Raw genomic sequence first — 277345 nt, forward strand, 5'->3', positions numbered from 1 at the left:
AGTTTTAAACATTGGTTGTTTCTAAGTGTGTTTTTATTTTCAATTTGGTGTAGTTAAATCATTACCTATGAGGAGCTCGGCATTTGTTGGTACCGACTTGTGCTCGACAAATCTCCGAAAATACACATCGCTTGAAATCTCGTCAGAAATGTTTGCGTAGCACTGTGTGCAATATCGGTAAAACGCATTGAAAAAGTGTGTTAATTATTAAAATTGCTGCAGAAATGGTCGGTGTTCAGACAAACCCGACTAAATGAGATTTTGGCCTTCTAAAGATACGTTCAGGACTTCATCAATTCTGATTTTTACGACGTTCTTTCGATAAATATGTGACATCAAATAATTAAGTTCCATTATCACTGTAAATGATGCAAATATTTAGGTATATCACTCGCCTGGGGTACGTTTTCCTGAAACATAAAAAAAAACACTTGGTCCAGTCTGTCTGAACACCGACCAAATAATTTTTAAATAAGTAAATATTTTACTTATTTGAAAATTATTGAAAAATTTTGATCTGGTTGTGATTAAATAACTCATTATGGAAAACGACCATTATGCCAAACTAGCTTATGCCAAACGGTCGTATGCCGAATGATTTAATGTGAAGCGAGATATAATCTTCAAAACTTGCTGTCCTTTTCAATCTTCAAATAGAACGGCTTGCAATAAGATCCTGGCTGCGCTACGATTTATCCTAAGTGTAAAATGATGTGGGGGTGTATTGTTAAATGATAAATATAGCCGAAATTGAAATTAAAATTTGTAAAAAATACCATAGTGCTGTGTAGGAGTCTCAAAAACGCTGGTTAATAAAGAGTCAACATGATTACTATCGAGGTTGCTACGGTGCTTGGGTAACATTGGTTCCCTCTCCAACCCCCCATTTATTTTATTTTCATACTAGTTTATTTTATAATAATTATAATAAATATAATAATTATAATACATATTAAAATAATCAAGGAAATACCATTTTTGATGCATATAATAGGGTTTCGTTTTGTGGAGTCTAACAACAAGTTCAATGTTTTTACTTCATACTTTTTCAGCGAAATATGCATTTGAAAAACTGTTGTCCGAATGCCTATTATGGACCCCGGGAGGGTCCATAATAGGCCTTTTCATGTGACAGATCCGTCTATGCATTTGTTTACATCGGTGGAGGACCGGTGCTAACACGAGCCTATCATTTTCAAAGAAGAACTGTCAAAGTGCTTCCCGATCAGCTGATTTTAGACGTCATGTGAATAGGCCTATAGGAATGTTTACAAATTTGACGTTTCCTATTATAGACCCTATTCATTTGATTCCCAACAATCGGTGATTTTTTTTTCCATGAATTTTATATGGGCTGGAATGCATCTAAAAACGGGATTACCATGGGTTTTAGTATGAAAAATCGCTAAAATGTAAAAAACAAAAGCAAAATTTCACCGTTGGAATATTTTAAAACCTTCCGATTATAAAAATACAACTTAAACACTGTGCGCTAGCGAGAAAAAAACCGATGTTCGTTCGATTTTTTTTTTTATAATTAAACGGCTTAGACATAGCGTGCGGAGTTGATAAAATTGCAGAATTGGATCGGTTTGGTTTCCTCACCGTACTTAATTGTCATCTCATGTTGAACAAGTGCGGTGAAGACACCAAATCCGACTATGCGTAATCCCGCACGTTTATTCACAAACCAGCATTCGCACCAGCAACGCTATATGGTTTTGATCAATTTGTTACACATCCTTCATTCCACGGCAGCAACAATTTTCCTTTCCTAGCTCTTACGGGCCGGTCCCCAACGATTCGCGGCGAGCGTTAGCCAAAACTCGCAGTGAGCCATCATTGCTACTTGCACTCTTCCCCGATCGCAACATTCCCCGAAGAGTTGTTAGAATCGAGCCAGACTGAGCCGCAAATCGCGCAAACACTCTTCCCGCAGAAGGCTCTCACAAGCCTCCCGACGATGCTATCGGTTCACTCATTCGGGAATAATGCTTTGCTCTCGTTTTTCCGAACGCGTTCAGAAGCGGCAAGCGATTTCGAGTCGTTCGAGGCGAGTATCAGTAACCTTGCTTTACACTGCTGCATAGAAAGCAGTTCAGCTCAAAACAAAACCCCAATGAGAAGGAGGAAAACAAAAAAAAATGTTATTTTCACTGTCATTATGCATCAACGCCATATTTCGTTATACATATCCTTAATCTTAGAAATAAGACAATAAGACAATTTACACCGTCTTCAGCCAGAGGCTGCACAGACCGAACATAACTAACATTAGACAACGGACACACGGAACGACCAGTGGACCAATGAAGAATTTTCCGTTTGACGAAAACTTTTCTCCGACTGGTGCGGGAATCGAACTACACACCTACTGTTTTTGCAATCTTTTTCTCACGGTTTGCTTCCGTCCTCCACTCTCGCCAAACTGTCACTTGCGGAGGGTTCGGCTATTATGCCGACAATCGACCACTACTGCCCAGCGGTGTGAACAATAGTAATCAGAGGCGCATCCACGTCCAAAGCCATGGGTAGGACAATCGTTGGCAAACATTTTATGCCTAGTGCGGCTCAACGCTAGGGAATCGTAGGCTATAATTTGGAACTGACTCTATTTAAGAGGCCCAAACGCAAAGGGGTATATGTTACATTTTGGTTGGTTTTAAGTCGAGTATATTAAAAAATCTACTGTTTCCTTGTTTTCTAGTTCGATACTTTAAACAGAAAAGAGTAATTATCAGAAAACTGGCTTGTTATTTTTTCTGACTCCCATACCATTTGCATAAAACGAAAAATTGCTGAGAAAAGTTTAAAGCATTTCGAAACATGGTTTTGCCTCTGACGCAAATGAGAATTTGTGTAGTTTTTTTTTTTTTTTTTTTTGAATGAATGAAAACCGATTTGGCGGTCATTTCTATTTTCAGGAGAAACTGAAAATTCTTCATTGTTCAGAAACTCCTTCAAATACTTCGTTAGAGTTTTTTCAATAATTCTGCGAAATAAAAATTTACGGAAAACCTTCACAGCTCTCTATTTTAATGCAAAACTCTAAATAGTTTCTTTTTTAAATTGAACGTTTCGAAAGTCCCTTTTTCAACCAAAATGGACTTTAAAGTCACTGTTTTCCTTCTTCTTGCATTGAATTTTGATTCGAAATACTTAATCAGGAGTTTGCAAAGAGATTGCTTTCCAAAGATTCCTACAGGAGTTTTTCCAAAAAAAATCTTCAAAGGTTTATTCCAGAGATTGTGGAAAAAAATGTTGAAGGTTTTTTTCAGGAACGCCTACAAGAGTCTCTCAAGGTGTTCATATGCTTTTTTACCATTCGTATCTCTAGCCATTTCGATATGAGTTTATTCTTGAATTAAGCTTGAAATTATTCCAACTCTTGCCGTTTCCCAAAAAAATACGTAAAATCGCAAACTGCATTTATTCCGATTACTTCTATAAACAAATCTTCTGATATACTGTTCAATATCTTGTATAATTTTATCCTGGGATTCAATTGATTATTTTCCTATAATTATCTTAGCAATTCAACTTGAAAAAACCTATAAGACCTTATTCGAAGTTAGGGGGGTTTTCAATAAAAAAATCTTCGCAATAGTTCAAAATCAAACTCATCCTAGATTACTATAAGATTTGTTTGTTACGGGAGATCTATAGGAATTGTTATGAAAAACGACAAGAGATTCAGAAATGCATGGATAGATTATATAAAGAGTGATCGGTCATTCAGAAATCACTAGCACAATCACACTCGTGCTGTGTATAACACGATGCATCTTCCAAAGATTCTCCAATAATCTTCTGGTATTTTTTCTATGGATGTTCCAGGAACTTCTTAAGAATTAATGCCAGGAATTCTAACGGCAATTTGTCGAAGAACACACAACTTTTTCAGACACCATTCATTGCTTCTTTCAGGATTGCTGCATTAATTTTAACTCACGGCCAGAGAAGTTTTTTGTAACAGTTTTTTTTTTTACGTTAGTTATCCAGGATTTTCACTATAGATATTCTCAATCGTTCTTCAAACGAGCAAAAACTTTTGGACGTCAGGCACAAACCATTTCACGTATCATGTTATGAATCATGGGTAGGACAATCCTTTGACTGTCCTACCCAGGTGCTTCTGTGCGTAGTACATGTCCTACCTGTCCTACCCATTTCTCGCGCCACTGATAGTAATCTATTTATACAACACACATACATGTAAAATAATTTATGAGTGCTCTGCTTTACAGTTAAAAATATTCCTAAAATTGTAAGTAGTGGAATAAGCAGCAGGAATCGCGTAGATTTCCAAGTTAATTCGTGATCAAACGTCAACATACTACCGCAAAATCGCTAGTGTTTGGAGGTGATGTTAACCTCCAAAATGCGAAATCATCACCTTCAACTTAGTTCTACTACCCACCGTTATATGAATAATGGTGGCGCGTCGATCATCTCAAGTTTCTCGTTAAACAGTCAATAGACGATATTCCAAAACATCAAGGTGCATTGTTGCTGCTTTTCGTAAATCTAACAGTTATCGACGTTTTCAGCTTAAAGATTTGTCTTGGATTCGATGCATTGGAATAGACTGTGAGCAAAGCAGCAACTCCGGCGACGCTTTCATCCCATCAACTGGTAGGATTGATATTTTGTGAAACGTGTTGGAGATTTGCCGTCGTACGAGGAAAACCTCAGTTGTCGTAATACATCGGTCAATCGCCATGCTGTTCAATTTCGTGATGGAAGGCGTACAAAATCGCAAGCAGAACCAGATCAATGTATACTGCTTCGCGACTAAAAATGGATGAACCAACGTACGAAGTTCGATTTTTGACCAACTTCGCCGCGTCGCGAGTCACTTCGCTATAGTGCGCATCTATGCCCTTCACCGTGTGCATTATGCGCACTATTGAGAATCGACTTGCGACGCGGCGAAGTTGGTCAAAAACCGAACTTCGCACGTTGGTTAACCCTAACGCGAAGCAGTATACATAAAATCTTTCTTCCAGAAAGTAGCTTATCATTTTTAGTTGATATTGTGCATCCCGATAAAATTCAGAAAGAGAACTTCGCTCATTTTCCTCTTCTTTATCAACGAACTTAAGGTAACACACGATAGACTCATCGTGGCATCCATGAACAATCTATGTTCAAACTATCGTTGAAATGAAAATATTTCTATTTTATATCATATTGGTCATTCGGTGATCTATCGGATCATATGCTTGCTAGCAACAGGCATGTTGATACACTTTCAGTTCATCTCTGTCTGGTAGAACCGATATCACACCCGAAAACTGCAAAATTGATAATCATTTATGGATAGCAAACAGTTGCACCTTAAGCACCGCCAACACATTTTCAATCGGAAGGATTTTGGCGCGCTCGAACTGACAAATCCTCCGTTGTAGTAAAACTTCCTCAGTCGACGTGATGTTGGACTGTTTTCAAAAACAGTCGAGATAAAAGCCGAGCCGGCAGAGCAATGACAGTTAGTTCGTTCAAAACTTCGCTTCGGAAGTCCAACCGGCGAACTCCAGATTGGTGCTGCGAAGTCAATATATTGCGATTTTTTTCACCACTTAGACTTTAGTGATCTAAATTTCGTCTTTCTCAGATTTCGCCATCGATTTCGCTGCCCCTTTACGATCACCGCCGCCCATGCAATTATCCTGATGTTCATGACAGTTTTCTCCGGCCGGCTCGATGTTTACCATTTTTTCTTTGTTCTACATTCACCAGCTGGTCTTGTGTACACAACACCACCAGCTGGTCCTCCGATGTTTACAGTCATCGTCATTGTTCTCATGTTCCAGCTGATCGTGTTTTCGTGTCAAAACCAGCTGGTAGTGACTAAAATCAAGGATGAAAAAGGTCGATGGTGTTTGAAAATGTACCATGAGTACATTATTGGCAGCTTCTCAATTTCGTCATGAAAGTCTAATCATTCGTGAAAATTACAATATTTAACAAATGTTTTCAATTAGCATATTTTCCTGACAAATGGAAAAATGCTAAGGTTGTTCCAATTTTAAAACCAGACAAAAATCCAGCAGAAGCTTCTAGCTATCGTAAAATTAGTTTGCTTTCCTCCATCAGTAAACTTTTTGAAAAGGTTATTTTGAACAGAATGATGGCCCACATCAACGAAAATTTAATTTTTGTCAATGAACAGTTCGGATTCTGCCATGGACATTCGACCACTCATCAACTTTTACGTGTAACAAATTTGATCCGTTCCAACAAAACTGAATAGTTTAAATCTTTTCAATCTATATAAATAAAAATGGAGTGGTGTTTGTATGTCACGAAATGACTTGAGAACGGGTCAACAGATTGACGCAAATTTTTCACTGTTAAGCTAAGTATGCTGTTTCGCTCAAGAAAAGTAAAGAAATTCCTTGACTGAAAGGGTCGAGAAATTTCCTACAGAGAGCCCCCTTTGAAGTGACATTTCTTCTCAATTGCGTACTGCGATCAGAAAAAAGTGATTTTCTTGACCATTTCTTGGGAGAAATTTTCCACGCATCGAGATAGGCGATTCCTTTTCTTGTCAGTAGCAAACCGGCCTTTAAGCCTGATTTGCTACTGAAAAGGAATCGCTAAAGAAATTTCTTGCCGATTCCTTGCAGGAATTTTCTACAGCGACTCCCATTTAAACTGACATTTCTTTTCAATTGCGTACTGCGATCAGAAAAAAGCGCATTCTTGATCATTTCCTTGCAGAAATTTCCCATGCATCAAGATAGGCCGAGAAATTACTTGTCAGCAGCGAATCAGGCTTTACACTCCACAAAGGATGCGTCGTGTTTGTGCGAGGAAAAATTTCGGGAAAGTCTCCGGAATAATTGGGAAAACGGGAGAAGACTAAGGCACAGACAAACAGACGTAACACTGACGAAATTTCCATCGCCCACTCATTTAACGTTGATTTCAAATTCGCTATGTTACAAATCTCACAACCAGAGGCGCGCGCAACGTTTTTCTTCGCGTTTGACGTTTCACACTACCGCCATCTGCCGGTCTTGTTGCACGAAACACCTTTTCGTGCGACATGCTCACCAGATGATGATGGTGTAAAATGGGTGATGGATTTTGAAGAAATTTGTTCTAAGTGTTACGTCTGTTTGTCTGTGACTAAGGTGTCAATTTGTAAGGGGAAATTCTTGACGTTTTTCAACAGCCTACTTGATGGCAAGACGAAGTTTGCCGGGACCACTAGTTATAAATAATAACTGCTAATGCACACCATACACACATGCGGATTGACGAGTTGATTAATCATAACTATTTTTCACCCATTAATGGGAACGCTATTGTATTTTTAAAATGGGTAAATTTTTACCCCTCTCGAGATTTTAAATTCCCCCATTTTCAGACAGATCTGATCGCTATTCGACAATGGGTATTTTTTCACCCATTAGAGCATCTTTAGCGGGGGCGACTATTCGGGTGAGTAAAATGATCACCCACAGAGTTTTCATTTTAGTTTAGTCACTCATTCTCACACCGGTCGCTGCTATATTCAGTTACCCGATTCCATACCGGTCGTTGCTAAATACCACTGCGGTAATCAACAAAGGTAAATATTTTTTGTCATCACCGGTTTTCATCGTCAGTTTCAGTATCGCAGCTTGTAGTTTTCTAAAAGTGGTTTATTTATTTACATAATAGTGTTTATTCGCAATGGAGGTGGATTTTTCGTTGTTTTCGTCGGATTCCAGCGATGACGAGCTGGAACTAATGGGCCTGGTGTTATTGCGTGCGCATTCTATGGTGGCCGATGCGGAACTTACGGGTGACCATCACAGTCGTTCCAGGCGACCTAATATTGACCGATCTGCTGAAGAAGGGGCTCAACGTTTGGTCACTGACTATTTTGCGGATAATCCAACGTACAATGATGCGCAGTTCCGAAGACGTTTCCGGATGAGCCGAGAGCTTTTCGTTCGTATCGTGCAGGATGTAAAAGCCGCGAATAGTTATTTTGTGCAACGCGCGGATGCGACAGGCAAACTAGGATTGACATCATTACAAAAGTGCACTGCAGCTATGCGCCAGCTTGCATATGGCTGTCCCGCTGACGCAGTTGATGAGTATTTACGACTATCAGAGTCAACGGCTCGTAATTGTTTGTTGGAATTCTGTCGCACGATTGTGAGAATTTATGAAAAACAGTATCTACGAACTCCGAATGAAAGCGATTTGCGTAGATTACTGGATGAAGGCCGCAGTAGGGGGTTCCCAGGGATGCTAGGATCGTTGGATTGCTGCCACTGGGAGTGGAAGAACTGCCCCACTGCTTGGGCTGGCCAGTACAAAGGTAAAGAAAAAAAAAGCCCACTATTGTACTAGAAGCTGTAGCATCTTATGACCTTTGGATCTGGCATGCCTTTTGTGGAACAATGACATTAACGTTTTGGAACGTTCCCCGTTATTTTCGGATTTATACTGTGGCCGGACTCCCCCTGTAGAATTCGAAGTCAACGGAAGAGCATATACCACTGGGTACTACTTGGCGGATGGAATTTACCCACCATTATCGACATTAGTCCAGACTATTCCTTCTCCATTTGGCCAAAAACGGAAGGTACGTATTGTGGCTAGTACATATACACCTCTATTCTTGTTTACGGTGCATTCAACTTTCGATCGAATCCATGACCCACTTGATTTTGCTGGCGTAAACGGGAATGCGAAGTGACTTTCGATCGAAAGTGCATTCGAACGTAAACAAGAATAGGGGTGATATACTTCTAAATGTTTTTGCTGACTGTAAATTAAACAAATTTTCTGCTTTTCCAGCATTTCGCCAAACTCCAAGAAGCGGCTAGGAAGGACGTGGAACGTGCTTTTGGGGTACTAATGGCACGATTCGCAATTCTTAAGAATCCTGCTCGATTATGGCGCAGAGAGGATCTAGCAACGATTATGCGCTCTTGCATAATATTACACAATATGATAATTGAGCACCAGCGTGATGCTTCGACTGAGCCTGAAAGAGAGTTCTGGGTCCACGATGGACCATTATACATGGGATTTGAAGATGGAAGCTTTTCGGCTTTCCTTGAACGTTATGAGAATGTTCATAATACAACGGTGCATAACCAGTTGCAAGAAGATTTGATCGAGCATTTGTGGAGAGTAAGAGGAGAAGAAGAGTAAAATACGACCGCAAACACGCACACAAACAGTTTGTTACATTTAAGCAATCTATTTAAAATGATGATGCATTCAGGCCATATCTAACAATTTTTAATTTTTCAATTATTAATCGAATGTCCAGCTCGAACCGCTATCCTGTGCTCTTGAAGTTTTGAGGTATGGCTTCGATTCATCTTCACCTTATACGAGAAACATGTTCGCAATATCGATGCAAGCCTTCAAAAGATATATTTTAAATAAATGTTTTTTTAAGTCTCAAAAGACGAAATGGTTTCTCAGGCCTTATTTCAAAATCATTTAAAGACTGCTCATTTAATTTCAAAATCATTTAAAGGTGCTAAAGACTCCAAAGAAACTTTCAGAGAGTCTTACGCGATTTTTCTACAGGTTCTTTATTCTAGCGATTTCCCCAGATGTTGCTGGAATACTTTACAAATTCATATAGAGATTTCTCCACAATTTTTTGCAGGTTCTCGTCCAAAATTTCCTTCAGTGATTATCTTTGGATGCTTAACGATCAACGATCCGTCATCGTAATCATCGTCATCATCGAAACTTGAAAAGCACTTTTTCTGTTCAAAACTAAAAATTATTCGATGAAAATGTGTTCATTGTGTTTCGGTAATGCAACAGAATACAGTGAACACATTTTCCTGTAAATTTTCTTGATTTTGAACGGAAAAACTGCTTTTGAAAATTCCGGATCAATGACGGATCTTGCCCCCTTAAAGAGCTGTACCAGTATTTTATATTTGATTTGGGTCTACATCAACCTTGCCTACCCATGCTCTCCAGGTTTTGGTGCACCTGGTCAATCCACCTAGCTAGCTGCGCTCCACGCCTACTTGTCTCGATTGAATTCGAAGCGAATGTGTTAACACATGCCGGCATTCTTGCAACATGCCCTGCTCACTGAGCAGTGCTCAGCTTCTGCATGTTAGGAGCGGTTTACAACAACGTCTGTTCCCCATGTCGGGGACGGATGATCATCGTCTGAGTGCCATAGAAGAACTCGTTAAACTGTGCACTATGGTTCTCCGAACATTTAGGGGAAAATGGTCCTCGAGGGAGTTGGTGGCTGGCCCTGTAAGGCAACCTAAAAATACATAAGCTAGGAACGTCAACGTGATTTTCCGATTTCTCCAGTTATCATTCTAGATCTTCCAAGAATTCCAGATTTTTTTAGTAAACCCTATAGCAGTGATTCTCAACCTTTTGAAGTTTTACAAAGTTTCCGGAAAGTTGATGATCTCTAAACAACAGTTTATGGAAATTTTTCTATTGAACTTCTAGACAATAGCTGTTAAAATGTAACTAATAACTCTGCCAAAACCTCGTCAGATATCCGTTAAGAATGTTTGTAGTTTTATTAGGATTCTTTACTATGATTATGTTTCGAATATCTCATTAAAAATATTGCTGATAGATTCAACAACATGGTTTGAGTTAAACCGTGAAAACTTTCATTTTTTCATTCCCGTGAATAGTTCGCTAAGAAACTTCTCAGAAACTCACCAGGAAGCTGTCGGAATATGTCAAGGATTAGTTCTTCTTCTTTCTAGCATTACGTCCCCACTGGGACAGAGCCTGCTTCTCAGCTTAGTGTTCTTATGAGCACTTCCACAGTTATTAACTGAGAGCTTACTGTGCCAATGACCATTTTTGCATGCGTATATCGTGTGGCAGGTACGAAGATACTCTATGCCCTAGGAAGTCGAGAAAATTTCCAACCCGAAAAGATCCTCGACCGGTGGGATTCGAACCAACGACCCTCAGCTTGGTCTTGCTGAATAGCTGCGCGTTTACCGCTACGGCTATCTGGGCCCCAAGGATTAGTTCTAAAAATATTTTTTGCTACATTGCTAGGTAAGTTGTTAATTTTGTTTTCTAGCTTGAACTAAAAGATAGGCTTGTAATCTCATATGGACAGAATTGCATTAACATTATTTTACCAGTGATTGTGTGAGTAAAAAAGTCATTTTTCTAATATTGAAAAAAAACTCCACTTATTAAAAAAAAAGGCTACGCGGACCCTCTGAGAAGCCTTTACGGCCCCCTAGGGGTCCGCGTACCACCGGTTGAGAAACCCTGCCCTATAGGTTTGTTCCAGAGGACTTCTTTGTAGGAAAATCGTTAGGATTTTTTTTTTCAGGCAACTTTACGACATTTCCTCCCAGAGTTAAGCCAATTTTTCCAGCTATTTTACCAGCCTTTATTATACCAGGTATTGCCTCAAAATTTCTCCAGATTTTGTCCATGAATTCTCTTGAGAGCTTTTTCAGGAATTCCACAATGAATTCAACCAGGGATTTCTCATAGAATTTCTTCACAAAAATCTTCCGAAATTTCTCTAACATCATTACTAAGGCTTACTGCAGCAATTCTTCTCAACTTTTCTCAAATATTTTTTCAAATAAAATCTCAATGAATAATGGATGTTTCATTGAAGGTTTTACACCATATCCGATCATTCCAGAAATACTTTGACAATTTGTTGGAGACTTCCCTGAATGAAAACGAAAATTTCCTTGACTTCCCTGGGCAGAGAGTATCATCGTACCTGCCACACGATATATGAATGCGAAAATGGCAACTTAGGCAAAGAAAGCTCTCAGTTAATAACTGTGGAAGTGTTCATACGAACACTAAGCTGAGAAGCAGGCTCTGTCCCAGTGGGGGCGTTAATGCCAATAAGAAGATCTCTGAATGACTTCTTCGAACACAACCTGGGAAATATACCCATATATTATTTGAGAAGCATTTCTGGAGGAATTTTAGTAGAAATGTCTGGTTAAACTTTTAAGATTATTATTTATCTTTATAGTGGCTTTTCGCCCTTGGCGAGTTCACCACTAAGAACTTTTAAGATATCTTGTACAACAATTGAAGTGAATCAAAAGAAATCAGTTGATAAACTACTGGTTGAATTCTCGAAGGTGTCTTAAACGGGAGTCTTGAACGAACACTTAGGTAAATCAATGCAATATTTGAAGGAATTCTTGAAAAAAAACTTAGTGAAATTCTAGGTTAAATTCTTTGAGATATCTGCATCAAAATTCATGAGAAAGCTAGTCCGCAAAATAATCTCCAAATAAACTCATGGAGAAATCGTCGAAGTACCAAAAAGAAACCTTGGTGAAATATCTGATATTATAATAAGATTTCTAAATAAGAAATGACGCAAAAATGCATACAATAATACTTATTGTTTGAATGTTTCGAGGAATTTCAAAACAAAATAGAAATATCGTATGCAGAAAGTTTTGTCAGATTCTCTGGAAATCACATGCAAAACTTTATCACCTGATTTTTGTCTTTTTTCCAGGCATGAGAATTGCAAAAGGATAACAAAATTTAAAATAGAATGTTTGAATAGCAAAATGTGTTGTTTGTTTGTTTGAAATAAGAGTTAAAATAACAAAAATAATAACTCGGTTAGTATGGCATGAAAACTTAATAATATCATATTTCGCCATTGTAATAACAAAATAAAAACAAAAATATGGGCAACAGTAAATAACAAAATACAGTGATACCTCCATGAGTCGATGTTCCATGACTCGATATCGACTCATGGAACCATACTTAAAACAAAATTTCATGGTTACTATGATGGTCCCTAGAAGCAGCCTTCCAAAGGATTGCTGTTCCATGACTCGATATTTCCATAAGTCGATGGTCCCTTCAATATCGACTCATGGAGGTTTCACTGTATGTTATTATTTAGATATTGATAACAATATAATAATCAAATAAGCTATTCACGTGTAGAACAAATTAATGGTAATTTTAGTTCTTTGACTTCAATATCTAAATTTGATTGAGAAATAAACTTTTTGCTTTGCTATGAAAAACTTATGCTTTTTTAATCTTGAATGAATATCATACGAATAGTAAAATTAGATATTATGGCAAAATTTGATATTAGTTTGTTCTCATAATTAATTAAAGAAAGTTTTCAAAAGTCAAAATTTGTAATCGCGGGTAGAGATGAATAACAAAATAATGATAAAATATGGAATAAAATGCAATTATATCTAGTTTAACCATTATTATGTTATTGATATATGACATTAAATATCTCATCAATAGCAAAACATACAATCATAGCAAAATTTGTCAATGGTATGTTATACTTGAAAGTCATGTAATAACTAATCAATAACAAAATATACTATCATGGTAAAATTTGTTATTTGTGCAAAAATACTAAAAAAAACATAAAATATTTAATATTCTTTAAATATTTTATGTTTTTTTTAGTATTCAAACATCGCCATCGCGTTAAGGAGGGTGGGGGTGGATAGGGTGTTCGAAATTTATCAATTTTGGTGTTACGTAATAAATGGACGCTGCCTACTGAAAATGAGCCTGTGCATGCTATAAAACGTTTGACTTTTACTGTGCGCCCTGTTTTCAAGTTGCACGTGAGAGAGAGTGAGACAGCACCAACACACGGCGCACAGTAAAAGTAAAAAAAAACAGAAGAATTTATGGCACGTACAGAGGCTCATTTCTTTAGGGGTCGTCCATGAACTACGTCAGGGTCTTAGGGGGAAAAGTTTATTTTAGTAAAAAGCGACAATTCAAAAAAATAGAAGTCTCCATATAAAAAAGTATGACATTGGCGGGATATGGTTGATCCAAATTTTGTGTGACATTATTTATGAACATTCTTCCAACCAGCTTCATCTTATGCCAGGTGACGAGAAACGCCTACAAAGTTTCAACTAGTGTATTAAAACAAAATAACGACAAACGATTCAAACGAATAACGAAATAATACTGTAATTTTCGTAAAAACAAATTAAAATCAATTAAATAAAAAAATGTCACCCATTGACAATCATTTGATCACTCACTCTCCGTACTGTATTCAAGATACTGCATCTCCTGAGACTGAAAATCTTCCTCGTCAGGCTCGTCGCTAACTTCTTCGCATCTTATTGCGTCCAACGAACCTGTTGCTGTGTGTTCTGGCATTGCTTCTTCCAAAATTCTTTCTTGTTCTATTTTGTAATACTTTTTTGCGATATCGCTTAATGTTGAAAAATCGACGGACATTATGGCATGATTCGCCATCCTATTTATGGCCATCGTCCTTTCTCGTGACAAAAGAGCCTTTTTTTCGGCTGCTTTTGCCAGAAGATTGCTCGCCTTCACAATCTCAGCTCCAATGTCCGCATTTGGTGTCTGCTGCAGCTTCAACTTTTTTGAAGCTTTTTGGCCCATTGGACGACTGGATGATGCCGTTGAAATGGGTTCATCATCCTCGTTTTCTTCCGACTGCCTACGCTTCGACGAGTTAACTGCCGCCACCTACGATCAGGAAAGTACATAGTATTATTTTAGCACATATTCTGCCTATCTACAGTGGCCCAAAATTATTATTCGTACAGGGCATTGTGTTCACATCATTGGTAAAAACTATTGAATGATACAATCCTGGGTAGAGGTGAATAACAAAATAATGTTAAAATAAGAACAAATTTTGCAATTATATCTAGTTTAACCATTATTATGTTATTAATATATTACATTAAATATCTCATCAATAACAAAACATACAATCGTAGCAAAATTTGTCATTGGTATGTTATACTTGAAAGTCATGTAATAACTAATCAATAACAAAATAAACTATCATGGTAAAATTTGTAAGAAATACTAAAACAACAATAAATATCTAAAGAATAATAAATTTCGGCATCACAGTGAAACATGTCAATATATTTTTTTTTTTGAAAGCCTCATTCAAATAATTCATGCGAACAAACCAATATAAAATTTAGCGATGATAGCACATTTTACTATTCATTGAAAATTAAAAAGCAAAAGTTTTTTGCAGGAAAGCAAACGGTTTATTTTTCAATCATGCAAAATTTAGATATTAAAGTCAAAGAAATAAAGGTAAATTTTGCTCTACTCGTGAATAACTTATTTAGTTATTGTTTTGTTATAAATATCTAAATAATAACATATCTTGTTATTTACCGTTGCCTATATTTTTGTTATTATTTTGCTATTGAAATGGCAAAGGTGGGGATTGCTCATCAAACCTTCCGGTCCGCCTCATAGTTACGTACTATTTGGTGCTGGGTGTAGTTCTTGTTTTTCCAGCTGTATTGAAAAGCATGAGCCATAGTCTTTGGCATACAATCGGATCTTTCTTTAGCAGAAAAGAACCGAAATGTCTATCGACGACCGGTGATTGCTAGCAGATATAGTGGAGAGCTTGTCTTGAAACGTTCATCGCTTCAAGCTAGTTGAAAAACTGAATACACTGATTGCCTGTCGATCAGAGCCGAACTAGGCATAGATCGTATACATACATCTGAATCTACATGTCTCCGATGTATTACATCGTTCCAGGTGGGAGTTATCTGATATGTGAATATGGTACCATAACAGAATTTTCCATCTGAACGAAGTGATAAATCATAATATTCCGCAAACTGTATCACACATCTACAGAATGTATTGCGTGAAGTTAAGACACAGCAGAGTATTGGGTACATAGGACCAAGTCCCTGCCGGGTGGCGCGAAACTGATGAGCGATAGACAATAGAATCAACAACACTGCCATAAGGGATAGTAAGCATGTGACTATTGTCGAAACTATGATTAGGAGGCAAATCAACATCCCAAGATCAAATTTTTGTTACAACCAATGTAGGTATTATTAAATTAGGCTGTAGAAAATGGTAAATATCTGATCACTTAGGAATGTGTTGCAAGGTAATAAATGCTCGTAGTCTGTTTTCTTCGAATACACATGTATACATTGTTAAAATTGCCGAATCATACGCGGAATTTATTAAACGGATCATGAAATTAGGATTGAAATCATAATGATGATAGATTATCAACTTTCCTTTCGTCGTGCTATTTGTTACCGTTAGAATCACCAAACTGATTGGTTTCCCACTACATACACCAATACAACAGCACGAAAACTGAAGTATTATAATCGCGCGTTGAAACTTATTCAATATCCATATATTACATCAATAGTGAATTCTTGTATATAGCTAGTATAAATAACAATATCATTAACTTCTTAAACATTCTTTAACTGAAAACAGGATGCTTGTTTTATCAAACATGCTCAATCGGCACCTAAAATCTCGGATCCAAATAGTTTGCTGAATAAAAATTGTGTCTAAATAAAACGTGTAGGCCAAAAAAACATAATTGAGTAGGAGTTTAAAAGTTACTTAGCACATGAAAAGCAGTTTAAATTAATCTATTAGTAGATCAACACTAATGCTCACATTTTTATATTCTCATTTCATCATGGTCCTCATTGCTCGAGCGGAGACGAACACCCTGGAGATGGAAAAATCGACAGCGCTACGATAAGGAAACGTAACAGATGAGAAACTATCGATACATTTATCAATTATAAAACCCCGTTTTAATGTTAACACTTTGTTTCTGTTTTTTCGTTTCAGCAATCAAAAACCGAACCAACTCTACTATCTTTTCATTTCTTCTTCGTTATACTTATAGTCCCTCTGGCACTGAACCGAGTGGTGCGCCTTCCGCTTTATTACTGGTGCTGTCTTTCCTGTACATTTGGCATAGTGTCGGAGGTGGTGTACTGTATTTGCTATACAACGCGCTACTTTCGATATTGTGCTTGGCGTGTGGGGAGGCAGTACTAGTGGTGAAGCGGAGGGCGCCATTCGGTTTAGTGCCAGAGGGACTATATCTATTTAATGTATCTGAAGCTTGTGGGACCGCTTTAATTCCGGCGCCTGCTTGTGGAAGATCCCGGTGTGCTAAACGGTATAGGACATGTTAACGGGGGAGGCTTGGTAGGTCCTCACCCAGCCCGTGTCTAGATGGGCGGATAATTGTCTGCCAGGGTGTGGATTGAGCAATTACAATATTTTGCTATTGAAATGGCAAAATATGTTATTATTTAGTTGTTATGCCATACAATGTTATGTTTGTTATTTTAACTCTGATTTCAAACAAACAAAGGACAAATTTTGCTATTCAAACATTCCATTTTAATGCTAAATTTTGTTATTCTTTAGCAATTTTATTCTACCCGGGATTCGATACAACTTTTCAATAATGACGGTCATATCCCGGATAGGGATGAATAACAAAATAATGATAAAATAAGAACAATTTTTGCAATCATATCTAGTTTAATCATTATTATGTTATTAATACAGTAATATTTTTAAGTGCAAAAGTACAATCATAATCCCACCAAAAACAAAGAGTTCTTTTTTTTAGAAGGACCTACAAATATGTTTTTGCTCTGAGATTTATATTAACATTAAATTAAAATTTTTGAAAAACTGTTATAATTATCGACAACTTATTCATACAGACTCAAGTCAAAAAAGTATGCAAACTTACTTTATCAATCCTACGTGTTTCACAGGCAGAATTCTTCACGTATCGCTCTGAACCAACTCGATTTTTCACTTTTAGAACGTTAAATTTCCGGATTTACAAAACGTAAGATTTTCAACTTTCGCAACCTAACCACTACTTTCGCCGCCCCATTTATCATTTTATCAGCTTATCATTTTTTCATAAAATTCTTGTGTGAAATAATAGGAACTCCATAGTTTTTTTTAACGTGAGCTCATTGTATGCAAAATTTAAGAAATGTACACGTCGAAAAAGTGTTAAAAAGGTGATTAATTTTAAAACAGTTTTAGAAGACAGGTTGCGATTCTTCTGAATTAAATTTTCTCAAAACCGTATGTAAGTTACTTACGTGGATTTGAAAAACTAATCGAGAATTTTAAAGAGGTGAAAGTGAATTAACAAAATTGAAGTAGAGGAAATCAAATCAGAAAATTTATGCCAATCCACATTCTTAGTTAAATCAGGAACAAAAGGTTCTGGCTGAAATTGATCACGCGAAGGATTATGAATTTATTGATATTTTGATAGGTAAATGATCACTACCTTTTGGATCATTTATGATGGTCCAAGGTGATTTTATGGACAAACTATTTGAGCAAAGTGTTAAGGGATGGTACACAAATTATGTCACGCTAAATTTCAACTTTTTCGACCCCCTCCCCCCTCTGTCACGTTTTTTGTATGAGTCTTCCGAAATTTTTGTAAAGCTTGTCACGCTTGGCTTGACCCCCTCCCCCCTCGGAGCGTGACGTAATTTGCGCATGACCCCTAAGTCTATACAAGAATGATGAGCAGGCGGGACCGCAACTCTAGTGAAAGATCCATCATTCAGAATATTTAAATTTAATTCATCAATAAGATTCATAACTAATTCACTACTACTATCAGCTATGTCACAACCCCAAGGTAAATTATGAGCATTTAGTATATAAAATGGTGAAGGAACATTATTGAAAATTGTTTTCAAATTTTGTAAGATAAATTTTACTTGGGGTGGAATATATAAACATACAATTGAAAATTCCAAACCGTTATGTTTGAGCAAAATATGATATTATTTAGTTCTTGCGCCATATAAACTTAGTTATTATTTTTGTTATTTTAACTCTTATTTCAAATAAACAAAGAACAAATTTTGCTATTCAAACATTCTATTTTAATGGTAAATTTTGTTATTCTTTTGCAATTCTCCTCTACCTGGGAACTAAGTTTGTATGGCAAAAAAATAATATCATACGAATAGTAGAATGAGCTATTATGGCAAAATTCGATATTGGGTTGTTCTCATAAACTATTTTAACAAAATTTTCAAACAGCAAAATATGAAATATTTTACTGTGATGGCGATGTTTGTTATTCTTTAGATATTTAATGTTTTTTTATTATTTTTGCACAAATAATAAATTTTACCAGGACAGTATATTTTGTTATTGATTAGTTATTACATGACTTTTAAGTACAATATACCAATGACAAATATTACTATGATTGTATGTTTTGCTATTGATGAGATATTTAATGTCATATACAGTAATGACCCAATTTTGTCAGCCCCCGATTTTAGCACCCATTTTGACCCGATTTTGTCTACCCCCGGTTTTAGCATCCTTTTTTCCCGATTTTGTTTATAATAATGATCCAAAGGACGTATGAAAAAAGTTCAACAATTATCGTTAAAAATAAATATTGGAAAAAATACTTTTTTTTCATTTTTATTTTTTTGTTACTTACTTATTTTTATCCCCCTCCCCCCTCGTACCTTACAAGTGGCTCGGACATAAAAGAAATTTAATATTTGTAGCAGCCTTATTCTAATCAGATTAAACACGTCTATACTGGCAATACTGGGTGAATAAAGTCAATTATGACCTTGGCCATACAATTATCTAAAGACCAAAAAGATTTTGAAATTTGAAATTTTCAATAATTAACCAAGAAACTCATCAATGTTACCTTGGATTACGGTACATAAAAAATGGAAGTAAAAAAATCAAATTTTTATTTTAATAAAATCATAAAACTAAGTCCTTAAGTTCATATAAAACTTGAAACCTGTCGAAAATGTTTTTCCCGATTTTGTCAACCCTAAATGCAACATGGGGCTGAAAAATCTCTGCTTTAATCAATTTTGTTAATTCACTTTCACCTCTTCAAAACTATAACAGTTTTTCAAAAATTTTAATTCAATGTTTACATAAATCTCAGAGCAAAAAAAAATATGTTTTTAGGTCCTTCTAAAAAAAGAACTCCTTGTTTTTGGTGGGATTATGATTGTACTTTAGCACTTAGCAATCAAATGCATTCAAAAAAAATCGGATCTAGAGATCACTATGGAGTGCTGTTCAAACACATTTTTCCAAACTTGAGAAAATTCAACTGCGTTGCTTAAGAATTAGTTTAAAATCAATGAATTATACTCATACCAAATCTGTTGAAGTACTTGCTGGTAATATTCCACTCAAAAACCACATTCTTGAATTGAACTGCAAATTTTTAATACACTGTTTTCCAATCAATCATCCAATAATTGATATATTAAAATCCTTATTTGAAATAAATTCTAGTAACAGAATGTTGAATTCGTTCAATTATTGTTCTTCAGAAAACATTATTCCAAATTCTTCGCCTAGTTTTCATGATTATATTTATTCCTTTCGTCCTAACATTAATTTTTCTTTATACGAAGAATTGAAACAAACTCCTTCTCACGTTCAGTCCTATTATGCTGATATGATATTTTAACGAAAATTCATTGGGGTGGACAATGCTCAAATATTTTTTACAGTTGTTTCGTTGATTGAATATATGGCAGGCTTAGGAGTGTGTAATTTTCATTTGGCCCATTTTTATAAATTAGATTCTCCTTGCTCCATTTTTACAGCTGAACTAACTGCTATATATTTTACATGCAGTTTAATTAAAAACTGTGCTCCTAATATGTTTGTGGTGTGCTCAGATAGTTTTAGTTGTTTGCAAGCTTTCAATTCCAATAAAATTCATTTTAAAACCCATCATATTGTCTTGTCAATAAAAGGGTTATTGTACAATTTATATTCTAAAGGATGAAATGGAAATAAACTGAAATTTACATCATATTTAAAGCTGTGTATTCACGAGTAGATCAAAATACAGGTCGGACTGGATTATCCGGAGTATCGATATTTTTTCACTCCGGATAATCAAAGAACTTAAATATTATCTTTTTTCGTAGTTTTATTTATATGATGCGGTGGCGTAGCCAGAAATTATTACTAGGAACAGTAGGGGTTTATGAGATTTTTTTTTTTATCAGCGTACACAGAAAATCACCTGTTCAAACCCCCCTTTTCTTAAATATGTTCAATACTGCAAAACCATTCATATTGTATATTGCAATACCAAATTATCTCCGATTTATGCATAAAAATTGAAAAACGAGAATATCAAAAAACGAATTTCGGATAATCGAGTCTAAAATTCCGGATAATCGAATCCCGGATAATCAAGTCCGACCTGTAATGGTAATTGACTTTAATATCTAAATTTAGCATGATTGAGAAATAAACTTTTTGCTTTGCTATGAAAAACTTGTTTTTTTTTAAACTTGAATGAATGTCATACGAATAGTAAAATGAGATATTATGGCAAAATTTGATATTAGTTTGTTCTCATAATTAAAAAAAGTTTTCAAATGTCAAAATATGTAATCCCGGGTAGAGGTGAATAACAAAATAATGGTAAAATAAGAACAAATTTTGCAATCATATCTAGTTTAACCATTATTATGTTATTAATATATGACATAAATATCTTATCAATAGCAAAACATACAATCATAGCAAAATTTGTCATTGGTATGTTATCCTTGAAAGTCATGTAATAACTAATCAATAACAAAATATACTATCATGGTAAAATTTGTTATTTGTGCAAGAATACTAAAAGCATTAATTATCTAAAGAATAACAAACATCGCCATTATAGTAAAATATGGCATTATTTTGATATTTGAAAATTTTATTTAAATAATTCATGAGAACAAACCAATATCAAATTTTGCCATAATAGCTCATTTTACTATTTGTATGATATTCATTAAAAATTCAAAAAGCAAAAGTTTTTTAGGAGGAAACCCGGGTAGAGGTGAATGACAAAATAATGGTAAAATAAGAACAAATTTTGCAATCATATCTGGTTTAACCATTATTATGTTATTAATATATGACATAAATATCTTATCAATAGCAAAACATACAATCATAGCAAAATTTGTCATTGGTATGTTATCCTTGAAAGTCATGTAATAACTAATCAATAACAAAATATACTATCATGGTAAAATTTGTTATTTGTGCAAACATACTTAAAAGAACAAACAAACATCAAATTTTGCTATAATTGCTCATTTTACAATTCGTATGATATTCATTGAAGATTTAATAAACAAATGTTTTTCGCTGGAATGTAAAAAGTTTATTTTTCAATCATGCTAAATTTAGTATATTAAAGTCAAAGAACTAAAATTGCCATTATTTCGATCTATTCGTGAATAGCTTATTTAGTTATTATTTTGTTATCAATATCTAAATAATAACATATTTTGTTATTTACGGTTGCCTATATTTTTGCTATTATTTTGTTATTACAATGGCAAAATATGATATTATTTAGTTTTTATGCCATATAAACTTAGTTATTATTTTTGTTCTTTTATCTCTTATTTCAACCAAACAAAGAACAAATTTTGCTATTCAAACATTCTATTTTAATGGTAAATTTTGTTATTCTTTTGCTATTCTCCTCTACCCGGGAAGCTAAAAGTTTATTTTTTAATCATGCTTAATTTAGATATTAAAGTCAAAGAACTAAAATTACCGTTATTTTGATCTACTCGTGAATAGCTTATTTAGTTATTATGTTGTTATCAATATCAAAATAATTACTATTAATTAGCTATTATTGTGTTATTACAATGGTAAATATGTTGTGATTAAGTTTTTATGCCATACCAACTCAGTTAGGTTGGTGAGTTAACCAAGGGCGAAAAGCCACTCTAATAAAGATAAATAATAATAATAAACTCAGTTATTATTTTTGTTATTTTATCTCTTATTTCGAACAAACAAAGAACAAATTTTGCTATTCAAACATTCTGTTTTAACGGTAAATTTTGTTATTCTTTTGCTATTCTCCTCTACCCGGGTTATACTTGAAAGTCATGTAATAACTAATCAATAACAAAATATACTATCATAGTAAAATTTGTTATTTGTGCAAAAATATTTAAAAAACATGAAATAACTAAAGAATAACAAACACCGCCATCACAGTAAAATATGTCATTATCTTGATATTTAATTTTTTTTTTAAATAATTCATGAGAACAAACTAACATCATATTTTGCTATAGCCCATTTTACTATTCGTATGATATTCATTAAAGATTTAAAAAGCAAAAGTTTTTTGCAGGAAAGCAAAAAATTTATTTTTCAATCATGCTAAATTTAGATATTAAAGTCTAAACTTTTAGCTTTCCTGTAAAAAAACTTTTACTTTTCAATCTTCAATGAATGTCATACTAATAGTTAAACGAAAGTATTCATGCCATACAAACTTAGTTATTATTTTGGTTATTTTAACTCTTATTTCAAATAAACAAACAACAAATTTTGCTATTCAAACATTATATTTTAATGGTAAATTTTGTTATTCTTTCGCAATTCTTCTCTACCCGGGTTTTGCTTATCTGCAAAAAGCTTTGGCTTTTTAAATCTTGAACGAATATCATACGAATAGTAAAATGAGCTATTATGGCAAAATTCAATATTGGTTTGTACCAGCAGGTTCGTCTAAAAATCTGAAGAATAATGCATAATTGTTTGAGAAATCTGTTGATAAATCCTAGATTGAACAACCAATTCTGGAAGCGCTCTTGGATCAATCTCTGAGAAGTATTAAATCCACAAATGAAAAATTCAAATTTGTGGTATTTTGGAACAATCCAAAGAATAAAATGGTGACCTTTAATAATTACATTTCGCGCAAATAACTATAAACTTAGTTGTAGCAGTATTGAATTCGTGAAACGCAACATGTTAAAAGTTGTAGTTTATTTATGTCACGTGTATAGACAGGGTGTCCGCTGGTTGGATCAAACTTCAAATAAATATTTTTAAGTTCCTTGTAAGAGCTTTGTAGTATACTTATTCATATTTATCTAGCATTTTGTAACAAAACAGAGTGCAGCCTTTCTATAAGCATAGCATTACATTTTTAATGTACATAATACATGTTTAGAATCGTATTACATCAAATAATAAAACATGAAACTTTAATGTCCATAAATTCGAGAATCCATAATACTTTTACGTTTTGAATGCTTGGGTTCCTGAAACCATTAAAAACACATGATCCAGTCTGTCTGAACACCGACCATATAATCGAGGGTCCACGTAATCGAAGAATACCTGTATATACGTTATTTGAAATAATAGAAACAGCAGCCTTGACAAAAACGAATCGTTCAATGAATTGAATAAACCATTAATGCACAATATAACCACAGATAACAAAGGTTAAATCCGAGTGTAAAGAATGTAAGAATATGGAATTGAGTCAATTTTAGACGCACAATCAATACTTTTTCATTATTCCAAAGATGAATGTAGGGTGCCGGTGCCATTAGTGGACTACCTATGTTATAAAAATCATAACAAAATAACGAAAAGCCTTAAACGAGATCTTTTGGCGTCAACAGAAAGATTTCAACTTTTACTATATGGGACAAATATAAAGAGAGTGATAAGACTATTTTTTATTTAACATGAAATCGCTTGAGTCAATATTGGTACACGTTGATTATTTATATGACTTTTTGATAGAGTAAAAAGCTGACATTTGGCCAATCGACTGAACCAGAGCCGATCTATCCACCAAAAATAACACATGTCGGTTTTATCTAAAAATGTACGTTCATTCCATAGTCCAATCTACTGGTACATTACAACCATTGGTACCGGCACCCTAAACGGAAACATTTTATGATTGTCGAATAATGGATGACATCTATGACCTTCATTATTAATATAGTATTTTAAACTCAATACAATATTTAACAGTTATTTACCAATTTGATGTGAGTACAGTTTCCTGTACGATTATGAAATTGAGTCACTGTATAAGTTAATTGGTGTTTCAGAAGGCGGGTTACAAAGGCACGTTTCCCACCAGTTGGGAGATTTGTGCCACGTACCGCGTAAAAACCGCGTTATATAAAAAAAATGACGTAAATAAACGCATGTGTGTGTGTTTTACAAAATGCAATTTTTTACCTTAATGTCCACGTACTGCTTCCATTTTGGAGCACACTCCAAAATTTTGTACGCGTGCAGCAAACTGAACGGACTCTTCGTTGATGTATTGTAGAGTGTGAAAGCTTGTTTGAAAACGTCGGACTGTGTGGTCCCGCTTTGCTGGCGAGCAGAAATTTGCGCCACGCAACCCGAAAACTTGCTGCAAGCTTTGCTGATGAGCAACCACCTTGCTTTCAGTCCGCTTGGAACTCGTAACTCTGCGCTACAAGACAAATTTTTCTCGGTGCATATTTCTATGAACATCTCATATATGCGTTCATACAGTGTATCAAGTTTTTGATACGTCCCGGTTGCTCCATCCTGGGATACATTCAACCACGCAGTACACAGGGCTTCGTCCTCTTCTACACTCCAGTTTTTTCCGCGGGATTTGGATGCACTCATGTTCTGCAAGGGAAAAAATCAGTAACAATAATAACAATAATAATAATAATGAAAATATAGAAATTATTATTATTTTAATTGTGTATAATTATAAAAATAATAATAATAATATTAATTAAATTATTAATACCAATAAAAATAATAATATTGATAATAATAATATGTATTACTATGGACCGATGCACGAGTTCACTATTTGAAGTTTGAGCGGTGCCGTGTTATTTACGTGCCCATGGAGCGATGCACGAGTTCACTAATTTGACGTTTGAGCGGTGCCGAATTCACTGGTTGCTATGGTCCCATAAATAACACGGCACCGCTCTAACGTCAAATAGTGAACCCGCGCATAGGTCCATGGCAACGAGTGAATTCAGCACCGCTCAAACGTCAAATTAGTGAACTTGTGCATTGGTCCATGGACCAGTGCATGAGTTCACGAATTTAAGGTTTGAGCGGTGCCGAATTCACTCGTTGCCATGGTCACATAAATAACACAGCACCGCTCAAACGTCAGATAGTGAACTCGTGCACTGGTCCATTACACAATATTATTATTATTAACAATAATAATATTAATACTACTAAATTGCAATCGCAATAACGAAAAAGTGTAAGTAAAGATATAAAAATAGTGGAGATATTAATCCCTTTACTAGCAGCATCATATTCTCACCACAAACGCATATTCAAATCTCAAAATATTTTTTCTTTATTTTTACAAGTTCTCTAAAAACTCTTCTACTTTCAGAATCTGTGTCGATTGTTGTTATTGGTCACATGGATCCGGAGACATTCCGGAATTTATTGGAGACCGACCAACACAATGTTTTTCATATTTATTAAAATATCAACGTTTTCAGAACTGTAATGTTACTTCTCTAAATAATTGTTATAAATGACTGACTAGTAGTTCATTTCAATTATATTCGATTATTGAAATTCAAGAAAACATATTGAACACAATTGTTAATACAAGAAAATTATATTTAATGAATGACTCTGTAAAACATAAAATTTATTTGATCAAAAATGTAATTTCATTTACTTTAGAAAAAAAAACTCAACATTCCAATTTGCGCATTCCAACATTCCATTTTCGGCTAGAAACAAACATTTTCATGAATGTATCAGAAATCTATCATAAGATTATCATCATTATAATCGGCTTTCAATAGAGACGCCAGAAGAATAATAGGACTGTCTTTTGTTAAATTACTGAGTCGAACCCTAAGTTGCTCTTTTCATCTCAATTTTATGGCACTTATTTTTTACAGGAAGGAAACATAAAAATTATAGTAATTAATGCGCTCTTGAGTGTTGCTCATCTAACAAAATTATTCATGTAAGAAAAATATTTTGTTTGTAAGAATTTAAACAGGTGAGTTGGTTTCACTTGTTTATAAGAGAAACAAACGTTTTCAATTAACTTAACCTGACTTAATACAGATAAATAACGCATTTATCGTAGCAATATAATATTGCAACAATTTTTGTCTAAAATCATAGATGCAATTATATTCGACATTTGTTCCAATTTTCCAACATTGGTATTCTATGTAACTCATTCGTACTATACCAGAAAAGAAGCTACAGATTCATTTTTATTTTTTTTTACGATCAAAAGCTTGTTCTTAGGACAACATTTTGGTTTTCTATATTTTATATTCTAATATTTTCAACTGTCTGTATTTTGATCAATTTCTCAGTCATTTTTTAACCGATTCAAGTTTTTTGATCCTGCTATGAAAATTATATGGCAAGATCTGCAGAAAGAATTTAAAAAACTATTTTCACAATTAGGAAACAAAATTTTGAAAATATTTTTTTTTTTAATTGGATTCTGGCTCTAAGCCCGTTTTGAAAAAAAAACTCAGAAGCCAATACCGGCATTGAAAGAAAATTATTACTAACTAATTGCGAAACGGCAATGATAGAATTTTCTACATCCTCATCAAGAAACTTCCAGAAAGAAGCTTATCATTCTTAGTTGATATATTTATATAATGTTTTCAGTAGGCATGATTTACTGACAAATGGAAAAAATGCTAAGATTGTACCAATTTTAAAACCAGACAAAAATCCTGCAGAAGCTTCTAGCTACCGTACAATCAGTTTCATCCATCAGTAAACTTTTTGAAAAGGTCATTTTGAACAGAATGGTGGTCCACATAAACGAAAATTCAATTTTTGTCAATGAACAGTTCGGATTCCGCCATGGACATTCGACCAATCATAAACTTTTAGTGTAACAAATTTGATCCGTCCCATCAAATCTGAAGGCTATTCTACTGGTCTTGCTCTTCTAGACATATAAAAATTCCTTGTAACATTACGACAACTATAACTGCTTGTTTTGTTGTAGATTTCCATCACATTACTCTGGAGATGTCTTCAGGAGTATGACTAGAGATTTTTCACAAACTCGATTTCTTTCTGAAGATCAGAGGCATCCCTCCAAGGATCGTTTATTTTACAAGAAAGTTCATAATTCATCAGAAATTCATCCATTGATTTTTCTAAGACTTTCTGCAATATCTTGGAAAATATAATCTTGGAAAAGTTTATAATATAATTCATCTACTAAACTGCCGTGAATCGCAAGTCAGTCCCATCTGCATTTTCGTCAAAATTGAGTTCAGTTCAGTTTTCAACATATTTTCCAATGCTCTTTCAGTTGCCCTTATGAGATTATATGATTTGTTCGGAAAAAGTAGAAAAAAAAAACAGCAAGTCAAATTGTCCCATAATGAAAAGTAACCGCATATCAGTCCCACTACAGAATTCCGCACCGTGTAACCCAAAAATGAACCGTGTTTTGATCATCTTAATATTTTTCTCAAAAAGATACCATAGTGAAAAGCAAGTTGTGAAAGTTTCATTGAGATTTGAACATGTTCCAATCCTCTGGAATTTTTTGAATATTCGCATGGAAAACGAGTTTGGAAACTTCACATCCCATTTTCTCAATGCCTACTTTTACAGATGGGACTGACTTGCGATTCACGGCAGTAAAGCTTTAAGGAATTTTTGGAGCAATTCCTTAGAGTAATCGTATATGCGTGTTTGAACTATTTTTTATGAAAATACCTGGAATATTTGGCAAAATAGGAAGTAGGAACTATTGTAAGGTTTCTTGAAAAAATGACGTTTTTTTTAAAATCTTTGAAAAATAGACTTTTGTGGAAGATCTTCTCTAGGGTCTATATGAATTCTGTGGAAGCTCTAAAACAGTGTTTCCCAACCTTTTTAAAGCCGCGACCCTCTTGAATATTTAAGAAACATCTCGCGGACCCCTTAAAATTAACTTTCTTGGAACCTTACTCAAAATATTTCCATCTTATCCGATTAAAAAGAAACATATTGTACGTGTGCAAACGAGTACTTTTGAGTACAATTATGAAAAACCTACTTGCTCAGATGATATATGGAACTACAACTATTATATGCTAGACGAACTACTGAGCCACTTAATGACTGAGAATTTAGAAGCCGAGTCCACCAGAAATCTGAGAAAAATCCAACATAATATTTTAGCGGGAACTCCACTTGGAAAGAATTCATCAAAAATCCTTCAAGCAATTCGTTGAAAGATTTCCACAAGAATCGAAAACTTTTAACCATTATCGTATCTTTTCACCAGAAATCTACGAAGACCTCTAAAAGAAGATTATTGAATATATTTCTAGATATCTACAAAAAAATCATCATTTGGAAACTGCTTTGAATATTTTTAGAAGTTTACTACAGTTAACTCTCCCTTACTCGATATTGAAGGGATCATCGAGTTAGGGAGGTATCGAGTTACAGAACACAAAACCAGTGCAACTGCGATTTAAGGGACCATCGAGGTAGCCATGAAAACCAATACCCTAGCAAAATCTGACATCTATTTACAACGGCTTCGCGGACCCCCTGATGAAGTTTCACGCCCCCCTGGGGGTCCGCGGACCGGTTGAGAAACCCTGCTCTAAAATGTGCAATTTTTAGCCGTGGGTGAATTCGGCTGATGGCGTAATCGGCCGAAAGGTGTTTGAACCAAGTGTAGACACTACAGATACCATACATCAAAGCTAGACTTTTTAGAGACTTGCATTAAAATAGATTTCTAACGCGCCATACAATTTATTTTTAATATTCATATAAAAAAAACTTTCCATGGGGAAGGGAGAATTGAAAAAACTGAAAATTGTCTAACATAAATAATGGACAGCCCTTAGAGAAATGATACGAAGATATATCTCATATATGAGTCGGATACAATAAGAAAAATAGTTTAAATCCGAGCTTTTCACTGGGCAAGGCAAAGGGGTCGAATCTCCAGTTAAGAATTCCATATTCTGATCTCACTTGAGCACTTCTTTTGGCATAGGGAATTTTCTCGGCCGAGTTTCAGATCACTTTGGAATTAGAAGCACTTCAGAACGACACATATTGTGGCCAAATATAAGCAAGGCTTTCAAAAAACTACACTGCCGAAGTGAATGAGAAGTGTCAACAAATAAGTTCCGGCTCCCGCGAACCGTTTACTTTTTCAATAAGCCTGTCCTATGAAGATCGCGGAACATGTCGCGAACCGTCTTCCAAATCCGTGGATTATCTTTCCGCTTCAAAGCGATTCATCAAGACACCAATGTAGCATTTGGAATGGAGCTTAACACTTCAGAAATTGATAAATCAAAAAAGAAATCAACTTATAATTACCTTTGCTGCGCACCAAACAACAAAAACACCACGGCAAACAAACTACAAGTTAAAAACAACACGATAGCATCGATGGCACTTTGTGAAATAGCAGCTGTCACTTGCGCAACTATCGGGTGGCTAAATTTGCTCACCCGATGCTTTTCCAAAGCAGCGCTCCTATTTTACTATCCCGGTTAGCAGCGCCCGGTAAGGTTCCCCGTAATGATAGTGCGCTATGTAATTTAGTTTAGTCGCGCACCGCTAAAGATGCTCTTAAAGGGTATTCACAAACAACCGTGTAGCTACCGTCTTTCACGTCTAGAGGGCCATTTCTGAAACCATTGTAAACATTCCACGGCAACACTGGCTTCGAAAAGTTGCACCGACGCCCTTTTCAGTAATCGTCGTCGTTTTGCCAAAATCTGTCACACATTAGTCATTCCATCAAACTCCTAGCGATAGATTAAAATATTATAGGAGAAATTTGTTGAAAATAGGTGTAAATTTGTAGTTTTAATCGATTCAGGTGTCCGCTGGAAGCCCGGATTGTTCGTGAAAGGCGGAATACATTGGATTTGTGCGGAATTTCTCGCTGGAAGAGGAGTTTTTTGTGAGGCATTCGATCGAGTGGGTGCGACGATAACAAGGAGCAGAAAAAGAGGAGCAATGGATAGCAAAGGCAGGAATGTAATCGTCTGCGATAATGGAACCGGGGTAAGTTTATCTTTCAATGTTGGGAGATAAGGCGAAGCCACTCCCCGTTCGAAGTGTTTTTGATTTGGGACAAGCAAAATTAGACTTGATGGTTTTGTGATACTTTGAGTTGGGAAATCTAGCAATATCTCTTCCTGGGAGGCTGGCAGGGCTGGTAGCGAGTCACTTCTTAGTGACTTGGTCGCTGTTTTGAAGCTGGTCACTAAAAATTCCCGTTTTTGAAGGCATTTGAACTCCGTTTGCGTTTTTCGACAATGAGCCACTCACGGTGCTCCGAAGATCGTTGTTTTCAGAAAAATCTCTGCCCACCAGTTGTTTTCTATGGCTAACCAATGTCTAGGAATTCAAAGAATATTAATAAGTATATAAAGAGGTTTTTCTTTCCCGCGATTATCAGAACAAATATATCATCAAAACTTGTCGTCGATTTTTCACTAAAATTATTAATAATTTATTCAACATTTGTTGAAATGTTTCAACATTGGATATTTCTATGTAACTCATTAGTACTATAACAGGGAAAGAGCTTCAGAATCATTTTCAAAATTTTGTATTGAATTCTCTGCAGAGCTTTCTTCCTGGTATTACAACAGCTAGTCCATATTGGCACAGCAACAGCATACAACATGGCTGGCCTGAAAATTTGTTTGAATATCAAAAGCTTGTTCTCAAGACAAAATTCGGATTTTCTATTAATAAGTGGATAGAGACATTTTACATATTTGTTACATTTGGCTTGAATGTCCTCAATGTGATTTTTGAAAGTTAAATTCTGATCTAGCATGACACCTAGATACTTAACTTCATCTAACCAATTTATTGGAACCCCTCTCATCGTGACAACATGTCTACTTGAAGGTTTCAAATAAAGAGCTCTTCGTTTATGTGGGAATATTATTAGTTGAGTTTTGGAAGCATTACGAGAAATCTTCCATTTTTGCAAGTAAGGTACCGTGGGGCAAGTGGGTAATGGAATTCACATAGTTGAAAACTTTTTTGCAATCGACTACAGATGATACGCAGGCTTCATGCTTTGGCGGAGAGGCCTGTGTCATCCGCAAACAAGGTTGTGAAAATATTATATAATATTGGTCCCAAAATGCTGCCTTGGGGAACACCAGCTCTTACAGGAAGTCTTTCAGACCTGGAGTTCTGATAATCAACCTGAAGTGTACGATTAACCCTCTAATACCCAACCCCGCCTTTAGACGGGGCACACTTTGGAATTTTGTGTATTTTTTCGTAGCTCGGAAATTAAAATGATTTTATTTTTGGCCTAAACCTTGACTCATAACACGCATATAAGAAAAGTTTTTTATGATTTTTGAAACTTTTTTGTATTATTGAAAATTGTTTAAAAAATTGCATTCTTATATAACCTACAAATGCCTGGGATTCATTTAACGTGTATTATAAAAAATCCTACCTTTTATAATTTTCTACGATCAACCTATCACAGAAGAAGAGCCTGTTGGTATTGAAATGATTTCAAATCTGTTTTTCCGTTAGTTACACGGAAAATAAAAAAATGTTCAGAAAAAAAATAAAAAATTCATATTTTCAAAAGTATAGTAAAAACTCAAATTTTTATTATTGTCAAAAATTAGTAACCAGAAGAGGCTTCAAGAAAAAATTGAAAAGGATAGGGATGTTCAAAAATAAAAATAATAAAAATCGAAAACCAAAATTCATAAATTTGCGAAGAAAAATAAATAATTGCCCAAACCGTGTTTAGAATGATTTTAGATAACGAAAAATAATATTTAGATCGAAAACAAAAATTTGGGTATTAGAGGGTTAAACAGATAACTTTGAATTATTCTAACAATGTATGTTGGAAAATTAAAGTTTTTTTAATTTTACGATCAAACCTTCATGCCAAACACTGTCGAATGCTTTTTCTATGTCTAGAAGAGCAAGACCAGTAGAGTAGGCTTCAGTTTTGTTGGAACGGATCAAATTTGTTACACGTAAAAGTTGATGAGTGGTCGAATGTCCATGGCGGAATCCGAACTGTTCATTGGCAAAAATTGAATTTTCGTTGATGTGAGCCATCATTCTGTTCAAAATAACCTTTTCAAAAAGTTTACTGATGGAGGAAAGCAAACTGATTGGACGATAGCTAGAAGCTTCTGCAGGATTTTTGTCTGGTTTTAAAATTGGAACAACCTTAGCATTTTTCCATTTGTCAGGAAAATATGCTAATTGAAAACATTTGTTGAATATATCAACCAAAAATGATAAGCTACTTTCTGGAAGTTTCTTGATGAGGATGTAGAAAATTGCATCATCGCCAGGAGCTTTCATATTTTTGATTTTTTTAACTGATTAATCTCACTTCTTCCAAATCAGTCTCCCAGGCATTTTCGAAACGTTCACTTGATTGAGAATATTTTCGAACTTGATTTTCAATTGGACTAGTAAGTCCTAAATTAAAATTGTGCGCACTTTCAAACTGCATAGCAAGTTTTTGAGCTTTTTCGTAATTAGTTAGTAATAATTTGTTTTCCTCTTTCAATGTCGGTATCGGCTTCTGAGGGTTTTTCAAAATTTTAGATAATTTCCAAAAAGGCTTAGAGCCAGGGTTCAATTGAGAAATTTTATTTTCAAAATTTTTGTTTCTTAAATCTGCAAAACGTTTCTTGATTTTTTTCTGCAAATCCTGCCATATAATTTTCATAGCAGGATCGCGAGTGCGTTGAAATTGCCTTCTCCTCACGTTTTCGAGACGGATCAAGAGATTAAGATCATCGTCTATGATCACGGATTCAAATTTTGGAATTGTAATGCTCCTGGCTTCAACAATGGAATTTGTTAAAGTTTCAAGAGCATTGTCAATATCAAGTTTAGTTTGTAATGAAATGTTAACATCAAGATTAAAGTCAATATACTTTTCATATATATTCCAGGGCCCAGATAGCCGTAGCGGTAAACGCGCAGCTATTCAGCAAGACCAAGCTGAGGGTCGTGGGTTCGAATCCCACCGGTCGAGGATCTTTTCGGGTTGGAAATTTTCTCGACTTCCCAGGGCATAGAGTATCATCGTACCTGCCAGACGATATACGCATGCAAAAATGGTCATTGGCAAAGTAAGCTCTCAGTTAATAACTGTGGAAATGCTAAGCTGAGAAGCAGGCTCTGTCCCAGTGGGGACGTAACGCCAGAAAAGAAAAGGAAGAAGATATATTCCAGTCGGCTCGAAAATAATTAAAAGTGGAGCTGATAGGATTGAGAATCGTTTCATAAAATATTTGAAACGTAACAGGGACATGATCAGAATCAAAATCAGCATGAGTAATCAGTTGGCTACAAAGATGACTAGAGTCGGTTAAGACCAAATCAATCGTACATGGATTTCTAGAAGAGGAAAAACATGTAGAGCTATCAGGGTATTGGATTGAGAAATATCCTGAAGAGCACTCATCAAATAAAATTCTGCCGTTGGAATTACTTTGAGAATTGACCGATGTTTGGCATTAAATAGTTCCAAATGACGAAAACAGTTGATGTTTTATACGCCTATGAATAATGATTGTAACTTCCCCACATGCCCCATTAAGACGATCATTACGATAAACAAAAAAGTTAGGATCTTTTTTAAGTTTGGATCCAGGTTTTAAATATGTTTCAGAAAAAACTGCTAAATGCACGTTATTAGCTGTAAGAAAATTAAACAGCTTGTCCTCTTTACCATTCAAGGAACGAACATTCCAATTTAAAATATAAATTTTACACCTACTTGGACTGCTTCAGTCATAGTGGTGGCTTTGAACATTGCATCAATCATTAGATTCAATTGTTCAGTTAGAAAATTAAAATCAGAGACAGACATGTCATGTGAATTCCCATTAGAATTTCCGGTAGACGAAGAAGCGGAGTAGGAATTACCTGTGGCGGTAGGGGTTTTTCCATTTGATTTAAAACAAGAATGGGTACTCATAGTACGAATAGGGGAGGAGTTCAAAGTACTTGCTACGATATCGGCAAAGGATTTTCCGTGGGTAGATACATTCGAAATTGAAAGATTCGAACGGCTACCTGACGGATTAAAATTAATTTGTGAATGAGCATGATTATGATCTTCCTGATGGGTATGATTCCTAATCAAGCAATCGTTAACTGAAAAATGAGCATTGTTCGATACTCTACCAGGCAAATTTCGGAAACGACCGTTATCGTAACGGATAATGGATAAGACGTCCTTAGCGTGAGAAGAACCTCCGCAAATCATGCATTTAGCATCCATGCGACAATTTTTTGTACCATGACCCCACTTTTGACACCGACGGCACTGAGTGGGGTTCTGGTAATTTCCTCCAGGTTTCTGGAAATGTTCCCACGTCACACGGACATGGAACAAAAGTTTTGCTTTTTCTAAAGCTTTAATATTATTTAGTTCTTTTTTGTTAAAGTGAACTAAATAATATTCTTGAGAAAGCCCTTTCCGAATAATGCCAGATTGGATTCTCTTTTTCATAATGATTACTTGGACTGTGAAAAATCCAAGTAAATCATTTATTCCTGTTACGATAGACCCCTCGTTGCGGTAGTGTTATCCGTACAAAACGCTGTCAATGTCAAATGACCTCAGACGAGCTATCCGATATGCAATCGGAAACATCAACAAATATCATTGGACAAAAGAAAGATGATTATGCGAAATTGAAGCCCAGTTCTGTTGACACAGCGTTTATATTATTCCTAAATCTAATCCGTTAAAATCAAGTAAAACATAGTCGTGAATACTTCTATTAGACTGAATGTAAGCTATAACTCTTGTTTCTAAAGTTAAGGTAATTAACGATAATGTCATCTATATATTTAGCTTGGAATCAACGACATAAATCCGACGACTCACCATTCTTCATTCATATAGTCGATTCACCATATTTGTAAGTAGCTTTAATTATGAAAATGAATTCTAGTTAAATTGAAATAAACATTGAAATGAATTTTAGCTTGAAGCTAACAGCATAAATCCAGCGTTTGCTCTCGAGAGTTGGTGAAGTCCCCGATTTCCGTACCGTACAATTCCATTTTTGATCTCTTCAGGTGACTTATAGTCACTTGAGAGACCTTTCAAGAAAACTTTGAACAAACGTTCAGTTTTGTCGTCATAAGTAAAAAAATGTGCTTCTTCTCTTCAAGATGTTTGGGAAGAAGTTCGCGATCTTTAAGAGTTTCCGGCAAAACGCGACAGTCTCCTTTCTTTGCGATTTGGAAGGAAACCTTGATTCTCCTAATGGAGTTCAAGATCTCCTGCCTGAATCCCCAAATTCGGAACAACTGACCACGATAGGCGGCACTCCTTGCTTCCTCACTTGAATCAAAGAGCCTGGGCTAGAGGCTGCTTCGATTTGGTGTTCGGAAAATTTGTCTAGAGCATTGCACTGATTGCTCATTTCGATACAATTATTCATTTCACCCTTGGAAGAAAGTTCGCATTCCGGAGAAACGTCCTTTCTTCCATTCTTGCCACGTTTAGTGACAGTTTTAAATCCCAGTTTTTTTGGAAGGAAGTTGTGAATTCAGAGATTCACCCTTCCTTTTGTTTGTTGTTGATACCATGTTAAGTTAATCAACGGAATAAGACCTGACCTTCGAGAGGTTTTTTCCCAAGACGGTGTCCAAGAAGGATTACCACCGCTAGCTTTCGCCAACGGGTCCAACGAAAAATCGAAGGCACGGGTCCAAACAAGGATCGTAAAGGGATCAATAGTAGAAAAAATAGTACTGAAAAGTACTGTTTTATTGCTTTAGGTAGTTTTTAAAAAACTTCCAAGAGCAGAGAGAATTCGTGTACGCACAGTACAAAGGTACGATGCGCACTGTTTGGTGTGTACGTTCTGATTTTCAAGTCACTTCTATTCACTTTCTTTAAAAATGTTCAAAAAGTGACTTTTGAACATTGTTTTTCGTATATCCTAGCACTAAATTAACTATGTTCGGCTCTACTTTTCACTACCAGCTCAGGGAACATCTTGTAACTGACCGAAGCGCTCATCATTTCTCAGTACACCAATCTACGATTTACAAAAAAAGGAAAACTGAAGAAATGTATCTGCTGTCCATTAGGTTATGGGCCTATAGCAAGATTAATTTAAATTGAAGATGCAGAATCCTCAAGCTAATTCTGGAAGAAGCGGTTCCGGAGACTCATCGGCCTCGTCGGGAGTTCAAGCGCGTGCAGCCACACAGATCTACGCCACACAGAACCATCCAGCAATCGAGCGGTTGGTTGGTCGGGAGAACTGGCGAACATGGAAGTTTGCGGTAAGGACCTTTCTGGAAGTGGAGGACCTCTGGGACGTGGTGCAGCCTACTCCGAATGATGATGGAACCCTTCCCGTGGTGGATGCGCGAAAAGACAGGATTGCAAGAGGAAAAATCATTCTGCTGATCGATCCGGTAAACTATATTCACGTCGAAGAGGTCAAAACGGCGGCGGAAGTCTGGAAAAAGCTGACCAACACTTTTGAAGACACAGGACTCACACGCCAGTGGGCACTTTTGCACAAGCTTATTACAATGAATTTGATAAGCTGCGTTTCGATGGAGGTGTATGTCAACCGAATGGTTTCGACGGCGACCAGCTGATAGGAATCGGGTTCCCGCTGGATGACAAGTGGATTGGTATGCTATTACGGGCAGGTCTGCCCCAGGAATATCGTCCGATGGTGATGGGCCTGGAAAATTCGGGAATCGAAATCACAGGTGACATCATTAAAACAAAATTGCTCCAGGAGACGGATTCGTCAGCGCCTACTATGGAACCTGCGTTCATCTCAACAAAGAAAAATTCAAACGGTTTCCATAGCAACGCAAGCGCAAGCTCGAAGGGGAAAGGACCAAAATGCCGACGGTGCGAGAAATTCGGCCACATTGCGAAGAATTGTCAAGCCAAAGGACCGTTGAAACGGAGCGGACCAGACAGGAAAGGAGATGCCTTTTGTACCGTACTGTCGGTTCAGAAAGCTGGTACGGACAATTGGTATTTCGATTCGGGATCTGCCAAGCATCTAACAAACAACGAAAGATTGCTGGAGAACCTGCGTGAAGCGAATGGTAGTATCTACGCGGCAAACAAGGGCCTGATGAAAATGGTTGCGGAAGGATCTACCAAGCTACAGCCCACCTGCAACCCCGATGAGATCGAAGTGCAAAACGTTGAGCTGATTCCGGAGCTGGCAGTAAATTTACTGTCAGTAGGTAAGATTGTTGACCAAGGCCACACTGTTACTTTCAGGAAGACCGGTTGTGAAGTAGTCAATCCTAGTGGCAAGGTCATCGCTACCGGGTGTCGTTCGAATGACTTGTTCAAGTTAGAGCAGAAGAAATCCAAGGCGCTTGCCTGCTCACCCAGAGCGACGGCAAGGTTGTGGCATCAGCGAATGGGACATCTGAGCACCGGCAGCTTGGTGAAGCTTAGAAATGGACTAGCGATGGGTGTCAACTACGATGGCGCGGACCACGGAGGTTGTAAAATTTGCGCTGTCGGAAAACAATCGAGACTGCCATTCAATCACGTTGCCACACGAGCGAAGGAAGAGCTGGAGTTGGTTCACTCAGATATATGTGGACCGATGGAACAACCGTCGTTGGGAGGAGCTCGTTACTACTTGTCGTTTACTGACGACAAGACTCGAAAGATCTTCGTCTATTTTTTGCGCACCAAGTCGCAAGAGGAAGTACTGCAAAAGTTCAAAGAGTTCCACAGCATGGTCGAAAGGCAGAGTGGCAAGAAGCTGAAGGTACTCAGGACGGACAACGGCAGGGAATTCAAGAACAAGAGTTTCGAAAATTTCCTGAAGAAGTTGGGCATCCGTCACTAGACATCAGCAGAATACACTCCCGAGCAGAACGGCCTCGCCGAACGTGTCAATCGGACGGTGGTGGAACGTGCGAGGTGCATGCTGTACGAAGCAAAGCTGCCAAAAACGTTTTGGGCAGAAGCCGTTGCAGCTGCTGTTTATCTTATTAATCGATCACCAACGAAAGGAATCGACACGACGCCAGAGGAAGCGTGGACAAAGCGGAAACCGAATCTCTCCCATATTCGAATTTTTGGTACGACTGTGATGGCGCACGTACCAAAGCAAAAGCGTCACAAGTGGGATCCAAAAGCTGAAGAGTGTGTGCTGACCGGATACGACGATGAAACGAAGGCATACCGCCTATACAATTCGAAGACGGACAAGATCTTCAAAAGCCGTGACGTGACATTTATTGACGAGGGAGTCAGTGATCGTGAGGTGGTGGTGGCAATGAAGTCAAGCGGTCCAGAGCGTAATTTTGTCAGACTGGATTTTACGATTCTGGATGTTAACCAGGAAACCCATCCAGATGTTTCCGAAAATGATGACCATGATGGGTGCAAGCTGACGAATCGATTTCAAGTGATGAGTCCTTTGCGGACGCTGCTGACACCGTGACAGATCCGGCGCTCCCACCGCACTAAGTTTCAAATCCGCCCGTGTCACAGGCGTTGAGGCAAAGTGGTAGAGAGCGCTTTCTCGCAGGCAAGTACAAAGATTTTCGTTTAGACACCAGAGGATTGCCGTCTTTGAAATTTTCAGATGATCGGAGACATTCGGCGATCCCGCCTGCAACCGTTATAGAAGATACAACTGCGCCCCCGTCGTCTTCAAATCAAAGACCAACTAGCGATGATATGCAAGGAGAGTAGATGCTCTGCGATAGGCCCCAAGGCAAGTATTTGAATGATGTTGTTCCATGTTCAGATACTGGTGCCGATTTTCAACAGCCAATTCTGGATGATCCGACTACGCACCAAGAAGCACTAACTCGTGACGATGCGGAACGTTGGAAGCAAGTCATGAAGGGGGAATATGAGGCACTCATCTCCAATGGTACGTGGCAGTTGGCTGATTTACCTACGGGACGCAAGGCAATCAGATGCAAATGGGTGTATCGAACTAAACTTGACGGAAACGGTAATGTCGACCGATACAAGGCGAGATTAGTCATCAAAGGATACTCGCAACGAAAGGGGGTGGATTATGAGGACACCTACGCCCCGGTCGTCCGTCATAGTTCCTTGCGGTATCTCTTTGCGTTGGCGGCACGATGGAATCTGCAGATAGAACAGATGGATGCTGTAACAGCATTCCTCCAGGGCGAACTCTCAGAGGAAATATACATGGAACAACCTCCTTGTTTCGTGGATGGTAAGAATCAAGCCAAGGTGTGTCGTCTTAAAAAGGCCCTCTATGATTTGAAGCAGTCCAGCCGGGTGTGGAATACGAAGCTGGATGCCGCACTTCGAAAAATGGGATTGGAGAGCACCGTGTACGATCCTTGCGTATACTACAGGATAGGTGAAGGGAAGGTGCTGTTCGTAACGGTGTACGTAGATGGCGTTCTCATCTTTACTAGCTGCAAACGCTGGAAAAAGGAAATAAAAGCAAAATTAAGTCAGGAGTTCAAGATGAAGGACATAGGGACGGCCCATCACGTGTTGGGGATACGGATCACGAAAACGGACACCGTAGTGGCGTTAGATCAAGAGTCGTACGTGGAAACGATTTTGAGCAGATTCAACATGACGAACTGCAAGCCGGTCAACACACCGATGAACGTCAGCGAGAAGCTAACTAAAGCTATGTGTCCAGCGACTGTGGAAGAGACCGAAGCCATGAAAAATGTCCCGTAAATGACATACCTGGAAGCTGTCGGATGTCTGATGTACTTGGCCCAAAGTACTCGCCCCGACATCTGCTACGCTGTAAACGTTTTGAGCCGATTCAACTCCAGCCCTGGCGTAAGCCACTGGAATGCCGTGAAACACTTGATGCGCTATTTGAGGGGTACATCACAATACCGTTTGGTGTATCATCGAGATGGAAATTCGTCCATTCAAGGTTTTACCGATGCAGATTGGGCAGCCGACCACGATGATAGGAAATCGATCACTGGGTACGTGTTTACTGCTCAAGGAGGAGCTATTTCGTGGAGCTCTAAAAGGCAACAAACCGTTGCCCTTTCAACGTGCGAAGCCGAGTACATGGCACTGTCGGCTGCAGCAGTCCAGAAGGCGCTCTGGTGGACGCGATTGCGAGGTTTGTTTGAGGACGAAATGGAACTCGTGATCCACTGCGGCAATCAAAGTGCCATAGCTGTAGCGAAGAACGGAGGATACCATCCCAGAACAAAACACATTGATATTCGTCACCACTTCATTCGCAATGCTTTGGAGAGAGGTGACATCAACGTTACATACGTAAGTACGGATCAGCAGACAGCAGATGGCCTAACCGAACCGTTGCCAGCTGCTAAGGCTGTGAACCGTTTCACCGATTCGTTTAACTTTTAGTTAAAATTTGACAGCTCGATAGTTATTTCCCCTCCAGTTAGAAATAACCCTGCTCTGGAGCATGGTTAAACTTGACAGTTCGAAAGTTACTTTTTGCTCCCGTGAATTTGAGAATAACTAACCATCTGTCAACTTTGTTCTGAAATAACTACTCGACTGTCAAAGCTCAAATGGGTCGACTGCGATGTTCAATTTAACCATGTGAGGGGAAAATAACTATTGAAATGTCAAATTTTAACTAATAGAACTGGTGAACTGGTGAAATGGTTCACAGCCTAAATTAGTTCCATGCCGTGAAGCAATGGGAATCCGAAAACAACTGGGTTGAGGAGGAGTGAAGAAATGTATCGAGGCAACCCATGATTTTTATGTATTAAGAATTTTCAATAAAATCTGTCATTAGTATTTTAACCGTTCAAAGAGACACATGCGTTTTATTCAAACTCTGCTGTCCATTAAAAACGTTAACATCACTAATGAACATTTTCTGCTTTTCAGTTCGTGAAATGTGGCTACGCGGGCAGCAACTTTCCCGCGCACATCTTCCCATCGATGGTCGGAAGGCCCATCATCCGGGCGGTCAACAAAATCGGCGACATCGAAGTCAAGGTAGGCAAATCCAGTTTTATGGTTGGGCAACTACTCACCATCACGACATTCCGATACATCAGCATCTTCATCCTAACTTATAGAGCTATATAGAAAGTTCACTCTGGCAACATCCATTTCTGTAAAAAAAACAAACGCTCTTAGTTTAAGGGCGCGCAGATGGAAATCCCGTACTGATATAGAATAATTTAACTTTTGCAGGATTTACATGTTGATGTAAGTCGTATTGTTTGTAATGGACTCAAGCAGGAGCAGGTTTTTATGCGCTAGAGTGTTTCTGTTTGTTCTCCTCCGTTTGATTTTTCGTTTTATTTTCTTGCGATTTGATTACTGTTCACTAACTACTTGTCACATTAGTAACTTAACGATTTTTTACATCTCCCACATCCTAATCACAGCGTTTTTAAATTCAGTATATTTTCTTCTCGATGAATAAACGAATCAGAGGCTCCGGGAGCATTCTTATGGGATCGGGAAGAATACTTCACTAATTTTGACAAGGCGTCTCTAGAGAAATGCTTCCAGGATTTCTCAATAAATTCGTTCTTGGCTTCCTCATGAAGTTCCTCCATATATTTCTCTTTTCATAAATAGTTCAAGATTTCTACTAAAAGTTTACTGAAGCAATTATTTCAGTTATTTCTTCAAATCTTACACAAATGTCTCCTTCTTCTCCGTTTTGAAAGAAGTTTCTTAAGATTGTGTTTTTATGAATGTGTTCAATAATCTCTAATAAAGAAGATAAGATAAGATAGGGGGAAATCCTCTATGGCCGGACAGCCTCCATGCCCGGACAGTTTGAATTTTCCAAAAACGAATAATGATATTAAGATTTTAGTATTCCAGGATTATACCAAAACATTTTTTTACAGTGTATACAAACTATGACGTTTTCATGTCCAAACGTAAACAAACAGTAGCTGTTAAAAGTTTCACTCTGATACAATCTACCAAAAAATGTGAAACGATAAAATTTCATACAAGTGTAGCCACATATGTTTCTTGTAATTTAAGCTGAATTGTCTCCGTACGTTGACTTCAGTAAGTTTTGCATCAATCACAATGCAAAATTTATTAGAAAATGTAGAATTTCAAAGAAATTGTAAACCATTGCAAGTCCTCTATGGCCGGACAGTGAAAATGTTAACCTAATAACTGGGATCTTATTTATAATTCGCTTTTTCATAAATGTAGGGTACAACAAACAAACAGCAACAAAAATAAAGCATAAACAACTTTCGATCCTTGGAGGCCTTATAAAGTGCTGTAAACATGATGCTTTTAAGGCAAATGAGCGCGCGAGAAGCAGCCACAAGATATGATGTACAGTCATCTCTCTATAATTCGATAATGAAGGGACCATCGAGTTAGGGAGATACCTTGTTACAGAATACTAAAACTGTACAAATATGCGATTCAAGGGACCATCGAGGTAGCCATGAGCACCAAATTTTACTATGGTTCTCCAACTAGATATTGAGATACGGAGGTCGAGTAAGGGAGAGTTGACTGCACTTTAGAGCACACTTCAACCTTCGAGCTGACAAAGAAATTGTGAAGAACTATAAACGCGTTGAATTCTCGAAGACATTTTCATCTGAATACGAGCAACCGCTTATGCAACATAGACGGCGACATATGGCGAATCCATCTATGGCGCTGATCAAGAAGGAGTTTATAGAAATGACCTATGATCCCGCAAATATGCTTCATACGCTGTACATCATGCCAAGATCGAACCCACAATGCATGTGCTGACATACGAAGCACCCCTTGGCTATTCTGTGGGTTTGGTGTAAACTTTGATGGTGAAAATCATAGTGTCCGAGCAAAGAGGACATAGTGTCCGGCCATAGATGACACATTTCAGTGCACACCATTTTTGGTAATGTAATCCATCAAAAAATGAATTTTAAAGGTTTATTTTTGTTTTCATGTGAGCTTTTACTTAAAATAATGTATTTTTTTGTTATACTGTACAAAAATTAATGGCAAAACTAATAATAATTTTGAAATATTACCAAAACACAAAAAGTGTCCGGACATAGAGGACTTCCCCCTAAATAGCTGGATACATTTCTTGTGGACTACCTAGGGAATTTTCCAAAATAGTCTCTGAAGGACATGTTGAAGGAATCTTTGGAAAAATTGTAATTGTATTTATTAATCTTACGATAACCAGCTTTAACATTTTTATCGGGACAAGAAATAGAGTAATAAGGTAAAGCCCTGTCTCAATTTTTATACAAAACGTTTGAGTTCCTACCAGAAATACATGTTTACTCAATTTGTAGATGCTTTTTGTTGGTTAAGTACAAACAACGTTTTGCGTTTTTTTTTAGATTTTGGTTTAGGTTCAAATTTTGGGTGATTTTTTTTTCATATCCCTTCAGAAATGTCAGATAGGAACAACCCCAGTGTAAAAGTAAAACCCACGTTTTTGTTGCCTAAGTAAACGTTAAACATGATCAAAAGTTTCAAAGTTGAAAATTTTCACCCATTATTTAAATCAAAGTTTAAATGGAATATAACAGTTATTATAGCGGAGAAATATGCCAAAGGAGTTGCAAGAACATTTAAGATATTATCAAAAATTAGAACCCTATTCCTGACTTCTTTTATTTCTTTGTTGAGACTGCGCCGCCATGAGCCTCTGGGTCTGCCTCTGCTGCGATGTCCTGCTGGATTCCAATTCAGTGCTTGTTTGCATATTTCGTTTCCGCTCCGACGTAGAGTGTGGCCGACAAACCCCCACCTTCGTTGTCGAATTTCGGTTTGTATCGGATGCTTGTGGTACCGACGATGGAGCTCAGCATTAAAGATCCAGTTGTATGTTTTACTGGCGCCACGTATCACTGCCGTATAGAAGTACAGACTGTTCTTCCAGATATTTCAGAAACTCGCAAAAGCAGCCCTCGCCTTCTTGATCCGTGCCGTGCACCTAAGTCGATCTCGGTACCGCCATCAGACGCCAATTGGCTACCAAGATATTGGATGTTTTTGACGTTCTCCACTGTTTGCCCGGCTACTGTAAAGCTGGAAAGACTGGCCGAGTTCATATCCAACGATTTGGTCTTGTTGACGTTGATTTTGAGACCTGCTGCTGAGGAGCGTTCGGCAACTCTGCATATCAGAGCGCCGTTGAGCAGAGAAAACAATATCATCAGGTCAATCGAGGTCATTTAAGTGCTCCATAGTAATAGGCTGCCACAGCAGCCCACGGTTTTGTTCACGGTCAATGGCGCCTATCCTGATAATTACGTTAATCCGTCAATTACGATGAGGAACAGTAGCGGTGATAGAATATATCCTTACCTCACTTCAGCTACAGGGTTAACCCGGATGGGTTCCGACTAGACCCCGTTGTGTAATACTCTGCACGTAAAGGCCTCGTACTGCGCTTCGTTGAGACCAGTGATGTTCTCAGGAACACCCTTGCGTAGTCAATGAATACCATATATAGGGACTCTTAAAACTTGCTCCAGAATGATACGGAGCGTGACAATATGGTCCACACAGGATCGTCCGGCACGGAATCCCGTTTACTGCCGGCGGGGAGTCGCATCGATCTTTTTCTGGATCCGGTTTAGGATTACTTTACATAGAACTTTGTGAACAATACATAGCAACATGATGTCCCGACAATTATCGCATACAGTGAGGTCACCCTGTTTGGGTACCTTCAATAATACGTCTTGCATCCAGCCGGCCGGAAAAGTCGCGATGTCTCAGATATTGCGGAATACTTGATGCAACAGTTGACCGGATATTGCGGTGTCTACTTTGAGCATCCCAGCAGATATGAAATCGACCCCAGGGGCTTTCATTTCATACTTTGGATTTAGATTTCATACTTTGGATGACTGGTTCTATCTCCTGCAGTGATGGAGCTTCGGTGTTAACGCGACTAATACGCCGAACCCTAGGCGGATCATGCTGAGGTGTTGGTAGCCAGGTTGGTACTTGAAAAAGTGCTCAAACCAGCGTTTTAGCTGGTCAGTAGGGTCGGTAAACGACACGATTGCTTCGACGAGCATCTTGACGGACGGACGCGAGGTGATCGAAAGGTGGAAGCAGTACTATGATGAACACCGGAATGGTGCAGAGAACATAGGCACAGAAGGTCGAACAGCGAAAGCGATGGCTACGTCAGCACAGCGGACAGTGCAAACCAACCAGCTCCCACGGTGGGGAAAGTTAGGGATGCCATTCAACAGCTCAAGAACAACAAGGCCGCTGGAAAGGATGGTATCGGAGCTAAACTCATCAAGATGGGCCCGGACAGGTTGGCCGCTTGTCTGCATCGGCTGATAGTCAGAATCTGGGAAACGGAACAGCTACCGGAGGAATGGAAGCAAGGCTATCTACAAAAAGGGCGACAAACTGGAGTGTGAAAATGATCGTGCAATCACCATCCAAAACGCCGCCTACAAAGTGTTATCCCAGATTCTCTTCCGTCGTCTATCACCTACAGCAAACGAGTTCGTGAGAAGTTATCAAGCAGGTTTCATCGACGGCCGCTCGACAACGGACCAGATCTTTTCCGTGCGGCAAATCCTCCAGAAATGCCGTGAGTACCAGGTCCCTACGCACCATCTGTTCATCGATTTCAAGGCGCCATACGACAGTATCGACTGTGTAGAGCTATGGAAGATCATAGACGAGAACAGCTTTCCCGGGAAGCTCACAAGATTGATTAGAGCAACGATGGACGGTGTGCAAAACTGCGTGAAGATCTAAGGCGAACATTCCAGTTCGTTCGAGTCTCGGCGGGGACTACGACAGGGCGATGGACTTTCGTGTCTGTTGTTCAATATTGCGTTTGAAGGTGTCATGCAGAGAGCTGGACTTAAAAGTCGAGGCACGATTTTCACGAGATCTGGTCAATTTGTTAGCTTCGCGGACGACATGGACATTATTGGGAGAAAATATGAAACGGTGATTGATTTGTTCATCCGCCTTAAACGCGAAGCAACAAGAGTCGGACTAATGGTGAATACGTCGAAAACAAAGTACATGCTGGTTGGCGGGACTGAGCGCGACAGGGCCCGCCTAGGAAGCAGTGTCACGATAGACGGGGATACCTTCGAGGTGGTGGACGAGTTCGTCTACCTTGGATCCTTGTTGACGGCTGACAACAACGTTAGTCGGGAAATACGAAGTCGCATCATCAGTGGAAGTCGCGCCTACTATGGGCTCCAGAAGAAACTGCGGTCAAGAAAGATTCACCCTCGCATAATATGCACGATGTACAAAACGCTCATAGGACCGGTAGTCTTCTACGGGCATGAGACGTGGACTATGCTCGAGGAGGACTTGCAAGCTCTTGGAGAGAACGGCGTGTGGCGATGAAGGATGAACCACGAGCTCGGCGAACCCAGTATCGTGAAGGTAGCTAAAGCTGGAAGGATACGCTGGGCAGGGCATGTTGCAAGAATGCCGGACAACAACCCTGTAAAGATGGCGTTCGCTACGAATCCGGTCGGAACAAGAAGACGTGGGGTGCAGCGAGCTAGGTGGATTGACCAGGTGCACCAGGACCTAGAGAGCGAGGGTCGCAGTCGAGGATGGAGAGAAGCGGCCATGAACCGAGTGAATTGGCGAAATGTTGGCGAGGTTTTATCGAGCTAATTGATGTAAAGCCAAATAAGTAAGTAAGTAAGTAAGTAAGTAAGTATGGGCGACTTCAATGCGAAGATCGGATCCGACTACTCGAGCTATGAACCCGTCATGGGACGCCATGGTTTCGGAGAATTGAGCGAAAACGGAGAGCTGTTGGCAGAGTTTTGGCGTTCATTGAAGTCGCCCATGTAGATCTTTATATCACCCTTCATACTAAGCTCTTACGGTGAATTTCACCGTAATCTCAACAGCTGAACAGTTCGATGAAATAAAACACCGTAACTTCGTCGGAATTTAACGGATTACGGTGATTTTTTACCGAATACTGTAAAAATATACCGTACTCCGTTAATTTATTTTACCGAACAGTTCAGCTGTTGAGATTTCACAGGAATCCGTAAAATATTTTAAGTGTGTTTGGAATCCTATCCACGACAGTAGTGAGTTGACTGTAACTCTATGTCCTGCAATTCGGCAGTAATTCCTCCGTCGGGGATTAGGCCGACTAGTTCGAGGGTCACGTAGTATCCATGATGAATAGTCGGGGCACCTGTGAACCGGAAGTCTTCCACCGGAATCGCAGGACTGACCTCGGTACCAAATCGAGCAACATCGAGGTAGCGGTCGGGGTAGACTTGGTCCGCCATCTGGGACTAGTTGAGTAGACCGCGAAAAATGGTCGTTGGGCGCCTGTGATCAGGAAGTTCCCCTCCACCTAAATCGCAGGACCATCCTCGGCATCTTCCCGGATAGCATCGGTTCGGAAGATCTTCGCCGGGGACTATTCCGAGTGGTACGTAGCGTATCAGCTTGAGTCGTCGGGGCGCCAGTAAACCGGAAGCTATCCTCCAACCGGAATTGCTGGACCGACTTCGGAACTCTACCGGAAAACAACGGAGTAAGAATAACGCGTAACGTTACCGGTTTCGAGAGATATTCCTCCGTCGGGGAACTCTCTTTCGGAGCAGGCTAGCTTCACCGTCGGAAACGACGCCGAATACGCCGGCTTTGGGTCGTCGGGGCGCTTGCAAACCGGAAGTCACTCCTTAACCGGAATGGCAAGACCGACCTTGGCATCCAACCGGTCCACTCGAAAAGCAAGACGAGCAGCGCAATGCGAACCAACAAGCATAAAAAATATCACATGGCCCAAGCGTGTGACCGGCCCTAAAATGTAAGTGACGACGCAGACACAAATGATACCGGAAGATATTCCAGAGAGGAAACTGTCTGAAGTCAAGGGTAATGCCCGTTCTCTATGCATATACACGCAGAGAAAGGCGCTGATTTTAGTGGATCAACACACTCTGTGAGTTCTCTTCTCAGTGAATCACCTTGTAAAAAGACTCTGTAAAAGTCCCTACACAATAGGAATTGTTGCACGGCAGAACGGCAAGCACGACTTGATCCACTGTTGAACCTGATTGAGACGACAATGTTCAAGTCGATCTTGCCGTAACGCCGTTGAATTGTGTTCGGACCTTGCAGTTAATTTCTAGCATGCTAAACAGTCCTCTGGATGCCGTCAGAGCGTTATGCAAAGATGTATCGTATACTTCCTGGTCCATTCATTCCAGTGTCATTCCTTCATCATATTGTAGTTAATTAATCCGTTTGTGTTCTTCTTTTCCTCACATTGACCGACATGTATTTCTCTTTAACAAATTCTATGATCCTTACACGCGTATGTATAAATAAATGCCCTCTTTTGATTTTTGCGCTTGATTTTTTTGTCTACTTACAAAACGCTCCTATCCGTGCCTTTCTTGTGATGATCGATATTTAAGCTATTCTGAACCTTTTCGTAGGATCTTATGGTTGGCGACGAAGCTTCGCAGTTGCGCTCTCTCCTAGAGGTATCTTATCCGATGGAAAATGGGGTGGTTCGAAACTGGGAAGACATGTGCCACGTGTGGGATTATACATTTGGACCGAAGAAGATGAACATAGATCCAACCAATACGAAAATCTTGCTGACCGAGCCCCCGATGAATCCGACCAAGAATCGGGAGAAGATGATCGAAGTCATGTTCGAAAAGTATGGATTCGATTCGACGTACATCGCCATTCAGGCCGTCCTTACGCTGTACGCCCAGGGTCTAATCAGTGGGGTTGTGATCGATTCTGGGGACGGCGTGACGCACATTTGTCCGGTTTACGAAGAATTCGCACTGCCACATCTGACGCGGCGGCTTGACATTGCCGGTCGCGACATTACGCGGTATCTTATCAAACTGCTGCTGCTGCGTGGATATGCTTTCAATCATTCCGCCGATTTCGAAACTGTTCGCATGATGAAAGAAAAGCTGTGCTACATTGGGTATGACATAGAAATGGAACAGCGGCTGGCTTTGGAAACGACCGTCCTCGTGGAATCATATACGGTAAGATAAGCGCTTAACCCATATATCTCCTGTTTGAAAAAAACTTACGTTTGCTCTTCCTACACAGCTTCCGGATGGTCGTGTGATCAAGGTCGGTGGTGAACGATTCGAAGCACCGGAAGCTCTCTTCCAGCCCCATCTAATCAACGTCGAAGGTCAGGGTATTGCCGAGTTGGTGTTCTCCACCATTCAAGCGGCAGACATCGACATGCGATCAGAGTTGTACAAGCACATTGTGCTGTCCGGTGGATCCACCATGTATCCTGGACTCCCAAGTCGGCTGGAGCGCGAAATCAAGCAACTCTATTTGGAGCGCGTACTGAAGAACGATAGCGAGAAGCTATCCAAATTCAAGATCCGCATCGAGGATCCTCCCAGGCGAAAAGATATGGTCTTCATTGGTAAATTTTAGCTGGGCTGGCATTGACTCGAATTATAATGTGGTTTCACATTCTCTTTCCACTATTTGCAGGAGGTGCCGTACTAGCCGAAGTAACTAAGGACCGAGACGCATTCTGGATGTCCAAAGCTGAGTACCAAGAGCAAGGGTTGAACGTACTAAAGAAGCTCAGTGCGCGGACGAGTAACTAGGCCAAAAAAAATCACACAAAACTAACTTCATTTTACTCCTTCACTCAACTGCTGATTGCATGCGCCAGTTGGCTTCATTATTATACCGTATATGAAGCCGCTAAAGATAAAAAAAACTAGCTAGTTGCATTTTCTACCCGAAGGCGTCACACAAACGAAGAAGACCTTAACGAATCAAAAAGCCTAAGGCCCCAAACACAATGTGAACGGCAGCACGGTACAACGGCAAAACGGAAAGCCCTTCTTGATCTACACTCTACTTGTCAAATCCATGTTTAATCTGATTGAGTCGACATTGATCAAAACATTGAAATGTCATTCAAGTCGGTGTTGCCGTTTTGCCGTTCTTGCCGTAGTGCCGTTGCGTTGTGTTTGACCCTTAACGGGTTGGTTCAATTCCCAATGGTAGCGAAAATGTAAATGCATTTAACTAATATAACTAGCCCAAAATTCAAATTCGAACAAAGTATTTCACAGTTGATAAAACTATCGTTGCGTTTGAGCGTTTATCTAAATTTAGGCACCGGATTAGATTTAGTCGAAGGCTGCAAATGCAGTGTGAACATCAACACAGTTTTTTTTATCAATTGTAAATCATATTTTACTATCGTTTCTTTAGGATCCATTTAGGTTAGATTTTTATATTGTATTCCCAGAGAAAATTGCATATATAATTATTTTCATCATTAACCAGTTTTTTTCTGTCAAAACAGTAAGAAAGAAATGCAAAAAAATGGTTCTGATGAAATCAAAACTAGGTATGCTTTCCATGATAATAAATCTTGGACAAGAACTACTTTCAATTTCGAGGAAACTTCTACAAGCAGACGAAAGGAGCCCCCATGGGAAACCCTCTTTCCTCGTTTTTGTGCGAGCTATTCATAGCGAATCTTGAGGAAAATTTAAAGAAAAAGAAAGCAGTACTGGATAAATGGTGGAGATACGTCGACGCAATGTTCAGCGGAAGAATCTACCTAGGATTTTGGATACAATCAACAGCGTACACAAGGATATCAAGTTCACCCACGAGGAGGACGACGACGAATCGTTCTTCAAACAACTGAAGCCAATCTCGGGAATGTCCGTCACGCTCGCCGATGGTCGAGAGGCCGATGTCGAAAAGGATCTGGCCATCTATTCTGCAAAAGTGCTCCTCGTTCCAGAGCTCAATGCAAATCTCGTCTCTGTGCGACAACTGACCGACATGGTTGCGTTGGTCACATTCGACGTCGAAGGGGTAGGGGTCGAACCTGATTGGCGGTCTTCGATTCCGTGAAGATCGCCTAGGGAGATCTACCACCAGTTCAACTTCTATGATGTTGATGTCGTTGATGATGAAGAGGTGGACGGGACAGCCGGAACCTCGTATCATGGCGTAGACGATGCACGGGCCTGCGTGGAACCTAGCAAAGTAGGCTTGGGACTGGAGACAGGCGCTAACGTAGGTGACGATAACGAGGCGCTCGGAACAAGCGAAGGAGTTGGCGTGCCGGCCGGTTGGCTGGGAAGATTCCAGGCACCCAACACAACAGGATGTCCAGCGGCTACAAATGCAGGTTAGAGGTGGCTTGACCGATGGAAGGCTTCGGTGTCGTGTCAGCAGCATGACGACTCTGGAGTAGACCTGTGCGCCGAAATATATTTACAGCTAATGCTCGATTACTGGGTGCTATTTAACTGGGCTGCTTTTTAACTGGGTGCTCGCTAACTGGGCTGTAGCCCAGTTAAAAAACAGTTAAACGTCAAAAACTTTCACCATCCCGTAACTGACGAGGGGCGTGCAAATGCAAAATAAGGTTTCGGCATTATTTTTTTAATTGTAAATTTGTCTTTTTTCATTTAGATTTTAATTTTTTTTTTTTTTTTTTTTTCAATTCAATGTGCAATATGTCGAAATGAGAAATAAATCACAAATAGTTATTATTGCTTTGTTCTTAACTGGTTTATTGATATTCATACAAAATTCATGTGTGTACTTTAGAAAATTCATTTTAAAAAAATCGCTGCACTGGATCTACAAAGCTCGCTTGCGCCATTCGTTTTCGATCAGCTTTGTTCTCAATGACCTCAAGCGGCTTACATCGGCAGCATCATTTTGCACGAAGTGAAGTAAGTAGTCCAACGAATGAATGGCTTTCGTGAATTCCGGTTCCTGTTGATGATCTCCCCCACTTACGGATGATCCATCAAGTGCATCAAGTTCCATTGATTCATCCGGGAAAGAGTCCACCTCCTCTTTCGAAATCGTCTATAATTTTAACTTTTTCCACCAACGTAAGGGTTTTTTGTTTCCGTTTGCGGTTGGTGCCCGGTATGATGTCCATTGCAGGAACGAAAACTGTTTAATTCACCTCAAAATTTACAAGACGGTACGATTAAAACGCGAATTCAATGACGGAATGACACGAACACGACGCGATTCCAAAACCGAATGACGCCTACCAAAACTTTGCATCTAAGTCCCCCTCGATTTTTATTTGAATGTGTGTGTGCGTTGGAATGGCAGTCCAGTTATCGAGCACTGCTCGCTAACTGGAAGGTTCTCTCAGCCCAGTTATCGAGCATAAGCTGTAATCGGCGGCGGCGTAAGAGCATTTTTATACCGGCGGCAACGGCGTCATCGGCGTCACGCCATTAACAAGTTCCGGCGGCGGCGGCGGCGTGCATCGGCGTGGAGAAAATTGGACATCAAAATGTTTGAGTTTGTCATACTTTTTCCCGGAGTTACTTCTTAGCTTGGTTTTCTACAAGCACTTTCACAGTTGGTAAGTAAAAGTTTTCCTTGCGAAAGTTGCCCTTTTTGGTATTAGTGTTTCGTGGTTCAACGATACTTTATGCCCAAGAAAATTATGGCTATTTCCTTATATACGAAAAAATCCTGAACTAGTCGAGCGGGGATATTACCATTAGGCTAAGAAAGGCCCAAGATACTCTATGTCCTAAAATGTTAAAAAACCCTCTAGATTCGAACCCACAACCCAAACCCCAAGATCATGCTAAATATTTTCGCGATGAATGCTAGATAATTTTGTGTGCATAAATATAAACTATACTTAAAACGATGAAAAAGTTAATGTTTTATCACAATATTTTAAATTATAGCGATTGAAATTGTTGTCCCATATGTGCTTATCTGGAATAATCTTTAAAAATCTCTGAAAAAATATTTTCAACAAACCCTGAAAAAAAAAACTTGGAGAAACTTATGGTGAAATCCTTTCAAAAATATTTTTGGTGGCAAATACCTGAAACATCCCCTGGTAGGATACTAACCTAATATATTTGAAAAAAAAAATTCATTATTATTAATCTTTGGACAAAATTTAAAAATAGTTCCTGGACGAATCCTTGGGAAAATAATTTGGAATCAGGAAAAATACTCGACGAACCAGAAAGGAACTCACAAGAATGTTTGGTGAAATTACCACAGAAAAATGTGTGTGATTTCTCAAAAAGCTGTGTAAGGGGAATCTTTGGAAATTTTTCGCTGGACTTTTGGGAAAACTATTTGAAGAACTCTTGCACGAATGTTTGAAGAATTCTCAAAGTAATCCTGAAAAAAAATCAAGGACCTTATTGCAATTCCAACAGAAATATATGTGCTAGTAAAGACTTGCTTGAAAGGTGTTCTGCAGAAAACTTTGGAGGAACGCCTTCAGAAATACAAGAAAAAATCTGGTGCGCCACATTATAAGTATTACTGAAGGAGTTCTAGGTCAAATCCTAAGTTGGTATTTTAGAAGTAATCGTTGCAGAATCTCTAGAATAGTTTTTGGACGTATCTCTGAAGAGAATTAGCTGAAAGATCTTCAGGAGTATTGCATAAAAAAGTATATTTAAGTATCCCTAGAAGATGTTTTGAGTAGTTATTGGAGCAGCTCTTAAACGAATCTCTGGTTCAGTTCTAAAAAAAATTCCCGTTGAAAAAAAGAATACTTGGAGAAGGAACATAGTTTCCACTTTTTTGAAGTATTAATGTTGAGTAATTCATGAACTAGTGCATTAGGATCATTTACGAACAGATTTACATGCGGTATTATGAGCGATATTTTGCTTATGCACGTGAAAGGTGAAGAAATTTGTAAATTAGCTGCATGAATCCTGGAAACAATAGGGTCCTAAAGCCCTGTCCCAATTTTGGTGCCAAACGCTTAAGTTTAGGTCAAAAACATATGTTTACTCAATTTTCGATGGTTTAAGTCCAAAAAACATTTTTTTTAAGTTTTTTTTAATTGTGTCACACCCCTTGGATTAAACTCAAATTTTGGGTGTATTTTGTTTTCCGTGTCCCTTCCGAAATGTCAGAAAGGAACAACCCCGGTGTTAAAAAGTTGAACCCCTGTGGCATTTTTGTCGACTAAGCGAACGTCAAACATGATCTCAAATGTCAAGGTTCATTTATGGATCCAATTTTTGAATTAAAGTTTTAGTATGATATATCCGTTATTTGAGCGGGAAAAAATGCTAAAGTAGTTGCAGTAACATGCTCTTTCGGGATATTAAATGAAAACAAGATTTCATTAAACATTTTAGGACCCTATTCTGCAGGAGCTCAAAGACGAATATCTGTAGTGCGTGGATCTCCAATCAGTACACCATTTTTCCATCAAACACAATATATTTTCGCCGATTAAAATTAAACTAATAATACTGTATTAATTACAGTATACTAACTATGGAAAACAATCGAAACTCTTGCGAAAATGAAAAACTGAACCAGTTATTGACTTGGTTATCAATTTATTTCATAGAAAAATTGTTATTATTTTCTTTTTTAACATAATTTTAGGTTCAATAAAAATAAACCAAGTCAATAACAAGTTTAGAAATCTATCATTCGACCGCTCGGAAAGAACGATAAAAATGTGCACAACGTAATGTTTTTGGGTTTAAAAAGTGGTATTGTTAGCTTGTGAAAACACTGTTGTTACATTTTTCTGATTCATTAAAAATTTACATTGGAAATACAGCTGCGCTTATAGAAATTTACATAGCAACCATACGAAAATCAATTTTTTCTTCAAAAATCTTACGAAATTTTTTGAAAGAATTGTTGTCAAAATTTGACGGATAAAATCTAAGAATTATCTTCGGTGGTATTCCGGGAGAAGTCGATGGAGAAAATCCATGTGGAAATTACTGGAGAAACTCTGGGAAATTCGATTGAAAATGCTCTGAACAAATTTCAATAGTAATCCTTATAAGGACGTTATAACGTTATAACGGATTACCTACTCACACATGCGATTGAGAAATGTAGGTAGGCTGGCAGAAATCTTGAAGGCATCTTTGCATTAATTTCTCGATAAATCCTTATAACAACGTTCGAAGTAATCACAAACGGAATTTCTGAAGTGTTTCTTAAACAAATAATTGGAGAATTAAGTGTATAAACATATGAAAAAATCCCAGAAGGGTTTTTTTTAGGTTTATAGAAGAATTCCTACAGGATGTTTTTTGAGAAATCTCTGCATTATTTTTTAAAACAAGATTGTTTTCAAAAAAGATTGAAGGGTAAATCTTTGAAGCTATTTATGAGAGAATATTTAGAAGAATTCCTTCAGTTTTCCGAAAAGAAAAATAAAGAAGGAATTAGAAGAACATCTCAAATCAGTTCTATAAGTAACGCCAGTGGAACCTTAGATATATCTGTCAAATTATTTAGGAAGAAATCACTGGAGGGTTCCCTAAAACAAGCATAAAGAGAAAACTTAAAAAAAACTTCTTTGGCAATTATTCCTGGGCATATATTTGCTTCAATTATTAGAGAAATATTTGATAGTCCTACTATAAAGATCCCTGAGTAGTGTCTTGGAGGAACTACTGGAAAAAAATCAATTGATTTTTATCGAAGATTTTTTTGAGATTCGTTGAAAGCTTATCGATGGAATCTGTGTAAGCACTCTTAGAGTTGATGCTAGTCATGTAAGCATTCTAAAGTAATCTGAAGGAATTCGTACAGAAATCTATGAAGAAGTTCAAGGAGAAATCAGTGTATCTATTCCGGGATAAATCCCTGAAGAATCTCTGGAAGGTTTCAAGATGGAGTTGATAGATAAATTCCTGAAGTTTCCAAAGAATTATATAGAGGATTTTTTTGATTATTTCCTTGATGAATTTCTGTAAGAATCCCTATGGGAGCATTAAGCATTATTGAATTATTTTGTAGAGCTTTTTTTTTTTAAATAAAATTATCAAATTTTACGAGCCGAATTATTTATCGGCGTGAAAATACAAAATCTGCGGCGAAGTGCTGATCGGCGTATGGCGCGCCGCCGATGCCTCATTCGGCGTCGGCGTGACGTAAAATTGATCGGCGGCGGCGGCGTGGCGCGGCGGCGCACAGGTCTACTCTGGAGCTGGTTGATGTGAGAGCGCAACATTCGGCGATCGTCGATCCACACTTTATAGGCCAGGAGAAGTGGATGAACTTGTCATTCATTTTTCTGTCAAATCTCATACAAAATCTACTTTTTCTTTGACAGAAATTCACTCTAGGTGAACCACTTCCACTGGCCTATACATCACGTCTCCGATCTTTTCGACGACTGTACCGAAAACCCATTTCAAACCATAGGCCAGGGGAAGTGGTTCACCTAGAGTGAATTTCTGTCAAAGAAAAAGTAGATTTTGTATGAGATTTGACAGAAAAATGAATGACAAGTTCATCCACTTCTCCTGGCCTATTACGACTGTGGAGCGTGGCGTAAACAGGGTCGTTTTGCCTGAAGGATCTCGATTTCTTGAGGTTGTCGAACGTTGGCACTGATGTGTGTACCGGCTGTAGCGTGTCTGATGTCGAGGAGGTCATCCGAAGTGTTCAACTCCGTGGTTGCGATACGAATGAATTTTATTCAAGTCTAAGAAATCTATGGATCAATGCACGAGTTCACTATTTTGACGTTTAAGCGGTGCCGAATTCACTCGTTGCCATGGTCACGTAAATAACACGGCACCGCTAAAACGTCAAATAGTCAACCCGTGCATAGGTCCATTGAGCCTTAAAGTGACGATGAATCAAAGCCAAACCTCAAATTTTCAAGAGCACGGATCAGGAGAACCAAACATCCGTTTAAACTGAAAACTTAATCGATTGGTGACTCGCTGGTGGTGACCAATCGATTAAGTTTTCAGCTCAAACGGGTGTTCGGTTCTCCAGATCCGTGCTCTTGAAAATTTGAGGTTTGGCTTCGATTCATCGTCACCTTAATCCTAACCTACATACACTGAGAAAAATCTACACGTCAAGGTCGTGTGTTTTACTTATAGATTTGCGCAAAGACGAAAACCACATGATTTGAGTGTGGTAGCCATATGGATTTCGTAATTGACTTCACGGTATAATAACATGTGTATCAACATTAGGTTGTCATGTGAAACAAACATGAATGTCTAAATATTAAATCATGAAAACCAACTGATTTGCTTATTGAATTTGAAATGTAGTGGCTTTAGATAGTTATGTGTGATAGAACATGAATGTCATGAGACTGAAAGAAGAAATTTGGTAGAAGAACTCTTGCTCCCCAAAATATGGATTCGAGGCTCCTCTGCTTGTCGCAAGCTCACTTGAATGTTTTTTTTTTTTCAAGCAAGTGAGTCAGCAACAAGCGTGGCGCCGCAAATCCATATTTTGGGAAGCCCAGGATTAGCATATTTAATTTTATTCGAAGCTGAAAGCAAGGAAAATCTGTCAGTGGAATTCGATTCTCTAACACCATACATTATATCCAATGCTGGAAGTAATGCATTTCATTTATAGAAAATTAGAATGAACTCATCATCTTCACTCGGATATCTTCACTAATTGAAAGAAAAACGAATCCGAAAATTTTCCTCTAACACTTTCAGCTTCAGAATTTGCTTCTTTTCTTTGGAACATGATGATGACTGTCGTTCGACACGAGGTCCGACCGCAATTTAGTTCACTATGGGTTGATCACTAACAATTTAGAAATTTGGAACACGGAAATCGACAGCAAGCTCATCGATTTCAAATCGACCAACTTGGACATGATGAGCATGACACAAGATAACCATAAGTTAAACACACTGAATCCGTGTTGGATGATGATCTATGCACCCATAGGTTGACACACACGAATTTGAAATGGAAAGCTTCAGGAACTTATGTGGAAAATTATGGAATTCATGTTGTCGGTTGATGAATCGGTCCATGAAGCAAAACTAAAGAATTGAATGTGTAACACACACGAGGTTTGTAAGAAAATCACAACAAATCGATATAGATGTTCATGAATCGATCCATAATTTTAAGCACACGGATCAAACGTGTGGATTTTTCTCAGTGTAATTGGTTCCACGGAGAGAAATCGAGAGAATGAGAGAATCGGTAAATAGGAGGCGCATGGTTACATCGATATGCGTTAAAATTATATTGCAGTTGACAATCCGTCGATAAGTGAAATTTGAGAATCATTTAGCCTGGGAATATTGAGTTTGGGAAAAGAGCATCGTTGGCGGCTGCAACATGGGCTATTGCACTTGGGTGCTCTTGACCACGTTGCAAAACCTTGACGATGGGGATTACTGTTGCTGTGCCACATCTGTTGGCAATATGCAACTCAACTAATTTATGCACTACACGGCGGAGGACGCAGAAGCTCGAGACACGTGCGGATTTTGTGCCCGAACATGATCTCTGATGGCGACTTCTGGTCTGGCAGCTGTTGGAGGCACCGCTTGCGGAGCAGCGACAGGATGACGAGCCGTTCGGCAAACATGACGCACCTATCTACCACGGAGAGCGATTCCTGCCTGACTTGGAACCGTTGAATGTCGAACCTCGAATGCTTTGACTGGGGCCAGCCATGTTGAACGTGATGGTAGACTTGGCGGAGCAGTGGATCTGCTTGGGTGCTTTGCACGACGGCTCTGAAATTGAGAGGCAAAACCTTTACCGTATTAGATACAACTGACCTGAGATCCTCTTCCAGGTTGAGGTTCGCGATGACGTAGTCCTCGTCGGGCCTGACGTGCTGGTTGATCAACCGGGAAAGCAGGTCTGCGTTGCCAAACTTGTGGGTGGGCACGTACTCGATGTGGAAATCGTAGAGCAGCAGATGGAGAGCGAAACGTTGGAGCCGGTTTGCAGTGTAGACCGGTATTACCTTTTTCGAGCCGGAGATACGGAGCAGAGGCTGGTGATCGGTTTGCAACCGAAAGTGCCGTCTGAAGAGTAGCCTTGCTCGGCCTTCATGCGTGCTGGACGACCATGATGGTACCGTCGGGGAACTGATTGTTGCCCCAAGTCCAACAGAAGAAGCGTCGGCAGAAACGATGATCTCCCGCTTCGGATCGTAATGTGTGAGTAGCAGATCCAAGGAGAGAATTGCTTTGAACTGCTAGAACGCTTTCTGGCACTCTGGAGTCTACTGGAATTTTGCATCGTCTTTCAAGAGATTGTCGTGCGGGTACCGGAGCTTACGCATTAGCGTTAAGATTATGGAAGTGCGGAACGAAATGCTAGGAGGCAGCGACGGAGATTTAAACCCGACAAAATCGTGGCACGCGGTGAACAGAGCGATAACGCAAACCTGTCGTCGCTGCAACAGAAATGGCGAGAAGACCAGTATCGGTAGTAGTACCGGTGTTGGTGTTGGGAAGTCGGGCATCTGCAAACCGAAAGTTTCCCTCCACCAAAATCACAGGACCGCACACTGTAGCCGTCGCTGAAAAAACGTGATCGAAATTGTTTTGACCTTGTAAACATGATTTAAGTACTATAGTGTCTTCTTTTACATACAAAGATATCGACCGTGATAATTTTATTGTGAATTTGTTTATCGGCATATCGGTCCATTTTGCTCGAAGTAAGAGGGAGCATGGAGAAGAAAGCAATGAATACTAGATGGATAGGTACCGTAAGGGAACGGCGAGAGAAATTGGATTAGATGTTGCCGTTCCCTTACGGTACCTATCCATCTAGTATTCATTGCTTTCTTCTCCATGCTCCCTCTTACTTCGAGCAAAATGGACCGATATGCCGATAAACAAATTCACACTATAGTGTCTTCGGGAAAGTTTTTCCATAAAATAATCGCTTTTTTATGAAAGTGTCAATTTGGTGATTAATCCACCTAAAAGTGAGAACGAAATTTTATTTTTCGTATTTATGAATTTAAAAATAAACTTTATTCGGGAAAGTTGTAGGTAACATTAGAAGAAACAACATCGCTGAAGACACCGTATGCATATTTTTTGATTTTCATGTACATTTGTGGAGTTTTTTGTGGAACACCCCTAAAAATCACTTTTTTCACAATAACTTGGTTGGATGATTTTGTACAATTTTCAATTGTTCTAGTGTTATTTGTTACTTGCAAAAACGCATAACTTTCTCCAAATAAGCATATTGAGCATTTTGCACCTTATTAGACTACTGTGCAGACAATTTTTGCACAGTGAACATTTGCACACCTCGCACATACACTCACATTACCGCTTGACAACGTGCTTGGATACTAACTTTTATATTTTTGTTTTGATTTTGCGCGAACGATTAGCATTTTATAATTGACATCCACCGATTAACTAAATTCACTCCGTCCAGGAATACAACCCGAACATTGCCAGAAACGCCATGGGAAGAATGCTCCAGTACTAAATTATAGTTAACGATGAAAGTTTCAGTTCGTCCCTCAACGTGGAGTACTCGGGTGAACCGATAGATAGTGACTAAGGTGAAGTTAATGCAAGGGTTTTTCTCAAACTTCATAACGCCTTAATTGGCCATTTTTGACTACCGCCCACCTCCACTTTTTGTATTTTTTTATAATAACTGTAACACTTAGGGACACTTGCCCACCCCCTTCACCGTTATGCAATTTGTAAATGGGCCCGAAGATCTTTCGTTAGGCGGAACACCAAATCGCTAATCGATTACGCTCTTAACTTGCGGGAAACAGATCTGATTCCGAAGACGATTTTGATAATGATCATTCTGGATCCAGCAAACAATAGCTTCCCAAAGGAAAACTTCCCGATGAGCTAAACGGCTGCTGGCTATTGGTTGCCGTTCACGATTTCACGGAGCATTCGTCAGGAAAAGAAATCTTAGCGGGGTGTAGCTGGCAATACGGTGAATATTTTTTACTAAATGCTGGTCGCTTTCGAATAAACATAACAATAAAGATGTTATGATGCAATCTCTTCGATTGCTTTGAATTATTTTGAAACGTCATAAACAGGTTTCAAAGCATACGCCTGCTGATGTTAGTGGGTGTGCAAATTGTATCTTACCCTTGAATAATTGCATTAGAATCTAAAAATTCGTGCAACGATCAATATTTTTATCTCTTATACTTTTCGAGTTATTGAAGATTTTATATAAAATTTCGCACTTTTTTGACACTAAAAATAATTAGGTTGCGCACATTTCCGCAGTCTGAAACATGCTCATCCAATGGTTTGAAACTAATACTATGAAATGCAAAGAAAGCCACTTTTAGCCTGCTTTAGCCTGACGGTCAAAAGAAAGTCTGAAAAAATGTTTACTTACATGCAGATATGATTTACACTTATTCACTACCCCCTATTTTGGCTGAACTTGAATATCTGGCATCACTGTATCGAATTTTATGCAATCAAATCAACAATGACATCAATCAACAACAGATCGGAATAATCTGTTCAGACAGGTTTACCACAGACAAATAGACTAAATATCATACACTCTTTTCATCGTTCACTTTTCTAACGTTAGTTCCATATATGAAGTAGGTGGTCAATAAGGGATTCCGGCTCCGACTACTTTTGCTGAATACCGAAAACGTCGAAAGAACAAAAGGTCGAAAGACAAAAAGTCGAAAGGACAAAAGGTCGAAAATGATTTGCTTGGTGGGAAATATTTCCTTCTTTGAAAAAAGATTTTCGACCTTTTGTCCCTTCATTTTTGTTCTTCGACCTTTTGTCCTTTTGACCTTTTGTCTTTCGACCTTCTGTCCTTTCGGCCTTTTGTCTTTCGACCTTTTGTCATAGATTCATCGGTACACTGATAGAAAAAAATGTAGTATGTCCAAATACACAACGTTCTTATTTTTACTATGCCGTAAAATAGTAACCATAACCATTGAAATAGTTATGTGCATTAAAAAATTGTGACGACAACCACGACTCGGTAACAATTCAAATAGTGATAGTAACTATTGAACATAGTTGACCAGTTTGTTTGGAAGACTCCATTTTTCGGTAAAACACCTACACGAGGCAAATGGTTCAACTCTTTTCGCGGTAGATTGAAACCAATGTTATTATGAATAGTTGCTTCACGATATAGGAACTGCGCTAATCAATTTTTGGCTTGGTTTCACAGGTTGTCGCAAACACCAACTGAACTTTGACGATTCAGAACGAACATGTCGGAGTGAATAGGCGGACTAGAGACTTTCAACTCGGAAGATGACCCCGTAATGCCGCCTATGACCCATGAAACGATCTACAACTAAGGATGGGTCGAATGTATCGACGAGGGGATTCACGCCATGATCGTCGTAGTGACATCCCAATGGAACAGCAGGTAAAAACTTTTGAGTTCAACAAAATATATGTTCGTATAATTAAATGGGTCTCCGTCGTGTCATCCAACAGGAGATAGCGGCCAACATGATCCACAAGGACATCGAAGCATACGCCAATGAATACATCTGATCGGAATGAACTCCCTTTGGACTGGGAAAACAACCAAAGCCAGTTGACCCCGTCCGGAACGTCTTCGCCAATCGAGGACAGAGGCAGTACCATCTATATAACCGAGAGCACTACCAGTGTGCTTGCCAGCAGGATACTTTTTTTTTTTTTTTTTTTAATTTCTTTATTAGTATCATTCCAAACATTACATTCATTATTTCTTATATCTAGGTGTTCTGTGTTATTAGACAACACTATCATCCTAATTTGGTAAAACAAATCTTAGATTTTATTAACATTTTGTTAACAACATATTACATTTCATTTGCCGTAGCAGTTCAGATTTTTTACAGGTGACTTGATTTCACCTGCTTATAAGAGCAAAAAAAACGCTTTAAATATACTTAACCTAACTTAACCTAAACATATAACGCATTAATCGTGGCAATAGAAGATTGTAACGATTTTTGCCTGAAATTATTGATTATTTTATTTGTCATTTGTTCAACATTGGATATTCTATGTAACTCATTGGTACTATACCAGGGAGGAAGCCTCAGAATCATTTTCAAAATTTTATTTTGAATTCTCTGCAGAGCTTTCTTCCTGGTATTACAACAGCTAGTCCATATTGGTACAGCATACAACATGGCTGGCCTGAAAATTTGTTTGAATATCAAAAGCTTGTTCTTAAGACAAAGTTTTGATTTTCTATTAATAAGGGGATAGAGACATTTTACATATTTGTTACATTTGGCTTGAATGCCCTCAATGTGATTTTTGAAAGTTAAATTCTTATCTAGCATGAGCCCTAGATACTTAACTTCATCTGACCAATTTATTGGAACCCCTCTCATCGTGACAACATGTCTACTTGAAGGTTTCAAATAAAGAGCTTTTGGTTTATGTGGGAATATTATTAGTTGAGTTTTGGAAGCATTAGGAGAAATCTTCCATTTTTGCAAGTATGAAGAAAAAATATCCAAACTTTTTTGCAATCGACTACAGATGACACGCAGGCTTCGTCCTTTGGCGGAGAGGCCTGTGTCATCCGCAAACAAAGATTTTTGACATCCCTGAGGTAGCTCAGGTAAGTCAGATGTGAAAATATTGTATAATATTGGTCCCAAAATGCTGCCTTGAGGAACACCAGCTCTTACAGGAAGTCTTTCAGATCTGGAGTTCTGATAATTAACCTGAAGTGTACGATTTGACAGATAACTTTGAATTATTCTAACAATGTATGTTGGAAAATTAAAGTTTTTTAATTTTACGATCAAACCTTCATGCCAAACACTGTCGAATGCTTTTTCTATGTCTAGAAGAGCAAGACCAGTAGAGTAGCCTTCAGATTTGTTGGAACGGATCAAATTTGTTACACGTAAAAGTTGATGAGTGGTCGAATGTCCATGGCGGAATCCGAACTGTTCATTGGCAAAAATTGAATTTTCGTTGATGTGGGCCATCATTCTGTTCAAAATAACCTTTTCAAAAAGTTTACTGATGGAGGAAAGCAAACTGATTGGACGATAGCTAGAAGCTTCTGCAGGATTTTTGTCTGGTTTTAAAATTGGAACAACCTTAGCATTTTTCCATTTGTCAGGAAAATATGCTAATTGAAAACATTTGTTAAATATATCAACTAAAAATGATAAGCTACTTTCTGGAAGTTTCTTGATGAGGATGTAGAAAATTCCATCATCGCCAGGAGCTTTCATATTTTTGAATTTTTTAATAATAGTTCTCACTTCTTCCAAATCAGTCTCCCAGGCATTTTCGAAAACGTTCTCTTGATTGAGAATATTTTCGAACTCCTGAGTAACTTGATTTTCAATTGGACTAGTGAGTCCTAAATTAAAATTGTGCGCACTTTCAAACTGCATAACAAGTTTTTGAGCTTTTTCGCAATTAGTTAGTAATAATTTGTTTTCCTCTTTCAATGCCGGTATTGGCTTCTGAGGTTTTTTCAAGATTTTAGATAATTTCCAAAAGGGCTTAGAGCCGGGGTCCAATTGAGAAATTTTATTTTCAAAATTTTTGTTTCTTAAATCTGCAAAACGTTTCTTGATTTCTTTCTGCAAATTCTGCCATATAATTTTCATAGCAGGATCACGAGTGCGCTGAAATTGCCTTCTCCTCACGTTTTTAAGACGGATCAAGAGTTTAAGATCATCGTCTATAATCACGGATTCAAATTTTACTTCACATTTTGGAATTGCAATGCTCCGGGCTTCAACAATGGAATTTGTTAAAGATTCAAGAGCATTGTCAATATCAAGTTTATTTCTAAAGAAATGTTAACATCAAGATTAGAGTCAACATACGTTCCATATATATTCCAGTCGGCTCGTAAATAATTGAAAGTGGGCCAGCAGGATACTGCCGTAGACCAAGCCGTAGCCGATCTGGTATTGGAGTTCGATTCCAACTAGCTTGACTGTGAATCTTCACCATGGAACCAGTTATTTTTTATGGATACCTTCCGATGGCAACATTGCGTGTTCAAATTAGCGATGCAACTGCATGTAAAAAAGTGATAAATAGTGAGTTTAGTGAAATAAATTAAAACAACTAAATTACTGTTTTTTCTTCATGTCGCTGACAGTATATAAACAAACAGAACAACAACTGTGGTCAATTTTACTATATCCCCATGTTGATTATCAATATAGGCATGGTAAATCTTACTATGCTTCAATTTGTTGTCAAAACATAGTAAAATTCACAACGGTATTGTTTTGCCAATAACGTTCCATTTTCTGTTGAAATCAAGTGGTACAATATTTTTAAATGCACCCTCGTTCTGGTTGCCGTTACTATGTTGTTTTTATCAGTGTAGTACTAGTAAAATACCGATAATGAAATTTTTTCCCACTAAACCAATAAAAAATGTTATAGTTTTCGTTTGTTCATAAGAAATCCCTATATTTTAGCTTTATTCACAATTATAACATTTATGCATTTTACAATAAATAGTTGATAATTTGTGGAAAATGAAAAAAATACATTTGTTGATATATTTTAGAATATTAGTAATAGTTATCGGAAATATTTACCCTCGTGTCATGTGATTTGCCATCACCAGAACCGCTTGATTGATGATACGATTGGCGAAGGTTATTTATCAGCATCATACAAAATAAAACAGCGGAATTACTGAAATCTTAAGATGATCATATTAAAGATCATGTAACAAAATTTGTTCATACATTTTTCTATGATAGCATTTTGTTGAATTTGTTCATTTGTGGTGATCGAACCCATGTTTAAAAGGGACCATTAATAAATTACAACCTGCTTACACTGCTCATCTACACTTACTTGTACCATTTTCTATGTAAACACGAAGGCGATTGTGGATTGTTTCTTCATAATTATGTAAATATGTTTTAATGCGAGAAAATCGGTAAGTATGCATTTCAAACTGTTTAATTGCTTTTTGGTTTATATGAGTGGCACCCAATATCAGCATCCGTACTAGCTTTGGCTGAGTTCAAATTGATATTTCGAATATTTAAGTTGTCATTACGATTAATCGATATTTTAAATCGATGTTTGGAGCATCTAGAATTGAATGAATTGATTTTCTTAATTCGAGTTTTTGATTCGATTCATTTTGTAGAAATCGATAAATATTTCTTAATGAATTGATGGGTGAGAAACCAAATTTTTAATTAGTGAATTTGTTGTATCGAATATGAAAACTGATTTTATTGAAAGATGTTGGTGTCGACTGCTAACTCATTTGATCGCATCCCAAACTTCACAAATTTCAATTCAAATATATAGATGCAAAGGATTCGATTAAATCAATAAATAGATTCGACAGTTCAAATGTGAATCGATTCAGTAGCATCGATGCTATGGAGAAATTTGCTCAACGCTTTGTACACTGAATCCTTATACGAGGAAATGAGGTAATTTCTTTCTTGGTCTCTATTGGACAGTTGACCGAAGAGACTCAAGAGGATGTAACAAGGATATTAAGAAGCAGGAAGGATCTCCAGAATTGATACTGACTAAGAAATATTACACTGTTTGTTGGCGACATCAAATCCTGTGATTACATCTATTAGAGCATTCCCGAGAAAAAAAGTGTTTCCTTATCAGGATTGGAAAATCTTTTGGTTAAAAAAGATAACGAACAAACCAGTGATAGCGAAGCTAAAAATAATGATGATAATCTTAAACATTAATATTTACTGATTTATGGATTGCATATGAATTTTAAAGGAAAAAATAAATGTTTCAGTCGAGTCTAGTACACGACACTGAAGACGGCCTTACAGTTGAGGTCGAAATACGCGTATCTGTCAAAGGATACAAACTTTAATGGAATTAAATGGTATAGTACTAAATTCGGTTTTTTCATCTACTTAAATGTTTCATAGTTATATTATACATTTTAGTTTTTGCTGCGAGCTCCGGAAAATTCTCAAGAAAGGACTGAGACTTCCTGCAGAAAAAATGTTTTTCTGCAAAAAAATAAACAGCTAACGTTGGAAAGGTGAACGACGAAAAGTGTGTTGGATATGTTGTCTGTTTGTCTGTGATAAACTTGTCTTAACAGATTATTCCGACCTTTTGTTGATTGATTATATTGTTAACTTTATTGCATAAAATTCGATACAGTCAAGTTAAGCCAATATAGGGTGTAGTGAATAAGTGTAAATTATATCTGCATGTAAGTAAACATTTTTTCAGACTTTCTTTTGACCGTCAGGCTAAAGCAGGCTAAAAGCGGCTTTCTCTGCATTTCATAGTATTAGTTTCAAACCATTGGATGAACATGATTCAGACTGCGGAAATGTACGCGACCTAATGATTTTTAGTGTCAAAAAGGTGCAAAATTTTATATAAAACCTTCAATAACTCGAAAAGTATGAGAGATAAAAATATGCTTATTTGGAGAAAGTTATGCGTTTTTGCAAGTAACAAATAACACTAGAACAATTGAAAATTGTACAAAATCATCCAACCAAGTTATGATGAAAAAAGTGATTTTTAGGGGTGTTCCACAAAAAACTCTACAAATGTACATGAAAATCAAAAAATATGCATACGGTGTCTTCAGCAAAGTTGTTTCTTTTAATATTACCTACAACTTTCCCGAATAAAGTTTATTTTTAAATTCATGAATACGAAAAATAAAATTTCGTTCTCACTTTTAGGTGGATTAATCACCAAATTGAAACTTTCATAAAATAGCGATTATTTTATGGAAAAACTTTGCCGAAGACACTATAGTACTAAAATCATGTTTTCAAGGTCAAAACAATTTCGATCATGTTTTTTCAGCGTCGGCTACAGTGTGGACCGACCCGGATAGCATCGGTTTGGAAGATCACGCAGCGAACTGGACTATCGAATTTCATACATTTTGCCTTATGAAAGGTGGAACGATTATTGCAATACGAACGCTTTATGTATCGTTTCAGCATCACCCCACATAAAGGCGTCGATTGGCGCGGGGTGTACGCACGAGCCTATCGATCGCAAGGTTCTTGGCAGAGTTGCTAAATATCATCCATGTAGGCTGACTTCTTACTTTTATATATTGTCGTTTGTCACATGGCTCCTCAAACTATCAACTCTGCACTGATATTGTTCTGAACGCTATCAGTTCATCACAGTCACTGATAGTGCAAGGACGTCCTTTGATATTATCCTGGTTGTCATTCGCAACCCGCTATCAAGATTTTCAATCCGTAAACCGTTCTGAGCCCTGAACGTCAAAATGTTTCAAGCTGAATCTTCCGGTATTTCGAAACTAGGCAGAACTCGCAAAAGAAGCAACAATTCAGCAACTTATATGGAATTGGCCGAGAAATACGTCAAGCAAGATGACGGGAAATTTCGCTGTGGCATCGATCCACACGGTAACTGCCAGTACTCACAGGTAAACTATGAAGCCGGAAACATGATTCGACACTTTCGCCTAAAACATACCGCGCTGGCTGAGTCTCTGGGAATAACCAAAGGTCAACCTACGATTAGCAAACAGCGAACTATTTCGAAAAGGCTTGTTGCGGTGGACAAAAGATTGGTTCTCGAAGCTTCCATGAAGTTAGTTACAAAACATCATTTGCCATTGAGATGTTTTGAATGGGAGGGCTTAAAAATGCTCCTGGAACCCTTAGCATCAGCAGTCGGAATCAACATCTCAAGAGCAAATATAAAACTTCATCTTCAGAATGCTGCAGAGAAGGTTAAAGCAGTAATCAGTAAAGAAGCTTCGGATAAGCTGATTTCTCTTATGCTCGACAGCGCGTCTCGGCATGGAAGGCACATTTTGGGCATCAGCGTCCAGTACTCGGTAAACGACAAATTGGTCATCAGAATTCTAGGTATGCTATGAGAATATTTCATTTTACGTTGAATTCATTGTTTGTTCAATTTTAGCAATGATGGAGATTCATGAACGACAAACTGCATCGTTTTTGAAGGATAGAGTGTTGGACGTTTTACAATCGTATGGCATACGTATTGACCAGGTGTTTTCCGTTACCACTGACAACGGTAGCAATATGTTAGCCACCGTGAAGACAAACTGCTTTGGAGCAGTCAATCTGTGATACATTATTCATGGAGGAATTTGAAGACGACTCTGCAGCTGAAACTTTCGTTGAAAGAATTTCTGATGAGCTGGACAAGAAAATCACTTTGGTGAGATGCAGTGTCCATACATTGCAGTTGGCCATAAATGACGTTTTTTCGAAGATTGATCCGAATATGAAGGGTATTACAGACATTATTAAAACTATGAAGCAAATCAGGTACAAGCCGTTCATTGAAATGTATAACATCAAGAAACCTCCGATATGGTCACCTACACGCTGGGGTGGAAAGCATAAAATGCTTTCTTGTGTTCTCAAACAAGAATCTCAATTTAATGCTCTAGGAGCTCAATTTCCTGAGTTGAGTAAGTTACATAAAATATTCAAAACCATTTCTGTAAAATAATTACCTGTATTTTCAGGCTTTATCGACGAGCAAATGCAATTCATTAAAGACTACGTTGCCATTACTAAACCGTTATATGAATGTACCATCAAAATGCAATCAGCACATTATCCGTTGTCCCAGTTTTATCTTGATTGGCTTATTGCTATTAAACAGGTCAAAGGCATGCATCTGAATCCTTTTTCCGAAGCATTGGTCACTGCCTTAAATAATCGTCTGGAGAAGCTACGAGACAACTTAGTGTTCAAAGCGTCGTTGTATTTAGATCCAAGGTTCAATTTCTTGAATTCGTCCGTTTTCAGAAAATCTGAAGAAAAAGAAGAAGTTCAAGTAATTTGTGAAGTTATGCAAAAAAAATGAATAGTAAATAACCTTGCTCATTCATATATTTTCAGAAATTCATCATTGACACGTGGAGCAGAATTGCATCATTGAACAGTCCATCAGACAATGATAATTCTACTCAAGCATCAGTAAATGAGTCAATTGACGATACCGACGAATTTTTCACTGAAATGTTTGGAGGCTCTGTAGTGTCAGAAAGTTCTTCAATGGTAAGCTTCCACCAACAGCTCAGGGCTCTGGAGGTAGAACCACGCCAAACGTACCTGTATGATGTTTGGAATCATTGGGTAGCGAGAAAGAAATCACATCCCGAACTTTATGCCGTAGCGATGATCATACTCGCCACACCTTCAACGCAAGTAACCGTGGAAAGAGCGTTTAGTGCTCTTGCCATAGTTCTATCTGATCTTCGTACTGGCTTAGCCGAAGACACTCTGGCTAATATATTACTAATTAAACTCAATATGGATATAGCAGAAAAAGTAATGGCAGACCTTTACCAATGGAAAGACGACTTGCCAAGCCTGGAGAACTGAATATTTGCAACACAAAAATACACAAGAATGGTTTCCTTCAATCATTAGTTTTACCAACATTAGCGATTAGGTATATTTTATTCCAAATAAAAATAATAAATGTTTACTACTGAATAAACCATGTACTTAAAAACGAGCTATTGTCTAAATTTCATTCGATTTGTGTCATTTTTCAACAGTACTGTAATGTTCTAAGCTGGAAAAATTTTCAATCCATCTCAATACGACTTGTTTTTCAATGAACGTTGAGTCCGGTCCATTTTGAAATCTTGAATTAAGTGAGTTCTGTGGAAACTTTGAGAACCTGGAATAGCGACAGTTCACCAAGCAGATGAATAGTAGTGGGAAGGGGTACGACGTAAAGAAACTCCCCCAATCTCGAACATTTAGAGGCGCTCCTGGATCATTCTAGAATACTGATGAAATAAAAATATGAGTAGATTCATGGGCATACGTTTCACCAGCTGGGATTTATACGCATATCCAACGAGGAACCGTTATCTATAAGTGATCAATAATTAATAATTCCCAGAAAGTTTCTGGAACAGAAAATGACCCTCCTTGAAAAATCAATGTGAGTCGTGATAGCTAACATTTTGAAATATCACTTGCCTTTCACTTAATATCATTGGTTTCTAAAACGACAGTGTTCGAACGGCTCATTGACTGCTATGATGCTTAGTGATGGTGTTGTACATAAGGATATCATTATCGTACATTTTAATGCAATGATTCTGATATTGAGCAACTCTGGTTCTTGGTTCGATTCCAGGTTGCCGCGAAAACAATGTTTGTTTTCAAATTTCGGTTTCAAAAGGCAAATTTATGAATTTCAATCCGATTTCTTGTGGCGAATTTTCATAAGGGGTTCCTATGTTTATCGATAGTCCATTTGCCTGATCTTCCGCCGCTAGGGAAATCTTCGTCGGAGTAGAATAGATCCACCTCCGGGGTCCATTCTGAGTAGTACGTAGCATGTCATCGGCTTGAGTCGTCGGGACGCTTGCAAACCGGTAGTCACTCTTTAACCGGAATGACAAGACCGACCTCGGCATCCAACCGGTCCGTCTGAAGAGCGTGACGAGCAGAGTAACGGAGTCAAGCGCACCAACAAGCATCTGTCGTAAAAAATCTCACGTGGCCAAGGCATGTGGCCCGCCCCAAAATGTAAGTGACTGATAGTAATGACTGATGTAATGATAGAGCTAGTGGTGACGAAAAGGCGTAGAGGCATCAACAAGCCCTCAGCACCCTGAAGTAACACAATGAGGAAGTTCACGTTTTTGAACTACTGTACTGGGAAAGCCACGTGATTTTCGCGAAATTCAAGCCTACTACTATTACCATTCTAAGCACTGCTGTGAAGTTTCCAAACTCGTTTTACATACGAATATTCAAAAAATTCCAGAGGATTGGAACATCTTAATGAAACTTTCACACATTGCTTATCATTATGATATCCTTCCGAGAAAAATGTAAAGATGATCAAAATACGGCTCATTTTTGTGTTATACGGTGCGGTAAGTTGTAGTGGGACTGAAATGCGGTTACATTCCATTATGGGGCAATTTGACTTGCTGTTTTTTCACAATTTTTCCGAACAAAACATATTATCTCATTAGTGCAGCTGAAAGAGCATTGGATGATATGTTGAAAATTGATCTCAGCTCAATTTTGCCAAAAATGCAGATGGGACTGACTTGCGATTCACGGCAGATAAGTGGACTATATACAATAACTCACTGAACCAAATAATCATATCATGTTTATCTGAAAACACATATAGTTTTTTTCCATGTAGTTTTTCACATAAGGTTCATCGGTTTACAACATGAACGTTTGCGATTTCATTTTGATTCCATTCATCAGATAAAACACATACATTTGATCAGAAAGATATATGAGTTATTGGATCTTTTTAATGAATTCCATGCAACATCAAGATGAAAATGATTGGTTTTGTTCATGATTCTTATATGATCGTTTAATACATTTTCAACGGAATTATCTTATAGTTTAGGGATTATTCTACTAAAATAGCCCAAACACATAGTTTGCGTACTAAATTATTTATTCAATTATTATCCAAAATTATTTAATGCATGTATTGATTTTGAAATATGCGATTCAAAGTCTGTTTTCCTGCCATAATCCATCGTCTGCGGCTTGCGGAAGTCTTGGGTATCCTAAGGATTTCCTTTATCTTTCTGTAAATTTCAAATAGAAATAGCGAATTTATATTTGATTATTTTGTATATAAACATTGAAATTACCTATCGTTGTTGTTCAATCAATGACTGTGGAGAAATACACTGAAAACTGAACTCTCAACCGGCTAAAATGCAATCAACCAACTGAATACGCCATCTTGAAAACCTACTAATTTTCACATCTGCTAATCACATGACCATTATCGGATAACCTACATGGCTTTTGTTCATATACAATTTACAGTATTAACCCATAAATATGATGAGGTATTATAATTAGCTTTATGTACTTTTTAAATGAATTGCAATGGATACACATAACATTGAAATGATTACGATTATCCTAAATGTATGTGACGTTATTAATGCTTTTTATGATATTTATTGGTTCATTTATTTATAGGTATCCTGCCCTTTAATGTGGCTGAGCAAGCTCGGCCTGATCTATGCATCGCTTTCGGTCCACACCCAAAGCGATTAACGTCTTGTCGATCTCGTTGGGACTCTTCAGAAGGATTTAACTGATATACTTCTAAGGTTTCAACAAGCCAAACTTCCGTGGCAGCGTTCTCAACTCAATTAACGAATAAATCCTCGTAACAGATCACCCAAGGAAAAATCGTCAAAATGAAATTACAATAATGATCGGTTTTTAAAATCTTTCATTTTTTTAATATTAATCTAATATTTTAGCAGAGATGTCTTGAACGAATCGATGAGTGTAACAGGTTGGACTAGTTTCCAGAACGTTACTCTGGAAATGCCGTTGGTACAGGTGGGCGCTCTCGATACCTTTTCGCGTCGATGAAGTTAAGTAAAATTTCGGTAGTCACGGGATATTGAATACTGTAACATACGCCTAAAAATGAACAGTGAAAAAATATTATCCTGAAAATCAAACTACAAAATAAATCATCATACTTTTTGCTGTGTTGAAACTGTTAGGGAAAGATTTGTCGGTTCTCTCGCGCATAAATACCCAGGCATTGTTCTCATACTTGCATTCTATAATCTTATTGTCTAACTCCCTCAGCTCCTTCGTAAGTTTCATTTGACTAAAAGGTGCATCTAAACCTCCGACATACAATAGTCCAATCTTTTTCTGTAGCACTCTGAAAGAAAACCTTTTTAGTTGCAGGGATCAAGCACGAGATTGTACGATTCTTACCCCATTCCGCTTTCCTCTGCAATCTTCAACCTAAAGTCGACGGAATTCAGCGTGGACGGTTTCCACTTAAGTACTTCTGGACACGCTCCAGCGACATACTTTTCTTTCGCCGGTTGGAATATAAGCCCGTCCGGATCATGCGAAAGCGTCTTGGCAAACTTTGGCCCGAGCAGTGCCCGCGCCTGAGTTACGTCCCAGAAACCTTTGTTGCGTATGCTGAATGGTTGGCGCGCTTGGTCGATGATACCCTGCTTCATGGCTTCTGTACGGGGTCCTAGGAGAAAAGGAAAATTTTGTTGGAAATAATATATTCTACAATGCACGCAATACGTACTTATGATGCGCCTCTCGATGTACATCATACGATCCGGATCAAATGGTTTCTTGCCCACGTCTTCATTCTCATACCGAATAATATCGTACACCAGATATCGGGGCTTGTTTTGTCCATTGACTTTGTCTATCACCATTTCCTGAATATTGTTTGACGATTGTTTATTTTAGTAATTATTACATGAAATAAAATTGGTCTTACCCCATCCAGAAGAGTATTGGTAATGTGGTTGTGCAAGTTCTGGTGCTGAGGAAAACTAATGCCTGACACGGCAAAGCAGGAGTTGTCACGGTCGAAGAAGTATACTTCGTCTTTCTTCACGATCAACATCATGTATCGTGTGCCGTCCGCTTTCCAGGAAACCTTGTACGGTTTCGCCTGTAATAGGCTTAGGTTTGTGTTATCCATGGACACCGGTTGACAACCAGGAAATCCAGTAGACTTCCAACCGCACATGTCTTGAACCATCTTTTGCAGATTCCCTAGTCGAGGCTGATCACTGACCAGCGTTACACCTGGAACTCCCTCCATAAATCGAGCATTCTTTTTGATAAACTCTTTCTTCGTCTTTTTACGCCTGCTTCCACCGGCTGAATCATCCGCACTGCTGCCTTCACCATCGAGGCTGCGTTTCGTTCCAGCACTTACTACTGCATCGTCGTTGTCATCCGCCTCCTCTTGATTGTGTGAGTCATCCAACTCATCAGCCGGAACAGAATGACCATTACTAGAACCGTCCCCTTGATCTGAAAAAAAAAAAACAAGCAAACATTCTAAGTCTGAACTCGGCATACAAAATACTATTGAGTTTTCTATTGAACTTAGACTGAGACCTATTATGAATACCTTCGTCGGCGAATACAAGCCAGGTTTTCGCAAGGACCGCTAAACAATGGACCTGAAACTTGCGAATGATCCTAGATAAATTCCGAGAGTATAACTTGCCAACTCATAATCGTGCATTGATTTCAATAGTGGTTATCACGCCCGATGGTATGGGTGCCCTAGTGTAGATGTAGTTGTGAACCTTAGAGGAAAACAATTTGCACTCTGTCTCGAAAAACACCCAAAACCCGGGTGAAAATTTTTCAAATTGGCTAATATTTCCATATGCATTTTGAAGAGTCTGAAAAGCGTGTGCAAGTTTCTTTGAGGAAAACAAAAACAAACTGTGTATGACGAGCGTATGCTAGTCTACGTGTGTTCAAATGTCACTAAGCTCTATACGACGTACGGTTCAGTGGAAAAAATGAGCTGTGACAGATTTTGTCCGAACATGGTTTTCCAACGAAACTAGTTAGGCTGATACGAGTAACACTAAATGGCGTGAAATAAAGTGGTCGGATTTCAAACGAGATGTCAATCTCGGTTGTAACGTTGGACAGAAGGAAGCAAGAAAATGCACTTTGGAATTTACTACTTAACATTGCACCCATGGATGCGATTGAAAGATCTGGCGTGCAGAGAAACTATTTGTCTCTGGAGAAACGGCACATGGTCACATATGCTCATTGGCTTTGCAGAAGATAACGACCTCATAGAAATCAATCGCAAGTCAATGGGGAAAACTAAAGGAGAGAATAGGCCTATGGCCACACACGATTCATGTGGTTTTCTTATTGCGCAAATCTATAAGTAAAATACACGACCTTGTCGTGCGGATTTTTTTCAATGTAGGAATGAATGCTTTGGTGTATGACGAAAAAAACTTGTTCTTAAGGTGAATATGAATCGAAGCCAAACTTCAAATTTTCAAGAGTACAAATCTGGAGAAACGAACACTGGAATATAACGTACTTAGCGACGAGGTTGATGTTAGATCCATGACAGCAGAAGCGATCCTTCAGTGTAAAATCTGGATAAGATCACCGATGCAGCGGAGCTCTCGGCTGTCCTCAAGGAACAGTGTAACTCGACGTAGCCAGTAAGACCATCCACCTTAGATAGGGTTCGTAGGGTACCCAGGTGGCGGCAATTAGGCTGCCGGTTGTAGAGCCCAACAAATCGAAGAACTTAGCATAGGTCTACCACAAAAGGCCGAATCACATAAGGCCGAATCACAGAAGGCCGAATAACAAAAAGGCCGAATCACAAAAAGTCGAATCACGGAAGGCCGAAATTTTAAAACAAGTGAGAGCCACAAACATTCAGCACATTTTTCTACAATATAATGAGCATTTTTACAGTAGGGTAAGGCGGGACAAGATGCACAAGTAACATTACTAGCTGAATAACAGTTTGTCCAGCTAAAATATGGTTAGTGTTTTTTGGGTTTGTCAGCTGGTCTATTCTTAGCTTACACACCCAAAAAAAAATCTATAATTGGAGCTGTTGTATTTTGTACAACATAAGTGTAGAAACCTCGCGAAAACTGGAAGGTTATACAGTGCCTGTTCGATTTTGGCAACATGCCAAAAAAATTCATGTTGCCTAAATTGAACCGTTCCAAAATTGAACGGTTGTTTTTATTATATCTTTTATCACCGTAACAGTAATTAAATTTACCTATTTTGAATATGTTAAGCCTTAAGAAAGCCCACAGAAACATTGAGATTGACAAGATTTGTGACTGATAATGATTCATTTTTTCGTGTACATGGATTTCCGTGTCGCCAAATTGAAGCCGAGTCAAATCGAATGGGCATTGTACGATGAAAAGTATTCTTAGTAAACTTAGTATTCTCATGATCACTCAAACACTTGTTATACCCTATCTCAGCAATCATTCTCCTGCTTGTTTCGTAAAAGACTATGTTGGCATTATCCCGGGCAAACGCTTGCTGTCCGAACTCGCTGGCGCTCTTCGGAACTAAAAATGGAAAAACATCCTCTGTTTGCATTATACCGGGCAAACGCCTGGATTTGCTGTTTGCATGACACCGAATAGATGCTATACACACTTTTCGGATATCAGAGACTTCGGCGGCCTTCTGCCGCCTCAGTTCCTTTATCCTCATTGCGGCCTCGCCGCATGTAAATTTTGCACTGTTTACTGACATGACTGCATTTAACAAAGCATGGACTTGTTTTTTTTTATATCCAAGCTTTATTCTTCAGGTTTGTAACTTTAACTCGGCCTTCTGTGATTCGCCCTTTTGTGATTCGGCCTTTTGTGATTCGGCCTTTTGTGATTCGGCCTTTTGTGATTCGGCCTTCTGTGATTCGGCCTTCTGTGATTCGGCCTTTTGTGATTCGGCCTTTTGTGGTAGGCTAGAATGTATTCGGCCTTTTGTGATTCGGCCTTCTGTGATTCGGCCTTCAGTGATTCGGCCTTTTGTAATAATCCCCTTAGCATACTTATGGTAGGCAATCCGGACTGAGTAGTCCTAACCTTATACCTTGTTATGATAACGGTTACGCGGTGTAGCATTCAGAGAGGCAAAGTTAGCTCTCAAAAATGAAATCTAGAGTCGAAAACGGGCATGCTTCGATTGTCTATACCAGAGTGCCAGCTCGGGTCCTGTGGGTGACCCCTACAGAGTGGTGATAGCTAAGATCAGAGGTGCCATGACGCCCCAAGAGAAGTCAGCCGAGCTGCTGCGATCGATAATCGATGTACTCTTCCCGCATCACCCAACAAGCCCATAGCACCCGGCGACAGAAATTGGTGCTACTATCAAAGGTGGGGAAACCACCAGGTGACCCGTCAGCGTATAGACCTATCTGTCCACTAGATACGACGGGCAAGTTGTTGGAAAGGTTGATTCTCAACAGGCTAATACCGAATACGGAAGGTGCGGACGGCCTGTCCAACAATCAGTTTGGTACCAGAGGAGTGCGCAACGCGTGTAAAGAGGCAACGCTCAGAGGTTTGCAGCAGGAATGGGATAACTCCACTAAAGGTAGATGGACCCATCGGCTAATACCAAATGTGTCAGATTGGTATGGAAGAAACCATGGGGAATTGAACTTCCACCTGACGTTGTTTCTGTCAGGACATAATTGCTAACCTGCATAGGTTCGGGCACTCAGAATCTCCTGCGTGGCCCAATTGTGCTGCTGCGGAGGAAACAGCGGAGCAAGCCGTGTTCGATTGCCCCGTTTCATTGTTGTAAGGGATGGCATGCTCGCTAAATGCGGAGGGGACACGTTCCCCGACATTACAATAGAGAGAATGTGTGCGGATGCCGAGTGCTGGAATGTAGTAATTACGACTGCCACTCACATTATGTAAGAATTGCAGCGCTTATGGCGCGCCGACCAAAAGTTGGCTGCAGAGGATTAGCCCTGCCGAGGCTGGTCCTTGTAACATTGTTTAAGTCGGCTAGGAGAATCAGTTTGCCTAGGCTACTTCTGCTACATGTGTTGTACTATATGCACTGGCCCCTCGCTGTCTGAAGCCAAGGGTAATGTCTATGCACTCTGTACACCACTTGAGCAATTCAACAAGAACATGATGGATGGACTTTCGTACCTGTTGTTCAATATTGCGCTTGAAGCTCGCATGCGGAGAGACAGACATAACAGTCGAGGCACGATTTTCATGAGATTCGAACAAGGGGTAATGCTCAAATTACGTCACGCTCCGAGGGGAGGGAGGGGGTCAAGCCAAGCATGACAAGCCTTGTAATTTCAGAGGACACATACAAAAAACGTGACAAAGGGGGAGGGAGGGTTAAAAAAGTTGAAATTTAGCGTGACATAATTTGTGTACCATCTCCAATTTGTTTGCTTCGTGGACGACATGCAGTAAATTTGAAACGATTCCAGAATTGTACGCTCGTCTGAAACGCGAAGCAACAAGAGTCGGATACACTCTGCATCAAAAACAAAGTACATGCTGGTAGGCGGAACTTAGGGCGACAGACCCGCCTAGAAAGCACTGTCAAGATAGATGAGGATACCTTCGAGGTGATAGACGAGTTCGTCTACCTCGGATCCTTGCTGATGGTGGACAACAACGTTAGTCGCGAAATACGATGGCGGCTCCAGAAGAAACTACGGTCAAAAAAGATTCACCCCGCACAAAATTCATTATGTACAAAACGCTTGTAAGACCGGCAGTTCTCTTTGGGCTTGAGCTTTTGCTTGAGAAGGACTTGCAAGCTCTTGGAGTCTTCGAACGCCGGGTGCTTAGAATGATCTTCGGTGGCGTGCAGGAGGATGGCGAACCCAGTATCCAGAAAGCGGCTAAAGCCGGAAAGATAAACTGGGCAGGGCATGTTGCAAGAATGCAGCCCTGTAAAGATGGTGTTCGCTTCGAATCCGGTCGGAACAAGAAGACGTGAGGTGCAGCGAGCTAGGTGGATTGACCAGGTGTACCAGGACCTGGAGAGCGTGGGTCGTAGTCGAGAATGGAGAGAAGCGATCATGAACCGAGTGAATTGACGAAATTTTGTTGGCGAGGTTTTATCAAGTTGATTGATGTAGAACCAAATAAATTAATAATAAATACTCCTGGCGCTATTCATACTTATGCATGGAGCACCAAATTGATCAAAAATGCTTAGCACAAAAAGAAACCCAAAGCAGTTGGAAAGTACGTATAGGCTTATGTGCTTGAGAGTAGCATGCTCATATCGAACGGTTGCCAAAGAGGCGTTTTCAAGATACGAGCTACTGGATTAGCTATCACCTACTCTAAAATTGCATTGCACGATAAAATCTCGAAACAACACAAGGTCCAGTCATTACGTATGAATACAGCTAGCATATTATAAATGATATCCACTTACCGAAGCACCAATCTGGCAGTGGTGGTGCCGGAAAAGCATCTTCCTCGTCCTCGTAGCGCCGAAACAGCTCTCGGATGTAGTCTTCCTTGTAGATGCCGGGAGGGCGAGCTTTCGCAAAGGCAGCAATGGCGGCTTCTACGGCACAATCCTGCTTCTCCACCATGTAGGACACGATCAGGAAACCGGTTCGGTTGAAGCCATGTGTGCAGTGGACGCCTACCACATCCAGCGGGTGATCGCGGTTGAACTCCTCGACGATTTCTATGAATGCTCTCGTCTGCTCAACTGTGGGTGTTTCTCCGTGGCCACGGCACTGCAGTTTCACGTACTGACAATCATTGTCTTCGATTTCCCTCCGATCGTAGAACCGGTTTGTGTTGGTCAGATCAATCCATAGGCCGATTTTAACCTGTAAATGATTTCTTGCTATTTTATTGTGTCGTTATTGTATGAGTCTCAGAAACATTTTAAACTGGTATCTTTGAATTCCCAGATGTTTCACCTTAAGGCAAGGCTGATGGCGATTGACTGTCTTAAAATACGAGCCTATGAGATTTCATGTTTGAAAAAAATGGAACCGAATAGAGACCATACAGAAACCAGAGGCCAATTTCCGTAAGATTTTTGTTTCAGAAAATCCAAAGTATAAGTAAGTAGGGCCGGATCCTATTCTTGGCAATTTTGATTTATTATAAAGCGCTTCTAACTACAAAATTTTATACGATTCGGCCGAGAAAAAAAACCCATGCCAAACTGGATCATGAAAGCGCCCAAGTAGCTCTGCACCCTACCACGAAATCAGAGCACTAGCAGTAGTAACCGCTCACGGTATACAGATTTCATGACGAACATGCTAAAAATGCATTTTTTTCAAATTCTGTTGTTCTATTTATCCGGATATTTTTTGCGGTTCAACCATGTCCACACAGCATCAAAGAAGGCTGTATATAATATATATATATATATATATATATATATATATATATATATATATATATATATATATATATATATATATATATATATATATATATATATATAATATATACTAAAATATAATATATAATATATATATAATGTATACTAAAATCGACACTTTTTTTTTAATAATATTAAATTAATATTGTTCGATTTTTGGCCTGAGCGGTAATTGGAACGCACCAAAATATTGTCTGTTTCATGGACAACAAAACGCGCCACCAACTTTCAAACAGACCGACGAAATTGACGCCAACAAACAAATCAAAGGAGGTGATTTGCCGTTATGTTGGTAAGACTGTTGAAACGTCAGTTTCGCAGCGGCTGGTTGGCTGGTGACAGTTTCACCGGCGACGATTACAAATCGTCGCGTTCGATAAGGTGCGAAATTTACAATACCTACTGAGCCAATAGTCGCTTACAAGGTTTTGTGGTTTTAGTATGAAGAATTATTTAAACAAATGAAAAGTCATACGGCTTTATTTGGAAGTTGATGATGTTGCTAGAAGATATTAGTGCAAAAAAGATTGCATTTTTAAACGAAAAATTCGTTTTCACACTAGTGAGCAGTAAAAGGGGCATGAGCGGCTACTGATGCACTGATAGTACTTTATAAAAGCGATTTCGACTGATATGGGAATATTGGAGCTACTAATTTCGGTGCTGCAATCTTAGGTAACCAAAACGACTGTTTTCGATTTTGCTCGACGTTTCGATACTAATCTGAGCCTTATTCAGGGGGAGACTTGAATTGTGCTTGATTAGTGGCTGGATTACATTTTAACATTCTGATTAGTCGTATTTCGTATAATTCCATCCAAGAGTTATTATATTTTTTACAATTGAACAGTTATTTAGAAATTTCTATCGGAAAAGTTATTTAGTATTAATAACTGAAGCGTTATTTAGTATTAATGGGATAGACTTGACACAGTGCTGCAAAATGTAATGAATCCGTAGGTAAACCAATTATATTGATTATTTTAGAGCCTACGAGCAAAGTGATTTGATATTGAAATAATATTTTTCACATATAGAAATATATATGTAAGGAAAAAGCAATATTTGATAAAAATATATGAAAACTGCTTATCAAATCTAATGAATTTGAAAAGTAAACTTAGAATAGCAAAATGAGAGATGTTAAATTAAAAACATCAACTTATTAAGCGAAACAAGTAGTTAAGCAATCATTCATTCATTGCGTAATTATTCATCGAAAAAAAGTGTGTTGAAGTTTTGTTGAATGTCGTTGTTGTACTCTGCTTGTCATTTGTATTATAATTCCAAATAAAAAATTTAGTTGTCAGATTGTGTATATATTAATTGTTATTTGTCGTTACAGAAATTTGAATCCTCAATGTCTTCCAAATGCCTAAAAAATCAAGTAATTTACCTGTATAACTATTGTTGAACCCCAGAAATGATTTGTGTCTCCCAAGGTCTTTGAAGTCAATTAAGGTGAAGATGAATCGAGGTCAATGCTACAAGAGCACAAACCTAAAGAACCAGACAACCACTCACATCGAAACCCTGATGAACTGCTCACCAGCGAGTGATCAACCGACCAAGCCTACAGTCTGAGTGACTCTTCGACTTTCCAGATCTGTGACACCACAGAACTGAAGTCCGACCTCGGTTCATCTTGACCTTAATACTCCCATTGTCAAACGTGAACAATGAATGTAACGCCGAGCCCAATGACACCCACTCTTGCGTTACGTTTGTCACACGACGGTATTAATGAGTTGTTTCTAAGGAATGGTTTTTCGGCTAATAAGACCGATGTATAGGAATAATTTGTTTCGAAATTGTCCGCGTGGTCTTGTAATACCCCTGTTAATTTTTTGTAATTATTTTTTTTTGTAATTATGTAATAATTTAATTTGTAAAACCCCTGTTAAAAACCCCTGTTGCGCATTAACCGTGGCCAACTCCGGTGGGGTCGGAGTGGACTGAATATTTCGGGATGAAAGGAACAACACCGCTGATTCTGCTAGTCCACAGTACACTTTACTACTTCATTTCTCACTTCACTGTTCACTCGGATCGGGTTATATTCGCGGCGGTTGAAACATAATCAACTCACATGGATTATTTTGCATTAAATTTATGTTTATTTTCCATTCAGTTTTACAAAAATTCTTTTACAAATTAAGAGTTTGACCGTGGGGTCCTTCAACTTTGTTACTATTAGTTTTGTTTGGACTGGTTGAAATTTGGTGGTTTTACCCTAGTTTTTCTTGGCCTTATGGGCTCTGGTAGTTTTGAAAAGAGAATTTGATAACCTAACTAACTATTTACACTACAAAATTTGATAACCTAGGGAACGAGGTCCCGGATGACCTGCTGGCCAGATTGGTGGCAACGAGCCCTGAATTTCTCAATCGAGTCACCAAAGCACTCCTCTAAAGTTTTGATCTCGGCCAGACGGTGGACCTCGGTTGTCCTCGTTCTCGGAGGACTGTTGAGGATCATCCGGAGGAACTTATTTTGGGTCCTCTGGAGCCTCAGGTGGTGGGTTTTAGCGCAACTCTCCCAGATTGGTACGCCATATTCAATTACTGAAAGAATGACCTGTTTGTAAACAGCAAGCTTGTTCTTCAAAGACAGAGTTGACTTCCGGTTGATCAGGGGGTACAATGCTTTGAGCAAGATGTTGCTTTTAATGACCGTTTTGTCAACCTGCTGTCTGAAGAGAAGCTTGCTGTCTAACGTTAGCCCAAGGCAGTCGGCTGCATCAAACCATTCTACCGTTGATCCACCGAGGGTGATTTTACAATCCTCAGCCGGAACAAGTCTGGGGGATTTGGAATAGGGGAAGAGGATGACCTGGGTCTTCGCTGCGTTGATACAGATCTTCCAGCTGTTCAAATAATCTGACAAGACGTTCAGGCCTCTCTGGAGTCGAGATGTTAGTGCTCTCGTGAATCTGCCGCTGTAGACGACTGATGTGTCGTCAGCGAACAGTGACAGAGAGCCGCCTTCGGGGAGCTGAGGCATGTCCGAGGTGAACAGGTTGTATAGTAGGGGACCTAAAATACTGCCCTGTGGAACACCTGCGGGGATGTTGTAAGGGTCTGAGTTGACTCCATTGAGGGAAACCCTGAACGTCCTGTTAAACAGATAATTTTTGATGATTTTCACCAAATAGGTGGGAAGATTGTATCGGTGCAGCTTGTACACCAGGCCGTCGTGCCAGACGTTGTCGAATGCTTTTTCAACATCGAGCAACGCCATGGCGGAGGATTTGGCAAGGGACTTGTTCCGCCTGAGGATGTTGGTTACTCGATTCAGTTGGTGCACGGTTGAACGACCGCGTCGAAAGCCAAACTGTTCCTCGAGCAAGATGTTGTTTTGATCGGCTGCCGAAAGCAGCCGTCTGTTGATCGCCTTTTCAAAAAGCTTTGATAACCCTGAGAGAAGGCTGATGGGTCGATAGCTTTTGGGGGAGGAAGGATCCTTCCCAGGTTTCTTAATGGGGATGACTTTTGCTGACTTCCACGACGAGGGGAAGTAGCTAAGTCGGAGGCATAACTTTGGTTTTGTTGGATTCCTCGTCGTTTTTCAATCCACAGTTGTAAATGTATGCTGGTTTGATGCGATCCAACGAGATTCTTTGTTTCTTCCCCTTCATGAACACCAGGACCGATTTGTCGCTCCGCCCAAGGACTTCATATGGATCGTCATATGGATGTTGTAGTGGACGCTTGACTGTGTCGACTCGAACAAATACGTGCTTGCAAGTCTTCGAATCGTCGGGTAAGAAAACGTGACGTTTAGCAAGATTACTGTTGTTGATAGGACCAACTTGATGCATCATATTTCGTAACGATTTTACAAATTCCGTTCGATCGATGTCCTTAGAAGATAAATCGTAGAATTCTCCCGGTATACGAAGCTGTGTCCATAAATCATTTCTGCTACCGATGAGTTGAAATCTTCTCCTACGGCTGAACGCAAACCAGGAGGATTAACGGCAATCGTTCACACCAGTGTTTAGGATCTACGCACATTACGGCTGATTTAAGAGTTCTATGGAACCTTTCGACTAACCCGTTAGACTGAGGGTGATAGGCTGTTGTTAGAAGTCGAGTCATTTCTAAGAACAGCTCAGACTCGAATTCCGGTACACCGAAAAGGGAAATTCAAACACTGCAGAACGCTTTCGCGACAGCCTCAGCAAGCATGTCTGGTAGAGGAATTCCTTCTGGCCAGCGATTGTACCGATCCACCGTTGTCAAAAGGTATTTGTTTCCTCCTGAAGTTGGCAGTGGACCAAACTAAGTCGATGTGCACGTGCTTGAAGCGGCCGTTGGGCAGATTAAAGTTCTTCAATGCGATTACAGTATGCCGCTGAATTTTTGATCGTTGGCATTCGGTGCACGATTTGACGAAAAGACCTACATTTCGATTGATTGATCATTCAGTTGGCGGTTTGCGAGGTCAATGAGGACACCGAAATTTGCCGGAAAATCTGCGCCTATGATCGCTGTAGTGACATCCGCAAGAAGGAAATTCCAAGAAAATCTGCGACGTAAGCCGAGGTCCGTTGTGATGAAACGACTTCCGTACGTGCAAATTTTCGATCCGTTCGCAGCATGTAGTTGAAAAAGTGACGGTCCGTTTAATCTCTCCTTCCTTGATGCTGGTATTATTGACACGTTGGATTCAGTATCCACTCACCCCCATATGAATTATGACACGGTTTAAGCAAAAAATGCCAAAATGTGATACCACCACTAGGGGAAAAGCACACCTACAAGACCCACAAGAATTCTGTGCCAATTTTCGGATTTTCATACAAAGTAGGCCAAAATCGTATAAATGGGGCGAAAATTAGCGCAGGGTCGAAAATTGGTGCTTTTTCCCTACATGTTGGTTTTCATCTAATGGGCTAATAGATTATGTTTTCCCATCGCGGCAAGGTCGCATTATCAAGGGGAGGGGAAAAATAAAATTGTACGAATTACTGAATGAATTCCTAGAAGAGTTTGTGGAGAAACAGTAGAGAAATTTCTGGAGGGATGCCTGGAGGAGCTCTTGAAAGCATTCCAGAAGAAAATCACTGAAGCTTTTCCTCGAAAAAACTGAAAAGGAATTCCTGGAGAATAATTGCTGAGGGCTTGTTCGCAAATTTCATAACGCAAAGGGGGTGGGTGGGTATCCTAAAATTGTTACAGCTCATACAAAACTTGACGATTATCAATACAAAAAGCGTCACAAGGGGGTGGGTGGGTGTCAAAAATGGCCATTTTTGGAGTTATGAAATTTGTGAACTAGCCCATTAAGAGATTATACAGGTTTCCCTGGAGCTTCTAGAATTATGTCTCAGAATGCATTGCAAGGAGAAAGACGACAAGACATAAGAGATCATTTTGGTTAAATAATAGACTTCAAAGACTTTCCATTGAAAATAGAGACCTTTATGAGTCATGTCAATACAGTACTAAAACTACGGCCTAACTGAAAAATCTAAACAAACTGAGTTTTATTCACTTAACTGTTTATTTGATAAATTACAATCATATAATGCACATCTGTACCTTAAAAATAACGTTTTTCACGAAATAAGTGAGAAAAACGTAAAGGCGCATTTGATGTTTTCTTTCGATACGAACTCTGGTGTCAATTTCGCCCATCTTCCCCCCTTGCGGTAAACGGGCGCATTTGAGATTGAGTGTGGCAGTAGGGCGCATTTCAAACTGAGTGTGCAGAAGGGCGATAGTGATAAATGTTCGTGTGCAGAACGGCGAAGCTGATGATAGTCAAACCAGAAGGACGAGGTTAAAAGGCACAATCGCTGTTGTCAAACTGAAGAATACGAAAACCCGAGGGGCGCAACAGCTCTAAATTTTGATGAATGGCGCATTATGGTTTTTTATTTATTTTAACGTGTTATTCATAATATGTAAATAAATTAAATGTTTTGCTGCAAAAGTAATATTGTAATGGATCCTATAAAAATGCATCACACGATTAAATCGATCGGAAACATAATATAGAATTAAAATTACATCCGCTAAACTTCAAACCGATTTTACTGAGAATGTATTAGTCTTCACATTCGCCCTAATTCTGACTCTGTATTGATGTATTCAAATAGAGACAAGTCCCTAAAAAGAACCGCTACCAGCCCTGCCTAAGAGAACGATATAAACATCACACAATTTTGGTGCTTTCCAGCATTTCCCCCAGGGCGATACTTACCTTGTAGGTTTTCATCACCTGGAACAGCATTTCGGGTGTGAAGCAACACTCTATCGGCATCTGCGACTCGAAAGCATCCTTCAGCGGAGTTTTAAAAGCCAGGAACTTGTCTGCAATCAGCGATTCCGACTTCCGTGGACAGTACAGCCATCGATTGGGAATCGGACCCGGTCCACGAGACATGTCGATTGTTGCCTTGTTCTGCACGGGAATACAGTTGATTCACTTTTATCACTTTTCCGGCTATTCTATGCACAACTAGCTTCGATGCAACAAACCGAAATCTGAAGGAAAAATCTCAAAAAATGAAATCCGCACGATTAAACACCGCAACGATCGAAATTGTCGCCACAAAAATTTGCTTTCGTCGAATGACAGATCGGCTTCTTCTGCTTGCTGTTTTTTTTCTGCTTGCACGTTCATTTCACACTAACTTCGAGCGTTTGCTACAATAAGGGCGTAAATCTTTCAGTAGGCTGTGTTATTTTCACTCATATTTGGGAAAACGGGAATGAGTGAGTGCGTTGACTTTGGACTCATTCACAAATATACACTGATAAAAACAACATAGTAACGGCAACCAGAACGAGGGTGCATTTAAAAATATTGTACCACTTGATTTCAACAGAAAATGGAACGTTATTGGCAAAACAATACCGTTGTGAATTTTACTATGTTTTGACAACAAATTGAAGCATAGTAAGATTTACCATGCCTATATTGATAATCAACATGGGGATATAGTAAAATTGACCACAGTTGTTGTTCTGTTTGTTTATATACTGTCAGCGACATGAAGAAAAAACAGTAATTTAGTTGTTTTAATTTATTTCACTAAACTCACTATTTATCACTTTTTTACATGCAGTTGCATCGCTAATTTGAACACGCAATGTTGCCATCGGAAGGTATCCATAAAAAATAACTGGTTCCATGGTGAAGATTCACAGTCAAGCTAGTTGGAATCGAACTCCAATACCAGATCGGCTACGGCTTGGTCTACGGCAGTATCCTGCTGGCAAGCACACTGGTAGTGCTCTCGGTTATATAGATGGTACTGCCTCTGTCCTCGATTGGCGAAGACGTTCCGGACGGGGTCAACTGGCTTTGGTTGTTTTCCCAGTCCAAAGAGAGTTCATTCCGATCAGATGTATTCATTGGCGTATGCTTCGATGTCCTTGTGGATCATGTTGGCCGCTATCTCCTGTTGGATGACACGACGGAGACCCATTTAATTATACGAACATATATTTTGTTGAACTCAAAAGTTTTTACCTGCTGTTCCATTGGGATGTCACTACGACGATCATGGCGTGAATCCCCTCGTCGATACATTCGACCCATCCTTAGTTGTAGATCGTTTCATGGGTCATAGGCGGCATTACGGGGTCATCTTCCGAGTTGAAAGTCTCTAGTCCGCCTATTCACTCCGACATGTTCGTTCTGAATCGTCAAAGTTCAGTTGGTGTTTGCGACAACCTGTGAAACCAAGCCAAAAATTGATTAGCGCAGTTCCTATATCGTGAAGCAACTATTCATAATAACATTGGTTTCAATCTACCGCGAAAAGAGTTGAACCATTTGCCTCGTGTAGGTGTTTTACCGAAAAATGGAGTCTTCCAAACAAACTGGTCAACTATGTTCAATAGTTACTATCACTATTTGAATTGTTACCGAGTCGTGGTTGTCGTCACAATAACTATTTCAATGGTTATGGTTACTATTTTACGGCATAGTAAAAATAAGAACGTTGTGTATTTGGACATACTACATTTTTTCTATCAGTGTATACACACTCAATCTCAAAATTTCATATCGGTAAAGTGAAATGACGAATTCACTCGGTAAAGCTTATTTTTACTGAAATCTCGTTGAATTTTGACAGGTTAATCAAACTTTAAAATTAAAATTAACGAACTTCGGCAAATCACAGATAAAACCGAAATTTGGTAATTAAATTCGCCATAATAATTAGCAAATGATTGATTTCTCCTAATTTCGACAAAGTGCATCTGTCAAAATCTAAAACAAAGCTGCCACACATTAACATGTACTACTGAATTTGTAATGTGCGAATGAAGAGCTGCTATGTTTGGAGGATGCCAACAAGTAAGTAATTTACTTTTTATTAATTATGCTCTAATTAATCGTGCGAAAATTCAGGTCAGCGTATCTGTTCAGTTCTTTTGACATTCATTGCTTTACTTTTTTCAGAACAATATCTGGAACATCTCTTCACCTTAGGGAAGAACAGTAATCCGAAATGACATGAAAACTTTATTGATAGTTTTTCTAAAACATCTGCTTTTCAATACATCGTGCAATATAGAAGTAATGCTGTCTTTATCCGAAGTTTTTTGTACTCTAAATTGTGGATTCATTATCATTTGCTGTTAGAAATTGCGAAATAAAAGTATCATTTAAACACCGTCGTTACATTCAGTTCTACTTCTTCATTTTCTTCGATTTTTGGGATAAATTTGGACCAAAAAATTGACCACTGGTGAAGTTGCCCTAAATAGGCCAATTGAATAATGAATGCATTTAATTTGTATTGTATTGCGTAGCATGAGGGAAATGTATGACATTACATTTTATATTATTGTAATCTAATGGAATTTAGATGTTGCAAATAAAATAAAGTTTAAGGCCCTCGAACCCATCATATCTGGTGATATCTGTTTTCCGCACATAAAAAATAATAGAGATTTTATCTGAGTGATGTGTTCACTGGGTTCACTGTACTCAAAATAGGCTCCTTCACGAACTTAACTCGTGAGTTGAATGAAAAATAATATGAGTACTTTCATTTTTCTGTGTATAAATTTGCGCGTGGGTCGAAGAAGCGTAGTCTATAAACAACCCCTGAAAGAAAAACAATCTGGAATTTTTTTATCAAAAATTAGTGTTTAAAAATCACCTTTTTAATAGAAGTTTGTACCTTGTGGTGTAGAATAATGGCCTCAAAGCCAGTCCTGAGCACGAAGACTCCAATAACGGAGCTGCAAGAGCTGTGTGTGTCCAAAAAAGCGCCGCATCCGCTGTACACATTTACCGGTGAGGAAATCGACGGAGGAAACCCGAATTCCAAAGTTTTCACCACTTCGGTTTTGGCCCTCGGATTCACCAGCAGCGGAATTGGCCGGTCAAAGAAGGATTCCAAACATGACGCTGCCTATAAGTTGTTGAAATTGCTGTTCGAGAACGGGCTGAGCGATATCGACGTGGACAATGATGAGCACTTTTTGGCGGTCCTGTCCTCGGATAAAGTGACCGAAGTGCGGGACATTTGCGTGCAGCGGAACTTCGAGATGCCCGAATTCAACTGTGTCCGCAGTTCGGGACCTTCGCATGCTCCAGAGTTTGAATATGAGTGCCGCATCGGAGCGATTGTCCGCCGGGGAATTCACAAGACGAAGAAAGGGGCCAAACAGGCAGCGTGCAACGAGATGATTAAGACGCTGCAAGCTGTAAGTATAATTAATGCTCTCGAAGGGGTTTCAGGATCTCTAATGGGATCTTTTCGGGTCCACAATGTTGGCGTCAAATTCCATCGATATTTTTGACTGCACATGACAAAGAAACCCCGCCATAAGTTTTAGGGCCCACTTAGTAGGCGGCGGTTTTTATATTTTTATTTTTTCTTCAGTATGTCTCGAGATATTCCTTATTTTGCTTTTTGAAATTTTATTGAGATTGTGCCTACAATAACTTCATAAACTCTGTAAAAGATCCCTTGAAAAAATACGTTTCTTGATGAAGTTTGACCTAGGGTTCATGAAAATCTATTTTTCTATATTTACGATATTCCTCTAAAAAGTTTTTAGTAAAATCTGTTTTGTCCTTCAGAAATTCATCAAATTTCCCTTCTGAGTTTTTTTTTTTTTTTGAGTTTTGAGCTCTATCCAGGAATCATCTTACGAGATTTTCAGGAATTTGGCCAAAAATTTCACCAAGAATATTTTGAAGCATTTAATCATCCTATAAGTATAGGAATAATTTCTGAGATTTATTCACGACTTCAATTCTGCGATAAGAACACACCAAAAAAATTATCCATGAAAACTAAAGAAAATTTCTTAATTTTCATACTATTAGAAATATTTTTACAAACATTTCAGGTCAAATCCTTGAAAAATGTTCAAAACGCTTCTGGATGAGTTTTAAAATAAAATAAAATCTCCGGATGAAACATTCTTTGAAATATACTTACAAGAATTCCAAGTAGAGCTTTGAGGCAATTATTTATGCTATTTCGAAAGAGTTTCTAAAAAAATAAAGGATTTTTAATATGAAGCTCTTCAGGAATTTTGGTATTCTAGGATTTTTTAATGATAATGTATAAATAGGAACTCTAGTTGATTCCGTTTGTCAGAGCAAAATTGCCAATCAAAGGGACCACAACGAAACGAATCTTCAGATTTTTTTCAATAACTAAATCTCCAAGACTTGAAATAGACCAGTCTCTCAACATAGAAACAAGACGCGTTTAGGACTTCACTTTGCTTACTACGAAAAAAAAAAGGTGAATATCTTGCATAGTTTTATGAGGTTTTATGTTTCTTGCAAAAAGGGTGCACAGGTAGTGTATTGCAATGTGCGTTTGAAACGCAAATATCAAATGCGGGAACACCAAACGCGGTAAGATTTTCTACAGGCAATCCGATGTCAAAGTAAGCTTTTCCATGCTAGGTTGGCGGTGATATGTGTAATCGTTGCTAGGTGTCCTTTGGTTGTTTTGTCTTACCCTGGGAGGGAGAAACCGATACAAAATTTATGTACGTCATAGTGAGCCGAGATTCAGCTGTCACGAACTGTCACTGTGATCCCAGATCTTAAAGAATGGACAAATATGAGAAAAGCGCGTAATTGATCAAAACATATTTTTGCATTACAACAAAGTTGACAACAATCGGTTGAAAAGCAGTTCCTGCACACCCAAAAGCATTGCCACGATAGCACCTTTTAATTTGATCCAATATAAAGTAGTCAAACACACATCTTTTTACTCTTTTCCAATCAAAATTAAAATTGAATGCACATAAAACTATGGCCCAAGTTTGTCCAGAAAGATCGAAGGTATACAACAAAAGAAAACTAACGATTTTTCGCAAATCTGCCTTGATTGTCGTTGGTGAGCGGGAGTTATCTTGCAATTTGGAAAAGTGTTGTGTCATATTTCGTGTGTAGTATCTGTGCCTCCCTCTCAGGTCTTACCGCATTTGAAGGACATTTAGTGAAGATTTGTACCTCAAATGAACACAGCAATATAATGATTTTGGCGTGAAAATCGTGAATGAAGTGTTAAAAATCGATATTACAAATATAAGAAACAAGGGGGAGAGCCTCTGATAAAAAACCTGACTACGTCCATGTCCATCGCCCTCCTAAAGGATCATTTAACCATATAAAACATGTCAACATTTGAAAAACAGGAACAAAATAAAATGACCCGATTATCCGAATGCCACTCGAACGGAATCAGAATGCAAACAATCATTCGGTATTGCATTTGGCTGCTTTCGGTTTTCAGATTCGGTAGCGACTCAATCAGTTGCCGTGTTTTGTTTCGCTTAGCGCTTTCTGCAGAATGGGCACTGGGAATTGATACGTTCGGCTTGGTTAAAGGAACAGCTTTCTCGCTCCCGCCCCGCCTGTGCGTGGAAGCGAGTGAGAGAAACGCAATAACTTAGTAAATGTGTCATATGTTTGTTTTTTTTTTCTTTTTTAGTATCATTCCAAACATTACATTCATTTCTTATATCTAGGTGTTCTGTGTTATTAGACAACACTCCTAATTTGGTAAAACAAATTTAAGATTTTATTAACAATTTGTTAACAAACATATTGGTGGTAGTTGGTCCCTAGTGATTTATCCAACCTCCGTTCTGGTCACGATCTTCAGATTATCGTGATTCGTCAACATTCGTATTGATAAAGTGGAGGGACATGGTTGAAATGGAGTTTAAAAGAAACGAATGTCAGAACAGGTATCCACCGGCGACGCCAAACGGACCAACGTAATGTGGTGTAATTTGGGATTTGTGGATTGAATACTGATATTTTTTGCCAAGCATCAATATGGGTGACTTTCGAGGATAGCGAAACGTAAGAGGGGTTAGGACAAGGTTGTGGATTTACTGGGTAAATACATCACATTGGGGTTATGACTCTGTGTCTTGTCAGGAATAGGGTCTGATTGGTATGGTAGTATGCAATAGAGTTCGGAATTGATAGACAGACTTTGAGGAAAGAAGTTTTGAACGTAAGGCAGCAGCACCTTGGATCTTGGAGGGCGCAGGTGTGGAGAGTTGGGCAGCTGTTCATACTAGGTTACATTACGTAGAAAGTGGAATCTGTTTTGCCGTGCACAAATTATGGGAAGTATTTGAAAATGTTTTCTTGTTCAGATTGGGTAACGCAAGAGAGGATTTTTAGCTCTGCGTTATATTAGGAGGATATTGTAGTGCATGGTCTACTGATGACTGTGTATTTTAAGGGTGATCGAATGAAAGCTTTGTTGAATAAAGTTACCGTTGAATTTTTGCAGTTCGTAATTGTTTTGAAATGTTTATCGGACAATAAGAAAATTTTCTAGGGTATTTGTTTGGATGCTAATGCATTATATTGATAAATCTAATTGTTCGTATCACACGCGAAGCATAGCATAACCCAATGTATAATGAAATTAGGTTCGAAGAAAGGATTAATATTTGATCACTTAAACTTTACGCTGCAAGATATTCTTAATCGTTTTTCTTTTCTTCTGATGTACAGGAATAACTGGTATATTTAGCTAAAATAATGAACAATCATACGCATAGAGCCTACGGGTCATGCAGTTAGGATTGAAATTAAAATAATATTGCGCATTTCTTTCACACCACAGGTTTATCGCAGAAGTTTTTACATGTGCGGAGGCGTTGGTAGAGGTGCGCGATTGCGTCGAGTCGGGTCGGTGTTTTCAGCGGACTCATTTTTCGCAAATCGAAGAATGAGTGCTCTGAGGGCATCAACATGATTCGATGAGGTCCCACACTTTTATTTGCGCTTTTGCACTTGTAAATGTCTTACTAAATAGGAATACTTTGTGTTAGGGAAAGTGCAGGAGAATAAAATATAATTCATTAGAATTTTCTGATAGAGGCAGAGTTCACATGTTACTTAGGTATTTAAAAGCAAATGAGAACCACATTAAATAATAGATAAACACTAATGGTCATATTTTTATTTTTTTCATTTCATCGCGGTCCTCATTGCTCGAGCGGAGACGACAAAACTCGAGGTGGATAGAACCGACGCAACTACGACACGGAAAAGAAACAGATGAGAAACTATCGATACATTTATTCAACTATAAAAACCACGTTTTAACGTAATGACTTTACTTCTTCTCGTTTCAGCAATCCAACAACCAAACCATCTCTACTATCTTTTCATTTCCTCTTCGTTACATTTATAGTCCCTCTGGCACTGAATCATATGACGCATTCCGCTTTTTATTAGCGATGTCTTTGCTGTACGTTGAGCATGGTGTCGGAGGTGATGTGCTGTGTAGAACATCGGATGTTCTACACGGCACGCTACTTCCGGCATTTTGTTTGGCGTGCGGGATAGGCAGTGCTAGTGATGATATGAAGGCCGCTATTCGGTTTAGTGCCAGAGGGACTATATCTATTTAATGTATCTGAAGCTTGTGGGACCGCTTTAATTCCGGCGCCTGCTTGTGGAAGATCCCGGTGTGCTAAACGGTATAGGACATGTTAACGGGGGAGGCTTGGTAGGTCCTCACCCAGCCCGTGTCTAGATGGGCGGATAATTGTCTGCCAGGGTGTGGATTGAGCAATTACAATTACAATTACAATTTGTTAACAAACATATTACATTTCATTTGCCGTAGCTTCAGAATCACTTTCAAGATTTTATTTTGAATTCTCTGCAGAGCTTTCTTCCTGGTAGTACAACAGCTAGTCCATATTGGTACAGCATACACTCAGAAATAAAAATAGTCACAGAATTATTAAAGGTAATGCATTAATGACTATTTTCTATCTGCCTCTCTTTCATTCTGCTGTGAATTTCTACACTTAATGTCATTTTGCCTGGGTTGAAGCTTAGCGATGCTTCAACCCAGGTGAATTGACAAATAGGAATAAAATTCGATGCAGAATGAAAGAGAGGCAAATAGAAAATAGTCATAAATTACTAAAATTTAGTCATTCTGTAACTACCCGTGTTTCTGAGTGTACAACATGACTAGCCTGAAATTTTGTTTGAATAAGGTACCGCGGGGCAAGTGGGTAAATGGGGTAAGAGAAAATAATTGATATATTTTACTGAATATGTGAATTAACGTTTTAAGCTCATGCGTAAACCTTTGAGGCCATTGAGAACATTACGATAGGGTAGAGTTTTCTGAGATTTTTCAGCCATTATTGCATAATAGAGCGAAATATTGTTAACCTGTCAACTATCACTCTGTAACGAGTTGGCGGTGTGCAATCTTATTTTAATATTCTCAGTGGAAAAAAGTTGCGGGAAATAATTTTCAGTACCACTTTTAAGTTGTCCCCTCTGACAGTTTTAAACTGCAATAAAAAAAGTTTTGGAATTAATTCGACATAGACCTAAAAATAACTAATTTGAAACGGGAGCGGGTCATTTGGCATAAAGCCATTTGGCATAAAGGACATTTGACATAACGGTCATTTGGCATAATTTTTAACTAAGTGAAAGATGATGGTAATTTGGCATAATGGACATTTGGCATATTTTCAATATATTTTCTGTACATACTTAAATTGAAGATTTTAGCATTTTATTACTGTTTTATTTTAGTAACAGCTGAATCTGTTTTATAATAATTTATGTATTCTCTGTAGATACAAGGCACACAAAATATTAAATTTTAAGATGAAAAACTCAAATAACATGAAAACCATAAGAAATACTATGGCAAAGTTGTAGGAAATGATAAGTATTAAATATTTGTAGAACATAGTAGGCCAATAAATCTAAAAAATAGAATACTCAAGAGCGATGATTTTTTTTATTAAAAATAATCAATTATCGCGGCTTCTTAGCTATTCGTTTGCAGAGTTGCTCGCTGTCACTGTCAACGCCTAAAACTTGCTGATTTGTACAGGCCGACTGCGATACAATACGGATCATTCTATTTCACATCAACTCATGCTGTCTACTCCATCACCAATGCATTGACAGTGATAGACTATGGATATCACTGATGGGTTAAGTTCAATTTTCAATTAAGCAAAAAAAAAGGGAACTTATCAATACGACATTTTTGATAATGCTGCAGATGAATTGAAACTATGTGTTGGTCACAGAAGAACATTAATAGCTTGGAGAATTGTCACTTCTTCTTCTTGGCAGTACATCCTTACTGCTTCTCAGCTGAATGGCTTCTTTGCCAAAGTTACCATTTTTGCATTCGTATATCGCATGGCAGGTACGATGATACTCTATGTCCAGGGAAGTCAAGGAAATTTCCATTACGAAAAGATTCTGAACCGACCGGGTTTCGGGATTCAGCATGGCTTTGCTTTGTAGCCGCGGACTCTAACCACTCGGCTAAGGAAGGCCCCAGGGAGAAGGAGAATTGTCACTTGATAATAATCTAGAGTGCGATGTCGCATCACTGCTATTGGTTGCCAAATCAAAGTGATATTGATAGCTCGCAACTGATATTAATAGTTTATGTAAATCAGCCATACGCTGTTATGACTGATATTGAGCAACTCTGATCATTTGCTACAACTTTGCTGAACATAGCAACTCACGATTCGTTAAAATTAAGAATTTGGCCTATACTTCACTCTTGTGATCCTCGTAAAAAAAATATGCGTACACTTTGTAGTACTGAAAATTCGGTGTCCGGCCATTTGTCCGAATGCCGTTTGGCCGAATCTTGAACATAAAAATCAAATTACAACTCTTCTGGTGTGTAGGTTTCATAAGTGTGGCCCAATAACTGATAAGCTATAATTTGTTGATTTTTTATGACGTGACGGGATGTCATGTTTTGTCACTCTATAAGAGCTCTAAGAGAATGATAAAATCGACCCGTTAATTCAGGACGAAGTTGTGAACTCCTCACATCGCGTCAAGACTCTGAGGTGACGGTTAGTTCGCCTCTGGATTACTAAAGGTGTAATAAGGTTTCAAGTGTTTTATTAATTTCATCAGATTTTTTCCTTCTTTTGCACATAGGCTATTATTTCGAGTTATACTGGTTTCATTACTATTGAAAATAGTTCAGCTTATATTTTAATTGGGAATTTTACCTTCTTCAAATCATCGGAAGTTCTTTGTAGTTGTACTGATAAAACTATTATATGGATTACACTTGCCTTAATTTTCATAAGAGATTTTTCCTTCTTTTGATCATAGGCTGTTCTTTCAAGAGTGAAGTATTTCTAATAGTTATTAATATTAAAGCTTATAATAAGGGTAACAGGGGTAATATGCACCCCGGAAGTAAAACGACTTACCGGGGATTCTATAAATATTTTAGAAAAATTTAGAAATTTTTATGGAAGTTGGATTTGTAAAATCACATGTTGTTGATCACTCCTATCCGCCCTTGACGAATATTTTCCAAATTTTTTACAAATAATCATAAAAGGCACCGTGGGGTTGTTTTGCCTCAAGGGTGCACATTACCCCAGATTCTCTTACGTCTTATTCAAAACATTTTTTTTACCTCAACTTGGGTGAGATGTCATTCTCTTCCAAGTTTAAGATTGCAACATGTGAACTGAACTTTGCACCGTTGCTTGCGTATAGTAATAATCCCAAAAAGCTAATTATGTGTATTTCAATGATGGTGTAACCTTCTTCATGAATAAGCTGAATAAGTTCTTTGAAATTCATTATAAATCCATGCTAACAGTAGTTCACTTTTGTTTTCAATTTCGGCCGAACGGCATTCGACCAAATGGCGTTCGGCCAAACGGCATTCGGCCAAATGATCCGGAACCGAAAATTCTGAACATATTATCAGAAGCAACTATGACTCTAAAATCAATAAATCGAGACGAAAACCGCATATCCGCCTAAATTAGCTTTCTGGACCAGTGTGCACTGGTTGATCGGGTTTGTTGGAAAACGAAATGTTATTGCTGTTTGCATTTGAGGTGCAAATCTCGACCAAATGAGCTTCAAATACGGTAAGACAAAACAATCAAAGGACACCTAGCAACCATTATTTATATCACCGCCAACCTAGCAAAGAAAAGCTATCTTTGGCATCGGGTTACTTGTGGAAAATCTTACCGCGTTTGGTGTTCCCGCATTTGATATTTGCATTTCAAACGCACACAGCAATTTTTAAAAGATAATTGTAGCAGCATCATGACCTTGTTTTCAATTTTTAATTTAAAATTTAGAAATATTGCGTCACTGATTGACACCCTAGTTCATCTTCTGTTATCCTGTGTAGTCATGATATTTATCTAGAGATTTACCCTTCTTTTAAACATAAGGTATTCTTTCCAGGGTTATTGCTATAGCGCCCTTCTTTTCAACATGACTTATAGGCCAGGAGAAGTGGATGAACTTGTCATTCATTTTTCTGTCAAATCTCATACAAAATCTACTTTTTCTCTGACAGAAATTCACTCTAGGTGAACCACTTCCCCTGGCCTATTCTTTTGCGTAATATTACAACAGTGCTATGTGAAAAAAGGAGTATCTGCATTATTATGCCAAATAACCCTTTTCAGATGGTTTGATATTATGCCAAATGTCCGTTATGCCAAATGACCCTCTATTTTCACATTGTTCAAAATTATGCCAAATGACCGTTATGCCAAATGGTTGTTATGCCAAATGACCCAGACCCATTTGAAACACCGTCAATTTTCTAATCACGTGGGGCAAGTGAAAAGTTTCTCAATAGAGATTGAATTTGTGTTTTCTCTTTAGGTAGCTATAAGTACACAAGTTTCGCAATTATCATAGAACAACAGAACATGCTGATAATTCAAGAAACACTATACTCGAAGCGTTAAATGCTATTATCATGGCCAAATCATGGAACTTTTTTAAAAATTAGGTTGCCAAATATTAAAATATCAATATGTTTACTTTGGACAACCGATTAAAAGGAAGATGTTGGTTGAAAAGTTCCCATTTAAGAGAACGCACGGAAATCTCGTGGAATGTCTTTGTAAAGCTAGTTCAAAACATAAAAAAATGAAGAATAGGTGTATCCACATAAAAAAGTTTCTGAATACTCTATTGAAGGATTCCATTTGATTTCTCTTGAAGAGTTAACCGACGTCATATCCGATTTTCTTAAAAACAAATAACGAGGGGTGGAAATTCTACAGAGCAGAAATGCAATTGCTGTCCCATCATGTAAGAATGTAACATTGGAAATGTTGCAGTTAAAAATGTTGTCGAATCATTTCAACAAACATAACTGAACAGAAGGAAATTCAAGTAACAAGAAAAAAGTTTTCTTTGTTTACATGTTACTTATGTTATTGTTCATTGGGACGCCATAACAAATGTTAAAGGTAGTAGAAATCGTGAATGTAACTGTTAGTTTTTGAATTTATTGTTCAAAACGATAAACTTTTCACTTGCCCCGCCTGTGGGGCAAATGAGAAGTAAGGAGACATTTTTCAAAAACTTTTTCTGTGCTTTTTTCTTCAATTTTATTGACCGTTGCACGAATTTTTAGATTCTAATGAAATTGTTCAAGAGTAAGATACAATTTGCACACCCACTAACATCAGCAGGCGTATGCTTTGAAAGCTGTTTATGACGTTTCAAAATAATTCAAAGCAGTCAAACAGATTGCATCAAGCGACCAGCATTGGAGTTAAAAATTATCTACCGTAGTGCCAGCTACACCCCACTAAAAGACTTCTTTTCCTGATGAATGTTCCTTGAAATCGTGAACGGCAACCAATAGCCAGCAGCCGCTAGGCTCATCGGGAAGTTTTTCCTTTAAGAATCTATTGTTTGCTGGATCCAGAATCATGATCATCATCAAAATAGTCTTCGGAATCAGATTCGTTTCCCGCAGATTCAGGGCTATTCAATATTCTTCCTAATGGACGATCTTTGGACCCATTCATAAATTTCTCAACGCTGAAGGGGGTGGGCAACTGTCCCCAAATGTTACAGTTATTACAAAAATTACAAAAAGTGAAGGATGGTGGGTCTCAAAAAAGGGCAATTTTGACGTTATGAAATTTGAGAATAAACCCTTTCAGCACCTACCTTAGTCGCTGTCCATCGGTTCACCCAAGTTCTCCACGTTGAGGGTTGAATCGTTATGTAAAATTTATGTACTGGGCAGTGGAGCATTCCTCCGGTAGCGTTTATGGCAATGTTTGGATTGCATTCGTGGACAGAGTGAATTTTGTTAATCGGTAAATAAGTCAACTATGTTATGCTAACCGTTCGCGCAAAATCAAAACAAAGATAGAAAATTTAGTATCCAAGCATGCTGCCAAACTGTAATGTGAGTAGATATATGTGTGAGGTGTGCAAATGTTCACTGTGCAAATATTGCTGTGTGCATTTGAGGTGCAAATCTTCACTAAATGTCCTTCAAATGCGGTAACACAAAACAACCAAAGGACACCTAGCAACGATTACACATATCACCGCCAACCTAGCATAGAAAAGCTTACTTTGACATCGGATTGCCTGCAGAAAATCTTACCGCGTTTGGTGTTCCCGCATTTGATATTTGCGTTTCAAACGCACACTGCAATATGTTCTGCACAGTAGTCTAATAAGGTGCAAAATGCTCAATACATAAAAATCAATTTCAGTATACTGCTTATATTTCGTGGGAGTCAAGCTAAAAAATGTACACGACCTCATTTGTTTTAATTTAAGCTCTCTAAAATTTGAAGAATCCCAGCTATGCGAAATTCATTACCCACTTGCCCCACGGTACCTTATCAAAGGCTTGTTCTTAAGACAAAGTTTTGATTTTCTATCAATAAGGGGATAGAGACATTTTACATAAGTATTTGTTACATTTGGCTTGAATGGCCTCAATGGCGGAGAGGTCTGTGTCATCCGCAAACAAAGATTTTTGACATCCCTGAGGTAACTCAGCTGAGGGGAACACCAGCTCTTACAGGAAGTCTTTCAGATCTGAAATTCGGATATAATTAACCTGAAGTGTACGATTTGACAGATAACTTTGAACTATTCTAACAATGTATGTTGGAAAAATAAAGTTTTTTTTTAATTTTACAATCAAACCTTCATGCCAAACACTGTCGAATGCTTTTTCTATGTCTAGAATAGCCAGTAGAATACACTAAACACACTACGGTGAATTTCAGCTAGAAGCTTATGCAGGATTTTTGTCTGGTTTTAAAATTGGTACAACCTTAGCATTTTTCCATTTGTCAGGAAAATATGCTAATTGAAAACATTTGTTAAATATATCAACTAAAAATGATAAGCTACTTTCTGAAAGTTTCTTGATGAGGGTGTAGAAAATTCCATCATCTCCAGGAGCTTTCATATTTTTATTTTTTTTATAATAGTTCTCTCTTCCAAATAAATCTCCCAGGAATTTTCGAAAACGTTCTCTTGATTGAGAATATTTTCGAAGTCCTGAGTAACTTGATTTTAAATTGGACTAGTAAGTCCTAAATAAAGTTGTGCGCGCTTTCAAACTGCAAACTGCACATCAAGATTAGAGTCAATATATGTTTCATATATATTCCAGTCGGCTCGTAAATAATTGAAAGTGGAGCTGATAGGATTGAGAATCGCTTCGTGGGATATTTGGAATGTAACAGGGGCATGATCAAAATCAAAATCAGCATGAGTAACTAATTGGCTACAAAGATGACTAGAGTCGGTTAAGACCAAGTCAATAGTAGAAGAAAAGAAAAGATGTAGGGCTATCAGGGTATTTGATTGAGAAATATCCTGAAGAGCACTCATCAAATAAAATTCTGCCGTTGGAATTACTTTGAGAATTATTCCATGACCGATGTTTGGCATTAAAGTCACCAATGACAAAAAAAATAACTTATTGCGAGTCAACTTTCGCAAGTCAGTTTGGAGCAAATTAACTTGCTGTCCAGAGCATTGAAAAGGCAAATAGGCAGCTATGAAAGTATATTTACCAGGCTGTGTTTTAACAGAAACACCTAAAGTTTCAAAAACTTTAGTTCCAAATGACGAAAACAGTTGATGTTTTATACGCCTATGAATGATGATTGCAACTCCCCCACATGCCCCATCATGTCGATCATTACGATAAACAAAAAAGTTAGGATCTTTTTTGAGTTCAGATCCAGTTTCAAATACGTTTCAGTAATAACTGCTATATGCTCGTTATTAGCTGTAAGAAAATTACACAGCTCGTCCTCTTTACCATTCAAAGAACGAGCATTCCAATTTAAAATATTTAAATTATTATTTACTGGATCCATTAGAAAAACGTAATCCAATAACAATTTGATTAGTAAATTTTACACCTACTTGGGCTGCTTCAGTCATAGTGGTGGCTTTGAACATTGCATCAATCATTAGATTCAATTGTTCAGTTAGAAAATTAAAATCAATATCTGATGATTTTTCGCTACCCGGCGGAACAAAATTAGTTTGTGAATGATATATTTTTGGCTCAAACTTGAAGGTTTCTCTTTTTATGTGATTTGAATTCAGAAAATCACATTAGTTTTTGGTTTCCAGAACATGTGAAAATTAGGCCGCACCCTAATAGACATCCTTCTGACTTTATAAGGTTAACATATATACTTTAGATACCTCCCATTGACAATAGAAAAATGTTAAGTAGAGTCCAAGTCTCTAAAAAGAGAACCTTGGATTGGAAAGCAATTGCAACAACAAAAAAATCATGACTAAAAAGGGGTTTTACAAAAACTTTTTCTAACACAATCATTTATTCTTCTCCAGATGCCAGTGGAGGACAGCGAAATGCAGGTCCAGCCGCTCAATCTGGCCGCCGAGATCGATTTGAACGAGGATGAGCACATCATACGGACCTACCGGGAACTCATCAACTCGGACATCAAGAAAAAACTGGGCGTAAAAATTGCGGACCGACATCGGTTCTTCGAAGAACAGGAAGAAGCGAAAATTTCCGCCGCCCGACGAATTGCTCTGGACGAAACGCTGAACGTGGAGGACAAATGCACCCTGATCCCCAAGGCTCTGGGACTAAAATTCGAAATGAAACGAGACAACAGCGATCTGGTAACGATCGAAGGAAGAAAATTGTTCACATTCGAATTGCAGAATTCAGAATATGATTGTTTCATTTTCGGAAAGGGAGACAAGTTTTACGAAAGCGTCTACAAGTATCTTAAGAACATGCTTAATTTCGATTACATTGATTGAATGCGATGTGATAATTAATGCTTCAAGCAGATCGTTTATTCGGCTTACTACACTGAACTGGATTAGAAATTACATTGATTGATAACACTTTAATTTTATCGTCCCCTTACGCCATCGGTGTAAGGATCGATTAGTTGATAAAAATGTGAATACAAACAATATGAACGTCATTGAGTTTTATTAATGGTTATTACTCTTGCTTTTTTTCTTCATCCGATTTCTGGTCCTCTGGTTTGATCTCCTCTGTTGCGTCCTCTGCCTTTTTGTTGCCGCTGTCGATGCTTTCCTTCGAATCGCTACCAGGAACCGTTACTTCGCTGCTGGTAGAATCGTCTGATTTCTTGGATTCTTCCGCTTTCGACTTATCGACGGAATCCTTTGCCGATTCTGGGTCCTTATCCTTTGATTTAGCATCCTTGCGGCTTGAGCGATCGCGAGAGCTGCAAAAAGAGGGGAAAATTGAGTCATTCTAATGTACCCTTATTTATAATCGACAAGGAACAGTATTCAGAAGGTGACATTAAAGGCATCGCACCGCAATCCGGGGGTACATTGCAACAGCAGGAAAAAGTGGCAACACATCGATACGAAACCAAATTTTAGTTTCTTGCATTTTTAAGTACCTAATTGTTTTGTAATCTATTATTTTACTTATTACCTTTAGATATGACAGGTTTTAGCTCAAATATTTTGTCTCATTTTGAAAAATCTGCACTCCAAAAAATATGATTTTTCCAAATCACTTAAAGCCAACTGGAATATCACAATGAAGCGTAAAATTGTTCCATTATTTAGGGAAAATCTGAAATTAGTGATGCATAACAAAAAATACTCACAAACTAAGCTTACAAATGTCATGTTAAGGTCGACCCGTACACTCAAAAAAATCCAAACGTCATTGCTACGTGAAAAATCACGTAGATCATTCCAAATTCATTTTGCCTTCACTTCACCTGACTAAGATAAAGATCACTAAGCCATTCATAACCATCAAATAGGGAATCGGTAATTGTTACTGAGGTTACCTATCGCACTTACGTGAAATTCACGTAGGTGCCTAAGTTCATTTTGACATCTGCATATTGTACGTACATTCGGTGTTGAGCGCAAATCCCAAGATGGCGCCCGCTTGATTTTTGCAGAACTTCAGAAGCTGCTGAACTTTAAACCCTGTGTTAGATTAATTTTAAGGTAAATATGCTTTGAATACCGAAGAATCCCAGCATTACTTCATATTTTACACCTGATTTATAACCTCTATCAATTATAGCACGCGAAGGCTGCAACAAAACAGAACATACTCACAACATTTGGGAAACAAGATTCACAATGCTCAGATTGAATATCAAAATATATCACAAACTTTTAGATTTGTTTATATTTTCCAATTGGGAATTAGTTTTCTTCCAAAGCCTATTAGAGATAAGGTTGGTCTATATTCTAGTTAATTTAATGCAAAACCATCTAGGTCCTATTGAAACGCTTCGTAAAGGCTACCGGAAAATCCACGTAGCTCTTACTTGTAGCGCCGGTGGAATGGACGAAGATCAAAAGTTCATGCGTTCATTCTGGGCTACCTATGATTAACGTAAAAGCTACGTGAAAAGTGCGATGGAAAAAAACCACGTATGTTTTCACGTAACAATGACGTTTGGATTATTTTGAGTGTACCGTACTATGTCACCATTTACCGTGCACAGCGATGCAGTGTTTACCGTGCGTATAGTTTTCGTCATGACTTAATTTCGTATCTCGAAGAAACGTTGTTGGTGGAGCAACTATTTTTAACTATTTAACTATTTTAACTCATTTTTAAAGGTATTCAAATCTTGTTTTACAATAAAAGCTATAGCGAGTAGAAAAAATAGGTAAATCATTATTTTTACATTTAAATCATAATAGGGGGTTTGACTGTATTGCCCAAACCATTTCATATTTGCTTAAAAATTAAATATGAAGTAGTGAAATCTCGACATAATCATAAATCCAATATTACACAGTAATTTCAAGCCTTTTACACTAATGCACGGTAATAGGAACCATGGATATTATTGATCCGTTCACCGTGCATTTGTGTTTCGACGGAAACACAATAAAAATTTCTAATTTGCATAAAATCTCATGGTTCATCCGATACATCTTACTTGAAGTATCTACAGCGAAAACGTATCGGAATTATGAAAAATGTAATACTCTAACGTTAAAATGAAAAATGTCGAAATGAAGTTTTTGGTGTTTCTACTAAGAGTGTTAAATAATCCCATTTCTAAACTGAATTCACATTATTTTGACTACATGAACTAAGTTTTTCAAAATGCTTTGTGACAAGAACTACTTAATGTCATCAGTTTTATCTTATTTTGCTGACAAAAGAATAATTTGTGAAAATTGTATGGATATACTGCATGAATTTGTAAAGTAAAGTGGGGCAAAAGTTCGAGTGGGGTAAGAGTTTCTTTTTGAGATTTCTAGCTCAATTCAAAACAAATCTTATAAATGCCATGGTGGTTCGAATGCTATTCAAGTAAGAGACTTTCAATCCAAATATCATAAAAATCGATTGAGATTTGGAAAAGTTATAACTATTTTTCGTTTTTTGACGTGAATATTGTAATTTTTGGTCAAACTTTCGTTGCATGGAACCAATTGAAGATAAAATATTTTTCAATATTTTATGTAAGGGCGTTTCTAGACCTATCATAAGGTTGTTTTGAGGTGTATTAGTTTTTGCATATATGCTTGAAAACAATTTTTGGCCCATAGTGGGGCAAAAATTCGAATCAGCGGGGCAAAAGTTCGACCCATGTATAAAATCACGGAAAAAATTGTAAATTGCCTAAAATCCACATATTATCTTCAAATTTAGTTAAATTTGTCTGATCGTGTGAAAACTGTCACCAAAATTTTACATTTCCACTTAGTTTTGCGAAAAAACTGCTATTTTTGGGTATATTACAATTAACCCGGTTTTGGGCAACTTTTTGATGAAAATTTAGTGTGTATTTTTCGTCAAACATAAGGTTACGGCTGGTTTAAAGTATGCCTGTCATAAAAGGATCGATATTTAGTGTTTTAGCCAGCGAACTTTTGCCCCACACTAGATTCGAACTCTTGCCCCACCGGTGGGGCAAAAGTTCGAATAAGACAATCAATTTTGAAACTGTTATAACTAAAAATGGATAAATATTTTGACACAAGTTTTTTCAGCAAAATTATAGCCCATATGTTGAAGGTTCACTGTATGGTATTTGTTTTGTTTTAACTGCTATTGTTTTCCTGGAAAATATGATTATACCACTAAGGTCGAACTTTTGCCCCTCCTTACTCTATATGTCCACTGTGACTGGTGACTAAACGGTACATGTTTCTCATTTTATCGTAGGTACACAAATGGATCATTAAAATAACCAAAACGGCCGCTATGGAAAGCATAGATAGCGCCACCGTAGCCTTGTGTGTTTGACAGAACAGCAATGCTGTCACAATGTTAAATCCCATATACAGTGGCGCCTTTGTTTTGATGTGGTGAGCACTTGCAAAAACTACATTCAATGATCCATTGTTATTCTTACTAAAAGTGACAGTGTCGATCAATGTACAAAGTGACCTGATATGAGTTGCAATAACTAAACAACTAAATATCATTTTCATTTTGCAGCGTTTGGTGGGGCAATAAGGGCGCCAGACAATCCAAAGCCGATGATAAGAGGGGTAATGGCTGAATAGTCTATGCTGACTAAGCAAATGCCATGGGAGAAGGAAAATAGGATTGGCTCGGGTGTTGGGTATATAGGATAGACTTGACATAATAATGCTAAAAATGCTGAAAAATGTAAATAATCAGTAAGTCAAGCAATTTTATTGTTCGAATGCCTACTAACGGTCTATATGGAACCACAGGTACGTCGCTCTGGAAGAACGAATAAAGGTGTAGTTCCTAAGCGTTTAGATAATTACGTAGAAGAATTCCCGAAGCAAAGTAGTATGCTTCGTACTCCACCCAACCACCCCCACGGGGGGAAAAGCATTCCTGCTGAGCAAGGTACGGCGCCGGAGAATAAATCTGTCGCTTCCGGTGCAGCAACACTGACAACTGACCTCACGGAGCAGCAACACTGACAGTCAACTTAAGCTTCTGGATCTGGTGGAGCAAAACGAAGAGGCTGAATTGCAAGCGTCCATCGAACGCGACAGTCGATGGTCGTTGCTAAGAAGCAATTGGCTGAGCTGCAAATCCAACGTGACCTGACACTGAAGACCGAGCAAAGGAAAACGGAATTCCTGAAGCGGCAACGAGAGCATGAGTTGAAGAAGTTTGAGCTGCAGTCCGGTTCAAGTCGTGGGTCTACTTCTACGCGCAGATCAAGTGCGTGTACCAGTACGTCGAAACGCGTTGTAGATTGGCTTGCCGATACGGAAAAGGTAAGACCAACTAGCATGTTAGTCGCCCTGGATGGATCGTCAATTTTCCCGAGATCCAGACACGCCGGCGCCCAATGTGTGGTATCCATCGCACCCAGCAAGTGCAACCCATCGGCGCCTAGTATGAAGAATGCAACGGCAGGACGTGGAAACAATTGGTCGCCAACCGGCGGCGAGCAAAATATGGCAGCGATCGATCCGAGGAACGCGTCGGTTCTCGAACCGGTTGTGAACGAGGTCAAGGTAGCGATGACCAACGCGAGGACCAACAATTATCTTATGCATCCCGAACTTATCTCTCACCTGGCTGAAAAACTTTCTGTTTTCAACAAACAGATGTGGGTTCGGCATAAGGCCGCTCTGATAAAGGAAGGCATCGCTATTGAGTTGATTGAGTTCGACACTTTCTCTCGTTGGTTGGAGGATGAGATTGACATGCATGATCATTATGTTGATGATTTTTTGGGAAGCAAAGACGACGAGTTGAAAGTTGTGGAATTAATCCAGGACGTAATCCAAGTACATAAAGCCGGTGGGTTTGAAATTCGTAATTTTCGGTGCAGCACGGAAGAGGTTTTAAATACCATAGCACTTAACCTGCAAGCAGACACGTCCAGTTCAGATATTAGTGAGGGAGTGCATCGAGTTCTTGGTTTACTATGGAATAGTGAGAGCGACTGCTTCACTTTCTCTTCTAACTTCTGCAAGATTAATTCTGTAGGGTTAAGAATCACCAGGTCTTAATAGCAACACGATTTTTGCGTTTGTGAGCTTAAAGCTAAAATAAATTTTATTTCAGCATGAATTCATTAGTAATCCAAGTACGAACTTACATATTTGGTGTACCAAACTGAAATTAAGGATAGGTCGTATCTACAGTTCCACTGGTTATAGTTCACCTCTAGAATAACAAATTTTCCAGTAATGTTGTATTGCATATTTCATTAACCGTACTTACTTTACTTTTATATTTCAAATTTCACGATATTGCATGGTAGATTTAGGTTTTAACGTATAATGATAGATTGTAAGCACTGTAAATAGTATTTTTAAGCAAAATTGTATATAATAGGTAATTAAATTAACAAAGAACCAATAAATATTTTCTCACGTTAGCACTCGGCTTGCTTCGCTGTATGCTGTATTGTTCGATCTTATACATATCCTGCCAGTCATCTAGATTGACAAACTGTGAGCCGAGTACGGATGGAAAGTGGTATTATTGATTTGTGGCAGTGCCACCAGAATTACGGGTCTTGTCGTTACAGATTCAGTTGAGCAATCTTTAAACAATCACCAGATGTTCGCGTCACCCGTTGTTAAGCGAAGTATGCACTTCAATAGAAAAAATCGCCTATCTCGATGCGTGGGAAATTTTTTGCAAGGAATGCTCAAGAAAAGCATTTTTCTTTGATCGCAGTACGCAGTTGAAAAGAAATGTCAATTCAAATGGGGCTCACTGTAGAATTTTTCTTGAGCATATCTTGCGCAGAAATTTTTACTTTTCTTGAGCTGAACAGCATACCTAGCTTTACAGTGCTTATCTTCGTAGTTGCGATCACGTCGAACACGTCCTAGATCGAACTGCGAAAAAGTCAGTAAAATGAAAACTGTCGCCACGCGTAATTGAAAAGCAAATTTTACCATGTTTGATTTTTTATCGATATATGATATAAAAAGAAAGCTCTTTGCAAAATTTCAGTAAAAAATCTCTGTTTTTCGATTTCTGACATTTTTTTTTAGTTTACTGACTTTTTCGGTAGTTCCAAAACCCAGTTATTTTTACCGAACAGATTGAGTGTGCAGGGATGGAAAGTGAGTCAATTCTACCCGATGTAAACCAATTTAGTCAATGGAGAAGATTAATCCGTTCGACGGCATATGTAGTAATCATTTTTTGATTGGAGCATCGAGTAATGTTCAGTCGCCAGGAGCCTTCAGCCACAGTGATCAACTCTGATTCCGAGACAAAAATTGCGGCAATCCATTTGAGAGATGAGGGAAGGTAATGTCGTATACGTATCGGATATGATAAACGAACGTGGCAATATCAAACGCTCGCTATGACCCTATGACTGTTAAAATTTCCACCACCTGCCGGATAGAGTTTCACACGACGACAACATCAAGAAAGAACGACCCATTAACTTTACTTTTGATATTCTTTGTACCGTAAAATGGGGCGAATAGAAACACTCTCCGACATGTTTGAATGTGTACAACTTAAACCGTGTAGATAAAAAACATTTTTATTACTCTTAAATATGGGTCCCGTTTTCTTTAGCTGAGACCCCAATTGCCGTTAAAAAACAAAAAAAATATTTCGTACAAATACCGTGTACGCACCAAACTTTGCGCAGTTAAGAAATTATCATCGTATTTTTGCTTCAAATAAGGCTAAAATATGTATTTTTTTATTCAATTTTCTGTCAAAGATAGGCTTTTAGCCTTTCAGTAGAACACGTGATTTAAAAAAAATAAAAAAGATTCATAAAAAATTAAAAAAATGCAAGAGGTGATGCAATACCTTGTGCCTAACATTGCGCACAAAATCTGAATTGTTCCTAACTTTGCGCATAATGTTCCTAACTTTGCGCATGCCTTAATTGCTCGTTCGCTCTAAATAATTTTACTTTTTTACTGGTTTTGCATTAAATAAAAAGGTTACAACTAATATGAGTTTCATCAGTAGTTTTTCCGTGAATTTAAATTCAATTTAATTTATTCAACAACCACAAACATAGAGTGACCACGAATAGTGATTTACACTGTTCTTATTTTTTATTATATATTCACAAGATTACAATCTGAGCAATATAGTTTACAGCCGTAGCATATACTTATTTGTTTTCGTACGTTGCTTTATATAATTTATTCTCTTGTTTTTTTTTTTTAATTTTTTAACCTTTTTTTATTTTTTTGTTGTTTTTGTTTTTCGTTTTTCCTATTTTGTTTCATCTCCTTCAATAACTACCGAAATTCGATGCTCGTATTCACTGCTGATGGCCGTGAACGATTCAATTTCGCACAATTTAGAAGCTTTCTAAAGAAAATCTTCTCTGTTGTACATGTCGTCAGCTGGAAGTGGAGGATTTCCAGATGAACTTGACGAGTCATTAGCAGTGATGTGCTTCAATTAAAGTTCAGACATGCTATGCTCGAGAGATTTCTCGTTTGTCTATTAATATTGCAAGCTGCAGGTTGCTTAGGGACTGTCCCTTAATGGACGGACCTTTACTTTCAACTGAAGCTTCATCGAATCCATGGAAAGCATCGATAAGTTCGGGATTCGATGTATCGTTGATCTCTCGTGATTAATTATTTTTTATTTATTTGACGTCAGTACGGATATTCCATAATTGAACGTTTTTTGCTAGACAACTGAATTTTGAATTATTGTCCATGAAGTGGTAAGCCAACCTTTGCGCTATCAATTTTCCAAGTTCACAGTAAAAGTCTCCTCCTGCGTCAAGTGGGTTTTCCGAGATTTTTCGATGCAAACCTTGCCTTCAGCTTCATACAAAAGGTCCTTTCAGAAATATTATATGTAGCCACTGCCTTATGGATTGAGTGACCATTCCTGGTAAGATCGACAGCTATTATCATTTGTAATGACGTACATGTATGTACGTGCCATTTTGAATTGCTAGAAGTGCGCAAAAATTAAGACCCTCATGTAAAAAATGGGTCCTAACATTGCGCATCGCTTTTTTTTCAAATAAAAATTCGACATATTGTATGGAAAATTGAGGGAATTACTAGAATATTACCTCTTTTTGCAAATACACCGCAAATATACATCTCACAACACAGTTTTGTTCGAAAAAATGTTGATTTTTGGCAAAGCCACTCCTTAGTGCTTGTGCTAAGACGGTGTAAAAGTTGACGTTTATACGTGTGACGATAGGGTTTTTGGGTTATTTACTAACATTTACGAGGTTTTCTTAGTAAACAAATGTATGTCAAATACTTATTTCACATAAACGAACATGTTACTGAAACTGAATTGTTGAAAAAATCATTGATTAATTATCATTTTTTCATGCTTCTTAAAAATGCGCAAAGTTTGGAGCTGCGCAAAGTTAGGTGCGTACACGGTATTAGTGAAAATGTTGTATGTTTCTATTCATCCCGCAATGGGGCGAATAGAAACACTGGTCAGTAAATATCAATATTTTTTTTAATTAAATGGAAAAATTAACACTTGTTCGAGTGCATCTTAAAGAAATATCATAACGAATTCACCTAGTGAAGGAAAAAATTGAAATTTTTAAAAACAATTTCATTTTTTGATCATGTTGCAAAATGTCAAAAATGGCGGATGTTTCAAGCTATCAAAAATGGTTGAAATTTTAATATTTTCTTCTTATTTTGTTTACCGTAAAGTACTCATATTTCGCGCGCGCTCCTAATTTCGCTCACTGATATTTTAAACATGTTTTGCGAAAGACATTTTTGTTGGATAGTATTTTGAATAATTCTACTTCAGCCATGGTTGCATAACGTGCAATTAGATAGTCCAATATGTATCAACAAATGTTTTTTTTTTCTTTCTTTATTATTGAGACTTTCAGCTCTAGGCTGGTTCATCTCATATTGATAGAAAGAGTGGGGTTGTTTAGGAAAAGGGAAACCTGGTTAAAAACCAGGGGGATGGGGAGCTAACAGTTTTTGAAAATACATAATTATTTTTCTCTTCTGGTTCTTCAATGTTAACATTTCAAATGTTTTCGGTGTACCGATGTCCATCTCATACCCGGGTACTTGCGGGGTCTGTATCTGTTTGTCTCCGTGTTGCTTTTTCGGCATTCATTGTTGCAGTTGAGGATATCTCTCGGGGCTCTATGTTTCGCGTGTTTGGTCTATATTGCGTCATAAATTTTAGCATCCTTCAAAAATTTAAGCAGCTTAGTTCGGCTATCTTCATCTTGACTGAGTGCTGTTTGAACACACACAATACCGTGTTCTCTTCGTAAGGGGTCGTCCATAAATGACGTAGCTTTTTAGGGGGGAGGGGGGTCTTCACGAATTTGTGACGATGTGTGACGAGGGGGAGGGAGGGGTCCTAGCTAGTGGACGTAGCATTCAAAATCACTTTGGTAAAATAAAAGGCGCTGAAAAATGACATACAATTATTTTTTATCAAACTTGTTTTTTTTTTACCTATAAAGTTGGGTTACTAAATGATGATTCAGCTTCATAACATTCATATGACAAGATTGAAGAAAATCTAATAAATTTTAGATTTTCTTGATAAATGCCAACAACTTACTTTTACTTTTGCTGGCTCTACGTCCTTCAAGACATGACCTGCGCCTGGGAGGGAGGCACCGATACTACACACGAAATATGACACATTTTTTTTTCAAACTGCAAGAAAACTCCAATTTACCAACGACAATCAAGGCAGACTTGATGAAAATCGCTAGTTTTCTTTTGTTGTGTACCTTCGAACTTTTCGGACAAACATTAAAAAAGGGCCAAAGTTTTCTATGCATTTCATTTTCGTTTTTATTAGAAAAAGTAAAATTATGCGTATTTGAATACTTTATATTCAATCAGAATAAAAGGTGCTATCGTGACATTACTTTTGAATAGGCATGAATAGCTTATCAACCGATTTTTTGTCACATTTGATGTAATGCAAAAATATATTTTGATCGCTTTTTCCATGTTTGTCCGTTGTTTAAGATCTGGGCTCACAGTGACAGTTCGTGACAGCAGAATCTCGGCTCACTATGACGTACAGAAATTTCGTATCGGTTTCTCCCTCCCAGACCTGCGCCACAATGTTTCGCCAACAAACTCGGTCCATGGCTACTATGATGAAATGCGATCAAACAAATTTCTTGAAAGCTTCAAATAATCATGTAAACATTATATTTTATTTATGTCCTAATAAATTAATTTATAAATAAACAAATTAAAAGTTAAATAAATTATTTAAAAATCAATGCTTTAACGACTTGGATCACTTTGGATTTTCTGACAAAGCCTTAAAAAACATATGTTCGTTCTTGCTAATATAACATTAAAACAAGATATTTATTCCGTGATTTATGCTTTCAATGTTGCAGAAGATCTTCACCCTATCAACTCATCAATTTGTTTTGATCAATCAATAATCAATAATCTTGATGAAATAGCCTGGACAATAGATTTGAGTGTTATCGAAATTGTTCTATCATTCAATTTTCTTAAAAACTCGGTAATTTGAAGAAAGATTAGTTTCATTATATAATTGTTTCATATAGGTTGTGCAAGATTATTTCAGTATGGGGAACGATAATGAAGTTTAGCTGACATATTAATAAAGATTAATAATTTGTTTAATAATCGCTAAGTTTCCAAATATTATAAGTGTAATATTTTATATATCTGGCCACTGATTGCTGAATCGAATTGCATTTGGATAATAATGATGAATATCCATTTCAAATTAAGATGTTTCAATAATGTTGATCATTTTCATTGCAATCTATTTCCTAACAAAGAATAATTTAAAAACAATCTATTTTATTCGTTATTGTTAGGTTCATCAAACCAATTAGAGATTTTCCTTTTTTTCTACATTTTCAGTTGTAAACTAGTTTTTTGTGGTATACAATTCAGCCAACATCTTTAGTTTATTCAAAACTATTTTGCAAATTACTCTTGAGCGCTACTGTATATCAAACAATTATCCGTTAGATTATCATTACGTTTCAGTCAGTAATTAATATCAAACTTTGTATTGAACTTCTGAATTCCAATTTTTTGTTTTAACCCAATTGTTAAGGAAAACAAATTAAAAAATGATGGGGGGGTGGGTTGCTTGATATGCTACGTATTTTCCAAGGGGGGGTATCAGCATTTGTGACGAAATGCTACAAGAGGGGAGGGGGGTGTAAAAAATCAGTGGAAAAAATGCTACGTCATTTATGGACGGCCCCTAAAAGCTCCAGACTAGGACAACTGGCTATGAAATGTTTGACGGAGTTGTGGGTGTGGCAGGTTTCGCACGATATTCTGAACTCGTCCCCATTGGCTCCCATATTATGGGAGAGTCTAGTATGTCCCGTGCGTAGTCTGGAAAGGACAATTTGGTCTCTCCGTGATGCTGGGTCGTCCCATCGTTCAACATTGGGTTTGATTTTCCTAGCAAAAGTTGTTCGGTCTTGATGCCAACGAAGAGACCATGAGTCCCAGATTACTTTTTTAACCCAAAGCCTTACGTCGTCCGCCGGAGCTTTGGGTGTTAGTAGACGACTTTGTCGACCCCGATTTGCCAGCATGTCCGCTTGTTCATTGCCGTGTATTCCACAGTGACCGGGCACCCATATAAAGGATACGGCAATTCCTTGCTCGTCCAGAATGCGTTGTATCAGTTGTATAAAAGGGTGCTTATTCATCGGGGGTTCAATGGCCTGTAGTGCACTAGCTGAGTCAGAAACTACCAATATCGATGTTGTGCTCGGTTGAGTCACCGCCCGGAGGATCGCTGCTGCTTCCGCCGAGAAGACAGAACAGATCTTCGGCAGTTTGTGGAATTCGCTAATGTTCTTTCCAAAAACGCCTGCGCCCACAGAGTTGCTTTTCTTGGATCCATCCGTGAATCTGACGTCCGCATGTTGATACTTTCTTCCGATCAACTCATTGAAGTGGCTCTGCACTTCGTATGGGGTGGCACCTCTTCTGAATTTTTGTCTAATATGATTGTCGATAGTAGGAACTTTTGCCAACCAGCTTCTTGGCCCGACTCGGTGGAGCCCAGCCACCGGGGGAAGCCGGTAATTGGCCACGCTTTGTAGGGTACGGTTGGCTTGATCGGGAAGGAAGCCAGCAGACCCGTTTTCTCTGGTACGTTCGAGGTAGCCGATAGCTCGGTTGCAGAGTGCATATGCTGTTTTGTATTCGAGTGGCAATATTCCTGCTTCCGAACAGGCTGCAAGAGCTGGTGTGGACGGCAACACACCTGAGATGATTCTAATTGTTTTATTGAAAGTTGGCTCAAGCATGCTTAGAAGAGCGTCGAAAGCCCGGCTGTTGATTTCGATACCGTACAGGATCCTGCTTACGATAACGGCGTCAGCGACACGAAATCTAGTGGTACGATCACTGCGTGTTCTACGCCCAGATATAGCCCTGATAAGGTTCTGTCTGTTTGTACAGCTGTCTTTTATATTTTTAAAATGTTTTTGGAAGTTCAGCTTCCTATCTAGGGTCACCCCCAATATTTTAATGGCCATTCGCATTGGAATTGCAGTTCCATTAATTGTCACTGGTCTTCTTGGTGGTAGGTGATTGGATCCACAGATATGCAATCTAGCACATTTTTCGGCTGCTATATCAAAGCCGTTTCGTGTCGCCCACTTAACGACGGCTGTTACGGCTGCTTGTAGCTTCCTGCGAATTAGCTTTGGGTGCTTACCCGTCATCAATAATAGTACGTCGTCGGCGTACACCAAAATGTAAACGCCCGCCGGGAGCCGTATGAAGACGCCATTCATAGCTACCAGAAATAAAGTCACAGCTATGACCGAGCCCTGAGGCACTCCGGTTTCTTCAGGGACCGTTTTGGATCGATGGTTGTCAACAGTAACCTGAAAGGTGCGGTGCAACAAATAATTTTGCAGGAATTTCAACATATTGCCAGTAATTCCCCAACCAGCTAATTGCTGCAGTACTCCGGGCATCCAAGCTCTATTGTAGGCTTTGGCTAAATCCAAGGACGCCAATTCAACATGTTCATTTTGTTTCATGGCGTCGTCTAGGATCTGTCCTAATGAAGCAAGGTACGTGCCAGTACCGAATCCGGGACGAAACGCTGCTGCCGGTGGTCGAGCTTTCGGCCAGATTCAAGGAATTCGGTCAGACGGCGATTCACCATCCTCTCCATTACTTTTGCTAAGCAGCTGGTTAAGGTGATTGGCCGAAAATTATTCACCATGTTTGCTGGTCCCGTTCCTTTTGGAATTGGGACTACTAACCCATGTTTCCATTGTTCTGGAAGAGTGCCATTAGTCCATTCCCTATTAATACTTTCGAGAAGATGACGTTTACCGCAAGGCGGTAGATTCTTCAACATTGGGTACCCAATATCGTCGAGACCCGCAGATTTTCCTTTGACCTTTCGGAGGGCAAAGACTAACTCTCTCATGGAGAACGGAGTGTTGAAGTCCTGTCCTCGGTCCGGTGGTATGTTCATGTTTGCGATTGCTGTTGCAGCGGTCGGATTATGCTTAAGGAAGGTTTCATTGTAGCGCTGTATGGACGAGGCCTCCTTGAAAAAGTCTGCCAAGGCATCCGCAATGATAGTCGGATCTCTCGTAACGGTATTGTTTATTTTCAGGGCAATACCTTTAGATCGCCTCTTACCCTGCAGACTATTAAATCTGTTCCATATCTCGGTCGCGGATTGACTGTCATTTATGCCATCGAGGAATGTTGTCCATGATTTTTCTTTGGCCTCTCGTATAACTTGACGGCAGGTGTTGCGGAGCTCGTGATATCGGTTTATGGCTTCAGTTTTGTCTGGGTGCACATCGGGAAGTCGCTTGCAAGCTCTCAACGCTTTTCGTCGTGCTTTGATCGCTTTTTTGGTTTCGTCCGACCACCAGTGAATGGCTCGTCGTCCAGGGTTAGAACTCGTTCTAGGGATCGTATCAGTTGCTGCACTGTTAATGATGGCGGAAAGATCCGTGATGTTCGTTGGACAGCGTGCGTTGCGTTTACTTTCTACTGTTTCTTGGAAGCTAGCCCAGTCGACTGCCTCGTATTTCCATCTAGGGCGCCTGGACGTTTCCGGCACTATGTTGTCAGCTAGAGACAGTGCGACAGGGTAGTGATCACTTCCATGCAGATCTGGGTTAACAGACCAGGAGAACTTGTGGCCGTGGCGCGAAGAAACCAGTGAAATATCGATTGCAGACTCTGTGTTCCCACGCATGAAAGTAGGAGAGCCGTCGTTGAGAAGAAGAAGCTGATGTTTGTTAACGATGTTCACGATATTTGAGCCGCGGGGACAGTTTTTACCGCTACCCCATGCCCGGTGGTGGCCATTGGCATCTCCCATCAGTAGCATCGGCTGCGGGATTGTTCTAATTATCTCCTCTAACCGCTTTTAAAAGTTTGACAATTTACCGTTTGGTAGGTAAAAGGACACGACCGATATAGGAAAGGGCCATGATAATCGAACTGCTACTATTGGCAATTCGGTACTTACATGAATCTCGTCAGCTGGTATTTCGGCGGATATTCCTACAGCTACAGAGCGGTATAAGTTGGTTCCACCTTTGGTGTACCATTTGTAGCCATTACTTAGTGTCTTGTTCATAACCGTTGAAGTGGCTCGGTAGATTTCTTGCAAGGCGATTACCGTAGGTCTCAGATCGTGAACGAGTAACTCCAGGCCAGGGAGATTATGGAAAAACCCATTGATGTTCCACTGTATCGCGAAAATCCTTTTACTGGTTGTCTGTGATGGCGGTGACACACGACCTATCAGATCCCTACCGAGCGCAAGTTCCTGCGTTGGACCCGCGACTGGTGGAAGAGATAGGGTTGCGGCGGTGACGGGATTTCGGTGTGATGCCTTTGCAGGTCTTTTTAACAGAAGAGTAAAATTCGTTGAGTTGGGATTTTGTAACATCTTATCATTAGGATTTTTTGAGCATCCGGGTACTATCAAGGCTCGAGGGCCATATCGGGAGCGATGCAAAATGTCATACAGGTGGGAATTCGTAGCCTCTGGGCCGAGGGAGGTAAAACATTGTTCCTCGTTAGTGGGACAGCCAACAGTGGTACGTTGTTCTGATATACAATTAGTGTATCGAGATGTTGCCATTTCTGGACTTTCTGGGGCGAAAAACGGGCCAGGTGCGGACCCCGACAGAGCTCCACCAAGTGCAGGTCTCGATGTGGGACCCAGGCTTGGCAAAGATGAGGGAGCCGCAGGCTTGCGATTAGAGAGTTTCTGGACTTTTGTTGCTCTCAAAGGTGTCGATGGCGTGTAAGTGCGACACGATCTTCTTGGATTTCGTCTGGGAGGATTCTTGGTTTCGTCGTTGTTCTTCGGAGGATTGGACGTCTTGGTCTTTGCCTTCTGATTGGTTTCCAGGGCACTGATTGTATTTTTCCATTGCTTGCATCCCTCGTTGTCCTTAGGGGAATAGGACATACGTCCCTTTTGCGTCCCTCTTCCAACCCTGACAGAGCACCAGAGGTTATCCGCCGGTTCCGGTACAGCCAAGACTTCCGCACCGACGGGGCCCTGGTTACCCGGACAGTATGTTGGGGACCAGATAGCCGTAGCGGTAAACGCGCAGCTATTCAGCATGACCATGCTGAGGGTCGTGGGTTCGAATCCCGCTGGTCGAGGATCTTTTCGTAAAGGAAATTTTCTCGATTCCCAGGGCATAAGAGTATCTTCGTACCTGCCACACGATATACACATGCAAAAATGGTCAATCGGCAAAGAAAGCTCTCAGTTAATAACTGTGGAAGTGCTCATAAGAATACTAATCTGAGAAGCAAGCTTTGTCCCAGTTGGGACGTAACGCCAGAAAAAAAAAAATGTTGGGGATTCCGGGGGACAGGCACTGTGATCTTTGTGCGTCCCGGGGACAACAGTTACGCCAGGATGTCGGGGGTTGTCCGTTAGTTCCGGTAGGGGTGTATCGTCCGCACTAACGGGGCCCCGGCTGTCCATGGCCCCTGTTGCAATCGTGTTGTTCGTTTCTTGTTCATTTGGAGGTTGTTCAGTTGGGGATTGCTCAGTAATTTTTTGGGTGTCTACAGTCTCTGCGGTGAATTGCGGAGTGAAGATGGTAAGATAGATGGTAATCTCTATTTATTAGGCTGTTGTGGTGAGAAAGAACTGAGCATATTTGTTTTTCTTTTTAGTTTTTAGCTTTACCTCCTCATTTGCGGTTTTTACTTTTTCGCTTGGAGTCGGTGATTAAGCAGTTGGATTCGCCAGAGGGGCTGCTATAGTCAGAGCCGGAATGGGCTCTTTTAGAAGGGTTTGAGGTGTGAGTTGCATTCGAAGTTTCTGTCTTCTTGGATATGGCCGAAGTCATGCTGTGGTCTGATACATTGCCATCATGCCCTTTTTCATTTGTTGGGTGCCTGTTATTCTTTGATGCAACAGTCGATACCCATTTTGTGACCCGTTCGGCCACTTTGGGGTCAAGGATCGACGATTCAATGGCGGATTCTTCCGAAGAAGAATGAGACGCCATAGTCACCATTTGGTCCTGCGCTTCTGTTAGATCGACGATCGTTGGAGTATCTTGCTCACTTGGCGCCTTTTGGCTGCCCTGGAGTTGGGAGATGATTCGATTTTGCCGAGCAATATGTCTGTCTTTCGCTACCAACGCATCTTGTAGGTTCTTAATCGTCTCGGTGAGGGCAGCAACCTGTTTTATGAGGTCCGCTATGGTACCGTGCTCTTTTGCGGTTTCGATGCGATTGCCAACATTGTGGTTCTGTAAAGCTCGCTCCATCTCAGCCATCCTCTTTTCTCGCGCATCGGCATCTGTTTGCAGCTTTCTGATGGTATCCTTGAGTCCCAGAATTTCCGAATCTTTGCTGGCATTAACGACTCCTGAAAACGTGCCGCTGCTTCGACTGGCTCCTTGCCGAAGTTCGTACTCTCTACGAGCTTGTGGATACGATAGGTCCATATCCACTCGTATTTGCTGAATGGCTGTCTCTTTCTCGTACGCCGGACACTTTCGACTCGACACGGGATGTTCTGCTTTGCAATGTTTACAGGAGGGTGTTTCAGTACAGTGGTATCTCGGCTTCGGCGTTGCATCGGCCGAATTGCCTTCAGCACCGGCAGATTCCTGGTCCTCAGGGTGGATTTTGCAGCAACGACCACATACGCGATGGGGACTCGTGCAGCGCTTTCCCGTGTGACCATATTCCCAACAGCGGAAACACAGCATAGGAGAAGGGTAATACTTTCGGGTTTTACGGCGGGACCATCCAAAATCCACGTGTTCAGGAATGACGGTCCCCCTGATCGTGAGAATTATGGTGGCCGTGTTCTCTCGTTAGCCCTCACTCAGTCCAATGGAGTCATGATTTGTCACAACACACTTTCTTTGGTTCAGGAACGGATGTTCCGTTATCCGTATCGGAGTCCTATCCTGGAGTTGTGTCATACGTAGTAGCCGGTTGAACTGCTCCTTGCTCCGCACCTTCAGAACGTATGATGAGCCCTTGTTCTCTTTAAAAGCCCCGAATATGGGACCTCCAATTGCTTTTTCGACGGATAAGCGTAGGAGAAAAGGGTCCTGTGGAATTACACCAGCGGTTGATTCCATTTTTAGGTATTGCAGTTGCCCTGCGATACCTTCCGGGTCCATAAAATCAGGCAGTAGTTGTCCGGTATAGTCATCATTTTTCCGGTTATCTAAACTACCGTAACCACCACCGGGGCCCCCTGGGTCCCCTGGATGTAGTGGTCGGCCGTTAGCCGGCATTGTGCCGGCTGGCCTGGCCAGCGGATAATGAGTGCTCGACGATTCACTCTACTATTTTGTTCCGTCACTAACTAGTTGGGGAACACTGCGATACTGACAAGTGACTGCTGCTGCCTCAACCCTTCACCGGAAAGTTTTTTAGTTTCCTTTTCAGGCGCCTATTTTTATTCGGGTCACTATATCGCACACAACAGCGAAGCAACGGTCAAACAATACAATGCAATGATGGTTGACCACCGAAGCCGCGTGAGAGAATTTTTTTTGGATCCTGTTTTTTTCACAGGACTGAAACGGCTGTCATCTACGAACAACTTGAATGAAGCCAAAAATTTGGTGCTGGAGATGGTGCTGATTTGACAGCTTGCCGTAAAACGGTGCGTTAAGCACTAAACACAGGCGTTTCGTAAGCGGCGTGAATGCATTATATGCATTTCAATTGTTTTTCTGGTGTTTAATTCGTACTCGACTGCTCAGTTTTCCGTGACTATAAGTTACTACAATCTCCCAACTATTTTGGCACAAAATCTCCGTTAGTTGTACGTAGGATATTTTGCTCGTGCGACATATGTCGCTTACGCGCGGGGTTTCCTGTGCTCAGAGCTTATATTTTGTTTACTCAGCACTAGCGCCACGCATGAGGTGGCTGGCTTCAAGAACTAGTGCTTTCTTCAGGGGGTTGGTTTTTTTTTACTAATTTTTTCCCGAATTTAATCGGACTTTTAGTGGATACACTAGCACACCTTTAGTCACTGAAAACATACCGCTTTTCCGGGTAAGGCGATCGCAAAAACCACTCAAAAAATGCCGATATCTCTAACACGAACACGGTTGCTACGATTAGCAACGATATCCCGAGCAAAACTGTGGATCAACAAATGTGGATAAAATGAGAGTGAGCGAAATTAGGAGCGTGCGCGAAATATGGTAGCATCACGGTAAGCAAAATGTAGCAAAATATATGATTTGAAAATAGTCTGTCGATACTCTGTTACTATTGAACTAATGGAAAAAATATATTTTAGTAGGTTTTTTAAGTGTATCTTTACATATGAGACACATTTCTACCTGTAGGTCACTTTGTTTCTATTCGCCCCACTTTTTCTATTCACCCCGTTTTACGGTATTTCCGTTTCCTTTCTCATTCACGTTCATTCACTCAGGGTTGCCATTATGCCAGATTATTTGGGGTCTGGGTCATTTGGCATAACATTTTTTCATCAAGAACAGCCATATTTTGAAAGAAGGGATATAATTCTGGTTATTCTAAATGACCATTATGCCACATGACCGTTATACCAAATGATTATTATGCCAAATGGCCCGCTCCCGATTATTCGGGCGCTGCCAAACTTTTGATGGAGAAAAAGATAGAGAGACAAACTGCTCATTATGCAAGACTTTTTCAAATTCAGCAGGACTTTGCTGTCTCAAGTAAACTATTGAGGGTTTTACTATAAATAACAATGTTTTGGCGCTTATAAAAATACACACAGTGACGTAGAGTTTATAAGCAAATATCGAATGAGGTCGGCTCCGTAATGCCTTATATCACTTGAGCCTGCGAATAAACAGTTAATTAGGTTAGTAGATTTTCATAAAATTGAATTGTAATTGAAAGCATTTCAAACGTTGTTAATGTATTGAAAATCAACGATTTTGACGGTTACACTTTTAAAAGGGCACTTGAAACTTTTAAGTATTTTTTTTGCAAAATCTGCCCAGTGGTGTAAATAGGTTTATTAGCCATCTGGCGTTTAAAGTTTTGATGGCTTGGTCGATAATAACGGTAAATTAAGCACCGTAACTGCACGTAATGAACAAAGTAAGAAATATGTTGCTTCAAGCTGCTATGCTATACTACAATATGAATTCCAGTTTGAAGTCAGCTTGTGGTAATTTAAAATACAATGTCTTAAGTCGCAATAATTATTACAAATAATAATAAATCAATAAATATTACAAGTCCTTGCTTCAGACAACGGGATCGCATGTTATTGACGAAAATTCATTTGTGTTAACTTACCTGCCACGTCGTGACGAAGAAATCGACGAAGAACGCTTGGGATCAGCACGATGCATCACAACGCTAACGCGATCGTAAACGTTGGACAAAGTCGAAAAATATTCATTTGACTTTTTCTGTAAGAAAAGAAATGGAACAACACCGAACAAATAAATATTAACCATTCGATATATTTTTACAAAAACCTCAGCATACCGTTATATCGCGAAGATTCTGCTCGGCATCCACAAGCTTGCGAGTGAGACTCTTAATGTCGGCGGCTTGATCTTTAACTCTCTCGTTGGAACGGCTTTGGCTTTTCGTTAGATCCGTGTTCTGCCGACGCAGGTCAATCAACAGCTGTTCAGTGTCTTCGCGTGCTTTCTCGGTACGCCTCATTTGTTCCAGAAGCTTGGGAATGTCGAGGACACCTCCGTTATGCAACACCAAACCTATGGAGTAGGAGATAAGGCAATTACAATTATCAAACGTCAACGGTTCAACGCCAAACTTACCATGGTTGGTCTCGGGTATATCGCTTTCATCTTTCAAAGGCTCGAGTTTAATCTTCTTAACCGGAGGATCATCAGTCCCTTCAGCTGCTTCATTTGCAAGAACACTCTGAAGATTAGTTTTCAGTTGTTCCACAATGTTGCAATTACCAGTGGCAAGTTCCTCTAGCTCGGCTTCGGTTAGCTCAACAATTTCAGCTTTCTCTGCCTTTACCGAAGCGGTACCAGCATCTTCGGTGCCTTCAGTTGCTGGTTCCTTCTCTTCCGCATCCTTTTCCTTATCATTGACTTCTTTGTTATCTTCAGTGGTTTCCTTGACCTTGTCCGTCAATTTACGATAGTAGAGTGAATCCCTGGTAACAGCTTTGCTTACCAGTCTGCGAATTTGGGACCGAGAAAGTTTCAAGCCAAGAGTATAGAAGAGATCTTCAACATCTTTGTCGAATATATAACCGCAATGGCTTATGTCAAAGTAGGTAAACGATAGCAAAAGATCGCGATCTGCGGTGTAATATTTAAGCCGCTCCCTCTCCTTCTCTTTGTCCTTCTCCTTGCGACGTCGTTCCTCTTCAGATGCGTCGTCAAAGCGAGACCTCTTACGTGAATCACGATCACGATCGCGAGCACGTTCTTTTTCTTTATCATCTTTATCGTCCTTTGACTTTGTGCTTTCTTCGGTGCTCTTCTCTTTATCTTTAGCTCCATCACCGTTCACCTTCTTGTCATCATCTTCTTTCGCCTCTTCAGTCGTAGACTCTTTTTTAGGTTCATCTTCCTTCTTACATGGTAGCATATGAAGGGCTTTGTAAATGTTGAACCCAAAGTCACGAGTCAACATTTCATTGAACAGTTCCGCGAACAAGGACACCTCGAATGAATGCTCTTTGGAATCTTCTGGACGGTAGTCCAACAGAACCGACAGTGACATAACCGCGCAATCAAATTTACCTGATTTAGCCGTTCTTGATGGATGAACGATAATATGGGGCTGCTCTGGCAATGAATAACGTTTCTCCAAGAGCTGACGTTCTTTTTCAGTAAGCTTGGTCGGTTCCGGTTTCTTACTGGCCTCATCAATGGCCTTTTCTTCAGACTTGGAATCGTACTCGTCAATTACGGTTACCTCGGACATATCGACGTTATCCATTGTTTCGAATTCCTCGTCTTCCTTTTCAGCAGGTTTATCTGACTCCGGCTTGGCTTCCGTTTCGTCAGTTGCCTTTTCGGCTTCCTTGTCCTTACTCGGGGTTTTGTCCTCGCCATCTTTACCTTCAGCGTTTGCTTTTTCCTGCTTGAGAGCCTTGGCCAATCTTGTGCAGAGGGTATTCTTTACACCTAGAAAAAAAAAAGATAAAATTTGTCATCTCAATTAAACGGGTAGATTATGAGACTCGACGTAACGCAATGGAAGGTGCGAAACAGCTGTCCGTTCTCATGAAACGCACATGTTCTATCAAAGGCTCATCGTATCCTACAAGCTTAGCATAGCTTAGACTGACTAAACATATCGATTGCTATTCCGTGATTGACCGAAGTTAGTGAATATGCACAAAGAATCAACTAGAAGTTCGGCTGGGATTGGCTACAATCTTCTTCAGTGTGCATAATTCAGTGCCTCTATTTATACATGGTCAATAACGGCGCCGGCCACGTCCTTGCAGTCAGGTGGGATTGAGGGAAGGAATGTTAGTGTGTAACCTTTGCTATTTGGAGATCGTGTTTCCACAAAGGATCGTTGGGTCACAGGATTCACTTTGATAAGCGATTAGACCATGATAAACGATTATTTGTGAGATATAAACATACTTAGGAATATAATATTTTCAATTGACATGAAAAATGTTCAAATAAGAGAAAATAATGTCGTTACTTGAAGTGACAAACCATTCAAAGTTTGTTGAACAAACAGCTAAAAGCAACATTCCTACAGCTGTTAGGATATTTTACTCAAATTGAAAAAAAAAATCGATTGGCTTGACCATCACATAATATTGTTATGCCGACACTTACAGTGGCGAACCATTCAAAGTCTTTTGAATAAAATGAAAGTTTTGCAAGTCTCCACTTTAGCACAGACACACAGACCGAACCATTCAAAGCTTTTTTTATTTATAAAAATATAGGTAAGGGATTTTATATAAAAAATGTAAAACAAAAAAGTTATGAATAAGAGTTTATGCCGACACTTACAGTGACGAACCATTCATAGTTTGTTGAAAAATCATAGGGGGAAATCCTCTATGGCCGGACAGGCTCTATGCCCGGACAGTTTGAATTTTCCAAAAACGAATAATGATATTAAGATTTTAGTATTCCAGGATTATACCAAAACAAATTTTTGCAGTGTATACAAACTATGACGTTTTCATGTCCAAACGTAAACAAACAGTAGCTGTTAAAAGTTTCACTCTGATACAATCTACCAAAAAAATGTGAAACGATAAAATTTCATACAAGTGTAGCCACATATGTTTCTTATAATTTAAGCTGAATTGTCTTCGTACGTTGACTTCAGTAAGTTTTGCATTAATCACAATGCAAAATTTATTAGAAAATGTAGAATTTCAAAGAAAAGCAACCTTTTTTGTAAACCATTGCAAGTCCTCTATGGCCGAACACCTCTTGTCCTCTATGACCGGAAATGTTAACCTAATAACTGGGATCTTATTTATAATTCGCTTTTTCATAAATGTAGGGTACAACAAACAAACAGCAACAAAAATAAAGCATAAACAACTTTCGATCCTTTGAGGCCTTATAAAGTGCAGTAAACATGATGCTCTTAAGGCAAATGAGCGCACGAGAAGCAGCCACAAGATATGATGTACAGTCATCTCTCTGTAATTCGATAATGAAGGGACCATCGAGTTAGGGAGATACCTTGTTACAGAATACTAAAACAGTGCAAATATGCGATTCAAGGGAACACTAAATTTTACTATGGTCCTCCAACTAGATATTGAGATACAGAGGTCGAGTAAGGGAGAGTTGACTGTACCTTAGAGCACACTTCAACCTTCGAGCTGACAAAGAAATTGTGAAGAACTATAAACGCGTTGAATTCTCGAAAACATTTTCATCTGAATACGAGCAACCGCTTATGCAACATAGACGGCGACATATGGCGAATCGATCTATGGCGCTGATCAAGAAGGAGTTTATAGAAATGACCTATGATCTCGCAAATATGCTTCATACGCTGTCATCATGCAAAGATTGAACCCACAAGGCATGTGCTGACATACGAAGCACCCCTTGGCTATTCTGTGGGTTTAGTGTAAACTTTGATGGTGAAAATCATAGTGTCCGAGCATAAAGGACATAGTGTCCGGCCATAGAGGACACATTTCAGTGCGCACCATTTTTGATACATAATGTAATCCATCATAAAAATGAATTTTAAAGGTTTATTCATGTTTTCATGTCAGCTTTTACTTAAAATAATGTATTTTTTATACTGTACAAAAATTAATGACAAAACTAATAATGATTTTGAAATATTACCAAAAAACAAAAAGTGCCCGGACATAGAGGAGTTCCCCCTATTTATGTAACGAAAAAAAAAGCATGAAACGAGCTCACCAATTGATCCTTCATCCTTGATTGAGCAGCCACAATCTACTTTCAGCTTCACTCGTTTGCTCGGCCATATAAAAACACTCAGAAATAAAAGGGCGCGCGACCCGAGGAAAAACAAACTAAAATTACTCGGGCTTTCTCCATGCACTCCAAAGAAAGCGCAACCCGAGAAAAAAAACTGACGGCTTCTTGGACGTAATGACGATTTCTCGGACTTTCTCGATGCACTGCCCGGCAGAAAAGAACGCGTCACACGAGAGGTAAAAATAATGACGACTTCTCGGGCTTTCTCGACGCACTGCCCGGCAGAAAAGCTCAAAGGATCATCGTATCCTACAAAAGCATAAACAGCGAGCTATGTAATGGTTACATATCTATAAAGCCCTGATACATGATGTGATGGTTAGGACTGCGGTCATTATGAATGGTACAAATATGTGACATCGATCTTTGGAATGATGACCAAAATATGATGGTGCAAATAATGGGCGGTATGAATAAAATGTAGTAAATTTGAGTTTACTACATTAGCGGTAGTAAACGCTATATGTGGAACACGAATGGAACATGTTTGTGTAATTTCTCTTTCTACACCTTTGGAACATATAGTGAAACCTCCATGAGTCGATATTGAAGGGACCATCGACTCATGGAAATATCGAGTCATGGAACAGCAATTCTTTGGAAAGCTGCTTCTAGGGACCATCATAGTAACCATTAAATTATGTTTTTAGTATGGTTCCATGAGTCGATATCGAGTCATGGAACATCGACTCATGGAGGTATCACTGTACTACAAACAATGCGTTGCTATGAATAAAGGTAGCATTAACCTGAGACGAGACTCGCGAAGTCGGTCTTCTTTTTCTACGGTTGCTAAGATTTTCTTCTTCGATTCTGTGTTTACACAAATTTGTGAGCAAGATGTTCAAGCTTTTACATGAACTAAATGGCAAAGATGAATTGTGATTGTATCGTTCCAAGTTCAGAAAACCTTTCAAAGTTAAATTTCATATCCGCAAACGCAGTAAACATTGCAGTAACAAATGTTTAGCTTGTTTCGATTTAGTTTCGTCAGTGCAAATTAAATGAAAATATTTCGCTGAATTAAGTTTTCTAGAAATTATTCCAATACTTTCCACATATTCGCCCACAAAATCAACTGGCTGCATCTGACGTTTCGTGACAGCGAAATCTGGGCTGCATATGACGTTGCTTTTTTTCCTCTTCGCGAGTCTCGTCTCAGGCATAAACTACAAAGCTACTGGTAGTTAGCTTCAGAGGTTGCTACTCATGCTTTGAGATTGTTGAAATGAATGGAATAATTAAAATTTGAGTAAATATCATGGGAAAACGATGTCAGCTTTGATATGCGAAAGGTATTTTGAGATTTCCGTAGAAATTTTGATATTTCGAAAAAAAATTTGAGATTCCGGTAAGGAATTTTAATTTATTTGAGAGATTTGGTATTCTTTCTAGCGTTACGTCCCAACTGGGACAGAGCCTAATTTTCAGCTTAGTGTTTTTATGAGTATTTACACAGTTTTTAACTGAGAGCTTTCAATTTCAATTGACCATTTTACATGTGAATATCGTGTGGCAGGTACGAAGATACTCATTACGATAATTATGTTCAATCTGGCATTACGATAATTATGTTGTTTCTTAGGAACTCTCGGATGTCGGATAGATTTCAGCTAATTATAAAGTAATTCTTAATTTTATGTAAGAATTATGACATCCCAGATTCTCTGATTTCCTTTGGAATTCTGGAATCCCTATGGTAATTCAGGGTTTCCGACAGGCATTCTAGATTTGTTATAACAATTCTGGGATTCTTTTGGGAATATTGTAAATCCGGTATTAGATCTGGCTATTAATCTTATGAAATTATTCGGGTGTCTCCAAGACAGTATTTCTGTAAAAATCTCTGAGATTTCAGTTAGATTCCTGCAAACTCTGGTCCGAATCTTTGGAATTCTTGTAAACTTTAGATCCCTTTAATTTTCAGTTTCGTAGCGATTTCAGAGAAAATCTTCAATTATAGTATAAACCTTTGAATGTCTGAATGTAAAAATGTAAAAGAAAACCTAAACTCAACCACTATTATGAGAATTTATTATCCATTTTTTTTATTATCCATATATTTAATCCCATATCTATCATCGGAGTTCAACACGTTGTTTTTTTTTTCAATTCACAGAGGAAGCTCAAAATTCTACTGCTGTTTCATCAAATACTCAGTACTGGAATCTTGAAAATGTTAGGAACTTTATAGTTCCACAATTGCTGTAATCTCAAGATTCCTTCATAGAATACAGATTTCTAGCTAAAACTCCAAAATTCTCAGAAAAATCCTTGTTGTCAAATCATTATAAAATCAACATGCACATATGGGAAATGGTTTTCGCGAAATTTACACTTCAAATCGTGTAAAATTACATAACCTACATGAATTTGTGTTCATGATCGATTACGCGATGCATAGCGGGAATGTAGTAATATTCATATTTTCACATGATTTGTCGTGTGAATAAATGACAAATATGGCATATATGCATGATTTTATTGATTTCAAGTGTCACTCTGAATGGAATTTTCTTAACATGCGGCATTACTCTGTACTCTGAATAGAATTTTCTTAACGTGCAGCATCAGTCACTGCTCATGTTCGAAAGTAGTAGCACACAGTGTTGTGAGAAACTCAATTTCTCATACTTACGCTTGAGATTTTTCAAGCGTGAGTTGTCAATCACCCAACTCAGCAGTCATACAATCATGCACAGAAAAAAAATTCCGTGGTTAAAACTACTATTTTAGCTGACTACGCCCATTCTTGAAACTACCATGGAATTTTAGACCAATTTACTATGTTTACGGTACATCACACCACATTACAGGTACGTTTGACAGAAATAATTTACAACAATCTGACTTCGACTACATACATGGTAAAATCAAGCGCATTTCTGGTCTGCTGAAAATTGCCGGTGCGAGCGCTTAGGTTAACCCCCTAAAATGGTAGTTTTTACCGCACAATTTTTTTGCGTGTGGATGAGTTGGCTCACCTTTTTGACTCATTGGGTGATATGAATAAAAAACTTTGAACTTTACTACATGTAGCATCTACTCAAAAACAAAATCCACAAAGTTTACTACACTTTTGGTATGAATAAAAAACTTTTCGAACATGTAGTACTTACTACTTTCGAACATGAGCAGTGACTGAAGCTGCACGTTAAGAAATTTCCATTCAGAGTGCAGAGTGATTCTGCACGTAAAGAACAATCTATTCAGAGTGACGCCTAAAATTAATACAATCATGCATATGAAGAAAATGCATGGAATCTAATCGATTACGCGACAATTTGCACAAATCATGAAGGTGCTGACAAAATTTGTAGTGTAATTTTGCGATTAGTCTGGTATTGTCTTTATGTCTATGATTTTATGATGATGGTACATCAAAGAATTTTCTGGGTGGTTTTCGGCCTTCGCCAACGCCAGTGATTGATGATTTTTTAAATACTAGCTTAACATCTATGAAGAGATCTTGAGATTACAGCTATCAAATTTGGAATCACATATTTTCTAGCACCAGTACTGAGATTCTGGTGAAATTGCGGTAGAATTTTGATGCTCCCCGTGTGTTTTCTTAACGGCATGTTGAATTCCGGAAGTTCTAAGTGTTTCTGCGATATTCTCGTAATTTTGGTGGGGTTTCTGATAGTATCCTTGGAATGTCTAGAACTTAAAATGTCGAGATTTTTATGGGAATTGTAGTGATTCCATTGGTAGTCGTTAGAATTCAATGAGGATCTCCCCTAAAACACCAGGGTTCCCTTTGAAATTATCAAAATTCTTGTCGATTTCACAAAAAATCCCATTGAAATCTATAAAATATTTACCGACATTCAAATCGTTTATATTAAAGCTTTGCTTTGAAATTCCAACGGAACTGGAGATCATCGAAATCTTAAAGGTTTTTACAATAATTACGAAGATTGATTTTCAGAATTACAAATATTCACACAATAATTCGCAGGAATCCCACCACAATCTCATAGATTCTTACAAAAATACCGTCTCAAAGATACCCACAGAATTCCAAGAGATTAATATTCGGAATCCCATTCCCACCCCAATTCTAGAGATTTACCAGATTCCTAATATTTCCGCAATATTCCTAGAATGGTATTTAAACTTCCAGAATTATCATAAAAAATCCGACATCCCTATCGGAATCCCAAAGTTCCTACAGGAATTCCGGAATTCAAAAGAAAATCTGAGATGTCAGAGTTTACAAGTAAAATTCCAAATTACATTATAAATATCTGAATTCCTACCGACATCCTAAAATTCCTAGAAAATAACATAATTATCGTAATGCCAGAATTCACACAAATATTACAAATTGCTACTGCCGGTAATCTTACCGGAATCTCAGCATTGGCGGGGCGAATGTTTTCGTAACCTCAGAATTCCTATGCAAAACTCAAAATACCTTCCGAAATATCAAAACTCATATCGTTTTCCCATGATTTTTACTCAAAAGTAAATTATTCCATTCAATTCCGCAATCTCAAAGCATGTGTAGCAACCTCTGAAGCTAACTACCAGTAGCTTTGTAGTAAATGCTACCTTTATTCATAGCAATGCGTTGTTTGTAGTATGTTCGAAAGGTGTAGAAAGGAAAATGACACAAACATGTTCCACTCGTGTTCCACATATAGCGTTTACTACCGAGAATGTAGTAAACTCAACTTTACTACATTTTATTCATACGGCCCATTGTCTCGTATTTCCACAGTTTACTCACACACGGCAATAATTTCTTGTTAGTCTGGTTAAATTATAGTAATCCTTTCTAAAATAAACAACAACATTCGGGTTTCACGAGTTTTTGACGGATTTTGCTATTGAATCATTTTTTACGGTTTGAGTTGATTGAGTGATTTTGCATCAAAATCTCAAGCAAAGATTTACGCAGCAGATCTCTAATGAGTTTGCTCTCACGGGAGAGTGTATTGATTGAGATTTGAGTGTGAATCTGCCAACACTGGTAAGTAGGTACTACATGTTAGAAAGGTTTTTTATTCGTACCAAAAGTGTAGTAAACTTTGTGGATTTTGTTTTTGAGTAGATGCTACATGTAGTAAAGTCAGCTTTGATATTTCGAAAGGTATTTTGAGATTTCCGTACAAATTTTGATATTTCGGTAAGGAATTTTGAATTTATTTGAGAGATCTGGTATCTTCAAGACGGTATTTCTGAAAGAATCTCTGAGATTTCAGTGAGATTCCTGCAAACTCTGGTCCGAATCTTTGGAATTCTTGTAAACTTTTGATACCTTTGATTTCCAATTCCATTTGGATTTCAGAGGAAATCTTCAATTATAGTATAAACCTTTGAATGTCTGAATGCAAAACTGTAAAAGAAAATCCTTAATTCAAACACTATTGTATGAATTTATTTTTATTTCTAAGAATTCCAGGGATAATTCCAGGAAACCTATGGAAATAATGAGAATACCACAGAAATCCTAAGAATTCCATATCCATCATCGGAGTTCAACATGTTGTTTTTTTTTTATTATTCACAGAGGAAGCTCAAAATTCTACCGCTATTTTATTCTCAGTACTGGAATCTTGAAAATATTAGGTACTTTATAATTCCACAATTGCTGTTATCTCAAAATTCCTTCATAGGATACAGATTTCTGGCTAAAATTCCAAAATTCTCAGAAAAAATCTTGTTGTTAAATCATTATAAAAATCACATGCGCATAAAGGGAATGGTTATCGCAAATTTACACTTCAAATCGTGTAAAGTTATATAACCTACATGAATTTGTGTTCATGATCGATTACGCGATGAATAGCGGGAATGTAGTAATATTCATATTTTCACATGATTTGTCGTAGGAATACGTGACAAATTTGGCATCCCATTTATATGCACGAATTTATTGATTTTACGCTGCACTCAGAATAGACTTTTCTTAACGTGCAGCATCAGACATTTTTGTAATCGGGCAATTTTCATTCTAATTTAGTTAATTCGTTACGAAACCGTGAAAATTCGGATGCTATAATTTTGAGATTTCCGTGAAAAGTCTGAGATTTCAATAAGAGTTTTGAGATTCCGGTAAAATTACCGTGAAATTATGAATTTTGGCAATTCAGGTATTTATTAAGTAATACTGAACTTTATGTGAGAATTGTGTTATCCAAGATTCTCGGATTTCCTTTGGAATTTCTGATTTTTTTACTGAAATTCTGGGATTCCGATACATTCTAGATTTGTTATACATAATAATTTTGGGACTATTTAAGGCTTTCTGGATTTCTTGTGGCAATATTAAAAATCCGCAATCTGATTCGATTATTGATCTTTAAAAATTATTTTAGTATCTTTAATATGATATGATTTTTGTTGTCTTATAAGATTTTCGAATGAATGAGAGATTTTTCAAAAAATGTCATTTTTTAAGTCGATTTTTTACCGATGGGTTGAAATGAGCACCCTATTTTTGGTTGTAAAATTATCTCATATAATCTAAAAATTCAATTTGTTTTTTCACTACAATTGTAAATTTTTGGCATTCATAAACACTCAGTGCAAAAAGATTAAATTTTAAAAACATTCTACAGTCATATTTTATCATTCTAAAATGATAAAATTTGAAAGTGCCATTCGGGACAATATGGGCAGTTTTTTCGAACTTCATTTATTTCTTTTTCCTTGAGTTTAGAACACTGACTTGCAGCGTGTCTATGGCTTCATTTCCTTGTCAGCTTTGGGGTTGCATGTTATTTTAGATGAAATTTCAAGAACTTATGCAGTTTTTAAGGGGTGCTCATTCCACCCCATTGGCCAAACCGCCCCGACTACCCCTATGCATGATTTTATTGATTTTAAGTGTCACTCTGAATAGAATTTTCTCAACGTGCAGCATCAGTCACTGCTCACACTGAACGAAAACTCCGGTCGCACATTGAATGATTTGTAATTCACATGATTATAAAACTTCACATTCCTCATTTTGAATGATTATGAAAGAATATGCTGTATCCACTGTCTGTTGAACAAAAATCATCCAATTCAGAGATGAATTTTAGATCATAATAGAATGGTATTAGGCAGCTAATCGAACAATGATAACACATATGAATAGAATGCAATTTATGACGGATTTTAATTTCTCCCATGTCCCAAACCGAAAATCATTCAATAACTGTCTGAAGTATCAGACGAAAAGGGGATGGTCAAATGTCAAATCAATCTTCTAAATCTTAACGTAAACATGGTGACGGCAGCGTGGTTTTCCAAGTGTTTCTGGGTGAATTTTACAGGTAATTGCACTTGGATTCTTACAATAGTCTATTTTGTATCATTTATTTCACATTTCTTAATGCTATCTACCAACCACAGGCCGCTTATGTGCAAGTATTATGATTCCATGGAGCTCAGCGAAATGGTGTTCGGCATTTATTCCTGAAGACTGATGAATAACATTTAATAACGTCATTAAGGAAATAAATAATAATGTGCATTCAGCAACAGTGTTCTGTAGTTGTTAAGTTTTGATTTGAATTCTTTTAATTATTAACTATAATGGAATGGGGATTGTTTACATGTGTGTATGATAATCATTCAGTTTGAGGCATCTATTTGAAGGATAAAAATCATTCCAAGACTGGATGATTTTCATTCGAAGTGATTTGTAAACAGATGATTTTAGCGCAGATGAAAATCATCTTGATTGTGTCTGAAAATAGGTATGGGGCTCGGATGAGTCAATAATCATTCAATGTGCGACCGGAGTTTTCGTTCAGTGCATGTTCGAAAGTATAGATCTTTGAGCTACATATCCAAACTAATAAACAGCCGAAAAAATCAACAACTAATAATCGCATTGACAAAAATTTAAAAAAGAAAAATAATTCATTTTTTTGCTTCATGCAAAATTACTTTTACCGAAATAATTTCAAGCGGATTACATTACTCTTCAAGAAAAGTTCAAAACAAACATAACGCATGTCCGTTTGGCTCACACTTTGACAGCTCTCGCTGCTAGATTGGCTCACACTTTGACAGAAATGTCAGCTTCAGCGAATCTCTCTTATAAAGGATTACTAGTAGGTATTCGAAAGGTTTTTTATTCATACCAAAAGTGTAGTAAACTTTGTGGATTTTGTTTTTGAGTAGATGCTACATGTAGTAGAGTTCAACGCTTTTTATTCATACCGCCCAATGTCCTGCTTACAGAGTAACTGACGAGCAGATAGCGGGACGAGACGCAGAGAGTAGCGCTTGGGATCGTCGGAACGGTCCGGCACTCGACAAATCAGTCTATTATAGAGATAATACCATGCCCACACAGTTACGGATCACTCACAGTGACGGATCACTTTGGCGTTCAACATTGGATAACTCGGTCAAAACATAAAAGTTGACGTAAAACATATTTTTCCCATGTTATATTATTTGTCATCTACCATTTGTAATGTTAACCCTCAAAAGCCCGGGACGGGACTTGATTGCTTCAAATGGCTCGTTCTCGGAAACTAGACCACCAAATTTCAATCTGTTTGAAGTAACATCAAGGGGAAGAGTGTGGCTAAAAGATGGTATGCCCAGGATCCCCTTTTGAACCTCCCCCTTTTTCTGGGGGGCGGATGTAGGTGTGGCATAAGTCACTATTTTAACTAACCTCGATTATTTTGACATAACGAATATAAAATATCATGATTTTCGAGGGACAGCGTATTCTAAACAAGTAATACTTGCTATATACTATAATACGGACATGGTTTGGCCATCCAGAGGCCACGGGGCAGATTTCGGAACCCTTGGAATCATTGCAAGGGATGAAAGAATCTCCTCCTGCATGGCCACATTACAAATAATTCTGAAACCATCCTTGTGACACATCAAACTTCATGATTTTACAAAACAAGTTCATTCAAAGGCATATCAATGATTTCCAAACGGATTGGCCACTTTCTGGAACATTCCGGGACTCTGGTGCCCTCAGGGAAGTGGCCACATTTCAAATGATTCTGAAACCATCCTTACGACACATCAAACTTCATGATTTTACAAAACAAGTTCATTCAAAGGCATATCAATGATTTCCAAACGGATTGGCCACTTTCTGGAACATTCCGGGACTCTGGTGCCCTCAGGGAAGTGGCCACATTTCAAATGATTCTGAAACCATCCTTACGACACATCAAACTTCATGATTTTACAAAACAAGTTCATTCATAGACATTTCAATGATTTCCAGACGCATTGACCATTTTCGGAACATTCCGGGACTCTGGTGCCCTCAGGGAAGTGGCCACATTACAAATGATTCTAAAACCATCCTTGCGGCACATCAAACTTCATGAATTTACAAAACAAGTTCATTCATAGGCATTTCAATGATTTCCAGACGCATTGGCCACTTTCGGAACATTTCAATTGATTCTGAAAGCATACTTTCTGGACGATAAAATATCATACAATAATTAAACATTGTAATATAATATAAATGAGATAGATTTTGTGACAAAGATTGCGTTTTTCTCTTTGTTTACCTTTTGGAATAAGGCCTTTTCAATTTTTCGTCTTGAAATAGCAACCAAAGTCAACGAAAGCATCACACGACAGCATGTTTAGCTGTCTTAGTTATAACTCATGTAGCCGTAATCTGATGTGTTTGTAAGTGTGCTTTTGTGTGGATTTGTTATGCACGAGTCGGGTAACACAGTAAAGATTGCAGTATACAATTCCTGTTCGCCATATCCTTCGTTTCGAACTCAAAATTTAAATAATTAAAATGGCAGATGATTTTGGTTATGACTTTAGTGATGAAGAAGAGGATTGTATTTCGGATCACACAATATCCGATATTGATGACTCGGACGAGAGCGATGATGGGATGTCAAGGTAAGTTCAATTCATTCCAAATAGAGCTGTTTATAACATATACTTTTAACAGCCTCAAACCAGGTCGAATGCTTGTAGGAAAGAACGGAATGACTTGGTCTTCCAACGTCCCAAAAGATCGAGAACCGTGTGGAATATTCGATGATTCCAAAATTGGACCTGCTGAACATATGCGAAGTTTGAAAAGTGCTGCACAAGCGTTCAAAGCGTTGCTATCGGAGGCAATCATTGAAGAGGTAGTTTGCTGTACAAATCTATACGGAGAACGTTATTACACCGAAAAAAATCAAGTTTGGAAGCCTGTGAGTATCAATGAAATGTGGGCATTCATTGGAATCCTCATCGCCGCTGGTAGGAATCATCAAAACAACATGAGTGTTGCCACTATGTGGTCTTCAAATAGAGCATGGTCAATTGATTTTTATCAGCCTAGTATGTCCAAGAACCGATTCAAGGACATCTACGTCGTTTTGCGGTTTGACGATGTCTCAACACGTCCGGATCGATTCAAATGCTCGAACGATAGACTAGAGCCAATCCGAAAATGCTTTGATATGTTTGTACAAAACCGTCTGCGCAACTACATTGCTCGCATCAATCTCACCATTGACGAGCGCCTGTGTCTCTTTAGAGGTAAGAAATAATAATTTATTATTTGAACCATCATCTAAACCAATATTTTGTTTTTCTTGTTACTATATTTTAATGTCATGACCACAACACCTAAGTGTCACTTTTTTGCTAAAATTAAGTTTACTAAACTGCCCATAACTGCATATATGTCACATTCGACATTTTTGACATCTCGGTGTTATTACCGTGGAGAAAAACTACTTTCGATCAACTTACTAAAATCTGTCGGAATGTTCTAGAAAATTCGAAGAAAATACCAAGTTGTTTTGTCACATTGATAATTATAACCGCATAACAGTCACATTGAGATTATAAATGAGCCTCGTTATGTTATTTGCTATTACACGTTCTATCGGAATTATTTTCTGAATATTCACCCAGCATGCGATACGAGTTGTACGAAATATCAGCCTCGAATAAGCACTTTTTATTTCTTAGCCAGGGATTGAATCCAGAGAAAATTGAGGGAATCTCTCACATATCGCTTTCTGTAACTATCACAATATGCAGACATTATTAGAGATTATTTATCGTATACTGCTACAACTTTGATCAGATCGGGGAAATAGCAGTGCATGATAAAACTCCTCTACACATGCTCCAAACTTGGGGGACACTATTGCTATCGGAAGTTCGGGGATTGTTTATCGTGCCAGTAAAGAAAACCACCTATCCCCAACGGTAAACAAGCGAGAAAAATGGATTTTATCATCGCTCTCTTTGGGGCTCTCGTTCACTGCTTCTATTTATCATACTTGTTACAACTCGTGTTACATTGCCGATCGTGAACCGCAACAGATTAGATGTTTTTGTTCGCTTGCTTTGATCGTGCTTCAAAATCATATGTGAGCGAATTCTGCAATGCATGTTCCTGATAATTTTTAGAAATTTGAGTTTCCTCTAATACTGCCATAAAATGCACACATGGTATTCCATTTACTCAATGTCTACTTTTGTCGTATGTTACAAATATGTAGTTTTGAGCAGTAAAAAGATTATTAAATTAATAGATAAATCGCACAAATAAAAACAAAAAACGCAAAAAGTACACACGTCAGAGTACTAGAACGCAGTTTTTAATAATAAAACTATTATATATGATGGTTGTTCTATTTTGTATAACGTGATAAAATATTAATTCATAAAAACTCCATTTCTTTCCAGGCCGTTGCCCATTCAGAGTTTACATAAAAATCAAACCCGGAAGATATGGGATAAAGATTTGGATATGTGCCACCGCTGATGGTTACATCATCAATATCCAAGTATACACTGGTAAACAAGGGAATGTTCCAGAAAAAGGACAAGGTATGAGGGTTGTGAAAAACCTTGTCGCACCCTTTCACGGAACGTAGCGAGAAGTGACTGCGGATAATTTGTTTACCAGTACAGATTTGGTTAACTTCTTATGGGAACAGCAAATATTATACGTCGGTACAATGCGCTCGAACAAGCCAGCAATCCCACCAGAATTTTTGGCAACGAAAGATCGGGATCCCGGCAGTGCTTTGGTTGGATACAATGGTCAAAAGTCTCTCACATCGTACTATGCGAAAAAAAGGGAAGAAACCAGTAGTAATGCTGTCTATCAAAGAGTTTGATGAGCCGAATGGAGTGGATGAAGAACCAGAAGTCATCCAGTATTATAATAAAACCAAAGGTGCCGTAGACGTAGGCGATCAAATGACACGGAACATGACGGTTTCACGACGGAGCCGTGTATGGACCAAGAAAATATTCATGGAACTCATCGACATCGCTTGCCTCAACGCCTTCATCGTATTCACTCATGTATATGCAGATTGGAGAAAAACTTCAAACGAACGACGATCATTATTTTTGCAGAGCTTGGCAGAAGAATTGACGGTTCCTTACATGAGAGATCGGTTAGAAACCGGACATCTCTGCGCTGAGCTCACGAAAGACATAACCGACTTCATTGATGGATGCCACTTGACGCAAATCTGTCCATTCTGCAACAGTATCGCAGATGCAATCTGCAGGTTCTGCAAATTAAAGCTGTGTAAAGTACATTGCACTGAAAAAAAATTTGTGATTTGTCATTCGTGTGCACAATCCGAAGAGAAGGAGTTGAAGCATCAAGCATCCCTGAAGAAAAGTCGACGATGTAAGAAATGCTGTAAAAGACGAATTTCATGGGGAAACAGATTGTGCTGCGGCTGTGGAGAGATTGTTTGTCGAAACTGTAGCGTAGAAAAAATGTTCGATATTTGCAACACGTGCAAGAAAAAATAGATTGAATAAAGCAGAATTTTTGTAGATGATACTTCAATATTTGTACTCTTTTCAATATTTGCATTGTTGAAATTTTACAGTTGATACAGAACAAAAGAATTAAATAGTTGGCAGATTCATTTACTAGTATTGCATTCATTCAATTTATATATTGGGAGTTATAAGACTAATATATTCGAAATTTTCAGATCTTCTAAATGCTGCCTTCTCTAATACCTACTTTTCTATTACTGAATGTCACTGAAAGTCAATGATATCCTCTCGAACGATCTTGTTTTGTAAAATCATGAAGTTTGATGTGTCGTAAGGATGGTTTCAGAATCATTTGAAATGTGGCCACTTCCCTGAGGGCACCAGAGTCCCGGAATGTTCCAGAAAGTGGCCAATCCGTTTGGAAATCATTGATATGCCTTTGAATGAACTTGTTTTGTAAAATCATGAAGTTTGATGTGTCACAAGGATGGTTTCAGAATCATTCGAAATGTGGCCACTTCCCTGAGGGCACCAGAGTCCCGTAATGCTCCAGAAAGTGGCCAATCCGTTTTGAAATCATTGAAATGCCTTTGAATGAACTTGTTTTGTAAAATCATGAAGTTTGATGTGTCGCAAGGATGGTTTCAGAATCATTCGAAATGTGGCCACTTCCCTGAGAGCACCAGAGTCCCGGAATGTTCCAGAAAGTGGCCAATCCGTTTGGAAATCATTGATATGCCTTTGAATGAACTTGTTTTGTAAAATCATGAAGTTTGATGTGTCACAAGGATGGTTTCAGAATCATTCGAAATGTGGCCACTTCCCTGAGGGCACCAGAGTCCCGGAATGTTCCAGAAAGTGGCCAATCCGTTTGGAAATCATTGAAATGAGCAATTCCAAGCAACAGCACCAAAATTTGGTAAATTTTTTAATTCATTTTTTTCTATTGAGCTGAAACTTTGCACAGTTTTCCAGTTCCATCTAAATCGTCATTTTCCGATATCAAATCTTCAAGTTGAGTCACGGCTAACTTTTCAAAAGGGTGTATGTGAAAATGGTTCAAAAATATTCAAAAAGCTGCACAGCAAAAACGGTTCGTTCGATTGTTAGACAACTAAAGAAACAAAGTTAGACAACTAAATAAAGATTCCAAAAAAAATACACACAGTAAAAAAAATTTTTTTTGCATTAAAAAACATAATTTTTGACACAAAAACTCAAATATCTCAAAACCCTATCGGAATACCAACGTAATTTTTTGAGGGAAAACGGTCCATTATATTAGCTATCTACCATAAAAATTTGGTGATGGTAAACCAATAAACAAAAAAGTTATGACATTTCAAACATGTCACAATTTTCACATTTAGTAGAAAAAAAAATTTTTTTTTCGGTGTAAATTATTACGGGAACCGCAGTTTGTTGCTGATTTTATTGTTAAGGGCCTTGCGTGAATTGAACAAGTCGTTTTCATGTATTCATTAGTATTATGTATATTATATGTATAAATATTATGTATATGTATAAATATTATATGTATATGTATATATGTATAAATTAAAATGAATTAACAGATTACACGAAAATAATTTTTTTTTTACCAGGATATTTTTTTTTTAGAGTATGATCGATGAGTTTCTAAATGTTATATATAAACTTTAAAAGTTTTGGATTTGGGTATGCGTTATGAGATCATGAAAACATTTTATTAATACTTATTTATTTATTTATTTATTGTTATTCAATTTTTTTACAATATCGAACACTTTTGCATCATTATCAGTACAGTTCGAGTATAGTTTTGCTTTAATTTTATTTTCTGACAATGGAATGAAACAGTGAAATTTTTGGGTTCCTTGGATCGTTTTCGCGTTATTATATTGCTCGCTGAGCTCTGATGCCGTTAATTCGTACTCTTCAGTAGTAGTAAAACAAAATGATAATTTTGTTAAATCTTCTTCTTTTCTGCGATTCGCCCAATCAAATAGTTCTTTTGCAGTTTTAATTGGATGCTCACGTTCTTTGGCTAAACTTGCTCTTGTGGCCATGCGCTTTATGGTTCCTCCAATAGCATCACAAGGACCTTTGCCATGTGACGTAGCAAAGAAATGCCATTCTGCATCAATTCCGTACTTTGAATTAAATTGACATAGGCTCGAAAAATTCTTACGGTTTTTGTACTGCGATGCTGCTCCATCAGACATGAAATATATCTTTCTGATTTCTTTATCCTTATCAACGCGTAAAAAGTTAATCATTTTGGCAATGAACAAATTTACAGATACTGAGTCGTGTCTTAAATCTTCGGAAATTACAATAAAACTAAAATGTTCAATTTGCGTACTTCCATTGAAATAAATAACGAATGGATGAATTGTAGCTTGTTGTACGTTCCAGTGATGGGACTGCACTTCATCTTGCAATACAAAGCTATAGTTTTCAGAAAAATCACAAATGACTAAAAATTCACCATCTTGTAATGTACTTTTCGTATTTTTTAAAAAGCGGGATTGCTCTGTTTTAATAAAGTCGTGAGGAATTAAACTTTCTAATTTCAAGCAAAAAAATGACACAAACTCATCTACAGGTATAACAATAGTTTTTAGGTCACACCTATCCGTGGTCACCCATTGCTCAAATGATAACTGATCAATATAATTTTCTTCAAACTCAGCGAATAAAGTATTTTCCAATGATGAAGAATCTGGACAATCCGAACAAGATCGTAGATAGCAATTTGATGTTGTATTTTCACACAAAAGACTACCAGTTAACATTTTAATATCCTTTGATAAATTGATTTTTTTCAAACTATGTAAGATTAGGTTAATATTTTCGTGTGTTGTGCACACACAAACATTATGTGTTCCTGAATTGGATAGAAACTTGCATTGCCTTGGACGAAGGCTTGCAAATGAGGAAAAACCTACCTTAATATTTTCGTTAATTTCCTTGAAACGTGTATACGCTTCTTTCAAAGTAGTCATCAATTATCGTTTTTGGATTGCTTGACGCTTTCCATCTTTTTTTACAGATACATAATCTTTTTGGCCAGGCATAGCTCTACTTACTTCATCGTCTTCAAAATATTGAATTATTTTTTCTTTTGTCTCATCTGTTAATGAAGTACTCGACCTAGCATTTTTGGTTGCAAGACAGTTATTTTTGAATTGTTTTGCCTCTTTTGCTGTATTTCTATTGGTTTTGAACTCATCAATGGCGTCTTGAATAGACCACGAGCTTGGCAGCATCGACAAAATCAATAATTTTTCTTTCCTTGTCGTGGCTAGATTCGAGAACCTTTCCTTCATATTCATAATTACCTCATCGTTTTGTAGCTTTTGTCTTCAATATTAGATTTCTTATAGGTTTCTTTTATCAAAAGGTTTCAACACTATTGAGAGAATTTTTCTTCAGTTACGTACAATAAAATATATGACACTATCAAGACTTTAGATCACAACACTGGATCACGTCTAACTTTCTAATAGATGCTATAATAGTTATGAATAATTAAATAAAATATCATGAAAACAACTTGTTAACCTCATGTGGTACCCTTAACAAAAAATTCAGCAACAAACTGCGGTCCTAAAAAAAATTAACAATGAAAAAAAAATAAATTTTTCACTAAGTGTCAAATTTGTGAAATATTTGAAATGTCATAACTTTTTTGTTTATTGGTTTACCATCACCAAATTTTTATGGTAGATAGCTAATATAATGGACCGTTTTCCCTCAAAAAATTACGTTGATATTCCGATAGCTAATATAATGGTTTTGAGATATTTGAGTTTTTGTGACAAAAATGATGTTTTTTAATGCAAAAAAAAAAATTTTTTACTGTGTGTATTTTTTTTGGAATCTTTATTTAGTTGTCTAACTTTGTTTCTTTAGTTGTCTAACAATCGAACGAACCGTTTTTGCTGTGCAGCTTTTTGAATATTTTTGAACCATTTTCACATACACCCTTTTGAAAAGTTAGTCGTGACTCAACTTGAAGATTTGATATCGGAAAATGACGATTTAGATGGAACTGAAAAACTGTGCAAAGTTTCAGATATTTTTGAAATTGTCGATCAGAATCGACTTGCATGCCTCCGTGGAATCCCTCAAATGCCTTTTAATGAACTTGTTTTGTAAAATCATGAAGTTTGATGTGTCGCAAGGATGGTTTCAGAATTATTTGAAATGTGGCCATGCAGGAGGAGATTCTTTCATCCCTTGCAATGATTCCAAGGGTTCCGAAATCTGCCCCGTGGCCTCTGGATGGCCAAACCATGTCCGTATTATAGTATATAGCAAGTATTACTTGTTTAGAATACGCTGTCCCTCGAAAATCATGATATTTTATATTCGTTATGTAAAAATAATCGAGGTTAGTTAAAATAGTGACTTATGCCACACCTACATCCGCCCCCCAGAAAAAGGGGGAGGGTCAAAAGGGGATCCTGGGCATATCATCTTTTAGCCACACTCTTCCCCTTGATGTTACTTCAAACAGATTGAAATTTGGTGGTCTAGTTTCCGAGAACGAGCCATTTGAAGCAATCAAGTCCCGTCCCGGGCTTTTGAGGGTTAAACACAACATTCAACCGCTAATTAAAGGTGTATTAGACAAATGTTTAGTTGGTACCACACAGCTATCATTATATAGTCGTTTTCTGTAAGAAGTGCCGTCAGCGTTCATAAGCTCCCACAGGTGGTAAAATCTCAAATGTTATAGCATAAAACATGTTCGCTCGCTTCGATTTAGTATGAATTCATTTTTGGAAAACATTTTTCTTGATTGTTGATTCTAAACACCGAATATTAGCACTTCTAACTAGTGATCCATAATATGGACCTTGAAATGATTGTTTACCACGGTTATGGATCACTTCCAAAGAATGTAGATTTCTGCCATTTTAAGCATTGGATTCGTCATTTTCAGACAATAGCACTAAGGATAAAACTAATAAAACATCAAGGTTTGTAAATTTCATTTTTTAGCAAACAAAAATGGGTGGAAAAATTGATGTGGAGCGAAAACAGTTCATGTCGCAGTTACTACAATGCAGTATTACAAAAAAGGGCATTTTACCTTATTTCCAGCTCTAACACTGCTATTTTTTTGCAGTAATATGTGACACATAGTTAACTTTTGCTAAATTATGCAATACAGATACATTGATTTGAAAATCTCTTAATTTTGCGCACTGATCCGTAATATGTCACAATTTGATCCATAATATGAAAATTGATCCATAATATGGTTTTCAGAAACCGATACAATTTTTAACTTTTATGCACTCCTATGTAAATATTACATTCAAAACAGTTTACTAATCGATGTTCCAATTTGAAACGATTCAATTCGTGCTTTTAAATTACAATTTTACGTTTTCCATGTCGTTTTATTGAATTTCATAGGTTGGACTCCACACTATTTGATCCATAACTGTGGGGTCATGGTATAAAGGAAACCTTCGTCTGCGTTCAGAGTAGGCTAGCTGCATCGCCAGGGACTAGACCGAGCGTATCGTAGTATGCAAACCGGAAGTAATTCTGCACCCAAAATTGAGGGGCCGATTTCGGTACTTAATCGACTAATTTCGAGACGGGGACTAGTCGAGTAGATCGCGAAATTGCACCGGTAAATGGTCACAAGGTTTGGGAAACATTCCACGGCTGAGGAATTCTGGGAGTAAGACATATCTCAATTCTTGGACAAAAAGCGCAGCTTGGAATATGAAGGAGTTGCTGTAACGTTCTTAAGAAACGCGAGAGTTCTATCAGAAGCTCGACGAATCCCGCAAAGACTGCGTGCCACGGAGCATCCTGACGGACGGACGCGAGGTAATCGAAAGGTGGAAGCAGCACTAGGTTGAACACCCGAATGGTTCAAATAACACAGGCACACAAGGTCAGGACAGCGAAGGTGATGGTAACGTCAGCACAGCGGACAGTGGAAACCTACCTGCTCCCACGATGGTAGAAAGTAACCCTCTAGTATCCAAATTTTTATTTTCGATTTAAGTATTATTTTTCGTTATCTAAAATCGTTCTAAACAAGTTTTGGGCATTTATTTATTTTTATTTGCAAATTTTTAAATTTTGGTTTTTGATTTTTATAATTTTTATTTTTGAACATCCCTAGCTTTTTTCATTTTTTCTTGAAGCCTTTTCTAGTTGTGGATTTTTGGCAATAATAAAAATTTAAATTGTTACGGTATTTTTAAAAATATTTAATTTTTAATTTTTTTTCGGAGCGTATTTTGTTTTCCGTGTAACTAACGGAAAAACAGGTTTGAAATGATTTTAATACCACCAGGCTCTTCTTTTGTGATAGGTTAATCGTAGAAAAATATAAAAGGTACGATTTTTTATATTACACGTTAAATGAAGCCCATGTATTTGTAGGTTATATAAGAATGCAATTTTTCAAACCATTTCTAAAAATACAAAAAAGTTTCAAAAGTCATAAAAAACTTGTCTTATATGCTTGTTATGAGTTAAGGTATAAGCCGAAAATAAAATCATTTTGATTTCCGAGCTACGAAAAAATACACAAAATTCCAAAGTGTACCCCGTCTAAAGGCGGGGTTGGGTATTAGAGGGTTAAGGATACCATACAACAACTCAAGCACAACAAGGCCACTGGCAAGGATGGTATAGGAGCCGAACTCATCAAGATGGGCCCAGAGAGGTTGGCCGCTTGTCTGTGGAGAGGTTGGCTGATAGTCAGAATCTGGGAAACGGAACAGCTACCGGAGGAGTGGAAACAAGGCGTTATATGCCCTATCTACAAAAATGGCGACAAACTGGAATGGGAAAATTATCGTGCAATCACAATCCTAAATGCCGCTTACAAAATGCTGTCCCACATTATCTTCCGTCATCTACCACCTATAGCAAACGAGTTCGTGGGAAGTTATCAAGCAGGTGTCATCAACAGCAGCTCGACAACGGACCAGATCTTTTCCGTGCGGCTAATCCACCAGAAATGTCGTTAGTACCAGGTCGCTACGTACCAACTGTTGACCGATTTCACGGCGGCATAAGACACTATTGACCGTGGAAGATCGTGGACGAGGACAGCTTCTCTGGAAGCTCACAAGATTGATTAACCCCTCTACTGGCAGCATCATTTTTTACCACAAAAACATTCAATCAACGATAACTTTTTTGTTTTTCGACTTTTTTGCACAATTTTTTCACAAGCCTTCAAAAAACTCTTCTATTTTTAGAATCTGTATCAGTATTGATCATTGGTCATATGGTTTTGAAGATATTCAGATGTTCCTTGGGTGACCTACATTCCCCATATAAAATTTCTTCGGACGCCATTTTGTTTTAGTCCATTTATCCAAAAACTAAAATGTGGGCTATAAAATGTTAGGTAATAAAGAGCTCCTCTGAAAAAATCATACAAATCGGTTGAGTTTTCTTCAAAAAATTTGAAAATTCAAAATGATGTTTTTCGAAGTTTTCATGATCTTCATACGGCCTGATTATTACCAGAAACAAGAATGCTCATTGCTGCACTAATTTGCTTCATTTTTTCACAGACAACAGACTCTCATTGCAGTGTTGTTTCGAACAGCGAACAAGCGATCATGAGAAAAATTCTGTAGACTGAGATATTTACGTAAATTATAGGAAAATGTCGGTCCCCCAAGAAATATCTGAATATCTCCGGAAAAAAATGCCCAATGATCAATATCAACACAGATTCTTTAAAGAGTTGTTTGAGGGCTTGTGAAAAAATGGTGCAAAAATATCGAAAAACAAAAAAGTTATCGCTGTTTGAATATTTCTTTGTGGTTAAAACTGAACCTGCCGGTAAAGGGGTTAAGCAACGATGGACGGTATCGAGTTCGTTCGAGTCTCGCCGAGGGCTACGAAAGGCTGATGGACTTTCATGTCTGCTGTTCAATATAGCATTAGAAGGTGTCATACAGAGAGCCGGATTTAACAGTCAAGGCACGATTTTCACGAGATCTGGACAATTTGTTTGCTTTGCGGACGACATGATTATTACTGGGAGAGAACATGGAAACGGTGGCAGAATTGTTCACCCGTCTGAAACGCGAATCAACCACCAGTCCGGTGATTTCGTCAAAAATAAAGTAGACACTTGTAAGCGGAACTGAGCGCGACAGAGCCCGTCTAGAAAGTAGTGTCACGATAAACGGAGATACCTTCGAGTTGGTGGACGAGTTCGTTTATCTCGGATTCTTGTTGACGGCTGAGAAGAACGCTAGTCGGGAAATACGAAGGCAAATCATCTGTGGAAGTCGGGCCTACTAAGAATTCCAAGTGAAACTGCGGTCGAGAAATATTCACTCCCGCACCAAATGCACGGTGTACAAAACGATCATAAAACGAAGGCGTCGAAGGATGAACCACGAGCTCACCCAACTCTACGGCGAACCCCGTATTCAGAACGTGGCTAAAGCTGGAAGGATACACTGGGCAGGACATGTTGCAAGAATGCTGGAAAACAGCCCTGTAAAGATGGTGCTCGCTTCGAATCCGGTTGTAGCAAGAAGGCGTGGGGCGCAGAGAGCTAGGTGGTTTGACCGGTGGTATGTCGTTTGGCATAATAGTCGTTTGGCATAATGAGTCTGAAACCAAGAATTTCTCAATTTTTCGTGTTTACGTTTTTATTGAATCTTTCTGATGACATTAGGCTTGTTTTGGAGTCAATTGATACAAAATGACACTTTATTCAACAATCATTCGCTCTTGAATAATTTTAAGCATATTAGGAAAGTTATTGCCAATAGTATTTTAATTTTTATCCAGAAATTATCCGTCTTTCAAATATTAATACTTTGAGTTCCGCTTTTGGAACAAATTTTTGCACTGAAGATTTTTATATACAGTCACCCCACGCAGTTGAATCACTCACAATTTATGAATCAGCTGACTTCAAAAGACAAAATTATTATCAAACTTGTCATAAAACATCACAGAATTATTTTTACTGATAAGAAACTATGTGTAAAAATAATTTTGTGATGTTTGGTGACAAGTTTGATAATAATTTTGTCTTTTGAAATCAGCTGATTCATAAATTGTGGGTGATTCAACTGCGTGGGGTCACTGTATTTAGCACAAATTTACCCTTCTTTTAATTGTTTTTTTCTAAATATATTGTAACCATAATTATAGGTATGAAAACTGTTGATTTAAATTTCGATAAATTTCTCCTTCTTTTAAGGCATAGGCTGTTCTTTGGAGCTATATTTTTTAAGTATTTTTTTTTGTTTCCAACTGACAAAAGGGCGGCAATCGATAACATTGATCTGCTCAAATTATCAGCGAAAAGAGAAATCGATTACTGCAGTTACTTCGATGGGTTGTGCTACTTTTCCCCGAATGCTGTTTCCCCGAACACCAGTTCCCAGAATGCTAGTAGCCCGAATATCCAGTTTTCCTGACTAGCCCACTTCCCCGAAAAGTTGTTAGCACTCATAATTGTCGTAACTTTATACATTTTAGGAAGGTGAACGAACTTACCATCTAATATGTATCCTTCTTCATTTGATTGGCGATTCATTCGAGTTTTACCGTTCTCCGCATTTTTGCCAACATGTGTATAGCCGAGAACAACAGAATATTTCCTTTTTCTGACTGTTTATTGTTCTTTCTCGTCAACACTATTCGGGGAAACCAGTTATTCGGGAAAAACTAGCACAATCACTTAGATGATTCTGAACGCACTTTTTTACGTCTTTTCGTTTTATTATGCCGCAATAATTTTTTGCGTCCATTCTTCTATTAATTTAATTATAAATTTTGTCTTCTTTTAAAATAGGCTGTTCTTTGTATTTATACTGTTTTAAATTTTATTATTTAGTAAAGCCAAATGTTAACCTTTTTTATATTTTGCTGTTCTATCAATTCTTGCCAGATGTGTTGTAAGAATGATAATTACTTTAGAACCTGCCAATATTCAACATATACTTTTTTGGGGCAAACGCGTGATCCCCTTCCGAGATATGCTGGAAAAAATATTATTTCAATCACAAATTTTCCCTTCTCTCGATAATAGACGATATTTTTGATGTACACTTCCAAAATTAAAATTTATATTGAACCGTTGAAAAGTTTTGCCACAAATATTTTCTTTTAAAGATGTGTTGATCATTTGAGCTATGCTGTGAAAAGATTTTTTTGCATTAGAGCCTTAAACATTTCAAACGAAAAATAATCTGCTCTCGTATATAAGCTTTTTTATAGCTTTTTATAGCGTTCCCTTGATGAATAAATGCGAACTTTTTTTTTGCCAATTTACTGTTTTCAAATATGTATATCGCAACAAGCTCAAAGATACTCTATGTTCTGAGATGTAGAGACCCGTCAAGAGTTTTATTTAGAAATGCTCTCTAATGTCATAACCATTTTTGTAATTCTTAGCTTGGAAAATCTCTGAACGGACACCACGCTTGTTTATAACCTACCAAAACTTTTTGCTATGAGCTTGGTGGTGTTGATCTCGGTAAAAGCTTAAAAATGCCCATATTTATTTTAAGTCAATCATTATGCCAAACGACTTTATGCCAAACGACCTTATGCCAAACGACTTTATGCCAAACGGGGTACAATCAAAAGTTTCTAGATTTGAGAAAAAAATAAAACGCTCAAGTGGCGATGCCTGCCTTCTGACAATCCATGTGCTGATTGATAGGCGGCATTTATCAGAAGGCATTTATTATAGGCGGCATAGGATGAACCACGAGCTCGCTCAATTCTACGGCGAACCCATTATCGTGAAGGTAGCTAAAGCTGGAAGGATACGCTGGGCAGGGCATGTTGCAAGAATGCCGGACAACAACCCTGTGAAGATGGTGTTCGCTACGAATCCGGTCGGAACAAGAACGCGTGGGGCGCAGCGAGCTAGGTGGATTGACCAGGTGCACCAGGACCTAGAGAGCCTGGGTCGCAGTCGAGGATGGAGAGAAGCGGCCATGAACCGAGTAAATTGGCGAAATGTTGTTGGCGAGGTTTTATCAAACTGATTGATATAAAACCAAATAAATAAATAAATAATTTATCAGATTTCATAGATGTGGGATAGATATAGAGGTGATTATTCAGACGAGTTGCAGAAGTAGGTAACAGAAAAATACCTATCAATATGCAACAATTCTCAATGAATGGAGTAAGTAGAGTATTTGGAAAGAATCAACGTTTTTGGAGATGTCAACAGCTTGTGAAACCAAATCCAAGATCGGCATTGGCTAATGAAGGAAACGAAATGATGTGAACGAATGCGGCTTGAACGTATGTATCGGAATGATGTGCGGAGGCCCTATGCAACAGTCAACGGAGCGCTGTACAATACTGCAATACTGTGGTGGCTGCAAACAGAACATAGTTGGACACTGAACATTTGAATTTACCGAGAAGTAGAGTGACCAGTTAACAGCCAGACATCGATCGCGTCGGACGTACTTATTGCCTCTTGCTTTCTTTCGCAGTTCGTGGAAAATGACCGATGCGTGGAAAAACACTTAAGTGATCGATTTTAGTGTTCTCACAGTTTGCCCAGATATGACAAAAGTGCAGCAGTTATTGGAGCATGAAAAAAGCTCCAATATACGGACATCAAGAGCATACAGTTGCATCACTCTCGCAACGGTGTGCTTATAGAGATGAAATCAAAGGAGATCGTCGCACGCTATCAATTGGAGCTCGATTGGAAGTGACCAATGCTTTGTGATTACACGAAGTATAGGATTCCGGTCTATGCGGATTGTGACGCAGTGACGGTCCGGGTTCACGTCATCCAACCGTCGATGAGTCACGCAACCGTCGCCGACCACATGCTTAACTATGGAGAGGTTATTTTTATTAGAAATGAGAAGTGGAAACACTACTTTCCAGGCATTTCTAACGGAGTGCGAGTCCTTAGAATGAATCTATCAAGGCAAATCTCATCGTTCATAACAATTGAAAACGAGATCACTATGGTCTCGTACCTACATCCACCAGCCTAAATCAAGCCAACCGAAACGTATCACCCTGGCACAAAGTGTCCAAATTCAAGTGTCGCACCTGCTGCAAAATCATTACAAATAGCGACAGTATCAAAATCATCCGACGAGTTGTTTGATCAAGATGACTTCCCACCGATAAACAGCGATCGGCAAAAATCTCATTCTCCCGTCCGTGAAGAAATCGCGTCAAACAAGGCACCGGGCAGTGAACGCGAATCCGGACATGTTCAGAACCACGATGCAACGCTGCACAGATCAAGGAATCTTCCCGGATGTATGGAAGCAACGTAAATTGGTGCTACAACCAGAGGCGGGGAAACCACCAGATGACTCGTCGGCGCTATCCAGACGGTCGTTCAGACAGCTGAGGTGGCAATCGAGCACAAAACGAGCGACATCCGTTACTGCGCAGTTGTCACTCTGGATGTGAAGAATGCGTTCAACAGCGCAAGCTGGGTAGCGATAGCCCACGCACTTCACCGCCTCAAGATATCGGTGCAGTTATGTTAGCTTGTAGAAAGCTATTTTTTATGGATTCTACTGTATGACACAGAGGAGGGGCCGAAAAACGTTCGAATTACCGCGGGAGTACCTCAAGGTTCAATCCTGAGCCCGCTGTTATGGAATGCGATCAGGGTGTCCATTCAAAATCAGTTTTCAAATTTCCGGATTTTTCCCGGATGCCTAAAAATTTTAAACCATGACATCGAGGTCTTTGTAACTTCATATGTACCAGACGTTTGTATAGAAAGTTGTGATATTTGTTTAGACCTTTAAAATATGTGTTTTCAAAATACGGATTTCGAGGAGTATCTTCAAATGCATAATATTTTTGTTTTCATTTTTAAAAAACTTTATGCAGTTCCATAATATCAGACACCATTGCAATGGTCAATATGTAGATTATCCAGTGTATAGATTGTCGAATAATGGAAAATCTTAACAAGTTCCTGAAATATTAATCATAAGAGAATGTTAACTGCATTTTCATAAATATTGTAACTATTGTACTGCAAATATTGTAAATAAGGTAGCGTGGGGCAAGTGGGTAAGTTGGGTAAGTGAAAATAATTGGTATATTTTACTGAATATGTGAATAAACGTTTTAAACTCATGCGTAAACCTTTGAGGCCATTGAGAACGTTACGATAGGTAAGAAATTTCTGAGATTTTTCAGCCTTTATTGCATAATAGAGCGAAATATAGTTAACCTGCCAACTATCACTCCGTAACAAGTTGGCGGCGTGCAATCTTATTTTAATATTTTCAGAGGGAAAGTTGAGGAAAATAATTGTCTGTACCATTTCGAAGTTGTCCTTTCTGATAGTTTTGAACCAAAATAAAAAAAAGTTTAAGAATTAATTCTACATAGACCTAAAAATAACTAAATTGAAACACTGTAAATTTTCTAATCACGTGGGGCAAGTGAAAAGTTTCTCATTAGAGATTGAATTTGTGTTTTCTCTTTAGGTAGCCATAATTATACAAGGTTCACAATTATCCTAGAACATCAGAACGTGCTGATAATTCAAGAAACACTATACTCAAAGCGTTAAATGCTATTATCATGGCCAAATCATGGAACTTCTATAAAAAAAAGGTTATCCGATTTTCTTAAAAACAAATAACGAGCGGTGGAAATTCTACAGAGCAGAAATGCAATTGCTGTCCCATGATGTAAGAACTAACATTGGAAATGTTGTCGAATCATTTCAACAAACATAACTGAACAGAAGAAAATTCAAGTAACAATAATAAAATTTTCTTTGTTTTCATGTTACTTATGTTATTGTTCATTGGGACGCCTAACCAAATGTTAAAGGTAATAGAAATATTGAATGTAACTGTTAGTTTTTGAATTTATTGTTCAAAACGATAAACTTTTCACTTGCCCCACCTGTGGGGCAAGTGAAAAGTAAGGAGACGTTTTTCAAAAACTTTTTCTGTACTTTTTTCTTCAAATTTACTTAAATATCAATTTAAGTGTACTGCTTATATTTGGTGGGAGTCAAGCTAAAGAATATACACGACCTCATTTGTTTTCATTTAAGGTCTCTAGAATTTGAAGAATCCCAACTATGCGAAATCCATTACCGATTATATCCCATAAGATTTCCTATGAATCTGCTCAATATCTTCAACCAGAAATTCACAAAAGCTCTAACAAGAAACCGGTTAAAATTGTGATGAGATTTTTCCCAGATATCTTCTGAAAACCAATGATTTTTTTACAGGATTTTACTACAAAATCGGAAGGTTTTAAAATATTCTATCGGTGATTTTTTTTTCATACCTTTTTATATGGGCTGAAATGCGCCGAAAAACGAGGTTTTCATGGGTTTTAGTATGAAAAATATCTGAAAAGTGTAAAAAATCAAAATTTCACCGATAGAATATTTTAAAACTTTCCGATTATGAAAATATGGATCAAATACTAATCTCTATCGAGAAAAAATCCGATGTACATTTGATTTTTATAATCGTCTGGTTCAGACATACAAATCAGCAAATTTTAAGCGCTGATAGTGACAGCGAGCAACTCTGGGACTGGCATGCCAGTGGTGGTGGTTAACAACCGCAAGTCCGAGCAACAAGCGCTTATCTCGGTAGGTGATTGCACCATAGAGTTCAAGCGATCCCTTAGGCACCTTGGGGTAATGATCGATGACAAGCTCAACTTCGCTAACTACGTTGAATATGCCTGTCAAAAAGCATCTACGGCTATAGCGGCGCTTTCGAGGATGATGTCTAACAGCTCTGCTGTAATTGCCAGCAAACGCAAGCTCCTGGCAAGCGTGGCGCTATCTAAGGTATGAGAGAGGACTAATCTGGTCAAAAGCGCTTAGAACGAGCAGAAACCTAAAGCGGTTGGAAAGCACGTACAGGATCATGTACTTAAGAGTAGTGCATACTGAACGGTATCTAAAAAGGCCGTGTGCATCATAGCCGGAATACCGCCCATCGGGCTCATCATCACGGAAGATGTTAAGGTGAAGATAAATCGAAGCCAAACTTCAAATTTTCAAGAGCACGGATCTGAAGAACGTTTCGTTTGAGCTGAAAACCTAATCGATTGATCACCACCAGCTAGTGATCAATCGATTAAGTTTTCAGCTTAAACGGATGTTTGGTTCTCCAGATCCGTGCTCTTGAAAATTTGAAGTTTGGTTTCGATTAATCTTCACCTTAAATGCTTCAACCAAAGAACCATCACGGAAGATGTTAAATGCTTCAACCAAAGAAGTACCAGAGGAGTCCGCAACGCGTGTAAAGAGGCAACGCTCAGAGGTTGGCAGCAGGAATGGGATAACTCCACTAAAGGTAGATGGACCCATCGGCTAATACCAAATGTGTCAGATTGGTATGAAAAAAAAAACAATGGGGAAGTTTCGGCCAGAAATTAATTGCTAACCTGCATTGACCTCTCGTCGAGCAGTATCACGAACACATGCGCAAATTTGCTGATTGAAAATACTGCCATTTGATTTTGCTGGGAACAGCTGATCTTTGTTTATATTCTCCACCAGTAATTTTTAAGTAGTGTTGGTGACATGTACCGTGTATGTACACAAGCGCGGAAACCACTATAGGTTCGGCACTCAGAATGTCCTGCGTGCCGCAATTGTGATGCTGTGGAGGAAACAGTGGAGCAAGTCGTGTTCGATTGCCCCCGTTTCATTGTTGTGAGGAATCGCATGTTCGCTACATCCCCCGACATTGTAATAGAGAGAATGTGTGCGGATACCGAGTGTTGGAATGCAGTAACTACGGCTGTCACTCACATTATGTTAGAATTGCAGCGCTTATGGTGCGCCGAACAAGACTTGGCTGCAGACGATTGGCACTGCCAAGACTGGTCCTTTGTAACATTGTTCAAGTCGGGTAGGAGAAGCAGTTTGCCTAGGCTACTTCTGCTACATGTGTTGTGCTATATGCACTGGCCCCTTTCCGAAGAAATACCGTACGGTGGTTCCGAGGAGATAAGGGTCCGAGGCCAAGGGTACTTGGCCACTTGGGCAATTCAACAAGAATTGCTCAAGTACAGTGCATGGGCTGGTTTTAGTGGGTCGTCGTTGATGCGGCTTTCTCACACTCACCTTCGACGACCTTTGCAGATTCCCCCCTTGTAAAAAAAAAAAACAAAAACTATTCATCGATTTCAAAGGGCCTTGTGCCATCAAAACAAACAAACAAATAGTACAGAAAGGAACGGATAACTAACTTACTGATATTGGTTCTCATGACACGACGCGGCTGAGGATGCCTTCGATGTTTTGAGCGTTAAGTGTGGTAGGTAAGTATGAAAGCCAATTGATGGATGAACATAAGGTTATCGAAAGGTGCAAACATCACTTGGATGAATACGTGAATGGCATTCAGAGCACAGGAAGGGGTGATCAAGACAAAGAAAGAAATGTCTACGTCGCTCCAGCGATTGATGGGAACTATTTATACTTCACTGTAGAATTCGATTGAAGTACCATATCGTTTGATAGGAAAACAAATTAGAGAGCGGGATCAAACCGCATGTTGTCTACAAAGAGTAATATTAGATGAGTTATATTTAGCAAAGGAATTTCTAGGAAGTTAACCACAAAGTGCTGGAACGTTGAAATTTGTAGAATCAGGGTTCTTGTTGTTGATCAATCGAAATCCACCCAAATTTGTCGTTATAAATTACTGATAAAATCTAAGACTCACCGTCCGTTGGTAGATTACGAGCCACGAGTTCGGCCTTCAGCTCGGCGACCTTCATTTTCTTCAAATCCAACAGAGCATCACTAGTTGGGGCGTCGGTTTGCTCTACGCTGGCATCGGCGGCATCTTCCTGTAAACGCATGTTAGGAAGTAAAATACAACATTAAGTACTGCCTGATTCCTGCACAGCAGCGGGCGGTTGCGACAGTTACGTTCACAACTTGTTTCCAGAGAAGATGTCACACATTCACGCTTTCACCCACATCGCATCCGTGCTCACATTCACACAAGCATTGTTTGATTTTTTTCTTCTTGTGAGAAGTCACTCTGACTTTGGGTTAAACTGGTTTGAGATAATCACTCTACTAGTCCGCTTAAAAACTAAGAAACCTAGTGTATGGACTTAAGGAAAATAATGAATGTGCCTTTTCATTGTCTTCTGCTGCCTCTGCTTCCTCCTTGACGGCGGTTGAATCAGCTTTCTCGTTGGTTGAAGTTTTGGCGGCTGCAGCAGCGCTGTTATCAGCAGAAGTACCAGTAACATCAGCAGCAACGGCATCAGCATTAGTAGTTGGGGTAGCAGCAGTATCCGCCGAAGCCTTAGTATCAGAGGAAGCGACTTTTTCGCCTTCTGGTGAAGTTTGTTGAGTTGCCGCTGACGAAGACTCTGCCGGATCTGGACTATCGGAATTCTGACTATTAATAATACGCTCCAAGTGCGACTTGTAACTAAGATGCAGCTCATCCCACTCCGGACGCGTTGGTTGACAGGAACGTACATCGGGCAGAAAGATAACCACCATTTCGATACGTGCTGGAATCAAACGACCCTTGTGGTAGGTTTCTGAACGACGATAATAGAGCTCCACGAACCGGTACCTGTGTTGGTATATAGTAGTAGTTGATTTCAGATTAAACTTCAACGGTAATCAAGGGGTTTGGGTGGAAATTTCAAGGTAAGTAATCATTGTTAATTGATGTATGTGTATCAATTGCTTCATCGTTTGGATCTCTAGCAAAGTCTAGTGCAAAAAGTAAAATAACAACAGAAAGGATAGTAACTAAAAAGTAAACTAGAGCTGATTTAGGAAAGTATTGGTTAGAATCGGTACGAAGACGCCAGGACGTAATACAAGTCCGTGTTAGAGCAATTACATGGAATTGGCCACACAACCGTGCAAGTGATGTGTACTGAAAGCGATCTGCTAAATCGCATACGGCAGCAGCTGTTCGGAGTTTCTTTGATTTGCTTACAAATTACGATTGACACCATTAGGGGAAACAACTGTGACCATCTCAAATTTTCATTTCTTCAAATATTTTCAACGTTTGCATACTTACTCTTGTTATTATTTTTAACAAAACACAAAACATAATACTGCGGAGGTGTGCTTCTACGAGTCGCATAGGATTTGAATTAAATTCAAAGTTTATTAGGATTTTCCAAGAGATGTTCAAGTAATGGCCAGGAATCATGAGGGGCCCTTCCCAATTGGCGCAGTGAAAATTTGAAATGTACCAAAGCCTAAGAGTTACCAGTGGATTACAAAATCGGTTTCTCTTCTCTTATGTTTATAATGACGAAATTGATTTTTGTGTGCTATTGATAAAAAAAAATCACGATTCCTAGAAATACGCAAGTAAATGAGTAAACCATTGTGTGAGCCACTAAATAAAAGGAGAAACTATCTTCAACGTGTTTGTGTTGTAAGCTATGGGGAAATCGTCATTTGATGGCCCCCTGCATCTACCGAGCTGCGGCACGTGAGCTGGCAGCTTTTATAGGGATGGGCGATATACGAAGGCGCGTGATCGGGTGATGGCCGATCAATGAAAGAATGTGCAAGTTGAAAACTAAAGACCGATTCTTTAACTTCAGCATAATATAAGTGCATAACCACTCCGGAAGCAGCTCGAACGCGCGTACCACCACTGCCCAAGCTACGACGTCAAGAGTCATCATAGGAGATTTGAACGCTCAGGTTGGCCAGTAGGACGGCGGTCACTCGATAACGGACCAGATCTTGGCCGTGCGGCAAATCTTCCAGAAATACCGTGAATATCAGATCCCTAAGCACTATCTGTTAATTTCTGTTGATTCAAAATATCAATATATCGCAATATAATATGATATTTTTGAAGGGTGCAAAAATTATATATCGCTCAGTTACCTAATATTTAGTTTCATACTATTCGTAAAGGGCCCAGATAGCCGTAGCGGTAAACGCGCAGTTTTTCAGCAAGACCAAGCTGAGGGTCGTGGGTTCGAATCCCACCGGTCGAGGATCTTTTCGGGTTGGAAATTTTCTCGACTTCCCAGGGCATAGAGTATCTTCGTACCTGCCACACGATATACACATGCAAAAATGGTCAATTGGCATAGAAAGCTCTCAGTTAATAACTGTGGAAGTGCTCATAAGAACACTAAGCTGAGAAGCAGGCTTTGTCCCAGTTGGGACGTAACGCCAGAAAGAAGAAGAACTATTCGTAAACAATTCTTAGAACCCTCGATATTATCGATATCTTGATCGTCAGCAAGACCAAGCTGTGGGTTATGGGTTCGAATCCCGCCGGTTGAGCATTTTCCCGGGTTGAACATTTTCTCCACTTCCCAGACTCTATGCCATAGAGTGAGTATCTTTGTAACTGCCACACGATATACACATGCAAAAATGGTCAATTGGCTAAGGCCAAAACGAAGAAGAGTTCTGGTCAAATAGCTCGATTTAGAGTAATTTGTGGGGACAAAAGACCGCTAGAGGGAATGGGGTTATGAAGTTCATTTATGCAACAATTGGTTTCAATTATTTTAAATTTCATTGTATTTCGAGAAAACCCTACAATTGTTATCCAAATATTGGTTCACGATATATCGGAAGGAAATATCGATATCATCGATATATTGAATAAGAAATATCGATACCAAAATATGGAATATCGAAAGCAAAATATCGATAGTATCGGAACGTCTCTAAGAATATCAAATGCGCCTTTATATGATTGTAATTTATCATATAAACTGTTAAATGAAAATAAAACTCAGTTTGTATACATTTGCAGGACTGTTACAAAAATCTCAAAACCGTGTCCTCGAAAATCGCGACTTCAATAATTCGATCCGCGTCTAGGAACTCCAATCCGCGCCTAAAATAATCTGTTTCATTAGCATACTACGTTATAAAAAAATGCGTAAACGTGCTTGATCAAAAACTAGTTTTTAATGTTACTAAGTGATTATTTTCACCGGGATTATCTCAGAAGGCCGAATCCCAAGAGGCCGAATCACAGAAGGCCGAAATTTTAAAATAAATTTTAGGGAAAGACACATATATTCAGCTATTTTTTCTACAATAGTATGGACATTTTTACAGTACGGTAAGCGAGACAAGATGCACAAGTAACATTACTAGCTGAATAAGAGTGTATGGTCGAGGATCTTTCCGTAAAGGAAATTTTCTCGATTCCCAGGGCATAGAGTATCTTCGTACCTGCCACACGATATATACATGCAAAAATGGTCAATCGGCAAAGAAAGCTCTCAATAAATAACTGTGGAAGTGCTCATAAGAACACTAATCTGAGAAGTAGGCTTTGTCCCAGTTGGGACGTAACGCCAGAAAGAAGAAGAAGCTGGTTTATTCTTAGCTGACACACCCAAAAAAATCTATAATTGGAGCTTAAGTAGTCGTGCTGTTGTATTTTGTACAACATAAGTGTAAAAACCTCGCGAAAACTGAAAAGGTATACAGTGCCTGTTCGATTTTGGCAACATGCAAAATTTTTCATGTTGGCTAAATTGAACCGTTCCAAAATTCAATGGTTGTTTTTATTAAAACTTGTTTTACCATAATAATGACCACGAATCAAATTTACCTATTTCGAATATGGTATGGCCCACAGAATCATTGAGATTGACAGGATTTGTGACTGACCATGATTAATGTTTGTGTACAGAGATTTCCGTGTTGCCAAATTCAAACCGAGTCAAAATCGAACAGGCACAAAATACCACCAGGCACCAAATTTTAAATTCTCTAACTAGATATTGAGATACGGAGATCGAGTAAGGAAGAGTTGACTGTACCTAAGAGCACACTTCAACCTTCGAGCTGTCAAAGAAATTGTGAAGAACTATAAACGCGTTGAATTCCCGAAAACATTTTCATCTGAATACAAGCAACCGCTAATGCAACATTAGACGATGACATTTATGGCGAATCGATCTATGGCGCTGATCAAGAAGGAGTTTATGGAACTGACCTATGATCTCGCAAATATGCTTCATACGTTGTCATCATGCAAAGATTGAACCCACAAGGCATGTGCTGACATACGAAGCACCCCTTAGCCTTTCTGTGGATTTGGTGTAAACCTTGATTGTAAAAATCATAGTGTCCGAGCATAGAGGACATAGTGTCCGGCCATAGAGGACACATTTCAGTGCACACCATTTTTGGTACATAATATAATCCACTATAAAAATGAATTGTAAAGGTTTATTTTTGTTCTCATAAGAGTTTTTACTTAGAATGATGTGAATTTTTTACACCATACAAAAAAAAAAACGGTAACACTAATGTAAATTTTGAAATATTACAAAAAAACAAAAAGTGTCCGGGCATAGAGGCCTTCCTCCTATACCAAGACATTCGCTGGAAGTTCAACTAGAAACTTCTATATGAAATCCTTCAAATAGTTTTTCCAAAAAATATTTCAAATCCTTTCGCAAAGATCAACAAAAGTCCTTCAGAAAGATTTCCAAAAAACATAATATTAATATTTAATATATTTTTTTTAACTCTGTTTCAATTCCACGAATTCAGTTGACAATCGCTAGCTGTAAACAACGGACGTGTTCGAGTTTCTCTTTCGCTGCTCCCAATTGGTTGGAAATGGAAATAATAGCTGTGTTCAACGAGCTGCTCGAACTTGGTTGCAACCACTTGCGAGTCAGCTTTTGGTGTTCATTGAGCCACTCCAACCTACTTCGAGTCGCTCGGGTTTGTGTTCATTGAGCCGAGTCCAACCAACTCCGAGTCGCTCGAAACAGGTTGGAAGCTAGAGTCCGAGCTAGTTCAACCAGCTCGCAGTAGCTCGTGTTTTTGACGTTTAAAAACATAAACATAAAAAAAAGCAAAATTCCGAAGCGATACGGATTGTTAAGTGCGCGAATTTTTTTTTCACGTGGAATTCCGGTAAATTAGTAAAAAGAGTAAAAAGAGCGTTCATTGAGAAAGCAGCTTGGAGTTGCTCGAAGTAGCTTTGAAAGTTATTTGTTGACAAAAAATACGAGCTAGTACAACCAACCCCGAGCAAGTTCGATCAAAGTCATTGAACACAGCTAATATGAAGCACGTTATTTTCCACGATGATGCTGCCGTTACTGTACGGATCCACGATCTTTCAACGGACATTTCACACATGACTGTGAAGAAACATATGGAGGAACGATACGGTGTGGTACTCTTTGTCAGACGAGAGCGATGGAAACATTACTTCCTGGTATTCCTAATGGAATACCTGTTTTGAGGATGCATCTTTTCAAGCCAATCCCTTCGTACATTGAGATTGAAGGTCAGATGACGTCAGTCTCTTACCAAAACCAGGTGAAAAGTTGCCGCTATTGCCACAAAACAGCCCACCCAAAACAAAAATGTTCCGAGCCATCGGAAGCGCCAACTGAAGCCAATCAACCTGAAGCCGGAGAAAACATTCGATCTACATTGTTCAACGTGAACGATTGTCCCGTTCTTGGCGAAAATACTGTTCACGCACAACGCAAACGGTGTGCAACGTTTCAACCCTGGTTTGTGCAATCCTCGTTTTCACCCTGTTGTTGATCCTGTCTATGTAATCCATTCCCCTCTATAGGCCTATTCACAAGACGTTTCAAATCAGCTGATTGGGAAGCTCTTTGACAGTTCTTCTATGAAGGTGTCAGTCCCATGTTAGCACCGGTCTTCCACCGATGTAAACAAATGCATAGACGAACCTGTCACATGAAAAGGCCTATTCCCATTTATGTAAAGCAAACATATAACTAACCTCGAGTCGCCGCGAGTATTTCGGCTACCACCACTAACAAGCACCCTTTCCTACCTGAACCTCACACACACACACACTACTTCACGCAACCCGATCGACTAGCTTGATCTCTCCATCATCACACCACCCGATCACACCAACTGTCTTGCGCTGATTGGATGTCGCCTTTTCCAGTCACCATTCAGACAGTAGTAAGAAGAAGAAAACGTTCATTATAAATAGTGCACCATGCTCGAAATTTGTCATTCAGTATTTAGCCGTTTTATGGCAAGCGTAATAAACCGTCGTAGTTCGAAAACCAATATCGAAAGCGTTTCCCTTGCCGAAGGCAGCCCAACCTGGTAGTCCTTTTCAGGACTGTTGTTGAGTAAACATATTCACAGTCTGAGCTATCGACACCCCAGGCATTCCTTCAGGAGAAGGAATTGGCCGATCATCCCTGGCATTCCGAAGAGGGATTGGCCGCCGAAGCAGGGATCCTTCAACCGAAAGGATTGCCCTTGTCATCTACTGTCCGTGATCGGACAACGACTAAGACAACAACAACAAAAGCCACACCAACAGTACCTATTGTACCATCACATGCGACTACCGACGCTGAATCTCACCGCTCATCACGAGGAAGCAGTCACGGACAACAATAACGAGGATGATACCGATAGTTCGTCAGTGGAAACAGACACACATAAACGGCGCTTGCCAACTCGACGTAAGAACGAAACGAAAAAAATGTGCATTTCTCAGGGTTGCCAGAATGATGGCAAAACCGTGAACGACGGCAAAAAGAACAATTCATTTGTTGAAAATTACTCAAGTAAATTGAGAAGTAGTTCAGAATTCCAAAATTAACTTAGGAGGATAGGACAGTTTATTATATAAGACATTATGTAATGAACGCACACAAATCGGCTCCGTAATGCTTTAATGGCGGGTGAGCCTATCAAATAAACGAACAATAAAAAAAAATCCACGAGTTTTATAAGAATATCTACGAAAAGTGTTTTCAAAATGTCTTGTAGTAGCATTACTACCTTTCTCATAATTCAGTACTGTACCCATGACCCACATATGGTAAACATTTTCATTAAAGATATCCTATTTTAATTGCTTTCCTAAATTTACGACGACCTCACAGTCAGTACCAAAATATGCAAAACAACTGCGACCTCCCAGTCAGCAGTTAAACTCTCCTCAATCCCTTGTTTTGAAACCTTCGTAACTGTTGCCACATGTGCGGTACATGGCCATGCAATGTTTTACAAACGCACTCACTTCGCTCGTGCAGCATACCCATTAGAGTGGTTCAAAAAATCGTTTTTGCTCCACACCGCTCATTCGATTCTAAATCGAATCCTGAGTGTCCTCCCAAAATTTGAACTCATTTGGATGAAAACTGAGACTGCACAAGTCCTTTGAAGTTTATATGGGAATTACTATGGGAAAAGCAAGCAATTCATTCAATCGGTCATAGTTTTTACCCATGTGCTCTTGGGGATTAAAGCTACATTGATACTGTGAGATACATTCATCAGCTACAACTTTGCTGAAGACCGTTTTCAAATCGGGCGCCTCAGTAATTAGTTATTGATTTATATCCAGTCACAAATTCTTCAGCAGTGCTCATTTAACTTCCGGACAGGCAACATTGCTGCACCTGGCGCGAAAGATAGCACGCACAAATCATGGCTACTATGTTTTACTGCACATATGCAGTGATGCCCACAGAACAGCCCAATAATTATAGACAAAGTTTTACAACTCATTCAAAAATCAATAACTAATTACTGGGGCGTCCGATTTAAAAACGGTCTTCGGCAAAGATGTAGCTGACTATTGTATCTCACAGTATCAACGTAGGTCTAATCCCCAAGAGCACATGGGCAAACACTATGACCGATTGAATGAACTGCTAGCTTTTCCCATAGTAATTCCCATATAAACTTGAAAGGCTTGTGCAGTCTCAGTTTTCATCCGAATGAGCTCAAATTTTGGAAGGACACTCAGAATTTGATCTAGGATCGAATGAGCGGTGTGGAGCAAAAACGATTTTTTGAACCACTCTAATACCCATAGAACTTTCTCCTTTTACTTTCATTTCAATAAACTTCATTCAAGATTCTGAGTTCAGAGTGTCAAGACACATGACTACAACTATCCGAAGTCCGAAGATGCCAAATGGCGACCGTGACAGTGTGAACAGAACCAAGACACAGTGAATCAAGCCTAAAAGTATTAAAGTGAAGGAAGATTTCTAAGTGTTCAAAAACAAAAAGACTTGGTGAAATTGCAAAGTTGTCACGATGGGATGGTTTAACGCGGATAATCATATCGTGAACCAGATTGATCTCGCTACTATAGAAATGAGGATAGCCGTCGGCGCTATCGTAACCATAGTGATATTGATGATTGTGTACCTCGTACTCCGAGTGTACAACAAATACCAGAAGAAGGGCATGCAAAACACAATACGTCGCGAAATCCAACTGAACAATGTGCGAAGCGATAAAGTGTAAAACAAAAACAAAAAAAAACAACAGTAAAACATTTTGTGTGACCGTGAATTCAAATCAGCGTGGAACCAAGGTGCGATAAACATTTAATTTCGACAACAAACGAGCTTGAACCAAGGTGCGACACACAGTAAAATGAGACGAAGCATAATTTCGTCAATAATCGAACATGAACCAAGGTGTGAACGAGACGAAAAGTAATTGCAGCAGTGATTGAACGAGAACCAGGGCGCAATAAACGAGACGAAACGCAATTTCGGGAACAGATGAACCAACCAACCAACGGGCAACAGCAGCAATCGAGAGCAGCAATATGTGGGATACGAATCGCATACCGCGAGAGGTCTCAAAAACAGATAAGTACAAAAAGTTAGTTAACTAAGTGATGACTTTCGATAAATTAGTCAAAAATCTTGATCAGTTAACACGAATAGAACAGAATCTTAGGAAATCTATTAATAAAAGTAAAACAGTAGATACATTACAGACAAATTTAGAAAAAGCTTTTTGGTTGTTTAATGAGATAGAAACCGAATTAATAGAAAACCAAGATAAAATCCCTGATAAGCAATTTTTCATTTATATAAAAAAAGCAAGAACTTCCATTGACTATATTAAACAAGTAACACATAGCAAAATAGTAATTCAACCGAAACCAATTATAAACCCAATTTCCGAAATCATGCCTTTCGACGCGAGACTTGCCTCGTCAATCTTATTGCCATTCGACGGTGATTGTGAGAAGCTGTCTGCTTTCAAAGACAGTGTAAATTTTTTAAAAACAACTCAAGCTGCCGACCTCCCAACGTTAAAGTTATTCATATCTACGAGAATATCTGGAAAAGCGCGAGATGCATTGCCGAACGATATTACTGGGAAATCAATTGAAGAAATTGTTGACTTAATTAGCCAGCACTGTGAAAGCAAGGTAACTTCAGACCAAGTGCTCGCTAAACTGAAAGGTGTTAAAAAGGGTTCTCCAAAACAACAATTTTGCGAACAAATTGAATCACTTTGCAATCAGTTGACTAGAACATATGTCAAAGAGGGCATCCCACAGGCGACCGCAAAGAAAATAGCCACAAAATCAGGTATCGAGGCGCTGGTAAAAACTGTTCCAACTGAAAATGCGAAAATTGTACTCCAAGCTGGCTCATTCTCAAGTATTGAGCAAGCCATTCAGAAATTTAATGAATTACCCGATAACTCCGAGAACAATGAACTTAACCGTATCTTCAGCGTAAACGCGAACCAAACAAGATATCAAAATAGAAATCAACATAGAGGTAATGGAAGATACGCCCCACGCGATGCGGGAAATAGCAATTTTTACCCCCGTGGAACACCGTCTTACAATCAGCGGTTTAACTTTAACAATACCCCACCGCGTTTCCAAAGGCAATTCTTCCCTAACGGTAATTATCGTGGAGGGCGACCAAACAGCCGTGGTCACCCACACCAGGGACAGCGCGTAAACAGAATTTATTTCGCTGACTCACAAACAGCCGCGTCAACACCGAGCATGCATAATAACTTCACTCCGTACATGCAAAACCCTAACCAACCGCACTGGAATATGACCCCTCAGGTACATCAACCTACGACAGCTACGCCACCACAAAACGAAAATTTTTTAGGAACGGTGGATCAATTTTCTCAATTAATGTAGCAGCTTCAAACTTTGTCAACCTTTCGATAAGCACTTTCGATAAACCCTGTTCGTTTTTAGTAGACTCTGGAGCAGATGTTTCATTGCTAAAACAAAAATTTCTAAAGCAATCGACCTCGGTGAACCCAAGAAAAAGTTGTATATTACGTGGGATAACACCAGGAGAACTAAAGAGTATTGGAACGGTCAACTGCTCAGTCTTAATCCAAAATATAGCTTTCAATACTACCTTTCACTTGACTGATGATGACTTCCCGATACCAACGGATGGTATTCTGGGAAGAGATTTTTTAACGGCATATAGATGTGAAATTAATTATGACACGTGGATTTTATCTGCGTATGTAAATAATATTAGAATTGAAATACCTATTCATAATGATCTCAATGGATACACGTGGATCCCAGCACGATCAGAAGTTTTTAGAATCATTAGTAATCTAGGTACGAACGAAGACTTCGTAGTAAACTCAGCTGAGATAGCACCAGGAGTTTTCTGCGCTAACGCAATTGTAAATAGTAAAGCACCATTTGTAAAAATTATAAATACTAATGATTATCCTATACAAATTAATAAGCCTCAATTTAAGTTTTCATTGCTTAACGATTTCTTCATAGCTAATGTTAATAAAAATCCTAACGCGGACAGACTCGAGAAACTGAGCGCTGAATTAAATTTAGAAAATATACCAACGTTTGCTGTAAGTTCCATAAGACAATTATGCAATGAATATAACGACATCTTTAGCCTGAAAGATGACCTTTTATCGTATAATATTTTTTACCGACAAAAAATTAATTTAACGGATAAAACACCGGTGTACATAAAAAATTATCGTAATGCACAGTGTCATAGAGAAGAAATCTGTCGTCAAGTTGACGATTTAATTGCTAACGACATCATTGAACCTTCCATATCAAATTACAACTCTCCGCTATTACTTGTACCCAAGAAGTCGACTACGTCTGAAAAGAAATGGAGATTGGTCGTTGACTTCCGGCAGTTGAATAAAAAGCTGCTGGCTGATAAATTTCCTCTTCCAAGGATCGATGACATACTCGACCAACTTGGTAGGGCCAAGTATTTTTCGACTCTAGATCTCATGTCAGGTTTCCACCAGATTGAGATCGAGAAAAACTCTAGGGAATTCACTGCGTTCTCCCTGCAGGAACGTGGTCATTTTCAGTATAAAAGATTACCGTTTGGGCTTAACATAAGTCCAAACAGCTTCCAACGAATGATGTCTATTGCACTCAGTGGCTTGAGTCCCGAGTGTGCATTTTTATATATTGACGACGTTATCGTCGTAGGCTGTTCCGTTGAACACCACTTGAAAAATTTAAGAAAAGTTTTTGAATGTTTAAGGCAAAGAAACCTCAAACTCAATCCTTCGAAGTGTAATTTTTTCAAATCCGAAGTGACATTTCTAGGTCACAACATTACAGACAAAGGTATTTTACCAGACAGTTCCAAATATGATGCTATAAAAAATTATCCTACACCACAGAACGCTGACCAAGTCAGAAGTTTTGTGGCTATGTGTAATTATTATAGACGATTTATCCCGAGTTTTGCAGCAATTTGCCACTGCTTGAACAAATTATTACGTAAAGAAGCTATTTTCGATTGGACAGAAGAATGTCAACAATCTTTTGAAAAATTGAAGAATATGCTAATTTCACCTAGGATACTACAATATCCTGATTTTAATAAAACCTTCATATTGACAACTGATGCATCCGACTTTGCGTGCGGCGCTGTTTTATCGCAAAAAATTAGAAACGATGATCTGCCTGTTTGCTTCGCTAGTCGCGCGTTTACAAAAGGTGAAGCAAATAAACACATCATCGAGAAGGAATTAGCCGCCATCCATTGGGCTATCATGCATTATACTCCATATTTACTAGGTAGGAAATTTATTGTTCGTACCGATCATCGTCCGTTGATTTACCTTTTCGGGATGAAGAAACCTTCTTCAAAGTTAACTCGGATGAGAATAGATCTCGAAGACTTTGACTTTGAAATTGAGTTTGTCCCAGGTAAAAGCAACGTCGTGGCCGATGCTTTATCTAGAATTAATATTACTTCGAATGAATTAAAGCAGTGCTTCCCAAACTTTTTCAACTTTCGCCCCCTTGAGGCCAATATTTATCTGGAATCGCCCCCTGATATGCAATCCGAATATTCTAATTAAGCGCTTTACGTCAAAAATATGCACAACTCGCATATCCATAGAATCATAATACAATAACTTTTATGTGTATTTAAAAATATTTTATTAAATATCGATAACCCACAGTTACTTTGAATGATTTATTGGATTGTAATTTATAATATCAATATGACCAATATCTTGCGTGCATTACAGGTCACTGAATCAGTCGATAAAAGTTCGGTCCAATTTCAATTTATCAAGTGTAATGTATGCATAAACGCCTCATGGCTTAGTTGGGGGAGAAGTTCTCCAGAACTGAACCCAATGCAATATTTTCCGAGCGAACACCAGTGAATTGTGATTTCATACTGGTTTTTCTGCCATTTATTTAATTACTGCAATAATTTACAGAAATTGTGAACAATATATGTTTGACGTTTCTGGGAACGCATTTTTATCCAATCCTAAAACCCTGAAAAATATATGAAAATCCAGAATATTTTTCAATTTATTGTTCAATACAATTTATTAAAAGTGTATTTATTCTACCACCAAGAAAACTCGATTTTTTTTTACGTAAATCAGACGCAAAATTTCTTCAAATCTATTTTTAAATAGTGGTTTTGTCTTTGGCATCGTTGCAACCCGATTTTTGTCAATTTTTCTTTTTTCAAAATTTGTTTCTATAATGATTTGTACCATAAAAACTGATGAGAAAGAGTTCAACCGGAACATCAAAATGGGTATATTAGATTTTTTTTTTTTTTTGTAAAAAACTTGCGTCTGCAAAATCTTGTGGAAATTTCGTTTTTGAAACTCACATAATATTTAAACCATTCTTAAAACTCACATGATATTTAAAAAAAAACCTGAATGCCAATGTTTTGTGTTTGACAATCATCAAGTGTTGTCTATCATAATTTCATAATGACCATGATAAGAGATATAACGGTCTAAGGTAAAACAGTCCTGAAAATAGTTAAGTTTGGAATTGATTTACCATCAGATGTGTGTCCTCCAAAGCTTATGAGTAATTATTTTCAAATGTTCCCGTATTAGCTTTTTCGCCCCCTTTCTGAATTTTTCGCCCCCCAAATTCTGTTTTACAAATTTTCGCCCCCTTGAGCCTGAAAATCGCCCCCAGGGGGGCGAATTCGCCCACTTAGAGAATCACTGAATTAAAGTCTATGAGTATTTTACAAGTGCAGACTAGGTCAATGCTACGCAAACCCAGCCTCGCCAATAATGATAACAATAAAGATAGGCAAAGCAGATTACCGGAACTTGATCAACTCCATGTGTATGAAGCTATTAATAGTGAACAAATATATAAACTTAGGAAATTACAATTTTCGCTTCATTCAAATAGAAACGAACCAACAATGGCAATTAATATTCTTGAAAAAAATTATAAAAAGAGCCTAACTCTAGCGTTAGACCTCAACATCACTAAGCAAAACTTGCCAAATATATTCCATTTAATTGAAAAGAGTACCCTACAATTCATAAAACAAGATAGAATTGAAAATAAGAACATAGCTATTTCGACTAGCGATGTCATTTTTAGTTATATAAGTATTGATGATTTTAAAGCTATAGGAAATCATATACTTAAAGAAATTTCGATAATTATTTTTAAATCCCCCAAAATAGTCACCGATCAAAATGAAATTCAATCCATTTTAGAACATCACCATAAGACATTAATTGGAGGACATGTTGGAATTAACCGTTTATACAAAAAACTTAAAAATTTATATAATTTTCCAAATATGAAATACATTGTCACTAAATTTGTCAAATCATGTGAAAGTTGCAAAAAGAATAAACATTTTTTGGGAGTACAAGAGAGCATGGTGAAAACAACAACTCCAACTAAAGTATTTGACATAATTGCAATAGATACAATTGGACCTTTCACTATTAGCGATAAAGGAAACAGATACGCAGTAACAATTCAATGCGATCTGAGTAAATATATAATTGATATTCCTATCCCTGACAAAACAGCCGATACAATTGCCAGAGCTGTAGTAGAGGGATGTATTTTAATATATGGACCGATGAAGGCAATCAGAACTGACCAAGGCACGGAATATAAAGGCGTTTTCGATTCAGTTTGCAAATTACTAAATATTGATCATACCTTAGCAACAGCTTACCATCCACAAACTTTAGGAGCGTTGGAAAGGAATCACAGATGTCTCAATGAATATCTGCGGTTCTTTGTCAACAATCTGAAAAATAATTGGGATAACTGGTTAACCTATTACTGTTTTAGCTATAACACTACACCAAATACAAACCACAATTATACGCCCTTTGAAATAGTTTTTGGAAAGTCAGTAAATCAATTCGATCAGATAAATGTAAATCAAATAGATCCGGTATATAACTATGAAACATACGTAAATGAGCTTAAATTCAAATTGCAGAATATACATCACCATATTTTCAAACAAATAGAAAATGTTAAACAAATTAGAACAAATAATGCCAATAAACTAATAAATCAAACATCACTCAGCGTAGGAGATAAAGTTTATCTAAAATTAGAAGCTATAAGGAAATTAGATTCTGTTCAAGAGGGACCATACATTGTAATAGAGCTGGATAACGCCAATGCTATCATTAAACACGAAATTTCAACAAACATATTAAAAGTTCATAAATCCAGGCTTATTAAACATACAGACTTGTAATAAAAATATCAAATAATGTGAAACGACGAAGTGAGTTTATTTCCAAAATTTATTTTCTTTTATTTTTCATTTTCCGAATGGTTACACCATTCTTCGCTAAGAGGGGAGGTGTAGTAGCATTACTACCTTTCTCATAATTCAGTACTGTACCCATGACCCACATATGGTAAACATTTTCATTAAAGATATCCTATTTTAATTGCTTTCCTAAATTTACGACGACCTCACAGTCAGTACCAAAATATGCATAAACAACTGCGACCTCCCAGTCAGCAGTTAAACTCTCCTCAATCCCTTGTTTTGAAACCTTCGTAACTGTTGCCACATGTGCGGTACATGGCCATGCAATGTTTTACAAACGCACTCACTTCGCTCGTGCAGCATACCCATAGAACTTTCTCCTTTTACTTTCATTTCAATAAACTTCATTCAAGATTCTGAGTTCAGAGTGTCAAGACACATGACTACAACTATCCGAAGTCCGAAGATGCCAAAGTCTCTTGCCTTAGAATCTTCAGGAATTTTGTTTAAAAACCCCAGTAATACTTTTGCTTCCTAAATCAGCATAGCGGAATCGTGGACAAACATTTAGCAAAATAACTTGGTAGGGCAAAGAAATTTATTAAGATACACATAAAGAAATTAGTAAGGAGCTTCCTTAAACATTTCTTTAAATATAGAGAGGTTTTATTTATCCTGAAATCATTTACGTCATTTGAAATAATCACTTATTTTTCGTTTTTCCGTTGCCTTCTTCTTCTTCTTCTTCTTGGCATTAACGTCCTCACTGGAACAGAGCCTGCTTCTCAGCTTAGTGTTGTTATGAGCACTTCCACAGTTATTAACTGAGAGCTTTCTTTGCCAAAGTTGCCATTTTCGCATTCGTATATCGTGTGGCAGGCAGTGTCGTCAAAATTCAGCCGAATGATACCCGATCAGTGCGAAAATGAACAAAAACAAACTCCGCTAGCAAGAAGCCAATCTGACTTCGAGTGCGAATGCGACGATAAAGAGAGTGGGTGCAACACACGCACACATTCAGTTTCACCCACTGTTGGTGTCATTTCAAAATTCAGTTTCACCTAGAGGCACTGAAATTGAAAATTGAATATAAAAAATTACAAATGAATTTTATATTACTGGCGTAAGAAAACGGCAACGTGATGCCTCCAGTTGATGAATCATGATTGTCTTTTAATAAAAAAATACAACTTTTGCAATTTGCGGATGTTTTGTGGGGTATTCTGACGGAAATGATTTTTTTCACTAGTGAAATTGAATTTGAATGCCAGTAGTGGATGAGAATTAGTGTAGCAAAAGTAATTGAAAAACTGAATGCACTTTCTACCAGATTCGTGCATGTACAGTATTGGACAAAACATTTGCAACTTTTTCGATTTTTTATACAAAATGGCCAACTTTGGTAAGCTATATCTCAGCTATTTATGGACCGATTTGAATGAAATTTTGGCAGAACATCAGACATAACATGAATTTTAACATATATTTTTGAGTGATTTTTCCAATCACAAAATCAAAAGCAGTAACGGTTTGACTAAAGTGAATTTTTTGTCGACTTTTTATAAATGACATAACTAAACATATTGGAGGAATAGCTTCATAGTATCTTCAGCAAAGTTGTAGCTGTTAACAAGATGAACAAGTTTTCTGAAGACAGTTTTTGTGTGGAGCTATCAAATTTTGAGATAAATTGTTTTGAATTTTTCGTCGAAAATTACACTTTAGTTAAACCATTATAACTTGTAAACTCGTGATTGGAAAAATTATACAAAAATATATGTTAAAATTCAAGTTATATCTGATGTTCTGTGAAAATTTCATTCAAATCGGTCCATAAATAACTGAGATCTAGCTTACCAAAGTTGGTCATTTTGTATGGAAAATCGAAAAAGTTGCAAATGTTTTGTCCAATACTGTATTGTCAAACAAACATTCACACAAAGAAGAATTCAACGATGACGGAGCCTAATGAGGATCGGCGTTGTTGGCTGTATATTGAAATATGCAGACACTGGTGGCAGGTACAATGATACGATTTTCCGTTGCCTATCTTTTGTTTCCTCCTGCTTCAATATTTTGTTGTTTTTCCTTCCGTCGCATGACGCTTTCTAGAGGAATTTGGTTTAAAAATCTTTTCATATTCCGAAAAGCAACATTTAAAAGAATCTAAAGATTAAGGATAAATCCTAGAAGTTTTTAAAAATAGCACAATCAGGTAAAAGTTTATCAGGGATCCTCGACATTTTTTTTTTTCAATTTATCTTCAAGATTCACATTCAGTAAAGTAAAGTATTACCACGAGTTATTTTTGGCAATGTTCTTAAAAATATCGCCAATATTTTTGCTTTACACTTCTACAGTTCTACCTCAATAATTAAAAATAGTTCCTCCAAGAAAGTATGTTTGGATTTTTTTTTCAAATAGGAAAAAAATGGTTTCTACTTCAATATATTCGTAATTTGTAATTAAACTTCGGAGTTCATGTATAATATATTCTAAAATGTTTTAAATAAATACCTCCAGTAAAAATTAAAGTGAACAACGATAAAAACGAAAATATTATTTTTGAACTAAATCCTAAGTAACACTCAAGTTTTTCTGTGAGGTTTACCGTCAGGAATTTTTTCGAAATTTCAGAAAGTCTACGCAAAATTTTTGAATTTTCCGGCAGGAATTTAGTGTGCCTAGTGTGTTGTTTTAAAGTAATTTGTAAAGGCAACTATAAAAAATATGTTGAGGAGTTCCTGGAGTAGGTTTTGAACCAGAAATAGAGAGTGGATAGATTTCTAGATGTTATCTACCAAAGAATCCCGGAATAAACATTCGGAATTTTGTTAGGGTAATATGAAGCACCTAAACGAATGCCTGACAGAATTTCTAGAGAATTATTTGAAAAGTTCAAGCATGAATGGCAAAATCCTGTAGTAAATCTTTTGAAAAATTTCTTTACAAAATCCCCTAGTGCTATCTAAGGAAAGAAATCTTTGAAAAATAGTTGGATGGATCTTTGGTGAATTTTTCGGAAGAATACTAGGACGATACCTCGAAGGAAATAAAACAATGATATAATTCTCTGAATCCCTGAACAGATTGCTCAGGTAACTTCTGAGTATTTTTACGGAAGAGTTTTTGAAAATCTTTTAAACGTTTTTTTTAGAGAGTTTTGAAGGAATACGATATAACATCAAATTGTTTTGACGTAGGACTACGTCTTTGTTTTCTATATTTTGTTATAGAAATCTGCAATGTTATGCAAAAAATGCAGATAGATCTGCGGCAACTTTTCTAAGAAATCTTTAAGAGCTTTTTCCCCATTGAATCCTGTTAATTTGCTCATGAAAGTCTAATGGAATATTGGGAGGAATCCTCCAAGTAATCCTTGAATCATTCTGAAATATGTTTTGAAGGAATCTGAAGAGAAACCTCAAAGGTAAAGTTGGAAAAACTGTTGATAAACTCTTTGAAGAATTTGTGGAAAGAACCCTTGCTTGGTGAGCTTTAAGATAATTATGGTGAGACTTCTAGAATTTCTTGGAGAAATCCTTAGTAATTCTAGAAAATCATAAACAAATTATTGTTGAACAACTGGACGATATTTTTAAATATCAATTTCAATTTATATGGAATAAGGGCAAAGAGAACCTTCCTGAAGGAATGTTTAGAAGAATTTCTAAAGCATTCTCGGTGGCGATTGTTCGATACATTTTTTGGTATCTGCGCTTAGGTCTATAGAAATTTCAGGAAAAATCTGTTGATTAATAACTACTGATCCCAGAAATTATTTTCCGTGAGTATCCCAGAAAGAACTCATTGAAAACTGTAAAGGAGTGCTTGGAAAAAGCACTGAAAAAGGTATGGAAATAATTCATGAGGAGCGTAGGAACACATGGTTGAATTGGAAAGTTCGTTGAAGGATCACAAGGGATATTCATCGTGAGTTCTTTGGAAGAACTTTTGATGAATTTTTCTACTGCATCAGATAAATAAGTAATATTATACGCTGTGAAAATATAAATTTACACATATCAGTGATGTGCAGCGTTGTCAGTCAAAATAACAAACTATGCAAACTTCGAAATTTGTAAAAATTATGATTGTTGCGACCGACATTACTTCTGTAAAATAAGAATTTGCTAGGCCCCCTCCAGCAAAATATCCTAGCTACGCCAATGACCATAATAGAAATAATAACAGGTCAGCAATATGAAGAAAACTCAACTAATCCTTAAAAAACCGTCTTTTTAAGAAAGGGAACCGCTTGAGATATTATACCGTGTACATGATTAACCCGGAAGCACACCTCACGATAAAGAAAAAACAAGTAGAAGAACTTAGCCAGAGTATGCTAGAACATCTGAAGCTGACACTTACCAGCGAGTGCAGTTGGAGAGATCAATCCCGGTCAGTCCTTTGCACGTGCGTATTGCGGTTTTGATGAGCACATTCGGATTGGAGTGTGGATTTTCCCCATCCAATGACGGTGACCATGGTCCTCCGATAGCCATGGTTTCGTTCTTGCCGCGAATGCCCACCAAGAAGTTGATCAGACGTGTCGGGTGGACGTGATCGGGATCCTCGTCGTGACGCTCTCGATCTTCAGTAGTGGTAAAGCACTTCTGGTAAAAGTCGGCCAGCGGAGGTGTGCCCATCAACATCACCTTGGCGCTGTAGAGGTAGTCAGCATCCGCCGGTTCCAGGTTGACATCGTTGGGATGCAACGGTTCCACGTCTTTGTGCATTACATGGAATGCACACGGTTTACGAATTGAGAACGGCGCGTTAGGCGGGAATGCATCCACCCAGCGTACCTCGGACGAGAAAAAGTCCGAAGGGATGTACAAAGTATGATAACGGCGCCGAAGCTCGAGAATGTCAACGGATTTGCTGAAAAAAATATCAAGTCGTGATGTTACTTAAAATTTATCACAAATCTACTCGATACTTACAGAGTTAACAGCTGCTTCGGCATTTGCACCATATAGCGAGGAATTGGGCGTACCTTCCTGCGTTTTGGAGACAGCTTTCGCACGGGGCTTCTCTCGCGATCGCGTCGATCCCGTTCCGAGCTACGATCACGCTTCTCGCGATGTCGATCATTGTCACGATCGTCACGACGGCGGCGACGGTCGTCATCCTGCAATTGAACAATTTTATACATATCTCTTTTTAACGTGAACGCCCCAAAACTGTTTCTTACGTCGGCATCGCGATGACGTGAGTCGCGATTCGAGGATCGATGTCCATGACGATCCGGCGATGATTTCCGCGGGGAATATCGGCTTCGTCCAGACCGATCGGCATTGGACGTTTGGCTCGAACCGTAATTCGAAGCATGCCTGGAGGAGCTGCTGCTGTTGACCGAGCTCGATGAAGCGGACTGGAGAACTTGCACTCTGGTTGCATTCCATTTGAAGGGCATGTTTTGATTGTAGGCCGCTTCGACCAGGACGCGATCGCCCACCTTCGGAAAAAGGCCCTTGCAAACGTTCTTGTGGAAGAACACTTCCTCGTCGATGAAACCGAAATCATTTTGGACCTTGGTGACGTGGCCAGTTCCGCTGAACACGCGCTGATTCGGGTTGAACTTTGAAGAACCCTGGCCGACCTGAGCCGACTGTTGGGCTTGCGGTTGGTTTTGGAAGGCGATCGTATTAATCGCACGAGACGTCGGATATTGAACGGCTTGCGAGTAGATCTGCTGCTGCTGAAGACCCATTTGCGGGATCAACGACAGGTTTTGTTGTTGCTGAAGCCCTGCGAATGTAGCAACAAAATTTTGTTAACAGGGGAGACTGGGTAGACTTTTTCTCGGAATCTAAACCAGTTTTATGCTAAGTAATTTCGTCCAATACAATTTCTGATTTGACCTCAGAAATAACTTTGCAGACAAACTTAAATTTAAATCCACGAATTATTTGAATATTGGACCACAGTACCTATAAATATTTTTTTCAGGCCTCAAGTGAAATTCACTGATTTTTCAGGTCAAAAATTAAATTCCCTGGCTTTCCAGGAAGTCGAAAGAGTTCGTGACACAAAAAAGTCTTGGTACCCATGTATAATAAACATGATCACATCGTCGGGTGTAGACGCAAAAACTACTACGCGGCATGCATTGGTGTGCAACGGCATCAGGAGAGTTTTATCTTATCATAGGGCAAGTGTACCATTAGTGGTGCACCTAAGAGAAAACTGCTAAAACACGGTGTTAAGATCATGAAATATATGATTTTAACGTATCATTCGATAGATCTCAAATCCTTCTATCATTCAAATGTATAAAAATCACGATTCATTTGAAATTTGCCTGCAAAAAGCCTTGCACCAATAATAGGAACACTGTTCCTTTAGTGGAGGTATATTTTAAGGATGGTTCCTTTAGTGGCGCAAACCATTGATTTCTTATGGGACCCTCCACTATGAGTACTAATGCACCACTATAGGTGCAAAGGAGCAAAAAAATTAAGCAAAATAATTGTTTTAAATAGTTTTACGGTTAAATTTCATGAATATTATTCGATTACTTGTATCATTTTCGCATCGTACATAATACAAAAATATCACATAATCATTTATTAGCATGAAACATGCCAAAACACACTACCTCCACTATTGGAGCTACCTCCACTAAGGGAGCGTTTGCCCTATATGAATATGGTTCATCTCTGCGACGATTGCACAATGGTCGGAAAAATGAAGTTTGGCCTAGTTTTACTAGTTTTATCGCCTTAAGCGATGAAATATATAATCTAAATATATTATTTTGGCGTTTTTGTTGTTTCAGAAGGGGTTATTCACAAATTTCGTAATCTTTATCTTAAGTTTTTTTTTATTGGAAGTAAAATAAAATTTGGCTGAAAGCACAAATTTTGTTTGTATGTGACCGAGTTTGTTCAAAATGTGTAAAGAGTGGTTAAATACATTTTATATGAACTTTGTATGGAAAATATCATCTAAATATATGTAAAATATTGAATTATTCAAAAAGCTCTAACTTGAAAATCAGCAAATTTCTGCAAAAAAAATAAACGTTTTTTGTAAGATCTAAGGATGCTTTTTGATGTGCAATATTCGAAATGGTGGGGACATGACGCGACAAGAGTTGTTTTTCATGTTCAAAATCATCAAAATTACTAAAGTATAATATTGGATAGTACTAAAACTTCAACCAAATATTTTTTTCCATCCTCATGCTCGATAAAAGTGTTAAACTATAAGCTTTTAGATAGTGCATAACTTTGGGGAAATATTGCACTTGTTAAATATGAATTATGTACTTTACTTTATTGTTAATTTTTTCAATTTTTCGACTTCGACCAGTTAGACTTCATAAAAGTCAAAGAAATTCAAATTTTAGTTCAATTTCAATTAAGGACATATCTCCTTGAGTACCAAAATGGCCTCTAATATGGCACCTTACTCCCCCCTTCACTTTCCGCTCCCTCCTTCCACGCTTCTCACAATGTTCGAGAGTGTTCGACAGTGTTCGAGAGCGATCACAAAAAAATGATTATTTAATGTTACTAATCTTATTTTAGAGGGGTGGTTTCTCAACTGAAAGCATTCCTTAATGTGTTTTTCACAAATTACCAGTTTTTGAATGCAAACACGTATTTATTGTTGTGATTTGTGTTGTAAAATACCACGCACTACCGAATCACTTCTTCTTCACGCACCGAAATATTGTTTGTTGGCTTTTCGGTGCCCGTTCTAAAACTCACTTTTAATCGTATTTCTACTCACCGTAGCACTTCAAAAATCTAATTCAATACTTGAAACACTTTGATTTTTCACGCACAATGCTCCTGGGATCACTTATATTCGTCAATTTGTGCTCGAAAACAGCTCCGGAACGTGAATTCACTGAGCCAACTTTGTTTATGAATCGGATGCGCTGCTCTCACTGATTGGAAGTGATGTCAGCTTTTATGTTTGGAATTTAAATTGTTTGGATATTCATACACTTGCTGCAACCACGTATTTTACAATTTCATAACACTCAAATGGTGTACAATGTCACAAGTGTTGCAAAACATTGTTCTGCGTAGAAATACAATGTACGAAGCAATTTAACAGCAAAAATGAATATATGATATTATACAGTACAATTGACTGTAGAATTCAAAAATGCATACTGATGGCAATTTTCTCCGTCCGTGAGAAGCGAGAGAAGAGAGGAAAAAACTGCCAAAAAAAGTAAACAACACCCGCATGGTGTGAAAAATGCTTATAATTTTGGTCAAAAACCATGTTTTCACTACCAAATGAAATAAATTGTGATTTTGAGCTTTTATGAAGTTGTTGATGAATTCATATCGACAATAATATTTTGTATGAAATGTGTGCTAGTAATACTGCCTACATAATTCTGTGCAACATTATGTTTACGTGCTCAATGAACTTTCACCTTAAGGATCATAATAATATAACACATGAGGTATATTTTAAAATGATAAAAAACATAAAAATCTCAAAAAAGTTTTTGGTAGTTTTGGCCACCCCTTTATATGGAGCCCGACCATTGTGGATTGCCAGCATAATTTGAAAAACGGAATTGACACCCACAAAGTGTTCCATCAACAGCAGCAGCTAATCGATTCAATTATGGCGCAAACTGACGCCAATCTTCGAGTAGCAGCCGCCGATCTAAAAAGCTCAGTGCAATGGAGGATTTATATGACCAAATTGAGCTTCATCGATCGATGAAGAGAAATCGATCATGCGACTTACGCCCTTATTCTAGCACACGCTTGACTTGTTCGTGTGTGAGTTACCCACTGCACGACGAGTGGTGACGACTGTGTTGCATTCGGCGCAAACAAGAAACAGCTGTGGGAAATGATGACGATGACGGCGCCGTCAATTAGGCATTTCATGGCGAAATTCTCTCTCTTTCGCTGTTCAACAAAACTTGAAAACAATAGTGCCAGTACCTGTCAACTTTGACAGGTATTGGCACCGTTGTTTTTAGATTTTCCGAAGGAGGGAAAGAGAGCGATTTTCTGATGACGTCATCGTGCAATGGGCAATTGTGTTGTAGGAAACCAATGCCAAAAAAATAGGGTAGAAGCACCGGTTTTGGCCATACGCCAGTTGTAGCCATGGTGGATTATACACCGTTTTACATAGCCAATCAGCATGAAACCTTTTGTGTTCAGTAGATTATATTCATATGATAGAGCTACATTCATTTACTCGTCCAAATTGATTCAAAACATAAGAAAAATAATTCATTTTCCTTATAATTTTAACTCCCATAACATTTATAAGCTTAATATATACTATTTATATTTCTGGCTCATGTGAAATCAATAATCACATAAGCTACCTTTATTCAATAACTGGGTATATTCATAAAACTCTGTAAGTTTAAGTTTTGGGCCCTAGCGTGAAATTTGAAAAAAATAAATCGGTAGGTTCAGAATAGCTCCTATAATTTATCTTTCTGACAAAGTAAAGCATCTCATAATGAATAATAGACTGCAGTCAAAAGGGGAAAAAATAACAGCTACAACATGATCCATAAATGCGGCTCGTTATTTTATAGAATACGCAAATAAGCTACTTATCATTTTTATTTTAAATAAGTTTTAGTTGTGTTTTGTAAGTTGAGTTCGATATATGTTTAAATCCTACGGAAATTTACAGGATCCTGAAGCATATTGTTAGTAATCCACAGGATCACAACTTTCAAACCTATTATTCGCTTAGGATTCCGATAGACAGCTTATAGATCAGTAGAGATATCACAGAAAAGATTAAAATGCTCTCAATCGTATTTATCGCACGATTCAATGATTCAACTTATTCAACTTCAACTAACACCATTTATTTTATGATTATTTTTCCAAAGTTAAGATACATGACTTTTTGCTTTATTTCTTTCTATTACTGCGGTGTGTTTTTACATACGCAATGTATGTAATTCCATAAAAATAAGAACAGCAATATGATTAAAACTCTTTTTGTTACTGATTTTTAATGCTTGTGCTTTGTTCTAAAGAGCTGTTTAATGGGAAGAAAAGTGTTTTTTTTTTAATTAAGTGTATTACTAGACTCAAGTGTATATAGCAGACTCAAGTGGGCTGATAACACAGTATGAATGCCTGAAAAAAAGAGGTTGGTCTCTAGTTGAGATACTGGTGGAGATTAATGAACCCATGAAACGTTGCGCATGCATGACCAATGACCATCCCGAAGTAAATAAGCGCTTAGCAGTACTTGGTGGCATCAGGAAGAATATCGAAAAAGATGGATCTCTGGAATGTAGTCGGTGTGTATCTAACCTGCTGTATAAGTGACTAAAGCAACAGACACCATGATACTTACAAAAATTAGCAACATTCAAAAATGTTGCCAAAATCGGGGGGTGCCAAAAACGGAGCATGCTAAAAATAATGCATGCCAAAAACGGAATCCCACTGTATATGCTTCATCGACCATGGATCTGAATCGGATTGATACAATAAGATCATGATGCTCAATATCATTTCCCTACATGAACTCAATACGCTGATAACATGCAAAGAGAATTGGCAGCTGAGAGAATGCTGATCCAATCCAGCGTAAGTCTAAAACATGATTTGGCAAAAAGACCAAAATACAGTTTTGTGTACCTCGTTCTCTTTTTGTTACTTGAGCGTATTCAATATTGAGAGGCAGAGCAACTTTGAAAATATCGACTAAAATGATTGCGAAATAGTCATAGTGGCATTCTATACCAGGGGGGGTATAGTACCCGGTATACGCAACGGGGTTCGCCTACGGTTCATGTTTTGTGGGTGTATTGGTTTGGCTCACAACGCTGCTAGGCATCCCACTGTTTGAGTGTTGAAATGCATCAGTATTTGCTGTCTGGCATGGCCCTGCGTTTCGACCTGTGCTGTTTGGGACGGCCCGCCCGAGAGATGATTGTTAGGCGAGCTTTGTTTGTAGTTGACAGCCGTACACCCACCCTGTTCTATACTTCTAAGCAGGGTCTCAGACGCGCTTCTACTAATCATTCCGCCGTTTGAACTATATTCCAAAGCTATAGTCACGATTGTCCTATGTAACATTAGGATCGTGTTTATTCATAAATGTCACATAAACCGATAACCGATAAGCTAGCCGACCGGAGACCAGTCGTCATCGCTGGCGACTTCAATGCTTGGGCAGTTGAGTGGGGCAGCCGTCTCACCAAAGCAAGAGGGCGTTGTCTACTAGAAGCGCTGGCAAGGCTGGACGTAGACTTGGGTAACGAAGGAACAACCAGTACCTACCGTAGAGATGGTCTGTCGTCCTGTAATGATGGGAAGCCTGAACTGGAGAGTCTGCGATGGGTACACTCATAGCGATCATCAGGAGGTCCGGTATAGAATTGGTGGAAGAGCACAATGCTCACAGAGAGCGAGTACACCTCATGAGCAGATGTGGAAAACGAACCGTTTCAACGAAGAGCTTTTCGTGGAAGCCCTCAGAAGAGAAGAGCAGGTTCTGAACTTGAGATCGGAGGAGTTAACGGCTGCGCTGGTACGAGCATGCGACATTACCATGCCACGGAAGGTCGAGCCGAAATACAGACGTCGTCCGGTATACTGGTGGAATGAGACACTTGGCAATCTCCGCAAAAGATGCCTCCAAGCCAGGAGACGGATGCAAAGAGCCAAAACCGATGGCGAGAGGGAAGAGCGAAGAGTAACACTGAGGGCGGCGAAAGCCGATCTGAAAAGAGAAATTTCACTGAGCAAGAGAACGTGCTTTAAGGAGTTGTGTCGCGATGCCAATGCAAATCCGTGGGGAGATGCATACAGGGTGGCGATGGCCAAGATCAGTGGTCCAGCCGTACCCGCTAAAACATGCCCAGAGAAGTTGCAGATTATCGTCGACGGGTTGTTCCCACAACACGCGCCAACGGTCTGGCCACCGACACCGTATGGCCAGGGAGGTGAAGAAAGAGCAATCATTACCAATGAGGAGCTCATAGAGGCGGCCAAGAAAATGAAGCCGAAGAAAGCGCCTGGCCCAGATGGTATCCCCAACGTAGCGTTGAAAGCAGCTATCACGGCCAACCCAGATATGTTCCGGACATCACTCCAGATCTGCTTAGATGAGGGACATTTCCCAGCACAGTGGAAAAGGCAAAAACTGGTTCTGCTACCGAAACCGGGTAAGCCCCCCGGTGAACCAGGCTCGTTTCGGCCGATATGTTTGCTCGACACACTCGGAAAGCTGTTGGAGAGGATCATCCTCAATAGACTGATGGCGTTCACTGAGGGAGAGCGTGGACTGTCGGAGTGGCAGTTTGGATTCCGGAAAGGAAGGTCAACGGTAGATGCCATCAAAACAGTGATTGACACAGCCGAAAGAGCAAGGACAAAAACAACGAGAGGTAACCGTTACTGTGCTGTCGTGACGATAGATGTGAGAAACGCCTTTAACAGTGCAAGCTGGGGAGCCATTGCTGTGGCGTTACATAAAATGAAGGTTCCGGATTATCTGTACAAGATACTAGGAAGCTACTTCGAAAACCGAGTCTTGAGCTACAGCACTAGCGAAGGACAGAAGACGAGGTCGGTAAATGCGGGAGTTCCACAGGGCTCTATCCTGGGTCCAACGTTGTGGAATGATATGTACGACGGAGTGCTGACGCTTAGGCTGCCAACAGGCGTCAAAATCGTTGGATTTGCAGACGACATCACGCTTGTGATCATTGGTGACTCACTGGAAAGGGTGGAGGTTCTCGCTACAGAAGCAGTGGACGCAGTCGAAAACTGGATGTACGAGAAGAAACTGGTGATAGCCCACCAAAAAACGGAGCTGTTGCTTATCAGCAACCAAAAAGTGGTGCAGAAGGCTGAGATTACAGTGGGAGAACACACCATAGCCTCAAAGCGGGAGCTAAAACACCTCGGCGTAATGATCGACGATCGGCTGAACTTCAACTGCCATGTCGATTACGCGTGCGAGAAAGCAGCGAGGGCAGCCACGGCGCTGTCCAGGATCATGCCGAATAACTCGGCGATTTGCAGCAGTAAGCGGAGGCTATTGTCTAGCGTGGCTACGTCGATCCTGAGGTACGCTAGCCCAGCGTGGGGAACCGCAATGAAGACGAAGAGAAACCGAGTCAAGCTTAGCAGCACGTATAGGCTGATGGCCATGCGGGTAGCGAGTGCCTACCGAACCATATCTTCGGAGGCAGTATGCGTGATTGCCGGAATGACGGAACGTTTTAGAAGAGGATAAGGAGTGCTACGAAGCTAGTAGTACCAGAGGAGCCCGGAAGATTGCCCGAGCCGACACAATGGTGAAATGGCAACGCGAGTGGGATACCGCTGAGAAGGGAAGGTGGACTTATCGCCTTATTCCAAATCTGGCGAAATGGGTGAGCATATCCCATGGAGAAGTCAACTTCCACTTGACGCAATTCTTATCAGGTCACGGCTGCTTCAAGAAATATCTGCACAGGTTCGGCCACGCAGAGTCGCCGCTCTGCGCTGAGTGCCCAGTCGTAGAGGAGTCGCCGGAACACGTCATTTTCGAGTGTCCACGTTTTGCTGCGGAACGTAGCGAAATGACAGCGGTTTGTGGTGCTGACGTAACCGTAGACAACGTAGTGGATAGAATGTGTAGCTAGGAGGTGATGTGGAACGCGGTGAACATGGCGGTGATGAAAATAATGTCATTGCTTCAGCGGAAGTGGAGGGAGGAACAAGCAAGTGCGCGCGGCGACAACTCGGGTCGGGTTTCGTAGCCCGGTCGTATACTGCCCGAGCCGCGCACAAATGTTGGAGAGCTAAATGACTCCCGGTCGGTTTCGGGGGATCTTCCTACGTCGGGGAACTCTCTGTCGGAGTAGGATGGATCCGCCGTCGGGGACCATTCGAGTAGAGCGCGAGATGATGGAGCGCTAAATGGCGCACGCGGCGCGACCGGAGTAGGCTAGATCCACCGCCGGGGATACTAGACCGAGTAAAACGCGACGTAGTACTGGTTCTGGGTCGTTGAGGCGCCGGTGAACCGGAAGTCAGTCTCCAACCGGAATCGCCGAACCGACCTCGGCACCCAATCGGTAGGTAGGCACCGTCGGGGACAAGACCGAGTAGATCGTGGAAAAGCACCGGAAATTGGTCGTCAGGGCACCTGTGAACCGGAAGTCATCCGCCAACCGGAATCGCAGGACCGACCTCGGCACCTATCCGGGCAGTATCGGTACCGGAAGAACTTCCACCTCCGGGGAACTCTTCGTCGGGGTAGGGTAGATTCGCCGCCGGGGACTATCCGAGTAGTGCGCGAGAACCTGGTGTGCTAAATGGCACGCGGCCAGCACCGAGTGAACTTCCTTCGTCAGGGAGTTTCTGGCACGGGTGTTTTAATACGGGTCGTTAAATGGCGTTAATGAGAGCGTAACTAGCTGCTAACAGGAACCAAAGGGCTTAGCATGATGGGCAAATGTCTTGATATGGGTCGCTAAATGGCGAAAATGAGTTACTAACTACTAACAGGAGCCAAAGGGCTCAGCATGGCAAAAATAGAATACGCCGAAAAGTAACGAAGCGGTGCAAACAGCACATAACACCTCTCCTTCGAAGTAATACTGCAAGGTGGTGCCGGAGGGGAAGTCAGTTGAAAGGAATCCTAGGAGAGTTTTTTTTAGTGGGTAGGCACTCAAGTGAATCCCACACAGCGCCAAATCTGTATACTGGCATATGCATGAACAATACACACAACAGGCCAGTCTTTAGAAGATTTTTTTAACTCCTAGATAAAAAAAAAAACATAAATGGACATGTGGTAGGTTCTCTGATCAAAGGTCCGCCTAGCACCAAACAAACACATATATTTAGCTTCTCCTTTCTTTGGTGATCAATCGCTCTGCCAATGCGCGTGCAAGCCGCGCGTAAGCATTGTTTGTGCTGCTACCGGGAATCACATGCTTGGTCATCTTTGGATCTGGATTGGATCGATACAATGACATCAGTTTGTACAATTTCATTCCCCTAGTTTGCACTCAATACGTAAACTTTGTGAAGAGAGGAGTGAAAGCTGAGAAAATGTCGATCCCATCCAGTAAAACACGTAAAACATTATTTTGGCAAAACGACCAATATACAGTTTTACGTACTTCATTCTCGTTTGGTTACTTGAGCGTTTACAATTTTGGGATGCAGTGCTGCTATGAGAATTTCGAATACGTTAATTGATAAACTATCAATGTGACCTTTTATACTTATAAACATGGCCTTAGACATGCTTGGACACATAACTCTGGCATTTGAAATATATTCCAAAGCTATTCGAGGAATGTCCTAAGTAACATGTTTTATCATGGTGTTACTTAGGACGTATGGTTGATTCTCTGATCAAAGGTCCAAAGTAACAATTGGTAAAAGGCAATGCATATTTGAACTTTGGTCATTTTTTCAAGATTTCAATAGATTATTTTATAGTGAGTGTTCTAATGTGATGTTAAGTGGTGCAAAACGAATGCTTTGTAATGAAAATCTCGTTTTGTTTATATTTGTTACTTACGACGTTTTTAAGTTACGCGAGAAATGTCCTTTATGCCAAATGACCCAGACCCATTTTTGACACCCACCCACCCCCTCATAACGCTTTTTGTATGAATGTTTTTCAAATTTTGTATGAACTGTAACATCTTAGGGACACCCACCCACCCCATTTAGCGTTATGAAATTTGTGAATCGGTCCTTAATTAAGGTTTTTTTTTTCAATATACCATTTGGCGGGGCACCGTGCTTAAATTTTGAGTCATTGAAGTACAGTGTTCGTTCGATTAGGTAACAGCAAATTTTTGAACGTGTTGCCAAAAACGAACAGGCACTGTACTCAAGCTTAAACGCAGAGATGAAGGATACGTCTCAGTATCAAAAAAAAAACCTTAGCGAAGATTAACATAAATTGCTACACTCACCCATGCTCTGATTGAAGACCGGCTGCGCCTGGGGGAAACTCACAATCGTTTGCATCCCGGCGAGGCTCTGTCCGGCATTTCGCTGCCATGGAGGATTCTTTTGGTTGAAAGCCATCTTGGATTTTTCACCGCAGGCGAGTTGGGAGAGGAGAACGTAACTCTTTTCGGCAGGAAAATCCTCCGCAAATGCACTTTCCGATTACACCAGTACTTCCAGTACGAAACTAATGTTCGAAAATTGTATATTTTGATTATTTTACAAGGTTTTTACTATTGAATAATGCAAAAAATCAACTTTTACACCAAGCGAATCACTTCTAACGCGGCACGACACGGTTTGAAATGATTTTTATATTTTTCTTTTCGTTTCGTTTGACTTGACAGACAAATGAATGATCCGTTCTGGATAAATGCATGAACGCGCAAGGGGAACGCTGGAAAAGTGGAACGATACCCGGCAAATGTAAACATAAACAAAAAATGAAGCTACAGTTTTAATCAAGATTTCAGTGAAATTATGCCGGAACAGTTCATTGGACGTGGATTTTAAAGAAAAGTAATATCATATCTGTTAAGTTTGCCACAATTTAATGTCGAATAAGTGTTATTATCCAAATTAACTACAGATTTCTTGTGCCACTATCGATGAACAACATAATTCATCGGTGCTGGAAATGAACGAGCGGCTGTCAAAGTTTGCGTTTTATCCGTTTCGATGAATGTTTCTCGACAGTGAACCTGATGACCAGTGTTCATCGCACCGGCACGAGGCCGGAACGGAACCCTTTCAACGCCGGTTACGTAATCGTGTATTTACTCCTGTTGTGTTGTGATGTGCGAGACTGTCTTTTGCATTTCCATTAAATATTGTGTTCCGATTTTGTATGGAAAAGATATCCGAGAGTGAATTAAGAATTTGAATCAGTTTCAGAAAAGTGGTCCGACTTCGTAAGGTAAGGGTTGTGATAAATCGCACTTTCAAAGAGACAATTTAGATAAGGTGATCATTGAATCAGAAAGTGAAATAGCTATCGAGTTAACGAATTAGTGTGTTTTATGTATTTTGGACAAGGCGTTTCGCGTATATACTTTGGCCACTTCCATTTGATTATGCCGTAAATGGTTAAATCGTTAAATTATATATGCGTCGCGATATCGGTCGATACTATATCGATAATCGATATGTTTAAAATAAATCCAGCTTTTTACGCTAGCATGCCATAAATTTTGATTCACCCCCTTCTGACATGTCTTGCGTACACTATAATTTTTTATAGTTCGATCGAAGCAAGCTTTGTGGAAATGAAAATTTTTGTTGTTGACGTCAGTTTTTTTTTTAATTGTTTCCAGAACCTGGAAACATCGAATATTCTTCTAATTTTTCTAGTGTTTTGCCAATTTTTTAGATAAATGAGGAGCAGTGGACAGTAGCTAATCGATGCTAATAGTAGCTGAAGTGACTTTATACAGAAATAATTCCGATTTTCGTTTGAAAATGCGCTGTAACCAGTCCCGCTTACCTTTCCACGGAAGTGCCATTTTATCCCTCAAAATGTGCAATGTTAAATCGCCTCTATTCGTATTTTTAGAACTGCATTGAATAGTTTTGTGATGGCTGACTTACTATTAATATTTGGACAGCATTTGACATTGAGGTTCATTGCATATCCCTTAAAAAAACTTCCTAAGAACTAATTAATGTAATACTGTTTCTACCTTTTTTTGTAAACTGTTGTAATCCTAGACAAATTAGAATTATAATTTTAATACTCTAGAGAAAAAATATCATCAACTAGATTTTATTTCTATACAAACTAGCGTTCATCCAGAATATTCAACCCCAATCAAATAGTCCACAAAACAATGCTGGATATTGTGAATGAAGCCCAGACAATATATGCGTAATTTTTCTGCCTGAAAGAGTCCCATTTGAACATAATTTTAGGCTATTCAATGTGCTACTGTCACCTAATGTTGCATCATTACAGATCTAGAAACAAATAACACTAATCCATTTTAACAGCATTGACTGAAGCAAATCCTGAATATTTAGCTTCCCTTTAAATCGGTGGTAAATATGGGTTTATTTACAAATTTCATAACGCCAAAAATGGCCATTTTCGACACCCACCCACATTGAACATTTTACAAATTTTGTATGAGCCGTAACAGCACGAGGACACCCACCCACCCTCTTCAGCGTTATGAAATTTGTGAATGGGCCCTATCACCCTCTCAATAATTTCAAATAAATGAAAAAAAAAAATCAATGCACTTAGCCTGGGACACGGTTATATGAAAATTTTAGATTCTCGCTCCAGTCCACTTTTTGGATTGCATTTAGGTCCCATACCAACTGTGCAAAATTTCAGCTCGATCGGAGATACTATATTTTAGCGCCAGCCGTTCAAAGTTTGTATGGGATTTACTATGGGAAAACTTACTTTTGCAAAGAAAAATCGCCAGAGGTCGCCCATTGACCTCTATAAAAATTCTGAACACAGACCTCAATAGGTATTTCTACGATGAACAACATTGCCGAAGACCGCAAAGCAATCCGATGCTTGTGAGAAAAGTTATTAAGCATAGACTATTCGGAAATTTTGCCCGTTTTTGTTATTTTTGTTATTCCTTTAAGCTAAGTATGCTGTTTCGCTCAAGAAAAGTAAAGAAATTCCTTGACTGAATGGGTCAAGAAATTTCTTAGGGCCCATTCACAAATTTCATAACGCTGAAGGGGGTGGGTGGGTGTCCTCGTGCTGTTACGGCTCATACAAAATTTGTAAAATGTTCATACAAAAAGCGTTACGAGGGGGTGGGTGGGTGTCGAAAATGGCCATTTTTGGCGTTATGAAATTTGTGAATAAACCCTTACAGAGAGCCCCCTTTGAAGTGACATTTCTTCTCAACTGCGTACTGCGATCAGAAAAATGCGATTTTCTTGACCATTTCTTGGAAGAAATTTTCCACGCATCGAGATAGGCGATTCCTTTTCTAGTCAGTAGCAAACCAGGCTTTACGTGTTAATCAACGTCGCCTTGCCAATAGGTTTTCATTGAATAACTTTTTTCACAAGTGTCAGATTGTTTTGCGGTCTTCGACAATATTCTTCATCGAGGTCTGTGTTCAGAATTTTTATAGAGGTCAATGGGCGACCTACGCAGCTGAGACGAAATGTAATTTCAAAGGGGGCTCTCTGTATGAAATTTTTTGACCCATTCAGTCAAGGAATTTCTTTACTTTTTATGGGCGAAACAGCATACTTAGCCTGATTTGCTGCTGAACAGGAATCGCTAAAGAAATTTCTCGCCGATTCCTTGCAGAAATTTTCTACAGCGACTCCCGTTTGAACTGACATCTCTTTTCAACTGCGTACTGCGATCAGAAAAAAGCGCTTCCTTAATCGATTCCTTGCAGGAATTTCCCATACATCAAGATAGGCCAAGAAATTACTTGTCAGCAGCGAATCAGGCTTTAGCTAGGTATGCTGTTCAGCTCAAGAAAAGTACAAAATTCTGCGGAAAGAAATGGTCAAGAAATTGACTACAGTGAGTCCCATTAGAATTGACATTTCTTTTAAACTGCGTACTGCGACCAAAGAAAAATGCTTTTCTTGAGTATTTCTTGCAAGAAATTTTCCACGCATCGAGATAGGCGATTATTTTCCGTTGAAGTGCATACTTACCAAAGACAAATTAAAGACCCCCATGTCCCTTGCAATTACCCAACATTTTATGGCTCATAAGGTAATCTAGAATGCCGTTCAAAGTGTACTACGATCTGTAAAACTTGAGTACCTTTTGCACTACCGAGGGACCAAATGCAGTACTAGAAGTGGTACCCAATCTGAGCCCGAGTGGGACGGACCTGTACTTACCATTAGATTGAATTACTGGGGTCGGTAAAATTTTACTGGGTTTTGGAACTACCGAAAAATTCAGTAAAATGAAAACTATCGCCACGCGTAATTGAAAAGCAAATTTCACCATGTTTTATTTTTTATCGATATATGATATAAAAAGAAACCCGAATAAAAAATACAATACAAAAACAATATAACGTATTGTAACAGTACCATTCAATATATTGGAAATACAATACAGTATATGTAAAATGACAATACAATTACAGTACAATATATTGTTTTGAACAGTTCACTGTATGGTATATGAGATTTTTGCAATATAATGTATGGGTGGTTAAGTATCGTAACAATACAAATATAGATATTTTCTCATACAAACATTTTGAAAATACAATACGATATAATGTTCATGTATTGTCTTGATTAGCAATTCGTGTATTGTTGTACAATACAAAAACAATTCAACGAACTGTATCATGGTTGCATTCGTCGTTACAGCTAATGTCAAGTGACTTCTAAAAAACTACTTATTTTAACTTTTTGAATATTTTTCACCCAACATTTCTTGCTTTCTGAACTTGTTTTGTTTATTTCTTTCAACAAAGCTACATAGAAAAAAGCAACAGTTGTTTTACGCGAAAATAGGAATTTGACCAAAATTGTAAGGTATAAAACCAATTAAAAACAATACAATGTTCTGTTACAATATATTATATTGTTTTTGAATTGTATATCCAAACAAGAATAATATTGCTTCGACATTCAATTACAATACGCTGTATTGTATCCAATACGTTATATTGTACATTAATGGTTTATTCCATTCACTGAATGATACGTTTTTATCCGGGATGTACGCCCAATGCTAAAATCGGTGTGTTTGGATGACATGCCACGATTTTACGTGGAAATTATTTTGCTAAACCCGCCATCAGACGTCTTACTTGACCCCCATCTCCCCACACGAAAGTTCACGCTGATGGATTCATTCGTTTTCTTTGCAGACTTTGCGTTTCGTGAGCAGCAAACAACGGCAACACGGCAAGCCACTTCCGCCATGGCATTAGCCTTCATCACTCGTACCGGAGCGTTTGTGGGACTTGCACGTAGTAAACCGTCGTTTTCTGGTGTTTCTGGAAGTTCTCTGCTAGTGCAGCAAGTGTGTAATTACGCCAAAAAAGCCATGGGTTTGCCGCGTTGCTTTTTCGACCTAACTGCTGATAACGCCCCACTGGGACGTGTCGTTATTGAGGTAAGTGGAACTAGATGTATTTTTCTTCCGTGGGGAAATTTTCCCTGTGGGTGATGTGGGTTTGGATTTGGGTGGGTTTTTCGATGTTAAAATGGAGCGTTCTGGAATAGAACGGCTTTACCGGCGAAATTTGCGATGTCATCGCTGATAGCGGTTACGGTTCTCTACTAATGATAACCAACTGCTCACTTTTGAAGGTCATTTCCATTGTAGCAGAGAAAATCGATAATTTGCTCACAAGACGCCTCTTTTCTTCCTTGCATATGTGAGCTGATTTGCAGATGAAATCATCGTTCGTGTCGTCTCATTGCCTACTAGGACAAAAAAACACGACAAGGTGTTTCTTTGACCGGTTCGTGTGATTAGAATCAGGTAACGCCTACTATTGTATTACATTGTCACATTCATTGGTGAAGGCAAATAAATTCGAATAAAAAATGCAGCGCTTGCTGTGGTGCAATTACGGTCATATTTGCTATCCAGTCACTTATTGATTTACATATCAAATGACCACAATGTCCCCTCTATAATATACGCTACGGGAAACTGGGCATCTGTCCATGAAAAAGAGGACGGACGGTACGGAAGAAGGTCGCCGGTCACGGACTTGGAACTTCTTAGCCTTTTTTCCATTGCTGTAGGCAGCCCCGCATGTGTGAGTTGAATTCCGGTTCATCATTCGAGCTGCATCGTACGCTTATTCGATACAGTTATACTACAGGTGTGTGTGTGTGTGTGTGTGTGTGCATATCGCAAAGATAACTGTGTGTGTGCGTTTGCACCGGTAATTTTCCTCTAGTAATGTCCGAATAGACTTCTGAGCCGATATAGGCAAGAGTGTACAAACAAGCTTAAAGTTAAATTTGGACACTGACACCACGGTGTGAAAAGGTTTTTAAACTCAAAACCAACTGTTTGGTACTTTTATTCTCCACAAATTCAATGTATATTCAAAAATTAACAGAGAGCACGTAATAGATCAACTTTAGGTAGCAACAAAACGTAAAACTTTAAACTTTAAGGTGCAAGAGAAAATGGCAAAAAAGTCAGAACTGAAAAAGCAGTTTTCTCCTTTTGAAACAACAAATTGATAAAAATAAAAACACACAGCCTTTTTATTTGGCAAATAAAAGAGCCTGATGTTTTTATTTTCTTTGATTTTTCTATTCAAAAAGAGAGAACTGCTTTTTCAGTTTTGACTTTTGCATCATTTTTACTTGGGCCTTAAAACTAATAGGTTATCGTCACAAATAAATAAACCTACATACATACATACTTTAGTTCCGTTTTATTTTCAATTCGGCTGGTGAAAAATTGAGGTGCCTATTTTATAAATCGAGCAGATTCATGTGATTCGTCTGTATTCATTGTCGATCAAAGCAAGCATGCATATTTCAGATGTCACCCGTCGATTTCCATGAGCCTATGAGCCTCTGTACGTGCCATAAATTCTATGGACCTATGCACGGGTTCACTTTTTGACGTTTGAGCGGTGCCGTGTTATTTATGTGGCCATGGAAACCAATGAATTCGGCACCGCTCAAACGTCAAATTAGTGAACTCGTGCATCGGTCCATTGTTCTTTTGACTTTCACTGTTCGCCGTGTGTTGGTGCTGTCTCGTTCTCTCTCACGGGCAACTTGAAAACAGAGCGCACAGTAAAAGACAAACGTTTTATAGCATGCATAGACTCATTGACCTTTTCATGTGACAGGTCCCTCTATGCATTTGTTTACATCGGTGGAGAACCGGTGCTAACACGGAACTGTCATCTCCATGGAAGAACTGTCAAAGAGCTTCCCGATCAGCTGGTTTGAAACGTCTTGTGAATAGGCCTATGGACCAATGCATGAGTTCACTAATTTGACATTTGAGCGGTGCCGAATTCACTCGTTGCCATGGTCACGTAAATAACACGGCACCGCTCAAACGTCAAACAGTGAACTCGTGCACAGGTCCATAGTAATCCAGTCACATAGAGTAACAACAAACTGTCGAAAAACTCGAGTGACAGAGCTGAGTCGAGCGAATTTTTCGCCGCTTAGCAAATGATCTAAGATAAAGAGTTCTGTGAAGTGATAGTAGATTCTTTTAAAGTGAAACCTCCATGAGTCGATGTTCCATGACTCGATATCGACTCATTGAACCATACTAAAAACAAAATGTCATGGTTACAATGGTCATGGCTTTCACAAGTTCTGGAGGAAATTTCAAGGAATGCTTCAGGTATTATACACACTTAATCGCAGAATTTAATTTCGGTAAACTCAAATGACGAATTCAGCCGGTAAAACATATTTTTACCGAAATCTCGTTCAATTTTGACAGATGAGCGATATTGACAAATGCAAATTGACGAAAATCGGTAGTTTACATAAATAACTAAAGGCCCAAACGCAATGATAGCGGAACGGCAACGGAATGCGGTACCGGTTCGCCAGGATGAACCACACCATCTCGACTGAGTTGACAACGAATGAAATTGAACTAACACTGAGTCGACAAGCTTGTTGTAGTCCATGCTGGCGAACCGGTTCCGCTTTCCGTTGCCGTTCCGCTATCATTGCGTTTGAGCCTTAAGAATCGGTAATCTATTTTACCAAAACAATCAGCAAACAAACATTTTTACTGAATTTCGGCAAAGCGCATCTGTCAAAACCGAAAAAATCAGAGCTGCAGAAACCAACATGTGCTCGAAATATTTTAAACCGTTCGTGGAAAGAGGGAGAGCGCCTACATGTAAGTATTCACAGAACTCATTGCATTATGGCGTATATTTGTGCCTATAAATGATTCATTCAGACGAGTCAGCTCAGTTAATGCAATTTTTATTACACTTTTAGGAATACTCCCCGAGAACTACTACTCCTCGCAATGGAAGTGCTGTGAAATAGTTGTGCTGCTATCATTTGCTTCAAATAGAAAAGCACGACATTTTACAAATTTTGTGAAAATTTAGATGTTTTCTGTGGTGTAAAATTTGAATAAATTTGTTTTGATAATTGAAATTTATGTTTGTTTTTTTTTGTCTTGTTCTTCTTCCAATCGAAAAAATGACCGTTTACCGAATCTCGGTAGTGGTGTGCCGAGATTTTCAGTAATTGATTGCCGATATTTTCGTAAAATTTTGACAACTGGATTGATTTAACATTTTGCAGTTCAATCGGCACTTTGAACTTTTACCGAGATTTTTGCCGAAATCTCAGCTGTTGGGTTCTCGGAAATTATTTTTGCCGGCCTCGGCGAAATAAATTATTTGTGTAGTGATCCTTTCTGGAATGTCTTTATATTTACCAGTAATTTTTCAAGGTATACTCAAATGAATTCATTCACAAATTTTGTCAAGAAAATCGTTGATTTTACCTCCAGTGATTTTCACATAGATCACCCTGAAAAAAAAATGACAGTGATTATTCCAGGATTTCCTCAGATGTTTTTTCAATGATTCATTCACCGATTTTTCTAGTTGTTACTTCTATGAGATTTATCCCATATCAGAAGAAGTTCTCCCACGAAGGTTCATTCCAAAGTTCAGATATTTTTTTTCCAAGAAACTACAACAATTGTGTAATTGATGTGTTCATTTTTCGTATGTATTCTAAAAAAAAATCAGCAACGATCGATTACTTTAAGAAATTGTTCCAAAAATTCCTTCAGGCATTATATTCGATGAAATGTCGCGTAACAATTCAAAAGGGCCAATCCTCAGTCCGTTGACTCTGAGAAAATGAGAAGTAATCGAGAAACTTTTTCAAATCAACGTAACTAACTTTCATACGGTTTTGAAAAAAATAATTAAAAAGCATTACAAAACTGTTTTAAAATGAATCATCATTGTAACATTTTTTCGACGTGTACATCGATTAAATTTTGCATGCAATCAGCTCGCGTTCAAAAATTAGGTAGTTTCTATGATTTCCCACAAAAAAGTTATAACAATATGATAAGCCGTTTCATTCAGTTACTTTCGACGTTTTTGTATCAGTGTAAAATCGGCTCAAGTAGTGTTTTGTTTTTATTCGTGGTTAAGTCACTTTGACTCTCCATACAACGGAGCGGTGAAATTAGCGGTTGGGTTGCGAGAGTTGGAATTCTTACTTACGCCGTTTTGTAATTCCGGAATTAAACGTTTTAAAAGAGAAAAATCTAGTTGGGTGAGAGCTGAACGTGTAGAATTTCGTCTGCGAAACACGTAGGATCGATAAAGTAAGTTTGTTCACTATTCGGACTTGAGACTATTTGAATAAGTTTTTATATTATTCACCACATTTTCAATTCCTATTTCTCAGTATTCAAATCAATCAACGTGATTTCTTGCTGGTTGAGTGACGATTTACTATTAATACACGCTACTAATCGATTTTATTCTGAAAACTGACAAAAATGTGGAAAAAATATGAGTTTAAATGCTTGGCCCATGTTATACTAATACTTTTTACTTTTGCATCCGTTTTGCTTAACTGATTAACAGAAACATTGTTATTTCGTTTAGTATGTTGTGGGTCTCGCACTATCAAAGTTACCCCGTTTTACGGTACTTAAATTTCTCCAGGGAGTATTTCCGAATTTCTTCGATGTTTTTTTTCGTTATATTAGCACTTTATCAAGAAAATCCTAAAAAGAATTTTATCAAGAATACTTTTTTTTTTCAGAGATCCTCGTAGGAATTCATCAAGGCATACTTAGAACTCACACCAAAATTTTCTTTAGAAATTCCACGCAGATTTTTCTTAAAATTACCTCCTAAAAGATGTGAAACAAATCCTACACTCAGGCAAATGGACTATCGATAAATATAGGAACCCCTTATGAAAATTCGCCACAAGGAATCGGGTTGAAATTCATAAATTTGCCTTATGAAACTGAAATTTGAAAACAAAAATAGTTATTGCGGCAACCTGGAATCGAACCAAGGACCTTGCGATCGATAGACTCGTGCGTACACCCCGCGTCTATCGACGCCTTGGTGTGGATTGATGCTAAAACAATACATAAAGCGTTCGTATTTCGATAATCGTTCCATCTTTCATAAGGCAAAATGTATGAATTTCGGTAGTCCAGTTCGCTGCATGTATCCTACCTCCTAAAATAAATGAAACAAATCCTTACCTGGAGAAGCTTCTTGAAGAATGACTATTTTTTCAGATTTCTTTGGGAAATACAAAAAATAACAATTTTGAATTTTGAAGATGCTCTAAACGGGAATGTTTTAGAAAGTCCTATGGAAATCAATTGAAAAATTCATGGATGTTATTTCTTGAGAACATGGGACTTCCTTTGAAAATTTCTCCAACGGTCTTTGAAGGTATGCATGATGAAATCTCTGAAGTTAAGTAGTTTCTATGGCTATCCTCAGAAAAACTCCAGAATGAGTTCTTGAAGGTATCCAAAACTAAATTCTTGGAAGAATTGATTAGAAAGTTCTTGAAATATCAAAAAACAAACTCCTGCAGAGATCGTTGGAGTAAGATGTGAAAAAAATCCACAGTAAAACAAGCAGTAATACTTGCAGGGCTGTTATTCTTCTTTCTAGCTTTCTAGTAAAGTTCTATTAGGCGGCATCCACAAATTACGTAACGCTCTAGAGGGAGGGGGGGGGAGGCTACAGCGTTACGGCTCATACAAAAATTTGAAATTTTTCATACAAAAAGCGTTACGGAGGGGGGGGGGGCAAGAATTTCCAATTTTAGCGTTACGTAATAAATGGATGCCGCCTTAGTATAGTCACTGATATCGAAAATGTTGTTCAAGGATAGGGTAACCAATATATTTTGGACCCCTATATATTTTGGACCCCCTGGGCCATTTTCCTGCAAATTTCCCAGTTTAAATCGAAAGACCAACTCATTACGCATGCCATTTGGAAAGATAGGACTATTCCGCACTTGCATCAACCGTTTGTACATAGAAAATGTGTTTATTTTATTTGAAATTAATTTAATTTAATCGGTTCATCCATGCAACCGTTACAACACGTTACACACAGAAATTGAAGCCGCCAGAAATTTTTCAGATGTAAACAAAAACGTTTTTCAAATTTCCGCCCTAAAAGCGTAGAATTTCTTCGGTTTTCCATTGTCAATCGATGATTAGACTATGGGCAAGCATATTATATAACGAGTGTCGTGGACTTTTTCGCCAATCGATAAAAAATGCCGGGGGTCCAAAATATATACTTTGAGGGTCCAAAATGTATTGGTGTGTCCAAAATAATAAAAATCAGTGCATCACAATTCAATTATTTTCGACATTTTTTGAATCCCACATGATCGTAGGGGCATTTTTATCAAGTAGGGGAAGTTTTTCTCTACATTTAGGCATGTTCTTTGACTTGGTTACGCTGTGCAATTAATTAATTGAGACAAAAAACTAAAATCACTTCCTTAGGGGGTCCAAAATACGACTGTTACCCTATATAAAAAGCAATAACATTTTATTTGTAAATCATTTTCATTTTATTTCCATTCATTTTTCTCGAGGGTCAATCAAGAGATAGCTCCTTCCTAAATTCTTATTGACACTAATCTAAATTGTCTATTGATGTTTACGGCTATCTATAGGTTTTTGACTTTACGTTAAACTGGAAATACAAAATTGTACCGTTCAAATCCTGTGAGTTTGAAGGACTTCTTCTTCTTCTTTCTGGTGTTACGTCCCCACTGGGACAGAGCCTGCTTCTCAGCTTAGTGTTCTTATGAGCACTTCCACAGTTATTAACTGAGAGCAGTGGCGATTCCCTAACCTCAAACCTACCTGTTCCACGAATAGAAATTCTTGAATTTCAGCAACAAATTGCATGTAATGAGTAGAGATTTGTTAGAAAGGATGATTTCAATAATATACTTTTTGATTCATAATCTAAATTTGCCGAAATAGTCATTTTTAGAGTCGTAGAACAGGAAGAAAGTGAGGTTACGAGTCGCCACTGACGGAGAGCTTACTATGCCATCGACCATTTTTGCATCTGTATATCGTGTGGCAGGCACGAAGATACTTTATGCCCTGGGAAGTCGAGAAAATTTCCAACCCGAAAAGATCCTCGACCGGTGGGATTCGAACCCACGAGCCTCAGCTTGGTCTTGCTGAATAGCTGCGCGTTTACCGCTACGGCTATCTGGGCCCCGACTTTTCTCTCCCGTAAAAATCTTAGAAAATGGCGCTCATTAAGGCCACTCAGCACATTTGGGTTGATTTTTCAAATATTTGAAATCAGGAATGTGTAAGATTTACTGATCATGAATGAATATACCGTAAGGACGCCATTCACCGCTCATTTAACAGCATTTCAACATATTAAATTTTGTCAAAAATCGGTTTTTTGATATTTTTTTGCGCTAGACGCAAGATAAAACATTTGTTTTTATAGGAAAAAAGTTGAAATGTGAACAACGTATAATAATACCGAAAAACATGTATGCCAATGATACATGTGTAGGGCGCCATTCACCGCTCATCCTAAGTATGAGGCTCTATATACACAACTAGTTGGAATTAATTTACTTTCATTAGCTGGTTGTTATCTTTGTACTATAGTACAACAACATATTGAAGCGTGGCAGCTAAAAAGCATTTTTCGATCTGCCATAATAAAATCATTGTTCAACTCATGTTTACCGCCTTAAACAGCATAAAATTATTTTTTCTAAATAGTATATAGAATAAATCATATGAATTTCATTCTGATAAAATCCATTCTGGTATACTAATACATGTTGATTACTTTTATTGCGAAAATTTGTTCAGATTTTTCAAAATAGTTCAATGAGCGGTGAATGGAGCATGAGCGGTGAATGGAGCATGAGCGGTGAATGGCGTCCTTACGGTAATATGTCAAGGTATTGAACCGTATCGGAATGCTAGATTTCTCGCATACTCTGAGATAACGCCCTAAAAGCCATTGGTAACCACGAGCGTAGCCCGTTGATTCTGAGCAAATGAAGGAATAAGCATCCAAACCAACATCACGGGCAAGTAGATATTGATCCTTTTTTCCCCAGAGCGTTATTAAATATCATGAAAATCCATTCAGATGCTCAGTAACAACGAGCTACACACATGGTTACCAATGGCTTTTAGGGCGAGATCAGAAGTTATGCGAGATTTGTTCAGCTTGATTTCATAAATGCATCCCTTCAAAGTTTGTGCGGATAATATGCGGACACTCTGGCTGAGTGTTGGCGCTGCAGTCATTATTGGCTACCCTACGAAATCTTAGGATCAATAGAAAAATTTAAAACAATAGATAGCTCCGCAGTCAAATTAGGAGTTTTGTCAGTGAAGAGTTTTGTAAGTCTAGAAAACGCAAATTACAATATCTTTTTACGCTACAATTATCAAAATTATCTGGAGGCGAATGACTTTGAAGTTAAAACCTCCTTAATAAATAATAATAATAATAATAATAATCAAGATTATGTTCTAGATCAGTCGACAGCCCTTATTTACCTTCATTATTTTTCTCTCATTTCAGCTGCGCACAGATGTAACTCCAAAGACTTGCGAAAACTTCCGTGCGCTCTGCACCGGAGAGAAGGGATTCGGCTACAAGGGTTCCACCTTCCACCGTGTGATTCCCAACTTCATGTGCCAGGGTGGCGATTTCCAGAACCACAACGGTACTGGTGGAAAGTCCATCTACGGCAACAAGTTCGAGGATGAGAACTTCATCCTGCGACACACTGGCCCCGGAATCATGTCGATGGCAAATGCCGGACCCAACACCAACGGATCCCAGTTCTTCATCACCACCGTGAAGACCTCCTGGCTCGATGACCGCCACGTTGTCTTCGGCAGTGTTGTCGAGGGTATGGATGTCATCCGGAAGGTCGAATCCTACGGAAACCAATCGGGAAAGACCTCCAAGCAGATTGTGGTTTCCAACTGTGGTCAACTGTAAATTCTTATCTTCATAAAGTCGTAAAACATTATCTTTTTATTTTCTTTAAAAGTAAATCAATCAGCTTCTCATTTATGTTTCCTTAATGTTGAACATTCGCAAAACAATTCGGAATTGTATCACACAACTTCATACGAAGAAGACTACAACAATATCGAAGAAAGAAACCAAATTGTACAATCTAATGCATTTTGTGTTTCCCTGAGCCGATCTAAAATAACAATCGAATAAAATAAATTGTAATTGCCAGCTAATAGAACGTTCCAAAAATAAACACATTGTGGCCGCGGAATGCAACACCGCGGTTCTACTTTTATAACTAAACTTGCCCGAGTTTGTTTCCCTTTTATTTTACTTCATTCCCCCCCCCCCCCTCGTACATCAAATGATGGTTAAAAAAGAACCGAGCCGATGGAAAATGCGAAAGAACCTTTCGCTATTGTTACGCGCAAGATTTGTCGTCTTCTTCTCCCGATCAAGCGTTGTAAGATTTTAGACTGTCCTTTCCCTGTGAGATACTTTTACTCAAGTGTGTGTGAAACTATGGATCTATAGAATCTGTATGGTAAAGATTTAGCAATAAAGAGTCAAATAAAACGAATTCCATGTTTTTTCTTCCTGCCGTAGTTAGTCCTTCCTTTTGCTTGAAAGCTTATGAGCACCAATAATGATGAGATGTGGCGTAAGCGACTTGGAGATTTAACCGTGGGAGGGAGGCCAGATACTACATACGAATGGCAGGCCTGGTAGCTAGTCACTTTTTAGTGACTTGATCACTAAAAAGCAGACATTGCATTTCATCCCATCATTTGATCATCTGAGAAAGATACGGATCGAATAACAAGATATCATCTTAGAGCTCTATGATCGATCTTTAGTCAAAATCTTTGGTTCATTTGATGCTAGATAAAATCTTTCAACTCAGTAATCCACGCGCAAGAAATTATGGGGTCTATTTCATAAGTCGAGTCGATCAAAATGACTCGACTGGAGTCACTGTCGATCGAAAAAATCGTTCGACTCAGCTCTGTCGCTCGAGTTTTTCGACAGTTGTCAATATTGTGCTCTGCAAGATAAATCCACGTTATGCGATTATCTGAAAATGTCGATATGAGGGATTCCAGGGAGGCATGCAAGTCGATTCTGATCGACCATTTCAAAAATATCTGAAACTTTGCACAGTTTTTCAGTTCCATCTGAATCGTCATTTTCCGATATCAAATCTTCAAGTTGAGTCACGACTAACTTTTCAAAAGGGTGTATGTGAATGTTGGATCATAGCAACTCAGATGTTGAAGCAACCGAGCTACTTAGCAACCTAGCAACCAACTAGGCGGTTGCTTATTAAGGCCATTCAATAAGTGAAAAGGCTCATTCCTAGTCACGCACCTGAAGAGAATAAACGCTTAATTTGTTACCTCTAAAAGTTCTTGTTCCCTTATTCATATTGTGTCACCACGGTTGTGGGACATATCAGTTGGCGACGAGTTTTTGCTGGACGTTACGTTTTCAAGCGATCCAGATCACGAATCCATCCGGAAGAATGCCTGCGAGTTCAACCCCGGCGGGAGGAAGTAGCGGTGGAGGCAACGGAGGAAACGAGCTGCAAGAAGCCATTCTGCAAATCACCAGACTTCTGTCGCGGTTGGCCGTTCCAGCACCACCGAACACCGAGCAGACCCTAGAAGCGCTATCGACCAACATCAGTGAATTCACCTTCGATCCGGACAACGGGATTACTTTTGAGAAGTGGTTTTCCCGATACACGGAGCTATTCGAGAGTGATGCCAGGAATTTGGACGATGCAGCCAAAGTTCGGTTACTCCTGAGGAAGCTGGATACCGCATCTCATAGCCGATACGTGAATTACATTCTTCCGAAGTTACCCAAGGATCTTCAGTTCACCGAAACCATCTCAACACTCAAGAAGATTTTCGGTACGCAGTCATCAATTTTCCACCGACGTTTCCAGTGCCTGCAGCTAGTCAAGTCGGAAGGCGACGACATAATCAGCTATGGCGGCATGGTGAACAGAGCTGTGGAAGAATTCGAGTTCCAGAATTGCAAGATCGACCATTTCAAGTGTTTAGTGTTCGTCTGCGGACTCAAAGCTCCTCGATATGCAGACATCCGAGCCCGACTCCAAGCACGCATCGAAGGCGAAACGGCAGAACACCCGGTAACACTCCAGACGCTCATCGACGAGTTTCAACGCCTCGTAAACTTGAAAGCGGACACATCAATGATCGAGCAGCAATCAAGCTTGAAGTCATCTGTTCGCGCAGTCTCGGAGAAGAAACCCGGTAAGTTTTCCCAGCATTCGATGAAGACGGAATCGAAAACACCCCGTACTCCCTGTTGGCAATGCGGACAAATGCATTTTGTTCGTGACTGTCCGTTTTCTACACATCAATGCAAGACGTGCAATCGAACTGGCCATAAGGAGGGCTACTGCGGCTGTATTAAGAAAACTTCAGACAGTTCATCTCAAGACAAACGTTACAAGGGAAAGAAGAAGAACAGATCAGCCACACAGACCCGAAGCGTATTCATAGTGAATCAAATCGCGAATCAGAGCAGGAAGCGGAAATTTGTGACGACATCAATCAACGGAGTTGCAGTTTCACTTCAGTTGGATTCCGCGAGCGACATCACAGTGGTTTCCGAATCAACCTGGAAATTGCTGCAGAAGCCAGAAGCAAGACTACCCTCAATAGAAGCTGTCAATGCGTCCGGCGAGCCATTAGGTCTGATCGGAGAATTCCAGTGTGATGCGGCTATCAACGGCGTTGTGAAGCAAGCAAGATGTTTTGTGACGTCTGTTCCTGATCTCAATGTTCTGGGCATAGAATGGATCGACCTGTTCAACCTGTGGTCAATACCGTTCAACGCAATCTGCAACCACATTGGATCTGGAGACAAGCCATCAACCAACAATGCACTTAATCAACTCCAAGCTAAGCATGCTCAAGTTTTTGACGAATCGTTGGGTCACTGCACGAAGACAAAAGTGAAGCTGTTTCTGAAGCCTGAAGCTAAGCCCGTATTTTGTTCCAAGCGACCGGTCCCTTTCAACACGGTTCCACTCGTTGACGCCGAACTAACCCGTCTGCAGAATCTTGGAATCATCACACCAGTAGACTTCTCAGAGTGGGCAGCGCCAATTGTAGCAGTTCGCAAGCCGAATGGACGAGTACGGATTTGTGCAGATTATTCGACAGGATTGAACGATTCCCTGGAAGCCAATCACTATCCACTACCAACGCCGGAGGAGATTTTTGCGCAACTCAACGGAAGCACTGTGTTCAGCATCATCGATTTGTCGGATGCCTATCTGCAAGTAGAAGTGGACGATGACTCCAAAAAGCTCCTCACTATCAACACCCACAGAGGATTGTTCCAGTTCAACAGACTCGCTCCAGGAGTGAAATCGGCACCAGGAGCATTCCAGCGTTTGATAGATGGCATGATAGCAGATATTCCGGGAATTCGTTCGTTCATCGATGATTTGATCATTTTCGGAAAAGACTGGAAGTCACACAACGCTTCACTCAACAAGCTACTCAGTCGTTTGCAAGAATACGGATTCCACATCAAGCTGGAGAAGTGCAGATTCTACCAAACGGAAATTGGATATCTAGGACATATTGTCGACCCTCGAGGTATACGTCCGGATCCCGAAAAACTGAAGGCCATTGCATCAATTCCACCCCCGACCAACATTTCCGAGCTTCGATCCTTCCTTGGAGCAATCAATTTCTATGGAAGATTTGTTCGCAACATGCACAATCTGCGACATCCTATGGACAAGCTGCTGAAACAAGGTGTCAAGTGGGAGTGGAACTCTGAATGTCAACAGTCTTTCGATGAATTCAAGAAAATTCTTCAATCCAAGCTGCTATTAACTCACTATGACCCCAAGCTACCGATGATTGTTGCAGCCGACGCATCAAGCACAGGTATAGGCGCAGTTATATTTCATGAGTTCCCGAATGGCAGTTTGAAGGCAATTCAACATGCATCGCGCTCACTCACACCAGCCGAAAGGAATTATGGTCAACCGGAGAAGGAGGCACTTGCTCTGGTGTATGCGGTTACGAAATTCCACAAGTACTTGCTGGGACGACGTTTCAAGCTATTGACGGACCATAAGCCCTTACTATCGATTTTTGGATCCAAAAAGGGCATTCCACTTCACACCGCAAACCGGCTACAGCGATGGGCGCTGACTCTTCTGAACTACGATTTCCAGATCCAGTATGTGGCTACCAACGACTTTGGCTGTGCAGATATGTTGTCAAGGCTCATCGATCGCAACATTCGACCAGAAGAGGAGTATGTATTTGCTGCAGTTACTCTCGAAGAAGACATGACAAGCATTCTGGCGGACAATGTGGACAAGGTACCAGTTTCATTCGGCGCTCTTCAAAAAGCTACCAGGTCAAGCAAAACGTTGCAGCTGGTCACAAAGTACATACGCGAAGGATGGCCAAACAATCAAACTTCAATCACCGATCCAGAAGCCCTTCCCTACTACCACAGGCGTGAATCGCTTAGTCTAGTCAACGACTGCGTGATGTTCCACGACAGAGTAGTGGTACCTGACAGGTTTCGACGGCAGATCATGAAGCAATTTCACCGTGGTCATCCAGGGATAGTCCGAATGAAGGCAATCGCTCGAGGTTTCATCTATTGGCCCGGAATCGACAAGGACATAGAAGATTTTGTCAAGCGATGTTCACCATGTTCTACCGCGGGAAAAAGTCCAACCAAGACGACTCTCGAATCGTGGCCAGTTCCTTCGAAGCCTTGGTCACGCATCCATCTGGATTATGCAGGTCCTGTCGACGGTATGTATTTTCTCGTGGTTGTCGATCCGTATACAAAATGGCCAGAAGTGTTTGCGACTCGGACAATGACCTCCAAAACAACAATCAAGCTCCTCAAACAGATGTTTTCAACATTCGGTGTTCCGGTAACCCTCGTATCTGACAACGGAACTCAATTTACCAGCCATGAATTCCGGACATTCTGTGAGAGCCTCGGCATCAACCACATTCGTACAGCCCCTTACCATCCTCAATCAAATGGACTGGCAGAGCGATTTGTGGATACCCTAAAGCGAAGCTTACGAAAAATTCGTTCGGGAGGAGAGACTTTGGAAGAAGCTTTGCAAGTTTTTCTCCAAGTATATCGCACCACTCCATCAAGCGACTTAGGTGGAAAATCTCCTGCCGAAATAATGTTCCAGAGGCCAATTCGAACTGTTTTCTCACTGCTGCAACCACCAACAGAAGTTCCATCAACATCCTGTGACAAAGCAGAGAAGCAAAATACAGTTTTTAATAAGAAGCATGGTGCTGTAAAACGACAGTTTGCAACAGCAGAGCAAGTATACGCGCAAGTGCATCAAAACAACACGTGGAACTGGGAGAAGGCTACCATCGTAGAGCGAATCGGAAAAGTAAACTATAACGTGTACCTAGAAGACCGACAACGCCTAATCCGTTCCCATGCGAATCAATTGAAACAACGTGTTCCTGAAAAAAAATCACATCAAGATCCATCACCTCTATCAGTATTCTTCGACGGATTTGGACTCTCCAGTTCTGAATTTACAAGGCGCATTATGAACGCTGATGACGACGAACCTGAGATACCTGCTTTGAATGAAAATCCAAATGAATCTGACGACTCTTTTTATTCCGAAGCATCCGAAGAAGTACCAGCTCCTCCAGTTGTGGATTCCGTTCCTGACAGAGCTAGACGTATGATACGGCTGCCTTCAAGGTTCCGATCCTACTTGATGGATTAAAGGGGGGAGATGTTGGATCATAGCAACTCAGATGTTGAAGCAACCGAGCTACTTAGCAACCTAGCAACCAACTAGGCGGTTGCTTATTTAGGCCATTCAATAAGTGAAAAGGCTCATTCCTAGTCACGCACCTGAAGAGAATAAACGCTTAATTTGTTACCTCTAAAAGTTCTTGTTCCCTTATTCATATTGTGTCACCACGGTTGTGGGACATATCAGTGAAAATGGTTCAAAAATATTCAAAAAGCTGCACAGCAAAAACGGTTCGTTCGATTGTTAGACAACTAAAGAAACAAAGTTAGACAACTAAGGGCCGATTTCTTCACCTTCGCTTAAGCCGTAAACCACGTTTACCCATACGATTAAACCAGGTTTAAGAACTAAGCGGTGGTGAAGAAACCGCTTATAAATAAAGATTCCAAAAAAAATACACACAGTAAAAAAAAAATTTTTTTTGCATTAAAAAACATCATTTTTGTCACAAAAACTCAAATATCTCAAAACCCTATCGGAATACCAACGTAATTTTTTGAGGGAAAACGGTCCATTATATTAGCTATCTACCATAAAAATTTGGTGATGACACTTAATTTGACACTAATTTGACACTTAGTGAATTTTTTTTTTTTTTCATTGTTAATTTTTTTTAGGACCGCAGTTTGTTGCTGAATTTTTTGTTAAGGGTACCACATGAGGTTAACAAGTTGTTTTCATGATATTTTATTTAATTATTCATAACTATTATAGCATCTATTAGAAAGTTAGACGCGATCCAGTGTTGTGATCTAAAGTCTTGATAGTGTCATATTTTTTATTGTACGTAACTGAAGAAAAATTCTCTCAATAGTGTTGAAACCTTTTGATAAAAGAAACCTATAAGAAATCTAATATTGAAGACAAAAGCTACAAAAAAAGTTTTCTATACAGGTATACGACTAGTTTACCTGCAAAAAGTTTACCTCGTAGAGAACAAGGTGGGTCTATACCCAGGTGATCTAGTATACGTAAAGCAGGTCGGTTTTCTCGGCGCTGGTTTTCTCCACAAAGTTAAAATCTGATTACACCTGGGTATAGACCCGCCTTGGTAGAGAATAGACTTTGTTAATCATATTTGGTAGAAAGCGAGTAACTTCAACAACATCAAAAACATGATAGGTACATACCATGAACATACTCACGAAAAAGCTAAAAATATACTACCACTATGGTTATAAAAGATTTAATTGTAAAATTTTTCTTCAGTCAAGCAAACGACACCAAACTAGTCAGTAAAAACTTAAAAGATATTTTGTTTATTAAAATCTAACGAGCAACATGAGTAGTCGCTTTCTCAACTGTTGCAGGCCGTTTGCAGAAAAAAAGTGTTCGAAAGAGCTACGAAATCTCACCGAAAGCAGCATAGATAAACTGAAAGCGGCTTGGTTATGCTCCAATGTCTACATCGAATACAAATTTACGCATTTGTACGTCCTGCCGTTTAAACGTTGACAAACGGGCAATCTGTACATCATCGGTGGATCAGGCTGCAGGAAGTTCGAAAACAACAACAACTGAGGAATTACTAGATGCACCGACAACAACTGAGGAGTTACCAGAAGTACCAAGTGCAGATAGACTTGCCACGGTACCATCAGCGACATCTGTTTCAACAAATCAATCAGAAGATGAGTGCATCCAGAAGGTCAACATCGAACGCTTCAACGAAGGGATAGCTGGAATAAAAGTGACTCCGATTAAATGGACGAAGATGGGTTACGTCAATTATCCCGAGATAAAATACCGTGAAATCAACGAAGCTGTACGAAGAAACCTCTTCAAATTAGGACCTGAGGATGTGGAAAATACAGACTACGATGAGGTAATTATGAATATGAAGGAAAGGTTCTCGAATCTAGCCACGACAAGGAAAGAAAAATTATTGATTTTGTCGATGCTGCCAAGCTCGTGGTCTATTCAAGACGCCATTGATGAGTTCAAAACCAATAGAAATATAGCAAAAGAGGCAAAACAATTCAAAAATAACTGTCTTGCAACCAAAAATGCTAGGTCGAGTACTTCATTAACAGATGAGACAAAAGAAAAAATAATTCAATATTTTGAAGACGATGAAGTAAGTAGAGCTATGCCTGGCCAAAAAGATTATGTATCTGTAAAAAAAGATGGAAAGCGTCAAGCAATCCAAAAACGATTAATGATGACTTTTTTGAAAGAAGCGTATACACGCTTCAAGGAAATTAACGAAAATATTAAGGTAGGTTTTTCCTCATTTGCAAGCCTTCGTCCAAGGCAATGCAAGCTTCTATCCAATTCAGGAACACATAATGTTTGTGTGTGCACAACACACGAAAATATTAACCTAATCTTACATAGTTTGAAAAGAATCAATTTATCAAAGGATATTAAAATGTTAACTGGTAGTCTTTTGTGTGAAAATACAACATCAAATTGCTATCTTACGATCTTGTTCGGATTGTCCAGATTCTTCATCATTGGAAAATACTTTATTCGCTGAGTTTGAAGAAAATTATATTGATCAGTTATCATTTGAGCAATGGGTGACCACGGATAGGTGTGACCTAGAAACTATTGTAAAACCTGTAGATGAGTTTGTGTCATTTTTTTGCTTGAAATTAGAAAGTTTAATTCCTCACGACTTTATTAAAACAGAGCAATCCCGCTTTTTAAAAAATACGAAAAATACATTACAAGATGGTGAATTTTTAGTCATTTGTGATTTTTCTGAAAACTATAGCTTTGTATTGCAAGATGAAGTGCAGTCCCATCACTGGAACGTACAACAAGCTACAATTCATCCATTCGTTATTTATTTCAATGGAAGTACGCAAATTGAACATTTTAGTTTTATTGTAATTTCCGAAGATTTAAGACACGACTCAGTATCTGTAAATTTGTTCATTGCCAAAATGATTAACTTTTTACGCGTTGATAAGGATAAAGAAATCAGAAAGATATATTTCATGTCTGATGGAGCAGCATCGCAGTACAAAAACCGTAAGAATTTTTCGAGCCTATGTCAATTTAAATCAAAGTACGGAATTTATGCAGAATGGCATTTCTTTGCTACGTCACACGGCAAAGGTCCTTGTGATGCTATTGGAGGAACCATAAAGCGCATGGCCACAAGAGCAAGTTTAGCCAAAGAACGTGAGCATCCAATTAAAACTGCAAAAGAACTATTTGATTTAGCGAATCGCAGAAAAGAAGAAGATTTAACAAAATTATCATTTTGTTTTACTACTACTGAAGAGTACGAATTAACGGCATCAGAGCTCAGCGAGCAATATAATAACGCGAAAACGATCCAAGGAACCCAAAAATTTCACTGTTTCATTCCATTGTCAGAAAATAAAATTAAAGCAAAACTATACTCGAACTGTACTGATAATGATGCAAAAGTGTTCGATATTGTAAAAAAAATGAATAACAATAAATAAATAAATAAGTATTGTGGGCTTCGTGGCCATGCGGTTAGCGGCGTCAGTCGTTTAGGCGTATTGTGCCACGGAGCGTGGGTTCGATTCCCACTCCAGTCGGTGGAAACTTTTCGTCAAACGAAAAATTCATCACTGGTCTACTGGGCGTTCCGTGTTGTCCGTTGCCTAATGTTCGTGATTGTTCAGTCTGTGCAGCCTCTGGCTGAAGACGGTGTAAATTGTCTTTTTAAAAAATGTTTTCATGATCTCATAACGCATACCCAAATCCAAAACTTTTAAAGTTTATATACAACATTTAGAAACTCATCGATCATACTCTAAAAAAATATCCTGGTAAAAAAAAAATTATTTTCGTGTAATCTGTTAATTCATTTTAATTTATACATATATACATATACATATAAGATTTATACATATACATAATATTTATACATATAATATACATAATACTAATGAATACATGAAAACGACTTGTTTAATTCACGCAAGGCCCTTAACAATAAAATCAGCAACAAACTGCGGTTCCCGTAATAACTTACACCGAAAAAAATTTTTTTTTCTACTAAATGTGAAAATTGTGACATGTTTGAAATGTCATAACTTTTTTGTTTATTGGTATACCATCACCAAATTTTTATGGTAGATAGCTAATATAATGGACCGTTTTCCCTCAAAAAATTACGTTGGTATTCCGATAGGGTTTTGAGATATTTGAGTTTTTGTGTCAAAAATTATGTTTTTTAATGCAAAAAAATTTTTTTTTTACTGTGTGTATTTTTTTTGGAATCTTTATTTAGTTGTCTACCTTTGTTTCTTTAGTTGTCTAACAATCGAACGAACCGTTTTTGCTGTGCAGCTTTTTGAATATTTTTGAACCATTTTCACATACACCCTTTTGAAAAGTTAGTCGTGACTCAACTTGAAGATTTGATATCGGAAAATGACGATTTAGATGGAACTGGAAAACTGTGCAAAGTTTCAGCTCAATAGAAAAAAATGAATTAAAAAATTTACCAAATTTTGGTGCTGTTGCTTGGAATCACTCAAAAAACGGTTTAAGTTGCGGTGTAATAATGATGATGTAACGAAATAATTACTTTTTAGGGCCTTCAATTTGTGAATTAAACCCCCTTCTTGTTACATGTAATGTAACGTTATTGTAAGTAATCTCCTTCCAACAATGGAAATATATAAATCCGTTTCATAGTTGAAATGCAACTGAAATTTAATAAACTTTACAAAATTAGTTAGTTGGAAAACTACCTAATAGTTATTCAACCGAGGCTTACGCTACAGATGCGGCTGTTTTCGGTCAATTCCCAGTGGGCGGCAAACGGCAAATTCACTGTTTTTTTCAGTTGCTCGTCGCGCGAAACCCGAAAAAGATCAAGTTTTTGAGTTCATGCTGTTTATCGTATGTGTTGTTGCAATTCTCTACTAAACAAATCATTGTGACTACTTTATAATTACAAAACCAGAGATCAATTTCAATTTGTTTCTTTGCGACTTTGGAAACAAACATTCGAATTGAGAGTGCATTTGAGTGAAGTCACTGGAAAGCGCACACAGTAAAATAGGTGGCCAAAATAATTAAATGATTTGTGATTGGGGAACTTGTTGCCAGTTCTCTTTGCGCAACTCCCCCCCATGTAACCTTAGTAGCTGAACAACAGTTTATTCAACTGAAATAAGCTTTAGAGTGATTTGTTCAACTCTTATTACACTGAAAAGTTTGTTGGGCCCATTCATAGACTCTGGCTGTACCAAACAACCATCTTGTCGGTCTTTGAGTATGGTAACTTTTGTTTTCAATCCGCGGCGAAAACACATATGCTGAAGATACAGCGGATTCGGTACCGTTGTCTTCGCATCGCGCTAGGCTGCATGAACTCGACTCACACAATGAGTTTAGAGGTACTTGCAGGAGTACAGCCCCTGACAGATCGTTTAGCGGAGTTAACACTCAGGTTCCTTATCCGTTGTGAGATTCTCAATCCATTGGTTATTGAAAACTTCGAAAAGCTGCTTGAAAATAACCCTCAAACTCGTTTCACAAGTGTGTACTACTGGTACATGACGCTGGAGGTCAGCCCCTCTTCGGTTAACACCAATCGTGACAACTTCCTAGACTTCGACTGTTCCACTGTAGTATTTGATTTGTCCTTGAAGCAAGATATCCATGGTATACCAGATCACTTTCGTTCAAAGTTTATTCCTCCCATGTTTGCAAGTAATTTCGGGCATGTCAGCGAGAACCGACAGTTCTTCACTGATGGGTCAAAAAATGGATGATATCACTGGTTTCGGTGTTTACAACGTTTTTCATAGCGCCTCCTTCATGCTTCAAAAGCCATGTTCCGTATATGTTGCTGAGCTAGCAGCTATACATTACACCTTAGAGTACATCAGTTCTCTCCCACCCGAGCACTTCTTCATTTTTTCCGACAGTCTAAGCTCTCTGGAGGCTGTTCGATCAATGAAGCCGGTGAAGCACTCAGCGTACTTCCTGAATAGAATACGCCAAGCATTGAGTGCTTTGTCAAATCGCTCTTACACTATTACCCTAGCTTGGGTCCCTTCCCATTGCTCCATTCCGGACAATGAGAAAGCGGACTCTTTGGCTAAGGTAGGCGCTAAAGAAGGCGATGTTTACGAGCGTCAAATTGCCTACGATGAATTTTTTGCATTGACCCTTTCGGGAGACCTAGATCAGCTGGCAACAGAAATGGAGAGACGGAGAAATGGGTAGATGGCTGCATTCCATATTTCCACAGGTGTCGAAAAAACCATGGTTTAAGGGGTTAGGCATGAGCCGTGATTTCATTCGTGTCATGTGTCGGCTTATGTCCAATCACTATTCGTTAAGCGCGCATACCCACCGTATTGGGCTCTCAGAAAGCAATCTCTGTGTTTGCGGCGTGGCTTACCAGGATATCGAACATGTCGTATGGGGATGCGGTGAGCATCGTAGCATCAGATCTGATCTGACTGAAACTCTCCGGATCCGCGGAAGACAGCAGATACCTGTTAGGGAAGTGTTGGCGGGCCTTGATTTGGAATATATGAATTTTATTTACCTGTTTTTGAAGCGTATCAATATCCTAGTTTGATTGTCGTTCGTTCCCTGTCTCTCGTTCTCCCTTTTCAATTTGTCCTCTTCTCGTTGTGTCTACCACAAACCGTTTCTGTTTAGTTTCGTTACAGATCTGGATATCCTGTCCCATCAACATAGAAATCTAAATAGCTTAAGAAATCCTGAAAAATCCTTTCCTTTCCTGTTGTATAAATGTATTCACTAACCTTAAAACTTCCCCATACTAACAAAGTTATTAAAATAAATAAAATGTAAAAAAGAAAAGATTTCGGCTCTGTTATGCCCTACGGCACCTGAAACGATAATAACGATATTAAGTAAAAAATGATGGTGCAGATTATTCAAAGGCGTTCTCTATCACGATTTAAAGAATAAGAATATTTGATTTCAATCATTTTTTATTTTATTTACAATAACACATTGAATTACATAAATGACTTCTCTTTTCGTTAAATATATACGTTTATAAATTGATCTAACAATATCGGGTCAGCTGTTGATTATGCTTTCAGTGTAATCTCCAACAATTAATTTGTTGTTAATGAATATTAACCAGTTCAGTTTGGCATCTTGTTGTGTTTCTTTTTGTTTTCTAGTGATCGCATCGATTTTGATTATCCTGCTGATTATCGTATTTTCTGATATGAAGATTGTTTTGAATTCCATCGATATATGTATAAGTAAACTGTACATAACTAGGTTCTGTTTTCTGGGATTTGTCTTTTATATATTGTATTTGGGTCTTTAACAGCATTCAATAGTAGTATATATGGTTTGTATATAAACAGTCACATCGTATAATATTAGGTGGGAACGACTTTCAACCTGTGGCGTTCAATTGATACTGCACAGTTTTATAGTTCAGGCGAAAAATTCACAATTTCATGTTTACACATTTGTTTCGTGGTTTACAATCTTTCGCTATTCATGTTAGAATACTTTGCTTTTGATTCGCACTGAATTTTTGATTACTTTATAGTTAATGAAAGATCGAATGTGTTTGACAACTATGAACAAGTATTAATAAAGTCAGTTTTTTCTTTGTTCTAGATTCAGTCTGAACATATTGATTTGTTTTATTGTTTGTATTTCTCAGTTTCGGAAAATGTCTAAACATTTATTTATTTTTCATTTTCATCTCAAACGATACTGGATTAATGTATTTTGCATCAATATTAATATTGAATTGATTTCCTCTTATGTTTCGAACGAACTATTTCTTATGCATAATAACAACTATCAGATTTGAGTCACGTGCATTGATTTGTTTTAAATCAACATGTGATATAAAAATACGTCTATTCCCGTAATGGTTTAATGTTAACAAGTTTGTTTAACGCTCACAATAATGGTTTTATTTGAAACTGTATTAACTCACACGCTTTTGAATGTTTACAGTAGTTTAATTAGCTCTATATTTAGTTAATTCACTCCCTTTGCCTGGAACAGTTCGACTATTCTAACAAATGTGACAACTTTTGTATTTATTTTAGTTGTGTGTTACGTTCACAAAAAGTGTAAGAGTAAGAAAATTTACAGATTTGTTCTTGTTAGATATTGGTATTGTCTTGTTTGAAACTTTTTCAGCGATTTGATGTGCTGTGTGAATGCTTTTTTTTGGGGAATTAGGCGTCAGTTTTTGTATGGAAGATGAGCATGAATAAAGTAAATGATATTCTTGTGTAAAGATGACATTTCAGTCGATTTCAAGGAATTTTGATGTACAGTGAAAAACATGATGCATGTCGAGAAAAACATACAAGGTTTTTTACGTAATGTGAGCCAATTCAAATTGAAATAAGATGTAAGCACATTACATATCTTTAAATAGTAGGATTGAAAACTACGAGAACAAAGATTATAAAAAATAATAAAAATACTACTGAATTCAAATGAACTTAAAATCTGCGTTACTTGACCTGGCCGCACTCTGAGGCAAAGTACTAAACAAAACTTGGAAAAAGCTTCTGATACCACAGAAAGAAGACATGCACGCGAGCACAAAATTGTTCTCAGAGCTGTGTATGTAAGACCTGAAATACGTTGAGAAAATAGAGACAATAAGCTCTAGACACACATTACCCACGTTCGAGATGGCAACACAAGTGGCAATACAATGGTGGTGCTAGTATCGCTTAGTTGTCATTTATTCATATTTCCCACTGATTGACGCAACACGTTGCATGGTGGCGCTATTGATTTCAACGTTTGAAGACGAACAACTTCGTCGCTTCGTGCTTCGTTTCACACTCATTCGTTTCGTTGCCCGATTGAAAGCAACGAACAAGAAAGGTGAAATGAAATAGTAAGAATTTCATTTCATTTTATTTCATTGAAATCCATCACAATGTTTAAAATTGAATTTTAATCATTTTTTGCAATAGTAATGCATGTACTTTGTTAGGTAATGAACAAGGCCATCACGTCGTTCATTAGAATTAATCGGCTCCTAAAAACAGAGACCACCGATTAAAAGGCCAGCTCCCAGCGGTGAGGCTCCGATTAATGACGCGCGATGCACAAGCAGCGCGAAAGAAAGGAGAGACTACGCTGATGATGATGTGATGAAATGAAAGATTTGTCGGTTTGAAACGAAACAGTAGAATTTCAACTGAAAGGCAAACTTGAGCAGTGGCGTAGCTATGGTTTTCGAGGCCTGGTGCGAAATCAAATTCGAATGCCCTTCCTAATAGGGGTTTGTGTCAATTGACTAGTCAAATAACCGAAACCATGATAAACTTTCAATCAACATTAATATTACGGATTGGAAATAATAGACGATGTGTTAATTTATTGTTGAAGTCGTTTTCAGTTATTATTTAGTATTCATAGGCTGACCATACGTACCGTATTTAATGGGACAGTACCGTTTTCATCCCCTCGACGGGCTATCCCGTCGTTTTATGGAAAATGCTCGAATTGTCCCGTATTTTAGGAAATGGAAAATTGGCACATAATTTTCAACACAAGTAAAACAATAAAAATAACAACAAAACAAACAGTTTTTGAAAATATTTCAGAGTTTATTGTCTTGCTCATCTATTTTCCAAGCAATAATTAGTTTCTCAAACAGAGTTAAACTTGATTCGCACATGCTTCTGCTTAACTTTTTGCGTTTCTTTACTCATATTCATGCCAAATTTTGGTGGATTTCCATAATACAGATCTTCATAAGATAATTATTCTATAATACTTAAAATGAAAAAGAACATTTATGTGTTTACTTCTGATACGCAATTAATTGGATTAACTGTTTAAAAAGTGGATATTTCAATAAAGTAATGAAATATTAGAAAAATTTACGTTTGGATTGGAAAATTGAAAAGTGTAACGATTTTTTTGGGAAATTCTTTAAGAACGCTGCTTCTCGGAAATCAAAGAATGCGCTTCAAGGTTCTTAAGTGATTTTTGTTGAGTCATACAGACATGTAGTTTGGGATTTCATAATCTGGTTCTGCAACTTTCCCTCGAATGGCGGTTTCCTGAATGTCCTTCTCCCAACGCCAGTTCTTAGAATGCTAGTTCCCCGAAAACCCCGCTTCCCCGAATAGCTCAGTTCTCCAAAAAGTCACAACACTCATAATTGTCATAACCTTTCGCATTTCAAGGTGGTGAACAATTTGTATATTAGGCAATATGTATTTAGTCGAGAATGATCAAATATCTTCTTCTTTGATAGCTTATCGATCTTTCTAACTCAACACTATATCACTACCCGAGCAGAAGCAAAGTACTGACCATTAAATCGAGATATTGATTTGATTGACATAAGAGATGAAAGATCTGAAGATAATATCAAAATTTTATTACTGGAACTTCTGAGCCATAGCTAAATTTGATGTTGGAAGATCTAAGGAATAGCTCGCTAATATTGGTGAGATCTTCTTCTTCTTCTTCTTTCTGGCGTTACATCCCCACTGGGACAGAGCCTGCTTCTCAGCTTAGTGTTCTTATGAGCACTTCCACAGTTATCAACTGAGAGCTTACTATGCCAATGACCTTTTTTGCATGCGTATATCGTGTGACAGGTACGATGATACCTTATGCCCTGGGATGTCGAGAAAATTTCCAACCCGAAAAGATCCTCGACCGGTGGGATTCGAACCCACGACCCTCAGCTTGGTCTTGCTGAATAGCTGCGCGTTTACCGCTACGGCTATCTGGTGAGATCTTATAAAAGCTAAATATTATATGCTAATAGTATTCGAGGAGTAAATTTTAGATATTATTTTCGGATCTTTTATCTCTTATATCTTTTAAGTTAATATCACTTTTGTATGTCCATATAAACATTTGCTAATACTTGCTTTTTTCGCCTGCTCGGGTAAAGACTATTATTGCATATTTTTGAGCTGCATTGCTTTACAAGGGAACGGGCCATTCGGAGAAATGGCTTCGGAGAAACGGGCATAATCTATGTCTTTTAAAATTGTCCCGTTTTTGTTTTTTATTTGCCCCGTTTTTATCTGGTTGGCTTATGGTCAGCCTAATACAGTATTCAAAATGTCAATCAATGAAGAGTATCGGTATCGGTCACTTCAGGGTTGATAGTGGCAAAGTGCCTAAAAAAAGGAACTTTAGAAACCTCATGACTGATGACCAATAAGACTGAACAGGATTCACAGTAATTCGACCAGATTTCTAAAAAACGTCTTTCTAAAAGTTTCTGTAGGATTTAACGATTTTCTTCAACAACTTCATCAGAATGAAGTTCAGGTATTTGCTAAAAGTTTGGTTCAACTATTAATTAGAAGATTTCTCGCGTAACATTACTAAAGGACCTATGTACAAATGAGAGATTCTCTCCTCTCTCGCTCTTTTTCGATTATAACAGTGGAATACTAAAGCTTTTGGGAAGTTTTTCAGTACAGATCGAAAGGGAATTTCCTTGACTAGCCTTCCATATAAAAAACGCAACAGAAGAGGTTAATGTGACTCAGTTATTGATCAAAGAGAAAGTAAACAAAGAGAGCCTCTCATTTGTACATAGGTCCTTTAGTAATGTTTCGTGAGATTTCATCAGGAGTGCATTGAACGTTTCCTTCAGAGATTTCTCAATGAATTCCTCCAGAATTTTCTTTCGAGGTTTCCTGAAAAGCTCAACCAGAACTTTCTTTAACGATGCCCATAAGTTTTTTTGTCAATGATTCTCTCAGACAATTTTCCAAAAGAGTCTTTAAAGAATTGTTACAAGATTTCTCTAGGAATTTGTCCAAGAAGACACTAAGGAAATTTATCAGATTTCACATTCAAAAATAAACTAGATATATTTCATAACGAAATCCTAAAGATATCTCTGATGAAATACATAATAAATTTCTTTCAAAGATCTCCGGATCTCTTCTCGACCCTAGAGAATGTCTTGGATGAGTCTTCAGAGAAACTAATAATGACATAATTGGAAAATTACCTAACCAAAATTTGCTAGAGGAAGTCCCTGGAAAATCTCTAGTGGAACTCTTTAAGGAGCTACAGAAATGATTGCTTTAGGGTTTTGTGGTTTCAAAAACTAAATCATTTTTTTGAATTGATGAATCCAAGTAAATAATACTTTTAAAAAATCCACAAATTTTTGAACGGAATTCTTATTTATAGAGATATATATTAGGAACCCTTGACTGGGCTTATTGTGAAATTATTGGTAAAATTCCTTAAAGATTTTGAGGAATAATCTCTGGCAAAATTTATGGCGCAATTTGTTGGATAATCAGTGGGGTAATCTTGAATTATTGAAGGATTGATTTTGAAACAGCTGGAAGTATTTCTAAAAAATGCCATATGAGATTTTTGAGGATTTATGGTATGATTTCTGGAAATGAATTTAATACGCATTGCAAGAATAAACCTTCGTCAATTTGCCACCAGGCGGCGCTAGTGAGTAAGTATTGTACTTTTGGCCAGCATATGTATGAAGTGCGGCCACTGTGCCACGTGTTGAGAATGGTGTTGTTGATGTCAAAAGTTCAATATTTTTCTATGATGGGCAAGTGTTGATTGGAAGGCATACCTAAATTTAGATATCGTGTGTTTATTACTAGAACCTTTTGAAATCATTCTCACGTTTTAGTTATTACCAATTTATATATCTACAGCACAGACAAATATACTTAACACTTAGAAGAAATTTCTTGAAAATCCATTGCCCAGTTCGCACCATTACCATCTAGTGAAGATGTTGCACGAAATGGTGTTTCGGGCAATAAGGCCTGCAGATGGCGAATACGAATTCAAACTCGAAAAAAACTATGCGCGCCTCTGGTTGTGGAATTTGAAATATAGCGAATGGAATGAACGTTAAATGCGATCACGATGGTAATTGCGACAGTGTCACGTCTGTTTGTCTGTGCTGTCTTCAGCTAGCCAAACTGCAGTATTAAAAAAGTACTTTTTCCCTTACAGCCACAATATCAATATTGACGGAAACGAATGTGTATATTCACCTTCAATCGTGGGAATTCAATTAAGATACTCGCTGGTACCACTGAAGCTATTGGCTCGTCAAACAGCAGTTGAAAATTGCTTTTCGCTTCAAAATTGTTTTCAATTCCCTCAGTGCCGGCGGTTCTGGGATTCTAGTCTAGCGTAAATAACTATGAAGCAACAAAAAGCCTCGGGCGGGCTGCTGCTACAGTCCGTTGGCTTAGGTTAGGAGCTTAGACTTCGGAATGCATTGTAAAATCGTGATATATACAGCGATAGATTATTTTTATGTCCGCCCCTTCTGCTGTAACATTTAATCTTTCGATGTTTTTTTCCTGCGATAGGTTAAAATGGTTGAAATACACGGAGAAATTAGACTACCCAAAAAATTAGTTCTTTAACCTCAAATTTGAGTAAACAGCATTTAGTTTTTACTTACACGCAAACAAATTTTGTTATTTCATCTGCTGAATCCATGGTAGAATTAAGTACTGCACCAACTATTTTCATTTTTTTTTTCAAATCACTGAGCAGTGCAGTCAATGTGATCATGTCAATAGTAGCATCCACTACAAAGCATTGTATTCCATTCCGTGACACCCACCGTACAGCACAGTGTGGTCAAAAGTATTTACAATGCCAAACTTGTCAAATCAAGAATGTTTCTAGTCATAAACTGAGAGAGAGAGGAGACAGCAGGCTTAGATTGCGAACCTCCAAAAGTCAACGGAACCTGACAACAACTGTCACTGGAAAACCGGCACATTCGATGGCAAAGCGTGAAAAACCGTCAAAATTCAAGTAAACGTAATCAAAATTTCTAGGTGATTTTCGATGATTTCACGTTTTAAAACTGATGTTTTTTAAACTGATTTGATTTTTTTATATTCATATCCTTTTTCACAGTGAACAAGAAAAAGCGAATATGATTTTGACCAAAATAAGTTCATCTGACCGTTGTGCACACCCCAAGAATAAAATAAAAAGGTCAAAAAAGGCAAGAAAACATGCCAACTGTCAGTGAGTTGTCTCCTCTCTCTCAGGTCATAAATACTGCAACTGTGGTTAAATAAACCGAAGATATTTTCTTGTGTAGGGATGCCTACTATGCTTTGGTAGAGTTAACAGATTAATGTCCTTACGGTCTTCGGGGAAGGGAAGGAATGTTAGTGTGACACCCATTCTTACTAGAGACCGAGTTCATCTCCATGCATCTTCATGGTTGTCATGGGAAGGAGTTTTGTTAGTGGAGAAGGATCATAGCTGAATGATCAGGATTCATCTTGGTAAGTGATGCATCTTCAGTTCAAATAATCACCTACCAGTACTCTAAGGACAACGTGAACGTACGGTAAGTCGATACTTTTAGCGTCTAACGAGTCAAAGGCTATTTTTTTATTAGGATAATAATCAGGTAAAAGGAAAGGTATGGTTTTAATGTTAAAGAACAAAAGTCTATGTCGACACTTACAGTGACAAATTGTTTATATTTTTTAATTCAATTCATTTAAGTAACATGCTCACCGTTGTCATGATAAAAATACGTTTCATAATATATTTTACATGTATATAAATAAAGAAGGAATGGTGTTTGTGTAATGAAATGGCATGAGAGCGCTGAGAGCACGGAGCAGCAGTAAATTGTGCTTGTGGCGTGGCGCGCAAAGCAAGGCACGTGCCGAGCATTATAATGAGGCAGAGATACAAACGAGAAACAATAGGAGAAAATAATCAGTTCCTTTTTTTACAGGTCACTTTTTTCTGAACCGTTGTGTGACTGTTGATCAAATTAACCGAATCTCGCAAAATAGAGCCATGGATCTCTCGTTCACTTGATTGATGTGGTTATTTTGAACGGATTCGATTCATTTTGCCCATCTCTAGTTCCAACGTAATTGACGCATGCTCATTTTACGAAAGCAAAATATTACTCCGGCGACGCGTAAGCTTCAACTCGATTGCACTCAGAACTCATGCAAGATAGAACGAGAAAAAAAATCGCGTCGCGACGACGCAAAAAAAAAAACGATTTTTCTAGTGAAGATGAAACTAAGCCTAAACTGAAACGCTCAAGAGCATAAATCTAGAGAACTAGACAGTGGTTCAAGCTGGAAACCTGATCGATTGGAGTGTGACCACTCGATCAAGCCCTCAGCCGGATCCGCTATCCGGCTCTCCATACCTGAGCTCCCGAAAATTTGAGGTTCGGTTTCGATACATCTTCACCTTCTGCTTGGACTTTAACGAAGCACTGCCCAGCAGAACGCGAGCAGAATAAACCGATTTATTTCCGCTATACACTTTTTTCAAAAACTGCACCAGCTGTTTCACCAGTCGAATCTAATAATTTGCGGAGACGATAATAACGTGACAGATGAATTTTCAAGACAACCATTCGCGCGCGCTGCCTACTGCGATCTCCAATTGCACATACTTCTTTCATAATTATTGGCATTGAAGTTTATAACACGTTCATCAAGAATATTCTTATGAATATATATTTTTCTTTCGACTTCTGTCTTGAAAGTGAAAAAAAAACAGGAGTCCTAGGTAAACTTCATCAAGAATACCCTGAGACACCTTCAACAAAACGTAGCTTTTAAGGCATCTACTCAAAAGTGTATGATGTTATTGAAGACAGCAATAAAACTTCAACTAGCAAATTTTAAAAGAATATCTCTAGACAGATTGAAGAGAAAACTGAATGAATTTAACAAGGAGTAAAAGAAAATAATTATTGAAGAAATTTCTTAAACAATAAAATAACTCTAGAAAAGTTTCACCAGGATTCCATAGATTGATTTTCGGAGTATTATTGAGAGAAATTCTCGGAATTGAGGAACGAACCTGCACACTTAGTTTTTTTATGAACTTGGCAGTGTGAGTCTCGTTTTTTATTCAGTTTTTACCGGGATTTTCCTAGCAAATTGTCGGGTTGCTTAGTAACGAAACACGATCTACTGATACTCGATCTCATGAAATTCGCTGTACATATCTAGTTTAATATAAGCCCAGATTCGGTATACCACATTAAGTTTTATGAAAGAGTTTTAAGAGGCATCTCCAAAAACCATCCTAACATTTTGTTGAGTAATCTCTGGAGAAATTCGAGGTAATCCCAGGAACGATTTACGGGAGAATTTCTGAAAAAAAACACATTGAAAAAATATCTAGAGCAATATAAATGAAATTCCTGAGGTAATACGAGGATAAATATATTAATGATAGTAATCTGCTATATTTTAATGATAGTAATCTGCTGACAATATATTTGGCAAACAAATTTTGAGCTTCTTAACAAATTTGATAGAACCTTAGATTAATATCTGGCAAGATGTTTCTCAAAAATCTGAAAACATTGTGGGCTCCATAAGTTTTTCAATTTATCATGACGTAATTATTGTATAAATACGAGTGCTGGAGACAATCTTTGAAGAATGCAAACACAAGATTAATTCCCGTAGTAAATTTCCTTCATCGTCTAGAGGGGAGGGGGCATTCCCATTGCCCCCTCTGGCTATGCCCATGCGTGCATGACACCAAACATCATCATCAGTTTGTTCGCGAACCCACTGCGAACCCTGCGCATACTTGGTGAGTCCCGGTTTCGCCCTTTGCAATGTACGAAAATCTCGTTGACAGGGAGTACATTGTCAACGTGTGGAAAATAAATAAAACTAAGGAACTAAAAGGTAGAAATAAAACGAGAAAAGAAATTTAAAAGCCAGGTGTTCAGAAAGTAGCGGAAAACTAAAATAAACTGTGAATTATTTGAATTAAATAGCGTAACGGAAGGTAAAGTAGTTGAAATAGTAAAAAGTGAATTATACTCAAAATTATCTGGTCTTACAGGAACTAAGTTGCTGGGAGAATTTGATAAATCTAGTTGGAAGGAGTTAGCCAGCGAGGTACATCAAAATGTAAGACCCATTATTAATAATCTAAAAAATGAAACAAAATTTAATAGAATCGAAAATTAATTTCAGCTTGAAGCTGCGTTTACCGTTGCTGAAAAGAGGTGATAATCCATCGCCAGAATCCCGAAATTTTCCTCCCAACAAGTTGTAATGTAAACGTGGTAAATCATGACGAAAACAATTTTTTGACAAATTTAAAATATGCTGACAAAATCGTGTCAAAAAGCTGACAAAATCGGGTCAGTATAACTAAAAATGGGTAAATATTCTGCCACAAGTTCGTTTAGAAAAAATGTAAATATGTTAAAGGTTCACTGTGTACTGATTATTCTATTAAACTCGAACTTTTGCCCCACTATACTCTATTTCTATGTTAATATGGTTTCATGGCCACTGTGCAACATGTTCTTTCCGAAACAGATCCTGAATTGAGTATTGATGTATCGTCGATAATGCTGCTGACCTGCATGTCAGAGTTTATAAAGATGGTACGGGAAAGCATATCCAAAAAATCTGTACCACACAGCTAGAACGGAGGAATTTTTTCGCCAATCTTGTAATATCCCCAGAGGAAATTATCAGCGTTTATCTCCTTTTCTCATTAAAGATGCTTTGCGCGAGATCTTCCACGAAATGTTCCCACGCGTTTTGCTACGCCTTAGTGGTGTGGGGTGCGCATACTTATTGTAATTTATACTTCTTTTTTTTGGCTTTACGTCTCTAATGGAAGAAAATATAAATTTATTGTTTTCCTAAACAGTTTTGAAATTGAGAATGAGTAACAACTTCAGCATATCCGTGTATAATGTCATGTGACAAACACAAATATAATCTATGTCCAGAGTAGGAATCTTCGATAAAATTTTCATCTCAAAGAGATCCTTCAGTTTGCCTTCAGCATTGTCTTGCTCTGCTGTCTTGTACGATACCGCTTGGCTAACGAAAATCACTAGACATCGTGTTGAGCTTATTTTAAACCGCCGGGCAATGGGAAAAATATGGAAAATGGAAAATGTGGAAAATACTTTGTTTCGCGTCAGTAGTGACTCAATTAGGTTCCATCATTGATGATGATGATGATGATGGTGGTGTTTGGAATGGCTTAGGATTATTTTTTCCCTTAGACGGATGAGCTTGGATCAGCATGCTAATGAAAACGTGATAGGGGAATTTGATCCCATGTAATGCAACTCAGTTACAAGAACGGTCAAATAGTTTAGACCTAAGCGACAAAAACTGATAATATTTTACGTTTCAGAAAATCACTAACTTAATTGCGTGAAAGGTTTAAGCTATGAAGTAACGTTCAAACTGCATTTAATCTATTAAGAACCATGTGACTCCTTCGTTGTATTCATTCGCAAAGGGAAATTATAAAGATTTTCTTGAATCCTCCAGACTCCCTCAAAAATTTTTTCATTATTTCAAGTTTAAGATGTGCATTTTGTGTTTGGAACAAGTTTAATTTTACAAAAAAATAATACATACAATTAGGATAACAACTAAGTCAACACCATGTAGATAAAGGATAGGAAAAAAACGTAGTAGGCCGCGCTGTGAGCGGTTGTGTTTTCAACTTCCTGTCACTTTTTTTCGCGTTCTGCGTGATGGACTTTTACGCGATTACGCGGTCGGCGCTACGCCATCCGAATAGTTCTACTTTCGTTTGTGATAAGTGTGATTCTGATGAGAAATTACAGCTGTAAAATTTTATATTGGCATTCAGTGTTTTTTTCTTTTAAAAAGTACATTATAAATTGTGGAAACCGTTTTTTTGTGCTAGGTGTAGAAGTGATTATTTTAATCCAGAATGAACTGTCCAGTCCAATGGGCCAATGCACGAGTTCACGAATGGACCGATGCACGAGTTCACTATTTTAATGTTTGAGCGGTGCCAAATTCACTCGTTGCCATGGTGACATAAATAACACGGCACCGCTAAAACGTCAAGGAATGAACGCGTACATTGGTCCATGGATCTTTGCACGAGTTCACTAATTTGACGTTTGAGCGGTGCCGAATTCACTGGTTTCCATGGTCACATAAACAACACGGCACCGCTGTTCATAAAAAAAGATACCCGACTTCACTGAATTGTTTGTCGCTTAGTCCTTTAGCAAAGATTTGGAAAATGTTGTTTTGGTATACATTTAACACAATTCGTGATTTGTTTATCACATCGTGATATTTTTCACACTGAAAGAACATTCTTCCGCTTCGTTTGTTAGGATTTTCTGTTTTTTTATTTTTATTCTGAACTGTTGCTTCATTCGCTATAGAGCCTCGGTACGAACACTGAGGGCGGAGGTAATCCCATGCGAGGAGCATTGTTTCATTACTCAGAATTTCACTCACCCAAATCCAGCAGCTATATGGTGGGTTGTTTGGGTGCTATCATTTTATCTCTGGCGTGAAATTTAGTCCTGTGAGATCTAGGAAAAACGGAGGAACAGAACGCAACAGATGGAAACGCTGTCTGAGGAATGATTTATGCTCCAGAGGCATGTGGCTATTTGAACTTGCCCAGTGAGGCTGGCCATCAAGATATCGTTTTACGAGTCAGAATGAGATAGAAACACGTATATAAATCACGTCAACACTTCCAAGGGACAATGTCAGTCTATTGTATTAGAACAATTCTAATGGAGGCGCATCATCATTTGTAGTGATTTTCAAATTCAATTTAGCTTAAAGCAATCGAGTTTGGTTAATGTACCCCATGTTAGTGAAAATGTGAGTTGGCTCGTTTAACCCCAACGGCTATTTTCTCATTTCTTGCAACAACATCGACCATCATACGTTGGAATTGGTTAGTTTCAATACTGATTAACGTAGGTATTACGGTATGGAAGCCACATATCATCAAAAGAGCAAAACATGTTGCTTCTCTTTGGACTCGTTGATTGTTGGTTGCTTACTGGGAATCAAATATCGATCCTTTCTCAGCCTGTTTATGGCCAAAGGTCCTTGTGGTCGTTACCCCAGTACGAATGTTGTCAACATGTGGACGAGGCATTCTCTGTTATACGTATCTTCTCTCGATAAATTTAATGGAGATAACAAGCGAGTGCTAGCGTCTATTTATTTCGCTTGGATCACTCCTATATGTAGGAGACGTCTTGTGATAGTTAGTTCACAGACGTGTTTAATTAAATGCTACTTCGTTGAAGATTCATCATTTGCTTACACGGAACCAAGGACCAGGAATTGATTCCAGATGACTGAATATTAGCCAATAGTAAGGTGCATCAACTTCAACTGATTTCCATCAATACGTAATTTGTGGTAAACGGCCGAAGAAGTACGAATATTGCCGTCAATCGTAACATTTGGTACAGTGGACTTAGCAACTTCTAGACTTCTAAAGCCTTGATAACACTACGCGCGCAATGCACGAACGTTCGCTCAAAAACATTCGTTCAATATTCGCGCGAACTGTTCGAGGTTCTGTAAATACAAACTGTTCGCCCATATATTACACAGTTCGAACAAACACGTCTTTGGTTCCATGACTGTTGGTCGTAGCAACCAATAGCTGTGTTCAATGACTTTGATCGAACTTGCTCGGGGTTGGTTGTACTAGCTCGTATTTTTTGTCAACAAATAACTGTCAAAGCTACTTCGAGCAACTCCAAGCTGCTTTCTCAATGAACGCTCTTTTTACTCTTTTTACTAATTTACCGGAATTCCACGTGAAAAACAAATTCGCGCACTTAACAATCCGTATCGCTTCGGAATTTTGCTTTTTTTTTTCAATGTTTACGTTTTTAAACGTCAAAAACACGAGCTACTGCGAGCTGGTTGAACTAGCTCGGACTCTAGCTTCCAACCTGTTTCGAGCGACTCGGAGTTGGTTGGACTCGGCTCAATGAACACAAACCCGAGCGACTCGAAGTAGGTTGGAGTGGCTCAATCAACACCAAAAGCTGACTCGCAAGTGGTTGCAACCAAGTTCGAGCAGCTCGTTGAACACAGCTAATGTGTGGTGCATTCATTGGTCGCCAAAATGTCACTGCTGCTGTTCCTAATCTAAAAGTATATTATTTACAAACGATTCCCCTCATCTAATCCTTTTTTACTTCCAGATATTAATTCAAAAATCTCCTATGAATGCAAGAATGTTGAGAATTGTCTTCAGGAACGACCCAATAAACATGTCGAGGAAATCCTTTGGAAATTTCGTCGGAAACTAAAGAACTTCATGATTTTTAGAATTTCTCCTAGGATATCGTTCATTGAATGTTTCATCGATTCTTTCCGAAACCCATTAAGAAGAACTTTTGTTCGGTGTCAGATTTTCCAGACCGGTTCTGATAAGGCTCCAGAAATACCTGCAGCAATCAACGTGTGGTTTATGCAATTTATTTATTGGTCGTCCAAATGTCACATGAATTGGCAGTATAAATACCATTTATAGTCGAGTTTATCAATTAATTCTTTACTGTTTTCAGATGATCATTCTCAACAACTCCAAGGCGTTTATTCGAGTAATCCTGAATTACTCTGCAAATCCTGAATCCTTTGAAGATTACTCAAAGAAATTGCTCATGAACTTTTAGGAGCTTCATTTTTATTAAACTTATTTTCAAGAATCACCCTATAAATTTTTCCGGAGAAGTCCTTCAAGAAATTCGTTTCCTGGGGAATTCCCAAAAATATTGCTTTCGCCCAAAACAAGAAAAAGTAAAACAAATGTTACATGCATGCCCTAAAATATTTTTCCAATGATTATTCTACGGTTAATCATTCTAAAATTATTAATTTATACAAAGAAGTCCTTTTCCTAATGATTTGAAAAATTCTCCAAAAAATTCGAATTTTTATTTTAATACATTTTTTTTATTAAATTATGGAGCAGAATCCGTCACTAATTTTAGAATTTTCAAAAGCAGTTTTTTTTTTCATTTGAAATCAGCAACGTTTACCTATGTACATGAAAATGTGTTCACTGTATTCTATTCTCTTTAACTGAAACAGTGAATACATTTTCAGCGAACAAATTTCACTTTTGAGCAGAGAAACTGTTCTCGAAATTTTAACCATTACGATGATAGACCCTTCAACGTTAACGGATTACAAAGTTCATAAAGACAACTTCCTCAAAGCACTTCTTCACGAAATCCTAAAAGAATTTCTTCTGATTCAAAAAAAAAAACTACATGGCTTTTGCAATATATATTTTTACAGATAAATCCACTACTGTTTCCTGGAATCCTAAAGAAATTCCTTATTGAATAGGGTGTCTGATCCAGTCATAGTGTGTGTACCAATAATAGTGGTAGTGCCGTTTCAAGCGTGTTATAACCAATTTTTATTTTTATGTGTATTTTTCTAACATGGACATTGTCAAAATGATATGAATGTGTGAAAAAAAATCTTGTTAAATAGTAAGGAAATAGTAGAAAACAATTAAAATCCTTAACTTTTTTGCTCCTTTGCACCAGTTATAGTGGGGCGTTCCTATAATAGTGAGTCTCAATGGGAAATCAATGTAAACCACTATTATAGGAACAGAAGTTAGCAAATACCACTATTACTGGAACGTGTTCCAGTAATGGAGGAAATGCTTTTTTTGATAGAATTAATGATTTTATCATTCTAAGATTATTTTTTACGTGAAATATAATAAAAAAGCTTTCGAATGGCGTATTCAGATATAAAAAACGAGTTTCCGTTATTTTTTGGCGATTTTGTATTCCTCAACCCGTTACTATTGCCACTATCACTGGTACAGACGCCCTAACTACTTCCAGCAATTCCTTAACCAAATGTTCAAATGCTCATATCAGATATTCTTTTCCAAAGATTTCGCCAAGGATTTATCCATGAATTGTTATAGTTGAAAATCCCGGCATTTGTCTTTAGTGGATTAGTAATTAATTACCCCAGGACATTTTTTCTGGATTTCTTCAAGTTAGCATAACTTATTTTTTAGAATTTTATTTTGTAAAATTACTAATACATTACAAGAAAAATTCCTTGTAATGTAATTCTTAGTGAAATTCCTATAGAAAATCTGAATAATTATTGAAGGAGAATTTGGAAACATTGTATCAAAATCATTGTGCCAATTTAAAAAGAAATATTACGGTTGTTGAGAAAATTTTCCTGTTTACGGTAGCCGCAGAGTTCTACCGCAGCTGTCAAAGTTCTACCGCAGGCTTCGAAATCATTCTATCATTAATCAAACAATTCAATCATAGTATGCTTGAAAGAGAAAACGCTATGGACCAATGCACGAGTTCATTAATTTGACGTTTGTGCGGTGCCGAATTCACTTGTTGCCATGGTCACGTAAATAACACGGCACCGCTCAAACGTCAGATAGTGAGCTCGTGCATAGGTCCATGAAAAAAGCAACAAACAACAATCATCAAGACGGTATCCAAGGTATCATCGGAGCCTACTCATGACTTTCCAGTGCAAGTCAGCAATGTGACAGCTGCGGTAGCTTTTCGTTGAACCGCAAAACGGAAAGTTTTCCCTAAAATTGCAATATTTCAAATAGTTTTTGGAAATACCGTCAAACAAATGACTTGCAACGGCGGGGTGACCTGCAACACATGGTTATTTATCATTATATTTTACACAAATATCAAAAGACAATTCGCCATAAATCGGTTCTACTATACCTACGACCCACAATTCAAGTAGTGGATACAATTAAAGCTATTATTATAAATATTTTTACAGATCAATCATTACTCTTGAAAATGACATGAACACTAATACTTGATAGAAGCTCAAAATTGTGGCCTAAAAACATTAGATTATTTTAATTTACGAAATTACATGGCGTTTCTATAACCAATAAGCAATAATCACCCCTATTCTTGTTTACGTTCGAATGCTTTGTGTTCTAAAAAAGTAGAATACTTTTGTTGAAGGTCTACTTCATAATCAAAAGAGTGAAAATTCATCAATCAACTACAAACACCCAGTAGGAAAGGTCCTTGATAATTAACGCGTAATTTTATCATATAAAAATAGCTTAATTACATAGTTTCTTTCAAATAAGTAATCAAAATTCTCTTGTATTAGTCCGAATGCAAATATATTAATAACAATACTTAACAAGTGAGACTAATGAAAATATCAAAATTTTGCCATTAATTTTAGTTCCGATTATTGCGCAAACACTTTCTGAAATTCTTTAAAAAAAAATCTTTCAGAATACCGTCAGGGTTTTCCTCAAGTATTCCATTCCACCAAATACTTCATATACTCCTTTTAACCAAATGCATTGGAAAGTCATGAGATTACTTCAGAAATATCTTCAAAGATTCCTTCATAAATTACTCCAGGAATGCCATCAAGAATTCTTCCAAGGATTTATACTGAAATTCTTCACGGATTTCTCGAACTATGTCTCCAGGGATTCATTCGCAGATTCCTTCAGTTTTCCAAAAGTTCCTCCAAATCTCTTCTGTAGCGATATCTCAGAGATTTCGTAAAGAATCATCCCAGTAATTTCATCAAGAGAATAGAACTCCATTCCATTGATCTAGGAATTTCTCTAGAGACACCTTCAGGGATTCCTTCAATGATATATCCAGGAATATTTCCAGAGGCTCCTCCGGATATTCCTCCAGAATACTTTCTACAGGGATTCATCTAGAGATTTTTACAGGTGTTCTCCAGAAATTTGACAATTTCTCCAACGATTGTTCCAGGGATTTCTCTAGGGATGTATCCAGCATAGAGACTAGTGACAGTGAATAAATTCCCCAAGAATTCCTCCAAATATGCCTCCACTGAACCTTGTCAGAATTCATTCAAAAATTTACCCAGGTAATCCATCAGACACCCCTAATTTTTTTAGAGACCTATCTAGGGATTTATCTAGGAAAATCTCTACAAAGATTCCTCCTGAGATTTCTCAATAATTATATTCAGGAATTTCTTCAGAGATTATTCTAGAAAACTCTTCCGGGATATTCTTCCAAAGATTTCATTTTTTTTTTTTCAGTGCTTCTTTCAGATATTTAATCAGAGACTCTCCCAAATGTTCCTCTAAGTGTTTTTCTAGGGATTCCTCCATGAAATCCTACAGAGATTACTCCTTTTTTCTCTGAGGTTCCTCTAGACAGGGATTGCCCCAGAAATCCATCCAGGTACTTTTACAGGAATCCATTCAGGTATTGCTTCAGGAATTTATCTAAGCATCTCCGAAAAAAATCTTCAGAAAATGAGTGTCTGGAAAAAATCTTGGAGGAATCCCTGGATGAATACTTGAGGTTATTTAGGATGTGAATAGTGGAGGAATTTATGGGGAATTCGCTGGAGGAATTTAAACAGGCATTCTTCGATGAATCCTCGGAAAAAAATTGGATATTAAAAACCATGAGGATTACCTACAAACTGCTCGGAGTAGATCCTGTAGCGATTTCGCTGAGAGAATTCATGAAGGAAATTCCTAAGAAATTCGTGAAATAATTACTTGTATTATCCCTGCAGGAATTCATAATAGGGATGGAGCAATCCTTGAAGAAATCTCCGGAATTATTCCTGGAGTAACTTCGACAGTATTACCTGGGGAAGACCCTGCAAGTATCCTTGGAGAAATTCATGGTGGAATTTCTGGAGCAATATCTTCCATAAACCTAGAAGAAGCTGTAGAAATTCCTGGAGAAATCTTTTGTGACAACTCTGCAAGAATCCTTGTAAACATTTTTCTTGAGGAACCCTTCTATTAATCTTCGGAAGAGTTTCAGGACCTGTGAAATCCATGGATGAATCTGTGGTGGAATCGCTGTTCCAGCTGGTGGTGGAATTCTTGGAGGAATCTCATTAAACATATTTCCGGAGCAATCTATGAAGCAGTCAATGGATTCCAGCAGGAACTCCTCCTCAGTAGGGATTTTCCTGCGGTATTGTTTGGAATAATCCTGGAGGAACTCCTAGTAGAATTCCTAGATGAATTGCTTCTGTTGCCGTACCTGAGCCGGTCTGAAAGAAATTGGTTGCGATTAAAAGTTCTGCTTGGAGGGATCTCTGAAAAAATTCTTTTCCGACACCAATGTTTTGATTTGACAGTCTGATCATGGCGAATGAATAATTTGGTTTTCTTTTGTACTACACAACTTTTAATGGTTGCTATGCAACGCAAGTTCGACGAACACACACGATTGAATGCACGAATATGTTTCTACAATATGTTTGCTAGTAGTTCGTGCACATATTACACAGTTTGCGCAAACATTCGTCCAATTTGCCCAAATGTTCGTGCATTGCACGAAATATGTAATCACAGCTTAAGAAGCCAATCCTAAGTTCTGAACGCCATTATTAATTGCTTACTCGAAATGTTTATTTTCTTTTTAATTTTAAATTAATCTAATTTTAAATCATAATTTTTATCTAATAATTCCAGTGTTGCAAAAGTTGGAAAGGCACTGTATTGCACGATTTGTAGAGATCTTAATTACTAAAATAACTCATAAAGTAAATGACTTGAAAGAAGCTTCAGAGACTATGTATATCAGTTGTTACCGGTATTTCAATGCCCATCAATCATTATTTTATTAAGTGGTCAATGTGATCCCAAATCAGCAAAACCAATTATCTGACCCAGTAGTAGTGTGTGTCCAATAATAGTGATTGTGCGGTTTTTAGCATGGGTTTATTACATGGCCATAGTAAAAATAAAATGTAACGAGAAATGTTGGTATTTAGTAAGGAAATAGTAGAAAACAATTAAAACGTTTAACTTGTTTGCTTTTTTGAAACATTAATAGTGGTATGCTCCTATATGAGCAATTCTCGCTGAAACCAGGCCGCCATCGTCACTCATCGTTAGAATTCCAATTTGATGTCACTGATCGCTAGTATATGCTAAAACTTAAGGGTGGTCCTTTCGGTTTTCTCAAATTGGTGGACCCCTCCTACGCCAGCTAGCTAAACAGTTTGTGAAAAAGCCCAATTTTTGATAAATCTTAGGTATTTCTTCACGTGATATGCCTCTTATTTTCCTTGGAACACATAGCAAACTTAGTGTCACCGTATAGAGGATGGATAAAGCTTTCATCCAAACAAATTTTGGAAGCCATTTTGAATTTGGCCACCTTCTTGAATTTTGTTAGAAAAACCGGTTTTTCACCATTAGCGCACTGCTCGTTTAGAATTCTGAGGTCACCATCAGAAAGCTGAGAAAAAACTAAGTAAGATAGGCTACAAAAACTAGGTGAGCCTCGAAAATCAACATGTTGTGTGCAAACAAAGTGAAAAACTCATTCTACTACTTAAAATCAAGATGGCGTCAAAATCCAATATAGCTGACAGATTTTTTCACTTAAATTAATGCTCTTATTCTTCACTCGACTCAAAAAAAAACACCAACGATTTAAAACATGTTTCTTAAATGTACAAAAAAATATGTTTTCATTGATTGCACTCGCCATATACGTCAAAATCGTAGAACATGATTTAGAAAATCGTATATTTCATAGGGTTAAGGTGAAGATGAATCGAAGCCAAGCCTCAAATTTTCAGCTGGTGCTGACCAATCGATTAAGTTTTCAATTTAAACGGTCGTTTGGTTCTCCAGATTTGTGCTCTTGAAAATTTGAGGTTTGGCTTCGATTCATCTTCACCTTAATACCATTGCTCACCTAGTTTTTGTACCCTATCTTACTCAGTTTTTTCTCAGCTTTCTGATGAGCTTTAAACAGCGTTCGATACAATTAACTACGACATTCTTCGACTATCATTATGGTTACTCTCCTATTTAACAGGAAGAACTCTGCGAGTCAAGGTCGATTCCTGTACGTCATCGAGCTTTACAAGTATATCTGGTTGCAGGCATGCATATACTGACGATCTTGAGTTGTACTTTGTCGTACTCACAGTGGAAGACTGTGTTCGTGTGCAAGCCTTGTTGGATGTGTTTGTAGATTGGTGTCGACGGAACCATATGACGCTGAGTGTACCCAAATGTATAGTTATGTCGTTCTATCAGATAACTCGTTCGATCATGCAAAATTATGTTGTAAATGACGTCGTTCTTAAAAAGAGCCGATAGTTTTTGCGATTTGGAAGTCCTGCTGGACCACAAGCTCACGTTTAATCTGCATCGATAAAATGTAATTGCGAAAGATAACCGTCAGCTGGAATTTATAGCAAAGATCTCCAGGGATTTTACTGATCCGCATTGCCTTAAAGTTCTTCATTACCCACTCGTACGACCTATTAAAGAGAGTGCTTCTGTAGTGTGGACCTCTCATCACCTACCGGCTACTCAGCTTAGTGTTCTCACAGTTATTAACTGACAGCTTTGCTTGCCAAAGTTGCCATTTTCACATTCGTTTATCGTGTGGCAGGTACGATGATACTCTATGCCCAGGGAAGTCAAGGAAACATCCTTTACGAAAAGATCCTGGACCGACCGGGAATCGAACCCAGACACCTTCAGCATGGCTTTGCTTTGTATCCGCGGGCTCTAACCACTCGGCTAAGGAAGGCCCCACAAATATACAATATACAATATAAAAAACAGACTTATTGTCAAGGTTCAAATTTAAACCCATTTTTTAAATTAAATTTTAAATATGATATCGCTGTTACTTGAGAGGGAATATTTGCTAAAGAAGTGACAAGAGCACGCTTTTTGGTGTTATTCAATAAAATCAAGAATTTATCAAAACTTATAGGACCCTTTTATTGGAAATCCGGAGTCCTGGGAGTATGGTAGAAATTCTGGATTTCAGTGAAAAATATCAGATTTCCTCTTGAATATCTAAGACTCCGACTGGAATTCCTAGAATTTCAACGAACATACCGTAGTCGTAATTCCTGGAATTCCTACTAGAATTCTTGAAATTTCGACTCGAACTCTTGGGATTCTGATGTGAATTTTTGGAATTATAACTGGAATCCTTGCAAATTCTATAGAAATTCTCAATAATACTACAGGAATCCTTGCGTATTCGACTGGAATCTTTGCAAATCAGACTGGACTCCATGAGAATCCATCTGGATTACTTGTGAATCTTTATGAAGTCCTTGCGAAGGACTGCGACTGGAATCGTTGCGAATCAGACTAGAATGGTTGTGAACACAACTGATACCCTTGTGATCTCCACTCAAATACTTGCAAATACAACTGGAATCCTTGAAAATCGGATTAGAATTCACAAGAATCTGACTAGAATCCTTGCAAATCCGACTGAAATCCTTGCCAATATCACTAGAATTCTTGTGAATTGGATTGGAATGCTTGCAAATCCAGCTGAATGCTTGCAAATCCGGCTGGAATCCATTATAACCCGACTAGATTCCTTGCGAATCCCAATGAAATGCTTGCAAATCTGACTGGAATCCTTGCAAATCCGAATGGAAGCCTGGTAGCCTAGGTAGATGTATTAGTCTTCGCCATGCTTTAGTCTTCGCCATGCTTTAGTCTTCGCCCCTTCATACAAATTTAGACTTTTTTGTATGAAATTGTGAAGATTAGTGCAAATTTCTAGGGGGGGGGGACGAAGACTAGATTTTTACCCTATTAATCCTTGTGATTTTGACTGGAATATTTGTGAACCCGACTGTAATCTTTGCGAATTTTACTGGAATCATTGCGAATACGACTGGAATCCTGGCGAATATGACTGGAGTTCTTGCAAATACCACTGAAATCCTTGTGAATCCGACTGGAATCCCTGCGAATCCGACTGAAATCAATAAGAATCCGACTAAAATCCTTGCAAAGACCACAGAAATCTTTGCGACTGAAATACTTGCGAATCTGACCAGGACCCTTGAAAATCTAACTTGAATCCCTGAGCATTCGACTGGCACCGTTGCGGATTCGGCGGGAATACTTGCGACGAAATCCTTGCGAATACCACTGGAAAATTTGTGAATCCGACTGAAATATTTGCAAATCCGACCGGAATCCTTGCGTATCTGACATTAATTCATGATAATTAGACTGGAATCCTTGGGATTCCGACTGGCATCCTAGTACATCCGACTAAAATAGTTGCAAATCGACTGGAGTCTATGAGAACCCAACTGCAATCCTTATGAACCATTGCAAATTCGACTGGAATTATTGTGAATATCATTGGAATCCTTGAGAATTCGACTAAAACCCGAAATACATACGAATCCAACTAAAATACTTCAGAATACGACTTGAATCCATGAGAATTCGGCTAAAACCCGAAATACTTACGAATCCAACTAAAATACTTGAGAATACGACTTGAATCCATGAGAATTCGATTGAAATCTTTGCGAACCCGACTACTATTCTTGTGAATATCACTGAAATCCTTGGCAATCTGACTGAAATCCTTGTAATTCCAATATGAATAATATTGAATTCATATTTATGAATCCGAATGGAGTCCTTGTTATTCAGACTGGAAATCTTGTGAATCCGACTGAAATCCTTGAGTTTCCGACTGGATCCTTGAAATTTTGACTAAAATCCTTGGGATTCCACCTGGAAACCTTGAGATCAAAAAAAAAATCCAGACATAATCATTAGAAAGTCGAAAATCCAAAAAATCCAGATGGAAATCAAAGGATTCCAGACGTAATCCGAGAAATTTCTGTCAGGTTTGCAAGAAATATAAGCGAATTTTCATGGATTCCAGTTGAATTAGCAAGGATTCCAGTCGAATTTGTAAGGATTCCAGTCGGATTGTTAAGGATTCCAGCATTATTCGCAAGGATTCTTGTCAGGTTTTCATTGATTCCAGACGGATTTTCAAGGATTACAGTCGGATTCGCAAGTATTGCAGTAACATTCGCAAGAATTCCAGTTGTAGTCACATGGATTCCAGTTGAATTCGCAATAATTTCAGTTGAAATGGCATAATTCCAGTTGGATTCGCTAGGATTCCTGTTGGATATACAAGCATTTAAGTTGGATTCACAAAAATGCCATTTGGATTTGCTAATTTTCCAGTTGTTTTTGCGAGGATCGTAGTCGGATTCGAAGGGATTTCTGTAGGATGTACAAGAAATTTAGTCGTATTTACAAAAAATCCAGTCGAATTTGCAATGATTCTAGTCAGGTTCACAAGAAATCTTGTCAGATTCGCGAGGATTCCAGACAGATTCAGGAGGATTCCAGATAGACTCGCGAGGATTCCACCTAAAATCACCGTAAATCCAATCGGAATCGCAAGGATTCCAGTCGGATTTATGGGGATCCCAGTCGGATATGCAAGGATTCCAGTAGGATTCGCAAAGATTGGGAATTCCAGTTGGATTTGCAAGGATTTCAGTTGAATTCACAAGGATTCTGTAGAAGATGAGCTGTAGAATGAATTAGTGCCTTGTTATAAATAACTTCAATGTATTATATTTATTTATTTATTTCTCGCATAATCTGGGATAACGCCCTAAAAGCCATTGGTAACTACGTGTGTAGCTCGTTGTTTCTGGGCAAATGAATGAATAAGCTACCAAACCAACACCACTGGCAGATCGAGAATGATCCTTTCTTCAGTATAACGTTGTTTAATAATGTGTAAATCCATTCAAATGCTCAAAAACAACGAGCTACACACGTGGTTACCAATGGCTTTTAGGGCGAGATCATAAGTTATGCGAGATTTATTTATTTGGTGGTGTATTCATCTGACAATATTGTGTGTCTTAATGAGTCTATAGTTAGAGTATAAACGTCATTATTAAATAAAATCTATGTTATGATACATTTGATTGAAAATGTTCATCATTGATCGAATTGGCTCGTTCGAATCGTAGGCGTGGAGTCGTCGTGGTATATATAAAAGAAAGTGTTGTAGAAAATCTATTATACCAAAACACTGTTATAGCTCATAGCGGTGAACCTCTTGTGAGAACGAGAGACTAGAGAGCGAGAGAGCCGGGATGCTCGAGTTCTCGTTAAATGAGTTTGGAAGAGTCTTAAAATCGATTCGCGTGAAGGCGGTTGTATAGCTTGTGAGTTGTCACGGAGAAACGGAGAAACGAAGATGATAAGGCGGAACTATAACGGAGCAATCCGTTGATTCCGGCCCAGAAGAGGTCGGAATTCGCGACAGATTCCTGTCTGATGTACAAGATTTTCAGTCGGAATCACAAGAATTATCGTTGTATTTGTAATAATTCCAGTCGGAATTCCTAATTTCTAGATCTGGAAGGTTCTAGAGAAACCCATATGTTTCTACTAGAATTCCAAAGGTTCTAGAAAAATCCAAATATTCCTATCAATATTCTAAAGATTGATAACAAACTTCCTAAGATTTCCACGGAAATCGTAGTGATTCCCAAAGAAATCCTGAAGCATCTCTAAGATTGCCAATAGAATTTCAATGATTCTGCCAGATTATCATAATTATACCAAAAGAATTCCAAAAAATCCCAATCGTTCCCGTCGAATATGCTTTTAAATTTTATCTGACGACATTTTGGTAGGCTTCAATTTTCTGTTACGGTTCATTTGAATTGATATTAACGTACAAAAGTTAAAATATTCCATTGTCTTCCGAGATGAGCCAACTTCGGGCTGTAAATGTCTCATATAAAAACTATAATAAGAATTATAATTCCGTTGCGTTGTCAACGAAGAAACTGACCCTAAAATGAACAGATTGACATAAAGTTAAAAATGCTTGTGCTATACTTCTCTTCTGATAACTTTATAATCAGGTGCTAAGATGCTACGAGGTATACTCATAAACTTTGAAAAAGGTATCCAATAAAATTTCCATCAAATTACGACAATTTTACCTCAAAGTCATTACCGTCAGCCAATAACTTTACTCCTGACAAGAAAAAAAGTTTTCGCTTCACGTTACTGATCGACTAGAACAGGGCGATAAACTTTGCTAATAGCTATAGGTACTGCTGAATGTCGCTTCTTCTCTCGCTCGTGAAATGACGAGGAAACTGACAATTTTGGTGCTAGCACATCCAAAATGGGCTAAGAGATTTCATTGAACGTTTCCTTTTGTGAGGTTCAAGCTGTTTCTCCTTCGTAAAAACCACGGAGCTTTTCAACTGTATCGTTGTGATTTTTCTTCTTTTTTTAAGTACATAAACGATTTCTTAGTTAGCTTCTTTCTATCTACTAAGGCCCACACCTGTCGTCCTAGAGTGCCTGAAAATCAATTCAGCAAAAGTGTGATCCGCAGAGACTTCTTTCTGATATAATATAAGATATATTGCTTGTAGCACATATATTTCTGATGCAACCGTTGATATATTTGATAAAATGTATGAATTTCTGTCAAAAGTCTGTGGGTACGTGGTAAACTCTCCTCATTCTACTACAACAGGCAAAGTGGTGTCCAAAATGCGATTCAATTCAATTTAATGACTAGGCAACGCAACGTGTTCAATTAAAGATATTAGATGGATGGGAAAAATATTGAAAATTTGAATTATGCATATTTTGTAATAACTTCAGAATTTTAGGCAACTTGCAAAGAGTTCTTCGTAGGATCAAGGAATTTGTTAAGAATTCCTCAGGATTTTATGTTAAGTTTTCAATGTTTTTTTTAGGAATTCTTTTGCACATTTCTCCTGGAACCCGAAACTTTTCTAAGACCAAAATTTTCTGAATCTTCCATCGCACCAGGAATTACTCCATGCGGTTTTTAAAGGAATTTATGCAAAGTTTTCCCCATACATTTAAAAAATAAAATAAAAAGCTCAAGGAATTTTCCAAGAATTGCTCAACATTTTCTTTAATGAATTCTTCCAAAAAAGGAGGTTTCAATAGGGTCCTGAAGCCATGTGCCAATTTTAGTGCCAATCGCTTAAGTTTAGGCTAAAAACACATGTTTACTCAATTTTTTAATGATTATCGTTTGTTTAAATCCAAAGAACATTGTTTTATGTTATTTTAGTTTTTGTCATACCCCTTGCTTAAAACTCAAATTTTGGGTGTATTTTGTTTTCCGTGTCCCTCCGAAATGTCAGATAGGAACAACCCCAGTGTTAAAACTAAAAGCCCTGTGGTGTTTTTGTCGAATAAGCGAACGTCAAACATGCTCAAAAGTGTCAAGGTTTTTAAATTAAAGTTTAAATATGATATAACCGACATTTGAGCGGGAAAAAATGCTAAAGTAGTAACATGCTCTTTCGTGTTATTAAATAAAAACAAGATTTCATTAAACATTTTAGGGTCCTATTGAATTCCTTGCGTGAAAACACACCAAATTTTCATTGCTGTAAATCAGCAAATTTTTGCTGATTTTTTTTTTGTGCTGTAAATCCAGCAATCCATCCAGCAAAATAATAAATTACTGATCATTCAGCAAAGTGAAATTTGATAAAAGTGACAGTTGTAATGTTAAACATTCAGCAAATTATTTTTCAATTTGCTGATTGATCAGTAATGGGATTTTGAAAATCTTACTGCTTTCAGCAATTGCATATTAAACCCGGTTGTATACAAAATAGCTGATATTGGTGATTATCACATTGAAAACTATAAGATAAGATATTATAGCACTTTTATGTTCGGAAAATAATTGAACACTTAAATAAAAATCAAATATCCAGGCCGTGCTCTGGAGGAAAAAGACAGATCTATCTTTCGTCCTTCCGATTCTGACGCCGTCCTAGAATACAACCGCAATTCAAAATTGAGCAATAAATGAATATATTATACTTACTAGACATCTCCTAGTGTTCGAATAGGAACACAAACTAATTGAAATAAATTACAACTGATTAATTTTTCACACTACCGACAAGACGAACAGATGTAATGAATAAGAAAATCTTATTTGTTTGCGATAATTCTCGTTTGACAGATCGAACAGTTTGCTGGTTTACAGCAAAAACATGATTGCTGATGTAAGCTCAGCAATTTATTTTACTGATTTACGGTGGATTTGAAATTCCGTCGGCTTCGTAGCCGTGCGGTTAGTGTCACCGAGGCATTTAGCCGCATCATGCTAAGGAGTGTGGGTTCGATTCCCGCCTCAGGCCGAAAAACTTTTCGAGAGGAATGTTTTTCGACTGTGCCACTGGGCGTTGCATGCTAGTCCGTTGTCTAGTGTGGTGCTTCCTTCAAAGAGCAAATAGCCCATTGGAAGCATTAACGTGTAGTATCTTTTTTTTTAATTATTGAAAATCAGCAAAATTGAAAGCGTTGACATATATCCAGCAAATAATATTGCTGAATTTCAGCAAACAAATCTAAAAGTACTGCATATCAGCAAAACCATGCATTGCTGAAATGTTTTCAGCAATCTATATTGCTGAAACATGGATAGAAAATTTTGTGTGTACACATAAAATTTTCAATCCATGTTTCAGCAATATAGATTGTGGTTGTGTGTACACACAAAATTTTCTATCCATGTTTCAGCAATATAGATTGCTGAAAACATTTCAGCAATGCATGGTTTTGCTGATATGCAGTACTTTTGGATTTGTTTGCTGAAATTCAGCAATATTATTTGCTGGATATATGTCAACGCTTTCGATTTTGCTGATTTTCAATAATTTATTTGACGGAATTTCAAATCCACCGTAAATCAGTAAAATAAATTGCTGAGCTTACATCAGCAATCATGTTTTTGCTGTAAACCAGCAAACTGTTCGATCTGTCAAACGAGAATTATCGCAAATAAATAAGATTTTCTTATTCATTACATCTGTTCGTCTTGTCGGTAGTGTGAAAAATTAATCAGTTGTAATTTATTTCAATTAGTTTGTGTTCCTATTCGAACACTAGGAGATGTCTAGTAAGTATAATATATTCATTTATTGCTCAATTTTGAATTGCGGTTGTATTCTAGGACGGCGTCAGAATCGGAAGGACGAAAGATGGATCTGTCTTTTTCCTCCAGAGCACGGCCTGGATATTTGATTTTTATCTAAGTGTTCAATTATTTTCCGAACATAAAAGTGCTATAATATCTTATCTTATAGTTTTCAATGTGATAATCACCAATATCAGCTATTTTGTATACAACCGGGTTTAATATGCAATTGCTGAAAGCAGTAAGATTTTCAATATCCCATTACTGATCAATCAGCAAATTGAAAAATAATTTGTTGAATGTTCAGCATTACAACTGTCACTTTTATCAAATTTCACTTTGCTGAATGATCAGTAATTTATTATTTTGCTGGATGGATTGCTGGATTTACAGCACAAAAAAAAAATCAGCAAAAATTTGCTGACTTACAGCAATGAAAATTTGGTGTGTAGCGATCTGTGCGAGTCAGTCCACACAGCGGTGAGGAAACTTACTGACGGATAAAACAATGCACTGTGGGCCAGGGACGCAATCTGGCGGAACAAAATTAATAACTCGGTAACGAAGCATTTCCAGCATTTGGTGTCTTGGGCAACGTTTTTTGTCAGAACGAGGACCATCTACTGACATAAACAAATAGTTCGTGAGTCATCCGCATAGGTGACGCCACAATCTAACTTTTAAATGTGACGTTCTAGAGACTTGGCATGTTCGGTAAAGTTGTTCATTTTGATAGAATAAACAACTCACTTGAAGACGTCGAAATTCTACAGCATACTGTTTTCAAGTTGTTAGCAAAATAGGACCAAATATGTTAAAAAACGTGAAATTCCGGGAGTACGACTTGCAGACTCATTATCTGTTTGTAGATTTCAAAGCGGTGTACGATTCAGTGAAGAGAAACGAGATGTGGCAAATTATGTCCGAATATGGCTTTCCGATGAAGCTGATTAGACTGATTCGTGCAATGCCTGATGGATCGAAATCATGTGCGCGGGTGGTCGATAAGAGTCATCGTTTTTAACCTAAGATGGATTGAAACAGCGTGACGCTCTTGCTAACGCGCTATTTAACAGTACTTGAAGATGCTATCAGGAGAGCCGGTATGCAGAGAAGCGTCACAATTTACACACGTTCTCATATGCTTTGCGGACGACACCATAGAGGATTGACGTTGGGCTGTGAAAGAGGCGTTCATGCCTTTCAAGAAGGAGACAGCGAGGATCGAACTCTCGATCAACACCACAAAAACGAAGTAGGTACATGAAAGCTGGTGGTCTACGTTGGTTCGTACGCGTTAGTGGTAATGAAATGGTGCTAGGTGGTGAAATGTTTGAAGTGGTGGAAGAATTTGTGTATCTTGGAACACTTGTGACTTGCGACAACGATGTTACCCGCTAGGTGAAAAGAAGTATTTAATCTGCGAGTTAGGCTTTCTATGGGCTCCGTAACCAGCTGAAGTCCCGTAGCTGCAAACAAGAATAAAACTTGCGTTATACAAGATACTGATCTTTCCAGTCCTTCATGGCCTTGAATCATGGACATTGAAGGAAGTCGACCGGAGAACTTTCAAGGATGTTTGTAACCTTTGTTAGTAGAACACATTTTTTTAAATTGCACCATACGATCGAATATTCATATATTCAAACAGCATACGCATTGCGAACCATAAAAGCTCAGTGAAGTATTTTATAACAGTGCGATTAGTGAATCAAGTTACTTTGGAAAGAGCGTTCAATTCAGGTAAACCATTAGCCCAATGACATAAAAGGGAGACATAATCCTAACAACCTGCCGCCAGGAACTTTTTGTGCTTTGAAGCATTCTGGTTGGCGCGTCTTAAGACCGCCATTGCATGCTACGGTCGAAGTGACATTTGTAGTCACGAAACCTAACACTCAAGGACCATTGTTCTTCTGGCCGAGGACCATCAATGTCAAGGAGGCCAGTTCTCGACCAACGACCCTAATTATCAAGGAGTTTCCTTCACAGTTCGACAGCGAGCGGCCTCGCTGTCGTCGACCGGTTTCGTCCGAAGGAAGCGCCTATGCATCCGAACCAGGGATTGAATCCTGAGAAAATTGAGATAATCTCTCACGTATCGCTCTCTGTAACTATCATAACATGCTGCACATTATGAGAGACTGTTTATCGTATACTGCTACAAGTTTGATCAGATTGGGGGGATAGTAGTGCATGATAAAACCCCTCTAAACATGCTCCAAGCCTGGGGTACACTGTTGTTATTGGAAGTTCGTGGATTGTTTATCGTGCCAGTAAAGAAAAACACCTATCCCCAACGGTAAACAAGCGAGAAAAATGGATTTTATTATCGCTCTCTCGTTGGGGCTCTCGCTCGCTGCTTCCATTTATCAGACTTGTTACACCTTGCGATACAATGACGATCGTGGACCGCAACAGATGGGATGTTTTTCTTTGCTTGCTTTGATCGTGCTTCATTCTCAAATGAGAGCGAATTCTGCAACGCCTGATCCGAACCAATCGCTGAAGACCGTCATTCTAGCCCACTGAAAACCGTAATTGCCCCCAAGTTTTGTTCATCGGTATCGTTGCCATCTTGTCGATCGTCGCAGCGTCAGTAGGAGAGACCGTCAACGCCGGAGGGAATCCGGGAAATCGTCCAGGTAAGTGCCCGAAAATCCAGTGTGACCCACCATAACAGTTTGGCCAAAATAGCGAATTTGAACGTTCAATTTGAACCGCTCGTGTGTATGGTCGGGATTCCCTTGAATCCGCGAAGGTTGCTCGGTAGTGCGCCGACTCTGTGACTGTGTTCGAGTCTCACGTTGCTGAGTTGTTGTCAAGTAGAACATTATTTCATGTTTTATCGTAAAGTGCTGCTGGCGGCTTCGCATGAATCACGAGTTGTACCAAGTGAATTAAGAGGTGGATATTGTCAAGCACATAAAACACGGCAGGCTGCGTTGGGCTGGTCACGTTGCCCGTATGCCGGAAGAACGACAAGCAAAGATAATATTCTACAAAGAACTCGAACGAGATCGAAAGACTTCGTGTTAGGCCCGCTAATCGTAGCGAATTGTAGCTCATCAAGTAAGTAAGTATCTATCGCTAAATAAATTGCTGCTCTAATTTTATATTTTCTGGAGATATTTTTTGTAATACAGCAAGGTTTCCAAATGAGGGGCGGCTTCGCCAACAAATGCATTACGCCAATACGTCGGAAAATAGTAATTTGCTGTTTTTCCTCTGATTTTATAACCAAAGCAAATAAAATTATTACCAGTGGATAAACCAAGCTGTATTCTTACTCTAAATTAAACAAACAAATCATCCTGAATTAAACATACATTTTTTAACACATAAAATGCCTAATGTCAATAAGAAATATGTTTCGGAGTTATGGAATGGTAAGCTAATACTGCAGTGCCAGCAGAATACTGGCGACATAAATGTACTCAACTAGCAAAAATATAACTAATATTTCACACGAAACTATTTTTTCGTAGATAGAATACTCAGATAAATTATTAGTTTACACTAGACTGGCCCAGCTCAGTATGGGAGAAAAATAAAGTTGTATAATTCCACGGGGCACCCCCCAGAATTATTCCTTAGGGATAGAGGAAGAATTCCTGAAAATTTCAGCTCATTTGGTCGTTCCATGAGCTGGCGCATTTGAATTTAAGTTAATATGGGATTTCCTGCTGAAACATATGGGAAACAGCACAACATATCCTGTTTGGTTCGGGAAAAATGCTGATCGTTTTCAATTGAACCCAGAATGTCAAAAACACTACTTGATACCATAGCAAACCATGTTGTAGAAGGTTGTATCATGATTAAAATTGATAAAGTTGGTGTTTTAACTATCTGAAGTTAATCTGCACTACTACTCTGTATTTCTTCAACATAGCATGATGGTCACCACTAGGCGCATCATAGCCACCTATGACGCTGGGCGAGCTGCTGCGCAAGGCGCATACGATATGTGATTGTACGGGAGTTCTGATTCAAGCCTAACTTTCAACAACTGAAATGTTATTGAAAATGAGCTTGAATCCGGATACAACCTTCTGCAATTATGTTCATTAGGGTATCAACTAATGTATTTGTCATTCTGGGCCCAATTTAACACGATCATTTAGTATACAGAACGAAACAGTGACAAAGGGTTAATTTTTAATATATTTGAAACGAATATCCCATACAAACTTCGAATTGAATGCGCCAGCTGGTGACGCAACCAAATGAGTTGAAATTTTGAGAGACCTTTTTTCTTATCGTTAGTCACATATCTAGGGGGTGCCCCGTTGAGTTTTACAACTTTTTTGTTTAAAGGCCAGTCTAGTTTACACCCATGGTAAGAATACTAGACTACAACACTTTTTTTCATTTACTATACCTTTTACATAGGCCTTGAGATAAGTTTCCCAACGGGGGAGCCAAGAAGTTCCAATTGCAGACAAAGCTCGCAGAAAACTATATTTTTGCACGGGGTTGTTTTTATGCATACCGAGGTTTAGAGTATGCAGTTTGCGTTGAAATGATTTGGATCTGAGAGAGAGGAGACAGCTGGCTTAGATTGCGAGCTCCGAAAAGTCACGGGAACCTGTCACCAACTGTCATTGGAAAACCAGCACATTCGAAGGGCAAAGAGTGAAAAACCGTCAAAATTCAAGTAAAATTAATCAAAATTTCTAGGTGATTTTCGATGATTGCACATTGAAAAAAGTTGAAAACCTAAATATAGTTGTGTTTTGCAAAACTGCTATTGATTTTTTATATTCATATCCTTTTTCATAATGAACAATAAGAAGGGAATATGATTTTGACCAAAATAAGTTCATCTGACCGTTGTGCACAACCCAAGAATTTAAAAAATAAGTCAAAGAAGGCAAGAAAACATGTCAACTGTCAGTGAGCTGTCTCCTCTCTCTCAGATTTGCATCTAAGACAAGACATGACAGGTCAAAGTACAAAAATAAAACCCATTGTCTGTCAAAAAAGACCACTCATTGGTCGTTTTGACAAAGGCCTACTTTCACATCGTTGAGTTGGATTGCAACAGGGCACTTTGTTACTAGCTCGACCAACACGGTGAAAATGAAAAATACTAATTAGATTGCGATTTATTGCTTGCAATTCATTTGAGGTGTTTAATATTTGCAAATGATATTAATTTATACTAAGCCACGCATATTTAGAAATTATTATTTCCTATGCATTTGTGCTGCTCAGTGCAAATTTTGCTAGTTCCATAATGGCCGCGGATCTGAAAGTGAGAAACATCAGTTAATATGTGAAGAAAAGAGTTCTAAATGTAACCACGAGCGCGCGAGAAATCAATCGAATATAAAATCTGTATAACAACTACATCTAAGGTAAGTTCGATGATATGTTTTCCGAACGAATACCAAAAACTTTTCTGGTTGAACTTTTTCAGGAGATTTTGTCTGCACAGCACCCGATTCAACCTCGTTCGACAAATCTGCCTTCGAGGAGCGAACACCAAACGAGACTTCAACAATATTACACAACGGAACACTTTACGGCTTTGGAAAAGATCCTGAAGCTCTGCCGGAAGAATGGGACCAAGCAGGGGCATGTACTATAAGCGACCAAACGAGGCATAGCGGTTCAACATTGGGATCGAATAGCAAGAGTTATTGATGATCTTGATTGTGATGCAATTGAATAATATGCTGTATTTATGGTAGACATGTCGATAAAATAAACAGAATAACGGTTTCGTTGCTCAATTTGTCTTCGATTTTGGTTGCATTTTTCTGATAATTCTGGTTCTGGTTTCGAGGTAAACAAAACTGTATCGGCTGCATAAAAAATATGATCGTAATAAGCATTATGATTATTAAAAGCTGTTTATACTTTGAAGGCATATTGCTAAGATATTCACTCCAATGAGTGAATAGACCGAATATGGTTTTAGTATGACCTTTAATCGTTCCAGTATAATATTTTTTAACCGTGAATGCCAGTTCATAAATTACGAGTTTTCATCAAAAGTTTGGAAATTGTTCGTGAAATCTTTTCGTTTCAAATCTATTTATATTCGATGTTAAGTTCAAAGCATGTGCTCCTACAATGCTAAAATAAATATAAAATACCTAATTGAGACCAAAATAGTGGAAATTGTGTCAATTTTCTCTAAAATTATCACCGGTTTTAAATTTCAACCTAATTGTTCGAAAATATAGCATCATCTATTGCGTTAAATGAATAAAGCGTGCAAGAAACAATCAGATTATGAGCCTTGATATTTGAATTTGTTCACAAGATTTGTATAAAAAGGATACTGGTAACACTGGCTTTTGTATCGTCAATGTTATCAACGGAAAAACAACAGGGCTGTCTTAGTTGAGCTGTCACGTACTGTCCTAGATTTGCATCAATGATGTATTGTTTTTGATCAAGCAATTGAATTGAAAAAGCGCGAATCCCACGCGAAGCATTGATATTTTCAAAGCCTGGTGATCTTTGAAGACTGTTCGAAAGAGGTCTAGACAGAATTTTCAAAAGTTTTTCCAGAATTTCTGAAGGACTTTCTTGTGAAATGCTTTGATATATTCAAGAGTTGTCCTAGGAGGAATAACTGTTACTTGTAAGATTATTATTAGCTTTATTGTATGTTGTGTATTTATCTTATTCATCATTGAATTGCATCACATATTAAAAAAATGGAGAAAGAATCTTGAGGAAAACAGTATCTAGAAAAATCCTTTCCAGGATTCTTTATCACATCCATGACTGAAGCTATCCTGACTTCACGCAGCATGAATGGGGATAAGGTGGTATCCTCTCACGCTTCCTGTTCGTCATAGCCGCTGATTGTGTTTTGATCACTGTCGGCGCTTTTGTGTGTAAACATGTAGCTCTGTAAGCTTTTGCCTCTCTCTCTAGAGGATATATCACAACGTTCCACTCCGACAAGCGGTGAGTTTCATTTGAAAGGAGTTGAGAAACAAACGAACATGTGACGTTTGTCAGATTAACCTTATCATGTTGGCGTGACGTTCCGATGGAGCTTGATGTGAAGTGTTCCAGGTAACAGGTTGTTACAGTATTCCTCTTGCATTCATATAGTAGGTATTTTGAAGTCCACCAACCAATTTGATCTTTAAAAAGTACATAAAATTGAACCAGGCCTTGTAGGTATTCACACGAACGCAAAATGTTTCTGAATTAAGGCAAACACTCATCCACCAGATGAAATTTTCCTAAAGTTCTAGTTTGATGTTGATGTCTATTTCAGAAATTTGTTAAGTCATGCTTGCAAATGGGAAAAAGACGGCGAAATAGTTGTGCGTCGTCGATGAAAATGATTTCGAACGATACTTCCTGCCACCTCCAATAATTAAAACGTTGTTGCAAGCAAACTAGTTATCACGGCCCACTCGTGCGTCGCTATATATATATATATACAGCCAATTTGAGATAAACGCCTCTGGGGAAATAACAAATTTGCAAACCATGATCATAATAGCATCGGTGTCGTGGCTCTCTGGAAATGACGTATTAAATATCCTAATTAGAACTATTCTATTTCTGGATTCGTCGTTTGTCGCTCCAAGTTATTGTTTTCTTTACTAATATTAAAGCTGAGGCAACTGATATTTATAAAAAAAGTGACCAGGAACATATTTAAACTTTTTTTAAATCTACTAAAGATGCGTATTCGTTCTTTGGCGGAGAGCCCGATTAGTGGAATGCAACAGCATTATTGCAGAGTTTGTTACTCAGATAGCTCGTATTTTCTACAGTAAAACCTCCATGATTCGATATTGAAGGGACCATCGACTCATGGAACATATAACTCATAGTGTTATTTTTCATAGCTCAACAAACTTGACATAAGATTCTCCAGGCGATTTTTCGAATCGATAAGTGATCAAGTTTCTGAAACTAACACCGAGAGTGACCTTATGCACTCCTATAATTTGTATTCCAGGCGAAAAAAGCGTTGAATTTGTCATTAAAAAGCTTATTAAAGGACCCTAACTTTAATCGAGCGGTGGGGCCACCCATATTTCATAAGACCAAAACAGCCGTTTAAATTCAAATTTTACCAAACGTTATGCCACGCTGAGGTTACGTGTACATTGGAACCTTACAAATGTGTATTTTTTGTATCAGCATGTTCTACCCATGTTTGCAAGAACGACATAAGTGCTATTGACAATTTCAGTATTCCCAATTACATTCTTAAATCTCTTAACAATTTCTGTCAAATAATCTGTGCATTTGCAAAAGGTTGAAATTCAAAAGTTGACTAGGGCACACCTTTTGATTAATTTCCTTCTTTTTCGGACATTGCACCCTGGTTTATATGCTACACTATCCGAATAAACAGTACACTCAAGAAAACAGGATAGAATAACTTTAAGAATTCCTGGATTAAATCTCTGCTTGTATTGCTGTAGGATGTTATATAGAGAAAATCGCGTAGGAATCCTTGAAGCAATTCCTGGAAAAATGTTATGAATAATCGCTGAAAGATTTTCTGGAGAAATCTGTAGAGGAATTCGTAGGAATCGCAGTAGGCAGCGCGCGAACGGATGTGTTGAAAATTGATCTATCACGTTTTTATCGTCTGGGACGATCCATTAATTACTTAAGACAATTTTCGGGGTTTTTCAACCCCCCCTCCCCCCATGGTAAGATTTTTTGTATGAAAATTAAAAATAAATTGTATGGCGCGTAAGAAATTTCAAACCCCCCCTCCCCCCATAAACCTTTACATAATTAATGGACAGCCCCTCTCCGTAAATTATTTGTTTCGGCTGGTGAAACGGCTGGTGCAGTTTGTGAAAAAAGTGTCTGTAGCGGAAATGAAACGGTTTATTCTGTACGTGTTCTGCTGGGCAGTGTTTAGTTAACCCATATCCGCCCAGCGTCCTAAAAATAGGACAGAAGCCCCGAACGCCCAGTGTCCTATAAATGGCCCATTCACAAATTTCATAACGCTGAAGGGGGTGGGTGCACTATTAAAAATAATGAGATTTACGGGTGACGTAAACCTCATTGCAATTAATTATCATGTTACCTAAACTCAAATAGGGAAAGTGTACCAGTTATGGCCATAGTGGTTCCCTATTTGGCCATATGTGAAATTTCGAAAACTAGCAAATTTTTAATATTTTTGAATGATTCAACATCAAGATACATCTATGGGGATGATACACCCCTGGTTGCTATCGTTCAACTTTGTTAGTTCGGAGAAAAGAGAAAAATAAACAGAACAGTTATGAGAGTAAACGCGTCGAGTCATATATTTTCCCGTTGGTTGATCTCGTCCGAAATATAACCGTAGATCGCCCTTTATTAATTCCTCCGATTCCGCGCACCACATTGGTGACCCCGTCTGTGTACTCGATAGTCGGAAATCCAGAATTTCCTCGCGAATTATCCGGTAAAACGGGCTTAATCGGATCGCCGGTCGAATCGAAAAATCTCCGCCATTTTGGTTTTGCTTTTTGTGTTGCGTTAACCATGAACACCGAAGCTACAACATCAACAACGGCAACCACAACTACAGCGACAGCTACTTCGGCATCCGTCGCGGTTAAGTTGCCAGATTTCTGGAAATCTGACCCTGCGATGTGGTTTGCACAAGCCGAGGCCCAGTTTGTCCTGGCTGGTGTGACCCGCGATGAAACCAAGTTTTATCATATTATCGCCAAGGTGGACCAAACAGTCCTGTGCCACATTTCGGATCTCGTAGCAAATCCACCTCAGACGAATAAGTACGATGCTATCAAGGAAAGGCTCCTGAACCGCTTCGAAATGTCACCTCAAGCAAAAATGGAAAAATTACTCAATTCCTGTGATCTTGGTGACATGAAACCAACCCATTTGCTTGCCAAGATGCAGGATCTGGCAGCTGGTTTGAGAGTCGAGGAAAATCTGATGAAAATGCTATTCCTGCAAAGACTTCCACAAAACATTCGATCAGTGCTCGCTATTCATGATGGTACTCTTTCCAAGTTGGCGGAGATGGCCGACAAAATGTTGGAATCAACGTTTCCGAACGTAGCAGCAGCTACAGTACCAACATCAACAGCGGTTCCCAATCAAGAAGAACTAAGCGAACAGATTGCCTTTCTCACAGCCGAGATCCGTAAGCTCAAATCAGCCGGTAGAAGCAGAAGCCGTTCTACTTCGCGTGCTCGCCGTGTGTCTGAGTCTGATCAAGCAGAAACATGTTGGTATCATCGAGTGTACGGTAACCGAGCTCGTCAGTGTCGTTCGCCTTGCAGATTCCAGCTGAAGTCAAAAAACTAGACGATTGCCCATCTCGTACGGCGGGGGTGGGTGCGAGTCAAAGCCGTCGCCTGCTGATTCGTGACAATACCAACAACATCCGCTTCCTAATTGACACGGGGTCGGATGTATCAATTGTTCCCGCGACATCGAAGGATAGGAAGAAACCTCCAACAAATTTCGTGCTCCATGCTGCCAACAACACGTCCATCAAGACCTACGATTCTCGTTTTTTGTACGTTGATCTTGGATTGCGAAGAAGGTTTTCATGGAGATTCCTTGTGGCCGACGTTACGACTGCGATTATTGGAGCGGACTTCCTGTCGTTTTTCGCATTGAGTGTAAACCTGAAAAATAGACTCATAGTCGACGAAACTACGAAGCTCACTTCAACCGGAGGAATGGTTTCTCCGACTCTGTTCGGGATTACAACAGTTGACTACAACCATCCTTTTCGTGAGTTGCTGGAAAATTATCCGGAAATAACTCGTCCTTGTACGATGCGTATGGAGGTGAGCCACAACGTCACGCACCATATAGTTACGAAAGGACCGCCTGTGGCTAGCAAAGCACGTCGTCTACCACCAGATAAACTGAAAGCGGCTCAACAGGAATTTCAGTTGATGATGGAATTGGGTATCTGCCGTCGATCAAGCAGCAGCTGGGCTAGTCCACTGCACTGCGTGCCCAAAAAGAATGGACAACTTCGCTTCGTGGGTGATTACCGGCGGCTGAATCATGTTACCGCCCCGGATAAGTATCCGGTTCCGCACATACATGATCTACTCAACTCGTTCCATGGTAAGTCAATTTTCAGTACTCTGGATTTAGAAAGAGCTTACCACCAAATTCCTGTTGAACCAGGTGACGTGCATAAAACCGCAGTTATTACCCCGTTCGGCTTATTTGAATTTACCCGCATGCAGTTTGGACTATGCAACGCGGGGCAAACGTTTCAAAGATTTATGCACAAGCTCTTCGGTGACCTCGAATTTGTCGTCGTTTTTATAGACGATATATGTATCGCCTCCTCTTCTCCCGAAGAGCACGTTGAGCATATGCGCATAGTTTTTGAGCGACTCCGGTCGAACGGGCTAGTCATCAATTTACAAAAATGCAAGTTCGCTCAAGAGGAAGTAGAATTTATCGGATACATCGTCAGCAAAGATGGTGTGCGACCCGTGGCAGATCGTGTTGCGGCGGTAATGAAGTTCGAACGTCCGGAAACCGTAAAGGAGTTACGTAGATTTCTGGCCCTCGTTAATGGGTACAAGCGTTTCATTCGACAAGCCACCGACATGCAATCAGCGTTAAGAGCACTTATTCCCGGAAACAGAAAAAATGATACCAGGAGGATTGTTTGGAATGATGCAGCTCAAGCTTCGTTCGACGATTGCAAAAATGCGCTTGCAAATGCAACTCTCCTATATTATCCAGATCCAGAGAAACCATTGGGGCTGATGGTGGACGCTTCGAATACTGCTGCTGGGGCAGTTTTGCAACAATTTTCAAATGGATTTTGGCAGCCTCTGGGATTTTATTCGGAAAAGTTCAATTCAGCTCAGCAAAGTTATTCGACATTTGGACGAGAGTTAATGGCAACGAAGATGGCTGTGAAGTATTTTCGATATCTTCTGGAAGGACGGAAATTCACGATTTATACGGACCACAATCCTTTGACGCACGCGCTCTTGTCGAATTCAACTTGTCGTCTCCATCACGAAGAACGAGCTCTGCAGTATATTTCACAGTTTACCACCGATATCCAGCATATTAGCGGAAAGGAAAACACAACCGCCGACGCTTTGTCCAGGATGGCTGCAATCAGATGTCCGTCGTCGGTAGACTACAGTGAAATTGCTATCGATCAGGAAAGCGATGATGAGCTTCTGATGCTACTAAAGTCCAAAACTACTTCTCTACGTTTGGAGCCCAAGGCATTGAATGGATGTTCAAAGCCGCTGTTCTGCGATACTTCAACTAATTTCAATCGACCGTTCGTCCCAAAACAACATCGTAACGCAATAATGGTTCATATGCACGGAATTTCACATCCAGGAATACGTGGAACTCGCAAATTGGTATCCGAACGTTTTGTATGGCCACATATGAATACCGATATTTCGAATTTCGTAAAAACGTGTATCTCATGTCAGATGTCAAAGGTCCATCGTCATACCGTTTCGCCTTTCAGTTCTTTCGAACTACCCAAATCTCGTTTTAATCACATTCACATAGATTTGGTTGGACCCTTGCCGCAATCAAATGGACACTCCTATCTCCTCACGATTGTGGATCGGTTCACGAAATGGCCAGAAGCTGTACCGCTAGTCGACATGACTGCCCATTCCGTGGCAACAGCTTTGTGTTCGCAGTGGATCTCAAGATTTGGTTGTCCAGAATTCATAACATCAGATCAAGGGCGGCAGTTTGAGTCCGAGGTATTCAAAGAACTGTCATCTATACTTGGAGCAACACGCTGTCGAACAACCGCTTATCACCCTCAGGCAAACGGGCTGGTGGAAAGATTTCACAGACAACTTAAAGCAGCAATCACATGCGTTGATTCGAAAAACTGGTACTTCAGATTGCCAATCATATTGCTCGGACTTCGCTCAGCCTATAGAGAAGATATGAAATGTTCCCCTGCTGATCTAGTGTACGGCCAAGGACTGCGAGTACCAGGTGAGTTTTTCGATGCGCCAAAGGAATGCAACGATCGCACAGATTTCTCCAAGATGCTGCATCATGTCTTCGATAATCTCCGACCTGTTGAAACATCAAACCATTCCAAGAAGAAAGTTTTTGTTAATAAAGAATTGATGAAATGCACACACGTGTTTGTACGAGTCGACGCAGTTAAAAAGCCTCTGCAAAAGCCTTATGAAGGACCATACGAAGTTCTACACCGAGAAGAGAAGTTCATGGACGTTTTAATAAAAGGCAAATCGCAACGGGTTTCTATTGACCGATTGAAACCAGCTTATTTGTCTAAAGAGTCTGCATCCGATCAACAAGGCGATCGGAAGGTTTTAGTTACACCATCAGGACACCGTGTGAGATTCATGGTGTAACTAGGAGGGGGGTAGTATGGGGATGATACACCCCTGGTTGCTATCGTTCAACTTTGTTAGTTCGGAGAAAAGAGAAAAATAAACAGAACAGTTATGAGAGTAAACGCGTCGAGTCATATATTTTCCCGTTGGTTAATCTCGTCCGAAATATAACCGTAGATCGCCCTTTATTAATTCCTCCGATTCCGCGCACCACACATCCTTTATCTTACTCCTAAAACACACAAAGTTTTTCAAAATGTGAATAAATTCAAGTTATCATGTATGGCGAAATAGGGAACCACTATGGCCATAACTGGTACACCTACCCTATAACTAAATTTTACGTTTCAATTGATGTATTGGAAAATTTTAATGGCTTATAACCTACTTTTACATTATCATAAAAAATAAATGTCAGGGTAATAAATTCAAATATTTGAAGTCATGAAAGTTTGTCGTAACACTTAAATTTGAGTACCTAAGGACGTGAATTTACATTACTATCAACTTCGTTGACGGCGTCATACGAACCATCCAGTTTGGTTTCGAACATGGCCGCGGTTAAACGTTCTCGGGTGTATAATATTTAAAGCAAAAGTCATGTATAAAAAAAATATCATTATTCGTAAGAACTTGTGAAACTTCTGCAAAAAATCATTTGTAGTGAGAGTTGTGCTGATTTTGATACCGGTGAGCAAATGGTGTTCGCTAACTATTGGTGATTTGTTGGGGTGAAAGATGTTTTTGTTTTCCTCTTAATTTCGCTTTGTGTGACACTAAAAGATGCTTTCCATTATGCCCTGTGATGATAGTTTTTAAAATGTGTTGTAGTGAAGCATCATAGTGAATGTCTTGCATCCAACCAAACCAAATTACCAGCAGAATAAAAGTGCAGTGTTCTCCCCGAAGACGGCTTATACAAGAACATATTTTGCGCATGATAACCGAAGTTCCATCTTGATTCTAAAATAAATGAATGCGAGTGTTTCTAAACTGTTCTGTGGTCGAAAATATTAGTGCAGTTCTGCTAAAACAGTTCGATGGCTTATATCGGATATTTCTGGGAGGCAGAAATCTGGTAATTAATTGGTGAGTTTTTCTTTTCTCTATAGGTACATTATAGTACATTATATATAAATGTGACAGGCATGCATTCATGAAAAAAGCCTCTAGAGAGATTACACGCCATGATGTAAAAGTAAGTCTTAAATCTTACTTTTATGTCACGGCGTATATATATATATATTTTTTTTTCGTTTTTCTGTAATTTTAAGAACGGACGTAAAATAGTGTCAATTGGTTCGCTTCTTTTATGTGCATCTTAATGAATTTAATTTTACGTGATATTTTCGAAGAGTGTGGGTGTCCTCGTGCTGTTACGTCTCATGCAAAATTGGTAAAATATTCATACAAAAAGCGTTATGAGGGGGTGAGTGGGTGTCGAAAATGGCCATTTTTGGCGTTATGAAATTTGTGAATAAACCCAAATAGGACAGTACTTTTAGTTGTAGTACAAATATCTTGAAAATAAAGAGGTTTAGAGGAAAACTGTCTTCTGCAAAGTTGATCACAGGACTACTGACTTCTACTTGGTAACTATTTTAATTCAGAACTAACACACCAGGTGGCGCACAGACGCCAATAAATGTCGCATGTGGAAGCAACATATGAAACAACTTTTCAGCGGACAAATGTTAGCATTTTTTCACCTCAGGACGCAAGATTACATCACTGCCTAGCGTCCTGAATAGAAAAAATGCTAACAAACCCGCATCTTGTCACCTTTATTAACAGAAGGGAGGATCGATGAAGAGAAATCGATCATGCGACTTACGCCCTTATTCAAGCACACGCTTGAAATATTTGCTTCGTTTATATCTCAGTCCAGAGATGAGATACAAACTTTGTGTCTTTGACAAAGTTGATCAACTAAATGAGATCTATTCGTCATCAAACGTCAACATCCCACCGCAAAATCGCTAGTGTTTGGAGGGGATTTGACCCTCCAAATTGCCAAATAACCTCAAAATCATCACCTCCAAGTTAGTTCTAATAACCTCCGTTATATGAAATATGGTGGCGCGTCGATCGTCGCAAGTTTATCGTTAAACAGTCAATACACCTAACACCACATTAGTTCGGAAAACACTCAAAAGATGGTGCTAGTAGTCGAAAATTTTAATTGTTTATATTTCAGTTCAGTGATGAGATACAACGTTGGTGTCTTCGACAAATGTGTTCAACTGAATGAGATCTATTTGCTCGAAAACTTATTAGGCCCCATCCACAAATTACGTAACGCTCTAGGGGAGGGGGGGAGTAGGCTCAAGCACTACGCCTCATACAAAAATTTAGTGACGTTTTTTTTAGTGACTTTATTTATTATTTATTTATTTAACCAAAATTTTGAAAGAGGGAAAAACCCCTTTGAGTGATATCTGTTCGAAATCTTTCTCAAAGAGGCACAAAACCTCTTTATCTTTTCATATAACGTTATAACAGAAAAATTAAAACTAAAGGCTCATACGGTAAAAATTAACCATAGCAGAGCCATAAACTGCAACATGGATCCAAGTGAAGTAATGGGGTATGGGGTGGCTTCCAAAACGGGATGAGGGAGGGGGTCTACCAAAAAAGAGTCCATCTTCATATCTGCAAATAAAAACAAGAAAAAAAACACACACACCAGCAGAAATATCAAATAGTATATGAAATCTCATTCAAAAAACTATATAAAAGTTTAAGTATTTGATAACATTTTGTACCCAATATATCCCGAATAGATACTGGTATTGAATGTCCGTAATTCATTAAAGTGTTAAATAATGTAGTCCTTGGTAAAATAAACCTTGAACATTGAAGGACAATATGATCAATGTCTTCATAAGATTCACCACATTCACATAAATTAGAATCCACAATATTGATACGATATAAATGACTATTACAAATATAATGATTTGAAATGAGTCGTGAAAATGAACAAATAAAATTTCTAGTTGCTGGTATATTCCTAAACCAAGGAAAATTACTGACTTTTGGACAAATTGAATAACACCATCTCCCTTTATTACTGGAATTCCAACAAGTTTGCCAATTATCAAGTGAATGTGTTTTCAATTTAGGATAATATTCAGAAGGAAAAATATCACGATCGTAAATTATACCCCGAACAACACCAAATTTAGCCAATGAATCAGCCTGTTCATTACCATATATTCTACAATGAGCAGGGATCCACAAAAATTTAATTATAAATCCTTGACAATGTAAATCAAATAATAACTTTTTCAACATGAATAAAACATGATGAGTTTTAAAATTGAAAGATATGGTACCCAAAGCACGAAGGCAACTTAAGCTATCAGAACATACAATGTAAATATTTGGTGGGCAGTCCTTTATCAAGTTACAAGCAAAATATAAAGCAATTAATTCTGCAATGAATATGGAACATGGAGATTTTAATTTGAAAAAATGAGCCACATACTCATTGTATATTCCAAATCCAGCGATGCCTTGAACTAAGGATCCATCTGTGAAATAAAATTGTGCAGAAGTGATTCCATCAAATTTACGCATAAATAGAATATTGGCAAAATGAGAGTATAGATGATTTGGAATTTGTTGCAATTCATGGAATAGAGAGAAATCAATCAAAGGTAGATAAGTGTGAATATTAATTTCAAAATTATAAAAACTATTACACTAAAGTCTTTTTTTACACGGTTTTTTTTGCACGCTTTATTTTTACACGGCTGTTTTTACACGCCTTTCGGAATTAACACGGTACTTTTTTTGCACAAAATTCGGAAATAACACGGTTTTTTTACTCATTTACACGGATTTCGGAATAAACACGGCTTTTTTTCCTATTCACACGGATTTCAGAATTAACACGGTACTTTTCCCACGGATTCTAGAATTACCACGGTTTATTTTAACACAAATTCCAGAATTAGCACGGTTTTTTTTTGCACGGAATTTTTTTGCACGGCACGGGGGACCGTGTAAAAAAAAACCCTAGTGTATATGAAATTGGTGCAACATTTTCAGTTGAACAAATAATGTAAGATTCCAATATTCTGCTCGTTGGGTTAATTTCGAATAGTGACTTCAAAATATCAATAATTGGATGATTATTCGAGAGACAATTAATCAAAAATTTACAATTCAGTTCTTGAAAACGAATTTTAAGTGGTACAACACCGGTGAGTACTTCTGTTGATTGAGTATGAGTTGAATTCATGAGTTTCAAACAAATTCTCAAACAACGAAATTGTATTTTTTCAAGTTTGACAAAATGTGTATGTGCAGCACTTCCAAAAGTGAAACAACCATATTCCATGACTGAACGGATAGTTGTTTTGTAAAGCGTAATTAAGTCAGATGGATTGGCACCCCACCAAGTACCTGTAATAGTACGAAGAAAATTGATTCGTTTCGAACATGTTTTTTGAATTTGTTTAATATGAATGTTCCAATTTAATTTAGAGTCAAACCATATACCAAGATATTTAAATTCGTCAACTTGTTCAATTTCGATTCCATCAAGATACAAATTAATGGATATGTTCGAATGTTTTCTCGAAAATATGATATATTTAGTTTTCTGAACTGAAAATGAAAATCCGTTTTCATGAGCCCATGAATCAATGTTATTTAAGGCACATTGCATAAAATGACTAATGACTTCTCTATTTTTGCCACTGATAGAAATAACATTATCATCAGCAAATTGAAGCAAATAGCAACCATTTGGAATTATTGATGCCATATCACTGGTAAATAAATTGTATAAAAATGGACTTAAACATGAACCTTGTGGAAGTCCAAAATAGCTATATCTTAATAACTTTGAATCTCCATTGTGAAAAAAGTTCATAATTTTGAAAGAAAATAAATTACATAAGAAATTAGAAATCATATTGGGAATTTTTAAATTATGCATCTTTTCGAACAATAAATCAATTAGAACAGAATCATAGGCTCCAGAAACATCAAGAAAAGTGGAAACTAAGTCCTGTTTTTTATTGAATGAAAGTTGAATTTGTGAAGCTAATAGTGAAACACAATCGCGAGTACCTCGACCTCTCCTAAATCCAAATTGAGAAGATGAAAAAATTTTATTATTCTCGGCCCACAATTCAAGACGATTCAAAATCATTCTTTCCAAAAGTTTACGCAAACAAGATAATAAACTAATAGGTCTCCTACTATCAGCTGATGACGGATCTCTACCAGGCTTTAGAATACTGATAACTTTGATTAAACGCCATTCATAAGGAATAATATTTTGAGTTAGGAAAGCATTATATATTGAAAGTAAATGGAGTTTTCCATCATCCGGTAAATTTTTTAACACAATAAATTTAATATTATCAATACCTGGAGCAGTATTTTTAGTAATTGATAATGCTAAGTTAAACTCAGCTAATGAAAATGAACCACAAAGTTCAGGAAAATAATTTAGTGAACTATTTTTAAATTTAATGGAACGTGGGACAAAATCAGGACAAATTTTTGAAGCAAACTCATGTATCCATTTTTCCGAATATTCTAAAACATTAGGAATGGTGGGATCATAATTTCTTAGATTTCTGGCAACAGACCACAAGGTAGATAAAGAAGTTTCTCTATCTAAATTTTGAACAAAATTTTTCCAATAATTTCTCTTTTTGGATTTAGTTAGCCTTATGAATTGTGCCTCAGCTTTACGATATAGAAAGAAATGGTTTCTGGAGCCTGATCGACGAAATAATTTAAAAGCATCAGATTTAGTTTTCAAAGCAACGGAACATTCATTATCCCACCAAAAAGAAGGGCGATTTTTTCTAATAGAACATGACTTATTTTTTTTATTTTGAGATTTATGCAAACAATCAATCAATAATTTTGAAAAATTATTGTAATTTTCAATTGGAGATAACAATTCAACAATATTAATTAACGAAAGAGATACCAGATCAGAAAATTTTGTCCAATTTACATTTGTACAAAGGTCAGGAGCATTAAATTCATGGACAAAATTATCTTGGACAGGATTTTGAATTTCAATTAAAATTGGTAAATGATCACTACCATTAGGATCGTCAATAGTTTTCCAAGAAGATTTCATAGACAAGCTATTAGAGCATAAAGATAAGTCAATACACGAATGATGATTTGGTGGTACAACAATCCTAGTAAAAGATCCATCATTGAGGATATGTAAATTTAAGTCATCAATTAGTTCCATAATCAATGAACCTCTACCATCCGTTTTCTCACTACCCCAAGCAAAATTATGTGCATTGAAATCACCTAATATATAAAATGGAGGAGGAACTTCGTTCAATATACTTCTAATTTGCGATAAAGAAAAAGTGGTATTAGGAGGAATATAAAAGCAAATAACTGAAAACTCACACTTTTCTTTTTTAACAGAAATAGCAATATATTCAACTTGTGAATGTATTGACAAATCTAAATATTTAAATTCTATATTTTCACGAATTCCAATAAGAACTCCTCCATACGAAGAATCTCTATCTTTTCGAATAACATTGAATTTAGAAACATGGAAGAATTTTGATGACACTAACCAAGTTTCATTTAAACAAAACAAATCAATATTATAACTGCTTATCAAAACTTTTAAACTATCAATTTTTGGAATAATACTACGACAATTCCATTGTAAAATATTCATATCATTATTTTTTATTTGAGCCATTACGAAGAGAAAAATGAAGACAAAAGAGGGCCAAAAGAATTCAATTTATTTAAAAAGGAAGCCAAAATAGGTAAAAATATTTTAATTATTTTTTTCCAGAAATCACTCAATCCTAAAAATTCTACTATTTCTTCTAAAATGTTCAAAATTGAGTTATCAGTATCTACTTTAGCTTTGTTTTCCGATAAATTGTTTGAATTTTGATTTTTATTGTTAGATGTAGGATCAGTCTCTATTTTACGAAATCCTGGAATATTTTTAGGAGAAGTAGTATCATTCAAGGATGGAAAGTGCAAATCGAAAGAAGTAGATGGTTGAGGTTCAAATATTTGATTGTGGTTGTTAGAAGTTTTATTGTTTATTCTTTTCCTTTTGCTAGGAGGTTTGTACACATAATTACCAAAATTTTCATGGTCTACATTACCATCATCATCTGACAAAATTTCAAAAGTATTTGCAGAAGCAATGTTATCAGTGGATTTCATTACTTCAGCATACGACAAGAGATTTTTATTTTTTATTTTTTGGTTGAATTTTGATTGATTTTTGATATAAACAGCACATTCTTTTAAAGAATTGTGTTCCTGTTTACAATAAATACATAAATTAGATTGATTCTTGCAAGTGGATGACGAATGAAATTCACCACATTTAGAACATTTTTGTTTGTTAGAGCAAAAATTCGAAGTGTGACCAAAAAGAAGGCATCGATCACAATGCATGAGCTTTGGATAATAAAGTCTCACGCGAAAAATAACATTATCAACATTAACGTAGTCTGGCAGTACAGATCCAGAAAACGTAATTTTGATACAATTAGAATGTACATACTTGGTATCATTCCCATCAATAAATAATTTTGATAAACGGACACAATCCAGTATCTCGACAGGAGAAATGGATTTGTTTCTAAAAAAACCTGAACCATGATTTCTAATGTCATCACAGTTCAATGATTCATCATATATTATTCCATTAATTTCGCATGAATCACAAGGTGCATACACGCGATAGGAATTAAAAAATAACTTGGATTCCAAGAGAGCATTTGCTTCATCTCGCGATCCAAAAACAATTCTCAACTTGTCCAATGAAATTTTTTTAATTTCCTTTACAGATTTATACTTTTTATAAATCTCAGAGGAAATCAGCAAAACATTAATGGGTTTCTCCTTTTTTCGAAAATATACGACAAAAGGCCCAGAAAAACTAGAAGGGTAAACTTTTACACGAAATGGTTTGGTCAAAGAAGAGGATTCAGCACAATCGGAATTTTCTTTAGGTCCCCCCTCATCCCCGACAGTTTCCATAATGGAAACTTCACACAGATAGAAATAACAATGTCAAATGAGAACTACAATAACAGGAAAAGAAATAAATAATAAAGGTAAAATTATACTCAAGGTTTTGCAACGAACGAAACTCCAATGACGATAAAAGTGACCGAAAACTTGAATTCCAAATACTTGATAGGCAGCTCTTGAATTATTCACACTGGGAAAATCCTCCAAGCAAATCGTCAAAATTGAAATTCAAAGCTTCGGAAAATTCGGATCTGAAATGGAAAAAAATGACAAGCGAGGAAAAAAACCGTCTAACCTGGTCAAGGCCTACTTACCGGGTATGAACAAAAATTTAGTATTTTTCATACGAAAAGCGTTACGGAGGGGGTAGAAAATTTCCAATTTTTGCGTTACGTAATAAATGGACGCTACCTTAGTTTGGAAAACATTCACAAGATAGCGCTAGTGGGCAGAGATTTAATTTGTTTGTATTTTAGTCCAGTTATGAGCAGGCATTGCAGATTACGCTCTCATTTGAGTATGAAGCACGATCAAAGTAAGCAAAGAAAAACATCCCATCTGTTGCGGTCCATGATCGTCATTGTATCGCAAGGTGTAACAAGTCTGATAAATGGAAGCAGCCCCAAAGAGAGCGTTGATAAAATCCATTTTTCTCACTCATTTACCGTTGGGGATAGGTGTTTTTCTTTACTGGCACTACACTTTTTTATATTAAACTTTGGGAGGGATTATTAGAGTATGTTTAAAACTACAAATGAAAAAACAAATGCAAAAAAAAAGTGAAGTGTTAAAGTTCATTTGTAGTTTACTGGCACGATAAACAATCCACGAACTTCCAATAGTAATAGTGTCCCCCAGGCTTGGAGCATGTTTAGAGGGGTTTTATCATGCACTACTATCCCCTCAATCTGATCAAAGTTGTAGCAGTATACGATAAACAGTCTCTCATAATGTGCAGTATGTTATGATAGTTACAGAGAGCGATACGTGGGAGATTCTCTCATTTGTTTCAGGATTAAACCCCTGGTTTTGAGATAAATAAATGGTGTCTTCGACAAAGTTGAACAACTAAATGATACCTATTCGCATAAAACCTTATAAATTCGAAAACTCTCCCAAGATGGCGCTAGTATGCAAAAACTTTATTTGCTTAAAACCTTATAGTGATTCAAGTGAATGGATACAAAGTTGAACAACAAAATAAGACCTATTCGCCTAAAACCAAGAGAGCGTTAGTGGTCAAATTTTTTTATACCTCAGTCCAGTAATGAGATACACAATTGGTGTCTTCGACAAAAATGTTCAACTAAATCTAGGACATGACGTAACAGCTCAACTAAGCCTGTCCCGTTGTTTTTCAATCGATAACCTTGACGATGTAGAAGCCAGTGTTACCAGTATCTTTTTTAAGTAAATCTTGTGAACAAACTCAAATATCAAGGCTCATAATTTGATTGTATTTTTTTCACGCTTCATTGATTTAGTGCAATAGAGGATGCTATATTTTTAAAAAGTCATGTTGAAATTAAAAACCGGCGATATTTATTGAGAAAGTTAACATAATTTCCACTATATTGGTTTCAATTAGGTATTTTATATTTATTTTAGCATTGTCTCAGAACTAAATGGGATCTATTCGCCCAGAAACATAGTTGCTTCGAAAATTCTCCCAAGGTGGCGCTAGTAGGCAAACATATTATTTGCTTATATCTCAATCCAGTGATTGGATACAAAGTTTGTGTCTATGACAAAGTCGAAGAACTAAATGAGACCTATTCGCCTGAAGACTTATAACTTTGTAAATCACCTAAATTGCACTAGTGGGCACACATTTTATTCGCTTATATACACTGATTTAATCGAAAGGAAGATATTTGCCTAAAACATTTTTAGTTCGGAAGTTACTCTCATGATGGCGTCGGCAAATATGGCATATATGGTGATGAGAAATAAATATGGTGTCTTCGAAAAAGATGATCAACTAAAGGAGACAGTCTGGAAAAAACTTATTAGCTGGAAATTGATTAACCAATAAGAAATTGGTCTGTCTAGACCGAAACAATGGATATTTACTATCGAGTCGAGCAACAATAGCTTATTTTGGATGCAAAGATCCTTTCATTTTTATATGAAGTTAGACACCAATTATGAATTATCTTGAAGGCTGAAAAACGAAAACACATGTTTTCTAGCCGTCGAATGAAGAAACCGACGAATTGACTTATCCACCAATGAACTGAACTCATTCGTCCAAAAATTGTGGCACGATTCCGTATGCTCCCCTGGTGTTCTGGCCCCGCTCTAGTGTCAAAAATCTTAAACCGAGTGGATTCGGTTCTATCGGTCTATAACACCATATGTATCAGTGATGCAGTAATTTAAACGTTATAGCTGAAGGACAAACTTTTGATTAGCACTAACGAAATTTTGATATTGTCAATATACATTTGGATCGCTGTCAGATCCGAGCCACATCGTGTACTAATAATTTGACTCAGAAAAAATATTTCGATAGTTATGTTTTCATTATCAGCTGGCAAGTTTCATAACATCTTTTTAAAGACTTTTTTGAAACATCTGTAGATTTTTTTACAATCAAATTTTTTTACTTAAGATTTTATTTTGGTTTTGGTATCAAGGGTGTATGTGTGAATAATTGTACATGTATGGTTATGTATGTATGTCTGTATCTTACTTATGGATAGAGCAGAAAATTGAATTGAAGTCACTGAATGATTTAGAGCTGGCATTCCTCTCTATCACACTTTTTGTATGGATTTCAATTTTTTATATGGGTAATCACGTTTCCTTGAAACTCACTTCCTCCTCCTGTGTACGTGACGTAATTTATGAATGACCCCTCTCCTGCAGTTATTTTCAACTTGTTTACATTGTAATGGGTCTAGTAGCATGGAAATATATTCGACAAATCACTGAAATAATCTTATAGAACAACTAGATATGGACGACACACTTTTAAGATTTTTTTGGATCCCCACCATAGACTTGTTTTTTTAGTGAAATAAGGTTTGATTTATGGGAATACAACTATGAATAATAAAAAAGGACTCAATTCCAATTTTGAAATACCTTGGGTTTTAACGGGTTAAATCAAATTCTTGTTAACTATTGCATTCAAGAGTCCTCTTGTGGCGTAACTATACCGCGCCCTGTCTAGTTAATTGGGAGTCGTGAGTTCAATTATCACTGAGAAGATGTGAAACTTTTGCGAACATTTTACTTCAATTTGTCCATTTAATCCAATTGAAAAGTTGATGTAATGTCTAGTTTTTCGATAGTTGTTGAAACTTCCCCTCGGTTGATTAGCCGCAAATACGATACATCTTAAAAAAATGTCATATTGTTGTTTTTATTTTTCCTATTCAAAAGTTAAAGTTCTAGGTACCCCTGAACTCCTCTACGCCAATGAGTGTATCACTTTCACGAAGCCACTCTGTATAACCTCAAAGTGTACAATACAAACTTAAGATAATAAACAGGAGATTATCGAATTTCACAAGTAAACTTAGCTGCGGTGGTATCGAAAATCAAAATCAACGCCAACTGTTTGCCCATCTATCGGAAATGATTATTTCGTCGCCCGGTTGATGCAGACATGCTTCCCGAGCATCGCCAACGATCAATTTCCATGGAGCTTAAATCCCTCTTGCATATCCCCTGAAGCGAAAAAAAAGGTATTCAACCAATCCATAAATGCGAAAAATTTCATCTATGCCACTTTGGCGTGACCTGGGCCGGCTTATCGAAGTCCATTTATTTAAGAGCCGGCAACGATATACTCCAGCTCATTTTTATCCCCTGTCGGTATGTGTAATTCGGAGTGATTGAAGAAGCACACGATCTGAATTTTCCGAGAAGGTAGCGTCCACTTCACTTAACACCCCAAAAAAAGCCGATCCACATATTTCAATACGTTTGCTGTTTGCCGGCAAAAGCAATCTCCCGGCGCGAACCATTTTAGGAGATCTTCATCAGCCATAAACCAGACCCACATTTATTTGGCAAGTGCTTACTCTTTTTTGTACATCTGTCGTACAGTGGATCCACAATTAAGAATCGTCCACAATTTATGAATCAGCTGACTTTAAATGACAAAATAACAACAAAAATCAACACAAAACATCACGTAAACAATTTTACTCAAAATAAATTATAAGCGAAAATGTTTCCGTGATGTTTTGTGCTATTTTTTACTGTTATTTTGTCCTTTAAAGGCAGCTGATTCATAAATTGTGGGTGATTCTTAATTGTGGATTCACTGTATATGAGATTAATACGACAGATGTACAGCGACTTGCTGGGCGGGAAAAGACAATGAACATTGGTAGCGAAAAGAAAAACTTATGAAAACTAATTTTAGTCTGAACTAACAAACGGAGATAAATTGACGTCCCTCTGCAGACTCGTGTTTTAGATGTTTCCGTTTTTCCTGTATACCGTCAGTCAATAGCGTAGCTAGAGGGGATGCGGTCCGCACTTGACCCCTGGTTTTTTAAAAAAACATGGGAACAATATCTCATACCGTAGACTGGGGGCAAAATGACAACTGTTTTACAGCTTTTTGTTGTACACCCCAACCTCTTTTCACGACCGTTATCGGGAGGTCGTAAAAAGAATAGGTCATAAAATAATCAGGGTTATAATTATGTTATTGGAAAATGCAACATCTAGATGTGGAAATACTGATCCGAACACACGCGGCAAAATTGAAGCATGGGTTATGAACTTTCCAAAATGGCCGTTAAAGTTTTCATATTTTGGTAATAGATGGCAGCACTGATCGATTGTTTATTTATTTATTTATTTATTTATTTATTTATTTATTTATTTATTTATTGTATATGGTCTTCGATAAAATCGTACAGACTAACCTAATCTAATATCCTAACCTAGCTTTGAAGGACTGCTTTGTCAAATTGAAGTCAAAGTTCTCACTTAACGGCCGCTGAGGTACATTGAATGAAATCTGCTGCAATAATTCAGCACAGTCAAGGTTTTGGCATAGGATGTCGAATATTGTCAACTGTTGCAACTTCTTCCTTCTTTCCGAGAGTAGCTCTAAATTTATAAGGCGACAGCGTGCTTGGTAATGTGGAAGATGCAAAGGATCATTCCAAGGAAGATTTCTAAGCGCAAAACGAATAAACTGTTTTTGTACACGTTCTATGCGAATAACCTCCGATGCGTAATATTGTTATCAATATAGCCAATAGAGCGATATTCAAAACTGAAAAGCCAATAGATGGCTCTTTTTCAGTGGTAGTAAAAACGAAATCCTGAAGCAAAGAAAGCACCACGGAAGATGAACTAAACACAAAAAGTTATGTATTCACTTCACACTTGATTTCTTATCACTGATGATCCAGGTTCCTAATTGCAAGTAATTTACGTTTTTCATTATTTTCCATACGTTTTGACAGTTCTCCGACTACCATTCGTCCAAGCGCTTGTGTTGAAAGTTTGAAAAAATTGAGAATCCAGCGTAGCGCGATCAGTGGGTGGAATACAAACAACAGTGTCGTCGCTCGGCGGCCAGTGAAAGAAACTGAATGTTCGAAAGGTTGTTGCCTGTACTTTTTGCCGCTGGCGCCAACTGTTAGCGGTTATAAACGAAATAAACAGTCGTTACCCTATTATAAAGGGGTGTGATGGGTGGTAAATGACTGGACAATGCGTACCATTGGTACTTCGCGTCCCGGCAGGTATAAAATACCCAATTTGTGGTCCTTAGCCTCTTGCCCAGTAACTCCTATCCCTACCTCCCCGTGGTGCCGCCTGAGATATGAGTAACCTTAGGAAAGATCGGGTAGCCAACCCCGGTTGGACCTTGGTCGTATACTGACAGGGAAGGGGGGCTCCTCTCTTCTGAGGGTGTAGCTTATCAGAGCGTCTGTTCTCCATGTTAGGAGCGGCTGATCATCGTCCTAGTGCCAGCGTGGGACTCTAAACAGTGCTGTGCACGATGGTCCTCCGGCGAGACAGGGGGTTGGTGCAGGCCTTACCTAGGACAGGACGTGACAGCTCAACCAAGACTGCCCCATTGTTTTTCAGTCGATAACCTTGACGATGCAAAAACCAGTGCTACCAGAATCTTGTTTAAGCAAATCTTGTGAACAAATTCGAAAATCAAGGCTCATAATTTAATTGTTTCTTGCACGTTTCATTCATTCAATGCATAGTGGATGCTAGCTTTTTAAGAATAAGGTTTATTTTCAAAACCGACGTAAGTTATGGAAAAAATAAAATATTTTCCATTATTTTGCTCTTAATTAAGTATTTTGTATTTATTTTAGCATTGTAGGAGCACATGCAGTAAACTTAACATCGAATATTGTTAGATTTGAAACAAAAAGGTTTCATGAAAAATGTTTTGTTAAAAACACTAATATATGAACTAGCAACACGGCCTGGCTAGCAACAAAGTGTCCTGTTGCAATTCAACTCAACGGTGTGAAAGTAGGCCTTTGCCAAATCGACCTATGAGCAATGGTCTTTTTTGACAGGCAATAGGTTTCGTTTTTGTACTTCTACCTGACACGTCTTGTCTTAGGGCCTTACAAGCCAGCCGTAAAAAATCATCAGTACAGGAAGCATACAATGTAAATTCGTACCGGAACAATCAGCATAGACTCAGGCTTCGAAAACGGACTAACGATCATGGAACTGTAAGTATCTCAATTTCTTGGGAAGTACCCGCATTCTTTCCGAATTATTGAGAGTCCGCAAGTTCGACATCGTAGCGCTGCAGGAGATTGGCTGGAAAGGGTCTACGGTACATACGTATAGGGACGGTTAAACCATCTACCAGAGCTGCGGCAACAGACATGAGCTGGGCACAGCTTTTATCGTGATGGACGAAATGCAGAGGCGCGTGATTGGGTGGTGGCCAATCGACAAAAGAATGTGCAAGTTGAGGATCAATGGCCGTTTCTTCAATATCAGCATAATCAACGTGCACAGCCCTCATCAAGCTAGTGACGATGATGATAAAAATGCTTTTTACGCGCAGTTGGAACGTGAATACAACAGCTGCCTAAGCCATGATGTCAAAATCGTTATCGGAGATCTCAACGCTCAGGTTGGCCAGGAGGAGGTATTTAGACCGATTATAGGGAAGTTCAGCACTCACCAGCTTACAAACGACAACGGCCTTAGACTGATTGATTCCACCAGCACAGCCTCTCGTATCGGTACACCTGGAGATCACCCCAACAGACTGAATCGCAAATCGACCACGTTTTGATTGATGGAAGACACTTCTCGGACATTATCGACGTCAGAACCTATCGCGGCGCAAACATCGATTCGGACCACTACCTTGTGGCGGTTTAAATGCGCCAAAGACTTTCCATTATGAACAACATTCGGTACCGACGTCCGTCACGTTACAATCTGGAACTTGAGTCGAGCTACCCGAAGTCGTAACTGATTACGCGCAAAGCCTTGAAGCAGTGTTGCCGGAAGAGCGAGATCTCACCGAACGCTCCTCTTGAGGACTGATGAAGTAGTATCAAAGCAGCCATTGACAACCCAGCGGAAGGTGCTATTGGGTTCGTGGAAGGAAATCGACGGAACGGTTGGTTCGACGAGGAGTGTCAGACGGTTTTGGACGAGAAGAATGCAGCGTGGGCGATTATGCTGCGGCAAGGCACCCGTCAAAACGTGGAACGATACAAACAGAAGCGATGACAGCAAACCCATCTATTCCGGGATAAAAAGCGCCGTTTGGAAGAGTTGGAGTGCGAAGAGATTGAGCAGCTGAATCGTTCTTAAGAAACTTGAAGTTCTACAAGAAACTCAATGCATCCCGCATAGGCTTTGTGCTACGAGCCGAAATGTGCCGGGATAAGAATGGAGGTATCTTGACGGACGAACGTGAGGTGATTGAAAGGTGGAAGCAGCACTACTATGAACACCTAAATGGCGTTAAGGAGGAAGACCAAGACAGCAGGAGGAATGGCTTCGTCAGTACGGCGGATGAGGGAGACGCGCCAACTCCCACAATAGGTGAACTTAAGGATGCTATCGAACAGCTCAAGAACAACAAAGCAGCTGGAAAGGATGGTAATGGAGCGGAACTTTTTTTTTTCTTTTCTATCTTTATTAACGAGATTTTTAGCCCTGGGCTAGTTCATCTCGGGACCAACGGCTTTACTTTCCTTCCGAAGGAAGTCGTCACTGAAATTTTTAGTGACTATCTCAGGAATGGGATTCGATCCCAGGTCCTCGGCGTGAGAGGCGTGTGTTCTAACCACTATACCAGGTCCGTCCCCTTGGAGCGGAACTTATTAAAATGGGCCCGGACAGGTTCGCCACTTGTTTGCACCTATTGATAGCCAGGATCTAGGATACAGAACAGCTACCGGAGGAGTGGAAGGAGGGAATAATATACCCAATCTACAAAAAGGGTGACAACATAGAATGTGAGAACTATCGAGCGATCACCATTCTTAACGCAGCCTATAAAGTGCTTTCCCAGATCATCTTCCGCTGTCTATCGCAACTGGCAAGCAGATTTGTGGGAAGTTATCAAGCCGGTTTTGTGGACGGGCGATCGACGACAGACCAAATCTTTATGATGCGGCAGATCCTCCAAAAGTGTCGCGAATATCAAGTCCCAACGCACCACCCATTCATCGATTTCAAAGCGGCGTATGATACCATCGACCACGATGAGCTATGGAAGACTATGGACTAGAATGGTTTTCGCGAGAAACTGGGAGTTTTTGAACGACGTGTGCTTAGGACGATCTTTGGCGGAGTATGTGAGAACGGCGTATGGAGGAGAAGAATGAACCACGAGCTTGCGCAACTCTACGGTGAACCCAGTATCCAGAAAGTCGCCAAAGCTGGAAGGGTACGATGGGCGGGACACGTTGTGAGAATGTCGGACAATAATCCCGCAAAAATGGTGTTCACCTTGAATCCGGCCGGTACAAGACGAAGAGGAGTGCAACGAGCTAGGTGGTTTAACCAAGTAGAGTTATTGAGAAACTGGAGGTTAGCATTGTGGCGCAGGCCATGTTTTGTAGGACGTAGCGCCATCAAAAGTAAAGTAAAAGTAAAGGCAGTCGTGTTCCAACCAGCGAATCTCGGCTGTACGTACATTTTGGTTGGCTGGGGTTATAACAATGGCAATACAATTATCTTGGCATCACAGACTTTCCATGTGTATTTTGAAATCATACAGCATTACAAGCATAGATTTTTGCTCATAAAAAGGTTTGTTCTCGAATAACGCTCTTACCTTGAGGGAAATTGCCTATATTGAGGCGTATTATGTAAATTTACGAATATTATTTTGCAATAAAATGATCAAATACACGGGTTGCAAGAATTTTGACATCTTTTTTTTAATTCAGGAGATCTAAATTCAGTAGAAGGGGAAACTTTTTATTTTAAAATCCGCTTTATTTAATGGTGATCAATTTCGCCCAATTGTATCATATTCAAATTTAGGTTTTAAAACTTTTTTTATGTAATGCTAAATGATATTTCATAAAAAAATTGATTACATTAACTATCAATTAAGGATTTTATCGAAAAATAATTTAGCAATATTCGAATTTCGAAGGATAACATAACCAAAAGTTGTGAAATAGTGATCAATTCGTCCCCGGATTACGGTATACCAAAATATTCAACTGTTTACAAGATTTCCAATGGTATATTAACGTGATGACATTCGTCGTGCAAGATTGGAATGTTTTTTGGCTTCCATGAAATTGGTATGGAGTGACAAAATTCTGAAAGAATTTCAAAGATTTGCTCAAAACTTATAGTTTTAGGGGACGGACCTGGTGTAGTGGTTAGAACACACGCCTCTCACGCCGAGGACCTGGGATCGAATCCCATCCCCGAGATAGTCACTGACAAAAAAATTTGCAGTGACGACTTCCTTCGGAAGGGAAGTAAAGCCGTTGGTCCCGAGATGAACTAGCCTAGTTAATAAAGATAGATAGATAGATAGATACTTATAGTTTTAGTTAGAGTATCAAAGATCCTCGCGTATGCACTATGCAAAGTCCGAAATTATCGATTAATTTGAATAAAGAGGTTTCCAGTTATTATAAACAATTGATCATTCAAAACATAGTGTTGTTTGAAAAAATACGGCGGCTATTGTCGTAGAACGCTTGATTTGATCTTTGAGAGAAATTTGTTTTTAAGATTCCCAATATGTGGCAAAATTCACTAGCACGTTTTATGCGGAACATAGTATGCTCTATGCAGTAAATAATAAATGAATAATCTAAAAAATAATAAATTATAAATTAGTTTTATTTCAAATATGCCAGATAACTAAATCTGAATTGAAGTCTTATACGTGACTTTGAATGTTTCAAAGTGAACTATATGGGAAAATTAGTATAATTTAAAGAAATTGATTCGAAAATCTAAACAAATTTATGTTTTATTATGGAGCGAATTTCAGGACTTGGAATAATGTCCACACTAGTAAACTTGATAACTCATATAGGGTAGGTGTACCAGTTATGGACATAGTGGTTCCCTATTTCGCCATACGTTATAACTTTAATGCCTTCAAATTTTAAAAATGTTTGTGTGTTGTATCAGTTAGATTTAAGATATATCTTGATGTTAAAACATTCAAAAAGATTTAAAATGTGAAAGTTATCAAAATTTCACATATGGCCAAATAGGGAACCACTATGGCCATAACTGGTACACTTTCCCTACTGATCAAACTTTAGCATGCGCCAAATACAAATATTTCAAAAACAAATAAGAGAACGATTCAAAAAAAAACTTTGTTTCGAGAGGTCAAAAGCCAAAAAAACAGTTCGGGAAACACTGGATTAGTTTGCATTTCATTTTTATTCATACGCACATATATTATTTATATAAAAGTAAAAATTGCTGGAAAACTTCAAAGTTGATTTTTTTTTAAAATCTAGGTTGATGTTAGGTACTTATATTCCTTGGCTTCTAACCCCCTCACTTGTTGTCATTGATTATTTGAATACGCCAATCCATCGTTGGTGGCGCACACCTCTATTTTGATATCGACAATTGTGAATCCGCACCGGGACTAGAAAACCATAGAAAACCATCGCTGTATCTTCAAAACGGTAAAAGTTAGCCTGATTTTTCCGTATACCTTTTTTGTTGTAAATTTTGCGTACTTTCATAAAATCGAGTTGAAAAATATTTAAAAAGTTTATTATGACCATTTTCAAAAATTCACCTATTTTCAAAAAATCATAACTTTTTTGTCCATAATTTCTCCATCTTGACCCACTGTGCAAAAGACTTCATTTTTTGTCTACTTTTACATATAAAAAAATAAAAAAAATCAAAAATACGATTTTTGAGAAAATTGATTTTTAAGCTTTATTTTCGATATATAAAAAATCACAACATTTTTTTACAGTGTATATTTTTTTCCAGATAGTCCCAACAATAACCTAAAACTTTGCGGAAGGCACCAAACTGATCGGACAAACCGTTTCTAAGTTATATTTTTTTGAAAATTATCAAGGATTTCTTTCTTAGGCCCTTCTCAAAAGTAAGGCTAGAGTCAAAATGGCGAGTCGATGATGCAAAAAGGCATTTTTGGGCATAAAGAAAGCATGTGCAAAATTTCATCCAAATCAAAAAATACAAAAGTAAACCGACATTCAAATTCAAATGGAACCGCTCAGCTACGCTACTGTATACCGTATTTCTGAAACATCCCATTTGGTTCAGGATGACACGTTCTGGTTTTTTTCTTGTGCATTGAGAATAGGATAAAGAACTGCTTGAGCACTTCCGTGATTCACTTTGGCATGAAGGGGTTTTCTCGGTTGTATGACTTTCAACTTTGCAACAAGGAGCACTCCACTACGCCCAAATGATATAAGGCCAATAACCTAAAAAATCATCTGCCTAAGCGAATCAAAAGTATAGGATTCGCATCCTACCAGTATTGTTTACTAACTTATGACACTGACTGTAGGTGATACACACTTAACCATAATTCACGATTCAATAATTCATACAGGCCACACATAAAGCCAATCGTCCGCACAAAGTTGGCTTCAAATTGTGATGGTTCGCTTAATTAGACATGGGACTCAGACAGAACCCAAGCCCTCCAGTTATCGTCCTTCCAGAAAATTTCAATCATTCGTCGCAGGATTTGTTGTTGGTCTAAATCTGTTGTACGGTTTGGGGATCAGAATTCCGGCTCGTGAAACAATGAGCTCTCGAGTGCCGGCTGCTATTTTGCGACAGTGATCTGAAGGGTAACAGCTTTGCTTGAAATTAACCGTCTCGTCTCTCTGGACGACCCAACTGCGTACATGGTGGTCGTCGTTGTGGGCTGTTTGGGAGATATAATTTCCGTTCGCAGAACCAAGCGTTTGTCCTTTTTGCCACTGATGACAGTCTGCGAGCTTTCGGT

At 38.3% G+C, this 277345-nt stretch overlaps 6 protein-coding genes and 4 long non-coding RNA genes across 11 annotated transcripts; 5 read left to right on the forward strand and 5 right to left on the reverse strand.

Moving 5' to 3' along the window:
- Positions 1 to 14442: 14442 nt before the first annotated feature.
- Positions 14443 to 30256, reverse strand: LOC5570061. The gene is made up of 3 exons (XR_002501419.1): positions 30001 to 30256; positions 24874 to 25302; positions 14443 to 14484 (listed from the first exon to the last, which is right to left on the reverse strand). It is a non-coding gene; the product is annotated as an uncharacterized LOC5570061 (long non-coding RNA).
- A 117-nt stretch (positions 30257 to 30373) lies between these two features.
- Positions 30374 to 50400, forward strand: LOC5575287 (actin-related protein 2). Of its 2 annotated transcripts, XM_021850482.1 has the most exons (6): positions 30374 to 30696; positions 41528 to 41638; positions 41840 to 41854; positions 49069 to 49644; positions 49712 to 50045; positions 50117 to 50400. In XM_021850482.1, the coding sequence occupies exons 1-6, from the start codon at positions 30649 to 30651 to the stop codon at positions 50233 to 50235; spliced, it is 1203 nt and encodes a 400-aa protein (XP_021706174.1). In that variant the 5' UTR covers positions 30374 to 30648; the 3' UTR covers positions 50236 to 50400. The 2 variants fall into 2 exon arrangements, with proteins under 2 accessions (XP_021706174.1, XP_001655658.1); XM_001655608.2 differs by lacking the exon at positions 41840 to 41854 and having other exon boundaries at positions 30375 to 30696; positions 50117 to 50390.
- A 2525-nt stretch (positions 50401 to 52925) lies between these two features.
- On the forward strand, positions 52926 to 63036 carry LOC110678046. The gene is made up of 3 exons (XR_002501420.1): positions 52926 to 53000; positions 62570 to 62773; positions 62845 to 63036. It is a non-coding gene; the product is annotated as an uncharacterized LOC110678046 (long non-coding RNA).
- A 9833-nt stretch (positions 63037 to 72869) lies between these two features.
- LOC110678047 lies at positions 72870 to 73195 on the reverse strand. Its single transcript, XR_002501421.1, has 2 exons — positions 73001 to 73195; positions 72870 to 72934 (listed from the first exon to the last, which is right to left on the reverse strand). It is a non-coding gene; the product is annotated as an uncharacterized LOC110678047 (long non-coding RNA).
- Positions 73196 to 73582: 387 nt separating this feature from the next.
- On the reverse strand, positions 73583 to 87678 carry LOC5575290 (mRNA-capping enzyme). Its single transcript, XM_021850507.1, has 7 exons — positions 87303 to 87678; positions 80115 to 80523; positions 74641 to 75185; positions 74440 to 74578; positions 74106 to 74379; positions 73859 to 74049; positions 73583 to 73796 (listed from the first exon to the last, which is right to left on the reverse strand). Exons 1-7 carry the CDS (start codon positions 87483 to 87485, stop codon positions 73687 to 73689), a joined length of 1851 nt encoding a protein of 616 aa, XP_021706199.1. The 5' UTR covers positions 87486 to 87678; the 3' UTR covers positions 73583 to 73686.
- A 435-nt stretch (positions 87679 to 88113) lies between these two features.
- On the reverse strand, positions 88114 to 88996 carry LOC110678053. Its single transcript, XR_002501426.1, has 2 exons — positions 88578 to 88996; positions 88114 to 88506 (listed from the first exon to the last, which is right to left on the reverse strand). It is a non-coding gene; the product is annotated as an uncharacterized LOC110678053 (long non-coding RNA).
- Positions 88997 to 90146: 1150 nt separating this feature from the next.
- LOC5575294 lies at positions 90147 to 103872 on the forward strand. The gene is made up of 2 exons (XM_001655610.2): positions 90147 to 90772; positions 103236 to 103872. Exons 1-2 carry the CDS (start codon positions 90260 to 90262, stop codon positions 103677 to 103679), a joined length of 957 nt encoding a protein of 318 aa, XP_001655660.2. The 5' UTR covers positions 90147 to 90259; the 3' UTR covers positions 103680 to 103872.
- LOC5575286 (cell division cycle and apoptosis regulator protein 1) lies at positions 103691 to 188540 on the reverse strand. The gene is made up of 10 exons (XM_021850518.1): positions 188175 to 188540; positions 177459 to 178015; positions 177208 to 177395; positions 176633 to 177145; positions 157584 to 158037; positions 157162 to 157288; positions 124091 to 125422; positions 123792 to 124027; positions 123597 to 123712; positions 103691 to 104119 (listed from the first exon to the last, which is right to left on the reverse strand). The coding sequence occupies exons 1-10, from the start codon at positions 188287 to 188289 to the stop codon at positions 103870 to 103872; spliced, it is 3888 nt and encodes a 1295-aa protein (XP_021706210.1). The 5' UTR covers positions 188290 to 188540; the 3' UTR covers positions 103691 to 103869.
- On the forward strand, positions 165665 to 167712 carry LOC110678048. Its single transcript, XM_021850533.1, has 2 exons — positions 165665 to 165831; positions 165921 to 167712. The coding sequence occupies exon 2, from the start codon at positions 166099 to 166101 to the stop codon at positions 167380 to 167382; it is 1284 nt and encodes a 427-aa protein (XP_021706225.1). The 5' UTR covers positions 165665 to 165831; positions 165921 to 166098; the 3' UTR covers positions 167383 to 167712.
- Positions 188541 to 188666: 126 nt separating the features above from the next.
- LOC5575296 (peptidyl-prolyl cis-trans isomerase) lies at positions 188667 to 202788 on the forward strand. The gene is made up of 3 exons (XM_001655612.2): positions 188667 to 189127; positions 193044 to 193291; positions 201762 to 202788. Exons 2-3 carry the CDS (start codon positions 193097 to 193099, stop codon positions 202185 to 202187), a joined length of 621 nt encoding a protein of 206 aa, XP_001655662.1. The 5' UTR covers positions 188667 to 189127; positions 193044 to 193096; the 3' UTR covers positions 202188 to 202788.
- The last annotated feature ends 74557 nt before the right edge of the window (positions 202789 to 277345 follow it).

Source organism: Aedes aegypti, chromosome 1, assembly GCF_002204515.2.
Source record: "Aedes aegypti strain LVP_AGWG chromosome 1, AaegL5.0 Primary Assembly, whole genome shotgun sequence".
In the NCBI taxonomy this organism is placed as follows: Eukaryota; Metazoa; Arthropoda; class Insecta; order Diptera; family Culicidae; genus Aedes; species Aedes aegypti.

Excerpts from the sequence above, each read along its gene's own strand:
- LOC5575286 (XM_021850518.1), bottom strand. The coding sequence starts at position 188,289 with ATGGCTTTCAACCAAAAGAATCCTCCATGGCAGCGAAATGCCGGACAG. Across the intron at positions 124,028-124,090 it reads TATACCCGAGACCAACCATG|GTTTGGTGTTGCATAACGGA; the intron begins GTAAGTTTGGCG and ends CCTACTCCATAG. Across the intron at positions 104,120-123,596 it reads TCTTCGTCACGACGTGGCAG|CTCTCGCGATCGCTCAAGCC; the intron begins GTAAGTTAACAC and ends CTCTTTTTGCAG.
- LOC110678048 (XM_021850533.1), top strand. The coding sequence starts at position 166,099 with ATGACTTTCGATAAATTAGTCAAAAATCTTGATCAGTTAACACGAATA.
- LOC5575290 (XM_021850507.1), bottom strand. The coding sequence starts at position 87,485 with ATGTCTCGTGGACCGGGTCCGATTCCCAATCGATGGCTGTACTGTCCA. Across the intron at positions 74,380-74,439 it reads CATCGAGAGGCGCATCATAA|GACCCCGTACAGAAGCCATG; the intron begins GTACGTATTGCG and ends CTTTTCTCCTAG. Across the intron at positions 73,797-73,858 it reads CAGTTTCAACACAGCAAAAA|GCGTATGTTACAGTATTCAA; the intron begins GTATGATGATTT and ends GTTCATTTTTAG.
- LOC5575287 (XM_021850482.1), top strand. The coding sequence starts at position 30,649 with ATGGATAGCAAAGGCAGGAATGTAATCGTCTGCGATAATGGAACCGGG. Across the intron at positions 49,645-49,711 it reads TCCTCGTGGAATCATATACG|CTTCCGGATGGTCGTGTGAT; the intron begins GTAAGATAAGCG and ends CTTCCTACACAG. Across the intron at positions 50,046-50,116 it reads AAAAGATATGGTCTTCATTG|GAGGTGCCGTACTAGCCGAA; the intron begins GTAAATTTTAGC and ends CACTATTTGCAG.
- LOC5575294 (XM_001655610.2), top strand. The coding sequence starts at position 90,260 with ATGGCCTCAAAGCCAGTCCTGAGCACGAAGACTCCAATAACGGAGCTG. Across the intron at positions 90,773-103,235 it reads TGATTAAGACGCTGCAAGCT|ATGCCAGTGGAGGACAGCGA; the intron begins GTAAGTATAATT and ends ATTCTTCTCCAG.
- LOC5575296 (XM_001655612.2), top strand. The coding sequence starts at position 193,097 with ATGGCATTAGCCTTCATCACTCGTACCGGAGCGTTTGTGGGACTTGCA. Across the intron at positions 193,292-201,761 it reads TGGGACGTGTCGTTATTGAG|CTGCGCACAGATGTAACTCC; the intron begins GTAAGTGGAACT and ends CTCTCATTTCAG.